The sequence below is a fragment of the Rhineura floridana genome, chromosome 1 (genome assembly GCF_030035675.1).
Source record: "Rhineura floridana isolate rRhiFlo1 chromosome 1, rRhiFlo1.hap2, whole genome shotgun sequence".
Lineage (NCBI taxonomy): Eukaryota > Metazoa > Chordata > Lepidosauria > Squamata > Rhineuridae > Rhineura > Rhineura floridana.
Window position 1 is genome coordinate 198,303,446 of NC_084480.1, and position 288,358 is coordinate 198,591,803.

At 41.3% G+C, this 288,358-nt stretch overlaps 1 long non-coding RNA gene across 1 annotated transcript; it reads left to right on the forward strand.

The window, feature by feature from the left end:
- The first annotated feature begins 38,040 nt into the window (after nt 1-38,040).
- LOC133363413 (uncharacterized) lies at nt 38,041-43,556 on the forward strand. Its single transcript, XR_009757677.1, has 3 exons — nt 38,041-38,228; nt 39,701-39,864; nt 42,928-43,556. It is a non-coding gene; the product is annotated as an uncharacterized LOC133363413 (long non-coding RNA).
- The last annotated feature ends 244,802 nt before the right edge of the window (nt 43,557-288,358 follow it).

Here is a 288,358-nt window from a genome sequence, read left to right on the forward strand (position 1 = left end):
GGGAGACAGAACCGAACCCTGCGGGACTCCACATTGCAGAGCCCACGGTGTCGAGCAATGTTCCCCAAGCACAACCCTCTGGAGACGACCCGCTAAGTAGGAGCGGAACCACTGCCAGACAGTACCCCCGACTCCCAACTCTGCAAGCCTCTCCAGAAGGATACCATGGTCGATGGTATCAAAAGCCGCTGAGAGATCAAGGAGGATCAACAGAGTTACACTCCCTCCATCCCTCTCCTGACAAAGGTCATCATACAGGGCGACCAAGGCTGTCTCAGTGCCGAAACCGGGCCTAAACCCCGATTGAAACGGATCTAGATAATCAAAGTTTTAGACTTTGAGCTCTAGTATCTTGTGTATCCTCATGAAAACTTAGAGGGTTGTTAAGCAAGCATTTATAAATTTTGTAAGATTTTGTTTTTAAATGAAAATGAGCTTATGGGAAGCAGCAGAATGGCATGGGGGGTATTTTCAATTTAACACGGCACAATGTGAAAAATCCATGCTGGCTATAGTATATAGCCACTCTTGTGGCTGTAAATCTATTCATTTATTTTGTAAAGTTAATTCTCAACTTTATTCTGAATGCTGAGAAAATAGGGTTAGATCCACACTTAGCCATGCTTAGAGTAGACCCAGGCCGATTTAACACTTGGGGCTTATTGTGTCAATTTTGCAGATTAAAATGCTAGTGCTTCTGTTCTGATTTCTAAAATTCCTTTCACAGTACAGTGCATGTTGCCTTAAGGAACTGTGGCTTTTTCGGCCTATATAGCGGCATTTTGCACAAATGTCTTTCGCAATGCTGCAATGAACAATGTCTGGCTTTGTCCCTCACCTGTTAGACACATGCACGCTGCAGTTCCCCACTGTGCAGAAGATCTAAGATCTTGTCCTGTTGCCATGCAACCCCTCTCCATTTAACATATGATGTTATTTTTGAGGGGTGCCTGGACACAGGAAAAGGAGGAAGGGGAAGGTGCTACCTGCACCTACACCGGAATACCAGTACAATTTTCTTCAGGCAAAATATATATATATATGTATGCCTAAGGGGTGGGAATGCATTGCATGCCTGGATGCCTATTATGTGAATGACTGCAGCTGGTGCCAAACTCCTGCAATTTTCTAGATTCCCAAATTTGCAAACGGATTATTTCTGGAATCATTTATCATGGAAATGAGTGCTAAACTTCCACAATATTCCACTAGATTTGTGGGACTAGCTTTTACATTATGTGAAAGATCAAATTAAATGTGCAAATTACCAGGTAAGAAATCATCGGAATAATGGAATATAGTGCAGTGTGAAAGGGCCCAATATATCCTTCACCCTAAGACTACAATGTACTCATTGCACAACAAGATGATTGAACATGCGGGAAGTCAGTGTCTTGGTGACATCAGTAGCAAGCAAACCAATCCCCTCTTTCTTCCCACACTATTTGCATTATTAGAAGCCCTAAACTCAATGTGATGGGTGAGAACTATGCATTCTATGCTTTTAATTCATAGATTTGGAAGCTCCACTTTTGTGCCATGCCATGGCTATAATTAATTCATAGACTATCCCATTGTGCTTCATTTCTAAATTGTGGATTCTGAATTGTCAAATTCTGCCTATCTGATGAAAAGCTCCATATTTGCTTCAACTGAGCTGTTTAACTGAGACTGCTTTAATTTTCACACATTCATTTAAATAAGTTGTTTTCCCCTAAAGAGAAGCTTTGGGTGTTTTGTGGACTGTGGAGTGTGTTTTGACCCAATCATTATTTTTCTACACCAAGATAAAGCAACCTGTTTCATTTAAACCATGGAAATGCCTTAGCACTTCATCTAAACACAACCTGTCAAGGTTGGTATCAGGACATAGACATTAATTGCTGGTGTCTCTGTTATTTGTAAATAATTGTATAATCTGTTGCAGTATTGCAGTGATAGTTATTCTGAGTGACATGAACTTTTTTTTCTTTTTGAGCCATTTTTTCCAGTTCCAAATTTACAGTCAACTAGCTTGTATTTAACAGGCCCTTTGCATTGAGGTGTGTTAATCTGAGCAACTCAGCTCTTTCAAGTTCATAAATGTGCTGCTTAAGATAGTCAATGAAAACTGTAGCATCATTCCACATACCCAGAGCAAATAGGAAAGGACCAAAAATCACATCTGTCCTCCAGAGTGATGGATCTGCCCATATCTATTGCTGTCAATGACAGCCCTGCCAAGCTCAGCATTAACCTTCCTTTATATTTCATTACTGCCTATCACTCTGGGGAAGTTCTAATTGGACGGCTGTGTGAAACATGGCCAGCTTCCACCCTGCCAGAACGGCAACGAAAATTAACTAAAACCCAGAGAATGCAGCCTTGAACTTCATCTCTTGGTGAATTAGGAGAATACTCAGTAGAAATGATACGTGATATGTGTACATCAGTCAAAAAGATCTGAGCTTGCATCCGTGTGTTTTTGCATTTTTCTGCTCCCCGTGAGCATTTATTCCAAGGAGAAATCCACCCTTTTGAAGAGGCCAGCGAAAAAAGAAAAAAGAAAAGAAAGGCCTAACCTGAGGAACTCAAACTGTTATAGCACTTTAACAGTCATGGCTCACCCCTCCCAAGAGTCCTGCAAACTGTAGTTTGTTAAAAGTGCTGAGAGTTGTTACGAGATCTCTATTCCCTTTACAGAGCTATACTTCTCAGACCTCCCTGGAAAGAGGGACTGATTATTAAATCACTCTGAGAATTGTAGCTCTGTGAGGGGATTCTTGGGGGGCAGTGAAGCTGTGACTGTTAAAGAAGTATTCAAAATAGAAGCAATTTTCTATGAGCAGGAAGCAAATCGGGATTGTTCCTGCTAACCGGAGTACAGTATGAGGTACTTTTCTTTAGTACTCAAAACTTTTCCCTAGAAAAAGCATAGAGTCCTATGGCATCTTAACAGATCTTTAAGGTGCCACAAACACTGGATTTTTGGGGGGGGGTGTTCTGTGACAGGCTAACATGGCTGCCCGAAGGACATTTTTTTTCTTTATTTGGCACTGTTTTTAGTAAATCCTGGTACATTTTCCTCTCTCTTTATTCAGAAAAGCAGTAGAAAATCAGATTACAGCACTCTGAAGTAACCATTATGATGTGCTGCCCAGCTATGGATGCTGTAAAATACAGATTAGATAAATATCTATTTGGGGAATGTTTGCAGACTGCCTTATTGACCTAGTTGTTGATGTGTGTGCGTTGTTGCGTGAAACAGCATACATTACGTTGGAGTTAAGTTGAGCAAGAAACTTCTTCAGAGCATTAGAGCATGTTAAGAGTCTTTATTAAGACATTACGGCCAAAGGCTTAAGAGTAAATACATGTAGAGTTTCTTCAGTCACCCCCCTTCTGGTGCCTCTCTCTCCAAAGATAAACACAAAAAAGAACCTCTCAGTTCAGAGGCAATACACAGAAGACCAGCCTCACAGTTCAGAGGCAATATTCAGAAGACACAACTTACAGACTCTGTGAGAACTTTCCCAGTTGCTATCTCACGTTACCATGACAACCGCTGGCCTTGAATGTCTGCTCACTCTCAGGCCAAGAGATAACAGTTACTTCTCCAAACTTGCAGGCTTTATGGAAAACAACTAGAGACAGTAATGCCCATGGGTCACAGCCCAACATACCCCCCTTTTTTTTCATTAAGACTGCAAATACTTTCCATTGCATCTATAACTTTTCCATTTCAGCAATACAAAGTTAATACATTTCAATACATTGCATCATACAGATCCATATTACATCTCAGTACATTGCAGTACATTTCACAACATCTCTGTACATTTAGCTAGAACTTTATTCAATCAAACTTTGGCTCATTCCAAGCCTTGTCACCAGTTTGCCAAATTTCTCCTCACACAAAGGCTTGGTCATTATGTCAGCCACCATGTTTTTAGTGTCACAAAATGTTAGGTTAACAAACCCCTGCTGCACACAATCCCTTACGTGAAAGTATCTGACACTAATATGTTTTGTTATTTTGGTATGAGCTTCTGATGTGGCTATCTTGATGCAGGTCTGATTGTCTTCATATACAGTAATCGGAAATTGCATATCAATGCCTATCTCCTGCATGAGCATTGCATCCATAAAACATTCAAGACCTCCTGTCTTTGCTCATGACAAAACCAGACTCTTTGTCTTCGTGCCTTTCAGATTTATGTCAAGATCTGGTTTCAATGTTTGCGCTTGTGTTTCTGGACACCAAACTCTGAAATATGCATTCTCTTGTGCTCTAGGTGCACGTTTGCCACGTCTCTTACCCTGTGGCTTGTAAACTTGGCTGCAATGCACTCTTTCAGGCATCAGCCTGACTGCATTACATGAATACTGTGGCTGTGTGCTTTTTACAGCTGTCTTCTTACAGCTCTGACCGTCATTCTCTTTCTGCCCCATTAAACTCAAGGCATCAGCACACTTCACACCCATGGACATTCTAAACAGCCCTTGTGTCATAAAACCCTGACAGACAACTTTGCCTCTTCTCTGCAGAAAACATTTCCCTCTATCAAATGTTACACAATACCCAGAAGCCACCAGTTTTTGAACTGATAAAATATTATGAGCCAATTCTGGAACAAACAAACATTCTGACATTATCCCAAGTTTATTAAATCTCACCAGTCCTCGGGCTTCCACCCTCTTACGCGATCCATCAGCTAGTAAAACAAAGTCCTGCTCATCTGTAGACGTGTAAAACAAACTCCTGTCTTTAATTAATATATGGCTTGCCCCACTGTCAAGAATCCAGTTAACAGGTCCTAAATCTTGAGACTTCTGTTTACAAACAAAGTTCATACTTCCCTGCTTCAAGCCTCCGTCCCTGGAGTTTTGCTTGACTGCACAGTCTTTTTGGAGATGCCCACGAGCCCCATAGGCAAAACAAGACTTCAGCCGCTGCTGCTCCCGCTTGTTTTCCTGTCTGTTTTCGGCTGCCTCCTCCGGTTCGGCACTTTTCTCCTCCTTGCTTCTGACAGCTTCCATCAGCTCGGCTCTCTGCGCCTTCTGCCTCCGCTGCCATTCCTGGGACAAATCCTGCAATGCGTCCCACATCTGTTTAGCTGACGGCTCATCTCTCACACACATCAGTTGAGAATCCGATAGAGCCAAGATTATAAATGCCTGTGCCCTCTGATTTTTGCGCTTCCAGGCCGCGGTCAATACCGCCGGGGGTGGTCCATCTATTGTGTCCCATAAATCCTCTGTTATCAGCAAAGCCCGCATCCTCGGCTTCCAGCTGCCATAATTCTGTTCCGTCAATCTTTCCATTGGCAAGCCTCCCCCAGACAGGTTTACAGCCATGTTGCTCACCTCCGTCTGGTACAATCAATCAAGCTGCCCTCTGGAACTCCGTCTGCCGTTCAGACCAGCAACTTACTCCCATGTAATGCGCTGTGGATCTGGGCCCATAACCCCTGTTGACGTGTGTGCATTGTTGCGTGAAACAGCATACATTACGTTGGAGTTAAGTTGAGCAAGAAACTTCTTCAGAGCATTAGAGCATGTTAAGAGTCTTTATTAAGACATTACAGCCAAAGGCTTAAGAGTAAATACGTGTAGAGTTTCTTCAGTCACCCCCCTTCTGGTGCCTCTCTCTCCAAAGATAAACACAAAAAAGAACCTCTCAGTTCAGAGGCAATACACAGAAGACCAGCCTCACAGTTCAGAGGCAATATTCAGAAGACACAACTTACAGACTCTGTGAGAACTTTCCCAGTTGCTATCTCACGTTACCATGACAACCGCTGGCCTTGAATGTCTGCTCACTCTCAGGCCAAGAGATAACAGTTACTTCTCCAAACTTGCAGGCTTTATGGAAAACAACTAGAGACAGTAATGCCCATGGGTCATATATCTATTTGGGGAATGTTTGCAGACTGCCTTATTGACCTAGTAAGCTGTAACAGCTCCAATATGTCAAGGAAATACATATTTAAATTATACTTTGAATGCAAATGGTTGACCTAACACAATATTGCCCGTCTTTTATAATGGGGACACTGCATCATCAAAATCCATGTTTGGTGATTACTGGCCAAAGATGAGTATAGAAAGGCTGGCCTTGGAACCACTGTACACAAGTACACAAATTTCTCACATGGTAGAGCAATATGGCTTGGCGAATTGTTGTAGTCTGTAGTTAAGCGATTAGATGACTGGCAGATATTGAATATCTGTTTAAATATGGAAAACTTCATGACTGAGGTGTATGTGTTTTTTTTGAAATATTTAGAGATGGCAGTTCATCAGCTTTTCATCTGTTTGAAGAAGCCAACTTTTAAAATGAATTTTCATTTTATTGCAATATTGAACATACCATTCAAAACATGTATAGTTCCTTTTGATAAGAACATAATACAAGAAATTTTAGAATCATGTTCAGATCTCTGATGACTGAGATTGGTATGGATGAATGAATTTAAGCAAGCATATACAATTTTCAACCCATCAAGCAAAGCACAGCCATGTATTTTGATAATGTATGTCCCTCCAAAAAAACCTTATTTGTGTAGGTCCAGGCAGGCAGCAAAATCAGGAGGTTCTTCAAGTCTTCACTAGTCCACTTCCATCTCTTCACCAGCTGGGTTTAGATGCTGCCCATATTTCCACTCCCTGATTTTTTCTGGCTATATGGTTTTCCTGCCTAGTTCCTTAGATAATAAAAAAGAGAGCATTTTGTTATCTGAAATAAATTATGTTTAATCAGCGACAGCAAAATCAGATTGATTTTTGTGTTTTCATAGATTTATTCTATGGCCCTGTACTGCCACTTTTTAAAATGGTTATTGTTGACTGCGCTGTATTTTATTATGTATTGTATTATTATGTATTGTTGAATTTAATGTTGTACATTGCCTAGAGTGGTTTCGGCCAGATAGGCGACTCAAAAATTAAATTTATTATTATTATTATTATTATTATTCCTCAAATAGCATGATTTGCACTATCAGTTGCATAACTCACTGTAGGTTTTATCTTGACATGTTTATTTCTCATTCTCCCAGAGGAGTGTAAGGCTGCAGTGGTCAGTTTTTTTAAGAGGCAGAGGGAATCAGATTTAGCCTTGGATATATATTGATGCAGGGACATCTGTAGTTAAAGAAATCCTGAGAGGTACTGAGTCTTCAGTTTGAATTTCATTGCAAGTTGATGATCTTAAAGTGCCAAAATGAAAGATATCAAAGGGTTTCTTTCAACTGAGTAATGTATCACACAGTACTCTGACTAATGATGTTCTGCAAATTGTCAGGGATTTAATCCAGGTGAGTGAGACACTGGTCTAGTTCTCTCTGCTGTGGTAAGCATGTGTATGAGATATACAGGTAGGGGTTCACATGGCTGAATGATTTCTCTGTACAAAACAAAAACACTCCACACCATCTCCATATAGGAAACTAAGGATCATGGGAAAGTATTGTAGCCTAACCTTTTCCATGACATGCTGCTTTTTTTTTTCTATGTAGAATGATTTTGATTTTTGATGGAGGACCATTTAGACTTATACCACCAACGTAATGCAATCTGAAGTGATACAGCCCAGCCCAGAAGCCGTCTTACCACATCAGTGACAACTATGCCTCATTTATCATTTTAATTGTAATTTTCTTCTTGATGTATTCATAGGAGCATAGGAAGTTGCCTTACACTAAGCCAGACCATTAGTCCATATAGCTCAGTATTGCCCATGCTGACTGTCAACTTCTCTCCATGGTTTTAAATAGGGGACACTCCCAGCTGTACCTGGAGATACTAGGTGAGGGACTGAACTGGAGAACTTCTGCATACAAAACAGGTGCTCTACAACCAGCTATGGTCCTTCCCCCTCCTTTTGTTCTTCCTGTGATTCTGCAATTTTGAAACCATATCCAAATGTGTTTGTGAGCAAAAATCATGCAGATTCATTCTTGGTTGAACTGTAGGGCAGACATCCCAAGTAAATAATCCTAAGAATTTCTCGTTGTACTTGGACAATGCAGACCAGATTTTGTAGGGATACAAAATCCCTCACATTGTAAAGGGTGGTTTTTTAGTGGCAGAAGAGAGAATCCAGTCTTGCAGTTGAGGGACAAAATAAGACACTGACACATCAGCTTGGGTTAAACAAGGGCCACTTTATTAAATTACAGCAGACAAACCCAATTTTAAAGTGACCTGCAGAGGGAAAATCTAGGTGCGGGACTATCTATAAGCAAGTAGCTTGCCATACAGCTCTTGGGCGACCAGCCCCTGCCAGGGCAAGGGCAAGCCCATCTGCTTACCCCTTACCCCGGCCACACCTTGTAGGTGAGTAGGGGGGCCTTCCCACATCATCCCCACCCGGGGTTGAATAACCCTTGGGTAGATGAGATAAGTTGGCCCCCGAGGCAGCCCATATCCTGTCCTCGAGCCGCAAAGCCTTGCCAGACAGGCCTCCAGAACCGCCAATCACCTCCAAAGGTGCCTAAGGGGGCCACCTAGCTGTCCTTAACTATTTCCCTTCCCGCACCTTCCCGCACCAGTGCTATAACAAAACTGCTCAATAGGGCATTAGCCTTCAATATATCAATTTTGCCAAATTAGCCAAATCCACCTATTAATAACAACGCCCCCTAACCCGATTCCCTCCCCCTCCCATAGTGTGGAGCAGGCAAAAAACCTGCCCGCCAACGAGGGTGGGCAGGATAAAAATTCCTACTAGGCCCCGAAGCTACCCATAGGCACACCATAAAAAAGGGTGGGCGCGGTGGGCATCGCAATTCCAAAGAGGAAGGTAGGAAGGGCAGCTGGGCTTAAATAAGCCCTCCAGCCTCGCCCCTCCCTTCAGCCAAGTCACGCTTGCGTCATAGGTGTGACGTGCGACTTTGCCCCATTTAAAGATGGAGACGGCAGCTTCGCCCCCATCTGCAATTATGCCCCACCTGTCAGCTGTGCGGCGAGCAGGGCATCATTTATCTGTGAAGGCCCCAATCGGTATGGAGACCTCCTCGTGCATTACTGACGATTTGGCAGCGTATACCAGGAGTAAGAGGTCTCTGAGCATGCTCCTGGAGGAACAAATCAGTGAGTGTTAATAAATGTTGTTTTAAATTGTGAGTGTATATTTTTGTTTCAATGCAAGCCACCTTAAATATTTGATAGAAAGTCAAGGCATACATTCTGATAATAAAAGAAATAAAATGGGACATTTCCATGTATCAGTGCTGAATGTCTCAGAAGAAGGATGGAATACCAACTTCTTTGAAAAGGAATCTCTGTGGTTGTGTCTGAAGGGATTTTGAATGAGGAATGTGGTGGATCAATGGTGTAACATGATGATGCTTCCCCAGATTACCACTTCACTTGAACTGGAGTATGTGTTTTTAATTCTCCCCCCAAAGGGAGTGCAATTGCAGGGGGATTTTCAGGATCAGGAGTAGTAGGAAGCATTTTCCTTCCTCCCTGAAAATTGTCAGGGTTCCAGGCAGCAAGAATGTAAACAAAGTTGCTGGCAAATAGCAGCATCCTTTAGAATCCAGAAGCTGGGCCTCCCCCAAAGGCACAGAGAGCTGGGCTGGAGGGAAGTGAATCAGAGACTCTGCATCAGCAGTGGACATCTGGCCCAAGCACTGGTAAGAACTGGGATGCAAGTGTAAATGTGGCAGTTCATAGGTCAGCAAGTCACAGGCTGTAGAATCCACTGGTATGAACCAAAATGGTGATACTAACCTCCTCACTGAAAATGTTTCCCAGTTGTCCATTGTTTTAAACCTGCAATGAGCCAATTGTCTAACTGAGGCAAGCTTTTTTAAAAAACAACAACCCACAAACACATAAACAGCTTAATACACATGCATCTCACTGCTGTTAAATACCATCTAGTATCATAAGCAAAGAAAATAATGTTTCCTTTGTGCTTTTAAATTGGGATTAATAATGTTTAAACAAAAGCTCCTTTAAGTTGCTTTACCCAATTTGCAGAGCTTCAATTGTTTAATCATTGTTCATCCTCCCTCACCCTATCCTACACCAAAATAACCAGCTTACACAACAGTGCAAATTAATTGTGGGTTTTGTTCAAGACCTCCAACTGTCTATCTGTGATTTTGTAGATGAAACTGTGGAGGCTAATGATTCCTGTACATATGAGGAACTGAACTTGAAACTAACACTTATCGTTCTTAGAATGTTTACAGCTAAACACTGTGATTTATCTTTATCACATCAGCTTTCTAAATATTCAGTTCTTTGACTGAATTATTGCTAATCACCACTATATTAAAAAAAAAAACTACACAGAAGGCCCAAGAACATATGACTTACAGATTGATTGAAAAATACTTTTTGTTATTCACAGCAGTTTTGGATGACATGTTAAGTAGTCATGTGTCAGTATCATGTTTAAAAGTCATGTTTCAGTGTCATGCTTAGAATTTTATTCCAGATTTTCCAAGCAGTTTAAGCACATCAGAATCTGGAAAGGTTCTACAAACTAGTTTTTGTTTAGTAATCAAGTTCTTTTTCTACACAAGCTAGACCTGGGTATGGGGCCATGAAAGTGTCAAATAGACAGGCCTCCATACTTGTAATAAATTGTAATAAAACCACACTCTGCCTAACCTCTTCTCTGATTTTTCCCGGATCTATGAAGAATCTTACATTCAGTGCAGACATTTTGGGGAGGAAATAGCCCTTCATATTTGTAATAGATTGTAATATATCCATATTCTGCTAAACCTCTTCTCTGAATTTTCCAATATCCATGAAGAATCTTATATTCAGTGCAGACATTTGGGGAGAAAAAAGATCAATGTTTTCAATATATTAGCCTTTTAAAATTTGCACTTCAGGTAAATTTAACAAAGAATTTGCTGCATAATAAGAGGTGCTTAAAGGTGAAGAGCTAGAACAATTATTGTCAGTTAATGAATTCATACCAATTAGAACTAATTGTCCCCAGCTGTCTCCATTAATTATTTTTTTAAAAAAATGACATTAATCGGGTCAACTAGGCCAGATATAAATAGTCATATTCAACATATGCGCAGGCCCATCACAACATGTACCAAATTTCAGCTTTTTAGCTCGTATGGAAGCATTTTAACTGCTTTGGGATATATTGCATGTCCTGCATTTGAGAGAAAGACATACCAGACTCCTCTTTTTATATTTTCTTAGTAATGAGGACCTTGGGATGGTGTGTGTAACTAAAGTTTAGTTTCTTTTTCTCTCTCTTTTTTAAAAAAAATAATATTATTATTTCACTATTCTAAATACATACCCATATAAAGATTCCAACAAGAAGTAAGATAGATTAAGAGAAACAGCTTTGTAGATACTGTGAATGATAAAGCATTAATCACAAAACATTAAAACTTTAAAATGTATTGGCCATCATTAAGACAATGACTGATGTAAGCAACATCAACTTACAGAAGGATTCCTTTAGTAATACAGTAAGGTTCAGATGCTTCATCAGGTTATATAGGATGGACCAAGACAACATCCATCCATCCATCCATCCATCCATCCATCATTTGATTTATATCCCACCTTTCCTCCCAGCAGGAGCCTAGGGCACCAAACAAAAGCACTGAAAACACTTTAAAACACCATAAAAACAGACTTTAAAATACACTAAAGCAAAACATTTTTAAAACATTTTTAAAAAGCTTTCAAGTTAAATACACACTTTTTAAAAAAAAAAAGGTTTAAAAACATATTAAAAAGCAATTTCAGCACATAGACAGACTGGGATAAGGTCTCAACTGAAAAAGCTTGTTGAAAGAGGAAAGTCTTTAATAGGTGCCGAAAAGATAACAGGGATGGCACCTGTTTAATATTTAAAGGTAGGGAGTTCCACAGGGTAGGTGCCACAACACTAAAGGTCCATTTCTTATGTTGTGTGGAACGGACCTCCTGATAAGATGGTATCTGCAGGAGGCCCTCACCTGCAGAGCACAGTGATTGACTGGGTATATAAGGAATAAGATAGTCATTCAGGTATCCTGGTCCCAAGCTGCATAGGGTTTTGTACACAAAGACTAGAACCTTGAACTTGGCCAGGTAGCAAATGGGCAGCCAGTGCAATTATTTTAGCAGTGGGGTGACATGTTGGCAATGCCCTGCCCCAGTGAACAGTCTCACCACCGCATTTTGCACCAGCTGCAGCTTCCGGACCAACCTCAATGGCAGCCCCACATAGAGTGCATTACAGTAATCCAGCCTGGAGGTTATGTTGGAATAGGAAAATGTTGCATGTTCCCTTTAAGGGATATTTGGGGAATATCTCATGTACCTGTTTTACCATGATGTAACTTCCTAATGGGTGGGGTTACTTACCTGACTTCCTCCTCCTTTGTCCTGGAGGATTTCTTGCATATTCTCCATTGCTGATCTATCCACCATTGAGAGAGGCCGCATGGCACAGATGCTGTATCTGAGAGCATCAATACTAAACCACTAAAATGAACCGAGACTCCTATTTCCTTTCTTCTAAGCTAGAGCCTATGTTCCTAACATATGAGGTCGCAGGTAAACATTCTTTTCTTTTACCTAAAAGATTGTGTCTGTTGTTGTTTATATAGAGAAAGGTGGGCCTGGTTTACATTCTCATTCTGCTGCTTGTATTTTTATATCTCTGCTAAGAAATAGGACCAACCAAATTAGTTCCTATTTCTCTCTGGTATTTTTATAATACCGAATAGGTTACCAGTACATGGACAACAGTGGTCAGGCTATCCTGGTCCAGAAATGGCTGCAGCTGTGTTACCAGCCAAAGGTGGTAAAAGGCACTCTTAGCCACTGGGGTCACCTGGGCCTCTAGTGAGGAAACATGTTTCATGGAAATATGGAACATCTTTGCTTGTCCCAGGCACTCCATCTTCTCCATCAGGATTTGGGCCCAAAAGGATAAGTGTGGATGTAAGGAGGGTAAGTTGTAAGCAAACACAATTTGTGATATTATATAACATCATTGCTGATCACGAGGCTCATCTGGTAAGGTATCAGCCTTAGCTTCCAGTTTCATGATTTTGTGGAGCTTGAGCCAACATGAGATTGCCTTAACTGTGATCTTAAACCAGTGTTTTGTTTTTCAAAAAGTCATTGAATTTTATCTGACATTAAACATTGAAACACTGTGCCAAATTCTGTCTTTTGTGGGAAAGCATAATCAAATATGTGATGCCCCTGTGAGTCAGATGGTGAAATGTATCTTTATTATATGTACTACGGGCTTTGCTCCTGTGCACTTTCTGCACTCCCAAGTACTCCCAAATGATTCCTCTCATCCCAGGCACTCCCAAAACATCCCCCCGCCTCTGGCCATTTCAAACCATCCCAGCACAAGGCACTTTCAAGTCATCCCCCCATGCCTGGCACTTTCAAAGCATAACCCCTGACCCTGGCATGTTCAGACAATTCCCCCACCCCAACCTTGGCACTTTCAAACCGTCCCATCATCCCTGGCACTTTCAAACCATTCCCCCCACCAGGCAGCTCACTGCTTGCCAACCCTCTTACAACATCCTCCAGTGCCTCCAAGCGTTGCTGTGCCTCACCCACCATGGGCCTGCTCGTGCTCCTCACCTGCCTGCCTCACCTGTTCTTATGCCACTCCAGTTACCCACCACTGCCCCTGCAACAAATGCCACTGCCACTCTGTCTAGGCCGCTTTTGAGCCTCCTGCTCACCTGGCCACCCAGGCTGGTGCCACCACTGATATGCTGCTTAGGTCATTTTCCAGCCTCCCTCCCACCTACATGGCCTACAGCCAGGGCCGGTTCTAAAGGGCAGCCAGGTGGGGCACTGGCCTGAGGGCCCCAGAGCTACAGGGGCCCCTGAGGGGCCCTCCTCTCCCCTTCCGCGATCTGCCTGAGCTGCCCACCATCCCCCCGCTTCACCTACCTTTCTCTCTGTTGTTTTTTGCAGTGCACACAGGGTTGCCATCAATAAAGATGGCGGCTGAGGTTTCTGTAAGGAGCTGAAGCCTCTGCCGCTATCTTGGCTGATGGCAGCAATGTGTGCGCTGCATGCCATCCACCAAGATGGTGGCAGAGGCTTCAGCCCCTTACGGAAACCTCTGCCGCCATCTTTACCGATGGCAACCCTGTGCACGTAGTGCACGCAGCCGCAAAAAGCAGCAGAGAAAGGTAGGTGAAGCGGGGGGATGGCGGGTGGCTCAGAAGCTCCTGTCCGGTGATCCACGGCACAGCTCCTGCTGCAGATCGCAGAAGGGGAGCGGAGGGGCCCGGGGCAGGCTAATGCCCAAGGGCCCCGGCATGCCTGGAGCCAGCCCTGCCTACAGCAAAGGGAGGGTTCATGGTAGCAACACCAAGGCCTCCCATGAAGTGGGCCCATGGGTTGCCCAGCCCCCTGGTGCCCACTTGCTCTCCTGCTGTCTGCTTGGTCTCAGCCCCTTCCTTCCTCCTCCCTCCATCTCCGCCTTGAGCCCAGCGTGGCTCTGTCATGCTGTGCAGTTTGCAGGGCCGCCTATCTGTGATGCTGCAAACTGCACAGCATGACACTTGCATTGTTGTTAAATGTTTACATAAATATCCTGGACCTCATGAATCCTACATTTGTCTCCTTAGATTTCAGTGGGGCTTACACTCCAGGTTCCCTGGGAAGGGGGATTGACTGTTAAACCACTCAGGGAATTGTAGCTCTGTTGTAATAGAAATCTCCTAACAACTCTTAGCACTCTTAACAAATTACACTTCCCAGGATTCTTGGGGGGGGGGAAGCCATGACTGTTAAAATTTATCATAGTGCTTTAAATGTATAGTGCAGAGATGGCCAAAGAGTTAGCAACAGCAGGTGCACAAGTGGTTCATACATCCCTTTTGTGTTGCTTTTGGCATAAGATGCATGAAAGGAGCTTGCACATATTTGCCACTTTGCCCATAACTGGAGCATGCACTTTCCTTTATGGAGAAATGTATGGCCAGATGAAATTCATCTTGGTCCACCCCTTTCACAAGTTACAGCAGAAGTGCCAAGTTAAGAGGCACATATCCATGGAGAGGCTTTTGCAAACACCCATATAAGATGTTGCAAAAGTGAAGAAGTTAGTCATTAAATGCCAGCACACATCATAATTCTCTTAAGTGCCTCTAAGGTTTTTTTTTTTAAAAAAAATCCAGGAATGTCAGTATATATTTATACTGTTGTTTTTAAAACCTTCAGCTAAATGTCTCATCTTACAAGGAAAGTTGTTAAGACGCCTGGTCTGTTATTTAAATGTTTATTTAGCTGCTTTCAAAATCCTCCTCCTGACAGAACACTTCATGTTTTAATTCTTAAAATGCTGCTTGTATGTTGTTGTTGCTTAAAAAGTGCAGCTTCCTCCCCCCCAAATTAACTCCAGTAGTATAAAATGGTTGCTTTCATTGCATTTGATAGAGTGGCATCACACAGCTGGTGAATGGAACATAGTAAAATGGTTTCTTCCTGTCAGGATTGGCCACCATTTGACCCAGGAACCACTAGCTTGCTATCATTTTGTGTCACAACTGCAAAGTAGAACACAAAAGAAACAGCATGATGCTCTTTAGCTGAGGGATAATGAGGAAACTATAAAGTATCAGCACATGGTTTCTGTCAAATGTAGGCAGAAAAAAAAAGACACATAAAAGGGAAACATTTTTTTTAGCAGTCCAAGGTGTAACTTGTAACTGTGATTGATCCACTATACACCTGGGACTAGAGCGTGAGACTCGAATTTCACATACCTTTTAAAAACAAAATTATCATTTTATTTCTGTAGTTTTTCAGGACAGGGTTGAGGAATTTTTTTCAGCCTGAGGGCTACATTCCCTTCTGGGAAATCTTCCAGGGGCTACAGGTCAGTGGAAGGATGGGCCAGAGGCAAAAGAATATGGAACAATGAATGTAAATTTCACTTCCATACAATAGGCAGGTTTCTACTATGGCTGTGAACACACACTTACCCCAATTTGATTTGTGGCTCCGATTTGTAAATACAGATCAGGCCCAACCCTGTCTGAACAGATTCATACCCAATCCAACCTGATTCGGATCGGAATCCTGATCGCAATCCAGGTATTGCTAATCTCTAGAAATCCCATTGATTTACACTGCAAAACTGAAATGGCCATGACTTCATTGTTTTTTTACCTAGAGACATGAAATTGAAATTTGGAGACATGTAGTTGGTGTATAGGGAAGTAAACCTATACAGTCGCAGGTGGATAGCTCCTGTGGTTTTCATGCTATCTACTTTTAATGTTCAACATGCTTTGGAATTAAAATGAACATCATGACTTTGTTTTTTGTTTTCACACAGGGACATGAAATTTGGTGACATGGTAGCCCCTATAGAAGGAGTTAATCCTGCCAAAGTTCAAGTGGGAAGCTCCAGAGGTTCTCATTCTAGCCACTTTAAATTTCACTTTTTCAGAATAATAATAATAAATACTGAGTGCTCAGTCATGCCATTTCTTATGATCCTGTGTTCCTACGGTTACCTTCTTAAAAATTTTGAAAAAAATAGTTCTTTAAAATTAGGATCCTAGATGCAAGTAGGTAGCATTAGGCAGGCACAGGCTGGCAGTACCATGGACATAATATGTACACAGGGACATGAAATTTGAGGACAGGTAGCTCCTATAGATGAGATTAACCTTGCCAAATTTCCAGTGGGTAGGTCCAGGGGATTTCATGCTAACCTTTTTTGTGAAAAAGTTTTCTTTTCCCAATAAAGATTAAAAGAAAATATTGAGTGCTCAATCATGCCATATTTGTGTATTTCCCCTGCTCCTTCCTTCAAGATTTTGAAAAAAAATGAGGATTTTTAAAAATTAGGTTTGAAATACTAGACATGTGTAAATAGCATCAGTCAGGTACAGGCTGGTAGTACCATGGAGATAATATGAACACAGGGACATAAAATTTGGGTGGTAGCCTCAATAGAGGAGATTAACCCTGCCAAATTTCAGGTGAGTAGCTCTGAGATGTTTTGTGCTAGCCGCCTCTAAAATATGCTTTTTCCAAGGGGCAGATTGCCAAGAGCAGTTATGAGTGAGGGAAAAATAAAAATACAATTTGATATTAATAATATTCACTGTGATTAGCAATCAAAGATAATAATAATAATAATAATAATGATAATGATAATAATAAAATGTGTAACCACACAAGCTGACTGCTTTATATTGTTTGTGGGTAGCAACAGAAAAATGATGATGATGATGAATTCAGAAAGCTGTTCCACAAGGTTTAATAACAATTCTTAATAATCAGAATCAAATCAAATAAAAATACCGCTCCGCTTGCCCGCACAGCCTGGACGGGTGGAGTATAGTTGCGGATGGGGGCGATGCTGATGCCACCATCTTTAAGATGGGCAACGTCACGCATCGCATGTATTATGCGTGTGTGACATTCAACATGGATGGGAGGAGGGCCAGGGGCTTACTTAAGTCCGCACTGCCCTCCCTTGCCTCCTCTTGGTGTGTGATGCCCACCCTGCCCTCCCTCATTTATGGTGTGTTCTGGGTTGCTTTGGGGCCGAGTAGGAATTTTTATCCTGCCCAGCCTGGTTGGCAGGCAGGTTTTTTGCCTGCTCCACACTGTGAGGGTGGGAGGGAATCGGGTTAGGGGGCATCGTGATTAATAGGTTGTTTTGTCTAATTTGACATGTTTGAAATGTTAATGCCCTGAGTGAGGCAGTTTTCTTATGGCATGGGGGCAGTAAGGTGCAGGAAGGGAAGTAGGTAAGGACAGCTAGGTGGCCCCCTTAGGCACCTTTGGAAGTGATTGGCGGTTCCAGAGGCCTGTCTGTCAGGGCTTTATGGTCTGAGGACAGAATATGGGCTGCTTCTGGGACCAACTTACCTCATCCATCCAGAGTTGCACGGCCCCAGGGGGTGACATTGGAAGGCCCCCCTACTCACCTACAGGGTGTGGCTGGGGTAAGGGGTAAGCAGAGGGGCTTGCCCTTGCCCCAGCTGTATGGCGAGCTGCTTGCTTATAGACAGTTCCCGCACCTAGGTTTTCCCTCTACAGGTCACTTTAAAAGGGGTTTTGTTATAGTTTAATAAAGTGGCCCTTTGTTTAACCCAAGCTGCTGTGTCTGTGTATTTAGCCCCTCAGCTGCAAATAATAACACACAACACACATTTTAGTGTGTGTGTGTGAATAACGATGAGACTGGGATTGATTTGGAAAGAACAGAAAACATACACAAACTGAACAAATGCCACCCAACCCCCACCAATTTCTAAGAGAGAGAACTTACAAAAGATTTCTGCATTTTAAGACTTCCTCCCTTCCAAGCACTGTGATTGGAGAGTGTTGGGTGGAGTGATAGCATTCCAGTCTTCTTCCCTCTCTCCTGTCCTGGTGTTCTCCTTTGTGGTGTTGCAATTATTCAATTTCAGAGACACCCTGTCTGGGTTCATTAGAGACTGTTTTGAGCTACAGATCTGTACACATCTTTACAAATTGATTTGGCATTAGCCAATCCTCTCTGTAGAGATTTGTAGCTGCTTCAACCCAATTTGGACAGGATACAGATAGGCCCAGATTGGCCCTATTTGCTTTGTTATTTGTGATTTGTACAAATACAGTGGACAGTCCTAGTTTCTATATAACACTCACACCCCTTTTTCTTCTCCATCCAGTCAAGAAAGATACATTATTAGAGTCCAAGGACACATTCTAGCCAGGCAAAAAGGTGGCAAAAAGAAGGCTGTGTATCTGGTCACAGCAGCTCCTATGCATTGCAGGAGAAGAGAGAACATTCAGTGGTGTGTTGAAGTTGAAGTGAGCTGAAGAAGGATTCTGTTGACCTGCAACTCAGGGCTTTGGGATCCAAAGAGTAGGAAATGGAACTCTTTTGTAGCTTGTTGTGGGCAGTCATCCAGAGCTTTGCAATCTGCAGTGGAAACAAGCCTTCTTCAGTACAAACTTGAAATGTAGCTGGGAAGGGCAGAAGTGGGCAAATAAAACTGCACAGATTCTGAGCTGAGTTAAGCTCACCCAAAATGGAGGGGAGGCTGGAGTTTGTTAAGCAGGTCCTGCCTAGACCCATGCATCAGCCCACACTGTAGTTTAAGGGTTGCAGATCTCTTGTATTAAATTTAATAAGGTTTGTTTGTTTGTTGCACACCATTTACATACTGCTTAATTATCAAAACCTGTAAGTGGTTTACATAAAATTAAAATTACCATCCTGTGGCCCTAATTCAACTTTTTATTATGGGCATGGATACAATTATAGTATTATGTGGTGGTGGCTTTCCAGTGGAGCCAATCTCAGAACTTATTTTCTCATAAACATAAGAAATAAGTACATAGAAAAAGTGGTGCTGGAACTCAGGTTTGGTGGTGGAAATATCACTCTCTGATCTGGACCCCACCTTTCTCTCTGTGTAGTTTCCCAATGGTGAAAGAAACACACTTTTCATCGGCTGGGTGTGGCGCTTCATCTGATTTTCTTTCATGTGTTTCAAAGGTGAGTATCAAAGGTGTTCCTGAAAACAGAGGGTGGGGCTGAGCCCTGGCACAAATTAAGTGCTGATTAGTTCACACATTCAGCTGTAAGTCATAAAGTGGTCAGTAACTGAGTGGTGCAGATTTTATACATTGCCTGCTAGGCAAAAATGGTCACTCAACATTTTCAAGTGTCATGCCATAAAACATTACAAAACAAGGTGAGAAAGAGCAAAACAACAATAAGAATGATAGAAATGGAAGAGCTAAAAACAAATTTGAGGAGAATTAATTTTAAAAAGTCATCTGAAACAATAATGTGTATGTAAAAGTAGGCAATTATGGGGAAGCTGAACCTCTGTGGGGAGAGTAGTCAATAATATGGGTGCCACAATGGGAAAAGGTCCTTTCCCTTGAACCCACCAAACAAACTTCTGTTGGAATGAGGGGCAAAGAAGATGAATGATGGTTATCAGCAGGTTCTTATGTGAAGGGGTGATTCTTGAGATATCCTATACCTAGATGATTTTGGGTTTTAAAGGCCAAAAACAACACCTTCAATTAAGCCTGGAAACAGCACTGGCATAACATGATCCATTCTGATAGCTTCTGATTTAAATCTAGCAGCAGCAAGTTTGAGCCAACTGAATGTTCTGTACTGTCTTTAAGGATAGCCCCATGTAGATAGCATTGCAGACTGCAGTCTGAAGGTTAACTAGTTTATAAATTACTATTTTGTGCTTCTGTGAACCAGTCCATACACGTCCAGACAGACAGCAACATACCCAAGACATTTGATATTTCATAGATACCAAGACCATTGACTGTGAGTCTTTATTTAAGCTAGGTACCTGAGCTAGGTTTGGAATCCAGATCTCTAAAATGTGGCAAGCTCGTGCTAACCATAGATCCCATACAGGCAACCAAAGTGCCATAGAATGCTCTTCAACCACCACCCACCCATGAGTGACCAATGGAGCAATACCTCTTTCCTACAGATACTTTTGTTTTTGTAACAAATGGAAAATGAGCATCCATTTGGTTCTATTTGTTCATTCATTGCAACATAAATGCACATCACTGGTAGGAACAGCAGTGAAATATTTTTTTGTCATCCACCTTGACTACAGTTACACAAGTCTACATCCAGCTGGGCAGTCCAATATTTGTTATATTCAGTAGCAAGCCTAAAACTCACTTTATATTTTAGCTTGCAGAACAAATACACTTTTATCAAGTCTTTACAGATAGGGTAACCTCACAACTGTGACAAACAGATCAAAACAGTTCTTCCCTGTTAGACAAAAAGGAGCTTCAGAAGGAATTCAGCATGACATAGCCAATCTTAATTTCCCAAATGAGTGATGCACTCACTGAATTTCATCTTTGATGCCAGTCTTCAAAACTCTGCAAACTATATATATTGCCGTAAGCAAAGTTTACACTTTGGTGTCAGGGGAAACAGAGGGAAGGGACTGAAGTGGGAAGGAGTAGGCATGCTACATGTCAAGTGCAGAGTTGAAATGGTTTCTATCTATACCACAACAGCAATGAGAATTTTCTGCAGGCTCAATTCATTGGTGATGTTGGTTGGCCTCATTCTACAACTTATAACAGAAATTCTCATGTGTGAACCATTAGATAATGGTACAGATATACTGTAGACAATTTAAAAATGATAAATATTTCACTAAACAATGTAATCTTTTGTGAACAAAAAGTTGCAAATCTAACAAATACGAATCTGCACCTTTTCTGAAGTTATGTACATTAGATCCCAAGTCCTAAAGAAAGTTATAACTCCTATTATAAAAAGAGGAAAAAAAGACTTGGATCTGCTGCACAATGGCCCTGTTTAGAGATGGATGAGGTTGCTTCAGATTGTCACAATTAGAAATAACTTGTTTGTTTGTTTTTAGTCAGTCTCAGGTTCAGAAAACAACCTCTTTCCCCACCAGCCTGCCTTGATACACAAAGCATGCTCCCTGCTGACATTCTCATTCCCTGAAAACAGCGTCCTCACTTTCCTCAGGTCTTATTTGACTGGGCAGTCGAGGGAGTGGTGCTGCACATATGGAAAGAAGGAAGGAGAGAGGTCTTGGTGAGTTGGCATGCTAATACAATATGCATCAACATGCTGTGAGACTAATGGGAGAACAAGGTCTCCATGAGTTACTACAGTTGTACCAGCACATCTCCTTCCTTGTTCCTACGCCTGCCACTGCATCTTGGCAAGGTAACACCTGGGGAATGGGAAGAGGCTGTTTTGGGGAGTGGTGGGCTGATGATGCTTTATGGATAATTGAGGGTCGGCGGGGAGGGGCGGTGGGGAGTTTCATCTGAGTCCAATAATTTTGGAGCATTAAAAGCTCATGACTCATTTCAGGCAGGCTTGGAAGAACCCTCCAAGTTTATTTCTGAACCTGGTTCAGGAGAATTTTTAACCTCTGCTGCCCTAACTCTCTCTGTAGGCCATGTTTTGATGAAAAATAGGGCTCTTACCAGCATTGGAGAGAATGAATCTCCTGTGTATCACATTGTCCATGTCCCACGCTGAGATGGGGATTCCACATGCTACCAAGCCTACACGTGTCCCTGATCACATATTACACATTGGCATGTGTGTGAACTTGTCATCATGGAGGCATGATGTTTCAAGATCTCGGACTGGACACCAGTGCTCCTGTAGGGACTAAGTACAAGTCACAGGATACCTCTTAGTGTTTGCAGACTATGCTTCACCACATGTAGTGCAAAAAAGGGGAACATACAGATTTGTGCCCCCTTGAGTCCTTTACTGATCTGAAGAAAACAACTAACACAGAGAGAAGGCAAGGGAATGGGGTAAATCATTTAAGGAAGGGAGCTCACTGGGGTTGAAACAACCTGTACTGGACTGGAGCATCCCATGGAGATCAGGGACTGGAACAACTTGGATAATATGGTGCCAACAAAAATGTTTAAGGCTTGGCTTCCTAAGGGGAGGGCTTACCTGAGCCCATAGATTAACTGTAGCTACAGGAGGAAGAAAGGATTCCAAAACAAAGGTTCATAAGCTAAACAACCAGAGATACAATGATGATTCACTATTAGGCAAAAAAACTTGCAGTTTAAGAATGTACCTATAGCCAACAGATATTTCCATCAAACTTTAAAAAGCAGGGAAATTGGGCAGCTATAGTGAATGCACCAGGGGAGCAGGAGACCTGACCTCCTCTCAGAGATATTGTACTGCTCTATAAATTTGTCAAAATGCAAACACCATTTGGGTTGGTCTTTCACAGTCCAATCCACTTCCTGGGTAGCTGAAATGTACTGCCTTCAAGTGGATTCCGACTTCTGGTGACCCTATGAATAGGGTTTTCATGGTAAGCAGTATTCAGGGTGGTTTACCCTTGCCTTCCTCTGAGGCTGAGAGGCAGTGACAGGCCCAATGTCACCCAATGAGCTTCATGGCTGTGTGGGGATTCGAACCCTGGTCCACCAGGTCATACAATAGGTGAAACTGACCATGGGGGAGGAGGAGGGCAGAGGGGAGGAAAAGGAGGAGGAGGGAAAGAAGGGTATTGGAAGGGGATGGGAAGGGAAAGGGAGGGGTGAAGGAAGGGGAGGGAAGGGGCATGAGGCAGGAGATAGGAGGGAGGAGGAGGGGAGGGCAGGTTTGCTCATTTGCCTGTTTTTTTAGTTCAGTGGGATTTACTCCTGTGCAATCGTGCTTAGGATAGGTGAAACTGACCTTGGGTAGGGGCAGGGAGGGGAGGAGGAGGGCAGGAAAGGGTAGGAGATTGGATGGAAGGAGGAGGGTAGGAGATTGGATGGGTGGGCACTGGACAGAGGGGAAGCCCCTTTCCTTTCCAAAAGGAAAATATTGAGAACAGTATCATTCTTTTTCAGAGTTTCCCCCACCATTTTATTCTACAGCAGGCACATGTAGCCTCCCACCCAAAGTTAAACCAAAGCTGTCCCAGGCTACATCCACACCAGATCTTTATTTCACTCTAGACTGTCTCCCAAAGAATCCTGGGAAGTGTAGTTAGTGAAGGGTGCTGAGAGTTGCTAGATGTCCTGTTCCCCTCACAGAGCTTCAGTCAAGGTGCTTTCACACTGCACTTTATTGCGTTATTTTGACAGTTTCTTACCTGTTAATTTCCGCATTATATTTGACCTTTCACACGACATACCAGGTAGCTCTGGAATTCTGGTGGAATGTAGTGGAAATTTAGCCCTTATTTCCATGACAAATGATACCAGAAATAATCTGTTAACAAGGCTGGGAACACGGAACATTGCGGGAGTTTTTTGCTAGTTACAGTCGCTCACGTGACAGGCATCCCAGCATGCAGTGTGGAATAGAGGGGGTAAATGAGCAGGAGCCACCTTAAAAACAGAAGGGTAAAATGAGCAGGAACTGACCTGAGCAGCAGCCGCTAGCTCTAGAGGAGCTGTGTTAACAGGCACTGCCACCACCAAATGACTGGGGCCAAAGAAGGGTGAAACAAGGTGTGTTATCAGGCGCTTCCCCACCCCACCATCAACTGAAGCCACAGCTGGGACCTCCAATATGGATAAGAGCAAGGGTAAGGGAAGCCGCCTCCGCAAGCTCCCAACAGCCACTAAAGATGGTGCCGCTGCCCCCAGCTCCCCGGGGCCGCGGCCATGAATCCCAAAATAAACAGTGATGGTAAAGGGAGCTGCCTCCACGAGCTCCCGGCAGCCACGATAGCAGGTGCTTTTGCTGCAAGCCCTGAAAGCCAAGATGGGGGGAAATATACCAAACCCCCTAAAACAAAGGGCTGGGAGAAAAACTCTGAAGCATGTGGTGCTACTGGAGGAATTAGTGCACATATGTATAAAGCAGGGTGGTGGAGTTAGAGCCGGAGTCGTGGAGTCTTTCCCATATGTTAACTCTGTGAAGTGTTGTGTATGTTTTGGTAGCTATAGTAGTAGTGTAACATCTTCTCCTGGAGACAGCACCACTCTCATGTATAATCCGATCCTATGTTTTCATGAGAAAAAGACTACTAGCTTAACATCCATCCTTACCTTTTACCACAGTCGCTGTTTTCTTTTTAACCACAAACTTTGAAACAAGAATGAGAACATGTTGTTGTTATTATGTGGTGTTCAACTAAATAAAAGTGCTAGTGCAATTTCTGCCCCTCTTCTCCCTACTGCATGTGCACCCCACACCATCCCCAAATCTGCTCTGGAGGGTTGGGGGCACTTGAGGTGGGAGGGGGAGAAATCCTTATGCTGACAAAATATTTTATTTAGCACTTCAATGAATATAATAATAATAATAATAATAAATCTCACATAATATCTGAAGGTTCCACTGCATGGGACTTCATGACTTTACCCAGAACTCCTAGTGCCTACTTATTTTTATTGTCCAGCACATCCAGGATGTGGGGAAGTGAGTAGGTCAGTTCTGGAAGGGTAATTTTTGTGCCTATTCAAGATGGTAAATAAAAAGAAATGACTAAATGTGCCTGTATCTTTGTCCTTCTGTTTTTGAACTATTGGGACATCTGAAAATAATCCTTTGTGAGTTACAACAGCTTCATACTGTCTCAGTGATTCTCTATGGCTGAGCTGTGCAGTGCTTTGTTTCAGAAAGATTCCACGAAATCCTACATGCCATGTGCGCACAAAGTTTAAAGAAAAGGGATAGTGAGATAGGGCTTAATTTGTACCGGGACTTCCCTAGGCTGAGACCCAGACTCTGTTTCTCAACTCAGCCCTCAAAAATATGCAATAAGAATAGACAAACGTGACCTCAAACAGGTTCAGAGCACATTCTCCTCATCATTGAGTAGTTACAGAGAGCTCAGGGATTAGGGGAAAGGGTTTGCAGCTCAGAATCTGTTGTTTCCAGACAGAGCTGAACCCAAACACCTCTTGTTCTAGGAAATAAGCTCTGAGTGGAGACAAATAATGAACAAGGTTTTTAATGAGACACTTCACATTTTGATTTCAAACCTGAAAGTTGAACATGCATATGTTGTTTTGGTTTTTGCTCGTCTACAACGCCATCTATAATGAACGACTCATGCACTGAGCTGTGTGTACACTGCACTAAGGAATTTAAAGTTTATTGCAAAGGTAATTCAAATGGACTGCCAAGATAAACTGAATTTTGAAGACTTACTTGTGCCGACAGGCCTTTTCAGTTGGATGAATTTTATGTGATTGGTCAACAGTTCCTTATGACATTTCTGGTTTCTATGTTTTTCTTGTGTTTTCTGTGATTTTATATAAGCTGTACACTGCTTAGATGTTTCCTATGCGAGTCAGCAGTATGTAATTTTTTAAAAAATAAATACAATTCTGTAGATTGTGCAAATCATGCACATTAAGATAAATTATGTCAGTTTTCTTGAGCAACATTCCCCACCAGGGATTCTGCAGGCCTGCTAACCCCACCCCACCCACCACATTATGATCAGTCATCATTATGTTTTTTGATATTTTAGCAGGCATTGCCACACTTTCAACCATAAGGTCTAGAAACTTGCTGTTTTAAGGGGGGGAAGTGAAAACTGAAGTTCTCAGGAAGACGTCACATTTTGTACTTCTGTGTTCCTGTAGTACTGCAGCATACACATCAGCATACACTACTAATATCAATTCTATGCCAGGGAGAGTTCCCACTATTTAATTATGGTTGCAATAGGATGGACCTCAGATTTTGAATTGTGAGTATCTTTGTGATACTGGAGTTTGGAACACTGCTGTAATGCACACAGATCTCTGTATATCTCACCAAGTCTCTTGGCTGTGCTTCATATTCCTTCACGCACCTCTGCAATGAAGCCCACCAGTCCCACATAGTGCCTATCTGGAATGTTAGAAAGAAGAAGGCATTCAATCATCTGGCAGGCCAGTGAGCTACAATACATGTCACGTTCAATTTTGTCTACCAATGTTGCTGTATCAGGGGGAACAAAACTGCTCATGAAAAAACCACAACCCTAACCTCTCTTGCTGGGGACAATTTTATGCACATTCACAGCCATTGTTTCTGCTGCTCAACCCAGACTCTGTGCCCGGCATCGGAGGCCCTTCTTTGTGCGCCCCCTCCAAAGGAGGTGCGGAGAGTGGCAACATGAGAACAGGCCTTCTCAATAGTGGCCCCATTTGTGAAACACACTCCCCATGAAGGTACACCTGGCACCATCATTATCCATTTTTAGACACAAGGCAAAAACATTTCTCTTCTCCCAGGCATTTGGTTCTTACCTTTAGAAGGCTTTTGGAGGGCCTCTGTTGTATAATTTTCCTAAGAAGGGTTGCTGTACCACCTTATGTAATGTTTTTGTTTTTCAGTTTTTTTATATATTTTACTTTTTATTGTATTTTTTATTAACTATAAGTCACATTGACTGTGAATATGTATGTGGAAACGTGTCTAACAAAATAAATAAATAAGGTGATGGGTGTTTGTCCTCAGTTGACAAACTATCACCTTCCCCTTGCAAAGACATCACATCAGGAAAGGTCCTGAGCCCAGCAGATTTGCATATTCAGGTTATTGCGTGATCTGGGAGGCATTGTGGGAACTCCTTTCCATGGACATGTATGTTTCTAAGCTAGATGGAGAGAATGTAATACATCTGCAGAGGGGTTATGATTGCTGGGTCTCTCGGGGTGACCTGATGCTACTGGAAGAGAAGCCGTTGCTGGTGTGTGTGTGTGTATGTGTGCACGTGCATGTGTGCATGTGTGTCTGAGTTTCTGAATTGGAATTCTAGAAGTATCATGCCCTATCATTTGGGTTAGTGTCAAAGTAGCATTGGCATGTCACGTGACAATTCAACTCTTGATTACCGAACACCTGACAATGACTCACAGCTAAGTGTGTGAACTGAGTCCACTGAAAAGCATTGCGTCCAAAACAATTTGAAAGTGGTGTCAACCCATGATGATTCCTTCATACATACAAGTCAGCACTTAATACTGCAGTGATGAGCTGGGACGCCTGCTGACATCTTTAATTCATCCTAGTCTAAAGTTTCTTTCATGTGACTGTGGGAAATATGCTGCTGCACACTACAATCTAAATAAACAAATGGAAAGTTGTATGTGTATGTGTTTCCCAGAAGATAGAGTAAGTTTAGAACATATACTCAGATTCAGAACTTTTGAAACACTGGCTCATGGAGAAGAGAGGACATTTGACAATACTAAACAGACTAGGTTATTTAAAAGTTCAAGAAGCAGCTAGCCCTAGACAGTTCATTCACTGGTTTTCCAGTCTTCCATGGTAATATAAGGGCCTTTAAAATAAAATAAACAATAAACAACTTCAGCCCAAGTTCTAGGACACAGTGTTTCTACTCCTGTTATTGAAGGAACAGGTGTCAGTAAAACTGATCATATAGCTATGTCACACATTTCTTAAATATACTTTCCTTTTTTAAACCATATGTTCAGTGCTAAAATACCTCCTACCTTATGGTTTCTTCTTGGCTGCATTCATCTTGCTTCTCTGTTAAAACAAGAAAGGGAGGGAACCGACAGATATAACCCCCATAACAATATAGTTACTATAACCTTCCTACTCCACACTGCTTCCCAAAAACAAGAATTTTGGCAAATTCTTCATATTTGGGGTTGTCAGCTGACTAGAGAAAAATGGCCTGGGCTGATCCTATGCCTTGCTCAGTGGGTTGATCTGAAATATATAACAAATGAAATAAATCTGAAATAAAATTTACTAAATGTCTACAGCTCAAGCTGCTCTTGAAGGTACAGGAATGAAGAATAAAAAGGTTGACAGCTCTGTATTATACAGTCATGAGAGTTGCTGTTCATTTATTTATTTATTTATTTATTTATTTATTTATTTATTTGTTAAACTTATATACCACCCGACTAGCAATAGCTCTCTGGGCGGTGAACATAGAAAATACAATAAATCACAATATGATACAATAAAACATAAAGACAGTCTAAAATCAATTACAGCAAAATTTTGAAATTTTAAAATTAAATTAACATTAAATTAAAATGCTTCAGAGAAAAGGAAGGTTTTAACTTGATGCCGAAATGAAAGCAGTGTCGGCGCCAAGCGTACTTCCTCAGGGAGACTGTTCCATAGTTCAGGGGCCACCATTGAGAAGGCCCTAGATCTTGTCACCACCCTCTGGGCCTCTCTATGAGTTGGAACCCGGAGGAGTTGTTGTATACTATAGCCAACATGGATTTTCACATTGAACCATGTTAAATTGAAAATACCACCATGCCATTCTGCTGCTTCCCATAAGCTCATTTTAAAACAAAATCTTACAAAACTTATAATCCTGAACTCAGAAAAACGCTTGCTTAACAACCCTCTAGGTTTTCATGGCAATACACAAAACACTCAGAGAGAATCTAGAGTTCAAAGTCTAAAACAAGAGAAAAAATCCAGACCTCTGTTGGACTTTTTTTCTGTCAGTAGTCTCATAATTTCTTGACATTAGTTAAAAATCAGCCATATTAACAGAGCACCTGTCATCCTATTGCTGACCTTTCCCCACACTCTGACTTTCATCTTCTGCTGTTTAAAAGTTAAAAATGTATGGCTATTTTTTAATTAATTTAAGAAATTTAACATTAGAGTCTGTACTAGTGCAGTCATGCTCAGTAAGAACCAATTGTCAGTGTTCTAAAAGGTATTGGCTAATCAGGGGGCCACACCCACAACAGATGTTGTTTCCACTTTAAATAGTCATGGCTTCCCCCAAAGAATCCTGGGAAGTGTAGTTTGTGAGGGCTGCTGAGAGTTGTCAAGAGACTCCTACTCCCCTGACAGAGCTCCAGTGGGCAGAGTGGTTTAACAGTCAGCCCCTCTTCTGGTGATTGTAGCTCTGTGAGGGGAATGGGGGGGATCTCCTAACACTTCTCAGCACCCTTCACAAAATCCACTTCCTAGGATTCTTTAGGGGAAGCCGACTGTCTAAATTAAAACAAAGGTCTGGTGTTGATGTGGCCAGGGACAGATATGGTTTAAAGTAGAGTGGAAGGCTACTCATGTCTGCTGTAGAATAAAAAGGTGGGGAAAACCCTGAAAAAGTTTTCCTTTTTGAAAGGAAAGGGACATTCCCTCTGCCCAGTGCCCACCCACCCAATCTCCTCCCCTCCCTCCCCTCCTGCTTCCTCCCTTCCCCTCCCCTTCCTCCCCTTCCCTCCCACTTCCCCTCCTCCCCATTTACCCAGGTTAGTTTCACCTATCCTAAGCATGATTGCACAGGAGCAAATTCCATCAAATTAAATAAGCATGCAAATTTTCAAGCCTATGCTCCTCTCCTCCTTCCTATTCCCTCCCTCCTGCCCATCCCCTCCCTCTTCCCCCTCTCACCCCTCCCTTCTGATCCCCTCCCCTCCTTCCCCATTCCCCTCCCCCTCTCTTCTCCCTCTCCCCTCCTTCCCTCCTCCTTCTCTCTCCCCCTTCTCCTCCTCCCCCATGGACAGTTTCACCTATCCTAAGCATGATTGCATGGGAGTAAATCCCACTGCACTCAATAAGCATGCAAATGATCAGACCTGCCTTTCTCCTCCCTCCCCCTTTCCTCTCTCCTCCCCCTTCTCCCCCTCCCCTGTGGTCAGATTCACCTCACCTAAGCATGATTGCAAACGAATGAATCCCACTGAATGCAGTAAGCATACAAATGAACAAATCTTCTCCCTCCCCCAACCACCTGCTCCCATCCCCCTCCTCCCATCTGTACTTCCTCCTCCCCTCCCTCCTGCTTCCCCCTTCTCCCCCTCCTCTGTGGTCAGGTTCACCTATCCTAAGCATGATTGCAGGGGAGTAAATCCCAATGAACTCAATAAGCATGCAAATGATCAATCCATTCTCAGCAAACTTGCACAGGATCCCATTTCTTACCTCCCAGATTAAAAAGCAGAGAAATCCACTAATAGGCAAAAAACCTTGCAGTTTAAGAACGTACCTATAGCCAACAGATATTTCTATCAAACTTTTAAAAGCAGGGAAATTGAGCAGCTATAGTGAATGCACCAGGGGAGCAGGAGATCTGACCTCCTCTCTGAGATATTGTACTGTCCTAGAAATTTGTAAAAATACAAACACAATTTTGGTTGGTCTTTCACAGTTCAATCCACTTCCTGTGTAGCTTGGAAGAACTGCACATTCTTTGGAAAGTCACCCCCTTCTGTATACCCTTCCCACTATCCTCCCCTTCCCTCTTGAAATTAATGAGCATTATTGCTCCCCACAGATCCACTAAATGAAATCCCTCTATGTATAACTATAGCTGCATTCTGTAAAAGTTCCACCTACTTTTCCTGCCACAAAACAAGACCTCATTCACCTGCTGGTGTCGGCCTTAGTTTAGTTCAAGTGCATTTTTCATACTAATAATTCCTGAAACTGCTTTTTTCCTCATTAAGAGTGATGAGGTGACAATGACACCTGTGGTTCCTCCTTTTAAACAGATGAATATCAAGGGGGTTTTATATAAATATGTGGCTGATGCCAGCTTTTTGTGTTATTTTTAAAGGGCTACTTTTTTGTGACTGCATGGCGATGGTAAAAGGACACCTACATGGCAAACTCTCAGGAGGTCACAATATGTGAGTAGAAAGTCTCTGAGAGAATTACAAAGTATAATTCATTTCTCTGGCACAAAGCAGCCAACAGCTCAGCAGAGATTTTCCTAACTAGCAGCACTGAGTATTTTTAAAAGAGACTCAATAATACAGGCCATTGAATTAAAGCCTATTATTCCATAGAAATTTGAAAGGGAAAGGAGGGAAAAAAGGAACAGGCAACAAACAAAAATAAAAAGTGAGTTACAGCAAGTAATTAAGGAACACCAAAACTTACTTTGGTCTTCCGCTCAAAGGATGGCTGATTGATTTTGCTGTTTAGACAGAGAATCTAATTGCATATTGCGTTAATTATGTGATTAGCAATCACGTTGTGGGTGTTTAAACAATACCCCTCACTGGATCGTCACCTTACAGTGGTGAGTGGGCTTGCATGTTCCAATGAACCCTGTGAGCAATGCCGTCGGGAGTCATGTACTCCCAGCAGGGTCACCCATGGCGGTAAGGTCAAGGGAGAGGAACCAGCCAAAGAACGATCCAAGAATATCCTCAATGGCAGAACAGGCGGAGGATAACAATGTGCACGTTACAACAGCTGTGAAGGCGGATGAAGGCTGCAGCAGATAAAAGACTTCCAATCGTCGGGGTATCCCATGCCATTGGATCAAAGTCCTCACTATGGGAGGCTGTGTGGATCCAGAATTGGCCTCCACAATCACTTACGGACCCACTGTTAAAGATCTTATCTTGGAAGACAATCTTACTCGGCCACGAGTAATTGCCAATGAATGATGTTTAAACATTAAATATCAGTTGTGTGTGTGTGTGTGTGGGATCATTGGCACTGCAGTGCAGAGGAGAGGCTTAACCTTTTCCTCCTCAGCCACAATCATGGTAAAGATTACCCGTTTTCATGGTAGTGGGAGGGTTTTTTCCCCTAATGCTAACTACTAGATGGGGCAGGAGTATTGATCTCACAGCTGGGGAGGGAAGGCTTAAACTTCTCCTCTCCATGTACTGTGCTGCAGATTACAATATATACAGTTTTTCCCCAGTATATTTTGGGGAACAAAACACACAGTGTGACTTCTAATCACCTTATTGATTTAATATGTATTTATGCATTTTTGTTTATTGGTTTATAAGATTTTTTACCTGTCCTTCACCACAAGGTCCCGGGGTGGATTGTAACAATATATTGGTACAGTAATACAAAAGAAGTAAACCCATTCAAAACAAAACAGAACATTATAGAGGTCTAGCAAAAGAGGTGGGTACCACAAAATGAAACACTTTAACTGACAAAGGCCAAGGTAAAGAGGTGCACCTTCAGCCTACAATGAAAGCTGTACAATGAATATGCTAGATGCACCTTTGTGGGAAGGAAGTTCCACAGTTTAGGGGCTGCTACAGAGAAACCCTTCTCCCAGGGTGCCACTCCACACATTTCTGAGGATGGCAGAACTACCAAGGCCCTGAGTTTCCTCAACTTTTGACCCGAGATCATGACTCAACATTTGGCCATGACAAGGTCATCCTGTTTCAGTCCTCCAAAGGACCAAACAATTGTTTTGCTTAATTTTTCTCTGATGATGATGATAAGGATAAATACATTCCTGAACAGATTATGATGATGAGAACTTCTTCGTAATCCCAACATAGAAAGCACATGGTTGTTTCTTAGTTTACAAATTATTATTCAAAAAGGCAGGGCTTTTTTTTGAGATGGTATGATATTGGCACCTCTTGTATGACTTCCCATGGCAACCATTTTGTGCTGGCACCCATAGCACTTCTATCAAGGTATCTGGACCAGCACCTTTTTTAAAAAAAAGTACTGTCAAAAGGTTATATATATATATAAAAGATCATATCTCAATCAACCTGACAACTTGATTTATAAAAACTCTTCAAACATAAATTAACTTTCTTAGGCAAAAAGTAATGAGGGATTTTGAGGGGCAGGGGGTGCAGGGCAGTGGCTTGTACATCCCAAGTCATATTTCAATTTCCTTCTTGTTCTTTGATTCCATTTCTCATTAAAAATGAAGTACTGAAGACTAAACAAAGAAAAACATAACAGCTATTTTAAAAAACCTCTAGAGCATTATTATTTATAAACTAGTAGCACAAAAATGCAGGTTTTTGTGGAGGAAGTGGGACTGACTAATCTCTTCTACAAAGTCATCCTTAAAATTTATCTATTTCTTCTGCTGACTAATTTCCTTGTATTCTCTATCAAAAGGACTACACTGGAGGGGAATCTGAGGGCAAGGGGATGCTTTTTGTTCATTTTGAATAATTTGTTTATAACTAAAAATGAAATCACTGGGATGGAGGTCTCACTGGCTCGGCTCAAAAATGTTATATTTCAATAATGCCTTGCCTGCCATATTTCTAGGTTCAGCTCAACCATCAAGCTTCCGATTAGCAATTTGCCTATGAAATTTGCTTCATAGTAATACTCAGTAGATGTGGATGACAGAGCATGGAAGCAAGTTCAAAGATGGCAAGTATGTACTGACAAGCAATGTGAGTGTTGCAATCCTCTGACCCATTGAAAGAGATCAAGCTCTTCATGGTTGCTTCAGAAACACGGCTTGAAGCTGTGTTGCTACAAAGAAGAGGAACTGAAGAGCTGTCTTATGCCAAACCAGCTGCTGAGGAAGATTGTCACAAACAGGATACCACAGTATTTAACAGAGCTGGCTTTTGCAATGCATCTGATAAAGCACAGTTGACTGGGTGATCCAAAGTAATGTCCTTCAGCTTTGGGCCCCCAGATGTTGGACTACAACCCCATCATCCTTAGCCAGCTTAGCCAGTGGTCAGGGATTGTGGGAGTTGCAGTCCAGCATCCGGAGATCCAAAGTGAAATAATATAAAGCACCAGTTCACACTGTCATTATGAGGGGGAAGAACAATTGCTAAGTGACCTTCACCCTCAATGTTCACTTGGTAAAATGATCTGGTTACATCTTTCCTGAAATTGCTACTCCACATGCTCTATGTAATACTAGATTTCTAGTAACATCTGAAAGACCACTTTTCACCCCACCCTGGCCTTTATCTCTTCCAGCAACTTCCAGTGCAATGCAATAGATATGTTACTGTAATGTGGAAGCAAAGACAGGATCTATCATTCCTCATACTGCTCTGTCTTGCCAACTGGCAAGGGTTCTTGCGAGTTCAGAGGTAATAAACACACAGGCAGATGGAAGTTTTATTTTATTAAGTAGCAGGCAAAAGGATACAGATAGCAAAATCTACTGAGTTTACTTTCTCTGTTCAGTTGTAGTGAACCCGAAGGGACTGACAACAGAGAGATCCCACCTGATAGCCAGTATGAAGCACCTCACCAGTCCAAGGTCTGCACTGAAGTTCCCCTGGGCAAAAATCTTGGGGTCTTGTATAGCTGTGGCTCCTATTGTGATGATCATGTTCTTATTCTTATCATTGTTTATTAATTCCAAAGATAAGGCTAGTGCAAATTGCCAAGATACATAGATACAATATCCTCCCAAATTCCAAAGGTTGTATCATTCTGAACAGATGGCTATTTTTAAGTAAACAACAAATTGTATTTCCCCTTATATACCCAATGAATTACCATGCTCTGCAGGTGTGGGCCTCCTGAAGATACCATCTTAACACAACATAGGAAGCGGACCTTTAGTGTAGTGGCGCCTACCCTTTGGAATTCCCTCTCCTTAAATATTAGACAGGCATCATCTTTTTGGCACCTACTGAAGACCTTCCTCTTTCAACAAGCCTTTTAAGTAAAGACCTTATCCCAATCTGTGTCTGTGTTGGAATTGCTATTTAAGCTTTTTTAAAAAGATGTTTTAAAAGACATTTTGCTTTAATATGTTTTTAAAGATGTGTTGTTTGAATATATTTTAAAGTCTGTTTTTATGATATTTTAGAATGTTTTCAGTGTTTTTGTTTGCTGCCTTGGACTGCTACTGAGAGGAAGGGTGGGATATAAATTAATGAACAACTACAACAACAACAAATTAAGCTTGCAATCTCTTACAATTGTCACAGGTCAATCTATCTCCTCAATACAATTAGTCTTCTGGTCAGTTTCTGCTACATGCTCCAAGCAGGAACAGCTTCCCTGAGGAAGTCTGAATGTGTGGATATTGCAATTACTCACCATTTGTTGAACGAACAGCAATGCAATTTTCCCTAGACTTTTAAAGAATACCCTAATGCAGGATTGGGGAATAGGACTTGGACAGTGGACCGGATCCTTAGCACCCCCACCCATGGTGGGCCACTTTGACAGGTGGGTGGGGCCATCCACCTGTCAATCAGCTGCACTCAAGCTGTTCTGCAAAGGAAAATGTATTCTTTCTGGTATAGCTTGAGTTCAAGCTGAGCTACAAAAGAAGATACCAGCTGACCCAAGCATAATTTGGAGTTACTGCTGATCAGCTGATTGGAACTGCCTTCAAACCCCATTTTGGCAGGGATTGGCTACCCTCTAGAGTTCCCAAAGCATAGTATAGCCAGTCCCAGCAAGGCTTAAAGCCACAGCCAATCATCTGATTGGCACTCACTTCAAATCTTTCTTTCAGCATGAATCAGCTTCATTCAAGAGCTCTGATTGGGCACATTGAAGTTATTCCAGTGGAGCATGAATTTAGTGTCACATTTAAAAGCACCAAATACAAGCCCCACTTACCATGGAACATTCAGGGGCATGCTTTAACCTCCTAATTGTTCCTTTTCAGCTGTGTCTACCTGCCCCACACCTCATCTCATATATGACATCAGGTGTGGGGCAGGTGGAAGTGGCTTAGGGGAAACACCTTGAAGATCAAATTAGGACCACTGCCAGTCCTAATTAGGCCTGTCTTCTAGAGCTTCCCCACTACTGCCCTAATGTTTATAGAACACTGGGCATACCGATCAGTGTTGTCAGTTTTACAAGTGAACATGAACTCTTTGTGCTATTTGTTTTAGCTGTTGAATGGACAGTAGAGCAGATTGCCCACAGCGGATATCCCTGCTGTCTCCCATAGTGAGCATGATGGCCATTTTAATTGTCCATTTATCCTTTAAAACATTGCAATCATTCTTCAGCTAAGGGCTGATTGTCTTATCTGAACAGCAAGCTGCTTTGAAGGAGTCTATCGGGACTCCGCATCCCTTTATAGTGTATTATAGTGTAGACCTGGCTGTCACATGGTTCTTATGCCAGTGCAGGTTGTTCCAAAGATGGAGGAATCCATCTTTGTCACAGAAAGTCTCCATGTGACAAGTGATCTTCCATGTTATAGCAAGGTGTGCCTGAATCCCCATAGGGAAGTGGGGATTAGGTAAAATGTACAAAGACTGAAGTGCAGTATTGGCAGGGCAAAGCTAGACGTGCTGTTGAAGTTCACCTAAAGCAAAACTCCATGTCCAATATGACTGGTGAAATGTCATAGGGGAAAGAGGAATTATTAAGGATGAGAGGTTGTTTAGGATGAGTTCACACATGCATACTCATGCAAATTCAGGGGATGGTGAATGTGTGAAAGAGCCATCAGAGAGCCATCATATAACCTTAGACAATATATTTTTAATGGAAGCAGTTTAAATACACAGCTCAGAGTAATATGTTACAAAATGATGAGACACAGAGTCAGGTATATAGACACATTTATTATCCTTAAGGTCTAATTTGCCCATAGCCACGTGGATTTACCATGTCCATTTTGTTTAGGGAACATATCATTGGCATGTATGATTACATGGTGAGAGCTGGTAATTATTCCAAATTTTGAATTTTACCAAATTTGTTCCAGTTCTCCTTTAATTCAAAACATGGATAGATGTGTGGATGGATAGATATATTATGTAGATATATTATGTAGATATATTATGTATTTTGCATTTGTCTATTTGCTGTTATAAATTATTTCTTGGTAACAAACTGAAACTGGGTTAATGCTTTGGCGTGTTAATTTTCTAAAGCAAAGATTTCTCCCGTTCCCTTCAAAAGGCTGCTCACTCTTATTATCTGTCATTATAAAGCAATAATGCTATTTCATATTGGTTAATCATCAGATGGCATTTTCTAATACTGCTGTTTCCAGGAGAAATAAGGAAAACAGTGATCAAAAGTTAGCAGTAGATAATTCATTGGGCTTAATAATGTGATTTGTAGTATTCCCACAGAACAAAATGTTACTGCGTATTTCAAGAAACTTCTTTATAATAGCAAGAAAACATTAAAAGCCTCATGTCTTACATTGCACCATAGGTAGAAAAATATTAAGCAGTGTGACTACATCTCACTGTGCTTTATTAGCTAAGTAAAGTACATCTTTAAGATACATCGCCACTATGTTATTTTAGTATACTGCTTCTTTAGATAGCTTCAAATGCCTTTTCTTCTTTACTAATCAGATAATTTATGGAGACAATTGGCCTAAAAGATCTCAAGGTCCTGTATTTTAATATGTCATAGTTTTGTTTACCATATCAAAGCTGTGGTCTTTACTGGTAGCCATTATGCACTAAAATCCACAAATATCTGGTTGTTGAAGATATTGGCTGAAAGGTATTAAACCAATTCCTTTATCACAGAAATTTCTGCTTTTCCAGACCCTGGCATGTCATGTTCAAGACACATGTGCAAAAGCAGATATGACATTTGAATTCATTGTTGCACATTGCAATGCATGTTATTTTCTGCAACATTCTGTTTCCCATCCAAAAGCACAAAGAGTAGTACAGATCTGAATCATTTCAGACATCATGTGTCCAACAGGCTTAATTGTGCATGGATCCTTAAATTAAACACCCTTTCCCCATGTGGACTGAATGAAGACCTGGATTTTCTTCCCCTGTTGTAAACACACATAATTGAAACAAGATCCCTAAGACAAGAGTGACTGCAATTATTTAGTGATTTCGAACTCCAACTGAGATCATTTGAGATGAACTATATTTTACCCTGCAACTTCCAACAAACATGCATACAAGATTTTTCCCCTGTTGTAAATACATGTAATTGTAACAAGATCCCTAAGAAACGAGAGGCTGCAATCACTCAACAATTACAAACTAGCTGAGAGCATTTGAGACGGACTATATTTTACTCTGCAGCTTTCAACAAACACGCTCACTAGATTCGGCCTGACGAATGTGCTGCTGATAATCAACAATCTTTTGAATAGAATCTGAATCATCATTACTTTGAATGAAGAATTTGAAATAAGCATGTGAGTAAAGAAATGTATGTACTCCCATCCCACCCTCCCCTTTTTCAAAAAATAGAAACTGTAAGTTACAAGTTTGTACAGAATGTTTAGTGATTCCAATGTATATCTGTCTCTTTCAGCCCCTGATGAAGGCTATATAAGATTAGCCGAAACGCGTTGGGCTTTTTTTACAATTTTAATTTACATAAATGGAATAAAACTGTGACTTTTTACTTACGCTTTTTCATCATTCTGGGCTACCCCCCTCCATTCCACTGTTTCATTGAATGACATCCACTCTCTACCTACCTCTTACAAAAATTATGCAAATACAATTAAAACATATAAGTAAGACATACCAAAATTATAATTAAAATGTAATCAAACCATCTATAGAATTAAGACCATTTAAAACATAGTGATTAAATAAATAAATAAATAAAAATAAGTAAAACAGTGCCCTATTAGTAGCCCTTGTTGGAATACAAAAGTTTTCACCTGCTGATGGAAGGATAGTCAATTTCCCTAGGAACGGAGTTTAAGAGCCATAGCAAAGATGCATGTGACTGACACTGCATAAATGGTTGTGGTATTCACTTATGGTGGGCAAAAATTTCATCCACATTTTCATGGGGTCATTCATCCCCTCATGCAAAAAAATGAGGGAAGGTTTTCTGTTGCATTCAGGTATGTCATAGTATTGTTTCCATGGAGAAGAAGATACATGGCGGGGAAACTTGGTAGAGTTTCACTGGCTGCAACCAGTGGCTGGTGAGGCACATTGAGGGGAGTAAACCTTGGCAACCATGTCTTACAGTAAGGTAATCCACTGCTCTTGAAATTTACAAAAATCTGCCCCACTTCAATTTCTGAGGTGCAATTTCTTCCACCCCCACTGTGAATAGGGATGTAAGACGGCACTGTTTTCCATTCCTCCAGGTATTCATTGCATGCAGCACTGTTTCCATTCTGCTGCAGTTCATCTTCCATCACAAACTATGCTATTTTCCTTGCTATCTGCTGCACTGAATTTACTTAACATGTAATTTATGCAATTAATTATGTAAGTTACAAAAGTTACATTGTCATTACGTTATTCCACCCCATTCATTTCAATGCAAAGGAAGCACAATGCAAATGGGAAAACAAATGCAATCAATTATTTATTGTTTGTGGACTGAAAGCAACAGCAGTGAATACCTATCATATTCACTGCATTGATTTCTGTTCCAGGAATGGGATGAATAAGTGAACATTGACAATTAGCAATCCCGTTTCTCTTTTGGTCTGAATTCTCCAACATCCCGAACTGTGAATGTCTTAAAAACAGCGCAGCCAAAAATATTGGTTCAGTTTTAGTATTCACAAACCTTTTCTAGCTACATGGGAGTGTGGCTAGAACAGCATGAGAAAGAGGCCCCCCATTTCTCCCAAAAGAAAACAGATATTTCCGTTTTAGCATTTGTAAAATAATGTATTTATTGTATGGAAAGGACACAGATTATAAAATGCTTTGAGAGTCAAGTAGTCCATTGAGCATGGGAGGCTGCATATATGAGAATCAAAGGGCATTGTTGATGTTCACAAGTAACGGCGGACTCTGGAATCCTGGATGGTACCAGCCCAGAAAGAGAAGCATCATCAGCCATTGGAAAAGGTGGGCAATTAGAATGTCTGTGTGGCATTTAGGAAATTAGTACTGCTATTTTTTGTGGCCTAATTAAAAATATCCAGGATCCTTTTCAAGGTCGAATGAATGAGATATCTCATAGGACTGGAATGGGAGCTTAAGAAACAAGAGGTGATGAACTAGCATTTAAATACATGAACTGAAGAATAAGTTAGAATTAGAAGCGGATTCAAAGCCAAGTATGCATCATTTTTAAGAGAGCAACCATTAAAAAAGAGAAAAGAAATTGCAAGCCCTGTGTCATAACACTTGGAGGAAAAGGCCACATTATAGTAATTCATAATCCAGGGGATTTTTGGTACCCAAGAGCATTAGTTTAACACTCTTTTGGTTGGCGAAAGGTCAGTATTTGTTTTATAACATCCACTCCAGTTATTTTTTCCCCTCCTCTTGACTGATGAAATCTCACAAGGGAAGTGCCAGCAACCGCCGAGTTCAGATGAAAATAATTTTCTTTCCTCTGCTTGTGTTCAAATGCGCAGCAGTAATTTTTCCTTCTTGTGACATACTCAGCTTTTCTGAACAGCTGATATTAAAAATTGTATAGAATCATATACAGGTAAGGCATCTGGGGCATATCCCATAGGATAGCATTAGTGATCATAGTATCAAAGTATCTGCAAAGCCCTCAGCAGGCTGACCAGGGCTGGCAACATGAATTGGCATGGCTGGGCATCTGCTGAGGCCCAGGTTCCAAAAGGGCCCCCACTATTGACTATCAGATCACTCTGGCCTTGTGGCTTCTCCTCCTTGCTATCACCCATCCCCACTAAGAAAAATGAGCAGTGTCAACAGTGAGGAGATGGAGCAGCACCCTCCACTTGCCTTGCCCTCTCACTGTGGGTGGTGGTGTAGACTGTGCCCAGAGGGAGGTGAATGGGCAGGAGTGGTAGCCAAGAGGAAAAGGAGGACCACTGAGGGCACTCAAGCCAAGCCCAGCATATCTGTGGGGAAGTCTTCAGCCATATAAGCCATGAGGACCTCAGGTGAAGCTGTGAGTCACATCCTTTTAAAAATTAGACCTTATGGTGCCACAGATACAATACTCCCCCTCTTTGGTACCTCTGAAATGTTCTCCTAGCTGAGGATGGAATGCTTATTTGTATGTAGGTCGGACATGGTTGGGGAAATATCCAAACCAACCAACCATGTGGGTGTACCCTATTGTGAGGATCTTTCACATACCTGATTGGTTGCTTGTTCAGTGGGGGGAAACACCACACAATCAGCTACATCCACATGGTTGGGTTGCTGAGCCTGTAATCTTGTAAATGATTGTCTGGCAGTAAGTCCCACTTGGTTGTATCTAACTAGCGATGAGGAAATTTATCAGTTTTGGTTTCACTCAGTTTCTTGTTTTTTCACTCTTAAAATCAGTTCTCCACATTTCAAAATCAGTTTGCAGTTAAAAAAAAGTCCTCATGGATATTAATCAATGATTTAGTGTGAATTTCTCTTAATATACACATCTGTGTATGCAGCTTTGCCTCATATACACATATTTTCAAAGCCATTTTCCCTAATGCATTTTTGTATGTTCATGAATTTATGCATTTTTATGCACACTGTACTCTAGTTATAGGGAAGGTGATTGAGAGGGTTGTGGAGCAGCAATTGCAAGTACTCTTGGATGAAACAGATTATCTTGACCTATTCCAATTTGGGTTCAGGCCTGGTTATGGGATTGAATCAGCCTTGGTCTCCCTGATGCATGACATTTATCAGGAGAAGGACAGGGGAAGTGTGACCCTATTATTCTTACTTGATCTCTCAGTGGCTTTTGATGCCATTGACCATGCTATCCTTTTGAACTGACTTGAGGAGATGGGTATCAGAAGCACTGTTTTACAGTGATTCTGATCCTATCTCCAGGGTCATTTTCAGAGAATACCATTGGGTGATTGTCTTTCGGCCCCCTGGCAGTTGTGCTGTGGGGTGCTACAGAGGACCATCTTGGCCCCAATTCTGTTTAATATCTATATGAAGCTCTTGGGAGTGGTCATCAGGAGATTTGGGGAGAGGTGTTAGCAGTAAGCTGATGATACCCAGCTCTATTTCTCTGTAACATCTGGATTGGGAGAAGCCATGCAAGCCCTGGACCACTGCCTGCACTCAGTGGTGGGCTAGATGAGGGCCAATAAACTGTCTCTGAATCCTAGAAAGATGGAGGTGCTGTGAGCTGGTGGTTCCCGAGTTCAGATAATTGGTTAGTTGCCTACTTTGGATGGGGTCATACTCTCTCTGAAAGGTCAGGTTCATAGTCTAGGGGTGCTCCTGTATCCATCTTTGTCACTAGACAAAGTGGCTAGGAGTACCTCTTCCCAGCTTTGGCTGGTAAGACAGTGGCAGCCATTTCTGGACCAGGATAGCCTGACCACTGTTGTCCATGAGCTGTTAACCTTCTGGCTGGATTAATGTAATGAGCTCTATATGGGGCTGCCTTTGAAGCTGGTCCAGAAGCTGCAGTTGGTGCAAAATGTGGTGTCATGGCTGCTCACATCCCGCTGTTGAAACAATTGCACTGGCTTTCCATTAGCTACTGGGCCAAGTTCAAGGTTCTGGTTTTGATGCATAAAGCCCTATGCAGCTTGGGACTAGGATATCTGAAAGATTGCCTTACCCATTATACACCCAGTCGATCACTGCGCTCTGCAGGTGAGGGCCTCTTGCAGCTACCTTCTTATCAGGTGGTCTGTTCTACACAACATAGGAAATGGACTTTTAATGGTATAGCACTGACACTTTGGAATTCCCTCTCCTCAAATATTAGATAGGCACCATTCTGTCATCTTTTGGTGCCTTCTGAAGACCTTCTTCTTTCAACAAGCCTTTTAAGTAGAGACCTTATCCCAGTCTGCATCTGTGTTGGAATGTCTTTCTAAGATGTTTTTAAAGCTGGTGTTGTTGTTTTTCAAAAAGATGTTTTTAAGAATTTTTCGTTTTAATGTGTTTTTAAAGATGTTTTGTTTTAATATGCTTTAAAGTCCTATGTTGTAATATGCTTTAAAGTTATATGTCTATTTATTTCAGTGGATCTATTCTGAGTATGACTTAGTCAGATACAACCCACTATATACAACTGGACAGAGTAAACATGCATAGGATTATGATGTGAGGCACAGTCTTTTGCTGTTTGGGTTCTGATCATGGATAAGCAGCTCTCACATTACTTGGAACATTTTAAAGGGAACTATCATCATCATCATCATCATCATTGCAGAAACCTTCCCTAGGGATGCCTACCAAACCATCTCATTGCTTAGCTTTAGGTCTCACATATCGGAGGAATCCTTCGTTGTCTATGAAAGCACTTTGAAATATTGAAATATAACAGTTGTTATATTGCTGTTGCTGTTATGGATTTTTATCATTTTTGAAAAAAGTGAAATTCTTCTGTACATCACATTGACTACCTGTTTAGGATGGGAAAGTTATAACAATAAATAAAGATTTGTAAAAATGTATCTATTTGCAATGCTTTGGTGGCATACTTGGCCAGAGTAAAGCCATAGCTTATGTTACACTGGTGGGCACATTCCCTCTAAATATTTAATTTTTACAGCAATGAAAGTTAAGTTGGGGAATGGAAGAGAAGAGGAATGGTGGGATATTTGTGGATATCAAAGACAATGATGGAAACCTGTGAAAATGTGGACAGAACCAATAAACCTACATGCTTTGTGTCAAAATGAGCATATGTTTACAGTGGTTGATTTGAGAGCCAATGTCGTGTAATGAATAGAAGGCTGTATTGGTTTCAAATTCCCACTGAGTTGGAAGGCTCACCATCTCTCAGCCTAACGTAACTCACAAGGTTGTTGTGAAGATGAAAGTGTCTGGCTCTTTGCGATCTGAGTCATCTGAATCATTTGCTAACCATGACATCACAGGTACTCATGTGGATTTTAAACATATTCTGACTCGTGTGGGAACAACTGAACCAATAAGAGAACATTTAATGGTAGGGCCTTGGTTAGCTGGTTTGTGACAGCCATTTCAGACAACCAAATAATCAGTTGCATAATTATTTCCTCACAATTATCACGACACATAGACATTATGTATATATTATAAAACTTGATCTTGAAACCATTCTCACTGACACTCTTAAAAATTCTCCTGAGAAGTATATTCTTCCCTGGATGACCTGACCATTTCTTAGTTATTCCTAGCTTTAAGGAAGAATGCTCTCATGTGCACTCTAAACCTGCAGTTCTAACTAGTGCTGTTGACTTCATTGGGACTGCTTTCTGCTTTCATCTTTTTTATTCTGTTTAAGCTACATAGAGCCAATTGCTTCCAACTTCCCTCATTATTTTCTTTATGGATGTGAATTACTTCTCTTTTCCATAAACCGTTCTGAAAGAGAATGCTTAGCATGGTCATACAAAGGCGACATGGGCTTCAGTAAGGTGTCTTTCATCATTTTAGACCATACTTCATTAATGTGATTATCTTGAGAGCTTAAAAGTATCAGATGCTTTATTAAGTATATTTTTAGCTATCCATATCTGGTTCAAAATAATTTAAACTCCTATTATTTAAGTCTTGCAGTGCTCCCATATGAGCTTGTTTTGATGAACTCTCAGCTACTATACTAAGGCTGCATTCAAACATGGTATCTATTGTGTTGGTTTTACTGATTATAATGTAGTGCTTCTGTCCTGATTTTTAACATTCCGCTCACTCTACAGTGCCTGTTGCATTATGGAAATGTGGCTGTTTGACCAATATACCACCATGTCACACTAAATTTCACTCACACTAGTGGCCATAGTATGACACAACAATGAACACCATTGGACATGTTCCTACTCTCTCACCCTTTCCACACATGCACACTTCTGTTTTCCCAAGAATACCACCGCCAGTTTCATCACTTTACTCCTGTGACTTCCTTGGTTAATGGGGTTGCATTAGAAGCTATTAACGCAGAAATTAGCACTAAATTTCCTCTATATTCACTACATTTCCACAAGTGGCTTTTGTGAAAGATCAAATTCTTGTTCTTGTTCAATAATAATAATAATAATTAGATTTATTAGTCGCTTGATACGCAAAGGTCCCCAGCAACTTACACAATGTTAAACAAAACAAATAAAACACACTATAAAAACATAACAATAAACAACAACAAAACAATAGCAATATCACCCAACACAGGAAGGTTTGGCAGCATATTAAAAACAAAACATCATCTCAATCTATCAAATGCCTAGGAGAAAATGTCTTTACCTGGCACAGAAAAGATGTCAATGACAGCACCAGGCAGACTTCAATGGAGAGTATATTCCACAGGTGGGGAGCCACAACTGAAAAGGCCCTCTCCCTTGTCACCACCCTCCGAGCTTCCCTCAAAGGGGGGGGGACCTGGAGAAGGGCCTCAGACGAAGATCTAAGGGTCCCAGTAGTTTCATATCAGGAGAGGTGTTCGAAAAGATATTGGGGTCCTGAGCTGTAAAGAGCTTTTGTATGTCAAAACCAGCACTTTGAATTGGGCTTGGAAGCATATAGGCAGCCAGTGCATTGGAACAGGATAGGTGTTATATGCTCTGTTTGCCTTGACCCTGTCAACAACTGGGCAACTGCATTCTGCATTAATTAAAGCTTCCAAACCATTTTCAAAGGCAGTCCCTCATAAAGCGCATTGCAGTAATCCAACCTTGAAGTTACCAGAGCATGATTACTGTAACCAGGAGGTTATCCCTGTCCAGATAGGACCGCAGTTGGGCCACCAGCCGAAGCTGATGGAAGGCACTCCATGCCACTGAGACCGCCTGTACCTCAAGCAATCCCATACTGGAGAGCCCATGGGGCTAAGCAATGCTCACCGCTTTCTGGAGCCATCCATCCAAGTAAGAATGGAACCACCACAATGCAGTGCCTCCATTACCCAACTTGGACAGTCACCCCAGAGGCAGAGCTTGGAAAAGTTACTTTTTTAAACTACAACTCCCATCAGCCCCAGCCAGCGTGGCTACTGGATTGGGCTGATGGGAGTTGTAGTTCAAAAAAGTAACTTTCCAAGCTCTGCCCAGAGGATACCATGATCAATGGTATTGAAAGCTGCTGAAAGATCAAGGAGGATCAACAGAGTCACACTCCCTCTGTCTCTCTCCCAACACAGGTCATCGTACAGGGAGACCAAGGCAGTTCCCATACCAAACCCAGGCCTGAATCCCAATTGAAATGGTTCTAGAAAATCTGTCTCCTCCAAGAGTACCTGGATCTGGTTGGCAACTATCCTCTCAAGAACCTTGCCCAGAAAGGAGATATTTGCTACTGGTCTAAAATCAAGATCTTCTTGGTCCAGGGAAGACTTCTTTAGGAGTTGTCTAACCATTCTATCCTTCAGGCAGCTTGGAGAGAAACATTAATTATCTCCCTGGCCCACTCAGCTGTCCCCTCCCTGGCATACTTTATCAGCCATAAAGGGTGAGGGTCCAAGACAGAGCTTGGAAAAGTTACTTTTTAAAACTACAACTCCCATCAGCCCCAGCCAGCATGGCCACTGGATTGGGCTGATGGGAGTTGTCATTCAAAAAAGTAACTTTTCCAAGCTCTGGTCCAAGATACAGGTGGTTGCATGGACCTAACCAAGTATCTTGTCTTCATCCTCAGGCCACACCAGGTGAAATTCACTCAATGGCATTGGACATCCAGACACCTCACTTGGATCATCAGCATCAATGATGGAGTCTAAATCCCGGTGGACAGAAGCAATTTTATCCTCAAAATGGTCAGCAAACATGTCACTACAGGTTTAGATGGCTCTACCACCTCCCCAGGACCAGTATGTAATAAGCCCTTAGCCACTCTGAACAGCTCAGCTGGACGGCAAGCTGAGGACGCAATGGAGGCGGAGAAGTACATTTTCTTTGCCACCTTCACTGCCACTGAAGGCTCGAACATGAGCAAGTACTTGTGTTCAGTTACATCCATCAGGAGTTTTTCTCCACCTGCACGCGAGTAGTCTCCCTTCTTGCTTCATACACTATGGAGCTTTCTGAGCTCTGCCATGAGAGAGGACACTCAGGTGCAATTGTGTCAATTGCCTGAGTCATCTCTGTCTTCCACAGATCAACCAGGGCTTTGACAGAAGAGCCGGCCATGCCAACTGGAAAAGTCCCCACAGCAGAATTTATCAGGTAAGAACATGGAATAAACTGCTGTCTGAATGCAACCCAAGATGTATGTAAGAACCTAAGAAGAGCCCTACTGGGCCAGACCAAAGGCCAATCTAGTCCAGCATCCTGTTTTCACAGTGGCCAACCAGATGCCAGTGGGAAGCTGACAAAGCAGGACATGAGTGCAACAGCATTTTCTCCACTTGTGCTCCCCAGCAATTGGTATAAAGTTGCTATTGGTGTATGAGTTTCAAGCTCCATGGTGTGTTTTTTGACAAGAAACCATTTGTGGAGATGAGAAATTCGTTTTCATTATATTTGCTAGCCATCTACTGGGAGCTTTATAAAACAGATAAATCAGTCTTTCATGAAAGAGCACACAAATACTGAATCCCTTTTAATTAGACAATCAAATTCTAATTAGCTATTAAATTTTTAACACAACTTTGTTAAAGCAGACTCCATGAATTCTTAGCATGTGTCTATGTTGGCCATTCTAACTGCACAGTGGTTGCAATGATATAAGAGAATTTAATCCCTCTTTTCAAACATGATGGTGTCCTGAAATCTATGGGCAAATGTACACATACAATTTGTATCAATTTTGCAACAGAACAGTAACGTTTAAAACATTATGCGAAATACATTTGAATTGCAGTTGTAATTATGCCTGTTTCCACAGAGATGTAAATGGTTTTGGTCTGACTCATGAAAAGGAAGCTTCCTATATTTCTATGTTTGCTCAGTACTCAGATTATTGGGGGGGGGTCATGAAATCCACAAACCCCAGCTCCGACTCCTCTGAACTTTAACCAAATCATGCCTCCTGTAGCCATCTGAAAACAGTACCTATGGATGGGGGCAGTAAAGATGGGAGAGCCTGTGTGTATGTGCTTGTGTATGCTATTCCACTATTATTAAAGTGCTGTTTTGCTACAACTGCAGCAAAACAAGTCAAACATGAAACAGGATATGTAACTGGTTTGAATTGTTCAAGGACTAGATCCATTTAACTGATTATTTTTTTGGACTGTGCTCCTATTTTTTCCTCCCAAACTCCTTATTTAAATGGATACGGTGGGGAGGACACAATCTTGTCAGCCCATCATAAGATCATAAAAAAGTGAAGTGCACGCTACATGTCACGCATGTGGACTACTAATAGGTTTTTGTATCTCTTTCTGGAGTTGGAGATTAAATTTTCTTGTTAGCTCCTAGCCCTCACAATGCGCTGCTCTAGCTGTACATTTCAGAGAGCTGGAGTCTGACTTGTTAGGGGTCTTGGAAGAAAACAAGATCAATAACTTGTCACAGCAAGAGATACTTTACTGTCTGCAGGGTGCTGTAATATAGAGCATAGTGGAGAGGGGAGGGGGAATCCCAATTCTCAGCTTTCTGCAATTGAGCAGGCTGCTATTAAGGAAGTTAAACAACTTTTCCCCCAGTAATTTAATCCCCAGATCATTAAGCACAAATGTCACTTTGTAGATGCGCTTCCACGTTTGAGGCTCCTTTGGAAGAAGAAGTGGGGGGAAGAGCAGTATATGAAACATGCTTTTGGCTTTGATTAGTTTAACGTTGCTGATCTGTATGATGCGCCTCTTTATACTGAGGCAAGTCATTCAAAAATTTGCAATCTCTGGAGTGTGTTGTGATGGAAACCTACTGAAAGCAGCAGAACCTACTGAAAGCAGCGGAAGGCTATAAAACATCTTCATCTTCACATCATTCCCCACATTTCTTCCCCTTTAACATTTCACAGAGCAATAACCTGCCGCATCCCTGCTGACTGAACAGAATTGTCTTTATTACTAATAGCTGTAGCAACATATTGACCCTGCATTCCTATAATTTAATTAGCACAACTAGCAATTAATTGTTTACTTTTGCAATTGGCAATTTACATCCATCCCATTTGACCTCCAATGTTTAACAGTGCATTCTCTTTAGGTACACTGAAACAAACAAAGAAAACTGAATGATTTGACAGTGGGCTGTCTTTGGATGAAACCATTGAGTAGCTCTTATATGCACTGTGCACAGGATGGATATAAGCTGCTAGTTGTTTCTGTAGTCTTTTGTTTGTTTGACTTCTGTAATCTGCACAAAAGACTTTGTGGGTTAAGATGTACGGTAAAATTACAGGGCATGGTCCATCCTGGCACAGGCAGAGGTTGGTATTATAAGGAACCTCTTCCCTCTCTTTTTCTCCCTGCCCCAGATACATGAGCACATGTGCATCATAATGTGTTGCATAGTCCAGGATGCCTATGTATACTTCCTTAAACTCATGCAGCCTTTGCTATCTCATCTAGCAGTCTAGTGTGCAAGTTGCTGAAGCTCCAGGACTTCTCTTGTGCTACCTGGCCAGTGCATTGCAGTGCATGCTTGTGATTACCAAAGGCCAGCCAGAGAGTGGGAGCAAACTGTTCTCCATCCATGCTGAGATGTGACAGATGTCCACTGTCTATACTTTCTGGAAACTGAAGACACTTTCGTTTTGACAAGCTTTTCCAGATGAATGAAAAGGTCTCTGCCTTAGGTGTTTATTTTGTATCATTTAAAAACTCATTTTCAGTCATTTTTTGGTACTGTTTTAAAAATGACTTTAGAAGTTTTTATGATATGATCGTATATCACCTTGAGATATATATACCATAAATCCATAAGTTATAACAATAATACATATAAGGATAAGGAAGGAATTCATTTTGGGGCTTTTCGCAGCAGACCAGCGCAATCCAATGTCCCCAAATTTCCTTGTGGATAGCTGGATTACACACTTCTCTGGATTTGGTTGCAGAAAAAGTTCACATAAAAATATGACGTGTACATAATGCATTGAAAAGTATAGATTTAACAGTGCATGTAAAATGCATAGAATTTAAATGTGAGCTCTGCATTCTTTCAACAAGTCCACACAAAATGGGAGGGAATGGACCTATGTTTGAGCCCCAGTAACTGAAGAGGGATGGGATTTGTCTTCTGTCCACAGTCATTCAGTGCTACTCATCTGGCTACCATTCTTGAAATTATTATCTTAGAGTTGGGAATGATGGAAAAACATGATAACCACAATTACCAGGGAATTGGAGCTAGATCCTCAAGCCTTTAGGGATCTTTTTGTTTGGAGAAATGACAACTAAGTGGGGACATGATAAAAATATATAATTATGCACAACTGGAAAATTGGATTTTTTTTCTTCTCTTCTCCTCTTGGGAGTTACTCAAGACAATGGATGGGCAGTAGATTCAGAACAGAGATAAGGAAGTACTTCTTCCCCCTTATTTATTATATTTACATCCCACCTTTCCTCCAAGGAGCTCAAGGTGGTGTACATGGTGCTCATCCACCCCATTTTATCCTCCCAACAACCCTTTTGAGGTAAGTTAGACTGAAGGGCAGTGACAGGCCCAAGTTCATAATTGACATAGAATTTACTGTGCAAGATGTAGCAGAGCTTGGAAAAGTTACTTTTTTGAACTACAACTCCCATCAGCCCCAGCCAGCATGGCCACTAGATGGGAGTTGTAGTTAGAAAAGTAACTTTTCCAAGCTCTGAGATGTAGTGATGGCCAGTGGCTTAGATGGCTTTGATCAGATAGATGCATGGAGAAAGGGACTATTAGTGGTTTACTAGCCATGATAGTTAAACTGAACTTCCATGTTCACCTGCAGACAGTACACCTTTGAATGCAAGTGGGTTGGAACAGACAGCCATAGAAGGTTGTTACTTTCAAGCTCTGCCTCTGGGCTTCCTGGGCTATCTAGCTGGTCAATGTGGGAAACAGGATGTTGGCTCAGTTTGCTCTGATTCTGCATGGCTTTTCTTCATGTTCTTATGTTAATGGCCAGTTTCTGTGAGCTAGCATCGCCTTGTCGCATGCATTTCCAATGGCACATCCAGATGAGGGTATTTTAGTGCAGGTGTGGGGGACCTTTTTCAGCCCAAGTGCCACATTCACTTCTGGGCAATCTTCTGGGACCCACATGTCAGTGTTGGGTGGGGCTAGAGGAAAACATGGTGGAGGCAAGAAATGTATATTTTACCTTTGTAGTGTAGTCTAGTTTCTACTCACACTCACATACCTCTCTCTATACTCTATCCAAATCCAAAGAAGCTAGAGGCATTATCAGAGCTCAAGAACACATATCATCAGTATTATTATTAAATTTATATCTCACACTTCTTCCCAAAAGACCGCAGGATGGCAACAAGTGATAAAACAATAAAAAAATCTTTTTAAAAAATCCAATACAGATGAAGATTTGGTTAAAGGTCTCTACTTAAAAGGGTTGTGAAAAGAGGAAGGTCTGTAGCAAGTGTCAAAAAGACAACACTCTAATGTCTAACTAATGTTTAAGGAGAAGGAATTCCAAAGGGTAGGTACTGCAACACTATGTCTATATTGTGCAGAATGGATCTCCTGATGAGATGATATCTGCCAGAGACCCTCATCTGCAGAGTGCAGGGATTGACTTGGTATATAAGGGGTGAGATGATCTTTCTGATATACTGGTCCAAGCTGCATAGGGCCTTACACCCCAAAACCAGCACCTTGAACATGGCCTGGTAGCTGACTGGAAGGCAGTACAATCCTAGCTGGACAAAACCACTGTGGGTGCAAAGCAGGGCCAGTGAGGGGTGTAGCCTGGGTAGAAGGATTTGGCCCGGGAGAATACTGAAGGCGAAATAGGGAGGTCTGGAGGGCCCTATTCATCTCCTGGGCCTGAGGTTCTCCTGTTTGAGTACCTCAACTCCAAAGGTGCATGTTGGCAGGGTGATTCAGACTGTTGTTTGATCCCTCTCCCCTTCCTTGGTCCTTACAGCTGACAGGAACCAGCATAGGCTGCGCAATATGCAGGGGAAATGTAGTATTTCCTGAAACACTCTCCATGTTCCCAGATGGGTACTACGGTGACAAACAGCAAGCTGCTGGATACTCATTACCAGCATCCTGAACTTGCACATTCTCTCTTTGCAGTTTCCCTGTCAGATGCCTTTGCAGGTGCAAGAGTGTACAAGCTGCACTCCCCTCCTCCCTGCAGCCAATACCTATAAATCAAGGTTGAAAGGAAAAGGAAGAAAGAAAAGCTGAAAAAGAAAACCAAATTTCAGCATCCTCTTTGCCAGTCACATGAGCCCACTGTCAAGTCTAAGCATTCTGCATATATGGGCATATTGTGTGTATGTGTGTATGTTGCATGACAACCTCTTGCTTCATTTCCCAGGAAATGCAACTGGCTGTCCAGACAAACAAAGAAATCCAAAGTGTCTCCTGTAAAACATTCCAAAGATACCATCCAGGCACATAGAGGTAGGGATTTATAAGAGGATGCTTTTTAAAAAAGAAGAAGATCAAAACTAGATTCTCATAATGAAAATGCTTTCTGTCTGCAAAATTTGATGTCCCCATATTCCAAGTAATCTGAGATGCAAACAAAACACAGAGGGTTCTTTCTTCCACTAGGTAATCGAATTCTTACTTGTTTGTTTCCATTGTACTACTAAAAATAGCCATAAACAGATAAAAGGAACAAAAGAGCCAAGAAAGAGAACATCTCCAAGAAAGAAAATGTCTGAAGTGTTTTATAATCTAATGCCAATGTGAGGCAAGTGACCTGCATCCTTCTCTATATACATTATCATCCCTAATAATGCTTTTGCCATTCCTTCAGGGAATACTGCTCTCATCTGATGAAATAATGTCTGTAAATAAATAAATAGGAATGGTGGGTGGGGATTACTGAAAATAGCACCTGCAACAAAATGTTGCAGTATGGAGTCCTGTCATTCCAGATCCCCTCCTTCCAAGTTTTCTCTTATTGCTTTATTTTTTTGACCCCCAAGAGGCAGTCAACTTTGGAGGCTGGTCCATTAGGGCAAATGGAGAACTGCTCCACCAGCTACAGTCTGCTGTCAGCCAGTCCCCACCTCCCTACCTTCTTACTTACAACTGTCAGGGGGTGGCTCTGGCTGTCATTCAAAATGGCTTCACCTACTATTGGTCTACCTGCCATCCACCCATTAGTATAGCGGCAAATTCAGAAGATCAGGGTCCCTTCATGATAGTTACAGTCACACCCCTCCCCCCCTTTTTTTGCTGCTGAGTTGAGAATGAGAGTCTTGATAATGCCTTCTCCCACAACAACAGACGTCCCTAAGAGACAATAAGCATGGAAAAAGAGTCTTAGCTACTGAAAAGTGTCTTCTCAGTGGCCGACTCGCCTCCTTTCACTCTGATTGGCTCCAATCAGCAGGAAAGGACAGGGAGGCATGTTAGAAGACTTCTCAGCAGCTAACACACACCCTTTTCTTGTGGATTGGCTCATAGGATGCTGCAGACATAGCGACCCTGCTGGGACCCTGCTCCCAAAAACATAGGGGACTAAGGTTCCCTGAGACCTTGGACTACTACACCTCTGCATCCACCCTACCCAATGGGCATCAGCAATCACCAGCAGTCAGCATTCTGTGATCACTGAGCTGGGCTGTTTAAAAACCCCTCTCTAAATGCTTTGTTTTGTTTTCCAATCTTGGGGTTCCCTCAGATCTACTGATACCTCCCTCCAGTGTGTGGATTATGCTATTTTGTAAGCAATTGCACTCTTACCTAAATGTCAGAAATAGAAGGAACAATAATAGCCTGCATATCACATAATAGAGAAAAATCAATGCATAATGTATACAACACAAGAGGGCCTCTGCAGTGCCAGCTTCAGATCTGGGGAAGGAGGTTCTTGGACAGAATGCTCTCGGGGTACTTTTTCAAGTGGTGAAAAGAAGAAAAAAAGTCAGCCATCTCTGAGAGTTTAAGAGCTCCCTTCCTCTAAAATGTTTTGCAATGTTTTACCAATGGGTTGAATTCAGACTTAGGCTGCAAGCCTAACCCCACTTACCTGTGAGTCAAGCACCACTAAGTTCCAAACTTACTTATGAGTAGAGATGGTAACGGATGCTCTGTTAGTCATGCTTTGAGTAGAACCACTGAAATCAATAGCATTTAAATTACTCACAACTAAAGATGGGGGAGAATATCCACTAAATTGGACCTGGCACCGCATTCCAGCTGAATTTGATAGTTTGCCATCCTTTCAGATCAACATCTATTTCTTGCTGCAGGCCGTGGCTGTAATCGGCACTCATATTTGGGTGTGGCTGCAAATAGATAATTAATTAATTCTTTCGAACTTCCCCCCCCATTTCATGTTGAGTTATTTTCGTAATCACAGCTGCTGCATTCATAACTGCAGTTTGATTACTATTTTCCTGACACCACAAAACTATATGGAACACCATGATAATTCACGTAAGCTACCTAAAAAATTACACGTTTTTCCCACCACCAAAAAACCATGTGGAACACTGTGACCATTCACATAAGCTACCTAAAAATTAAGCAATGTTTTTCTCGCTGCCAAAAAACAAGGGGAATGCTGTGATCATTCATGTAAACTACCTAAAAATTATGCAACTTTTTCCCGCCGCCAAAAAACCACGTCAAATACTATCATCATTTACATAAGTACAGGCATACCCTGCTTTAACATACGCAATGGGACTGGAGCATGTATGTAAAGTGAAAATGTACTTAAAGTGAAGCAATTGTCTATGCATGTACTGCACTGCAATCGCCACTAGATGGCAGCGGCGTCTTGCCATTAAGTGTCCGTTATTGCGAAGCGCGTACGTTAAAGTGGGGTATGGTGGAGTATGGAGCATGTACTTTATAGCGAGGCAACTTTAAGTGAAGTGACTTTAAGCGGGGTATGCCTGTATTTACATTGATAACTACACAATTTTGGCCACCCCAAACACATAAAAATAAAAATAACTGTGGATTGAATCACCCAGGCATGTGGACAGCAGATTGAATTGGCAAGTGCAAGAGTAAGTGGAAACAAAAAAAAGGCAGATCGGGATCAAATGACAGACTACTGGAATGCAAGCGGATCAGAATCATGCAGCGAACCGCATCCCTAGTCACAAGACCTGTGGATTTTAAGGGTTCTACTCTAAGCCGGGATCCATCCCATATAGTATATTTTGATGTAGGTCTTGCCTAGGCATGTTGACAGATGTATAGTATGATTGTTATGATTATGATGATTGGTGGTAGTAGTAGTAGTAGTAGTATATTTATATCCTGCCCTTCCTCTCATAGTAGCCCAGGCCAACAAAACACAAAAAAGTTAAAACAATATCATTAAATATATATATTTAAAAATATATTTGATACAGTTAAAAGCATCTAAAAACATTTGAAAACAACCACATACCATCACAGCTAATAATTTCACAATTGCCAGAAACAGTCTCTTTCAGCCATCAAATGCCTTAGGTAAACAGGAATGTGTTTAAATACCTCCTGATGTTAACAAGGTGCACCTGGCACCAACACTGTTATCTTTTCGGCACCAGGTCAAGACTTTCCTCTTCTCCCAGGCATTTTAGCATGTGTTTTTAAATTTGTATATTTGTTTTTAATGTTTTTAATTGTTGTAAACTGCCCAGAGAGCTTTGGCTATGGGGCGGTATACAAATGCAACAAACAAACAACGAGGGAAACATTCACACCTCACCTGGGAGGGCATTACACAAATGGGGAGCTGCCACTGAGTAGACTCTGCCATGGGTCAATAACAACAGGGTAGTGGGCAACAGTGGAACTACCCAGCAGGGTTACTCCTGCTGATTGTAGGGCCCAAGATGGTTGATACTGGGGGAGGCACTCTTTTAGAGACTTTTGGGTCCTAAGCCATTTGCGGCTTTGTATGCTAGTATTAACACCTTGAATTCAGTTTGGTAGCTCACATGACAAAGAAGATATATTTCAAACAGAAGCAGGAGCTGAAGCAATGGCATTTTTATCCTATTTTTAGTGTCCTCAATACGGTGAAACGCTATTAAAGGAAAATATGCTAGAGAATATAATCACTTCCTCATAGCAAACATGCAGCAGATTTTATTTTATTTAATTACATTTCATCTTATTTAAAATTACATCATGCCAACAAGAGGCAGGTAGGCAATTAGCAATTTACAGCATTCAGCCTCAGGTGACTGACTCAGAGTTACAAAGGAATTAGAGCTAGAGAGCAGAAGGTCTCTGATAAAAAAAATATGCTCAAGCACACACAAAGTATGGGAGAGAAACAGAATAGAGAAACAGAATGAGGGGGAGGGGAAGAAACAAAGAGAGAAATTTTAGGGGAATTGAAACTGATCCCTAAATCCCAGAGTTGAAGAGTAAATCTGTGAATGATTTAAATGATTTGATCCTGTTTCCTGTGCATCAGATCAAGCTAGTGACAGCAATAGTTTTTGTGTCAGGTTGTCAGGTCATAAGCCAGCAGAATAAAACACAAGGCTGTATGCAACTGGTGCTCTTGCACTGTAATATATCCAGAGACTTCCTCTCCATTGCAGCCCCCCCTCCAGTGCTCCCCCAAAATCTGTTCTGGATGATCCACAACCCCTCAGAGCAGATTTTATTTTTGGGGGGAGCTGCTCAGGAGTACAGGAGGGAGGGGAATCAATTAAAGTTGCCTCCCCTCATCCTCTGTTATTAGAGGCTTTTGTTGGAGCAACAATGCTAAGAGGACTAATTGGATTCTGCCCATACAGAGAACATTCTTTGCTCCTAGCTAGGAATGTGCTACAATTCCACCCAATTCAGATTTGGTAATGAATTTTCTATTAATTCATTTATTCTCAATCACTGAGGATCGGATTTTAATGTAGCGAATTTCCACTGCTATTTTTGAAAGCACTTTTTTTTAAAAAAAGTCTCCCCTAAAGCATCAATTGCAACAATGATAATTTCTCAATATTTCCATTTCCTTCAAAATGCCAATATTTCTGGCCCTTGGGATATTATGGATTCATCTGTAGCCCGCTGTGATGAGTTCGCGAGGCACTTCCAGGATAAGATCGCATGCATTCGCCGGGACTTAGACTCCAATGTTATGGCAGTGAGATCTAATGAAGCATCCAGAACACGGTCTTGTCCTTATTTATTGGATGAGTTTCAGTCTGTACAGCTCGAGGATGTTGACAAGATCCTTGGACTGGTGCGGACGACCACATCTGTTCTGGACCCTTGCCCCTCTTGGCTGGTGAAAGCTGGCAGGACCGGAACCGCCGGCTGGGCCAAGGAGATAATAAATGCCTCTTTGAGAGAGGGAGTGGTCCCTGACTGCCTAAAAGAGGCGATAGTGAGACCGCTCCTGAAGAAACCCTCCTTGGACCCAGATAACCTGAACAACTATAGTCCTGTGGCGAATGTTCCGTTCTTGGGCAAGGTACTGGAACGGGTGGTTGCCGGCCAGCTCCAGGGGCTCTTGGATGACACTGATTATCTTGATCCATTTCAATCCGGTTTTAGGCCCGGTTTTGGCACCGAAACAGCCTTGGTCGCCCTGTATGATGACCTTTGTCGGGAGAGGGACAGGGGGAGTGTGACTCTGTTGATTCTCCTTGATCTCTCAGCTGCTTTTGATACCATCGACCATGGTATCCTTCTGGGAAGACTCATGGAGTTGGGAGTTGGGGGTACTGCTTGGCAGTGGCTCCGCTCCTACTTGGTGGGTCGTCACCAGAAGGTAGTGCTTGGAGAACATTGCTCGATACCCTGGACTCTCCATTGTGGAGTCCCGCAGGGATCAGTACTGTCCCCCATGCTTTTTAACATCTACATGAAGCCGCTGGGTGCGGTCATCAGGAATTTTGGGGTGCGTTGTCATCAGTACGCTGATGACACGCAGCTCTATTTCTCCTTTTCATCCTCTTCAGGTGAGGCTGTTAACGTGCTAAACCGTTGCCTGGCTGCGATAATGGACTGGATGGGAGCTAACAGACTGAAGCTCAATCCAGACAAGACCGAGACGCTGTTGGTGAGTGCCTTCTCTGCTCAGATGGTGGATGTTCATCCTGTTCTTGATGGGGTTACACTCCCCTTGAAGGAACAGGTTTGTAGCTTGGGAGTTCTTTTCGATCCTTCCTTGTCTCTTGAGGCCCAGGTGGCCTCGGTGGCATGGAACGCTTTTTACCATCTTCGATTGGTAGCCCAGCTACGTCCCTATCTGGACAGTGACGACTTCGCCTCAGTTGTTCATGCTCTGGTAACTTCTAGATTGGACTACTGCAACGTGCTCTACATTGGGCTGCCCTTGAAGACTGTTCGGAAACTACAGCTAGTCCAGAATACAGCGGCCAGATTGTTGACGCGGACCAGAAGGTCCGCTCATATAACACCTGTTCTGGCCCGTCTGCACTGGCTTCCTATTTGTTTCTGGGCTAGATTCAAAGTGCTGGTTTTGACCTATAAAGCCCTACATGGCATGGGACCGCAATACCTGGTGGAACGCCTCTCCCAATATGAACCTACCCGTACACTGCGCTCAACATCTAAGGCCCTCCTCCGAGTACCATCCCATCGAGAAGCTCGGAGGGTGGTGACTAGAGCTAGGGCCTTTTCAGTGGTGGCCCCTGAACTGTGGAACAGTCTCCTCGATGAGGTGCGCCTGGCGCCGACGCTACTATCTTTTCGGTGCCAAGTGAAAACCTTTTTATACTCCCAGGCATTTTAAAGTGTATTTTAACAGCATTTCTGTATTTTGGACGTTGTTTGGTTCTTTTGTTGTTTGTTTGTTTTGTTTCTTGATTTATTGTATTTATTGTATTTATATATTGTGCTGGTTTTTATCTTTTTGTACACCGCCCAGAGAGCCTCCGGGCTTAGGGCGGTATATAAATTAAATTAAATAAATAAATAAATTTAAAAAGGAAATATAGATATTTCCTTCAAAATATTGATAGTTCCTTTATTTTATTTTATTCTTTAGCAAACAAACCCATGGATTGGTACAAGCAGTGGCTAGTGGATGCAGAATGGACTCAAATCAATACCAGCCTGTAGGTTGATGGAATGCTTTCGAACCAGTATGCCTAGCACACAGCAAATTTTCATTTGTACAAAGAGTGATGTACAAATGAGTACCATTTGAAAACAATGCTGGGCAGCACAGTTTACTGATTGTGAAAGATGTGGGGAACCTAGACCGTACACGCACACACGGTCACATACATGCATGTGCATGCAGCTGCACCCAAGAGATTATCAGGCCAAAGGCTGACATTGTGGGTTGAATGTTAACTGGAGCACATACACAGGGGGAGCTCAGCAATTGCACACTAGCTATTTGCAGCGCCTCTACCTCAGGAGCCTTGAGTACTCCTGGCAGGACATTCTTGCCTGCAGAAATAATTTGATATGCAGATAGCACTACCTGGATTGGGGATCTGTACTATCTGTAACTAAGGAAGCAGCTTGTCCGCCATAGAATTTCTCAGAGTACCATACATGGTAGCTGTGATAAAATAACTGAGGATCTACTTGTGTATCAGATTATCTCAGTAGAGTTAAGGATATTCACATTATGAACTGCTCATGTCAAGCTCACGGAAGCGAGCGGGGAGTTTGGGGTTTTAGTAATACATAGTTTTTTCCCCTTTTCAGCCTGAGAGCAATGGGGCTCCTGACGTTCTAAATCACATTGAAGCTCAACAGAATACGAGAGCGAGGAAATAAAACAAAGTAGAGGTTTTCAATTCCACACTCCTGATATTGATTTAGAGAGATTTTGTTTGTGTATAAGTATAATTCTATCGATTTTCATAAAACTGGAGAATTGGAAATACAGCATGCATGCTGTTTAAAGTACATTGTGCTGTGTTAAGAACTGGACATTTTAAAGAGCCTAGCGAAGAACATGGTGTGAGCAATATTTCCGAGGGAATAAAGGAGAATGTGCTTCCATTTATGCACATACGAGCAAGGGACATTAGTGGGTTGCATTTGGAACTAGAGCTCCTCTTTCTACAAATCTATTTATTTATTTATTAAATTTATACCCCACCTTATGGCCAAAAGGCCCTCAAGGCGGCTTACAAAAAACACAAACATAATACATCAATAAAATAATACAGTTCTCAAGATTAAATAACAATTCTCAGAATTAAATAACAATTAACATTTGCAGTAACTAACTACAAAATAAGATGATTCCCACATCATAACATAACAGTTAGCAAAAAGATAAAAACAAAACAAAAAAAGCAGTAAAAACAAAGAATCTACATAAAATAATGCTTTATTACTCAGTGATCCACAGCTAAGGCTCAAGCAACATTCATCACAGGTATTGGCATCCCTGTATCATACTCTCTATTCCCTGAACCATACTGTTTCATCCCTATTTCCCACACAAAGCTATACCTCTCAGACTGGTTTAACAATCAGTCCCTTTTCCCACAGAATTCTGGGAATTGTGTCTCTGGGGAGGAAATACGGATCTCCTACAAACTCTCAGCATTCTTAACAAACTACTGTTCCCAGGATTCTTTGGGGAACTCCATGACTGTTAAAGTGGTATGGTGCGGATATTGCCATGGAGCGGATATCAAAATACTACATCTGGTCTAGTCCTGGAGCCCACAAAACAGTTGCATTATTGAAATTAAGCAGGTATGGGTCAGATCAACACCTGGATGGAAGATTACTGGAAGCCTCAGGTAAGCCCCACTCTGAGTTCCTTTTTTTTTTTTTTTAAAGAGAGTTATTGCCTTCTTCATCTACCCAATGTTTAGGAAGCAATTAAAGCGCTAGTTTTCAAAATGGAAATGGACTGCCTTCAAGTCGATCTCGACTTATGGCAACCCTATGAATAGGGTTTTCATGGTAAGCGGTATTCAGAGGGGGTTTACCATTGCCTTCCTCTGAGGCTGAGAGGCAGTGACTGGCCCAACCTCACCCAGTGAGCTTCATGGCTGTGTGGGGATTCGAACCCTGGTCTCCCAGGTCACAGTCCAACATCTTAACCACTACACCACACTGGCTCTCACTAGTTCTCAAGGCTTCTTAAAATTACAGGGCACATAAATACAACAATTAAAAACAATTAGCTCAAGCTCCCTGATGCTGGATTTGGGGGGGGGGAATTCCACACCCACCACCACCCTTTTTGCATAGGTCAAAGGACAAATAGAAACCAGTTTTCTTTTGGAGGTCATTCTCAGTGGAGTAGGCTTTATGTCTTAACCCTCATGCATACTTGTGGGATACTTTTTGGACCCAGGTACACTTTTGATTGTGTATTTCACACATAGGTAGACCTATGGGGATGTTGTCACAAAATGTAATTTGTACAGCATCCCCAAACTTCAGCCAGTTACCACTTACCATTTTCCTTCTTGCAACAGGAAAACCACTGGTGGCCAAAAATACCCCAGAGGCCCTGGGGGCAAACTTCTGCCTTTTATTGATATGAATAGACATAAAGTGTGGTCCTTCTACATCATTGTCACAAACTCACTCGTACAACCTCTAAAAATTTCAACCAGTTACAGCTTGCTGTTTTCCTTCTGGAAACAAACAAACAAAAAACTCCACTGGGATCCAAAAATACCCCAGAAATTGTGTTGCTTACTCAATACGCATGGAGGAGGATCAAACATACACTGCACAGAAAACTTCTACCTACTCTGAATAAGTGTTTTTTGGCTCAAGGTGTTTTGGCAGTGTCAAGCACACTTGTGGTGACCGAGAAAAAATGGTATCTAGAAGACAAAGTAACCCCATCCTTTCATTGCAAATCACATTGGGGCCAAATATATCCCACAGTGTGATTATTGGGGGGGTGGGAGGGCAGGTCTGCAACAGGTTGGGGGTGGGTGGCTGCTAAAAGATGGAATCCCAGTTCTTTTTGTGTGTATTATCGGATGTGTTTTTCGGAATGACAAGAAATCTCAGCTGTCAGAACAGAAGGAGAAAGGATAGGGGGGGAGAGAAAAGGATAAATAATCACTTTGAACATATGAAAAACATTATGCCTACTGAGTAGGATTGCCAGGTCAGAAGCATCCCAAATCCTGAGATTTCAGGGGCAGGCCTTAGTGATGTCATGGGGGAGTGCCCTAGTGATATCATAAGAGCGGGCCCTAGTGATGTCATTAAGCATGATACTTTAAGCATCAACCACAGTTGCATTAAGACAGAAATCTTAGCTAAATTAGGATGTTTCCAGGTCCAGCTGAAGTGATGAGATCATTCCTTCTCATGTTCTTAGATAGCCTGGGTAAGGAACATTTAATCTAACCTACTTGCTTCTGGCAAGAAGGATTTAAGGGTCCTCAGGTCAGGCCACTCACCAGAAGGCCATTGTAGGAAGAAAGCCTAGTGTTGTGGAGATGTTAGATGGGAGCACTCAGGAGTAAGGGTGGGTGCCCCTGAAGACTGCAATTCTAAACACACTAAGTGACTAAGCCCCATAGAACTCAACAGGACTTACCTCTGAGTAGATATGGTTAGGATTGTGCTATTGGTATGGCTTGACAAGGGATCCTCTGTGACAATATTCATCTCGAAGGGTTGGCAAGCCCCTGCCTGGAATGCCCTGCCTGGAATGCCCTGCCTGGCTTTTAAAACTGTTCCAAACTTCATTACAGACTTGACCCGCCACTGCAGACAGAGGTTTGAGAAATGAGTAAGAGTTAGGAAGATACTTTACTCTTTTCTACCTACTCGGTGGGCGGCTATAGACTCACTTTGACAGCCAACCCAATTCCAGTGAATAATAACTGACAGAAAGAAAACACACATGGTTTGGTTTACCTTCAGAGGCAGTAGCTTGGGAACAACAGTAATAACACTTTCCAGTATGTGAATTCTCTTTTACCACTATTGGGCAAGAAACAAACCATCATGCAAATAACAAGGTTTATCATCAGTGGGGGTTGATCTGAGCACATGGAACCACTGTTGTTGCTTCTATGGATGTAAGGGAGTAAGGTCAGAGGTAAATGAAATGCAAACAGAAAAACAAAAGACAGTGATGATTTCCTCAATGCAATACTATACCAACCACAACAAAATCCCCATGAGTAAGACAGAAAACTCAGCATCCCACAACCACTCAGGGTTCCTTACCAAAACTAAAAAAATCCTGGCAGCCAGTTAGCCAAGGTCACAGAAATCCCCATGCAGCACAACCTGACCCAGGGCTGCAGTTAGTGCAGAATACTGTGGCACGATTGCTGACATGAGTGAGACCCTATCAGCACATAATACCTCTGCTCTGAATTCTGCACTGGTTGCCGATTTGCTAAAAGGCTAAGTTCAAGGTGTGCTTTCCATTTTAGAGTTCCACATAGTAAGAAATTAATTCTTAAATGTGGCAGCACCTACACTTTGGAACTCCCTGACTATTTACATTAGGCGGACACCTTCATTGTACTCTTTTTGACACCTGCTAAAAACATTTTTGTTTAAGCAAGCCTACCCAGGAATGTAGACACTATTATATTTTTATATGTTTTTAACTCATTGTTGGATTTATTTTGAATGTTTTTAAATACCTGTCTTTAACTGTTTTTGCCAATAATTTTATTGTTTTAATTCCTTTTATAAACTGCTTTGAGTTTTTTTTAAAAAATAAGGTAGTATATAAATGTTGTAAATAAAATACATAAATAAATTTCAAGTCGCTGTGGCCCTTGGGTCTCTTTCCTCTTTTAGGTACAAAGAAATGTGCCTTATATTGAGTCAGGCCATTTGATACCATCTAGCTCAGTACTGATGAAATGGATGAGCATTGGCTGTCCAGGATTCCAGGCAATACTGTCTTCCAGAGATTGAAATGTGGACCTTTGCATGCAAAGCTTGTACCCTACCACTGAGCTACAGCCCTGTTTAAAAAAGTATATTTTAAAATTGTTCTTTTCAATTCACTTATGAATGCACAGCATACTAGGGCAGATCCACACCATGCATTTAAAGCACATTCAACATACATTTGAAGCACATGAATCACACCACAGAGTCATGGGAGCTGTAGTTTGTTAAGGGTGGTGGGAACTATAACTGTGTGGAGGAAACTCTGTTTAAATATATTATGTGGATTTCCAGTACCTCATAAACTTTGCCTGCAAATAAATCATTGTAAATAAATTTTAGAATGGAAATAAGGTACGAAGGTTACTTGGTGACCATGGGTTATGCAGCATCTCTCAGCCTAATCTTCCCCCCATGGTAAAAACAACAGAGGGGGACCATGACCACCCCAACGAAGAAGGGCACACTTACAATGTAGAGGAAATAATAATTGGTAAATAATAATTTACAACCATAGTGTGAAATCAGACACATATCAAGACATATTATGAAGAGATATAGATAGATAGATATAGATATAAACATGAAAGTCAAAGATGTTTATTATTTACACAACCTGTAAAGATGTTTATAGTGCAATCCTATGCATGTTTACTGAGAAGCAAGTTCAAATGTGTTCAATGGGGCTTACTCAGACAGGGAAGCATGTGCAGGACTGCAATTCAGTGATAAGAAACTTCACTCAGCCAATCCAAAATTCAGAATCATGCCACTTTAAGCTGTTTTGCAACTGTTTTATACTTGTTTGGTGGTTATTGGATTTTAAATGGCTTTGTTTCTTCTTGTGAGCTGCCTTGGGATCCAACCCTACCCCACAGGGTTGTTGAAAATATTCCATATATACACACACTGAAGATGTAAAAATATATGCACCCCATATAATAGTTTATTGTCAAAACCAGTTGGACATTGCAGGACATTTTTTAAAAATATCAGTTTCCTGCTAAATAAAAGCAGTGATAGGCATCCTGTCCTGCCTAACTGCTTTTTAAAAAGGATTGGAGAGGGAAAGAAAAATTTACAACACAATCCTTGTTTATGTTCACTCAAATGTCCCATTGATTTTCAGTACAAGCCTAACCATGTCTACTCAAATGTAAGCTCTCCTGAATTCAATGGGGTTAACTCCCAGGCATGTGGAATTAGCATTGCAGCTTTACTCCTGGAAAAACTTTATATTGGGAAGTTTTCAAAACAGATTATGAACAGACAAACTGCCTTCTTCTACAGTCCAGCCAAATTTAAACTTGTTTGACTCCTTAAATAGAAAAATATAACACTGCAGCATGTACACTTTTTAAAACTTCTGTTCAAAAATTATTTGAAAGATAAAATGTATAATATGCCATTTTTGTAAGTAATTAAAATCACCTTCATATTTACTGAATTCCTGATGTGAGACAAGCAGGAAAAGGAAACTGTTTGCAGAATTTGAAATGGGGTTTAAGTATTGTCTGGGGGATCAACAAATCTTGTCAATCACAACCCTGACTTCACTTATTGGCTGAAAGGGCAGGGATTAGAACAGCTGGTACTAACAGAAATTGGGGGGGGGCTGACATTTTGCAGTTTTGAACTAGACCACCTAGAAACTTATTTTTTTTTTTTAAAATGAAAACTAAGAATCCAGATATTAAGGTCACTCACCTGGAGACCCAGAGAGGACCCTCAAAAACTGCAGATCTGGCAGCCCTACTACTTAGATCTTCTACTTTCCTTGAAACCTTAGGAATCTGCATGTAAACCCATCCTCCTGCAGAGAGGCAAAGTTTGCACTGAAAAGTGAAAAGTTTTGGCCTTTTGATACCTTCTGTATAACTCAGTCTCCATATAAGGCCAGCACCCATTTCTTGGGCCTGAATACAACTAAGGACATGCCTTTGGTGCTTGCAAGATTTTTTTTTTTTAGATTTTATACGGCAATCCTCCAGAGTTTGCACTTAAAGAATATTCTGTAGCATTTGCCCCCACACCCGCCAAAGAAGACTCATGAGACGTGGCATTGGTTTAAATGTTATATTTAATAAATATAACATTGTCTGAATGAGAATTCTAACACATCTGATCGTAATTAATAACTGCTTATAACCCACGGGCAGGTGAGAAATTGTACTATTCTGGTGGGGATGGAATCCCCCCTGTCTCCTGGGCATGTATCACAGCTGATAGCTGTGGGTTCTCACGCAAGCATATGGGCTAAGACTCCCTCCTTGCCCAGTGAACCTTGGGAACGGTTTGCCATGCACATTCTGGCCCCGCTATACATGTGTTCACCCCAATGCGCATGACAATCTACACGGGCACCCGCCAGTTATCTGCAGAGCAGAGTCCTGTAAGATTCCTGAGAGGCATCCTTACCCAATTATGCCTCAGAATACCTACCTTGCCCTCCACGAAATTTCTCACCTGCCCAAACTCAATGCCAAAACTGGCCGTCATCCCAACAGTATAAAGTAGGCAAAACATGAAGGGCTCCTAAAAGCGGGGCCCAACCAAAAAATTCCTACTTGGCCCCATTGGTGACCAGCAAAGCCCATACTGCCGGAGGGAGGGAGGGAGGGGTGCATGAACAAACACGAGGACAGGAGTTAGGGAGGCAGAATGGTATTAAATACTACCACTCCCCTCCCTCCCACTGAGGGCAATGACGTGGCCTCAGCCTATTCCCTCAACCAATTGGGAGTAGACCTCCCGAGCCTTCTTACCCCCAAGGGGTGAGGGCAAACCCACCCCCACTCTAAGGTGAGAATGCCATTGTTAGGATAGCAAACAATCATGGTTTAGACAGAATATTTAACCAAAAGGAACAAGGTAGAAGCATTTTTACAGATTTATGAAGTTTGCAGAGATATTGTATAAAGCAGGCCATCAAGCTGAATGCAGTCCATGCAGTCATGTATGGTGGCCCCCAACAGGGGAACAATAACCTTCCTCATTTTGCTGATGGTTCACAATGATGGGAATCTGTCTGTGTTCAGCTTTGGGGAGGGGGAGCTCACAAGTTATGCTGGCCTATTTTAGAGCATGGGAGCATGGGAGTGAGTAGCATTTAGAGCATGGGAGTGAGTAGGATGGTGGCACATCAAGAGCAAGCTATCTACATTCAGCTGTACATGTAAAGATAGAAATAGCTGAATGTGCACTTTTTTTTGTTTCATGATATTCAAGAAAGTTGATTTGTGGAAAGCTCCTAGTCTGCATCTGTACTGGAACTATTTATAACCGATTTTATATACGGAATCATTTTTAAATATTTGTATTGTTTTATATATGGAACTGTTTTTATACTTTTTATTGTTTTTAGGTTAACAGTTTTATTTGTTTTATAATTGTATATTTTATTATTGGAATGACCCTGGGACATTGTGGTAAAGGGTGGGTAAGAAATCAAAGGAAGGAAGCTATTATTCACACAACACATAATTATTTATTTATTTATTTATTTATTTATTTCGATTTCTATACTGCCTACAGCCAAAAGGCTCTCAGGGCGGTACACAACATAGAGTAAAATACAATAAAATTACAAAGGTCAGTAAAAAGCATACATATTAAACAGTAAAACAGCCTGGTATAGATTGAAAGCTAAAAAATAAATTAAGTTAAAATGCCTGGGAGAATAAAAAGGTTTTAACCTGGCACCGAAAAGATAAAAGTGTAGGCACCAGGCGTACCTCATCGGGGAGACTGTTCCATAATTCGGCAATTCATGGGCAAAAAAATTGGTAAGGGGAACATCACCTCCTGATCCCAATATCTAATAGAACCCCACTCCTAACTTGAACATACCTGGATCCTGTATTCATCATCTGAGCTGCTTCTCCACATGCCTCCTCTGAGAAAGTTTTCGAGGATGGTGATGACGGAATGGGCCTTTTCAGTAATACTCCCCCCATCTAAGGAATGCTCTCCTCAGTGAGACTTGCCTGGTGCTGACAGTGGCATCCTTTCAGTACCAGATTAAGGGATAATTCTTTTGTCAGCTATTTGAGGGAATGGATCATGCTTGCTGTTTCTGTGTTTCTCTGTGTGTATATATTCAGGAGGGATATTTGTTTGTTTGTTTATATCCCAATCTTCCTCCCAGTAGGAACTCCCCAGGGCGGCAATATTGTTATTTAATTGTTGAACTTCATGGTGGTTGTAATTGTGTATCTCAGTCACTTAGAGACATTTTGTTTTGGTGGCAAATAAAATTAAATTAACAACACTTAGATAACTTTAAAGAAAGGATTAAAGAACAAGGGTTCAGTACATGGACTTGAAAAAACCAAGCAACTGATGGGTTACTGCTAAGTTAACCCTTTTCCAAAGATCTGCATCATGAGCCACATTTCATAAAAAACTTCAGCAATTCACAAAAGAATTGTACTGAGAAGATGTTGATGTTCATTTCACTTGTTAAGATATGGGATGGTTGCCACAGTTTTGTGGATTTTATTAATGATTCATCAGCAAAATATGGTGAAGCTGCTTTCATTTCTTGAACTTTCCCTATTGTGAACTGATGCTTTTTGTTTTGATTACAACATGCATTTTGATCCTTCTTTATGTATATGTTTTCTTGAATGAGGGCTTATCCACATGGGAGCATAACTTCGTGCTAAAGACACTGTTTTTACCTCCATTTTCTGTTTGCACCGTCCACAGTAAGAAATCAATGCCAGCTGCAAACTGTGTTTTGTAGTCACATTTGAGGGGAAGCATCAAACCTGCAGTTTCCTAAAGACCACGCCCTCTAATTTAACATTTCCACTCCCTCTGTTTACCTGGCAACCAATCATGCACAGTTTGTTCTACCAGTAAGTTTCATTTTAAAAAAAGACAACCTGGAAGTATGATTATTTTTATTTTCACTGGTACAATACAGATCTTTGTTTGAGTAGTGTTATGCTTTTGTGCACAAGTTAGGAGAAAAAAGAAAATAAAGGCACCATTTGCAGCAACATAAAAGAAGCTTACAAAATGGGAGAGAGAAGAGTAAGTTTCTCTTCATCCCACAGGAAATGAAAGAAGAGATGAGGGGGGAATGATGGAGAGGGGAACGATTGACACACCCACCTAAAAGCATTGAAGCAAAGCATCTGCAAGTCCTAGAGATACAGAGTGAAGATGTTTTTTCCTTCCCTTTTTGGATTATCAAAGGATTGGGTTAGTACTGATTTACAGGGGGGAAACAGTGTGATAGCTTCTGTTTGCCAGTAAAGTCAAATGAAGCATGCAAATTAAAAGGGGATGCAAGTAGCATCAGACACACAGTAAATTGCCATGTGGATGAGCCCTGATTTGTTATCCCATCTAGTTCACCTTTTTTGCCTATTTAGTTCATGGGGGCTAACCTCCTTCCTGGCATTGTATGAGAAGTAATCATGTCATCTTCCCATCCCAGAGGATTCTCAAATGCAAATGTGGCATGTATTCATTTATTAATTCAAAGTAGACCCCCCCATTTGTGTCCTTTTGTTTCAGGACTATTTGCAAATCACCTCCTTTAGTGGAACACTTTGAACACTCATTCTAATTACATGCATGTCTCAGCATTCTTTGATTGCTTTTCTTTCAGTGTCCCTGATGGAACAGGTATCTCTTCAGTACAGGCATATCAGGAACAATAAATAGCCGTTAAAAACAGAAGATGATAATTAGCAATGAATTAGGTTGATTTCCAGGACAGTGTAACACTCATTGTATTGTGGATACTCCATGCTGAAGCAACATCTAAGCAGTAAAGCATTTTTAAATAAATATAGCACATATTAAAACAAATTGCCACTTAAAATAATAATGAATTTGAATACATTCCAGTAATTAGCTGCACATGTTCTTAATTTGCATGTATCCTTTGTTTCTGGAAAAAATATCAACAATTATACAAGGGAGCAAATAAAATCACAATGTTTGTGTATGAATGGGAAAATATTCTTGCAGAACAATCAGATTTGGCATGGAACCATTTCCAGTGAATATTTTCATTTAATTGTCAGTGATAAATAATGAGAGGCCTAAATATGTGTAACTGCATCTGCACATTTTAATTCCCATTTTCTGTATCTCACTTTCTTTGTTTTCCCTTTCCATTGCCTTCTTCCAGTATCTCTCCTCTGTCTAAATTTAAATTGTAATCCTGTTCAGGCAATTATTCTTTTTTTCCTTCTTACATCATTTTTAAATTGCTCTGTAGACAGTGCCCACCTTCTAGGAACTGTGGCTCAAGTCTTTCTATAAAAACAACATACCACTGATGTGGGAGACCTTCCCTGAATTCCTGACATGAAGACACGTTGTACAGTTGCTTGGAGGTGCAGTAAAAACCTGTTAATGGGCACCTTGATTGATTTAAAATTTATATGTTCCAAGGTTGATTCCAAGAATCGAGAGCAGATGTCAGGCCTAATCCCTAGAGAGTCTTTAGAGGGCCTTCTCCCTGATGGAAATGACATGCCTGGCATCAGTTTTCCAACAGGGATTCTCAACTAATCCCAGTCTGAGGCAGGAAGAGACAATTTACCAAGATCTGATGATTTATTTATTTATTCCATTTATATCCCACTTTTTCTCCAAGGAATTCAAGGGGGTGTACACAGTTCTCCTCTATCCATGTTATCCTCACAAGAACCCTGTAGGTTAGGCTGAGAGACAGTAGCTGATGCAAGGTTACTGGACCGTGGGACAGGAAAAGGAAGAGGGTATTTTGAGAGCACCTCCCAAACTTTCATAAGTGCTTGTATTGGGCAGTATCCAATTGAGGGCCCCTCCAGACTGTGGATACTTTTTTGGAGGGCAGGTGTTTTTTGCAACATGTTACAGATGCAGTAACAGTACATTAGTGGTGGATTTATACTGGACCATCTGCACACCATTCCATGTTATTAGTTGCTTTGCAATGCTTCCCCAGTGTTACAGCATTACTTCTGTGTGGTGGTGGGAGGCTTTTGACTTTAGCAATTTGATGTTTGCTACCCTGGGCTGCTTTGGGAGGAAGGGCAGGATTCCAATTTAATTAATAAACATTAATTTATTATATTTAAACATAGTGCAAGAAAGCAAAAAAACCCCCAAACCTCAGGACATTTATGTTATAAAAAATTACAGGATTTCAGCAGGAAGTCATGGGCCATGCCCTGATTGGAAACCTTTTCAGGTGTATGCAGAATTGAAAGCAGGATTGTGTATAATCCCTCCATACTGTTATGAGCACAAATCATCATGAATGCACAATAAAAAAGGATATCTGGAAGGGCCCTGAGTCACACTCAGAGTACACCTGTTTATTTTAATGGCATTCCTAACCATGTCTTCTCAGAATTAAGTCCTATTGAATTCAGTAGGCCTTACTCTCAAGTAACTGGGGTTTGGATTGCAGCCTTAATTAGATACTACCCACTGAAAAGTTACATAAGGCTTGAATATTTGCAAGCATTAAATTGGAACACTCAGAAAGCTTCATCCTCTTGGAGGGTGAGCAGTGAGATGCTTGTGCATTCTTATAGGATGGTGATGATATTTGCTGTTGTTATTGTATATGTCATTATTTATCTCATTACTGGAAACATATTAGGGCTAGCCCCCCTCCATTCCCAGATAAATGTGTTCTTTTTTCTTCCAGAGTGTTGAGTGGTCAAAACCTCCAGCAATTGATCATTACAAGAGCAGTTGTCTACTCCTTGACACACTTTACGGACTGCAGAAATGGGGGAACACAACATTTTCTTCTTGTACTGGTTTGTTTGGCTGGCGTGATTTGAAAATCAGTGGAAGCAGGCTTTGGGGCACCAGCAGCAACCACAAACCATCACCGCTCCCCTAAACTGGAAAAGCTTTCTTCTGTATTGACTGGAGAGTTCTATGGCTCACCACCAGCAGTATCCAACTAAATGTGTTTAAAAAGCTGTGGATCCAGATTCCAGTTATCAGATAAGTCACGATAATTAGAGCTTGGAGAATAGGTAGTAAATGTGCATATAATAGAACAGTGATTCCCAACCTTTATGAGTATGGGACCTCCTTTGTAAGCTCAAAAAAGTTCATGATCCCCCCATGCTAATTGTAATTTTAGTCTCTGTTAATTGAAAAAAAATGGTGTGTGTCAAAATCTCATCTCCAAATATCCCTGTCCGTTAAAAGCTCCCTGCAGACAGGGAGGTATTGCAAAAGTCCAATCAAATTGGTATACCCCTTTCCCCCGCAGTTTAAAGATGTACAGTCCTGTCTCCCACCACTAGTGGATTATAATGGTGGACTGAGATCCAGGTTCAAATCCTCACCCAGCCATGAAGCCCACTGGGTGACCTTGAACCAGACACAGCCTCTCAGCCTGACCTACCTCACAGGATTGGTATAAGGATAAAATGAAAAGTTGTGAGCAACTTGGAGGAAAAATGCAGTAATAATTATACAAATAAATACATTTCAGCTGCAGTATGTGGATGCCAGCCTCAGCCAACCTGCTCAGCTTTTAATAATAATAATAATAATAATAATAATAATAATAATAATAATAATAATAATAATAGAAGCAGCAATGTAGTCATGGTGGGGATGCTAGATTGTGAAGACAAAAGGGTGGATAGATTGAGGAAGGAGTTAATGCTTTTAGGCCTTGGGATGACCATCAGAACTGATGACTTGGTTAGCATGCACTTGGGAATGAGGGCGGAGCAGAAGACATATCAGCGCACACACAAACACACCTGCCTCTCCTGCAAACATCTGCAAGTGTGCATGCATTCACGTACATGATGGGGGGGGGGAGCCCTCAACTGCAACAGTGTCTTGGAGAGATTGGGGAGGTGGAATGTAGGTGGAAGAAAGGGGGGATGCTGGCACACACATTTAGCCTCGGAGATGTGGGGTGAGCAAGTCCTGCACTTCCTCACTGTTCCTTGGCTCCATCTGGGCCGAAAGTGAGATCTAGGTGGCCTCACAAATAAGAATATTTTTTAAAAGGAGGTGGCAGCAAAGCAGGAGCCAAGAAAGGCAGGCTGGCTGGCTGCCAGGAAGGGGGAAAGCAGCTTTTCCTTGCAGCCTTGCTTCTTTTGCTTCACAAAAAGCTCTCTCCTCTCATTCTGAGCAAGGGTGTCATCAGCAGCAAGGAGAAGGGAGTATGAGGAGATGGGAATCAGCTTTAGTAATCCCCTCTTCTTCCTGGAAGCTCCACCCTCAACCTCCTTTGGTGTCAGCCACATGTTTTATAGGCAGACGCCTGCCCTCGGCACACCTGAAAGACACTTGGCCACTTCAGCAAAAGTCCAATCCTCCTATTTGGAGCAAAGGCGAAGTGTAGTCTGCAGCGGCAGTGGGGAGCAGAGAGCATCCAGGAAATGAACACTTAAAAAAAAATTCATTTCTTTCCTGTTTGCACCCCTCCTGGATTACTTTGCACGCCCCCCTGGGGGTCATGGCCCCCAGGTTGGGAATCACTGTAATAGAATATGTTGGTGAAAATAATGTACAAAAATGCATTATATCAGGAGAAATTGCTTGCAAAAATGTGTACCTTTGTCAAAACTGCATACCAAAAGTATGTTTAGTGGGAGAAATTCACACTAAAATGCTGAAGAATTTTCATGAGGATTTGGGTTTTTTTGTTTTTAAAAATTGCATATTGCTGCAGAAATGTGGAGAACTGAATTTAAGATTGAAAAAATGAGACACTGAGGGAACTGAATCAACAGATCTTTCTATCCCTAGGTGACACTAACCTTTTAGAGTTTCAGAGTATAAACAGTCATATAAATAGAGGTGACCTAGTTGACATTGTGTACCTAGCCTTTCAAAAACATTTTTATAAAATACCCCACTGAATACTGCTCAATAAGCTTAGAAGATATGGAATAAGAAAAGAGGTCATCTTATGGATCAGTAACTGTTATGAAACAGGAAGTCACGAGTAGGAACAAATGGACAATTCTCCCAGTGTGTGTGTGTTGGACTGCCATGGTAAGCGGTCTTCAGAGGGGGTTTACCATTGCCTTCCTCTGAGACTGAGAGGCAGTGACTGGCCCAAGGTCACCCAGTGAGCTTCATGGCTGTGTGGGGATTCGAACTCTGGTCTCCCAGGTGATAGTCCAACACCTTAACCACTATGCCACACTGTTTATGTCAAAACAGTTTGCTTTTCTTTTAAAGATGATTCCTTTGGGTATAATTTTTCTTAGTTTTCAGCTTTTTTGGTTCCTGCTACGGTCTATTGACTATGCAATCAAGGATGATGATGATTCAGCTTTTTTGGTCACACTCAAACTTCAAAAAAGAAACAAAATTTCTGGGGGCTGATGGGTTATTTTCTTCTATCATTGATTTTTTAAAAAAGAAACCTCATAAAAGAAATAATCTGTAGAATGAAGGGTTGTCCTGATTCCTGGATTCTTAACAATCCAAAACAAAAACAAAACAAAACAATAAAATAAAAAGAAACCACAAAAGAAAATAGTGACTAAAGTCTCAGGGCAGCTTTGCTTTACAGTGTGTCAGGTAGTGACACCTAGTGGTGGGATTGAGAGTGATCTGTGCTGGGGCCAGTGTGAGAGAGGTAGTTGGCCAGGTGGCAGTCTGACAGTAACCACCTTGGATGGCTTTAAAAAGAGAGATAAGTCTATCAGGGATGAGTAGCCAATGTCATAGGTGGTATGCCTCTGAATGCCAGTTACTGGGAATCACAAGTGGGAGGAATGCTGTTGTGATCAGATCATGTTTGAGGTTTCACATAGGCATCTGGTTGGCCACTGTGAGAACAGGATCCTGGATTAGATGGGTCTTTGGCCTGAGTCAGCAGGGCTCTTCTCATGCTCTTAACTGTGAATTCAGTTTTAATAGTGTTTTAATACTGCTGAATGAAGCAGAATAGCCCCTTCTCTTTCCAGTCCTCCTCTCTTTGCACATTGTTTCCTTAATCCACCAATATGAATTAACAAGGCTTTCATTTTGGCATGCCATTTTTACTCTGCCCATAAACAAACAGACTTGCCAACTAGCCTGTATTTTTTGGTATTATTGATAAAACTGTGTTCTGTTGGGTAACATGTACTTGGACCTGAAACTCAAGAAGCTCATAAATCGATCAACCTACATATTTGACCCTTCAGGTTTAGTGTTGACTCTGACTCTGGCCAACTCGATTATGCATGTGCAGGAGGGAAAAAAGCTGAACCTCATCCAAAGGGCAGTGAGAAGCAAATACAATAGCACAGCAATGCAGAGAGGAATGGCACTAGTTTCCATCTTAATAAGACCAGCTTGAGGTTTTCAAGGATATGGAGCATGCAGGTTCTTGATCAAAAGCTGCTGCCTAGTGCCTATACAGAATGGATCATAAGCCTGGGTGCATCATGAATTTGCATCATGATGCTCCATGATGCCTGGATGCACCACGAATGTAAAAGCATTGAGACTATTTGTTTTAGCTGAACCTAACCTCCAGAATGAAAAGTGGTTTGTCTAGTTTTGTTTGGGAATGTGAAGTGCAGGGGTGTAGTAGTCTGGGGACGTGGAGGGTGGTAGACCCATTACATTTTGGAGAGCAGGTCCCTATGTATGAGCCAATCAGCATTAAATGGAGCATGTTAGCCATTGAAAAGAATCCTTGTCCTTTCATACTGATAGGAGCCAATCAGAGTGAAAGGAGGTAAGCCAGCCACTGAGAAGACTCTTTTCAGTAGCTCACACAGCCTCCCTTTTCACGCCTATTGGCTCTTAAGGACATCTGTTGTAGTGGAGTGTGGACTTGCGAGAGGACAGGCAGAGCAAGGGAGATGAGGCAAAGTGGAAAAAGGGGATCATGTGGCTGTGAGAGGGTGTGGTGTGACAATCATGCAGGGACCCTATACTTCTGAACTTACCACTACACTGCTGGTGAAGAGTCATCCCAGAGTGATTCTGATAACAATATGTCTGTTGGGTCAACTAGGGCAATCTTGAATCTGTAGCCATGCAGCCAAATCCCGAAGCTAATGTCCCTGTGTATGCAGGCTGCTATTCAGACCTTTTCACAATCAGTGTGAAATTCTGAAGATGATTTTAAAACATGTTTGGTTGAGCATGCTTAGAAACTCTCCCTGCGATTGGGAAACATTATTGGGATTGAGAAATGAGAAGCAGCTCACAGGCCTGGGGTCTAGGCTTGCATGCCTCCTATCTGCCTGTTTTACACATTGTGAGTGCCTGTGAATCCCTGAACACACCTATAGTGTTTAATAAAATGGTTAGGCTATTGTTCTTTGAGATCAGTTTACAGTATTGGACTTATTACTTGGGGAAAACTGTCTGTAGGTAATGATTTCATCTTGTTGTTTATTTTATGGATTGTCCTGAGAGACAGCAAAAAAAAAAGGGGGGGGGAGAACATTATTTTAGTGGCAATGTTCTTTTGTTTTTATATGGGGGTGTGGCAATTCCAGTATCCATCACTAGATGTAACGTTGAACAATAGTTGTAAGTTTTCCTTTAAGTTAAAAAAAGGGGGAGGGTGCATCCAGTCTTAGCCACTGTAAAGTAGACCCACAGAAATCAATGGGACTTAGTCATTATTTGTCCCATTGATTTTAATGGATCTTCTTCTCTAAGCATCAATAAGTCTCAATAAAACCCAAAGAGGGTTTTATTTCCTGAAGGTTTATAGCGCTCACATAGTTTACAAGGTAAACAGATTGCACAAGTGAAGAATGAGTTATAATAAATCCTCTTGTGCTGTATATAAGATATAAATTAAAAGACTGAATGGAAAGCTTAATATTAAGACAAACATTCTCTCTGAGATCTATTTGGGGAAGGGCCGTAGCTCAGCTGTAAACATCTGTGTTGCATGCAGAAGGTCCCAGGTTCCATCCCCTGCATTGCCAGGTAGGTCTGGGAATGTTCCCTATCTGAAACTCTTGAAAGCTTTTCCCAGTCAGTGTAAACAAAACTGAGCTAGATGGACCAGTGGTCTTGCTTAGTATAGGCAGTTTCCTACATTCTTATATTCCTACAGGAATCATAGAATCATAGATTTGGAAGGGGCCTATAAGGCCATCAAGTCCAACCCCCTGCTCAATGCAGGAATCCAAATTAAAGCATACCCAACTGGTGCCTATCCAGCTGCCTCCTGAATGCCTCCAGTGTTGGAAAGCCCACACCTCCCTAGGTAATTGATTCCACTGCCGTACTGGTCTAACAGTTAGGAAGATTTTCCTGATGTTCAGTTGAAATCTGGCTTCCTGCAACTTGAGCCCATTATTCTGTGTCCCACACTTTTGGATGATGGAGAAGAGATCCTGGCCCTCCTGTGTGTGTGTAGGGGCAAATAAATCTGCAAGACATCTAGATGTAATGAGGAAGCTTGGTGTGGAATGCCCCATTCCCCCTGTCCCATAATTCTTGTCTCATACCCCTGATCTATAGGGTTGTTTATTGTTTTTGCAGACTTCTTGCGTAGTACAGGAGTCTAAGAAAGCCCTGTTCAGGAAATTGCAGGCTTTCTAACTCTGTATATGCCAAAAAGCTGGGAAGAAGCTTTTTCTCTCTGCCTATGCTGAAAACAGAGGCTGGGGAAAGGCTGTTTAATTAGTCAAAACAAACAGTAGATGAGCTTGTTAGGGAGAATGCTTTCACATACACTGACAGGGGCAGAGAATGCTTCACAGCTGTATTCCCAGCCAGACTGTAATGACTTCAAGGTCACTATGGGATAAACAAAAGTCAGACGTGTGAGATCTAAGTATACTGACCCCTGTGCCCCCTCCCAGAGGGTCTTTTTGGTATAAATAAAGGGTTCTAGATATGAGAAGATAGGCCTCAACACCAGCCTGAAGGGAAGTGTGGCACGGTGTAAATCCAAACAGGGCCATAAAGGGGATCTCTCCTGCTGTTGCTATCTGGGCCTTCCAAAAGAAAATAGGAGAACGTAATATAAGAGCTGTGCTCATCATTAGCTGCTTTAAGGGTGTGCCTGGCAAAAACAACAACTGCTTTTGCTTCAATAAAGCACTACATTTTCTTTCTTCACAAGTGTGTTTCATGGTCTTTGAGATCCCGAACTTTCTTGCCTCTGGGAAAAAACACCTTTGGTAAAACAGTGTGGCAAGCTTTCAAGTACTTGAAGAGTGCTATCGTATCCCCCTCAGTCTTCTATTCTCAAGGCAAAATATGCCCAGTTCTGCTCATAGGGCTTTGTTTCCAATCCCCTGAACATCCTTGTTGCCCTCCTCTGAACCTGTTCCAGTTTGTCTGCATCCTTAAAGTGTGGTATCCAGAACTGGATGGAGTACTCAAGATAAGGTGTAACCATTGCCGAATAGAGTGGAACTTCATGCGATTTGGAAACTATACTTCTGTTAATGCAGCTTAAAATAGCATTTACCTTTTTTGCAGCCACATTGCACCGTTGGCTCATATACAGCTTGTTATCAATAACAATTCCAAGATCCTTCTTGTATGTCGTATTGCTGAGCCAAGCATCCCCCATCTTATAACTGTGCATTTGGTTCCTTTTTCCTACGAGTAGAACTTTGCACATTTCCATGTTAAATTTCATTCTGTTGTCTTCAGCCCAATGCTCCAGCCTATCAAGATCCTTTTGAATTTTGTTTCTGCCTTCTAGGCAGAGCTTGGAAAAGTTACTTTTTTGAACTACAATTCCCATCAGCCCAATCCAGTGGCCATACTTGCTGGGGCTGATGGGAGTTGTAGTTCAAAAAAGTAACTTTTCCAAGCTCTGCTTCTAGGGTATTAGCTATCCCTCCCAATTTTATATCATCTGCAAATTTGTTAAACATTCCCTGCACCTCCTCATCCAAGTCATTCATAAAATTGTTGAAGAATACCGGGCCCATGACCAAGCCCTGCGGTACCCCACTCATTACCTCTCCCCAGTTTGAGAAGGAACCATTGATAAGCACTCTTTGAGTATGATTCTGTAGCCAACTGTGGATCCACCTGAGAGTTGTTCCATCCAGCACACATTCAGCTAGCTTGTTAATCAGAATATAATGTGGCACTTTGTCAAAAGCTTTGCTGAAGTCGAGATATATTATGGCCACAATATTCCCACAGTTTACCAGGAAGATTACCCAATCAAAAAATGAGATAAGATTAGTCTGGCAGGATTTGTTCTTGATAAATCCATGTTGGCTTCTAGTAATCACTGCATTGTTTTCAAGGTGCTTACAGACTAACCACTTTATAATCTGCTCAAGAATTTTCCCCGGGATTGATGTCAGGCTGACTGGTCTATAGTTTGCCCTTTTTGAAGATAGGGACAACATTAGCCCTCCTCCAGTCATCTGGCACTTCATTCATCCTCCACCATTTTGCAAAGGCAGTAGTTCTGAGAGTTCTTCAGCTATTTCCTTCAGTACTATAGGACGCAGTTCATTGGACCCTACGGATTTGAACTCGTTCAAAGTGATTAGGTATTCCTTTACCATCTGTCTATCAATTTTAAGCTGCAATCTTGCCCCTTCAACTTCACATTTCCCGTGAGAGTCATAGATCCTCTTTTGGGAGAAGACCAAGCCAAAGTAGGAATTGAGCACTTCTGCCTTTTCTTTGTCATCTGTTATAATTTTATAACCAATTATGCCGCCCGACAAGATCAGCCACACAGGGCCTTCTCTCAATCCCGCCGACAAAAACAGCTAGATTGGCGGGTACTAGAGAGAGGGCATTCTCAGTGGCGGCCCCCACCCTCTGGAACTCCCTCCCACAAGATCTCCGGCACGCCTCTTCCCTAAATATATTTCGGAAAGCCTTAAAGACCTGGCTCTTTCAACAGGCCTTTGGGATCTCCGGGGAGGGTTAATTGCTATGAATGAAATGCCTCCTGCCCTGTTTTAATATTGTTGTTGCAGCTGTATTGCTTTTATACTGTTTTTATATTGGATTACTGTATTGTATCATATTGTGTTTTAACGATTTTGTACGTCGCCTAGAGTGGCCATTGGCCAGATAGGCGACACAGAAATTAAATTTATTATTTATTATTATTATTTTGCCGTCTGCATTGAGTAGCTATACCACCATTTCTTTTCTCTGCCTTTTACTATGGATGTAACTGAAAAAAGCTTTTTGTTACTTTTTCTCGCTAAGTTCAGCTCATTCTCAGGCTTAGCCTTCTTGATGCCATCCCTGCAATTCTGTGTTGCCTGTCTGGAGTCTTCCTTTGTGGCCTGGCCCTCCTTCCATTTTCTGTATGTGTCCTTTTTTTATTTTCAGGTCACATCTAAGTTTTTTGTGAACCTACACTGGCTTCTTCTGCTATCTCCCCCCTTTTTTCCTTGATGCAATTGTTTGCCATTGTGCCTGTAGAATTTCTTTTTTTAGAAACTCCCACCATCTTGGACTTCTTTTCTCATTAGGGTTGCTTGCCATGGAACCTTACGTACCATTGTTTTAAGTTCATTAAAATTGGCTTTCCTGAAGTCCTGGATATTTGTATGGCTACTCTCAGCTTTTGCTTTCTTTAAAGTCAAGAACTCAAGTATAGCATGGTCACTTTCCCCCAGAGTTCCAGTAACTGCCATTTCATCCACCAAGTCATGTCTATTGGTTAGAATCAAGTTAAGGACAGGTGATCCTCTAGTTCCTTCCTCCACTTTCTGTAGGAGAAAGCTATCTCCAACACAAGTCAGGAATTTCTTGGAGGGGCTCTATTTGGCAGAATTTGTCTCCCAATAGATACCAGGGACAGAGAAGGGAGGACAGTCTGCTCTTAATGGAAGCAGGGGCATCTTCTTTTTTGCTCTAAGAGCTCTCCAACCCCCGGGATGTGACAAAATCATTGAAAGTCCTGAAGCTTTGCAATACCAAATCAGTAGTGTGAGATGTGCATCCTTCCTTCCTTCCTTCCTTCCTTCCTTCCTTTGCATTATCTGCAGTTTCTGGGAATCATTTTCTTCAAAGGATACTATATAGTGTGCATCTGAAGGCCGTGAAGGCATGAATGACAATTGACAGCTCTGTCTGACTATAAAAACTAAGGCAATGTTTTGCAGCTGTGATTCAGTAGCACAATTTAAAAGGGAGAATTCACAACAGGATATTTAGTCTAAATCTTTTGATTAATCATAGTAAAAGCTATAAAGCTTGTGTGACTATATTACTGCAGGCATCTCACCCCATTTACCTTTAGAACTTTGGAAATGCACATTTTGGCAGTGACTGACAGTTTATATGAATGAAGTGACTTTGGTTCTTAATCTTAAATATGCTGTACATACACAGTTCCAGGGCTGGTGCCAGATGTGACTGGGCCCTTGGGCATCAACCTGTCCTGGGCCCCATGCTCCCATCCCCCCTACAGACCGGGCAGGACCACTCCACCTACCTCTTCTCTCTTTCTGTGCTGGCGTGCAGGTCACTCCCATCAACCAAGATGGTAGTGGAGGCTTCTCTAAGGGGCTGATACCCCGCCGCCATCTTTGTTTATGGCGCACATGCACGCTACACTGTGTGCATGCACATGCCTGCCATTAGTCAAAATGGTGGTAGTGGTATTAGCCCCTTAGAGAAGCCTTTGCTGCCATCTTGGTTGATGGCAGCTGCACACACAGCATGCAGGGCATTCACAGAAAGGAAGGAGAGGTAGGTGGAGCGGGCAGGCACCATGGGGCTGCATGGTTTGGTGGGGGTTGGGAGTTCCACCTCTGCAATCAGCAGCAGGGTCAGGAGTTGACCCTGCTGAGGATCGCAGAAGGAGAGCACTGCCCCCAAACCCTAAGGAGGGGCCCTTCAGGGCCCACCCTGGCCTCCCTATGGCACTGGCCCTGCACAGTTCCTCACATGAGCACATCTTCCCATGTCATTACATTGCTTCTTGGGTCAGGGCCACAGAGTCTTTTTTTCCCTTTTCTTCTTTGGTAGTATGATGCATAATGAGTTAGATGCAGCCTTCCTGTCATGCTTAGAATTGGTCCACTGAAATAATGAAATTAATATGGATCCAACCCATTAATGTTAAGGGATGGAATTTGTTCCAAGTTTGGTCCACACAATGCTCTCCAAGATTTTGAAACGTGGACTTGTAGAAAGCCTTTTGGTTTGGGACCAAGATATCTGAACAACCACCTTGTCCCCTATGGACCTGGCCAACTACTGAGATCATCAACAAAAGTCCAGCATCTCCAGAAATATACCTAGCTGGGACCAGGGAGAGGATGTTTTCTGGCCACAACCAAGCTCTGAACTCCTTCCTGAGAGAGGTTTGTCTTTTGTTCTCTCTAACAGCCTTCTAGAAGATGATCTAGGACTTCCTTTTTGAGAAAGCTTGGAAGATAATAAATGGTTGCTCTCATTTTGGTTTCAATTGCTCAGGCAAAATTATGGTTACTACATATTTTTTCTCTGTTGTTTTAGTGCTTATGACTGCTTTTTTGTTGTTTTTAAATTATTTTTATTGTTACATTATTGTTTTATGATCACAGCTTTTGGCCCATTGAGAAAAGGCATTGAAATAAATAACAGAAGAAGCATGAAAAGTGTTATGTTATTGTACAAAAAATTAAAGTAAATAGCAGATAACATTAATTAAGAGAAGATATCCAGGAAGGTTTTCCATCTCGCCTGAACTTACAACTATTTCAAGAGGCGGTACAACAGTCCAAGACGGTGACGGCCTGCAGCTCAGGCCAGGAGTAATACAGCTTGGTGCTGAGGGTCTCCGTCTGCATGCCCTGGCCCATGATGCCGATGCCAACGCGGACAGAGTGGAAATGGGGTGGCAGCAGCCAACAGGCTGACCAACTGGGGAACTGGAGACCACCACCATCTGGAGAGTATCTTGTTGGCTACTCCTGGACTAGAGATTACCTCTGGCCAGGCTGTCTCTGCCCAGGAAACCTCCTTCAAGAGGGCAGAAGCTTTTTGTTTGTTTAAATGACTAAAATACCAAAGAGAATCCTAATTTAAACACACTGAAAATCTGGCGATTTTCTGCTGCTGGCGACTATGCATGGTTCTTTCTGTAGTAACTGGGGCATGGGATCTGGGAAAGAGGGGAGTGGGCTTTGAAAACCATCCATCTCTGCTGGGTTCCTCACCTCCTGCTGTCCTGTTTTTGTTCACAGAGCCTGGAAGATGGTGATTCTGGAGGCCAGAGCAACCCAGCCTTGCGTTCCTTGTGTGTTGTCAGTCGTTCCCGTCCCTGTGCACTGTGTGTAGCCCACAGCTGTACACAAACTGCACTGAGTGTAACCCACAGCTTGTTTGAGGATCATAACCCCTCTACTTTCTCTGGTCCTAAACAAGGCAACACATGCATTTTATTCATATAATGCATATATATCGTCATATTATAATTTGTACATCACTTTTCCCTTCCATGTGATGATATTCAAAGTGATTAACATTTGTTGGTGTTTTTTTAAAATGCAACAACGACAATTAAACAAAAAAATCAGTGATCCAATTGGAAAAGAGAAACCAAACTGAGAAAGAAAAACCAAAACAGAAGATAAAAATATCCAACAAGCTAACCAAAAGATGTTGCTGAATTACAGTTCCCATTAGACCTAGAAAACATGGCCAAAGACCAGGAATGATGAGACAACAACATCAGAGGGCCAAAGGTTTCCTATACCTGCAGTAGACTGACAGACTGAGTATAAAATCTAAAACCAAACCAAAACAATAAAAAAAATCTAAGCAGAAATCAACTTTAAAACAAAACCTAGCTGGGAAAAATGGCTTTCTGTCAGTGGCAGAAAGAGGGATGGAACCAGACTCCCATGTGCAAATAGTTCTGCAGTCTAGGTGCCACAACAGAAAAGTCCCTCTTGCACATTGCATTCAGGAATAATTCAGGAGAACAGAAGAATGATCTGTCTTCCTGTAGCAGCTATGAATCTGAAGAGGGGCAATAGGAATCGGAGAATAGAAAGCTCCCACCCAGGTTTCTCTTTGCCCCATGCTCTTGGTCAGGTTGAGCACTACCCCAACACCATTACAGCAATAGTTTATGTAGCCAGGATGGGGAACCTCAGCCTCGGGGGCTAAATGTGACCCTACCGGCCCCTCCGTCTGGCCCTCCGAACTCTCCTTATGCCACACCACCCACTGGACCTCCTTCGCACCCAAACATTTTTGCCTGGCCAGAACTCAGATAATGTCCCTTGCTTGTCTGGATGGAGAGAGAGGGGTGGCTTTGTGTAGAAACTAGCTTACTGTACCAAGGTAACATTTGCATGTCTCGCTCCATTTGCTTTTCCCTTGGCCCCACCCATCACTGCCAAGTGACCCTCAGACGTGAGAAAGATCCTCCTCCCCCGTTATACAGGAACATAGGAAGCAGTCTTGTACTTAATCAGACCAGTGGTCCATTTAGCTAAGTACTTTCTGTACTGATTGGCAGCAGCTCTTCAGGATTTCAGACAGCAGTCTTTCCCAGGCCTGCCTGGAGATGTCAGGGATTGAACCTGGGACCTTATATCTTTATTACATTTTCCCCCAAGGAGCTCAAGATGGTATGCAAATTAGATGCCCTGCCACTGAGCTCCCTTTTCTTGAGCAGCCAGGGAAATAGACCATTTGCCTTCTCTCTGTTTTGCTTCCTTGTGCTCACTGGCTTGGCTGCTTTTTGGGGGGGAGTAGTGATTGAGAAGAGGGGAAGAGGAAGGGAAAGGAATCCTTTCAGAGAGAACACAGAACCCAAAGAGGTCAGGTACTACTGCGATGGTAAATATGGATATGGCTATATCTTTTATTTGAACACAAGGAAAAGAGACAGTTAGAAAAAGCTTTTCAACTTGTAGATACTGGGAATATTTTTTTCTTAAGAATCTATACAAAGCAAAAGGTGTTGTTTTTAATTTAAAAAAAAAAACTATTTTTTTCCAGTCCGGAACTCAAGGACTATATAACCTGCACCTATTTTTGCAAGTCCTATGTGAAACAAGTGTGCAGTACATTCTTTAATTTGTATAAGTTACTATATTAGAGTCTCGCCATAATACTTTAATGTATAACAGTAAGGACCAATTCCATCTTCAGTTTGAAGATCTGAAAAATTCAAGACTTAAATATAGCTAATGTCCAAGCTACAAGTCCGTTCATGTACACTTGTAGTCTTCGTTGGCCAGTTGGCTGCATACACACCATACATTTAAAGTACCCCCCCAATAATCCTGGGGACAGTAGTTTACCTCTCACAGTGTCAATTCCCACCACCTTTAACAAACTATAGTTCCCAGAACACCTTGGGGTGGGGGAATGTGCCTTAAATGTATGCCATACATGCAGCCTATATGGCAGAGCACATGCTCTGCACTCAGAAGCAGGGCCGGCACCAGATTCCAGAGGGCCCTTGAAGGCAGTACTACCACCACCGCTGGGGGCTTAAATAGGCCTGGCCACATCAGTGCATTAGCACATTGTGTATGCATGTCTGCCATCACCCAAGATGGCAGTGGGTCTATATTGATGACACACCACCATCTTGGGTGATGACAAGCATGTGCACACAACCTACCGATGCAGCAACATGGGAAGTGGCATGGCCAGCCTGTGCTGGCAATGGGGTGTGTGCCCGGGAGGGGTGTTGCTGCTCTCAACCACAGGAGCCCTCAGCCAGTGCCCAACCTGGCTGCCCACTGGTGCTTGGCCTGCTCAGAAGGTCCCAAATTAAACCCCTGGAATCTTTAATTAAAATATCACAGGTAGAAGAGGTGGGGTCTATCACTGCCTGAGACTCTGGAGAGTTGCTTCCAATTAGAATAGATAAATTCTTGTCTAGATGGACTGTAATTTTATATGTTCATCCTACATATGGCGAGCAAAGCTTTCTCATGTATCAGTTGCCTTAACAGGCCTGGGTTTATACACAAAAAAGGGGGAGGGATGTTTAAAGCTTGCTTCCAACCCCACTAGGTATAGAGTGAAGCAGGCCTCTATACATGTCCATCCATACTCCAAAATATATTCATACATATTGCTAATTTTGCATACAGTAATTGTTTCTCCTGTCATCCCAGAAAGTGCAAATTATACCATTGGTTTAACTATTTTATAAAGCATGTAGATCCCTTCAAAAGCTGTTCTGTAATGCAGGTAAAAACTGCTTGTAATGTTCCTTTCAATTGTACTGGAAGGGAGGAAAGAAATGCTTATATAAGGCCAAACATATGATTCATTAGTAATGTGTGATCTAGCTTCATTCAAGTAAATAAGAGTTTTGCCACTGATGTCATTGTGGATAAAATTACACAGCCATAAGGCCCAGCAGTATTCATGCCAATTGGAGCCGATACGTTTATAGCTGTGCTGTCAAAAATTTACTAGACAACCTTGCTGTTGTGCGTTTTTGAGTGATACTTCCCAGGACTTTGGTTATCTTTCCCGGGTAGATTAATAGCACAGTGGTGAGAGAGAATTTATTTTCTTGGATTTAGAAGTTCCTTTCGCTTCCTTTGACAGCAGATATAGATGAGTCTCATCCAGCTTCCTAACTGAAAGCAAGCTTGTTTCCATGTCATTAATGACATTACTGTTCCAAGATGAAAGCCAAATTGATCTTCTGGTATTAACAGAGAAAGAGGGAGAGGGCATAACTAAGCCACTTAGTGAGAAAGATATTTACAACCCACACACATTAAGAACATTTTTATTCAGTGCTTTTGGAGCACAGTGAATATGTAAATAAGGATTCTCCAAAGTTTTCATCTTCACATTAACAGGTCTCTCTAAATTTTTCACTGAGATGTTACCTTCAAATAACTTTGGTGTCTAAGCTCCATGCAAAAATGTCACACAAATCAGAATGTTTAAAGTATGAGTGATCAAAAGTTGATACATTATCAAGTCCTGCTATCACCTTAAAGTTGGTAACTCCAACAAATGACCTCACTGCCGCCTTGTCCCTCCCATCTAACTCCTGGTAGGCTGCAGCAACACCAACAACTGGAGGTCTGAGGAGTGCTGCCATCCCACTACACCGTCCGCTTTTGTAGTCTAGTAATTCTGTTTCCAACAGTAGCCACCCAGATGCCTATGGGAAGCTGGCAAGCAGGGCAGGCAGGGAGGAGCCCTCTCCCGTTGTTTGTCCTCAGCATTTGGTATTCAATAGTATATGTGGGACCTGTAACAAAATGTTGCAGTTTGGAGTTTTCCTGATTAGAGTTTCAGCCTGCAAAGCCATTTTTTCCATTATATTCCTCCTTCCCCTGGCTTTCTGTTCCCCAACATTTAGTCAGCATTCCAGGTTCAAGTGCATACTCAATCCTCATCGAGCTATTTTTGTTGTCTTTTTTGTCCATTGCCTTAGGATTCCTCCAGACTAGGGATGGGTGAATATGTACATTTTGGTTTCTCTCAGTTTTTCCAAAAATCCTAATGAAAATTCATCAGCATTTTAGTACAAAATTATCTCATGATAGACATTTTTGTATGCAATTTTGCCTTATATACATTTTTGTATGCAGTTTTGCCTAATATAATGCATTTTTGTTTATTATTTTCACTAATACACCCATCAAATGCACACATTTAATGAGTATATGCATTTTTGTACACATTTCTTGGCTGGAGAACTACATCATAAAATTTGGAGAAGTGCAAGTTTTGAGAGATGGCTGTGTTTCAGTTCACACAATGTTTTGGTAACTTTGAATTGGGTAAGTTCACCTTTAAATGTTAACTGAATCAAATGTATTCCACATCGCTATTCCAGACTTTCACTGTTTTGTGGGAGGGATTTAAGCACATACTGGAAATTTAGGTTTGCACATTTGCAGTTTATGTTGCTTGAGTGCAACAAATCCTTTCCACAAATTACTTTGTGGAAGCAAATCAGGATGAATGCTGAATAAACAGGTCATCTGCAAATGTAAAGCCCTTTCATAATTGTGAAAATCCCTCTGATCAGTAATTTGGTTGTGAAGAAAGAGCAAGGAGTTCTAAATCCAATCCCCATTCTCACTTCCAAAAAGTTGATGAGGAGTCATGCATCAAGCCACCTACCGTACACTACACTCAACATCCAAGGCTCACCTCTGGGTGCCCACTCCAAGGGAAGCTGGGAGGATGGCAACAAGGGAGAGGGCCTTCTCAGTGGTGGCCCCCAAATTATGGAATGATCTTCCTGACGAGGTGCACCTAGCGCCAACACTGTTATCTTTTCTGTGCCAGGTCAAGATTTTCCTCTTCTCCCAGGCATTTTAGCATGTGTTTTAAACAGAGCTTGGAAAAGTTACTTTTTTGAACTATAACTCCCATCAGCCCAATCCAGTGGCCATGCTGGCTGGGGCTGATGGGAGCTGTAGTTCAAAAAAGTAACTTTTCCAAGTTCTGGTTTTAAATTGTTTTAAATTGTGTTTTTAAATTGGGGTTTTTTTTGCGTTTTAAAATTTGTATATTTGTTTTTAATGTTTTTAATTGCTGTAAACAGCCCAGAGAGCTTCAGCTATGGGGCAGTATATTTATTTATTTATTTATTATACTTGCATACTGCCCCATAGCCGAAGCTCTCTGGGCGGTTTACAGTAACTAAAAACAAATACAATTTAAAATACATCTTTTAAAAAACAATTTAAAACACAATTTACAAATTTAAAACAATATAAAACACATGCTAAAATGCCTGGGAGAAGAGGAAAGTCTTGACCTGGCGCCGAAAAGATAACAGTGTTGGCGCCAGGCGCACCTCGTCAGCAAAATCATTGCATAATTTAATAAATAAAGAAATATATAAATGTGATAAATAAATAAATATCTACCCCTCCATCCAACAATCCATCCATTTATCTTTTTCTCAGGGCTTAATGTACACAATAAAGGTTCCTTGACTAAGAAAAGAAAAGAACCATGGATGCAGAACCCATCTGTGCATAGTTTCCCCTCCAGCTTCCTTACCTAAGTAGCAAAGTATACCCAAACCTAAAGAAGTAATAAGTCCCAAACGTGCTCCCATTAGAGTTTTTAATAGGGAACATACATATGGGCAAAGGGATCCTTAAATCTCCTCTCATCAGTGTGAAAAGAAAGGGAGGCCTTTGGCAGAACCATCCTGTATGTGAAGTAAAAGCCCTATATGGGCATTTTAAATCACACTATGAAAGTCATGTGAAGCAGGAGAGCAGGGCTATGTCTGTTGGCCCCACCCTTGTCATCCCATTCCCTGCAAGTCCTGCCCTCTGCTGTGCAGGCATTGCAGGAGGAGGATTCTGATCTATGTACATGACCCCCTGTGACTTGGGGCAATTATGATTGTGTATACAATAACAAAACCACAAGTTTACTACAAGAACCATCAAATCTGAAGTAGATATAGAGGGCCTTGCCCTTGAAAAAACTGGAATGAATTTCAAAAGAAGCCAAGAGTGGTTTAATAAAATTGGCTAACAGTGCCTATTCATGTCTACTCTGAAGTAAGTGCTATTGAATGGGACATTCTCCCAATTAAGTAGGATTAGGATTGCAGTCAAAATCTCTCTGGATGGTTTGAACATCTCAAGATCCTGCCAAAGTTTACCTAAAGCAGAATTTCAGCAGAATTTGGTGGGTTCTGTTTGGAAGTTGAAATAAATATCTGTAGGAATACTTGAAGGAAGATTTATTTCAACTTTTGAACTATGGTGTATGAACACTTTGAAAATGTAATTTAAGGTTTTCCTTTTTCAAAGGACAAAGTTCTAGGTTGCATTTGGGATGTGTGACAGTAGCAGGAATTTTCCTAGGTGAAAGTGGATCTAAATGTATCGTAGAGAAAGATTGTGGTGTTTTTCTCCTCTCATACATAGATGCACCCTGAGACAGGAGAGTGCATCTTATAAACAGATGAATTGATGTTTCCTAGAAATATATTTTATAAATAATTCACATGGTTCTATGCTTGTCATAATAAATGAGACATTGATTTGATACAACATTCATTTTTCCCCTTCAGCTATTCATTGATAATTTTTGATCTTTAATTAGTTTTCCAGTAATCACTGACAGCCAGGAAGAAGGCGTGTTACCAGCTAGCCCCCTTCTATGAACACTGTCTGCTCTAATACATTCAGGTCTATCAAGTTCTTTATACCTATCCACCATATCATTACTTAGTGTCCTTGTGCTTATAGGCTAGTACAGTTCTCTCCAAGTTCTTAGCTTAAACCCTATGAGATATGGTTTGTAGTCTGGGAACAGAGATATTTTTCCAATGGGTTCATTTCCACCTGGTCTTTTAAAAATATATATTTAAATACATAGTTTGGAATTAGAATCCATAATTAATTGTATTGAATGGTAAGCCCAAAGTGTCGAATAAGAATTATGGTTCATTGGTTCTTTGAGTATGTGGTTCATGTGTAAACTGTGGTCAACACCTCTTAGATATGCCCTCAATATTTGTTAAGAAATTACTTCAGTGCTTTCATTCATTATAAAACTATGAATATTCAAATGAGATGGGGCACTTCACAGGACTATTTATAAAACTGTGGCAAAATCTATGGATGTTTATTGTTTCAATGACCTCTCCAGGTTGAAGTGGTCTTTTGGACATTCTGAACTCTGTTGCAAATACCTCTCAAATTATCTAGAAAAGTCATCAGAAAGTTGAGCCAAGATTGATTTGTGATCTGGACCCATTTCACATTTATAGCACCTCTGTCTTCTACATACATACATACATGCACTTCACCAGAGTATATATGAGCCACTGTGAAGCTTCACTCATGAAGACACCATTTGTGAAGACTAGCACCTCCATCACAACACATTTTCTCTGGGGACTTATGAACTTAGAAACAAAGCAGTCATTTGTGTAACTTCCATGTGGCAGTGCTTAGAGTCTTGCCATGAGCCTGACGCCCATAGAGGGCATTCCTTGATATAAGTTAGATCAATTTCAGGACCAAAAGTGGGCACATCCATTTCCACTGAAACGTCAATTCCTATCCATTTCACCATGTCTCCCCACTTTTTATCTTTTTCATTGATGACATGAATCAGCCCTAATTAAATGAACCATCTTGCTCTCCATATCTTCATTCAGCTTTCGGCAAAAACATTTCTTCATTTTCACCCACAGAAGCTGGTCCAATAAAAGATCTTGATTTGCCTGTTCTGAATTTCAGTAGGGTAGCTATAGCAAAATTGCTACATTCAGATTTCACCTCTGAAATGCAAACATGTCAGCGTGCATCAGATATGACATTAATGCAGCATTATGCCTATACCGGATCACACTCTGACTGACACTGCTTGGTTTAAGAGGCCAACATGGCTGTTAAATCAAACACAGCTTTCAAAAATGGACTGACTGGTTTCTTTTCTCAACAAAGGCTCTGTTAAAAAAAAAAAAGCCTGATGGGTATTTGTCACTGGTGGCATGAGTGTCTGAGCAGGGGTGTCACTACACAGGTGCGGGGGGTGCGGACTGCACCCAGGTGACACCGAGAGGGGGTGACACCCAGAGCCACCCCTAGCTCTCCTTTTGCTGGCAGTGCCCACCACCAAGGCCGGTTTTAAAAGACAGCCAGGTTGGGCACTGGCCCGAGGGCCCAGGAGCTACAGGAGCCCCTGAGGGGCCCTCCACTCCCCTTCTGCGATCCGTGCACCCTCCGCATCCCCGCACGGCCCCCCTACCTGTCTACAGTAGTCTTTACCATTGTTCTTAATTAAGATGGCGGCCGCAGTTTCCCTAAGGTACTGAAGCTGCTGCCGCCGTCTTAGTTGATGGCAGAGATGTGCGTGTGTAGCATGCACGTGTGCCATCAACAAAGATGGCAGAGGAGGCTTCATTCCCCTTAGGGAAACTGCAGCCGCCATCTTAAGGGCAATGGTAAATACTGCTGTAGAGAGGTAGGGGCAGGGGGGCATGCGTGCATAAACGTGTGTGCTCACACCCACCCACCCACCAGGGGGCCAGGGCAAGCTGATGCCCAAAGGCCTCTGCATGCCTGGAGCTGGCCTTGGGTGACACCATGAGTTATCGCACTGGGTGACACCAACCCTAGTGACGCCACTGTGTCTGAGTCATTTCAAGGTAGTTTTATGTTTCACATCAGAAATATATATATATTTCTATCATCCATATGGATATATGGATGAAGCAGCTGTAGTATCTCAAGCTATAAGTATGCTGCCTGGATATACTTTTATGAAAGTGCGGATAATAAATACATAAATAAATATAGAATAATACACCTCAACTTTTTGTTTAGGTGAAATTTGGTAGCAACGGGAGGGGGGATGTAGACTCCCTTTACAAAATCTGACTGGTTTTATTAAAACTGTTTTTGTGTTCACCGACATTTCTTCTTGTCTCAAAAATCTGCTGTAGTCAAAATTTGGTAGTGGCTAGAGTCCATTTTAGAAATTGTGTTTCAGCATCTGTTTTGTTGTCCCAGTTTTATATGCCACCATTCTGAAAGTATTAATGCTATTATGTGTTGCTGGTTGCACAACTAACCAAGTCTATTGCCTAGGGATGGATGTATCATTCTGGTCTGTGTTAGTTCCATGTGTGTTCAGCCATAAGTCTGTTCTACCCTCATTCCACACTAATGTACATTTTTTTAAAAGGAGTATGCATAAAATGCATATTTAAATGCATATTTTATACAAAACACACACTTATAAATGCATTTTATCTCAGTGTACACATTCTTAACCTTAACTGCAGATTTACTGCATTTTAGTATACTTTTATGAGCAAAGATTTGTAGGGTAATTCCATAGTGACCAACATAACCTCTGTAAGCTTCTTTGCATATTTTGTGTTTTAGCTGATTAACATTAAACTATTTGTTTGTTAAGTGGATTGATCTTTCCTACAAAAATAATCAAGTATGCCACAGGCAGTTTAAATGCTTTCCTTTTATTGTGTTTTAAAAAAATGTGTCCAACATAACATTTTTTCAACCTCAAGAATTTATCTGTAACTTGGATAATTGTATTATGGTGATTTTTATTGAAAATGGTGGGAAAACGTTTTCTAGCAAATGGCATGTGACCTATTAACATGTGACAATAACAGGCATCAACAAATAACTGCCTCCAAAGCAAGGCCCTGTGCACATGACATTTTATTATGCATTCACAAATTGCAGGTCAGCATCAAGTCCGTGTGGTAGTTGAAATGCTCACAGAGATTACACTTGGCTGTGGCAACACCCTGATGATTTGCTTCTTTTCAACCAACATTTATCAGCATTTGCAGGGAAGACAAATGTCATGGCTGTCCCTCTTTTTAGAAGAGTATTTCATATAAATGATTATAACACAAATTCTTGCAACAAATTTTGTTTTCACAACAAATTTTCTATTCAATTTCCCTTTCTCAAACTCAACAATAACAAAGTTGCCAAATGACACCAGTACTTCTGTGGAAGTTGCTGCTTCTGTGCTTTCTTTCAGGATAATTCAGAAAAGTGTGGAATCTGGAGGATAATTGTTTTCCTATCTACACATTAGTCTAGAAGTACAGATCAGGGGTTGTAGTATCCAACTAAATCATTGTGCATGCAGAATGACTTCCATGAGTATATCCTCTCTACATCAACCTCAAACCTCCCCTGTAGTAAAGTAAAGATTTCCATCTTTGATTTTTAATGGAGAAGAAGAAAAGAAAAAGAAAAATCCTATTTTGTACCTCACCTTTCTTTCATAGAGCTGAGGCTGGGTCTTCATGGATATATAACAGGCAAAAAACCTTGTGGTTTAAGAATGTGCCTACAGCCAATAGATATTTCTATCAAACTTTAAAAAGCAGGGAAATTGGGCAGCTATAGTGAATGCACCAGGGGAGCAGGAGACCTGAACTCCTCTCTGAGATATTGGACTGCCCTACAAATTGGTCAAAATGCAAACACCATTTGGGTTGGTCTTTCACAGTCCAATCCATTTCCTGTGTAGCTTGGAAGAATTTGGTAACATGTGCCTCTGACCATACGGTGAGTGGTGGCAACACCTGCAATCAGCCCAAATAACAGAAAGAAGACATGTGCTGTGCTGATCTTGTTTTAGCAGGAAGGAAGCAACATTATTAAGACAGTTGATATAGTTCCAATGGTCACTTTGAATATGTCTGATTTTCTTTGCAATTTTGGTGAAGTTTCCTGTTGTAAATTATTGTCTTTTGCGTCTGTTTCTGTGAATATTTGAAGTACAGCAACACTTTGCAAAATTTACACTAACACCCCCCCCCAAAAAAAAAATATTGTGCAATAATAGCATTGACTGTAACAAGTGTTTGGAAGTGAATGGTTTTCTGATATTTGTAGCCCATCATGCTAATCCTCCCATCAAGCCTACATTTTAGTGCTCAGGAATAAACAAAACCCTAAGCCTTCTCTTTTCCAGGGAATAACACTCAATCATTTCTGAGTTTTTATTGGGCAGGCTTTGCGACAACTTAAGAAAAGTGTACTCTGTGATTGATGTTCTTAGCCTGACCTCCAGCACAAAGACCTTGAAAACTCATGAGAAGGTGTGCCCTTGTCAGTAAATCTACCCTAGTCATGGAAATTAATTGGCAACACATGTCAAGAGTCAAAGCAGAGGGCCTAGGTTACAATTCTGAAGCTTCATACTCTAGAATAAGAAGGGCAGTTGACTTTATTCAGGTTACAGCTGGGCTAAGTAGCTTGAGGGTTGCAGATAATTGTAACCTGGAGACCAAACTACCTTCTTACCAGTTGAGGTGACATTTTCAGGAATGAAGGGAGAGAAATGGAAACACGAGGGGAAAGTAGACTAATGCTATGTTATTTCTGATACCTGGTAAAAGTAAATACATTCCTTATTCTGAATCTGTTTCCAAGGAAATAGTGTTCCCAGTTGATTTCAGGGGGTTTGATCCAGAAATCTGTTAGCAGAGTTCCATTCATGGAATTTTCCCACTAACAGAAAGGGGTGGGGAGTTGACTTTCATCTATTCTCCATTCTCCCTGCAGGCCCTTGCCTCCTCCCAAGAAACCCAGTGCCAGAGGATTGATGGATCTCTTTCTCTCACACACAACTTTGGAAAACAGGGTTATTGTTTTTCTATGAATTAAACAGTGGCCAAAATGTTGAGTAGGCTTTGATAAACAATTTAATAGTCACTAGGGCTACCAACTAAAAGATTCTACAAAGGCCTGATCATATCTATAAAGTACCAGGGCTGATCACTACTGCTGAATTGGATTAAAATTCCTTTGGGGCCAATGCCATAAGGTTAACCCAATCAGTTTGATTATTATTTGATTCCTAATACTTTTACTTGAAGCATGTTTAGGATTACAGCCTTAGTTAAATTCGCATCTCCACATAATACTATAGTATCCTTAGCCAACTTGCTTCTGTTTCATTTCATCAAACAATTATTGATTTCTATAGAGCTCCACTGCAATCCAGCTCCTCCCTAGATAAATGTAAATGTTCAACAATGCTCAATTGTCTCTTCCATTTTCTTCAGCCGCTTCGTCTCACCACAGTAACTTTCCCCCAGTTACTCACAGTTAAGTGATTCTCTATTAGAATAGTCAGCACCAATCAATTAAAGCAAATTAAGACTGACAGATACACCAAAGAAATGACGAGTAAGCAATCTGCAATTGCACAAGATTTTGAAAAGGAAGGGAACTGCTGTTTCTACTCCAATGGAGGGAGTAAGGAAATGCTTCTGGACAAAATGTCACAGAAAGCTCAGTAATAAAATCTAGAGCAAGCTATTCTCTACAGTTATGGGACACTGAAAATGTGTGGGAATGTGTCACTGGGACACATGCCTATAACTTTTTGTGGCACAGCACCTAAATCACTAGTCTCAAAGAGTTGAAAGATATGATCAGGAACAATACTGTAGCTGCTTAGAAGCTTAATATATTGCTACTTTAGCCTACAGAGAAGTGATTGTTATACTAGCCAGTGGGGATTTTTCACATTCCGCAATGTTAAATTGAAAATACCCCCCATGCCATTCTGATGCTTCCCATAAGCTCATTTCAAAACAAAACCTTATATAACTTATAGTCCTGAACTCAGAAACACTTGCTTAACAACCCTGTCAATTTTCATGGCGATACACAAAACAGTCAGAGAGAATAGACAGTTCAAAGTGTAAAAAGAGAGAGAAAAACCTCAGAGCCCTTTTGGACTTTTTTCTCTGTTCTCATAATCTGTTGAAATTCATTAAAAATCAGCCATGTTCACAGAGTACCTGTAATCCTAATACTGACGTTGCCCCATACTCTGACCTTCATCTGCTGCAGTTTAAAAGTTTAAAAAATGCCTGGCTGATTTTTAATTAATTTAATAAATTTTGGGTGGGACCCAATGATAGCGCAGAGCATGCTCAGTAAGAACCAACTGTCAGAGTTCTGAAAGCCTCACAGCTGCTGGGCTTGCCTAATCAGAGGGCCACACCCACACCAGACTTTGATTTCATGTGAGACAGTCATGGCTTCCCTCAAAGAATCCTGGGAAGTGTAGTTTGTGAAGGGTGCTAAGAGACTCCTATTCCCCTGAGAGAATGGTTTAACAGTCAGCCACTCTGACTGAAGGTCTGTGAGGGGAACAGGGCGTCTCCTGGCAACTCTCAGCACCCTTCACTAACTACACTTCCCAGGATTCTTTGAGAGAAGCCATGACTGTCCAAAGTGAAATAAAGGCCTGGTGTGGATGTAGCCAGGAAAAGCTTTGATTTAAATTTGGGTGGGAGGCTACATGTGTCTGCTGTAGAATAAAAAGGTGGGGAAAAGCCTGAAAAAGAATGATTCTGTTTACAATGTTTTCCTTTTGGAAAGGAAAGGGGCTTCCCTTCTGCCCAGTGCCCACCCACCCAATCTCCTCCCAATCTCCTCCCCTCCAACTCCCTGCCCCTTCCCTGGGTCAGTGTTGGACTACGTCAGTCACTGCCTCTTAGCCTCAGAGGAAGGCAATGATGAAATCACCTCTGAATACCGTTTACCATGAAAACCCTATTCAAAGGGTCGCAATAGGTGGGGATTGACTTGAAGGCAGTCCATTTTCATTTCCAAACATGATTGCATAGAAATAAATCCCACTGAACTCAAAAAATATGCAAATGATCAAACCCACCCTCCCTTCTCTTTCCTCCTATCCCCTCCTTTTGCCCCTTCCCTCCCCCTTCCTTTGCCCCTCACTCCCCATCCCCTTCCAATCCCCTCTTTCCCCTTCCCCTTCCCCCTCCTCCCCTTCCGCCTCCCCATGGTCAGTTTTACCTATCTTAAACATGATTGCACGGAAGTAAATACCATTGAACTCTATAAGCATGCAAATGATCAGACCTGCCCTCCCCTCCACCTTCCTTTGCCCCCCTCCAATACGCTCCTTCCCACTCCCCCTCCTCCTCCCCCATGGTCAGTGTTTCCTATCCTAACCAAGATTGCATAGGAGTAAATCCCATGCAAATAAGCATGCAAATGATCAGACCTGCTTTTCCTCTCCTCTCCTCTCCCTTCCTCCTCCACTGCCCACTCCAGCCCTCCCTCCCTCCCCCCCTCCCCCCCCCCGGTCAGTTTTACCTATCCTAAGCATGATTGCACGGGAGTAAATCGCACTGAATTTAGTAAACAAGCAAATGATCAAACCTGTCCTTCTCCTCCCCTCCCCATCCTGCCTGCTCGCCTCACAGTCCTCCCCTCTGCATTTCCTCCCCTCCCTCCTCCTGCTCCTCCCCTCCCCATCCTTTGTGGTCAGTTTCACCTATCCTAAGCATGATTACAGGGGAGTAAATCCCATTGAACTCAATAAGCATGCAAATGATCCATCCATTCTCAGCAAACTTGCACAGGATCCCATTTCTTACCACCCAGATTAAAAAGCAGGGAAATTCACTAATAGGCAAAAAACCTTGCGGTTTAAGAACATACCTATAGCCCACAGCTATTCTATCAAACTTTAAAAAGCAGGGAAATTGGGCAGCTATAGTGAATGCACCAGGGGAGCAGGAGACCTCTCTGAGATATTGTACTGCCCTACAAATTGGTCAAAATGCAAACACCATTTGGGTTGGTCTTTCACAGTCCAATCCACTTCCTGTGTAGCTTGGAAGAATTTGGTAACATGTGCCTCTGAGCATATGGTGAGTGGTGGCAACACCTGCTATCAGCCCAAATAATAGAAAGAAGACATGTGCTGTGCTGATCTTGTTTTAGCAGGGAAAAAGCAACATTATTAAGACAGTTGATATAGTTCAGATGGTCACTTTGAATATGTCTGATTTCCTTTGCAATTTTAGTGACATTTCCTATAGGAAATCATTTTCTTTTGTTTCTATTTCTGTGAATATGTGAAGTACAGCAACTCTTTGCAAAATTTATACTAAAAAAACCTCCAAACATAATTGTGGAATAATGGCACTGACTTCTGCAGAATGGTCTCCAGTGGACCTCAGGAGTGTCTCAATTTGCACAAGATAAAACAGTGGGAGGTGAAATATATTCTAACAAAATGCTAGGTGTGCTCTATGTTTTTAATTGACTGTGCCCACCTTGTCTTAAATGAAGTGGTTTAAACATAGCAGGCTGAAAATATGCATCCTCTTTTTTCCAACAGCTAGAGTCATTGCTGAAGTAGCAACATATTGGAATCAGTCTGATTTTTCATCAAACTGCAGGTCCAAATTCCACTGTTAATGCACCCAAAATAGAAATAGAACATAACCTCCAATTTGAAACACAAAAGGCTGTCTTCACCATCACATGACACTGACTAATAAAAATGCTTTGAAATTAATAAAAATAAATTTGACACAGATTTCTGGGATGAATAATGAGGGAAATAAAATTTTCTAGTGTAGATTCTCTGTAGAAACATTAATAACACAGGAAAGAAGCAAAGTAAGAAGAACACCAGCAAACATACAAAAATATAATTCTCTATCTTTGGAGATGGCAAGTGTTGCCACCACTCACCATATGCTCAGAGGCACATGTTACCAAATTATTCCAAGCTACACAGCAAGTGGATTGGACTGTGAAAGACCAACCCAAATGGTGTTTGCATTTTGACCAATTTGTAGGGCAGTCCAATATCTCAGACAGGAGGTCAGGTCTCCTGCTCTCCTGGTGCATTCACTATAGCTGCCCAATTCCCCTGCTTTTTAAAGTTTGATAGAATGTTCTTAAACCGCAAGGTTTTTTGCCTATTAGTGAATATATAATATGAACTTGCAGATCCTCTCCTGCAGGAATGCACTAGGGAATTCCAGCCAGGCAGCTGTATTCCTGCTCTAATCTTTCCTCAGTGGGAAGTTGCACTGCAGCTATAGCATGTATTTATTCCTGCTGGTAACCAGTATTGATATGAGAGGATTTTAGTTATTGGAAGGCTTTCTATATGAATGCATATTTAGTGTTGCACTGTATACTGTACACAAAGACCTTGTAAGCATTAGCAGCTAATGTGGTGGGATGGAGTTGCCTTCATGACACCGGCATTGCTGCTGCTTACTTGGATAGAACTGGGATGGGGCAAAGTTAGGACTGCATGGATGCACCATTGGAACCAATCTGATGCCCATGGCATGTCCATGCAGCCCCAACCTCACAGCCACCTTGCTCTGCCCTACGGCTGTCTTGGTAAGCTGCAGCAATGTTGATGACGGGACAGCACACCCACTGTTCTGCTCCACCACAATGGCCACTACTGTATCTAAGGACCAACTTGTCTGATCCTTCCTTCTCTCATCACCTTTGCTACAGTGGGATGGGTTTTTCCACACAAAGATCTATATGTAAAAGTCATCCCAATGGAGCAGCAGCAGCAGACATGAGAATGGTATGAGCCTAAGGAACTATTCAGGTTACTTCGTGGATGGTCTCATGTATGGTTAGTGGTAGCTTGGAATAATGCCTATATGAAGACTTTCTAGGGAGCAGCTGGAATGCTTTCTAGTAGATATGATGCACATCAGAGGTAAGTTGGGGTGAGCTCAGGTGGACTGTGGGTGGGATGCTGAGGGGCAGACCCTACATAATTCACCACAGGAATCAATGTTGTAAGTTCTATAGCACCCAGCAATATGAAATTTATGAACCTGAGAATCAGGGTGATAAACCCAGTGGCCAGAAGAGATAACCACCTCCTCTCCTAGTTAAGGTCACCACATTTTAACTGTTTGTTGTGTGGCTTCTGGACATTTCTTCCATCCAAAGACTCCTGGGGGTAAAATACAGATGGAAAGGAGGAATATCAAAACATGTTAATTCATATACAAGAGCTATGTCTGTGGTAACAATCATAATGCTACAAAGGTAAAACAGAGGTGAGGAACATGTGGCCCTCCAGATGTCACTGGACTACAACTCCCATCATTAATGATCACTGGCCATGCTGGGAGTTGGAGTCCCACAACATCTGGAGGGCCACAGGCTCCTCAGCCCTGCATTAGGATGTCCCCAGTGGTATCGCTTTATTAGCATGGGAGCTATTACAGGGTGGCTCACTTTGGCACCATGGAAGAAGAAACCCTGGTTACATGGGAAAAGCCTGTGACACAGACCCTTCCCACATCAGAGTCACTCCCAGAAACAGGGACAATGGTGGTGTGGGAAAGAGCTACATTATTTACTATTGTCATATGGCATGAGGCTTCTGACATTGTCGAGTGGCTCAAGAATGAGCTATACTGTGAAAGTTGGCAGCAAGGGTGCATCATCCAATCTGGACTGTGACTTGCAGTATGTGGCCTCGCCCAGTTCCTTCCCTTCTTGTGTTGATGTCTATGGATTCAGCTTTAACCAAATGGGTCCATAATTACAACAAGAGCCAATATTTATACCAGTTGGGAATGCATTCCCATTCTTTGGGTGTGTTGATTGGCTAGAAAAGTGAATGACATCATTCTACATATGCCCTATGCATCTTTAAAAAAAAAAAAAAAAAATCTTGGACACAGGCCTGTGGCTTCTGCTAGGAGCAGGACTCAAACAAGTCCAAGTTTAATAAAGCATTCAGCATACTGAGCAGCGGAGGCTGGTGGCTCTGATGTCAGTGGGGCAGTGAATCCAGCTCCTTGAAAGATCAGACTAAAACTCAGAGTGGATTCACTGCCCCACTCACATTGGAGCCATCAGTCTCCATTGATGCTGGGATAACACATTCTAAAGCTGACACAGTTTGCAACTCTAATGTAGCTCAGTACATATCTATATTTCAGTGCAAGTCTTAGTTCCATCTCTATTGATTTTCGTTACCATTATGTACTCTGTACACAGTCATAGAATCCTGTATGTTATTTTCCAATGTGTTTCAATAGCAATGCACAGAATATTTCTCTTCCAGCCACATTTCCACTCATCTTTTCTCAACTAGCATCATCATTGTCCTTGGCTATTGTCATTTCTGGCTGAATTTCTGAGTTTCTGTATGGTTGGGTCAACAGCTACTTTAATAACTACTTCAATCTCAATACAACAGAATCAATTGAAAACCTGTTGCTTCAGTTTGCAGTCTTCAGAACCTTTTCATGAACTGCATTTGAATGTAAAACTTTCCTCTTCTACAATGATGTTGTAGAATCTCCGAGACTGATTGTTGCATTGTGTTTATTGGTCAAAATCACAACTTGACAAACAGTGTGAGTTCAAAACTAGAGTTGGCAAAAAGTGAAGTTTGAGCTGCATTTAAATGTTTGTGCTCTTCTACATAGCCCTTAAAGGTGCAGGAGCCATTTCCTCTTTGTCATCTGGTTACCCTCCAATTCTACACTTGCTAAAATTCCCTCTTCTACCCAGCCTTTAAAGGTGCAGGAGCCCTGTCCTCTTTGGCATCTGGTCACCCTACAATTCTAGGGCTGAAACATCTGAACAGACATGCCCAGGACTGATTTATGCAACCTGCTTCAGGAGTGGCCAGGTATCTGCAGCTTTTCTCATCAGGGAATGTGTTTCCCCCTCATTGTCATTAAAGGTAAATGTAAAGGTGTCCCTGCACTTATAGTGCGAGTCGTTTCCAACTCTTAGGGTGACATCTTGCGACGTTTACTAGGCAGACCGTATATATAGGGTGGGATTGCCAGTTCCTTCCCCGGCCTTTCTTTACCCTCCAGCATATGCCGGGTACTCATTTTACCGACCATGGATGGATGGAAAGCTGAGTGGACCTCGACCCTTTTTACCGGAGATCTGACTTCCTCCTTCCGTTGGAATCGAACTCCAGCCCTGAGCAGAGCAGTGTGCCTCCAGATGTTGTTGGACCACAATTCCCATCTTTCCTGACCATTGGCAATGCTGGCTGAGGCTGATGGGAGTTGTGGTCCAACAACATCTGGAGGCACACTGGTTGGGAAAGGCTGCTCTAGAGGTTTGCAATCCCCGAAGTGAATTTTTTATTTGCACGTTTCTGTTATTCTGTATTCACTGCAATCTATGCCCTTTCAAGGCCAGGATATTTGTGATTCACATTCTCAGAATGAAATGCATTGAAGAACTATAAACGTTATATTCCAGCACATTCCTATATCAGCTCTGATGAAACTGAACCAATTGCTTTGGGGACTGCAAGTTCAATTGCGTTTTGTTGCTGCTGCTGCAGAATCAAACCATTCCAGGATCTGGTCCAAATAGTTAATTGTTAAAATGGTATTTGGTTACTATCCTGGTCTCTGAGGTTTCAATAACAGCTTGACCATCATTTGTAAAATGCACACACTTGCGTTGCTGCAGCCTGTTTAGAATGGCTGCCAGAGGTCTTAGCCAGAACTGGAACATAAACTTGTCTTTCCCAACCTGCTGACATATTTCATAGGCTAAATGGCCTGGAATTGAATTGGAAAAGAGAAATTGAGATGTGGAGGAATCTACAGTATGTAAGAAGATGTCAGAAATGGAGATGAAAGTAAGAGGAGTGGGAAATTACACCAGGAGTAGCTCACTGGGTGGGGCAGAGCTGCTACACTAGCTCCCTATCAGGTGGTTCACTGTTGCTTTCTGGGAGAGACAGGGGCGAGGCAACTGTACTGGGAGGAGTGCCAGACTGGCTCTGCTTACCTCCCTGCCACCTTGCCCCTTTTCAGTAAGGAACAACAGCCTACCTGCCGGGAAACTAGCATAGTGGCTCTGCCCTACCCGGTGAGACACTTCTGTTGACTCCTATCTGGAACTGTAACAAAGTAGGGGTATGCAAGATTTCTTTTCCATTTTGTCATGCCCGCTGTTAACTTCAATTATCATACATTTCTACATTCATGTTCATTATCTCTTTCTTTCCAAAAAGTTGTGTATGTGTGTGGGGGGGGCACCATGTGTAGATCCCCCCCAATAGCCAAGATGCAGCATCACTGAGGAGAGCCGGGAATGGTAACCATTCAAAAAAGTGAGGAAGAGATATGAAAAGAAGAGATGGAACCATGCCCATTGCCTTGGCTCCATAAGCAACCTAGACAGCTGCTTGAAGTAGCAATAACATCTATGAAATACACACCAGATCAGTAGTGGAGAGGGAGGTGGAGTGACTTGACCTTACCTTAACAGCTTGGGACCAGTTTATTTGTGGGATCACCTTATCCCATATCTGCCACTGGACTGCTTTGATCTGTGGAATGGATACTGTTACAGAAGCCACATAATGCTTGTCTGCACTTGCAAGAAATCTTGCTTTAGCTTAGCAGCACTTAAACTTTGGAACTCTTTGCTTATTGACATCAAGAAGACGTCTTTGCTGTACTTTTTCTGGCACCCGCTTAGAATATTTTTGTTTAAGCAAGCCTGTCCATACATGTAGAAGTTATATGTGTTTTAAACTGTTTTTAGCTTATTGTTGATCTTAATTCATTTTTAGAAGTTTTAAAATACCTAATTTACTTTCAATGTTTGTTTTACTTTTTTGTAAACCACTTTGAGGTTTTATTACAATCAAACGGTATATACTTTTTTTGAATGAATGTATTGTTTATTTTGCATCATCAGTATACATGCTGCTTTACATAGTTGCCTACACAAAAACAGACAGTTTCTTGCTTCCAGGGTGCTTACAAAACATCAAGGAAAACTTAAGCACACATTTCTGTTTCTGTGACACAGCTACTCAGGGAGCAAAATTTAACCTGAGCTGAAAGGGAGGCACTTTCCATAAATATTTTGGCAGTGTTGAAATGTCTCACCACCACTCTGACCCCCACAAATGAATCAGTTATTGGTTTTGATTTCATTACCTTTGATTAAATAGTTGTATGTTATTTTCCCAACAAAGTTGAGCTCAAAGCACCCAACAACATAAGATTAAAAAATACCAAATATTTGCTTCAATATAATTGTATTAAGGAAACATACCCAGACACACTACCATATCAGCAAAGCAAAAACAAGCAATTCAATGCAAAATACAGTCTAATACAAGCTCAGACTCATTCTGAAATAATTATTAGAAATGGCTGTCGAAAACCAGCCTAGTGTCAGTTGACATGGCTTTGACTGTTTTGAAAATGTTTGCTCAGGGAACACTGCTCTCACTCCAAATTGTATTTGCCCCAGTACATCTGTATTTTCATATCCACAATGTAATTTTTTTAAAGCACCTGCAATAATAGCATGGCATGATGAGGTGTCACTGCTCACTGTCTGAAAGAGTATGTCTTTCAGTAGCACCATGCTGACTGAAATTCATCCACTGATTAATTCATTAAAGCTATAAAACTGAATCATTCATTTAAAGGTACTGGTTAAATCAATTATTGCTTGCAGCCTGAGTGGTTCTTGTTCCAAGGCTGTAGTCCATGAGCCAACTGGCCTGAACAATGAGGTTTAGGATTAGACTGTTGAGTATTCTACAGAGGCTGTGATGGATATAGCTCTTGAAGCATGTCTACAGCCTGATCCTAATCTTAAGTCCCATTGCTTCAGTCTGATTTACTTCCTAATAGGCATGCATCAAACTGCAGTCTTGAAATCATTCTCACCCTGATTCTGTTTGATTTGCGTTCTGATGCACTCACAGAACTTCTGCACTCAGTTCCGTGGGACACATGGCACATATGGAGGGACTTTCTGCATTGCATTGAATGAGGAAGGCCTTGCAGGCATGAGAGCTCCATGCATGGATCAAAACTCTTGCACCCAAAAGGTAGCATTGGATCAGTGAGAGTGAAAGGTAGCATTGCATCAGGGTGAGTGTGTTTTTTATGACCGAATAAATGTCTCTCTTCAGTGGGATGGTCCCCAGGCATGCTTCCCTAACAGCCCCCAAAATTCCTGTGCATTGGCAATTTGTGAGTATTTTTAAACATCTAGCAGATTTCCAGCTGCTTCAGTTATTGGCAACCCATGCCTCTGTATCAATTATGCTTGTCAAGAAAGCCTGGTTTGTAAGGTTGTCAGCTAAAATGGTTCTGTGGCAAGGAATTGTGGGGGAAAACATATTGCCTGCATTAGGCCTCTGGGAGGCCATGAGACTATCAGTTCTCACAGCTGAACTCAGTTAATTAGGCAGGAGCAAGAACACATGCTTATCAGTCTGAGACTGGTGCCTCAAGGCCACAGACCTGGGAAGGCTGGAGAAGCACATAACTGTTAGGCATGAAAGCTCCAGAAGATTTCATCATCAGAAAGCCCCCTGATTAGCTAATTAATTCCTGGCTGTTGCTGGGCTTTTCCCCATAAAAATAGAACTTGATGTTGTGTATTTGTTCCCTAATGTTTTTTTTTTTTTGGTGCTACCTGATGTTGGGGTTCTATCTGCTATCAAGGCTATACATCTCTAGGAAGATGTAGAACCATGAAATTACTCTGCTGGTTTACCTATACTGTGTGAGTATAGATTAGGCTAGACAGCTTTGTTATCTTTTCCTGTGACTTGAACACTTTGCCTTTTGTATTTTACTTAACCCTGGAGATGTTTAGTTTAAGGAATTATTTTGCTGCTCTATTTTTGCTCTTATATTTTATTTTAATAAAGCTACCTCTTATTTACCAGTGTGTGTTCATTTTAAGGGGAAATTGGCTCTGAATCCAGCACCTTGTCCAATTAGCCACAGACTACTGTATAGTTGGGTATTTTGCCTTAGAGGCTCCAGGACAAGGAGTGCATCTTTGGCTCTTGTCTTTTGGAATCCTTGGTAGGTCTATTTCTGGCACTTTGGGTTTCCCCTTGGCCCAGAGTGGGTGACCAGGTTTAAGAGGTAGTGGCAGTCCACCTATCTTGCAGGGTTGGTGTTGGTTTAACTCAGCCCTGGTAAGGGAGGCATAGGTTGTGCCTGGCTGGGATCAATTGCCTTCAGCTTGGGAATTGACTGCAGTGGGAACTTGCAAGTTCTTGACAATGTTCATGAGGTGTAACCTACTAGGTACAATCCAGATAATGAGTCAGTGAAATCAATAGGACTGGAACACTTATATGCAATGAAGTCCTACTGATCTTGTTGGGCTCCTAAAGGGAGAAAGAGGGATATAAATCTAATAAATAAATAGTAATAAACAACATGCTTAACTTTTACTGGATTGTGCCTACTGTTGCTTGCTACACCATACATTTGTGTAGTGCCTGAATAACTCATTGTGCCTATACTGTTTAAGCATTCTCCTGGGTAGCTTTCTGATAAGTGGAGTGCCACTTCAAAGATGATGTGTAGCCATTCTTCTCCAGCTTCTTTAATTATATATGGAGATTTTTTTATTAAAAAAAATGAAAAAACTCCACATCAGTCTGATGGCTTTAGTCTGATGAAAACATCACCAAAATATGTTTATCATATGGGAGAAAAGGGAAGTCTCTATTCAAACAGGCTGCTGAAGAGCAAATAAAATTTGCATAACTTATATGGATGATTTTTCCTTCTCCAATTTTCTGTAAGGCCACATTCCCTTCCTTTCTGCTTTTTGATATTGCTTTTCTAAATCCATTGTCCTTGTTTTCTCCCCTGGGTTGTAACTCATTTTGTATTGTCTCTTGCTCTTCACTTTTTACTCTCTCCTTCCTTTATCCAGTTGTAATTGAAGAGTCTGAAAGTTCTTCATAACTTTATCAGCAGTGGTCCCTGTACAAGTTATTGGAAACTCCCTAAATGATGAAAGTGCTGAACCTAGATATTCGGCATCATTATTAGTCTTCAAACAAATTTTTTAGCTTTTATTAAACATGTCTGTCTGTACCTCAAAAGTACCCTGCATGGTGGTGATAACAAAGGTGTACTGCAAGCTTATATCGGTTTTGCATCAACATGAATCTCCTGGTGTTCTCCAATGAATCTTGGAAATTATCATTTGGTGAGGCTATTGTGAATTCCATATTTATATGCTTCTTTAGAAAAATTTATAAACTGCTGAATTAAAAAAACCCTCAAAACGGTATACATAAGAATTATCAATAATACACAGATAAAATCAGCAAAATTCAATATGCAGCAACAAAGGCTTTCAGCCTTCAGATTCCCAAGAGCAGATACTCAGAGGTGTCGAACAAACATTACATGCAAATATCTTTCCTCACAGAAGTGCAGTTCCCAGTACAGTATTAGAGACCTTCCCTTACAGAACTACAATTCCCAGGGTTTCCAGGGAAGAAGGAAGCTTTAACTCTGTCATGATGTTACAACCAAAATGCTTGGAGTCCCTGACCAACCCTGACACAGAGTTTTGCTGCCTGTTGCAAATGCAGAATGAAACTGCATAGGCTACAAACACAGCAATCGTATGGGAAACACTGGTTCATACAAATGACAGCTCCATGCAAGTGCAACCTGGCAACAAGCCTGAAATGCTCTTGAGATGATTACTTTAATGTGTGAATGGGACCTGGTGGAGGAAAAAAGATCCTTGGTTGACATTGTTTGTATTTACTCTTCATTAGTGAGAAAGAGTGGCAATAAGTTCAGCTCTGCCTTTATAGAGTTCCCTTTTGAAAGTTGTTTTTGGCCCCATCAGTACTGTACATGTAAAGCAGTATCATTCCACTTTGAACAGTCATGGCTTCCCTCAAAGAATCCTGGGAAGTGTAGTTTGCTAAGCGTGCTGAGAATTATTAGGAGACCCCTATTGCCCTCATAGAGTTTCCAGAGTTCCCTGGGAAGAGGGACTGATTTTTAAACCACTCTGAGGAACTGTAAATATTAATGTTTAAAGCCCTAAATGACTTAAGCCCCAACTTCCCTACAGGCCCTCTCAGGTGTTAAGAGTGGCAGAGGGGTCCCTCTTGGTAGTTCCAACATCCTCAGAAGCTCAGGGTGGTGGTGGTGGCCCAGGAAAGAACATTCTCTGTGTCAGCCCCTAAGCTGTAGAATTCCCTCCCCACAGAGGTGTGTATAGCACTTTCATTATACAGTATTGAAGACTCATCTCTTTATCCTAGTCTTTGTTACTTCCGGTGTAGATTTTTGAGGCCCATCCTATTCTTGTGATTGTAATTTGTTTAAAACTGTTTTTAAAATTGCTGTGACCCTCCCTGGGACTTTGGGGTGAAAGGCAGGTAATAAATCAAATAATAATATCACTGTTTTGCACTCAGGTCTTTTCATTTTTTCCCTCCTTGGCCTGCTAGAGCAGGTGGAGATGAGGGGCAGAGAAAACCTAGAGGAAATCAGACTGTGGTCCTAAGGAGGTAAGCATACGACCTGAGTCAGGGATAACCAATATGGTGCCCTTCAACTGTTGTTGGGCTACAGCTCTCATCAGCCCCAGCCAGCATGGCCAATGGTCAAGGGTGATTTTGATGGAGTACAGCAACATTTGAAGGGCACCAAAATGGCTACCCATGACAGTGGCTGCTCATGTAAGTTCCGTTTACATCATAATCATATACATGTCTACTCAGATGCAAACCCCACAGAGTTCAGTGGGACTTCCTCCTTGGTAAATTAGTATAAATTGCAGCCTTAATTTTTTAAAGCAGGACAAGTAGCAAGAAAAAATATCAACTCCATTGTTTCTCCTTCCACTTCTTGGGTTACAACAGTGTATTTCTGGTCATAAGAATATTGCCATTTTCCCCCATTTTCCTGTCAGGTATTCCTCCCCACATCACAGCTGGGCATAGGAGAGTTTTCAAAGAACAATCAAGTCAGCTAGGGGCAAACTTTCATCACGGCGGGTGGACAATTTATTATCAGAATGTGAATATTTCTCTTTGTTAGGAAGAACAATGGCAGAAAACGCCTAGAGTGCTTAGATTTCAAATGTAATCTCCAAATTGTTCTTGCAGCTTACTTGAGTGCTTTTTAAAAATATTAATTTGACACCTCTTATGTTTAAATAACCCCCTCATTCTGCTGAGTAGAAGAGGTGAAAAAAGAATTGGAAATTCTACCACAAATTTCAGTTGTAAACTTTCAAAGCCCAGCTTCTTTTTATTAATAGGCAGGGAAATGCGTATCATGAAGGTCACATTTACAAGCAGGTTATTCTGTCCACAGGGTGAAATGAGGGAGAAAGTGAAAAGAAGACCAATGCACATAAAATGGACTTTAAACAGGCCCCTGCTTTAACTGATCAGTGATGTCAACCAAATCAAATTACCATAAAACCATAGCATGAAAATGCCTCATAAAACACCAGGATAACAACAGCCCATCCATTAAGCCTGTCTTAAAGCTAGCACAAACTGATATGTGAATATGAAGATGGGAAATTGTCATGGAACAATTACCAGTGTTTGATTAGTTGTGGAGGACATGGTAATCAATACTGTCAATACTTAACCGGTAGGTATTCAGGAGACTGTTGAATCTCATGACGCTTTGCTCTGGTTCTGTCACATCAGACAACCACATTATAAAGCAGGGGTGGGGAACCTTTTTCAGCCTGAGGGCTACATTCCCTTCTTGGCAACCTTCTGTGGAGCCCCATGTGAGTGGTGGGGGTGGGCAGAGGCAAAAGTGGGCAGAACAATGAATATAAATGTAGGCTGCTTTCTACACATGCCCACACTTCCCTCTCTATCCCCCATCCAAGCACACAAAAGGTCTTTTCAGAGTTCAAGGTCACATTCAAGTCAGGCAAAAATACTTGAGGAGGGTGCAAAGCAAGACTGGTAAGAGGAGATGACCTGGGGACAGTCCAAAGATAATAAATAATAAAAAAGATGCCTAGAGGCCCACAGTCAGCCTGCACTTCCTCACCTGTTCATAGCGGAGAGGGAGAAGAAATGGGATTATCAAGGCAATCATGAACATCATGGTTTCGTGTTGAATTCACACTGACTTTATGGGTTTTCTCATATAATAGCCATGAAGTAATTCTGGAAATCTGCCAAGAAAAGATCCACAATATATAGCAGTATCAATGAACTGACTTTTTTTTTTTTACTGATGCTACACAATGGGAAAGCAGAAAAGAGGAGATTAAGTCTGTATTGTTCTTGAAGAGCAAGTACTTAAATAGCAAAGATCACTGATCCTGATGTAGCTTTCATTGTCTGAGTGGAGATGCATAGCTCACCTGCCTCAAAAGATGCCTCGATCAGCCTGGTGTGGTGCAGTCATTGACTGCTGGACACAGGAATGCAGGACTTATACCCTGTTGCATGAGTGTATTTGATTCCAACAAGGGTATCCACATATGGAAGCCTCCTCCATTGGCTGGATTGGGGCAATGAAGTCCCAAATGTAGTTCTTCAAATCCACGCATCTTGATTTATCACATGAATCTAGTATTTATCTCGCAGGGGGGGATGATCCAGTAGCATGGGGAGTACATTGGCATCATGTTTTGGCTGCCCCAGCGGGCAAGAAAATCAGATTATTGTAAATTCATTTGATATGTGTTTCTATCAGAATTCTTTTTGAGGAAATAAACAGTCTTTATGCTATTTGCCATTTTATAGTCCCACATTTTATCTTCCATTCAGGCCTTGTATATAATCAAGCCTATAATCTGTCTCATACCTTACTATTTCTGTCATCTTTATTGGATTGTCTGGTATGAATCTTCTAAGAGTAGGTTCATCTTTCAGTCCTTTATATAGCATGTTTACTCCTTTACTAATAAATCGACCTTTAATTACACTGTTGACAGAGGCTGCCTTATGATTTGCTCATCTCACTGGCAGATGTTCTTCATTATGCTTGCTAAAGCATTCCATAACAGAATGTCAATTTCCGATCAGAATATTTTCCTGTTCTTCTGGATTTCCACTGTACAAATCACCCAGGCAATGTTAAAATATTGACAGCCTCAAAACATTGTTTTTATCTGTTACTTGTCTAGTTTTTATTTTTCCTGGAATATGAACGTAGTCTGGATTCTTTTTTAATTGCCCATACTCTGCAAAAAAATGTATGTGGATGTCACAGCTGTCACCCATTAATAGGCCAGGAATCACTAATTCAACACAAAATTCAAAAAGAACATAGATCCTCACCAAGGCCTTGCAATCTTTGTACTCCAGATAAAGTAATATCGGAGCCAGCTAGGGATGGACGAATCTGCCATTGTTGGTTTCTCTGTTTCTCATTTGTCCAATCTTAGGTTCAGTTTGCCACATTTCCACATCAATTTTGTATTTTTTAATCAAGTCCTCATGGATATTCAGCAGCGTTTTTGTGCATATGTATCCTAATATGCAATTTTATCTAATATATCAACTATTGCAAACAATTCTCCCTAATGTAATGCATTTTTATAGGCTGTTATCACTAATGTGTGCATTGGTATGCATATTTTCCCCTGAGATACAGATGTTGTAAACAGTTGGTTGGAAAACTGTATTGAAAAATTTGGAGAAGTGTAGGTTCCGAAGGATATGAGCATTTCAGTTCAGGTACAAAACCAATGTTCTCCCCCATCCCTAGAGCCAGCCCTACCGTTAGGCAGTGTGAGACAACTATTGATTGTGGGTGTCATGAAAAGACAGCATTTTGTTAGTGATTTAATGTATTATTTTTGCATTTTTTTCCTGCTAGGGCTGGGAGGAGAGAGGTACTTGTGTGATTTTCTAAGTTGTAAAAAAACACGTGGGTACTAGGCATCTTGACTCAGGGAAGGGCATATTTGTTGCTCTGCTTCAAGCAGCAAAATGTCTTACACCAGCTCTGAGTAATTTCTCCAGAGTAAGGCTGGAAACTTGTGCACATACTGGTGAATAAGCCCCATGGAACACAATGGAACTTGCTTCCAAATAAACATGCAAAGGAGATGGTGTAGAGTTGTTGCTATGGAGCAAGGGAACAACCACAACCACTTCAACACAAGCAAGGCATGTCTGATTTTCTGGGGGTGGGGTGGTGCACGGAATGCAGATTGTAAGAACATAAGAACCCTGCTTGATCAGACCAAAGATTCATCAAACCTAGTAACACTTTTTTTCCAACAAGGGCTGAAGAATGCCTCCAGGAGCACACAAACAGGGCATGATGATGATGATGGTTTGCCCCTCTTGCTTGTCTCCAGCATCTGGCATCCACAAGTATACAGCTTCTAAGCATGGAAGTTGCATTTAGGGTGCACAGTTAATGGCGTTGAAAGAATTTGTCCAGATCCTTTAAAAAGCTATCTAAGCTGGCTGGACAAAAGCCATCCACTTCTGGTGGTGATGACTTCCATAAGTTTAATTGTGAACAGTGTGAAGAAAGACTTTGCTTCAATCAGCCCTGAATCAAATGCCAATCAGTCTTAATAGGTGACTGCAGCATTCCAGTGTTATGAAAGGCAGCAGGGGGGGAGCATTATAAACTGTCATCCTTGCTCCTAGAGCTATGCTGCTCTGTGATAAGCTATCTTACCTCGCACTACTTTAGTCACTTATAACATCTTGCCAAACGGAGAGAAGTCTTACCACTTTTCAGATGCAGATATGCAGTAAAATTGTTTACCTGTTTACATGTTTCTAAGGAGTGGGAGGACCTCCAAGGTGCGTATGGAAGAAAGTCTCTGTTGTATTTAGCTTTGCACTTCAATGCAATTGCAGAGGTGGACATGTAAAAAGCAGCAATGCTTGTATACCCCTGCCCCATCATGTCAGTTCTCGAGAAGGACACTCTTATGTCCACTAAGACCTTTAGTGTGGTGGCGCCTGCCCTTTGAACATCAGATAGGCACCTATAGTATAAAATAGTATACAGTATAAACCTCAACAATAAAATTACATTATTTATGTCCCCCGCTTCCTCCCAAAGGGAGCACACGGTGGCAATGGCAGCTTTGGCATTTAGGTGCCTGCTTATTTTTTTTCTGTTCATCCAGGCTTTCTCTAAGCCTTAGAGAAAGGCTTAACACATCAGCAAAACTGGATCACCCCTTAGAGGCTACATTTGTGATACATTTTGTATTTGCTTCATGGATGTAATTTTATTGTTGAGTTTATGCTATTAATGTTGACGGGATAGACTTTTTGCAAATAAGTAATAAAAATAATATAAAATGCAGATGAGGGAGGTGATAGGATATGAGGCTGGGATGCCGCAGCCCTCAGCTGTTTCACTCTAAGCTTAAGAGAAATAGCCTGTTCAAGGTCAGCGTATTGTATTTCAATATGGTGATTACCTCCCATATATCAGCAAGAAAAGACAAGTCTCTTTTACAGGTATAAAAATGGCCTGATTTGTGAAAATATTTGTTATGTAGCGTGTTTGCCCTCTTAAACTGACAGAACTAATTTGGCTTGCCTTGCAGAAGTTAGGCATAAAAATATTGTTATGGCAGGTTTAATTACTTTATTTCCCAACTGGGGAAAAATATAAGCTTGGTTCTGAAGAAATGTTTATTAAATATACACACTGCCCCTATGAACTTGTATTCTTAAACAGATTTTATTTTTAACAATACAGCGGAAAAGCAAGCAAACACTTCCTTGCTTAATGAGAACCACAGTTAAGTTTTGATGTTTCCTGGGCAAAAACTGAAAAGAAGGGGTGAGGGAGCCCATTGCCTTTGGGCATCTCTTGAGGTAATACATTTTTTAGTTGAATTGGATCAAATCATAATGGGCATGGTTCAGCCCAAAGTAAGCATTAACGTTCCATTACCCAGTTAAGCAGCAGCACAGTTTTGGAAGGGCAAGCATCCCCTTTCTACGTTTCATTAGACTGCATGCAATTATTCCTTGGGATCACTTACAATTCTGAACAAGTTTTATCCACTGGCTATCTTTATTAACAATCAAGTGGGCAGAAATAGGTCTGCATGTCAGACTGAACTGAATAATAAAACAGATTAAATTTGTGTGTTCCCTCTTAAGGCAAATTAGAAAATAAAGGTTATTTATGAATAAACAAGTTGGTCCTCTTACTGTTTGCAATCAAAGGCCAGAGCAGAAAAAAATGAACGAGTTTACAAGTACTTAATAAATTACAATCATTTTTTAAAATGCCATTACGCTAGATAAAACCATCACTCATTTATGAAAGGAGACACTAATGTAGATTATTACAATAAGGCTAGAAATTCTTTGGAAAAGTGGGGCTGAACTCTGTTCACAACAATGAAATACTTATTACTAAGTGAGGTAGTTTTAGAGTCTGGACTTAATGGTATTATGAGGGTGGGACTTCCTTAGATGGTAGTGAAAATTACTTGAAATGTGGTCAGCATTTGAGGGGGGGTGACCATTATCCTGAATGTGGCTCTGGATTTCCCTCAACAGGGAAGCTCACTAAGTTACCTTGGGCCAGTCCCTTGACATTTTCCCCATGAGGTAGACCATGCTGTGAGAGGGGAGTGAGGCCACAGTTGACTAGTCCTGCCCTAATATCAAACATATCAAGTATCTCCTTCCCCTGAAAGCAGTGTGTTCTGTGTGAACATCTGCAAATGCAAATAGCTGTAGGTGCAAAGGCTATCTCTCTGTCGACCTTGGTATTTCATGTGTGGATGCCAGAGGAAGAGGCTACTTGGTGTGCAATGTTGTGAATGGTCAGTGTGATTCTGCTCCCCCCCACACACACATAATAGTCTAATATGTGAGGGAAACAGTCTACTTTCAGTCATGTTAGTTTTCAGGGAGAAATTCCAGTGCTCCAAATTGAATAGTGTGTTTGACATATGGGCAAAGAAATCCTAAGTACAGGAAGCCAATGTAACTTATGCCGGTTTAAGTTAAGACGATGTAAATTGCCACTATTCCAAACTCTGTTCAGCAGTGGGGCTACTGCCAGCTGAACTAGCTGCCAAGGCTGGCAGAGGGAAAACAAGCCTTTCAAATAGAGTTTAATTTATACCACCCTTTTTGCCAGTGTAAGTTCTGCTGGATTTCCAGGTCATGTGACTGAGCTCAAAGAGGTTTGGAAATGTGTAAAACACTCCTTGCCCTATCCCACACGCCCCTCCTTGGAGGTCTTATCCTGGTGGAAGTTCCACCGGCTTAGTTCCCCCAGTTGAGCCAGCATAGCCCCAGCTAAGCTGGGATGAGGGAGCTATTCTAGCTCAGCCAAGATCCACGTATTCCAAACGCCACTCATCTTGGGTTTGGATTGTGCTATAAGACTATGTGCATTTTCCTGGGAGTAAGACCCATTGGACTCAGTAGGGATTGCTTGTGAGTAATTCAGAAGAAGGCTAGGACTGGGGAGGGCAGCTATGAGAGAACTAGAAAAGCTCCTCAAATGCGAAGATGTATCACTGAACACTCAGACCATGGTATTCCCTATCTCTATGTATGGATGTGAAAGTTGGACAGTGAAAAAAGCGGATAAGAGAAAAATCAACTCATTTGAAATGTGGTGTTGGAGAAGAGCTTTGTAGATACCATGGACTGCGAAAAAGACAAATAATTGGGGGTTAGAACAAATTAAACCAGAACTATCACTAGAAGCTAAAATGATGAAACTGAGATTATCATACTTTGGACACATAATGAGAAGACATGATTCACTAGAAAAGACAATAATGCTGGGAAAAGCAGAAGGGAGTAGAAAAAGAGGAAGGCCAAACAAGAGATGGATTGATTCCATAAAGGAAGCCACAGACCTGAACTTACAATATCTGAACAGGGTGATTCACGACAGATGCTAGTGGAGGTCGCTGATTCATAGGGTTGCCATAAATCATGATTGACTTGAAGGCACATAACAACAACAACAAGACATGCATAGGATTGCACTATTGGTTAATTTTATGAGTTGTGTGAATAGCTCAAAAGTCCTGTCCCTGAAATAATCAAAGACAGCTGAACCGAAATATTTGATTGGGGGGGATCAATAAAGTGCACTCAAACTGACTTAAATGTTGTATTGCAACAAATTAAAAGTTTTACTTGGAATTTAATTTTAGTGTAATACTTGAGAAAAGTTAATTACAACTTTGGAAGTGCCTTGTTACTAGCTAATTTGTACACTGTTACTAGCTAATTTTCTGAAGAACTTTTTTAGAAATATACAATTTTACACATACTTTAGTGGAAATGTTTCAAGAAAATGCTCTTTTCCACATCACTGCCTTATTTACAGTTTGTTGTGAGGACAAAACCAGTTAATCTCTATATATACTTATCTGGGCTTCTTGGATATCAAGGGGTATATACTAATGGGATAGATAGATGCACAGGTAGAAGGATAAACATGCACTTTTATCTCTCTAACCCAGCCTTTCCCAACCAGTGTGCCTCCAGATGTTGTTGGACCACAACTTCCATCAGCCTCAGCCAGCATTGGGATGGGAATTGTGGTCCAACAACATCTGGAGGCATACTGGTTGGGAAAGGCTGCTCTAACCCATTTGAAATCAATGACTAGTGACAGTGATTAATTTTTGTTAGGTTATGCCTCTTATCAGAGACGATAATAGCAGCCATTTTTGTTCCTTTATTTGTCTAAATTACTGGTGTCTCTTTCTTTTTCAGGGCTATCCAGATTAGAGATGGCTGAATCTATCAACTTCAGTTTCTCTGAGTCTCTTCTTTTTCCAATCTTAATTTCAGTTCTCTATTTTTTCATAAATTTGTGATTTGTCACAAAACTTCATCAGCATTTTAACATGCATTTATCTTATTATACACATTTTTTTCTATGCAATTTTGCCTAATTTTTGCAGCAGTGGTGAACCTGGTAAAATGGTTATCCCTGGTGATTTATATAATCCAGTGGATTCATGAATGCTCTGGGGGACCTTTCCAGTAACCAGTGCTGACAATTCTGTCAAGGCCTTAGTCTCGCTAAGGCATGACAGTCTGTCAAAAAAACTGCCTAAGTGTCCTATTTAGCACTGTGGAGCTTAAGTCTTAGGCAGTGTCCTGATTTACTAGGAAGCGGCGGGCAATGAAACAGAGCTGGAGATGGCAAGTAGCTCAAGTTTTGTGAGGGCAATTGAACACAAATAAGGGCACATCACTGTGCCTACAGTGTGGCAGTGAGGGTGGGGGAGGCAGCCTACTTTGCTGTCACTGTTGTATTTTTATTTTTTATGTAAACTGCTAAGAGATTTTTATTATATAATGTGGTATAAAATGTTATAAATAAATATCGTTTTTGCAAGCACTTTTTCCTAATATAATGCATTTTTATCCTTATTTTCACAAATATATGCATTTTATGAATGCTTTTCCTTTATTTACATATTTTTGTACACATTACTTCAATGGAGAAAAAATGAGGGGAAGTGCAAGTTCTGAAGGGGAGCTAGACTTCAGTTCGTGTATTGTTGTGGAAAGTGTGAATTAGATAAAGTCAAAATACAAACTGAACCAAATTTCTTACCCATCCCTAATCCACATGTGCTTACATCCACTTTTGGTGAAACGTATCTTTTCCCTCCAAGGCACAGGTAATCATTCAACATTGATCATTAAACAATTAAGCAACAAGAAGAATAACTAACACAGTTGCTATATGTGAGGAACATTTAGTGCAGTCATAGCCTTGGAGGTCAAACCTTGTGACACTCATTGCACCTACATTACTTTTGTTTAATTATATGTAACCAAGCCTTGTGAGGACCTATTTGTTCAAGTTAACAGGAGTAGACATTTTATAGACAAGTAAATTTCATGGAGGGCTGGATATATTTTCAGATGGAAAATTTCAGCCATCCATGAAATTAAAGGGAAAAGGGCTGCTTACAAAGAAAAGTTTTACAATTATGGATCCCATCCACTTTTCTTTTTGCATCTCTGTATAAGCTTTCTATCAGTGTTGTGGTCACTGCATTTTCTCCTATTGTTCTAGCCTAAGCTACTTGGAATGTGAAAAAGATTATCTGTATTATTACTTCAAGATTCAAGAAGCCAAAGGAAAATTATTTGAAAACCTTGCATGTTTAGGTTTTCTATTTGTATATAAGAATCCATAATGATAATATCTGCATCTATATTCATTTTACCAGGGCCTTAATGCAGTGGCTTGTACCTTAGTCTCCTAATCTGAACGTTGTGAGTATGAGCCTTGTACCAGACCAAACTGTCAAGGGATGCTATATAAGTAGGAACCCTACTTTTGTATTTCGGGCCACATGTGATTATTCAGCAGTAGCACCTATGTTCGTGGCCAATTCACTAGTTCTACAAACTGAATGACAGTTGTAAACAATGAAATGGGCTTGAGTGAATGAGTATTTCTGATGCCTGTCACTTGTACATGCGTTCATCCATACCTTTCCAAACTGCATCGAAGTGTGAAAACCAATTGATAACTAAGATCTAATCAGCACACCAGTGCAAGAAGTGCATAACACAGTGGATTTTGCAAAGACTGAATTCCTAAAACATCACTACAACTAGGTGCAAACAACAGTATCTTTTGCTTTAAAAGGGGGAACAGTGACTGTGTTGTCCAGATGGTTTTGCTATAGTTGTAATTAGATATCAAAACGAATCACACCAAATTCTTTCTCTTTTTCATATACTATCTTCTCTCTGAAATCCTTTTGCCCTATCACCGAAATCTGAATTGACGCCCCCAGGCTCATCCTTCCCACAAAGTGTTACAACCACTTTGATTCTTTATGTTTACACAGGAATGTATTGATAAACTGACAGATGACACAAAGTTCAGAAAAGAAAGAAGTAGGAAATGGAAAGAGGGCTATTGTGGGTAAGACACAAATATGTTAAATCTTCTTTTTAATGTTTTTAAAGCTTTTTAAAAATGTTTTTAAAGATGTTTTGTTTTAATATGTTTTGACTGATGAAGGGGTAAAGATGAATGAATCCCATTCCTCTTGGCATTTGACTTAAAATGAATGAAAATTGAACAGAGTAAGCCCCATTCAGTGCATTTTAGTTCATTTTGAAATGAATGTGCAGCCCTACTAGTAATACAATTACAAAAAAAAAATGTCTGCCACTGTTGTTGATTTTCTCTTCCCCCCTTCATCACCAGTTGCTTGAAACGGCAAGTGGGGAGAGCGCTCTTGTGCTCAGGTCCTGGTTCTGGGCTTTCTATGGGGATCTGCTTGGCCACTGTGAGAACAGGCTACTGGACTAGATGACTCTTCTTATGTTCTTATCCTGGAGGATGTTAATGAGACCCCCCCCCCAATCCAAAGATAATTTACATGTCTATGCATATCATAAATGTGTAAATTAATAGTAACTCTGATGTATACTATTAACGTCTAGTATATCTCCATAAAATTATGCTGATTGCTTTAGGAGTGTGTTGTGCGTGTATGTGGGGAGGGATGGGGTTCAGACAACACTCATGAGGTTAAATTATTGAAGGACACCAGAAAAGAATGAAGCATTTAAGCACTGTTGGATAGAAATCTAAGATGTGAAGAAACAAGAAGGAAGAGAATAAAATTAATAAAAACAGCAACGTGTGTTTGAAAATCTTTCTGAACATAAGCATTGTGAGGTTCCCAGTTGGGGAAGTCATTGGCAAACCCCTAAAGACACAAGCATAGCTCGTGGAATCATCAAAGGTTTTCTTTCATGTCTATTTACTTTTTGTTTGGAAGCTCAACAGACACTTTTCTAGGTTTCATAGCATATGATTAATTCTTGCAATGATAATATTTTAGATGTCTACTGATTCATTAACACACACACACCCCAGCTCCCGGAACAAACAGCATCAATGTGGGGAAATTAATTCAACCTTCTCACTGTCCTTTTTCAATGGATTTGGCTGACCCAGTCACTTCAGCTATAGAGAAAAGCAGATCTTCACCTTGTATTTTCCCCCATGCACAGTAAATGTTTCAGAACTTCATTAAATGCAAATAGCTTCCTTTACATCCCATGGTGAACTAAATCTTCATATGCATAAAATGATAGAGATTCCTGGTTTGTCAATAATTACTATCACTACACACAGGTTACATAATAAGAATTCACCTCATGTACTCACCTGATGTAGTATTTATTGACTGAGATGACCAAAGAATCAGCTTTTAAAAATAACTGTATATCAAATGACCCTAGGACAGTCTTCTGAGTCAATTTTAGGGAGCTATACAGAATGCAGTTAAAACAGTTTCCCCTTAATTTCATTTTGGCCTTTACAGCTGTCTGTCAGCAATAGATCACTGCAGTATGTCTGAAAAACAAATCAACCATAGTTGATTTTATATATATATATATATATATATATATATATATATATATATATATATATATATATATATATATATATATATTGAATAATATGTATTGAGTTCATCTGCCTAGACAGAGGGAAATTGCCACAAATTCCCAGTGCTCTTTTAATAGGTATGTGGTAAACTAGCTTTCCCCCTAGTATCAGGGATTGTGTACAGACAGATGTGCTGTAAAAATTAAATAAAACAGATCAATACATAGGAACTCTTACAGGTTGGAAAGGTTACCGACTGTCATAATGGTTCTTTTCAATCTTTTGACAAAACTAACACTCTGATGAACTGTTTCCCTGGGAGATATTGGAAAGGGAATTAGTGGAAGAGTGTACACACACACACACGAGAGATCGAGAGAGAGCGAGAGCGAGAGAGCGTGTGCGCGCATAGGGAGCCTTGTCAGAATTAGTGATAATTAAATTGATTGTCAGGATACAGATTGCCAAAATTGTTCTCAGCCTTTCAGTAGAAAAGTACAGGTGAGTAAGTTAGTGAATGAGTGCAAATTTATCTTATTATTTTTAACTCAGATATACTTAAGAAGAATATTGTACAATAGTGTTTAATTCAGTATGTGTCAATGTAGACTATGATTGCACAAGATGGACTCTTAGGGTTGTAACCAACACAGTTGGCCAGTTCACACAAGAACTTCCGCTTATGCAATGGAGCATCCACTCCCTCTGAATGCCTCCCAAATCTGTTCTGAGCCTTCTCCAGTCAGAGTAATTTCAACAATTCCTGACCAGAGAATGAAGCAGAAGTCACCAACATGCACCCACAGAGGTCTTCCCGGGCGCCTGCTGAAATTAGACTTGAAGTTCTGTTGTAGCCAATGGAATATATTGCCATGTGTGGTTGGCTATTATGGATATCTGACACTAGGAGAAAGGGCAGGATATAAATTTAATAAATAAATAAATAAAGGTGTGGTGCCCCTGACAGTTTCTATCATTTGGAAATGTGCCTACAGGCTCCAAATGGCTGGCAACCCCAGAATAAGGCATCATGGCTCTTTGCCAGTGCCTACCTGCTGCAGCTTTTTCAAGTCATGGCAGCTGAGCTGTGTGATCTCTTGGCTCCAGGTATGCCTGGGATTTCCCTGGGCAAAGTGCACTGTCAGAGTATCAGCTGAGGTGCAATTTAGCACTAAAATGGTGGTCGAGTTGTGGATTCTATAAACAGCTTTCTCTTCAACATTGTGTTTTTTTCTTTTACTAGGTTCTGCAGCCAGTGGAAGTTGTGAGGGGAAGCCCCTTTACTTTCTAAAAGGAAAACATTGTGAACAGTATCATTGCTTTTCAGCGTTTCCCCCACCTTTTTATAGTCTCCCACTAGGGTTGCCAGGTTCAGGGACTGAGACTGATCCTGTATCTTTAGGAGAAGAGAATGTCAGCCAAGCGCAGGTTTTAAAGATACAGAAGTTGTGCAGGGGGAAGGGAGAATTCCACCTTGTGGTTTTTCCCATTACAATGTTGCAAGAACACCTGCACTTGGCTGAGTTTCTCTTCTCCTAAAGATACAGGATCAGTCTCAGGCCCTGAACCTGGCAACCCTACCTCCCACCCAAATTTAAAACAAAGCTGTCCCTGGCCACATCCACACCAGGCCTCTATTACACCTTGGACAATCATTATTTATTTATTTATTTACTGTATTTATATACCACCCCATAGCCAAAGCTCTCTGGGCGGTTTACAATAACTAAAAACATTAAAAACAAATATATAAATTTAAAAACACATCTTTTAAAAACAATTTAAAACACAATTTTAAACCAGGTCCATTTTTTTTCCTGATTCCCTGGCAACATAACCTGGGCCACATTTACTTGCCCTTCATGGGTGCTTAAGATGAATACCTTGCTGCACGGAAATGCTTCTCTTTCAGGTCTAGGCTTCACATCTCATGATTAGTTTATAACAAACCTGGCACTACCTGACACACACACTGAACACAACCTACCATCCATGTACTGTATACCTTGTCAGGTGCTTGACAACCTCCTTTATTGTTTCCAGGAAGGTAGGAAAAAATGGAAGGTTGTTTGAACTCTTGGTGGGCCTCCACACATAGCATGTGGGCTGCCTTCAGCTCTGTGGGTCAAACGTTGTGTAGGTCTGTTTTATAAATTAACTGCACTTCAGCTAAATTGGTAGTAGTAACTGGTGTTCACATTTTCAAGGAGATGTCTACCTCAAGGCCTTAGATGAATTTGTCACAAGTAGCATACTCCTTTGGGGAGAACCCAGCCCTTGTGAAGAGTCCTAATAAAGAGTCCTAACAAAAGAATGAACACATTGTTGAAAAGAGAGCATAGCATTACACTGACAGTAAGCATTCAGTTGAAGTAGCAGGAATGATCATAATAAAATACCATCCAGCTTAAGGCATCCTAAATAGGACAAAGATCTAAGGACATTTGTTATGGAAGAGAAACTCAAATGTTTTACTAATTAGCATCTGTTTAAACAAATCAAACCATCACAGGAAAGGAGACACTTGGGAATTCACTCCCTATGAATGAAAAAGTCATTGATTTCATCTCACGCACATGATTTTGCCTCCTCCTAAATGTCTTTACATGTCATGTGAGCCCCAAATAATGTGGATAAAAGTAAATCTCTCTTTGATTCCTGGTATTGGAACTTCTTATAGATGTCAAAAAGAAAAAAAAGTAACCCATTTTTGGATAGCTGTTTGAAACAATGAGCACTTTTGCAGTTTGGCGCAATTGTATTAATTGGAAGAGGAAAACATTCCCATTGTTGTTGCTCTTAATTGGGGAAATGCTAATATCTGTCTCTTAGGTGAGATTGATTACTAATCTATGAGGGGAAAGAAGCCATAGCTCAGCGGTAGAGCACATTCTTTGCATGGACAAGGCCCATCTTGGATTCTCCCAGGGTTAAGGAAAAATGTGCTAAAGAAGACTAGCATTAACTGGCACTTGATTGACTGATGTGGAATTAGATTGACTGATGTGGAGAGTATAATGCATGTGCTTAGACACATTCACTAATAGGTAAAAAAACCCTTGTGGTTTAAAAACATACCTATAGCCAACAGATATTTCTATTAAACTTTAAAAAGGGAAATTGGCCTGCTATACTGAATGTACCAGGGGAACAGGAGACCTGCCCTCCTCTCTGCGATATTGTATTGCCTTACAAATTTGTAAAAATGCAAACACAATGTGGGTTGGTCTTTCACTGTCAAATGCACTGCCTGTGTAGCTTGGAAGAATTTGGTAACGTGCCTCTGAGCATATGGTGAGTGGTCTGTTAGTGAATTTCTCTGCTTTTTAATCTGGGAGGTAAGAAATTGAATCCTGTGCAAGATTGCTGGGGATAGATCGATCATTTACAAGTTTATGGAGTTTAATGGGATTTACTCCCATGCAATCGTGCTTTAGAAAGGAGAAGGGAGGAGAGGAGAAAGGGCAGAGGGGAGGAGGGGAGCAGGGGTAGTGGGAGGGCGGTTTGATCATTTGCATGCCTTTTGAGTTCAGTGGAATTTACTCCCAGGCAATCACATTTAGGATAAGTGAAACTAACCATGGGGTAGAAGGAGAAGGGGAAGAGAGGGAGGGCTGGAGTGGGCAGGAGAGGAGGAAGAAGGAATTGGGAGAGGAGAGGAGAGGAAGAAGGGGGAGGAGAGGGGAGATGGAAGAAGAGAGGGAGTGGGAGAAAGCAGTTCTGATCATTTGAATGCTTATTGAGTTCAATGCAATTTACTCTCATGCAAGTATGCTTAGGATAAATGAAACTGACCATGGGGGGAGGAGAAGGGGGAGGGAAGGAGGGGGAGGAGGAGACGATGAGGAGGGGAAGGAGGAGGGGAGGAGGAATGGAAGGGCAGGAGGGAGGGAGGGCATAGGAGGGAAGGGGAGGTCTGATCATTTGCATGCCTACTGAGTTCAATGGGATTTACTCCTGTGCAATCATTCTTAGGATAGGTGAAACTGACCTGGGGGAGGGGTTAGGGGAAGGGATATCATGAACCATGCTAGCAGTGAGTGAACCAGTGAGCAGGAGGGTGCAAGGAGGACTTGGACTGGGACATTCCAGTCAGGAAAGGACTCGGCAAGGGGAGGGACGACAAAGCGGTCTTCACTCTACACATTGATGGATCATCTCCAGCATTCCCAGACACCACCCTGGAGAGACCACCAGACCTGCCTGTCACTCCTCTGCCTGACGAAGCTCCTCTTCCAGTGCCTGTGCCACCGCTGGACAGCCCTCCTCCCCGCAGAGACAGGTCCAGGAGGTGAATATGGAGGGAGAGTCAACAATCCCAGTTTAGGAGGAGTGCACACTCAACAGTGACTCAGGGTACACACAAGCAGGGAGGCCACCCAGCCCTATTTAAGCTCGGTGCAGGGGAAGGGTTAGTTGCTGAGTCAACCTCTTATTGCCACCAAATTGTGCCTAGTTAGCTAGAGAGGGATGCTGAATTCTGAGTAAGTGGTAGGTAGATTCATGAAGTGCACTGAAGTGAAACTTTCTCTTATTCCAATAAAAGAAGGAAAAAAAATAGCTGTGTCCGTGTCTGAGTTCTTTGAATTCGGGCAGGACAGCACCCTTCACAAACTATATTCCCACTGACAGAAAAAGGTTCAACAGGGGTCTAGATTTTTTTTCTCTTGTTTTACACTTTGAACCCTTGATTCTCTCTGAGTGTTTTATGTATCACTATGAAAACCTACAGGGTTGTTAAGTTAGCATTTCTGAGTTCAGGACTTTGAGTTTTGTAAGATTTTGTTTTGAAATGAGCTTACAGAAGGCAGCAGAATGGCATGGGTGGTATTTTCAATTTAACATGGCAGAATGTGAAAAATCAATGCTTGCTATAATATACAGCCACTCTTGTGGCTGTATAATGCAGGGTGCAGCAATTACTGTAACTGTATAAAGAAACAAGGATGATGTATGTCTTATCATATAAACCTCATCATATTGGACCTCAAGTGATCTACATCTTCCATGAAAGGAAAAAGTGGAGCCTATTACAAGTGGAGATGGGGGAGAACTTTGATTCAGTTTGCATTTAAAACAGAATGTACCCAATTTGCACTTTCCAAAACTATATAAGAAACAAAACACTGCCATCCTTCAAAATTTGCACTTTTCCAAAATTTGTGATTATGTAGATCTCCAAACAAGCAATATTACAAAAATGCATATATTAGGGGAAAGCATGCATAAAATGAATATGTTGGTGAAAATAACAATATATTAGGAAATATATTGTATACATTAGTCAAAACTGCATACAAAATGTGTTTATTAGGAGAAATTTATACTAAAATATGTTGGTGAAAATAACATTTAAATGCAATATATTAGGAAATATCTTGTAAAAATGTATACATTAGTCAAAACTGCATACAAAATGTGTTTATTAGGAGAAATTTATACTAAAATGCTGAAGAAGTGAATGATGGTTTATTTATTTTTTAAAAAATTGCAAATGCAACAGAAATATAAGGAACTGAATTTAAAGGCTGAAAAAATTAGGATCTGAGAGAACCAAAATTTACAGATTTTTCCATCTGTAATTCAAAGTGGCCCTAGCTTCTGAAGTGGTGGATGGCTGTGAGAAACAGGGTGGTTGCCCTTCCACATGGAATCTGCTACCAAAAGAGGCCCACCAGACTCTGCTGCATTTTAAGAAACAGAAGGCTTGGCTGTTTAGACAGATGGGCTGCTGAGGATTAGTTTAGGGTGCCTATGCTGTAAATGCCTTGTCTTACATCACTTCAGATTTATTTGCAATCCCTTCTCGGCATGAGGTAGGATGAATGTAATAAATCATCAAGCAGTCAAACCCAAAATTCAGGAGTAGTTTTGCTCAGGATGAGATGCTTCCATTTGCAGGAGAAACGGAATCAAACTGTTGGTATAACTGTGGTGGTGTGCAGTGTATAAAGTGAGGACAGTGATAGCCATGTGCAAGGGCAGTAGATCTGATGCAGTGTCAACTTTTCAAAATTTCCACTTTACGCTTCAGAGTTTATGATGATGCTCATCTCTGCATTTGTAAACCAGTGTCCAGGAGATAAACATACATTTAGCAAGCTTCTACTATATATGGCTCAACTTGTGGTTCATCTAGGTGTGCTAATTGGGCTTCAGAAAAAAAGGGGTAGGCGGGAAAAGAATGAAAAATCTGTTATTTTCTCCTAACTAACGGAAACATCTATAAACTTGTTGCCAAGCCTGAGTGTATGAATATTTTTTAACTGTCTATGAATTATCCGTGGCACAAATATAAAAGTTCAATAAGAACAGATATTTTATTTTTAGTTAGAAGTTTTACTTATAATGAGCATAGTCCCTAAATAAATAATAATTTCCTTAAGATACCTTTTGCTGATATTAAGCACCCCATCATGTTCAGTCATAATAGCTCAAGGGAGCCTTTTTTTTCTCTTAAAACAGACCACAAATTACCATTTATTGTTCTTTAAATAGAAGTTGTAGTATCACAGACACAAGAGTCTTAGCTGGAGCAAATTTGTGCTCCAGATGGGGCATGGGCTGTACTCTAGCTATAGGCCTGATTTCAACTGGCCAGTGACAGTCTCTCTTAATAGCACTCCTAGAGAAACAATATTCTGCAATGTTAGCTCTTGAATATTCAGCTGATTGACACTTGAATAAGGTGTCTATCCTTAGGCCTTTTCACACAGGGAAGCACAGCAGCACTGTGCCTGCTGCCTTGCCCTGGCAGCACGTCTCCTACTGGCTCTGCCTCCAAATCTGCAGATTCTATGCAGGTACAGCTGCATGCATGGAGGCTTTCCCCACAACTGAGAACTCTGATTACACAGGGTTACTGTCCATGTGGAATGCTTATACACACATTGCTGTGAATGTTCATGAGTGTCCCTTTGCACGCTCCACGGAATTCCTGGATATTGGGACATGCAATGTGTGGAGTGGGGTCAACAAGTCTACTCTTCTTGCATCCTTCACATGGTTGCATATATAGGGGAATAAGTGAACAGCTCTCTTGTCATTCCTCCATCTTCTGTTCTTTCCTTTTCCCTTGTTGTTTGCTACTTTTGCCTCTTCATTCCCTCTCACTTTTCTTTTCTTTTTTTTTCAATTAATTTTTATTCAAATTTTCAAAACCAAAACAATACAAATAGAAAAAACACAAATCAATAACTAATACAATAAAAAAAGAAAAAATATAAAAATATTGACTTCCAATTTGTCATAGTTCAGCTATAAATCTATAATATATAACAAGCCTGTCTCTTAATAGATTATAAAATCACCTTCCTCCAGCGGTTATCTTAATTGGTTTCAAATCTCATTAACATCATATCATTTTATTCTTCCACAAAAAGTCAAAGAGAAGTTTCCAATCCTTGAGATATATGTCCATCAATATTTTTTCTAGATAAACATGTCAATTAATCCAACTCATCAAGTCTACTAAGTCCAGTAATTTCAAATTGCTCTTCTTCCATTATCTGTATTGATTCCATCTTCCATCTTCCATCTTTACGCACCCAATAATCTTGCTGTCATAGTCATATAATAAGAGTCTGATAGGAATTTCCTTTACCACAGTTATTTTCTTGCCATCAATTCCGAACGTATCACTGAAGTATTGTTGCAAAACCGCATCTCTGTTCCTCTTTTTTACATGATACACTAGCACATCTCTTGAAGATTTTTCCATTGACACAAAACAGGGATTAATTCTGTTAACTTTCTTCATTTCAAGTTCCATCAAATCCTTCCAGTCCAGGAATTTTTTTGAACCGATAATATCTTTATCTCCAATCTCTTCAATTCCTTCAGGGACAGCGCTGAGTTCCAAACCGTAATATTTGTCTCCAGGATCCATCACAGCCAGGAAATCCAAATCTTTTTCCATGTCCATATTTAATCCAATCTCCATAGTTTGAACCTTGCCTTTAATTTCTCTTTCATCCTTTTTTGGTTTTCCAGATCTATGTTTATTCTCCTTTCTCATAGAATCCTGAATTTCTTTCAGCTCCTGTCTCATTTCGTCAAATTCAATTCTCCACGCTTGACTATTATTTCTCAGTTCTTGTTTTATTGACTTAATCCCATTCATTATTTTCTGAAACATGTCTAAAGATAAAGTCCCTTCTTGTACATCCATGATCTTCTTAATTGTCATTCTTAAAGCCAAAGGAACAAAACTCTTTCAATTTTCAATGTCCCAAGCAAAGAGCAGTTTATTTCTTTATCCAGTTACAAAGGAGTTAATCTTTCAAACCAACTGGCGTCACACTCTAGACAGCCCTTATCTCTTATATGCCCAGAAGTGCAAAAACAGCATTAGTTCACAGCGTCCAATTAACTAGTAGCAGAAAGAATGAGCAGATTCGTCAAAAAAAAAAGTAGATCAGAAAAAATAGTCCCAGACATATATTACACAAAAGTCTTATAAATGAAAGATTTTTCTTTTCTCTTCCAATCAGAAACCCCTCATCCGTTGTAATCTTTATAATGCTATTTTCCATGTCAGCTTTTTGCAATAAAAAAAAGATAGGCTATTTTTATTTTCTTCCCCCTTAGTTCCGTGAGTAAAAGAGAAGGAAAGTTTTGACTCACCCAGGTTTTCTTAATTGCTGATTCTCTGACATATCTCTTTAGCTGTATAGATAAGAAAGTAATAAGCGTAGACAGGAGGATGCTTGCCTGTTAGTCCGTTCTTCTTTAGAGAAAAAAAAAAGGTCACTTATTCAGCTGAGCTAGCTAGAAATCCTCGCTCCATCCGAGCTGCTGGAAGACCTTCTTTCACAGACAATTCTGACGAATTCCAGTCTCCAACAATCACAACAAAGCTATGTGGGAAATCTCACGTTTCTTCCTTATCCAGAAGAAATTATCCCCAGTCAAAAAAAACCCTTCTGACTGGATTTAAACTGAAAAAGTTTCATCCAAGACGGGAGCCCGTCTCAGAGGCTGCACAGGCAGAGGGATCCTCCTGGGAAGTCCCCTCTCACTTTTCTTTTGTCTTTCCCACTGTCTTCATTTAGATTGCAAGATCCTTGGGACAGGGACCTGTCTTGCTTATGTGACAGTGGAAAGCAGCATGTAACCTGATGGCATAGTATAAACTGACATAATAATAAGGGACAATCCTGCCAGAGTGAAGTATATAAATGTCCCTTTTTTTTCATTGTGAGCTTAATTATCTGACTTTGAAATGGAACTTAAATGTAAAGTGTTTTCGCTGGACTCTGCCCAATAATATCTTACTGAAAAAATGTCTAGTTTAGCTGATCCCAGGAACATGGTCATTCAACTATTGTACTGTGCACTGTCATATACTTTATAGGTGTGCTGCTTTGTCATCTCCTCTGCATAACCCTACTGGCTTTGATCAGGTATTCACTTTGAAGTTACATCAACTTTAGCCTGCATCCAGCATGTCATACAATCTGTGTGGTCTTCCTTTATGAATTGAAAATAATTCTTTATCTGTCATCACAAGGGCTCAAGGAGTTGCCTCATTCCATCTTCAAGCTCATCTCATAAGGATCCACTCCATTTGAGAAAACATCACAGTTTAGAAGTTCCTTTACCTATTTATTCCTGAAAGTATGTTTTGAAAATAAAACTTCAGCAATATTCTCCATGCTGTACAATGCAAGACTAATTTTCCATTTTACTCTTAAAGAACTGCAAGATCTATATCTAGATCAGTGCTTTTAGAACTGACAAAAGTGTTAAAAAGACGTGAATACTAAATGCAGGTTAAGCTGAAAACTGGGCATCTGGTAAAGCAATCACATAATCTCTTTGCTACATGCTAAACCTTGCTTGGATCCACTGAATACATCTCCTTGACACATCAGTTTTGTTGTATGAACTGACAATGAAATCCTAAGAGATTTAGAATGTGAAGAACTTTGACTATAGTAAATGCTATATTAGGCTGCATTAACAGAAGTATAGTTTCCAAATCATGTGAAGTATTAGTTCCCCTCTATTCAGCACTGATTAGGCCTCATCTGGAATACTGCGTCCAGTTCTGGTCTCCGCACTTCAAGAAGGATGCAGACAAACTGGAACAGGTTCAGAAGAGGGCAACAAGGATGATCAGGGGACTAGAAACCAAGCCCTATGAGGAGAGACTGAAAGAACTGGGCATGTTTAGCCTGGATAAGAGAAGACTGAGGGGAGATATGATAGCACTCTTCAAGTACATGAAAGGATGTCACATAGAGGATGTCTGGGATCTCTTCTCAATCATCCCAGAGTGCAGCACATGAAATAATGGGCTCAAGTTGCAGGAAGCCAGATTTCAACTGGAGATCAGGAAAACTTCCTAACTGTTAGAGCCATACAACAATGGAACCAATTACCTAGAGAAGTAGTGGGTTCTCCGACACTGGAGGCATTCGAGAGGCAGCTGGACAGCCATCTGTCGGGAATGCTTTGATTTGGATTCCTGCATTGCGCAGGGGGTTGGACTTGATGGCCTTATAGGCCCCTTCCAACTCTACTATTCTATTATTCTATTATGTCTTTCTCCCCTAAATTGCTTGGAACAGTTTGCTTGTTTTATTTTAATTTATTTTAAGAAACCTCACCTCTTTAATCCACGTAAAGAGGTTTTTGTCAATTTAGTTTAAATTGGAACAACTGCAAGATGGCAAATGTAACATTAGTTTATCAAATCTTTTACCTTGTTTTTAAATTTTATTATGTATATTAATTAGCCATTTATTAACTTGGTGATCTTGGTGTTGTACAACAATTTATGTAGAAAATTAAAATACAATTCAAATTATACAAGGAAAGAGCAAATCAGATAAAACACAACAGCACAAAAATATGTCTATATAAAAGGGTTGCAGTAATCCAATTGGAATAAAATCATAATGCTCAAATGCAGTTAGATCTGAGACTGAAATAATAATAATAATAATGATAATAATAATAGGTACAACTTTTAAAATACAACCTTCTGTTAAAATTGTTAAGGCATAGGTGAACAAAAGGTCTTTGCTTGATACGGAAAAGATGTCACTGTAGGCAACAGGCAAGTCTCACTAGGGAGAATATTCCACAGCTGGGGGCCAACACTGAGAAGGTCCCCTCTCTTCTTGCCACCCTCCATACTTCAGATGAAGGGGTTACTTGAAGAAAGACCTTAGCGAGCAATCCTAACTATGGGAAGCTGGCATAAAGTACGTCGGTTCCAAACTCTGTTCAGGAGCAAGGCTGAGCCAGCCCAAGCCTGGCAGAGGGAAACAAGTTTTTAAATCAGAATTTGACTTAACCACCCTTTTTGCTGGTGTAGGTTCTGCCAGATTGCCAGGTCACATGACAGAACTGAACAGTTAGGATCTAGCTTAAGTTTCCCCCCGCACTGTCACTGGGACTTATGCCAACCTGAGATGAGCCAGGATGAGGGACTTATGCTGGCATATCCCTGGCTGAGCTATGTTTGGGGCCTTACACCAGCATAGCCCTTGCTGAGCCAGAGATCCACCAAATTCTGATTTGTTTATCCTGGCAGATCTTGGGTTTGGATTGCTCCCTAAGTTGTTGATCTTAAGACACGGGTTGCCAACCCATCAACTGCAGATGACATGGCACCTGCAAAGGCTTTCAGTGGCACTCCCAGTAGGTACCCCAGAATCACCCCAGAGTGCAGGACACGGAATAATGGGCTCAAGTTGCAGGAAGCCAGATTTCAACTGGACATCAGGAAAAACTTCCTAACAACAATGGAATCAATTTCCTAGAGAGGTAGTGGGCTCTCCAACACTGGAAGCATTCAAGAGGCAGCTGGACAGCCATCTGTCGGGAATGCTTTGATTTGGATTCCTGCATTGTGCAGGGGGTTGGACTTGATGGCCTTATAGGCCCCTTCCAACTCTACTATTCTATGATTCAATGATATGGTGAACATTCTTAGATACAAGGGCAGGGAGGAGAGCTTGCTATGCTTTTACCATTTTCAGTAGCAACTGCAATCCAGGGGAAATATGTGACCCAGATTTAATTGTGTACATGACCATAGCTAATGAGATCGAACCCACTATTTTCACTGTCATTTAAAGCTAGCACAGATAACTTTTTAATGAGACACTTTTATTAATTTCTTGATATCATGATCCCCCCATCACCTTATAAGATCATTCTTTTATTTTAAAGGGTGCATTCTATGAATTTATTCTATTTCAGTGAATCAGTTGTCATCCTTTTCTGAAGGTCTCTAGTCAACAATTATGGTTTTTTCTTTTAAAAAAAACCATTCTGCATTCGTTTACCCAAGAATTAATATGTTCTCCGCTTTAAGGCTTGAAGCAGCCTACATTTCCATCATAATACATCCTCCACACTACCCATCCTGCCTGATAGTTGAATGCTAGATTCATATTTGCAGAAGGACTGAGAGAGGAGATGTAGCCATTTTGACACCAAAAACCACATATTCTTTCAGTATCTTTTTTTCTCCCTTCCTTCATTTTTTGAAGGAACTGAAGAGAAGTGGAAAGTCTCCAGTATAGAACTGATCAATCCTCAGCCAGTCAGCTTTAAGTTTCTTTCAGTGAAATGGAGTCTGAGGGTCTTTTCATTTCTTCTATTGATCAGACTGCTGTAATGGGACATTAGAACTGCACTCTGCTGTTTCATGGGTTTTGTCTGATTTGTTTCCTATGGTAACTTTAGACTGGTTGGTAAATTACTACATGTTGGTACCCAATATTGCTGTCTAATCTGCTGCTGCAGAGGCCATAAAGTTAATAGTCTTATTGTATGTTTGGAATAGGTGGTTATCTTGAATTTCTGTTAATAATGCAGGCAACAGAAAATGTCACTATAGAAATGTAAGAAGTAGGCTAGGACTGCTAGTTCCTGTTCCTGTGTCTCTTTCAAAATATTATATGCCAAATCCTTTTGAAGTCCTGGAAAGATGCCATTTTTACTGGATAAAAGAAAAAGCTAGTGGGGACATATTTTTTCTTCCTTGTTGGAATTAAAAAAGGATATTTTCAAAGAGCAACATTGGGGGAGAGATGACAGTCACCACTGAGGGTGCATCATAAGAACCTAAGAAAAGTCCTTCTGGATTACTCCAAAGGACTATCTAGTCTAGTTCTGTCTTCTTACAGTGGCCAACCCAATGCCTATGGGAAGCTCACATGCAGCACCTGAGTGTAACAATGCTCTCCCTAGTTGTGATTCCCAGCAACTGCTATTCAGAGTCATATATTGCTTCCGACACTGGAGGTAGAACGTAACAATTACATCTATGAGCCACTGATAGTCTTATCCTCCATAAATCTGTCTAATTCTCTTTTAAAGCCATGCAAGTTGGTCGCCATCACTACATCTTGTAGGACTGAATTCCATAGCTGGAATTAACTATGAGTTGTGTGAAAAAGTTATTTCTTTTCCCTGCCCAGTTCTGATCCTTGGGCGACTCCACTTTCTACATACCTGCTTTCAGAAAAAAATGCCATCTCATTCCTACCCTCTTGTTTTATTTGCTGATCCAGAAGAGAACCTCTCTTCTTATTCCATACCTGTTAAGGTTACTCAGGAATCTTTGGAGAGGTATGTTTCTTCCCAGAACAGTCTAGATGGCATGTGACATCTGCAACCTTTACACCAGGCAGGTAAATGAGTGGGCTCACACCTTCCTGATCACATTTACTTTGGGGTCAGTTTAGTTAGGAAAAAGTATAAAACATGAGGAGTGAGAAGGGGAGGGCAGTTCCTCTTCTGGTGGGCTCCAACCACTGCTTTTCTTACCAACGACGCTAGCATCTTTGGGACAATTTCAGAGCTATGGATTTGGGTGAGAACTTTCAAATCTGGTGCTGGTTACAAAGGGCGGAGCTTTTGCTCATTGGGCTAGATATAGAAAGTCTCTCTCTCTCAGCCTTAGTCTTGCAGCAACTCTCCAGGAAAGGTATATGCAACTATCTGGGTCTTTTTCTTTCCTTTTTTTTTCTTTCTGTGTGGGTGAGCTTAATGTGAAGGTGTTCATAGGGTTAGTCTCTTTGCTTTAGTCTATCCAGTGTTGCTGAATGAATGAATAATAGTTAGAAAGCTGCTCATTGTTAACTGCAATTGTAAACTGCAATATTTTCCCTTGTTTCTTCTCTTAATAAAACCACTCTTTATTTTACTTTCAGTGTTATTGGGTTAAGGGTAAATTTATACATGCTCTGGGGGGTGACGTGTGGGTAACTCCAGCAAAAGATCCTGCTGCTCTGTTTTGGGGAACTTGGATTTCTAGTGAGCTATGCTCATGAGGAAGTTCAAGGTCCCTTCGTAACAATCCTCGCAAATTGCCTCCTACTGATCTCAGAGGATGTCCTCCCCAAATCTCAAAATGTTTTCCACCCTTCCAGGAGGACACTGGACATGATCTTCACAGCACAACAACTTCACGAAAAATGCCAGGAGCAGAATCAACCTTTATATATGGCATATATTGATCTGACTAAAGCCTTTGATACTGTGAATCAAACCGCTCTCTGGACCATCCTTCTGAAAACTGGATGCCCTGATAAATTTGTGAATATTTTGCGACTCCTTCATAACAACATGACAGCGACAATTTTGGATAACAATGGCTTTCAAAGCGATCCATTCAGAGTCGGATCAGGCATAAACAGGGATGTGTCCTTGCTCCTACCTTATTTGCAATCTTCATTGCTATGATTCTATACCTTATTGAGGGGAAATTTCCTACTGGTGTGGAAACTATATATTGAACAGATGGAAAGCTTTTTAATCTCAGTAGGCTGAAAGAAAAAGTAAGGTAATGTCATCCTCTGTCGTAGAACTTCAATATGCCAATGATGATGCAGTCTCTGCACATTCAGAGAAAGGTCTTCAAACTATCCTAAATGTCTTTGCAGAAGCATATGGAAAGCTTGGGCTCTCACTCAATATTAAAAAAACCAAAGTGCTTCATCAACAGGTGCAAACTAGTCCCTCTATAGCACCATCAATCCAGCTTAATGGTGTGATGCTGGAGAATGTTGATCACTTCCCCTATCTCAGCAACCATCTCTCTGTAAAAGCTGATATTGATGCTGAAATTCAACATTGTCTGAGCTCTGCGAGTGCCGCATTCTCCCGAATGAAGCGTAGAGTGTTCGAGGATCGGGATATTTGCAGGGAGACCAAAATGCTTATTTACAAAACCATTGTACTACTAACCTTACTGTATGCCTGTGAAACATGGACCATTTATAAACGCCACTCCCAACTTCTTGAAAGATTCCACCAATCCTGCCTCCAGAAAATTCTGCAAATTACTTGGGAAGACAGACGGACTAATGTTATTGTTTTGGAGAAGCAAAGTGTTGAAACAATGATCCTTCAACATCAACTTTGCTGGACTGGCCATGTTGTTCAAATGCCTGATCACCATCTTCCAAATGTAAATGTACTGCCCGCAAGTCGATTCCGACTTATGGCGACCCTATGAATAGGGTTTTCATGAGGCTGAGAGGCAGCTACATTACTTCCAACTTAAGGATGGAAAATGGAATATAAGTGGACAGCAAAAGAGGTTTAAAGATTTTCTTAAAGTGAATCTAAAATAATGTAACATGAGCATCGAGAACTGGGAAGTCTTGGCCCATGAATGTCCCAATTGGAGGTCGGCTATGATCAAAGGTGCTATGGACTTTGAAGAAGCACAAATACAGGGCAAATGGAACAAACAAGTTAAGTGGAAGGCACGTCAAACAAATCCTCATCGTGACCATCTTCCATCTGGAAACCTCTGTCCTCACTGTGGGAGGCTGTGTGGATCCAGAATTGGCCTCCACAGTCACTTATGGACCCACTGTTAAAGACCTTATCTTGGAAGACAATCTTATTCACCCACGAGTGATTGCCAATGAATGAGCCTTCACACCCCTGCTGGCTTTCTCCCTGCATATCCCTTTTTGTAGTTTATTGAGTTAGTTTACTTGGAAACTTGGGAGATGCTAGGATCCTCATTTGAAAAAAAAAAATCAGTCGCATGCTATCTGATTATGAACATGTGAAATCTGCTCAAATACCATGCATAGCATAGTCTGTATTTGGCTTGGTAGGTTGCAAGTTGTGAAGGCTGGTGTTTACACCCAGGTTGATATTATCATCTTGTCCCTCCACTCCAATTTTTCTCCTACCTTTTGTGGTCTGTGCTGCTAACAAAGGCAAGGCATGGATGGCAGACAATTTCCCACCATGCCTTTTATTTATACATCTGGATTACAGGCTAATTAGAAAATAATTATGGGAACTGAGAAAAGAAAATCCATTTTATGCAGTCATTAATACCATTTCTGTGTTCTTCATAATAAAATAATCTCAGAATATGTAGGAAGGCCAATTATATAATTTGATAAATGTGGTTTTCCTTTATGATTCAAAGATCTTCATAGCCACCTGCCAGGCTCCTTTTCCACAAGAATACTGGAGATGAATATATTATATTCAACAGCTGTGTTGGGGGTGTTGGCTCTGTGAATTATTTCCCCTATAGTTATACTGTGAATAATGCAGCTATACAAAATAGATATATTTTGTTTCTTTTTCAACTAGAAAAAATGCTGTTTTCATTTCATTTTAAATTGCTTAAAGTCTTTAAGCATTTCTGCTTATAATGGGGATAGTCAAACTTGCAGTTTGAGGGTTTCTGTACCTTTAATACTTGTGCATGTTAGAGACTACCAGCAGGTGCAGCTTTTCCAACTGTGAGATGCCAAGCCACACCTGCCCCATCTCCACGTTGTACATGAAATTGGTCCACAAATTTTGGCTGAATTTGGTGGCTGAGAGGGATCTTACATGTCAGGGTCAAACTAGATGCACAATCTAGCAGTTGCATTCATGATTTTATTTTGGTTTATTAAAAATGAAGTGAAATGAAATGAAATAAAGGAAAGAGAAGGCATAGGATCACTGATCCAGATTGGGAACCCAGGAGCCTTTAAAGTAAAATCAACCAATGGGTCCTTTCTTTCCCAAGCAATTAAGAGATGTGAGCCCCTGATCTGGATTGGGAACACACTAGAGTAAAGTGGTCAAAGTCCTCCTCGCACTGGGGTCCCAATCTAAACAACTCCTCTCAGGGCTGCTATTTAAAATTCCATTAACAGAATTGCTAATGGCATACATTGTGTTATGCCTCATTTGGCCCAGACATCATGATGAATTTTGGAGGTACCCAGAGTGCTTCTGAGGTCCAACATGGCTGTATAGACAAGACTTCTCCATAGCTCAGAGCAGGGGTGGAGGTAGGCAGCACTGTGGAGAGCATCATGTTGTTGTTGGCTCATCTGAGGCCCAGCTGCTGTACCTGGCTCCTTGGACAGTAGAAAGACCTCTGGTTTCAGGGAAAAAGTAGAATATGTTATTCCAGATCAATATCATGTTTCAGTTCATTAGAAGCAGGCCCAATATTGTTACTGCATTATTTTACACGTAAATTGCATTTATAATCTTTCTGAATTGAAACCCAGTTGTGGTGAAGAGTGGGGTATAATTCTTTAAAATAAGTAAAAGGCAGAATAGAAATCAAACAAAGTGTAGGAGGGAGTCCCTTCCTTCCTTTTCACTTTTTTGGGGGGGAGGGGGCTTGTCTCTGCCATCACTTGAGTACCTCTGAGGCCAGCGCAACTGTAGAGGCAACCCCTTGTTCTTAATAGTTCCAAACTAGAGAAATGTGGAGGGAGCTCATGCAATGAGGTGAAGAAGGCTGGGCAGCAGGTTTGGGGTGACTTTCAGGGACAGCATTTTTGAGCTTTCTTGGCATGCAGTCCCTGCACCATCCTGCTTGCCCATTGGATTGCTTGCTGTAGACACCTGTCTGCTCCACCTTTCCTTCTCTTCCTTTTCCGTCCCACAATTTGGTTTGAAATTGTGTGATATTGCCATAAGAGCCAGTATGGCAATGGGACATCTACTTGCCTTCCCCATTTTGGTTGGCCAGAAGTGGGTGGCAACAACAAAGCACCACATTTTGAGCTGGCTGATCACCAACCAATGGGTATTGGCAATGCCAGCAGCAGGCATGCACTGTCTTCAGGCATACCTGATTTGGATTAGGTGTGCTGAGCCAAGCTGTTGGGTTGCATCGCAACCCAATTTTCCAGCAGCACATTGGCCAGGTTAGTGGGGCTCGTGAACCATGTGTGTGAACAAGAGTAGAGGCATCTCTGTTCAGAAGTAAGTCTCTCCTTAAGAAATCCTGGAAAGAGGAAGAGCCATTTGGTATTCTGCTTCAGGTGGTAAAATGTCTGGAGTCAAACCAATATGGAAAAAACATGTGGGCAATATAAGCAACTTGATTTGATCCACTTCACTGTAAGCCAGGGTTTGCCAACCTCTTGGAGCCTGTGGGCACATTTGCAAATTGGGTAAACGGTTGTGGGCGCCATGCAAACATACTGCAACCAGCACATATCACAAGCTATTCTATTGCTCCAACAGAATGCTGCTTTCAAACCTAACTTCAGCAGGGAAAGTGCACCAGGGAAGGCCTCTGTGGGCACATGTGCACCACAAGCACTACATTGGCAACTCCTGCTGGAATCCCTTATGAAGTTGGCGATAATTCTTTTATTATCTCTTACATTACTTCTTATGAGACAGAGAGGTCCCTATTTCAGGAAGCAGATTTTGGGAACCAAAAGGTATATATTCAATATATTTACCTTTTTTTCCTGGTAATTAGTGGGTGATCATTCCCTCTTTCATTTTGGCTGCTGTTTTATTGTTGTCTCATGATAATTGCTCTAATATAATTATTTGTAGTCATTTTATTGATTGTTTAAACTATTATACTTCTTGTTAACCATCTTAAAAATTAACTACTGTCTCTTCTGCACTGTACATTTAAAACAGTATCATAGTAAAGTGCAGTTTGTGAAGGGTGCTGAGAGTTGTCAAGAGGCCCCTATTTCCCTCAAACAGCTACAGTTCTCAGATTGGTTTAACAATCAATCCTCCTTCCCTGGGAATTCTAGGAACTGTAGTTCTGTGAGGGTAATAGGGGCCTCCTAACAACCACAGTTCCTAGGATTCTTTGGGGAAAGCCCCGATTGTTTAAAGTGGGATGATACCACTTTAAATGTAAGGGGCAGGTGGGGCCTAAATGGTGGAGCAGGCCTGGCTGAGTGAAGCAGATGTTGCAGATGCCAGATGCAGGTGGAGTCCAGTGGGAAACAGCAGTGAGACATAGGACGGTGCTGTGTATGGCCCTGAAGCCTGCCTGCTTCTGTCAGATGTGGTTGAGAAAGCTGTCATGTCAACAGCATTGAAGTAAGATTCAACAGCAAAGGCAGTTGGCTTCTGTACATGGAAGGGGGCAGGGGCAGAGCTTGGAAAAGTTACTTTTTTGAACTACAACTACCATCAGCCCCATCCAGTGGCCATGCTGGCTGGGGCTGATGGGAGTTGTAGTTCAAAAAAGTAACTTTTCCAAGCTCTGGGGTGCCATCTTGTCTTTTATCTCAAGAAGCACAATGTCTTAGGGTGCCTCTGACATTGGGCATGTAGTCAATCTATACCCAATCTGAAATAATTTAGTGAGAGTCTTATATGGGGAAAAGGTAAAATACCATGTTTATTGAATACAACTTAGGAACTCAAAGTCACAGAGCACTCTTTCCCTCTCTCACACTCACATTCACACCTGCTCTGTTTTACCAGGAATAGGTAATCTAACTGCTAGGTGGCTAGCCTAGCAAGCAAAGTGATGGATAGGTGGAGCTGAGCTGTAGTTGAAGCTTCACACTGCTCCTGAGGTGCAGAGGTCTTGCCTGAAAATGTTTCTGTCTTGCTGGGACTTACGCCTTTTCTGTCTCAAGTTGTTAAGAAATCAATTATACAACTATAGAGGCACAGCATATTATATAAAAAAAAACCTTAGCTCCATACATTACACAATAAATTCTGTTTGACTTATAATAAAGTATAATACTGAGGGGGCATATAAGTATTTATTTTATTTATTTATTTCATTTATACCCCACCTTTCTTTTCATGATAGAAACCCAAGGCGACTTACATATGGTTCTCAGGCGGTCTCCCATCCAGGCACTGACCAGACCTGACCCTGCTTAGCATCAGCACGGAGCTGGCCTTATGTGCCTTCAGACCATAGCCTGGGACCAAATAAAATAACTTAAGCAATAAATAATTATTTCTGCTGTAAATATAAATGTGACAGGAAAAAATATTGTGTGTGACAGGGAGAGATGGGGGGGAGGGATATTCTACATCGGGAAGCTTTGGGCCAGTTTTGCTACAATGCAGTTTAAGTTGGATTTATTGGGCAGCAAAACTAATATTTTTGTGTCAGTTACCCTCAGACAAGATTTACAAGAACTCTGGTGTGTGAAAAGTTCAGTGTATGTTTCAATCATGCTTTGATGCAAATTTTGGCAAGCCTCATCTCAGGTATGAAGAAATTGCACTTCATCTCTGGTTACAACAGTGTTCACCTGTTCACAAGATTAGAATCTAGATGGACCACCTGCAAGAAAGGATGATGACAAAAATTCACCACACAGTGAGCAAGATAATTGGCTAAGTCCTAACACTTATGAAAATGGAAACCTTTTGATAGAGCACCATGTACTAGATAAAGTTCAAAGGTCCTTTCTTTCATTTTCTTTATTTGCACAGCTCTTGACCTTGTTTACTATGAGATCACACAACAGCAACATATGCCCTCATGACCGCAAATGCTGATTAGTGTTTTTTGTGGGTTTTGTGGTTTTCTAGGAGAGCTATGACCAAGCTTTGCACTTGCAGCCATTCCAGAATGCATAATTGCACTTACTTTTTATTACCTGCATTGGCTGTGTAATGGAGAGACCTGAAACCAGAATAGCTTGGTTTTCCCAAAGCGATTTGCATGGTTGAAAGGTGCTTCTTGATTAACACTTTGGCTCACTTAGTTCACACATAAAGTGCAAAGGTCCAATGCTGAGAAATGGGCTTTGGAATGGTCTAAAACTGAGAATAACTAATGACTTTTTTAAGGATCCTGTTTCATATTTCAGTAGGTTGCAAACGGGCATGCATGAGGCTGAGTAAAGTCCAAAAGCCTACTTTTGAATTCATTCAAGGAATCATCATCATTATCATCGATAATAATAATAACAATAACAATAATAATAATCTTCCCTTTACTTTAAGGTCTCAGGGTGAGTTACAACAATTTAAAATACAACATTAAAAACAATTAAAAACCTATTGCTAAAATGTAGTGAAGAACCTTTTTAACAGATCCTTTAAATTATGTAACTGACAACAAGGGCCTTTTTCAGGGTCATTGTTTTTTACTTTGGGTCAGGGAGGATTTTAGTGTGATGGGAAAGATTTAGCAAGAAACAAAGACACAAACGACAATCCTCAGTATGGAAAACCCCTGTGTTTAATGGAAGGGGCTCTCCAAAAATTGTGTTTAGGCCTTGGATTCAGTATATTTAAGGGGAAACAAGCAGTGCCTTTTAAGAACATGTGATTATTATAAATGCCTCATAATAACCAAAGCAGTAAGAGTTGGCCCAAGATATTTTGTTGCCTCATGTGAAGGACAAGATAGGAACCCAACATGTGTTCCACATAGAGAAGCCAACTGGACTAGCAGTGGGATCTTGCTTCACTGTATGGGACAATGTGCTTCACCACACCTGAGGGCAGCAAACTAGCTTAGGGGGTGTAGGGCAGGTCACATGGCTCTTTAACAGAGGGGAATGACTATAACATCTGGGAGGAGTGTTGAGAGGGTTGCCGCTGTTGCCTCCCCCCACAGTCCTAGCATCCACCACCTGAGGCAGCTGCCTCACTCTGCCTAATGGTAGAACCAATGCTGAGGAAATCAGGCACATTTGGGTGAAAACAAAGGGAACTACTTTAGGGTGAAAACAAAGTAAATTATTTCACTTAACCCTTGGTTCTTCCTTACCAGAGGGTCATCGTTGTGTAGGGTGAAACAGAAGTGAGGAAGGAGTGAGAGGCTCCTCCATCTTGTTCAGTCCGTGGGATTCCAAGTCGCTTTGCTGCCTGGCCACACTGCAGTCCAGGTTCTGCCCCAGGATCCAATTGGCTGTTCCAAATGGTTTGTGAGGCAGGCACAAGTATGAATGTATTCCTTCTAGCCTGCTCCTGAGCTATAAATAGGGGGTCAGGCCTGGCCTTTATGGCCATTTCCAACCCACGTCTGTCAGGGCAGAGTTTTTGCTTCCGCACCTTGCCCTCAAGTCTGTCTGTCTGTCTGTCTATCTATGTATAGCGAGCCTCTATCTCCAAGGGCCATTAAAGGAAGGGTGGACAATTGAAAATGATAATTTATTATAGGACTTTGCTGCTTTGTAAAAGATAAAACATGATAGAAAATAATGCACAAAAGACTATTTCTTTTGAAAAGGAATAAAAATAGTAATCATTATGAGAAACTAATTAAAATCTAGAATGACAATTATATCAGCATATCAGAAATAAGATGATTGAGAGAGAGAGACAGAGAGAGTATCACTTTCTCAAAGAGGAAGAAAAGCACAGAGGAGGCCTAGCAGGGCAATGAGTTCCAAAGTGCAGGCAGCACTACAGAGAAAAAGATATACTTGTTGCTCATACTCAGGGGTGCCAACAGGATTTCCTGGGCTAGGTAAACTCTATGAGATTGGGTCCCTTACAATCCCATCTACAGCTACCACCCATCTCCCCACAATCTATTGGCAAGAGCTGTTGTTTATGTGCACAAATTACCAAGATGAACAGTTATTTTGAATGCACAGTCTTGATTTAAGATGCATTTATTTAACATATTTTTAATCCTGGTGGTTCCAGGCCCAGGAGAAATGGACCCTTTTTACCCTTCTGTCAGTGGCGTTGCTTGAACCAGAGCTTGGAAGATTACTTTTAAAATGTAATAAATTACAGTTACAGTTACATGGCCCCCACAAAGTAGTAATTACTGTTACAATTACAATTGCTCTGAAAGTAACTGATTACTTTACTTTTTCTCAAAAGTAATCACTACAGTTACATTTCAGTTACTTAAAAAAAAAACCCCTGCAAGGTGCTGGCCTTGGCTGCTGCACATCTAAGTAGCCTAAAACAACATTAAAAATAATATGCTCAGAGGCACATGTTACCAAATTCTTCCAAGCTACATAGCAAGTGGATTGGACTGTGAAAGACCAACCCAAATTGTGTTTGCATTTTGACCAATTTGTAGGGCAGTACAATATCTCAGAGAGGAGGTCAGGTCTCCTGCTTCCCTGGTGCATTCACTATAGCTGCCCAATTTCCCTGCTTTTTAAAATTTGGTAGAAATATCTGTGGGCTATAGGTACATTCTTAAACTGCAAGGGTTTTTGCCTATTAGTGAATACTTTTTATTTTTCAAATAATTTTTGAACAGATGTTTTTAAAAGTGTACATGCTTCAGTGTTATACTTTTCTAATTAAGGAGTCAAATAAAGTTTAAATTTTACAGGACTGTGGAAGAGGGCAGCTTATTTGTCTTATCCATAACCTGTTTTGAAAATATGATTTTTTTTTCTGGGAGTAAAACTTCAAAGCTAATTCCACATACCTGGGAGCTAATCCCATTGAATTCATTAGGACTTACTTTTGAGTAGACATGGTTAGGATTGTGCTGAAAATCAATGGGACTTTGAGTGAACATAAAAAAGGATTGTGTTGTAAATCTTTCTCTCCCCCTCTGATCCTTTAAAAACAAAGCAGTAAGGCAGGGCTTACTTAGGTGTCACTGCTTTTATATGGCAGGAAACTAATAGTTTTTTTTTTAAAAAAAGTTCTACAATGGCCAACTGGTTTTGACAATAAACTATTGTATGGGGTGTGTGTATTTTTACATCAGTGTGTGTGTATATGGAATATTTCCAATAACCCTGTGAGGCAGAGCTGGAAACCAAGGCAGCTCACAACAAGAAATAAAACTATTTAAAATCCAATAACTGTAAAACAAATATAAAGCAGTTGCAAAACAGCTTAAAGTGGCATGATTCTGAATTTTGGATTGGGTGAGTGAAGTTCGTTATCCATGAATTGCAGTCCTGCACATGTTTCCCTGTCTAAGTAAGCCCCACTGAATACACTGGGACTTCTGAGTAAACATGCATAGGATTGTGCTATAAATGTATGTACAGGTTGTGTAAATAAAAAACATCTTTGACATCATGCTTATATAAATATTTCTTCATAATATGTCTTGATATGTGTCTGATTTCACACTATGATTGTAAATGATTTTTTTTTACAAATGATGATTTCCTCTACATTTTAAGTATGCCTTTCTTCCTTGGGGTGGTCATGGTCCCCATCTGTTCTTTTCACCTTGAGGGGCAGGTTAGGCTGAGAGATGCTGCTTAGCTCATGGCCACCAAGTAAACTTTATAGCTCATTTCCATTTTAAAATTTAATTAAAATGATTTATACATAGACAAAGTTTATGGAGATCTACATAATACATTTAGAGCATATCCAACTCACATTTAAAACAATGACTTCCCCTAAAGAATCCTGGGAAGTGAAGTTTCTGCCTCACAGTTATAGTTCCCACCATCCTTAACAAACTACAGCTCCCATGATTCTGTGGTGTGATTCATGTGCTTCAAATGCATGTTGAATGTGCTTTAAATGCACGGTGTGGATCTGCCCTAGTATGCTGTGCATTCATAAGTGAATTGAAAAGAACAATTTTAAAAGATACTATTTGAAACAGGGCTGTAGCTCAGTGGTAGGGCACATGCTTTACATGCAAAGGTCCAAATTTCAATCTCTGGAAGAGACTGTTGCCTGGAATCCTGGAGAGCCAATGCTAGTCCATGTCATCAGTACTGAGCTAGATGGTAATGGCCTGACTCAGTACAAAAGAGGAAAGAGACCCACAGGCCACAGTGACTCCAAAATTTATTTATTTTATTTACAACATTTGTATACTCCTTTATTGTAAAAAACCTCAAAATGGTTTACAGCAGGAATTAAAACAATAAAATTATTGGTAAAAACAGTTAGACAGGTATTTAAAAACACTGAAAATAATAAAATGAACAATGAGTTAAAAATAGATAAAAAACCAATAGTTTCTACACAAAAGTATTTTTAGAAGGCGCCAAAAAGAGTACAATGAAGGCACCTGCTAATGTCAATAAGCAGGGAATTCCAAAGCATCAGTGCTGTGACACTAAAGGATAGGTTTCTTACAAGGTACATTAAATGCAAATAGAAAAAGAAAAAGGACAGTGATGATTTCTCAAGTGCAATGCCATACCAACAGCAACAAGATTCCTACGAGTAAGGCAGAAAACTAAGCATCCCACAACCAATCAGGATTCCTAATCAATAACCAAAACTAAAATATTTCTGGCAGCCAGTCAGCCAAGGTCACAGAAATCCCCATGCAGCACAACCTGACCCAGGGGCTGCAGTTAGTGCAGAATGCTGTGGCACAATTGCTGACATGAGTGAGACCCTATCAGCACGTAATACCTCTGCTCTGAAATCTGCACTGGTTGCAACAACAGTGGTTCCATGCACCCCATTCAACCTTCTTAAACCCATTGATGATGCACCCTTTTGTTTGTTTCTTGCCCAATAGTGGTAAAAAAGAATTCATTGCGTGGCTGCAATTTTTGTTCCCAAGCTGCTGCCTATGAAGGTAGACTAATTCATGTGTGCTTTCTCTCTGTCAATTATATTCACTGGAATTGGGTTGGCTGACGATGTGAGTTTACAGCAGCCCGCAGGGGAGACAGAAAAGCGTAGAGAATCTTCTTACTCATTCCTCAGACCACTTTCTGAAGTGAAGGGTCAAATCTGTAAAGAAATTTGGATGTTACAAGGTAGGGGCAGAGCATTCCAGGCAGGGGATTGCCAACCCTACTTGGATCAGAGCTTGGAAAAGTTACTTTTTTGAACTACAGCTCCCATCAGTCCAATCCAGTGGCCATGCTGGCTGGGGCTGATGGGAGTTGTAGTTAAAAAAAGGAACTTTTCCAAGGTCTGACTTGGATATGGGTATCTTTGCAGAGGATCCCTAGTCAAGCTTTACCAACAACACAATCCAAACCATATCTATTGAGAAGTAAGTCCTATTGAGTTCTGTGGGGCTTAGTCCTTTAGTAAGTGTGTTTAGAATTGCAGCCTTTGGGGGCATTCATCTTTACTCCTGAGTGCTCCCATCTAACATCTCCACAACACTAGGCTCCTTTCTTACTACAATAGCCTTCTGGTGACTGGTCTGGCCTGAGGGCACTTAAACCCTTTTTGCAAGAAGCAAGTTGGCTAGATTAAATGTTCCCTACCTAGTCTCCATCTTTTTGCTAAGATTTCTATGTTAATTTCCAATCAGATAAATGTTTTTGTATGGATTGTATGCACCAAACAACTGTGGTTGATGCTTAATGTATCATGCTTAATGACATCACTTGGACCCGTCCCATGACATCACTTGGACCCACCCCATGATGTCACTTGGACCTGCCCTGTGACATCATTCAGGCCTGCCCCCAAAATCTCAGGGTTTGGGATGCTTCTGACCTGGCAACCCTATATAGTATGTATAAGTATTCTTGGAAGAAGAAATGATTGCCTTTTTTCCAAGTAGATCTAATATTTTAAGGCACTCTCTCACTCTTTCCCTTATCTTGAGAGGGACTAAATTTCCCCTGGTTGCTTCAGTGCAATGACTGTTTCAGCAGTCCTAAAGCTTGTATGTTATATTATTCTCTTAACCTGCTCTCCTAAGTCTGGGATTGTTTTACATCTCATTTTGTTCCCTGCTGTGCTTGTAGAAGTTTACCTAAGTCAGGTTTTTTTTTCATACCAGCACTATTCTCTACTCTTCATACCTCTCTCAGACCTGTCATTCTCAAGATGGATGTTAAATAAGCTCTCAATTTTTACCTTGAAAGAACAGCATGGTTTTGTAAATCCCTCACATCTGTTTGGGTGTCACAGTGTAAGGTATAGAGAGAAGCTGTCTCTGAACAGTGTTTATTGAAATGGATAGGATGGTATATCAAGGCCTGATATGAGGCAGCAAAACCCTCAGAAGGCAGCAACCCCACCCCGACCCAGACAAACTTTAAACAAATCTTGTTAGCACTGTGCTGAAAATTCCTTCTATATTTTCCCCCACCATTCTTAAGGAGAAAAAATTGCATTCACAAATTATCAAAGGGATGGGAAATGTTGGTGAAATGCAGGGGTTTTGTCAAGTAACTTTGAGACTTTTTATTGTATAAACTGACTGGAAAATGAAAATAGTAATAGTAATAATAATAGTAATAATAATAATAATAATAATACTTACCAAGGGGTTTTTTTACATGTCTGTTCTTTCATTCTACAAAGTACCTAAACAGTGCTCTGCATTATCTAGTATTACCAAGTGTCCATGCTTCAATGAAAGCCCAGGGAAGAAATCATGAGGTAACTCCTCTCATGGGCCTTTTTCAGGTCAAGAAGTGCATGCAGCCAGGGAGGCTGCAGGGTGCTGGAGAAATGTTTACTGGTAAAAAATAACACACTGACACAAACACAGTTTCATCTATCCTAAGCATGATTGCAGGGGAATAAATCCCACTGAACTCAATAAGCATGCAAAAGATCAATCCATTCTCAGCAAACTTGCACAGGATCCCACTACTTACCTCCCGGATTAAAAAGCAGGGAAATTCACTAATAGGCAAAAGACCTTGCGGTTTAAGAATGCACCTATAGCCCATGGATATTTCTATCCAACTTTAAAAACAGGGAAATTGGGCAGCTATAGCGAATGCACCAGGGGAGCAGAAGAGCTGACCTCCTCTCTGAGATATTGTACTGCCCTATAAATTTGTCAAAATGCAAACACAATTTGGGTTGGTCTTTCACAGTCTGATCCACTTGCTGTGTAGCTTGGAAGAATTTGGTAACGTGTGCCTCTGAGCATATGGTGTGTGTTAACAACACCTACAGTCAGCCCAAATAATAGAAAGAAGACATGTGCTGTGCTGATCTTGTTTTAGCAGGGAGGAACCAACATTATTAAGACAGTTGATATAGTTCAGATGGTCACTTTAAATATGTCTGATTTGCTTTGCAATTTTAGTGACGTTTCCTATAGGAAATCATTTTCTTTTGTTTCTATTTCTGTGAATATGGGCAGAGGGGGAGCCCCTTTCCTTTCCAAAAGGAAAACATTGTTAACAGTATCATTGCTTTTCAGGGTTTCCCCCACCTTTTTATTCTACAGCAGACACATGTAGCCTCCCACCCAAATTTAAACCAGAGCTGTCCCTTTATTTCACTTTGGACAGTCATGGGTTCTCTCAAAGAATCCTGGGAAGTGCAGTTAGTGAAGGATGCTGAGAGTTGCTAGGAGACGCCCTGTTCCCCTCACAGACCTTCAGTCAGAGTGGCTGACTGTTAAACCATTCTGGCCACTGGACCTCTATCAGAATAGCAGTCTCCTCTCAGCACCCTTCACAAATTACACTTCCCAGGATTCTCTGAGGGAAGCCATGACTGTCTTACATGAAATCAAAGTGTGGTGTGGGTATGGACCCCTGATTAGGCAAGCCCAGCAGCTGTGAGTCTGGCTTTTGAAGGTCAGAGTATAACACAAGGTCAGTATTAGGATTACAGGTACTCTGTGAGTATGACTGATTTTTAATGAATTTCAACAGAACTCAGAGAAAAAAGTTCAAAAGGGCTCTGGGTTTTTCTCTTTTTTTACAGTTTGAACTCTCTGTTTTGTGTATCGCCATGAAAATTGAGAGAGTTGTTAAGGAAGCATTTCTGAGTTCAGGACTATATGTTTTGTAAGGTTTTGTTTTGAAATATGCTTATGGGAAGCATCAGAATGGCATGGGGGATATTTTCAATTTAACATTGCAGAATGTGAAAAATCCAAGCAAGCTATAGTATACAGCCATTCTCGTGGCTGTATAATATAGAAACTGCTGTATTTGGAATACAAGGAACCATTAAAGGTCTGATAGTTTGATGTGTTGTGTGGCATAAACCACAGACAATTCCAGATCTAGGGTTTCCACTTTTCCTTATGTTTATTTCTTTTAATGCAAAGAGACTGGTTGTATTTTTGGCACTCAGTTCATATGAAGCAGAAATTTTATTATACAATTTCGTTGTGCAAATTACTGTTTAATCAATAATAAACTCTGCAGCAGAAATGGGTATTTCTGTTCCCTGGCATTAATGAAAGTAAAACCATCTTACTCTCCCACAACCCTTTAATCTCCACCTGGATGCAGGATACAGAATGAAAAAATGCTGGGTTTTTTCCAACCTTCCTCATGACCATACTAAAACCATCTTTCCCCTGAACAGTCATTGACTGACATGAAACACAGAGAAATTTTGCTGTAATCTACATCCTTTCCCCTCATTTCTCCAAGCTTCTCTTGCTTTTAATAGCTTGTTAATGTTATGTCTACTCCTCACCCTGTTTAATTTCTTGGGCGGAGGGTGGATGAAACACTGCCTCTTCTTCTGCTTTGTCAGGTTCAAGTAGTGTTTGTCCAATCGGAATGATTCAATTGCTCATGCGAACTAAAAGGCTCCTACTCCTATTTTAAATTGTGTTTTTAAATTGTTTTTTGTGTTTTAAATTTTGTATGTTTTTATTGTTTTTAATTGCTGTAAACTGCCCAGAAAGCTTCAGCTATGGGGCAGTATATAAATAAATAAATAAATACTCAGCACGCTATGACTTTAGTTCCAGTATTGGAGCCTTGAGATCAGGCACTGTATGAACACAGGACCAGTGACAGACTGAGAATACTCTAATCAGACTACACAGAACTGTGAGAAGACACATTTTATAACATGAAACAACAGAAAACTAACAGAGGTAAGCTAGTTCGTGCTTGGATGTCCCGTCCAGAGTCGGAACCAGGAAACTGAGACACGGGTGCAATTAAATTTTGTTTTATTAAAGTAACAGAAACATCAAAAGAAGTGTGCTTCATAGAAAACCCTACAATAACTCACTAGAAATCCCTAACTATTCTCTAGTCATGCTCTGCGACACAAAAAGAAACTGAGACACGGGTGCAATTAAATCTCATTTTATTAAAGTAACAGAAACATCAAAAGAAGTCCGCTTCATAGAAAACCCTACAATAACTCACTAGAAATCCCTGACTATTCTCTAGTCATGCTCTGCAACGTAAAAGGAAAGTTGACTCAACGCCCCCCCCAAACGCAGCACACTTAAATAGGGAAGGTCTTGGAGCGCAATCTCTCACTCCTTCGCACCCCCGCCCTCTGCCCGGTACGCTTTTCCTGCCGTCGGAAGCACGGTGAGGTGGGGCGAGCCTCCATGGTCTCATCTGACGAAACAGGGTCCTTATCAACAGACAACGAAGTAGAGGGCTGGGAAGCATCAGGCGTCTCTAAGTTACTGCGAGTTGAAGGGGAAGTTACTGCCAATTCACGGCTTGGTGAAGGAGGAGTTACTGCTCTCTCGGAATCCTCCCCTAATGACTCCGTGGGGGTGCTTGAAGGCTGAGCATTGTCCCCAAGGGGGGCTGGGTCATCCATGGGAATTGGCAGGGTGACTAAATCGCACTCTGCCTCAAGGTCTGGAGTAGACACAACAACAGCTGGATCTTCTATGCCTTCAGGCAGTTGAGGTGCCTGCAACTCATGCCTTCCACCTCCCTGCCCTTCGAGGGAGAGCTGGGGCTCAACATTGGAGGACCCAATGAAGAAAATCCTATGGTCCTTGCACTGGTGCAACTGCACTGGTATAGCCATTAAATTCAAGTACAAAGGCTACATGATTGTCCTTAACAGGACAATATGGATGCACACTTTGACTTCTGCTGGTGTTGGTCCTTTTGGGCAGTAAAATTTGATGGGGTGAAATGATGAGGAAGGGCTTGACCCCTGCACACAACCAGAAACAAATGGAAGCAGCTTGGGCAATAGAACAGGACACTACTATATGGTTCATAGTCTAGATTGTAGTAGTGATGTCACAGATGAAAGGTGGGAACAGAGAGGCTCCCCCAAAAACTTATCTTTAAATGGACCTTTGTACATATCATGCAAGCCAAATGTTTTAAATTATTCTGTGTGTGTGTGTGTGTGTGTGCGCGCGCGCTTGTGCATCAGACTGCACTGTAGTACACTAGGCCTTTTTTTTTCTACTGGGTTGAGATAGGGCAGAAATATACCCCTGTGAGCCCCACCTCTTGGCCTTAATATAAAACCCCACTCTTCACTCTGTCTCTCAAAAAAGACTTAAGTTTAAAACAACTTTATTCCAAATTGCTTCAGTTCTCACCCAGACGTTCACATCTGTGACCACACCAATTCTCTGCCTTATTAGTAGTGTTTTTGGAAAGAACTGTGACATAAATTAAGGTAGTATAGGCCAATACACAGCCAAACCTTGGCTATCCTACTTCCATCAACTTACCACTTTAATCAAATGTTCGGTAACCATTCCAACATTATTAGTCCATCTCCATACTCCAGACAGAAACAATGGCACAGTACATACACTTATGTTATACATTTTCCAAATATTTGCAGTTAAATGCAAATATTTTAACATCAACTGAATGGCAGAAATTATAGATGAAGTAAATGTCTGTTGACTGCTCTGAGGGCCATTCTATTTTTTTACCTACATCGTAGATTAGGTAATACTTTAACATATTTATCTGTATTCATTTATTTTTCTAGGTAGCTATCAATATGTCATCAAAGGTACAGCGTAAGTGAGAAGCTCAGAAAGCCAAATATGCTGAGAATAAAAGAAAGACTACTGTAGGTGACATGTCCACACCACAACATCCTGCACATCATACTTATTACCATAAACATCACGCACAAATTTTGGCTAATTGCTCAAAAAGAAGATCTATGCGGAGAAACCAATTGGCAACAAAGAACACCAACATATTACACAATTTAATTTCTCTAAGTTATAAAGAAACACAGAATCTGATAACTGATGGGAACCAAAGGTGTGCTAAACAGGTTTATATTAGAAAATTAAAGTATGCTGACCAAAGCTTTGAAAATTACATCATGCACAAGATACTACATTTTGCCTTCAAATCTGTTAAGACCAAGATTGCAAAATATCGGTTAAAGATTCAGATTCGCCATTTTGTGAGGCGTGTAATGAATCTTAGAAAAATGCTTAAAATTAAGGTCAAGGTGGGATTCAAAACTGCACAAAGTGTGTGCGAAAATAAACTTTGAAGAAATGGGTGTACCCAGAGTAATAAATATAGAAACATTATGCCAGATCTTTAAGGGGGAATGGGTTCACAGTCAACACAGAGAGACTTTTTTTGCTGAGACTGCTGCTGAACCCACTTCTCCTTCAGAAGTCATAATGTTATCAAAAGCTGTAGGTTTGAGATCAAACCATACACATTTGATTATCATGGAAGATAATGTAGAGGAAGAAGAATGTAAAAAAAAAATCTTGGCCTTGTGGTGAATTCTGCATTAGGCCTGCAGAGTCTTTAAAAATTATTGCTATCTTTTTGGATAAATTCTTCAAAGCCAAAATGCATAAAAAGAAAAACATGTTTAAAAATATAGACACATGTAGCATAGTAAAATATCTCCCTAAACAAGGGCACTCTCTATCCTGTTATGCCAACAGTGGATGCCAAAGCATCCTTCAACATTTTAGAATGATCTCTGTCCACAACAACTGGACAGCATCTGCCTTGAGACAGATATATCATTTACACTCCTTAGTTTTGCTTGATTGTGAATTTGCTCAAGTTCTAGAGACTGGGGATGTCCACAAAATCAAGACATTCATTAAGACTGTACTGTGTCCCAAAGCTAAAATATCTGAAGGTGTAGTAGATGAGCAGACACCTCAAGATTCCACAACACAAAGCATAGCTAATGAAGCCACACTAATGTCTCAATTTGGAAAGGAAATTGTCAACTTTGAGAAAAATAAGCATGAGTGTTTTGATCAGGTGTGCCTCAGCTGCAAAAAGCTATGTTACAAACATCAAGTAAAGACAGTCGACATAGATGCATTGGTATCTCACAGTGACTTGTGGAGGCAAATAATTGCATATTATTTTTTAGAGAACAACTTTGTTCTTCCCGATAGGCCAGTGGTCTGTTTGTACTGCTTTCACAGGATCAGTGGCAACATTTTGCCAGGAAAGTGTGTACTGAATGGAGTGGCTTTAGAATCTGTACCAAAGGAATTAGCAGACTTAAACGTTTATGAAAGAATCCTTGTACAACTAGTAAAACCTTCCAAACAATAGTAAGGTTGACTACAAAGAGTGGGCATTTGCCTGCAAAGGGTTTGGTATGGGCCATTAAAGGGAAAGTTGTATATCTACCTCTCCCTCTTCAAGAAAATTTAGGAGTAGTGAACAGACACACAGACCTGTCAGAAAACTTATTCATACTTGTTAATAGGGTTGCCACAAAAAATAAAGTGATATGGCAGCAGGAGCTAGTACACATGAGGAAAGTTCAGCTAGCATTAGAATACTTGAAGGAAAATAATCCTTTTTACTGCAAAGTCGATGTGAATGCAGACATTCACACAGATGACTCAGATGGGAAATCCATGCTGAAAAAAGTGGACCTCACTATAGAGAATGTGTATGATGAATATACCATTCATCCTCTCCATGGAAATAACCCAATTACAAACAATTTGGACATATACCAAATGCAGACTGTAGAGAGCTCTCCAGTCAGTGTCTGGGAAAAAACCTTGGAAGCAAAATGTTTTCCAGACTTGTTTCCTACTGGCTATGGGGGCATGCATGATGAGTGTCAACAGAAGGTGTCAAAAGCTGAACACTGTAAGGCTTGGGTAGACTCTGAGGATCCACGGTTCCGTAGGAACCACCAATATTTGTTTCACACTTTTTGGGAAAGTGAATTGAGTGCTCTTTTTTCCAGCATAGCTCATACCTTGAATGTTGTGGATGAGTTTCATGGCCTCAGTGCTGAGAAGATGCTAGATTTGATCAAAAACAAAGATGCACTAGTTGAGGTAAATTTACAGAACATGTTTGCTACAATGCGTGGAACAAAGGAATTTTGGTACAGAAGGCAGGGAGAACTGCAGTGCTTGCTTAGAAATTTTGGAGCCCCAACATGGTTTGTGACACTCAGCTGTGCAGATTACCGCTGGGATGAACTTTCAGACTTACTGAAGTTTATGAATAGGGATTTGGAGAACATTGAAAACATGACTGCAGGTGAACTATATTCATTAGATCCTGTCAATGTTTCTAGGCATTTCCACAGGAGATTCAGACACATTCTTTGTTTTATTCTGCAGAAGACTAATCCCCCATTAGGAGTGGTTTCCCACTATTTCTAGAGAGTGGAGTATCAAAGTCGTGGTGCTCCACACATTCACATGATTTTGTGGATTGAAGGAGCACCAGTTTTGGGGGAGAACACAAACACAGAGGTTGGTGCTTTTATCAACAAATATGTTACTTGTACACATCAAGATAAAGTGGAAAGCCCAATACTGAGACAATTGGTGGAAGAATTTCAAACCCACAGGTGTAATAAATCATGTCATAGGATCATAAAAGGGAAGAAGTGTTATGTAAGGTGCTGATATAGATTTCCTCGCAAAGTGTGTCTGGACATTGAAATTAATGATGTGTTTTCTGCTATCCAACACCATTTAAAGTCCAAATCAGGAAAACGTGTGTATAACCTTCCATGAAAAGAGTCTGAAGTACACATCAATGATTACAATCCTGTTCTCTTGCTGATGTGGCAAGCCAACATAGATGTGCAGTTTATATCGGATAACTGCATGGCATTAGCCAGATATGTGACTGCCTATATCACCAAGCATGAAAAATCTGCTCTGGAGAATGTCTGGAGAGACATTAGCCATGATCAAACACTGTCTACACGGCTCTGGAGTTTTGGTTTGAAAACTCTGGCACACCGTGAGTGTGGTGTATATGAGACAAGTGACAGATTGCGAGTAGGGCTTTATGGCAAGTCTGATGGTGTCCGCTACTTGCCTGTGCAGTTTAAAAGACACAGAAAGAGGGTTTTAAAGGGAAAAAGAGAACTGAGGAACTAGTGGCCCATGGTCCAAGTAGTAAAGACATCTTAAAACCTAATCTCACAGATGTTTACTACCCCGGACGTTCCAAATAGCTGGAGTATTTGTGCCTATTTCAGGTGGCACAGCACTATGATTTTTGCCACGGGGTAGAGGAAGATCTAGAAAAAGGGTTTTATGCCTCCAAAAACATACCTGGGTGTTTAGTAAAGCAAAAAAAACCATGGGTCATCAATCACCCACACCTGACCCTTAAAACGCCAGAGAAAAGGGAACATTACTATTTTGCATTGCTTTTTTTGTTCAAGCCATGGAGAGATGAATCTCAGTTACTAGGAAATTTCAAATCCTATGAAGACAGTTACCATCACCATTCCCCATTGATAGAAACCATTCATTTCCAAAGATATAAAGGACTTCTTGAGAAGGAGGAAGAAAAGGTAGCCTACATTGAATAGGAGGTAGCTAAGGACTCACAATCTAGTGATGAGGTTACTGAAAATGATCCACTTCTTGGGCGTGCCTTAGAAAACTATGTTGTAGAATCTAATGTTGATGACCTGTGTGATGTTATGGCTGCTCAGTCTGAAGCCCAACAAAACTTGGACCACATTGTCAATCAGTTGAATTTTGATCAGAAACACATTTATGACAGGGTCACCACATTGATTCAACATAGTTCCCAGCATGCAGTGAACAAGTGTGACTGTCAGAAAGAAGAACAGGTCAGGATGTTTATTAGTGGTTCAGCTGGGACAGGGAACAGTTTTTTGATCAATGTCATCCACACTTTTGTGCAGGAACTTACAGGCTCCTCCCAGTCATGTTGTGTTGCTGCTCCTACTGGATTAGCAGCATTTAATGTGGCTGGAGTAACCCTTCATCATTTAGTCATGCTTCCTGTAGAATATGGAAGTCAAATGACATATAGAAACCTCAGTGGGCACACTGCTGACTTGCTGACAAAGATCATTAAACCATTGTTCCTGTTGATAATTGATGAGATTCCCATGGTCTCCAATCTGATGCTAGCACATGTTCACTTGCGTTTGCAAGAGATTTTGAAAACACAAGATGACCAGCTGTTTGGTGGAAAGCACATCATTGTTTTGGGAAATTAACTGCAGCTCACCCCTGTTAAGGGGAGACCTGTATTTGAATCTCTCTCACACAGTGATGCACGGCCCAGCATTGGATCACTAGGCCATGTAAATCTGTGGAGATTTTTTTCCTATGAGGAGTTAACGGTGAATGTCTGTCAGGAACAAGATGAGCAGTATGCCACAATGGTAAATAACCTTTGAGTAGGAAGGCTTAGCATGGCTCAAAAGGAATTGCTTAAAGGGAGAGTAGTAAGTGGTGAGAAAGCTCTTGAGGAATCTGCAACTCAGTTGTTTGCAGAGCTAATGCACGCTGAAGCCAGCCCTGTGTGCCTCATGCCAACCATTAAACAGTGTTGCCTGTTTAATGGTCTCATGTTGCAGAGGGAGAACATAGAGGTTGTTGAAATTAGAGCCACTGATTCCGTATATAGTCAATCTCTCTGTACTGTCATGCAAGATGAAATTAATAAGAAACTGCACACCCTAGAAGCAGACATGTCTAGAACAGCTGGTTTAGAAAGTGTTCTGACACTAGGGAGAAATTGCCGTGTCATGCTCCGATGCAATCTAAATGTGGAATGTGGCCTTGTGAACGGTGTGATAGGATTTGTTGTGGACTTAAAATATGACAAATCCCATAGGGAGGTAGATCATATTTCCATTCATTCTGACAAACTTAACACCCAGCATAGCATATACAGGAGCAAAGCAAAGTTCCCACTGGTCAGAGATGTTCATGTCATCCAGAAACAGTTTCCCATCACGTTGTCTTATGCAATCTTAATCCACAAATCACAAGGTCTTTCATTTGACCAGGTGATTGTGGATGTTGGCAACACTTTTTCAAAAATGGCATGACTTACGTTGCTTTGTCTAGAGTAAGAACACTGAGAGGATTACACATCCTGGTCATTGATTTCCCCAAGGCTACTTGTGATCCTTCCTGTCTTGATGAATACAACAGGTTGAGGAGTGTGTTTCAACCTCGTCTTCCTCCATTGATTGAAGTTGGAAGAAAATAAAAAATGCAGCAAACTCCCAGTTTGGTGGATGATTGTTCAGGCTGCAAAAAACCAAAAACAGGCAAAGAATCACACATATTACCCAGTATTTCACCCACTGGTTTTGACAATTTTACAGGTGTAAATTGTTATGCTAATGTGATCTCCCAAATTTTTTTGAGTTTACCATCATTGACAGAGCACATTACACAACGATGTGTAGGAGTTGTTGACAGAGAGTTTTGTACACTTTCACAAGCAAAAAACAAAAGCAACACACAGCCATTAAGTTCCACTGGTCTTCGTGAAGCAGTAGATGAGCATATGGCTGAGGTGCTTTCTCCCCAGAATGTTCAACAGGATGTCAGTGAGTTTCTTCGGCAGCTTCTAAACTGCTTAGAAACTGAAGGAGCAACGCTGAGTGACACATTTCGTGTCTCTTATGTAACCAACAGAACTTGTAGGAGATGTTATTCAGGAACACAGAACTCAACATCTAATGAATGGTTTCTCATTTTAAATTGTCCACCATCCCGAGTTTAAATTTAAAGATTTGTTGACTCCCGTAATTGAAAATGAATTTTGTGAACAGTGTGGAAATTTCTGTTCTCATTCTATATGGCTCATAAAAGCTCCTGAGTATCTTTTCATTTTGCTAAGCTCTTTCACGTTCCCAGCAATGGAGAAAAGAGCTTTCAAAATCAAAAATTTTAGATCAGATAGGATACTGATAAATCACTGTTCTTATTCCACCCGTGCACTTGTTTTCCACATTGGAAAATATAGAAGTAGCGGCCACTATGTAGTGTGGATAAGAAATGATGGTGGTTGGTTTGTCTGCAATGATGCCACCATATCCCACAGAAAGAGGTTGCCCAAAAATCTTGAAAATGCCTACATTTTAGTACTGCATAAAGTACTATAAACAAATATCTATCAGCCTTAAATGTAGATTGACACTGGTTTTATGCCTTCTATGAAATTTTACCTTTGTAGTCCCTTTAGTACCAATCCCTATATATATGTATGTGTGTGTATATATATGTGTGTGTGTGTATTTTATGTATTTTAATTGTATTTTATGTATTTTAATTAATTTTAATGTTTTTGTGATTTTATTGTTTATCATTTTATTATCTAGATGTTTGATTTTATTTTTGTAAGCTGCCCTGAGTGCCCTATTATAGGGTAGAAGGGCGGAATAGAAATATTTTAAATAAATAAATAGATTAGCTCAGAGTAAGTCTCTTTATGTCTTAACAAGTAACTCTACAACACAGGGTTTTCCCCCCACTTCACCAGAAAGGAAGTGATGGAAAAGGTAAGAATAAGTAGCTGCACAGTAAATATAAAATAGGAAATATTAAGTCTTATATGCACTTGGGAATGTTGTCCCTACACTCTGGCAGGGGAGTTTGCCCTCACTGGAGAGTTTGGGCACTTGAAGGGAGGGGATTCTGTGGAACTCATGGTGCTGATGGGAAGCTTGTCTTATAAGATGGCTCCACCCCTCTGCTTTGCTTTTGCTTTTGCTTTGCCTTGCCTTGCCTGCCCTCCATCCCTCCCTATATGCAGTGTGGGCCTACCTAGTTGCTTGACAAGGAGGCAAGTAGAATTTTTTTTCGGGGGGGGAAGATTCCTTTGTTTGGATCTTGCCTTTTTTGCCTAGTTCACATTGTTGGGATTTATTCAGTTAGCCTAGGGACTTGGGAGTGGTATGGTTGTTGTCCTGTGAGGGCATGGAGTTTGGGCAGTTAAGGAAGGTGGGGAGAAAACTAATAGATATACTGAGGCATTATTGCCATCTCCAAAGATAGAGAATTAATAGCCAAGCCCAGCAGCTGTGAGTCTGGCTTTTAGAACACTGACAGCTGGTTCTCACTCACAAACAGTAATGTAGTCATCCAGGGTCTCAGGGGGTCTTAGACCCCTTACTTTTTTGGGAGCAGAGTCCGAGCAGAGTCCCTATGTGTCCAGCATCTTATGAACCAATCAGCATGAAAGGGGAGTGTGTTAGCTACTGAGAAGAGTCTTCTAACATGCTTTCTTGTTCTTTCCTGCTGATTGGAACCAATCAGAGTGAAAGGAGGTGACTCAGTCACTGAGAAGGCTCTACCTGAGTTAGACACAGCATGAGAAACACAAAACCAAGAGACTGAACAAAACTGGACTACACTTCAGGGTTGTCATACACAACTCCCTCTCAGCCCCCCCCCATATCTGTACAGCCACACTAGGCTACTTTGCAGGGCTGATGTAACCTATGCATTCTCAAGCACTATATCCACCCCTCTCCACCGCTGAACTATGAATATACTAATATTTTGTGTGAGAGTGTGTGTGTGTGTGTGTGTATGTGTGTGTGTGTGTGTGTGTGTGAGAGAGAGAGAGAGAGAGAGAGAGAGATTTAACAACCAAGAGCTATTAGGATTAGGATTAAAGTGATACAAACAAAGAGTCTCATACAATCTCAAAATAACTCATTTATAAACCCATTTGAGGATAGGGGCTGGCAGGGCGATTGAGCCAGCAGAAAGAGCAGGCTGCGGGAGACAGCGGGTGGGAACACACACACACACACATCACCATCACTCACCTCCATTCTGCTGCTGCCTACTCCATCATTCTTGCCCTCTGGCTTTCTCCCTCCACTCATTCATTTCTCTTCCTTACACAGAGCACGAGGGAAGAGCAATGCTGAGCAGAAGGCCAGTGTGAGTCACATGTCTGTTGCCCACCAATCACAGGAGCAGAAGACTTCCCTGCTTCCTCCAAGTAACTGGAAGGAGAAGGGCGAGGGGGAGTGAAACGAAAGAACTCCTGGTTTCTACTGCGCCTGCGTGACGTTATCACCCACGGTAATGCATTTTTTATCTATTAATTTAAAACAAACCATGCCGTTTTTTTTTACTTTAAACCTACTGAAGATGAAGCTCTGTGTTTGGGGCAAGTTCAGGGATTTGATTAGAGATACCTTACAGCCATCTCTGAGTTTTAATGAACGACAACAGATTATGAGAACTTATCAAGAAAAAAGTCCAAACGGCTTCTTGTTTCTCTCTCTCCCATTTTTCACTTTAACCTGTGAATTCTCCGTGGGGGGTGTGTGTATCACCAAGAGAACTTTCAGAGTTGTAGAGCAAGCGATTCTGAATACAACAGTGTAAGACTTGTAAGTTTTTGTTTTGAATTGGGACTATATAAAGCACCAGAAAGGAGTGTGTGTGGGTATTTTCATTTAACATGGTAGAACATGAAAAATCCCTACTGGCTATAGTATACAGCCACTCTTGTGGCTGTATAATGTATGTGTGTGTGTGTGTGTGTGCGCGCACACGCGTGTGCGTGCATGTGTGTATACATATATATTGTAAACAATGAGGTCAGAAGGAAAAGAAATGCAGAAAAGTAGAGAAAGTGATAACTGTGTGATCGACTTTGGTAATTCGCAAAACAGTTGTTAACACAGATGTCTTTTTTTATATAATAATTTTTATTATTCAAATTTTTATAAAACAAATACAACAAAAACAATACAACAAAAATAATAAAAAAAGAACTTGACTTCCGATTTGTTACAGATCAGCTATAAGTATATAATATATATCAAACCTGTCCCCTAAAACATACGAAATTCACTTTTTCCATAGTCTATCTTGATTAATCGTCAAATCCCATTATCATCATTTCATTTTTTTCTTTCAACAAAAAGTCCAAAAGAGGCTTCCATTCCTTAAGAAATGTATCTGTCATTTTTTCTCTAAGAAGGCATGTCAATTTGTCCAAGACACAGATGTCTTGACACTGATAAACTAATTAAACTATATACCTTTGTGCTAAAAATTATTGGTTTGTCTCGATGGACTCTGCAAATGATAGTATTGAACCTTTCCGTGTACTATATAATTCAGCAGTTCCATACTACCGTCTCTCTTTGAATTTATTTTGAAAGTAGCTCAGTTAGTTATACCAATTTGTCCTTTTGAATTTATCCTTATATCCTGGAATTATTAACATAGCTAACAATGTGTGTGGTGTGAAACACGAAAGTGAAAATGTACATAAACCCTTACACATCAATCTCTCGGAATTTTCAAGTTGGCATGCCATTTGTGACAATTTGTAAAAAAAGAAGAAGCACCCACTGGTTTTCGTACCAGAAAATGGAAATATCAATGTATGATTTGGCAGGCTGGTCAGGTTTGCAACCCAGTAGATTTAGGGGCAATAAAACATGCACTGATGTTTGCACTACTGTAGAGTTTTTTTAAGAAACAGTATGTGATAGTACCATGACGTCCACTAGCTGTGTTATTTTCCATAGTGGTGGATCAATTAGACATTTCATTATTCAACATTACATAGCTATTAGAAGTCTTTAGCTGCTATCCAAATTCTCTGAGGGGAATCTATGGTTCTGAGTAGATATTTACTGGTATATCCAATCAACAATGAATACATTCTGGGAAATGATACTCATCATTAGACTAATATTGATGTGAAAAGCCTTAAACTAATGGCTTTAAAAGACATTCTGGTTTATATATGACCGGTTCATGGGGTTCTCTTTTGCTGATATCTAATACTTGATTACTGTAGGTAGATAAGCCAATGAGAGGTTATGAATATTACGTACTTTCATAGCAGGAAAATATTTGATACACCATAGTTTCATGGATATTTGTATTCCAAGATACTTTATATCAGCTCTTCATGTAGTTTTCTTTTGAAAATTTCTAGTACATGAATATTGCAGTTGGATAAACGATTGACAGTTTTAAACATTATTAGTCAATGGAATAAAGACCCCTGTTTCATTGTTAGACAGTGTCTCTTATGAGTCACAGAGCTATGTTAATTCACTAACAGGCAAAAAACATTGTGGTTTAAGAACATACCTATAGCCCACATATATTTATATCCAACTTTAAAAAGCAGGAAAATTGGGCAGCTATAGTGAATGCACCAGGGGAGCTGAACTCCTCTCTGAGATATTGTACTGCCCTACAAATTGGTCAAAATACAAACACCATTTGGGTTGATCTTTCACAGTCCAATCCACTTGCTGTGTTGCTTGGAAGAATTTGGTAACATGTGCCTCTGTACACATGGTAACTGTGGCAACACCTACCATCTCCAAAGATGGAGAATTATATTTTTGTATGTTTGTTGGTGTTCTTCTTACTTTGCTTCTTACCTGTGTTACTAATGTTTCTACAGAGAATCTAAACCAGAAAATTTTATTTTTCTCATTATTCATCCTAGAAATCTATGTCAAATTTAAACTGCAGTTTAATGTAAAATCAGACTGATTACAATATGTTGCTACTTCAGCAATGACTCTAGCTGTTGGAAAAAAGAGGATGCATGTTTTCAGCCTGCTATGTTTCAACCACTTCATTTAAGGTAAGGTGGGCATGGTCAATTAAAAACATAGAGCACACCTAGAATTTTGCTAGAATATATTTCACCTCCCACTGTTTTATCTTGTACAAACTGAGACACTCCTCATGTCCATTGGAAACTAATCTGCAGAACAGTCAGTGCCATTATTCCACAATTGTTTTTGGGGCTTTTTTTTGCTGATGCAAAGTGTTGCTGTACTTCACATATTCACAGAAACAGGAGCAAAAGAGAATGCTTTACTACAGGAAACTTCACTAAAATTGCAAAGTAAATCAGACATATTTAAAGTGACCATGTGAACTATATCAAGATAGTTCAGCATTGCACATGTCTTTTTTCTATTCTTTGGGCTGATTGCAGGTGTTGCCACCACTCACCATATGCTCAGAGGCACGTTACCAAATTATTTCAAGCTACACAGGAAGTGGATTGGACTGTGAAAGACCAACCCAAATGGTGTTTGCATTTTGAAAAATTTGTAGGGCAGTATAATATCTTAGAGAGGAGGTCAGCTCTTCTGCTCCCCTGGTGCATTCACTATAGCTTCCCAATTTCCCTGCTTTTTAAAGTTCGATAGAAATATCTGTGGGCTACAGGTACCTTCTTAAACCACAAGGTTTTTTGCCTATTAGTGAATTTCTCTGCTTTTTAATCCGGGAGGTAAGAAATTGGATCCTGTGCAAGTTTGCTGAGAATGGATTGATCTTTTGCATGCTTATTGAGTTCAGTGGGATTTATTCCCCTGTAATCATGCTTAGGATAGGCGAAACTGACCACAGGGGATGGGGAGCGGAGGAGGAGGAGGAGGAGGGAGGGGAGGGAGGGCAGAAGGGAGATGGGGGATGGCAGCAGGAAGTAGGGGAGGGAAGAAGGACAGATGTGATCATTTGCATGTTTATTGCATTCAGTGGGATTTACTGCTGTGCAATCATGGTTACGATAGGTAAAACTGACCAGTGGTGAAGGAGGGAGGGCTACAGTAGGCAGGAGAGGAGGAAGAGGGGAGGGGAGGAGGAAGGAAGAAGAGAAGGGAAGGAGGGAAAAGCAGGTTTGATCATCATTTGCATACTTATTGAGTTCAATGGAATTTACTCTTATACAATCATGGTTTATTTATTTATTTATTTATATCCCACCCTCCCAGCGTTATTTGATTTATATCCCACCCTTCCTCCCAGCAGGTTAGGATAGGTAAAAGTGACCATGGGGGAGAAGGAGGGGGAAGGGGAATAAGTGGATTGGAGGAGGGCAAAGGAAGGGGGAGGGGAGGGGAGGTTTCATAATTTGCATGCTTATAGAGTTCAATGATATTTACTCCCATGCAATCATGCTTAAGTTAGGTAAAGCTGACCATAGGAAGGATGAAGGGGAGGGGGAAGGGGAAGAAAGGGATGGGGATGGGGAGGGGCAAAGGAAGGGGGATAGGAGGGGCAAGAGGGAGGGGTAGGAGGGAGGAGAAGGGAGGGTGGGTTCAATCCTTTGCATACTTTTTGAGTTCAATGGGATTTATTTCTGTGCAATCATGTTTGAAAATGGAAATGGATCTTGACTTATGGCGACCCTATGAATAGGGTTTTTATGGTAAACGGTATTCAGAGGGGGTTTACCATTGCCTTCCTGTGAGACTGAGAGACAGTGACTGGCCCAAGGACACCCAGTGAGCTTCATGGCTTTGTGGGGATTCGTACCCTGGTGTCAGGCCCAGGATGAGACTCAGGAACCAGACCAGAGGTTGTAAGTAATTCGTGTTTTATTAGGGTAATGTCCAAGCAAAGACTGCGTCTTCTCATGAAGCAATACAGGGATACAGGTCCTGCGGCATTGGGAGAAAGTTGACAGAGCAAGGGGCTGCTTCCCGCCTGTTCTTTAAGAAGGGGCCAAACGGGCACGCAACCTTTCGCTCCTCCTTAACTGCTCCTCGGGTACTGCCCGCCTTCCCCCCTTCTCTCCTGTCTTTTCAGCTGTCTACGTGTGCGCGGTGAGGGGGGAAGCATCGGCCCCTCCTCTTCTGAAGTTTCCGATTCCAGTATGGGGGATAGGGGAGGAGCTGATGGTAAACTGCCTCGCCGCTTTTCTGCTGTGGGCAGCCCTCCCTCTTGCTCTGAGCTTCGGAGAAGGGGAGGCGTGAGAATGTCTAGAGAGGATTCTGAAACTTAAAAGCTCTCAGGCTTCCCGTTGCTAGGTGACCCTATGACTGGCATTTCCTCTGTTTTGTCTTCACTCCAAAGGGGGGAAGTTTCTCCCCCTCCCCTCTGCCATCCGTCTGAATCCTCTTCTCCCAACTCCCTGGGACCCCAGCTCTGCCTCTCGACACCATCCCCCTCCCAAGCTGTGCCCCCCTCCCCCTGTCTGGCTTGGGGCAGTGGGGAAAACGTTGATGGAAAAGTTTTACCAAATCTGGACCATGCACATCAGCTGCATCTTCCCATGATCTGTCAGCCACTCCATGGCCTTTCCAGTGAATCAAGTACTGCAGCTTGTGGCATCTGATCCTGGAATCTAAGATTTCCCCAACTTCAAACTCAAGCTGCTCATTTACCAGGAGTGGAGCCCCGGGAGGCTCCTCCAGCTGCAACTCACTGGGAGGAGCGGCTTTCGTTAAGAGGGATCGATGAAACACAGGATGTATTTTAAACGTGTCAGGTAGCTTCAGTCGGTACGCCACGGGATTAATTTGAGTTTCTATTTTGAAAGGACCCACCCTCTTGTCTTGTAATTTTCTACATTTGCCCGGCATCTGGAGGAAGCGGGTGGACAGCCATACCTGGTCTCCCGGTTGAAGGGGGGGGGCTCCTTCCTGTGCAGGTCAGCAACTCGCTTGTACTCCGTTTTGGCTTCGTTTAACTGCTGTTTCAGTGTCTGTTGCGCCGCTTGCAATTCTTTAAGGAAGTCCTCAGCTGCCGGTACCAGCATTCCTTCTGAGCTGCTTGGAAAGACTTTAGGATGGAATCCATAATTAGCGAAGAACGGGGTTTGTTGAGTGCTGGAGTGCAGAGAATTGTTGTAGGCGAACTCTGCAAAATGCAAATATGCTACCCAGTCCGTCTGTTGATAGGACACATAGCTTCGTAAATATCTTTCCAAAACGGCGTTCAAGCGTTCCGTCTGCCCATCTGTCTGGGGGTGATGGGCGGAGGAGAGTTTTAGTTCCGTCTGCAACTGTTTCCACATTGCTCTCCAAAATTTGGCTGTGAACTGAGTTCCTGGGTCTGAGACTACGCTGTTTGGCAATCCATGCAGTCGGTAGACTTCTTTGATGAATAACTTGGCCGTTTCTTTAGCCTCTAAGGCCCCTGCATAAGGAAGAAAGTGCGCCATTTTGGTAAGTAGATCTACCACTACTAAGATGACTGTCATTCCTTGGGACTTGGGTAGATCAGTTATAAAATCCATGGAGAGGTCCTTCCAGGGTTCGTGTGGGACAGGTAACGGTTGTAACAGTCCTGCTGGTTTTCCTGTTTGTGTTTTTGTCCACAGACAGACAGAGCAGGACTTTACATAGCTCTCAATATCCCGACGCATTTTAGGCCACCAGAAGTCCTTGGCAACGTTCTGAATGGTCTTGTAAATCCCAAAGTGTCCCGCTGTGACGGAATCATGGCACTGGCGTAGGATTCTGGGTCTTAATTCCCCTTCTGGCACATATCTGGCTGTTTTGAACCATAACAGTCCATTTCTCCAGTGAAAGGTTACTTCTGAGTCTTGATCTTGTCCCGTCTCCTGCTGATATTTTAGCATGTCTGCATCTTCTTGTTGTGCCTTTTTGAGTTCCTCTTCCCATGAAGGCTGGCATGATCCCAACGTTAATTTCTCTGGCGGGATCACGTACTGAGGCTGGTCCTCGGATTCACTTTCTTTGTATTGTGGCTGTCTGGATAAGGCATCTGCTCTCTGGTTTTTGGCTTGGGCATGGTAAGTAATCTTGAAGTTAAACCTAGTGAAGAACTGGGACCATCTTATCTGTCTCTGGTTCAGCTTTCTGGCTGTTTGGAGGCTTTCAAGATTCTTGTGGTCGGAGCGCACTTCAATCTGATGAGAGGCCCCCTCTAGGTATTGTCTCCAGTTTTCAAAAGAATCCTTGATGGCCAGCAGTTCCTTCTCCCATACCGTGTAGTTCTTCTCTGCAGGCTTTAACTTCCAAGAGAAGTACGCGCAGGGGTGCAGCTCCTTCCCTTCTTGGTCTAATTGCAGAAGGACCCCCCCGATGGCAAAATCTAAAGCATCTGCTTCCACGACGAAAGGGCGGTTCGGATCAGCAAAGCGCAGAATGGGCTCGGTAGCAAACCTTCTCTTCAGCTCCTCAAAGGCCTCGGTGGCGTTCTCTGTCCATTGAAACTTCTTCCTCCCCCTTAAACAGTCAGTCAGAGGAGCTGTTAATTTGGAAAATCCTGGAATGAACTTTCTGTAATAATTGGCAAACCCTAAAAACCGTTGCACATCCTTTTTGGTGACAGGTTGCCCCTAGTCCAATATACAGCTTACTTTCCCTGGGTCCATCTCCACGCCTTCCACTGAGATTCGATACCCAAAGAAGTCTAGAGACTTGAGGTCAAATCCACATTTCTCTAACTTAGCATACAGGTGATTTTCTCTCAGTCTCTTCAACACCGTTTTCACAGGCTGGTCGTGGTCTTCCTGGTTCTTTGAGAACACCAGGATATCATCTAAGTAACAGATTACATACGTGTCCAACAAGTCTCTAAACACATCGTTCATGAACTTTTGAAAAACTCCTGGTCTTCCACAAAGCCCGAACGGCATGACCAGGTACTCAAACTGACCATAAGCGGTCAAGAATCCTGTTTTCCATTCATCTCCCTCCTTCATTCTGATCAGATTGTATGCTCCCCTCAAATCCAGCTTCGTGAAGACTTTTGCGGAGCGCAGTCGGTCTAGCAGCTCTGAAATCAGGGGCAGCGGGTAGCTGTTAGGGATGGTGATCTGGTTCAATGCGCGATAGTCGTTACAAGGTCTGAGTTCCCCCCCTTCTTTTTCACAAATAATAGTGGCGCTCCAGCAGGGGACTGTGAGGGGCGTATGAATCCTCGCCTCAGGTTTTTATCCAGGAATTCCTTCAGGGCCTCCCTCTCAATCTCTGTGAGAGAGTAGATTCTCCCCAATGGGATGCTGGCTCCTGGCACGAGATCAATCGCACAGTCGTAAGGGCGGTGGGGGGGTAATGTCTCTGCCTCTTTTTCATCAAACACATCTTTGAATTCTTCATACTTCGGTGGCAGGATCACTTGCTCGATCTCTTGCACTGCCCCCGCTAAGGTGTTCTTAATTCCTTCAGGTTGACAGTTCTCCTGGCAATACTGTGAGGTGAACCACACCACCGCCTCCTTCCAACTTATTTTGGGTTCATGCTTTGCTAGCCAGGGCATTCCCAGAATCACCTCAAAGTTCGAGAGATCTGACACATATACCGAAATGAACTCTTCATGCCCAGGGATTTGAAGTTTCACTTCCTCCGTGGCTTGTGTCACTCCTCCTGACTTCAGGGGTCTCCCATCGATGGTCTCCACAGCTAGGGGAGCGTCCAGTTTCCACCAGGAAATTCCATGATGCTTGACTAGCTTTGCATCAATAAAATTTGTGGAGGCTCCACTGTCAATTAAGGCAGTAGAGTTAAACACCACTCCTCTGGAAGTTGTAATCCGAATAGGCAAGACCAACACCCCTTTTGAGGGAGGTTGGATCGTTGGGGGACCTTTATACAACGCTGCCCCCAGTCCACCGGCCTGCACGTGGACTGGGTGTTCTAGTTTCCTGATGGCTTGGCTTTCCCCCCTTTTAGTCCACAGTCTCTGGCCACATGGCCCAGCTTTGAACAATAAAAGCATAAACATTCCCGGCATCGTCTTTCCTTTTCTTCTTCTGACAGTCTTGGCCTAGCCCCTCCCTGTCCCTCAGTTGTATTACCTGCCATCCCTGCAGTGGGAAGGGTCTTGCTGCGGGATGCCGAGGCTGAGTATCTCGGGACCTCCTGCTTCCTTTCCAGGCACCTTCCTTCCATCCGGTGATCTATCTGTAGGCATAGCCGGATGAGCCCTGGTAGGTCAGCGGGGGGGGAGGTCCTGGCCAGCTCATCCAGGATTTCAGCATTTAATCCACTCCGGTACATAAACATCAGGGTGGCATCATTGTAACCAGTTTCCTGGGACAGAATTTTAAAAGCGTTAGTGTGCTCGGAAACTGTCCCTTTAGCTTGCTTCAGAGCACCTAGCTGCCGCGCTACTGTTTCAGCTCTTTGCGGGTCTTGGAACATCTCGGTCATCTCCTGTATAAATCCTCTGTACCTTCTTAAGACAGTATCCTTTCTCATGAGATACGGAGTCACCCATTTTGCAGCTTCTCCCTCCAGGAGACTAATCACGAAGGCCACTTTAGCCCCATCATCTGGAAATTCCGTGTGCCTGACATCCAGATATAACTCACATTGAGCCACGAAGGTTGCCAACTGATCACTTTGTCCCGCGTATTTTGGGGGCAGTCCAATGGGAACCTTTACTGCGGCAGCTGGAGGGGCTGTTCACATCTGGTCTATCGTGGCCTTCAAGGTTTGATTATCCGTCTTCAGTGCCTTGACTGCTGCTAGCAGGGCTTGAACATCCGTCTGCAAATCAGCTACCTTAGTCCTCAAGAGTTTCACTTCTTCCGTCTCAGAAGTGGGGTTCGTCCCCCCGCGCTGCTCCCTTTGACATCTTGTCCCAGTCAAGTGAAGAGAGCATTGAGGGTGATTTAGGTGGCTCTGTCAAGCTGTCAGGCCCAGGATGAGACTCAGGAACCAGACCAGAGGTTGTAAGTAATTCGTGTTTTATTAGGGTAATGTCCAAGCAAAGACTGCATCTTCTCATGAAGCAATACAGGGATACAGGTCCTGCGGCATTGGGAGAAAGTTGACAGAGCAAGGGGCTGCTTCCCACCTGTTCTTTAAGAAGGGGCCAAACAGGCGCGCAACCTTTCGCTCCTCCTTAACTGCTCCTCAGGTACTGCCCACCTTCCCCCCCTTCTCTCCTGTCTTTTCAGCTGTCTACGTGTGCGTGGTGAGGGGGGAAGCATCGGCCCCTCCTCTTCTGAAGTTTCCGATTCCAGTATGGGGGATAGGGGAGGAGCTGATGGTAAACTGCCTCGCCGCTTTTCTGCTGTGGGCAGCCCTCCCTCTTCTCCCTCTTGCTCTGAGCTTCGAAGAAGGGGAGGCGTGAGAATATCCAGGGAGGATTCTGGAACTTCAAAGCTCTCAGGCTTCCCGTTGCTAGGCGACCCTATCACTGGCATTTCCTCTGTTTCGTTTCACTCCAAAGGGGGGAAGTTCCTCCCCCTCCCCTCTGCCATCCGTCTGAATCCTCTTCTCCCAACTCCCCGGGACCCCAGCTCTGCCTCTCGACACCTGGTCTCTCAGGTTGTAGTCCAACACTGACCTGGGGGAGGGGCTGGAAGGGGTGGAGATTGGGTGGATGGGCACTGGGCAGAGCGGAATCCCCTTTCCTTTCCAAAAGGAAAACATTGTGAACAGTATCATTGCTTTTCAGTGTTTCCCCCACCTTTTTATTCTACAGCAGGCACATGTAGCCTCCCACCCAAATTTAAGCCAAAGCTGTCCCTGGCCACATCCATACCAGGCCTTTATTTCTCTTTAGACAGTCATGGCTTCTCTCAAAGAATCCTGGGAAGTGTAGTTAGTGAAGGGTGCTAAAAGTTGCTAGGAGACGCCCTGTTCCCCTCACAGACCTTCAGTTAGAGTGTCTGACTGTTAAACCAGTCTGGCCACTGGAGCTCTGTCAGTGGAATAGGAGTGTCCCTCAGCATCTTTCAGAAACTACACTTCCGAGGATCCTTTGGGGGAAGCCATGACTGTCTCAAGTGAAACCAAAGTCTAATGTGGGTGTGGCCCCCTGATTAGGCAAGCCAAGCAGCTGTGAGTCTGGCTTTTAGAACACCTGACAGTTGGATCTTACTGAGCATGCTTGACATTATCATTGAGTTCAAGCCAAAATATCTTAAATTAATTAAAAATCAGCCAGGCATTTTTTTAAACTTTTAAACTGCAGAAGATGAAGGTCAGAGTATGAGGCAAGGTCAGTAATAGGATTACAGGTACTCTGTGAACATGGCTGATTTTTAATGAATTTCAATAGATTATGAGAACTGTGGGAGAAAAAAGTCCAAAAGGGTTCTGGTTTTTTTCCTCTTTCTCTCTAGACTTTGAACTCTCGATTCTCTCTGACTGTTTTGTGTATCGCCATGAAAATTGATAGGGTTGTTAAGCAAGCCTTTCTGACTTCAGGACTATAAGTTTTGTAAGGTTTTGTTTTGAAATTAGCTCATGGGAAGGATCAGAATGGCATGGGGGTATTTTCAATTTAAGATTCCGGAATGTAAAAAACCCACACTGGTTATAGTATACAGCCACTCTTGTGGCTGTATAATACCCCAGGATCATAAGTTTGTTTGTTTTGACCATTATGGATCAGAGTTAGCTCTGGCCACATGCTTGTCACTCTCAAAATTATTCTAGAGTGACTTTTTGACACCCCAGGAGGTCAGACAGATTATATTTTGACATTTACCCCTACTAGCAACCAATGTCCACAATCCTTTGTTTATATCCATTTATGTATTTCTTTATTATATATACCCCTCTTTTCTTTATTTCTTTATTTAATATATATCCCTCTTTTCCACTTACAAATACTAGCACTGAATGCAGCTAACAGCATTTAAGCAATAATAGCACCTCTGTAAACAATTAAGAGCCCAAACAAGCTTAGCTTGTATAACAATTACAAAGGATCATTACCTGAAGCAATGAACTATTGCATTCATGTCAGGCTTGCAGGCTTCGCATATGCATCTAATTAGCCACTGTGAGAATGAAATGCTGGATTATATGGGCCTTTGGTCTGATCCAGTAGGGCTCTCCATGGGTTTGTATAAATAAAACATCTAAGTTGGCTAAGGTAAACCAAGGTTTTATTTTTTTTAAAAAATCAACCTGAACAAAATTGACTGCTAAAAGAAAGATGGCCAAATAATTATTCTATGTGATATATATATATATATATATATATATATATATATATATATATATATATATATATATATATATATATATATATATATATATATATATATATATATATATATATATATATATATATATATATATATATTTGTTGTTGTTGTTGTTGTTATGTGCCTTCAAGTCGATTACGACTTATGGCGACCCTATGAATCAGTGACCTGCAAGAGCATCTGTCATGAACCACCCTGTTCAGATCTTGTAAGTTCAGATCTGTGGCTTCCTTTATGGAATCAATCCATCTCTTGTTTGGCCTTCCTCTTTTTCTACCCCCTTCTGTATATATGGGATGGATGGATGGATGGATGGATGGATGGATGGATGGATGGATGGATGGATGGATGGATGGATGGATGGACGGACAGACGGACGGACGGATGGACGGAGGGGTGGGTGGGTGGATGGATATGGGAGAAATATATATATTTTTTACAACATGGTAAGTGGCTTTCCACCTACCACCAGTTGTCCTCTTTATTATATGACCTATAACATATTGCATCAGTCAGGCAAGATTGCTTGACTGAAAAGAGATCTGAACAAGTTCATGGAGGCTACTGTTAGGACATGATTTATTCAGGAATGCAACATCAAGTAAATCAAAGGAAACAGTAAAACAGTATTTTACCCAATAATCTGGATGGTAGTCAATGCTAGTCCTACTCAGAGTAGACCCATTGAAGTTAATAGACATATCTAACAGGTTCATTAATTTCAATAGGTCTATTTGAATATAACCCTCTGTCTCCATTATCAATATTATCAATAGTTAATGCCACAGAGCAGGGTCCAGTAGTTACAAAGAAGTCCCGCTCTGCTTACCTGCATGAAGCCTGCTTGAGTGGAATGTAATTGCGGCTAGAGGGTGATGCTGCAGCCACCACTTCCAGAAAGGGCAGCATCGCACGTCGCACCTAATTGGCACTCGTGATGTTCTGCGTGGAGGGGCAGAGTGCCAGGAGGCTTATTTAAGCCTAAACTGCACCCTCCTTCTTCCTCTTCAGCTAGCGATGCCCACCCTGCCCTCCCTCTTTTATGGTGTGATATAGGTCGCTTCGGGACTGAGCAGGAATTTTTATCCTGCCCACCCTGGTCTGTGGGCAGGTTTTTTGCCTGCTCCACACTATGCGGTTGGGAGGGAATCGGGTTAGGGAGTGTTGTGATTAATAGGTGGTTTTGGCTAATTCGGCTATTTGGTAAACTAAAGTTGATGCCATGAGTGGGACAGGTTTGGGGTTCCTGATGCGGGAAGGTGTGGGAAGGGAAGTAGGTAAGGACAGCTAGGTGGCCCCCTTAGGCACCTTTGGAGGTGATTGGTGGTTCCGGACACCTGTCTCTCAGGGTTTTACGGCCCGAGGGCAGGATATGGGCTGCTTTGGGGGCCAACTTACCTCATCTACCCAGAGTTGTATGGCCCCGGGGGGGTGGTGACATTGAAAGGCCCCCCTACTCACCTACAAGGTGTGGCTGGGGCAAGGGGTAAGCAAAAGGGGCTTGCCTTTTGCCCCTGCAGGGGCTGGTCACCCGAGAGCTGTAGGGCAAGCTGCTTGCCTATAGTTAGTTCCTGCACCTAGGTTTCCCCTCTGCAGGTCACTTTGATGGGTTTGTTATAGTTTAATAAAGTGGCCCTTGTTCAACCCATAACTGCTGTTGTCTGTGTGTTTTTTCACCCATCGGCCGCAATCTCTACTGCCTCGAGCCTCTTAGGCCACATCCACACCATGCATTTAAAGCACTCTTTCCCCACTTCAAATAGTTATGACTTCCCCCAAAGAACCTTGTGATGCAGAGCTCCAGTTCTCCGAGTGGTTTAGCAGTCAGTGCCTCTTCCAGGGAATTCTGGTTATTGTAGCTTCCTCAGGGTGTGGCCTGTGGGAAATGGGTGTGACCTGAAGAGAGGGCATGGCCTGGGGAAGGGTGTGCCCTGGATTAAATTCTTGCTCCCCTATAAGTGGCCTTTGCCATCCCTTCACTCTCCAAAAGAAATTTTACTGGGGTTCCCCCTATCGAATGGTGATTATTGTCACAATACACATTTAGTAACAAAAGGTCTAGAAGACTGCAACCTTTCCTCTATGCAGGTCAAGATGGGTATAAAAGGGACACAGAATTCAGGTATGGATACTGGCTTGGCTATATGGATGTGACAAACTTCAAATACAGAGCATCATACCTACTCCTACATTCCATGTTAAGATTCATTCAAGATGCAGACTTATGGCTTTATCATCAGCCAACTTTTTTTCTCCCCATCCCCTTGCTTTGTTTACCCTGTAGCCATTTTGATTGGCCTAATTAAGGTATTGGCTTAATGTGGATTTTGAAATAAATAGTTTATTATGTATTGTCAGTACACCTAATGAGCTATTTGCAGACACCCCTACAAAGGTTGTTGTAAATATGATAGACCCAACCCAGATTTTCCATGACAGCAGATCTTCAGCTTGAATTGTTTCTGAACAACTAATCCATAAACTGTGGTTTGAATCCACAGCAAAGTTGAACTATATTACCCCATATGGAACCTATCCTTTGATCTGACAAAACCCCCCACTTTATTAATGGAAATGTTTCTTATTACTATATTTACTTATTACTATAGTCTTTTGCAAAGAACTAGGCACAGTGAAAGTTTAATTTATTGCTTTAAAAGTATGCTCAAGAGAGTTATAAATCTCAGTTTCATTTTGCTTAAGAGAAGAATATATTTATCACTTCAGTGTTAGGTGATGAGTCTGATTAATTTTAAAATTACAGAAAAGCAGTCCAGTTGCTTTGCTGTGTGTGGTATATTCATGCTCTCTCAGTGTAAATTGAAAGAACATTCCATTTGTTTCTTTTGCTCCCCAGTCCCCAAAGTATTTTGCTGCCAGTTGAATCTTTCAGGAATATTTACATGGTGACATCTAGTGGCACTAAATTAATCACATCTGAATGTTCCTCACAGATAACTAGAAGCTTTCTTATGTACATCATAACCTCAAATCCCAATCACGTTCTGGATGTAGTGTTCTGAAAACTGACAGTCTGGTTTGATGTAGAAACCTAATGTGGACTGGACACCCAGCAATTTTCCTGATTTCACCAAAGGTGTTACACCAATCAGCTTGTTTTATGTCTCAGGGCCAGCACCGAAAGGCCTAATAGTTTCTTGAGGTCTCAAGACCAGCAAAGTGCCCAAAACTCCAAATAGTGCTGTCTTTCAACCTTTTTACGGAGCACTCATGAAGCACTATAAGACAGTTATCATTTTACTTGCCTCATCTTTCCGAAGTAAGGATGCTTTGCTAACGGGTCCACCAACTCCCCGCTCCGCACGGTACTTACCGGCTGCGGGGCGAGATTTGCAGCCTGGGGTGAAGCCCTAGCCGCCATTTAGAGGAAGGGCAGGCGTGCCAGGACTGGCATGACGTCATCAAGGCACGCTGCGGGCAACGAGCGGCCAAGCCTATTTAAGCTCGCGCCGGCCCCTCACCCTCCTCTTCTTCTTCGGCGAGCGATGAGAGGACAACGAGGGACATAGCAGAGAGAGCTGCAGGACAGTTGGCATTGGTTGGGCCTATTAGGCCTAATTGGTTACCCCCAAAGGGGGTTTTGGGAGCCCCAACAGCTGTGGGTGGTAGCCTGCGGTGTGGCTGTGACTGGGGCAGGCCTCGTAAAGGGGCCTGACCAGCGGGCCTTGTAGTGGGGCCTAGCAGCAGCACGTCCAATACCTCCCCACCTAGCAGTTGTGGAGGGGTTGATTGAGGCCTTTCATTAAGCAGTGCGACGTTAGTGCTGCTGCTGGTTAAAAGAAAGACACAGGAAGTTTAAAAATAAATGAGACTCAGAGCTTGGAAAAGTTACTTTTTTGAACTACAACTCCCATCAGCCCCAGCCAGTGCTGGCTGGGGCTGATGGGAGTTATAGTTCAAAAAAGTAACTTTTCCAAGCTCTGAGAGACTATACTGGATATAAAAACAAAATTAAATATAGTCATGCTAATACACTGGTTAAAGACAGACTCATGCACATAAAGGGAAATTAAAAATAAATCAGAATAAAAGGGACGAACAAATGAAATTGTATCTAATCCTTCTAGTTTAAGTTCCCTCTGAGCACTCTCCCCCCAACAGGTTCAGCTTAGCCCCCCCTGATGATATACACAGGTTGGTTTTTTATTATATTATTACAGGGTGGATGCATGATGTGATGGCAGAGCCCTTTCGTGAGGCTTATGACTTCTTACTATGCCGAGACATAGGTGGAGGATTGCCCACCCTCGCAGGTTATCCAGCTTAGCCCCCCCCATGAAATACACAGGTTGGTTCTTTATTATATTATTACAGGGTGGATGCATGATGTGATGGCAGAGCCCTTCCGTGAGGCTTATGACTTCTTGCTAGGCCCAGACATAGGTACAACTTCTTGCTAGGCCCAGGCATGTAGGAGGTTTGGAGTACTTAATTATATGATTATAATTGGTGGGGCCTAGTGAGCCTTTTTAGCCTTTGGGCCTTTCATAGTTATATCACTAATAGGCAAAAAACCTTGCGGTTTAAGAATATACCTATAGCCCACAGCTATTTCTATCAAACTTTAAAAAGCAGGGAAATTGGGCAGCTATAGTGAATGCACCAGGGGAGCAGGAGACCTGACCTCCTCTCTGAGATATTGGACTGCCCTAAAAATTGGTCAAAATGCAAACACCATTTGGGTTGGTCTTTCACAGTCCAATCCACTTCCGGTGTAGCTTGGAAGAATTTGGTAACATGTGCCTCTGAGCATATGGTGAGTGGTGGCAACACCTGCCATCTCCAAAGATAGAGAATTATATTTTTGTATGTTTGTTGCTGTTCTTCTTACTTTGCTTCTTTTCTGTGTTACTACTATTTGTACAGAGAATCTAAACTAGAACATTTTATTTTCCTCATTATTCATCCCAGAAATCTGTGTCAATTTTTTTTTTATTAATTTCAAAGCCTTTTTAGTGGCCAGTGTCATATGATGGTGAAGACAGCCTTTTGTGTTTCAAATTGGAGGTTAATTTCTATTTCTATTTTGGGTGCTTTAATAGTTGAATCTGAAACTGTAGTTTGATGTAAAATCAGACTAATTCTAATATGTTGCTACTTCAGCAGTGACTCTAGCTGTTGGGGAAAAGAGGATGCATGTTTTCAGCCTGCTATGTTTCAACCACTTCATTTAAGGCAAGGTAGGCACGGTTAATTAAAAACATAGAGCACACCTAGCATTTTGTTAGAATATATTTCACCTTCCACTGTTTTATCTTGTGCAAATTGACACACTCCTGAGGTCCACTGGAGACTATTCTGCAGAAGGCAGTGCCATTATTATGTTTGGAGTTTTTTTAGTGTAAATTTTGCAAAGTGTGGCTGTACTTCAAATATTTGCAGAAATAGAAACAAAAGAAAATGATTTCCTATAGGAAACTTCACTAAAATTGCAAAGGAAATCAGACATATTCAAAGTGACCATCTGAACTATATCAACTGTCTGAATAATGTTGCTTCCTCCCTGCTAAAACAAGATCAGCACAGCACATGTCTTGTTTCTGTTATTTGGGCTGATTGCAGGTGTTGCCACCACTCACCACATGCTCAGAGGCACATGTTACCAAATTCTTCCAAGCTACACAGGAAGTGGATTGGACTGTGAAAGACCAACCCAAATGGTGTTTGCATTTTGACCAATTTGTAGGGCAGTCCAATATCTCAGAGAGGAGTTCAGGTCTCCTGCTCCCCTGGTGCATTCACTATAGCTGCCCAATTTCCCTGCTTTTTAAAGTTTGATAGAAATAGCTGTGGGCTATAGGTACATTCTTAAACTGCAAGGTTTTTTGCCTATTAGTGAATTTCCCTGCTTTTTAATCCGGGAGGTAAGAGATGGGATCCTGTGCAAATTAGCACCAGCAGTAACAGAAATAGTTCAGCAGTGTATTTTAAATGTTATATTACCATCAAGAATGCCTTTACCTTTACAAGAGGGTCATGGCTTAGTGGCAGAGAACATGCTTTGCATGCAAAAGTCCCCACATTCAATACCGAGCATCTCCAGTTAGGGCTGGGAGAGATCCTTATTTGAAATCTTGTCAGTCAATACTGAGCTAGGGACGTCTATTGTTATAGGAGAAGGCATTAAAAAGGATCTTATTCTCAACCCAGCAGCAAAAAAAGGAGGGGCATGGCTGTGACTATCATGAAGAGACTCTGCACTTTTTAATTTGCTACTGCACTACTGGTCACAAACAGAAAAACCACTTGGCCACCTCATTAGTGTAATATGGTATTACACTAACTGCAAATATTTGATGCCCCTGCAAATGTTTGATGAAGACCTTCTGTTCTCTGCAAAAGATGAAAATGAAAATGCCTCTTCCCTATACACCAAAGGCTTTCACAAAAGTGGAAAGCAGTGGCCAACACAGGACTAATTTCAGATAGTGAGTGAGTGAGTGAGTGAAAGAGATTTAAGATTAAACAACCAAGTGCTAAATTCAAGATTAAAGTGTTAAAAACAAAGAGTCACATCAAATCTCAAAATAACTACAGCAATGTTATGAGCACAGGTCAAACAGCCACACACACTTCAAACAAAAAGCATTTGAGCATTTGTCATTTATAAACCCATTTAAGGATTTATACCACCAGCATCAACCCAAACACATGAAGCCTCTACTTTTCTCCCATGAGTGGGAAAGCAATGATCCCTCCACCCATTGCCGCCCTGGGCTCCTTCTAGGAGGAATGGTGGGATATAAATTTAATAAATTAAAGAAATTTGGAGTATGGAGTGCATACCGCAGATCAGAAAAGGTACCACCAGGGCCAAGAAGATGCCAGCATGGTTAACGAGCAAAGTCAAGGAAGCTCTTAGAGGCAAAAAGTCTTCCTTCACAAATAGGAAGTCTTGTCCGAATGAAGAAAATAAAAAGGAACACAAACTCTGGCAAAAGAAATGCAAGAAGACAATAAGGGATGCTAAAAAAGAATTTGAGGAGCACATTGCTAAGAACATAAAAACCAACAACAAAAAATTCTATAAATACATTCAAAGCAGGAGACCATCTAGGGAGACAATTGGACCCTTGGATGATAAGGGAGTCAAAGGTGTACTAAAGAACGATAAGGAGATTGCAGAGAAGCTAAATGAATTCTTTGCATCTGTCTTCACAGCGGAAGATATAGGGTAGATCCATGAACCTGAACTAACATTTGCAGGAAGGGATTCTGAGGAACTGAGACAAATAGTGGTAACGAGAGAGGAAGTTCTAGGCTTAATAGACAATATAAAAACTGACAAATCACCGGGCCCGGATGGCATCCACCCGAGAGTTCTCAAAGAACTCAAATGTGAAATTGCTGATCTGCTAACTAAAATATGTAACTTGTCCCTCGGGTCCTCCTCCGTGCCTGAGGACTGGAAAGTGGCAAATGTAACACCAATCTTCAAAAAGGGATCCAGGGGGATCCTGGAAATTACAGGCCAGTTAGCTTAACTTCTGTCCCTGGAAAACTGGTAGAAAGTATTATTAAAGCTAGATTAACTAAGCACATAGAAGAACAAGCCTTGCTGAAGCAGAGCCAGCATGGCTTCTGCAAGGGAAAGTCCTGCCACAGTAACCTATTAGAATTCTTTGAGAGTGTCAACAAGCATATAGATAGAGGTGATCCAGTGGACATAGTGTACTTAGACTTTCAAAAAGCTTTTGACAAGTTACCTCACCAAAGACCTCTGAGGAAGCTTAGCAGTCATGGAATATGAGGAGAGGTCCTCTTGTGGATAAGAAATTGGTTAAGAAGCAGAAAGCAGAGAGTAGGAATAAACGGACAGTTCTCCCAATGGAGGGCTGTAGAAAGTGGAGTCCCTCAAGGATCGGTATTGGGACCTGTACTTTTCAACTTGTTCATTAATGACCTAGAATTAGGAGTGAGCAGTGAAGTGGCCAAGTTTGCTGACGATACTAAATTGTTCAGGGTTGTTAAAACAAAAAGGGATTGTGAAGAGCTCCAAAAAGACCTCTCCAAATTTAGTGAATGGGCCGGAAAAATGGCAAATACAATTCAATATAAACAAGTGTAAAATTATGCATATTGGAGCAAAAAATCTGAATTTCACATACACGCTCATAGAGTCTGAACTGGCAGTGACCGACCAGGAGAGAGACCTCGGGGTTGTAGTGGACAGCACGATGAAAATGTCGACCCAGTGTGCAGCAGCTGTGAAAAAGGCAAATTCCATGCTAGGGATTATTAGGAAAGGTATTGAAAATAAAACAGCCGATATCATAATGCCGTTGTATAAATCTATGGTGCGGCCGCATTTGGAATACTGTGTACAGTTCTGGTTGCCTCATCTCAAAAAGGATATTCTAGAGTTGAAAAAGGTTCAGAAGAGGGCAGCCAGAATGATCAAGGGGATGGAGTGACTCCCTTATGAGGAAAAGTTGCAGCATTTGGGGCTTTTTAGTTTAGAGAAAAGGCGGGTCAGAGGAGACATGACAGAAGTGTATAAAATTATGCATGGCATTGAGAAAGTGGATAGAGAAAAGTTTTTCTCCCTCTCTCATAATACTAGAACTCCTGTACATTCAAAGAAGCTGAATGTTGGAAGATTCAGGACAGACAAAAGGAAGTACTTCTTTACTCAGCGCATAGTTAAACTATGGAATTTGCTCCCACAAGATGCGGTAATGGCCACCAGCTTGGATGGCTTTGAAAGAAGGTTAGACAAATTCATGGAGGACAGGGCTATCAATGGCTACTAGCCATGATGGCTGTGCTGTGCCACCCTAATCAGAGGCAGCATGCTTCTGAAAACCAGTTGCCGGAAGCCTCAGGAGGGGAGAGTGTTCTTGCACTTGGGTCCTGCTTGCAGGCTTCCCCTGGGCACCTGGTTGGCCACTGTGAGAACAGGATGCTGGACTAGATGGGCCACTGGCCTGATCCAGCAGGCTCTTCTTATGTTCTTATGTTCTTAAATCTGCTGCTACAGTCAATTTAAAAGTTCTTTTCCAAAAAGAAAAAGAAAAAACACAAAACCAAGAGACTGAACAACACTGGACTACACTTCAGGGTTGTCATACACAACTCCCTTTCAGCCCCCTCCAATATCTGTACAGCCATACTAGGCTACTTTGCAGGGTTGCTGTAACATGGCTGCTGTAACCTATTTATTTATTTATTTATTAAATTTATTTCGCCCATCTGGCTGTCTCTCCAGCTACTCTGGACAATGTACAAAATAAAAACATACAAATACATTAAAACATTAAAAATCTCAACAATAATAATAAAACCTAACCCAACCTATGCATTCTCCAGCACTATATCCACCCCTCCCCACTGCTCCACTATGCATATACTAATGGTGTGTGTGTGTGTGTGTGTGTGTGAGTGAGTGAGTGTGTTTGTGTGTGTGTGTGTGTGTGAGAGAGAGAGAGAGAGAGAGAGAGAGATTTAAGATCCAAGAGCTAAATTCAGGATTAAAGTGTTACAAAGATTCTCATATAATCTCAAAATAACGACAACAATGTTATGAGCACAGGTCAAACAGCCACACACACTGCAAACAAAAAGTATTCGAGCTTTTGTCATTTATAAACCCATTTAAGGATAGGGGTGGGGGTGGCAGGGCGATTGAGCCAGCAGAAACAGCAGGCTGTGGGAGACAGCGGGGGTGGGAACACACACACACATCACCATCACTCAGCTCCATTCTGCTGCTGCCTTCCCCGTCATCCTTGCCCTGTGCCTTTCTCCCTCCACCATCCATTTTTATCTTTCTCTCGCTCCTAACTGTCTGGCTGTCCATTTCCTCCCTCGTGCCTCCTTACACAGAGCACGGGGGAAGAGCAACTCTGACCAGATGGCCAGTGTGAGTCACATGTAAGGCTGCTTATTCCAATTCCACAAATCCGGGCAGGTTGATTTGCATATTATGCAAATTATAAATTAGTTGCATAATTTGCATAGTATGCAAATAATGTCCTGATTAGGCAAATTAATCATATTAAAAGTTGCATTGTCCAGTTTTGTTTTGTGCCTAGCAATTACCACCAAAAACTGGGGGAGGATTTGAAGATTTAAAAAAATCCTTCATTTTCAAACTTAAATGCCTATTATGGAACATTTATTTATTAAGAGGATTTATATCCTGCCTTTCCACTGTTAAAAACGGAGTTCAGGGCAGCTTACAAACATAAAAACAATAAAAATGCACAATCAGTGTAAAAACAATAAAAACATAACAAACATAAAACAAGTCAATGCAGCACTATAAAAATCATACAACTTTTAACGCAAATAGAAATAAAGATTTCAATATTATCAGCTCTGTCAATCATCTTATCTAAAGGGAGCATGTCTGAGCATGTAAGAAGTGTCTTTAGTACACCGATTCTCACATATCCGATCAGAGAGAGGGGAAATGGAGCCTTCTATGATAAAGGCTAGAACATGATGGAGACCTGGGTGATGGCACCTTTTTTAAAAAAGAAAATAAAAATGCAGTGAATTCTAGAGACCTGGCAAGCTGTGGTAGCATTAGACAGGGTAGCTGTTCCATTCCTTAAGGGGGGGAAGGTTACACCCCCCACTGCATTGAATATATGCATAGAGAGAGGGAGCACCTCTGTGCGTATGTATATATATAAATATATATATATACACGTGTGTGTATACATGCACACACACACACATCCATCCCTGGGGAGATGGAAGTAGGGTGATCTTTGGTGGAGAGATGCCTTTCAGTCATTTTGAAGAAGGGTATGCATCAAAAAATACTTTTTAGCCTTTTCTGAATTGCTGGACAGAGGCTCTGTCACGCAACAGGGTGAGTGAGGCTGCATTCCAATACAACTTTACTTAGGAGTAACCACCATTTAACAAGCTTGGTACAGGACTGAAAAATGCAAATGCTAGTATCACTGCCTTTTCTACAGAGAGGTTTGCTTTTATATCTTGTATCTGTTCACGGGAGGGAGTGTTTAGTGGAATCAAACCCTTTTATTCCACCCTCCATGATGACAGGCAGACCCTCCCATTGCAGTCACCACTTAAGACACATATCCTGAGAAACAGGCAACTGAGATGAAAGCTGCTTCTCCTTGCTGACGCAACCAGAAAGTGTATGGGTAAGGGGTGGAGCAGCTGCATGTGTTGATCAAGTGGGCATGTGCAGTTTTCTAACCTGCTATATTCTGCAGATGCAGCACGCAAGCAGACTAAAATTCTTCATTTTTCCAGGACAACTGTGGTGTCTCTCATTGGCTAAGAACAATGGAAGGCGGGAATTAGGGTTGCCAGGTCAGAAGCATCCCAAATCCTGAAATTTCAGGGGTGGGGCAGAGGAGGTACCCCTGAGTGATGTCAGAGGGTGCGCCTGAGTGATGTCACAGGGATGGGCCCTAGTGTTGCCATTAAGCATGATACATTAAGCATCAATCACAGTTGTGTAGAGCATACAATGAAAAAAAAACATTTTTCTGATTGTAAATTAAGACAGAAATCTTAGCTAAAATATGAAGCCCGGGTAGGGAACATTTAATCTAGCCCATTTGCTTTCAGCAAGAAGGGTTTAAGTGCCCCCAGGCCAGTCACCAGAAGGCCATTGTAGGAAGAAAGGAGCCTAGTGTTGTGGAGATGTTAGATGGGAACACTCAGGAGTAAAGATGGATGTCCCCAAAGGCAGCAATTCTAAACACACTTACTAATGGACTAAGTGTTGGCGTGTGCGTGTATAGATCATACAAGGATGGAATCCAAGAGTCGCATAGAACAGGAATAAGCCAGGCCAGGCAAGTTTCTTGTAAGAGTCTTTACTAGGCAAAGACATTAGACACAGTTCTCTTCACAGACAGCTTTTCCCCCCACACTGAGTTTTTCCAAGCATCCCACCTTATCAGGCTTCCCAGCCAGCTACTGACCTTGGCAAACCTGGCGCTCTGTTCTCACAGCTTAACCCTTCTGCTTCAGGTTTCACTCTCTTTGCTAAAAACCCTGTCTGTGAGTCTCACAGCCTGCTTCACTGACCAACAGCCCCCACCTGAGACTCACAGATTACAAAACTTCATTGTTCATTATTACATTTCTACAATATTAACTTTTCATTACAATACATATCAGTACATGGTTTGTTTTCTTACAGTTTCTATTTACATTTTCAATTCAGTTCTTGTTTCTTTATTTCTTTATTCACACAGGTTTCACAGAGTCATTTTTGTTCACTTTTTATTTGATAACACTTCATATTTCATTCCTCAACACAAAACTTCCACATGAGATCCATTGTTTCTTTATCTATTGGTCCTTCTTTTTCCCATTCTACTGGATATTTATCTGTTTCATTATTCTGTTGTGTAACATTAAATGTGAATCTCTGAGGTGGTTGACCTTTCGTTTTTCTTTCTGATCTCCTAACATTATCTATTTCCATTTCTTCCTCACTCTCTATTTTACTTGGACCTGCACCTGTTCCTGCACTGGTACTTGGCACTTCTGTATCTTGCATTGCCATGTCTTCACTTCTCAGCCTTTTTACAGTACGTTTGCCACTGTGTATTAGATCAGTCAATGCAGTTCTTAATGGAATTTGCTGCCCAAAAGGAACATCTGCTGCTTCCTGCTTGCTTGCACTATCAAGTATAACTGTTTGACTGTCTCTCCAAGGTTTATCTATCACCTTTATGCTTCTGCTTAACACTACTTGTTGTTTCTCAGGCAACCAAACTCTATAATATGAATTCTGAAATCCCAAAATGCGTCCTGCCTGAGCTCTTGAGCCTAATTTACCATGCCTTTTCTGTTTTGCAATATGTACCCAGCATTTTGCCCCAAAACGTTCTATGTGTTTCACCCTGGGCTTTCTTCCAGTCAGTTTCTCATAGGGAGACATGCCTATTGTTCTGTGCATGAGACGGTTCTGAATATAAACAGTGTACAGAATACATTCACCCCAATAAGTGTTATTCATATCAGCATCTGCTAGCATGGCTCTCATTGAATCCTGCAATGACCGGTTCCTCCTCTCTGCAGTTCCGTTGGAGGATGGGCTGAAGGGAGCAGTGAGACTCTGTATTATTCCCTTCTTTTCCAAATATGTTTTAAATGAATTACTGGTAAATTCCCCACCTTGATCTGATTTGATATTTTTGATAACAACCCCATATTGTGTCTCTGTCCTCTGTATAAATGCCTTCAATTTCTCTTTTGCTTCACTTTTCTTTTTCAATAAGAACACATGTGTAAATCTGGAGAAATCATCCACAATCACTAAATAAAACCTTGCTCCACCTTTTGAGCACTGGAAAGGTCCAGCCAAATCCACATGTATGAGCTGATTGGGTTCAGTGGTCGTGCTTTCACAGCTCTTATTTACCGGAGTCACAGTCATTTTTGTTTTATAGCATACTTCACACTCATCCACATGCTCACAATGTGTTAATTTCAAATCTTGACTATGCTTTGGGGTGTTTTGTACCTTTTCGAAATGTGCGTGTGCTAATTTTCTGTGCCATTCATGTAAACAATTATCATGTTTATCTTTATTAACTCCTATCCAGGCACACGTGGGTTTATCAAGATTGCACTCAACCATAAACATTTGGTTCTGTAATTTCCCTTGCATGCATATTTCACCATCCTTTCTCACAAAACATCTATCCCCTTCAAATGTAACTTTACAACCTATTTGAGCCAATTTTCTTACTGATAGAATGTTATATTTTAAACCAGAAATCAATAACACATCTGTTAATATAGTTCCCAAATTACTCAACCTGAGCGTGCCTTTTGCAATCGTGTCCTGAGTCGATCCGTCAGCCAGATAAATCTTCTCCTGCGCCGGCTTTGAAGTGTAAAATAAACTAGAGTCTGTGATTAGGCAATTAGACGCTCCACTGTCGAGAAGCCACTTAGAGTTAATGAGTTTATTGTCCTCCTTAGTAACAAAGTTCACGCTTGTTCTCTGACTTTCAAAGTCCCTGTTATTTGTCTTCTTTAAACAATGTCTCTGTATATGTCCACGGGACCCACAAAAGTAACATATTTTATTCTCTTGCCTGCTTCTTTGAGTTTGTTGTTGTACAGTCACAGTCTCTTTTAACTCTGCTTTCTTATTTTCTTGTCTTCTATTCCACTCTTGTTGAAGTTTCTGTTCTACAAAGTCCGAATTCAGATTTCCGTCGGGTAAGCTTTCCAGGCTAGAGACCATGACCTCCCATTTTTGATCAAATGAAGATAACAGTATATAGACCATCTGAATGTCACTATGATGCACTCCTCTATCTTGCAGCTCAGCATTTAATCTACGAAATTCAGCCAGATGCTCTGTCATAGTCACTTCATCTGTAAAACGCATCTGATAAAGTTTCCGTGCTAAACACAGCCTGCTCCCAGCAGTTTGCTGCACATGAGCGGCTCTTAGCTTCTCCCACATCTGATTAGCTGTCGGCTCATTACTCACCAGCAACAGTTGAGAATCAGACAGCCCCAGAGTAATAAAAGCCTTCGCTTTCTCGTCTTTCTTCAACCACGCTGCTGAAGGAGCTGCCGGAGGGGGGTTTTCTATGACATCATTCAAATCTTCTTTAATCAGAACTGCTCTCATTCTCCATTTCCAGCTGGAGTAGTTTACAGCATTCAGCCTCTCCATCGGCATCCCGGATAATAGGTTTACAGCCATGTTGTCCACTCTTACTTGCCTCTTTCTTGCACTTTGTTTCTCTCTGCAACAGCATCACGTCAACTGCTCTCGAACCCGCTACCTTGTATGATAAGCTGGGCCCATAACCCCTGTTGGCGTGTGCGTGTATAGATCATACAAGGATGGAATCCAAGAGTCGCATAGAACAGGAATAAGCCAGGCCAGGCAAGTTTCTTGTAAGAGTCTTTACTAGGCAAAGACATTAGACACAGTTCTCTTCACAGACAGCTTTTCCCCCCACACTGAGTTTTTCCAAGCATCCCACCTTATCAGGCTTCCCAGCCAGCTACTGACCTTGGCAAACCTGGTGCTCTGTTCTCACAGCTTGACCCTTCTGCTTCAGGTTTCACTCTCTTTGCTAAAAACCCTGTCTGTGAGTCTCACAGCCTGCTTCACTGACCAACACTAAGCACCACAGAACTCAACAAGACTTACTTCTGAGTAGATATAGTATGGATTGTGATGTTGGTAAACCTTGACTATGGATCCTCTGCAAAGACATCCATATCCAAACAGGGTTGGCAACCCCCTGCCTGCAGTGCCCTGCCCGTATCTTTTAACATGGCTGCTCCAAAATTCTTAACAGATTTGACCCTTCAGAAAGAGGTCTGAGAAATGAGTAAGAGTAAGAAGGTTCTCTACCCTTTCTGTCTACCCCGTGGACTGCTATAAACTCACTTTGACAGCCAGCCCAGTTCCAGTGAGCAATAATGGACAGAGAGAAAACACACATGGTTTGGTCTACTTTCATAAGCAGCAGCTTGGGAACAACAGTTGCAGCCACACTTCCAAATATATGAATTCCCTTTTACCACTATTGGGCAAACTGTCATGCAACCAACAAGGTGCATCACCAGTGGGTTTAAGGGGGTTGTCCTGAGCACATGGAACCACTGCTATTGCTTCTATGGCTGTAACAGAGTGAGGTTAAAGATAAGTGAAATGCAAATAGAAAAAACAACAACACAAAAGCCAGTAACACTTTCCTAAATGCAATACCATACCAACCACAACAAGATTCCTATGAATAAGGCAGAAAACTCTGCATCCCACAACCAGGCAGGATTCATAACCAAAAACCAAAACTAAAAAAATCCTAGCAGCCAGTCAGCCAAGGTCACAGAAATCCCCATGCAGCACAACCTGACCTGGGGACTTCAGTTAACGCAGAATGCTGCAGCACGACTGCTGACATGAGTGAGATCCTATCAGCACATTACACCTCTGCTCTGAAATCGGCATTGGTTGCTGATTTGCTACCAGGCCAAGTTCAAGCTGTGCTTTCCATGTTATGGGTGCCCCATAGTACTTGTTCTGCCCTTGTAAGAAATCAGTCCTGTACAGTGGCAGCATCTATGCTTTGGAACTCCTTGCCTATTGACATTAGGCAGACGCCTCTTTTCAGCACCTGCTAAAATCAGTTTTCTTGAGGCAAGCCTATCCAGGCACATAGAAGCTATTGTGTTTTTAAATCTGTTTTTAACTCATTGTTGGTTTTATTATTTTGAACTTTTTAAAATATCTGTCAACGCTTTTGCCAATAATTTTATTGTTTTAAGTCTTTCTGTAAACACCTTTGAGATTTTTTACACTGAAGCGGCAGATAAATGTTGTAAATGTTGGAGTCACTGTGGCCCTTGAGTCTCTCCCCACTTTTAGGAACCAAAGAATCTGCCTTATACTGACTCAGGTCATTTTGTACCATCTAACTCAGTACTCATGACATGGACTAGCATTGGCTGTCCAGAAGTCCAGGCAATAGTCTTTTCCAGGAATTGAATTTTGGACCTTGTATGCAAAGCATATGCCCTAACGATGAGCTACAACCCTCCCCCTGTTTAAAAAAGTATCTTTTAAAAATTTTCTTTGTAATTCACTCTTGAATGCACATCATACCTACAAAATTTATTTATAGCACATTCAACACTCATCTGAAGCACATGAATCCCACCACAGAATCATGGGAATTTTCATTTGTTAAGGGTGGTGAGAACTATAACTGTGAGGGGGAAACTACACTTCCCAGGATTCTTTAGGCGAAGTCATGGGCTTTAAATGTGAGTTGGATGTGCTTTAAATCAGAGCTTGGAAAAGTTACTTTTTTGAACTACAACTCTCATCAGCCCAATCCAGTGGCCATGCTGGCTGGGGCTGATGGGAGTTGTAGTTCAAAAAAGTAACTTTTCCAGGCTCTGCTTTAAATGTGTTGATCTACTTAATCAACTTTGCCTGCATGTAAATCGTTTTAATTAATTTTTCAAAATGGAAATGAGCTATAAAGTATACTGGGTGACCATGTGCTACTCACCATCTCTCAGCCTATCCTCCCCTCAAGATGAAAACAACAGAGTACCATGACCACCGCAAGGAAGAAGGGCACACTTAAAACGTAGAGAAAAAATAATCTACAACCACAGTGTGAAATCAAATACTTATTGGGACGCAGTATGAAGAAATATTTATATAAACATGACTATCAAATATGTTTATTAATTACACAATCTGTAAATATATTTATAGTGCAATCCAATGTTTGTTTACTCAGAAGCAAGTCCCAATGTATTCAATGGGGCTTACTAAACTGGGAAGTGTGCAGAGAACTACAGCCTCAAGTGATAAGGAACTTGTTCTTTCAACAAGCCTTTTAAGCTGAGACCTTATCCCAGTCTGAGTCTGTGTTGGAATTGCTTTTTTAAGCCTTTTCTTTTTTAAAAAAAATATTTTTAAAGCTTTTTAAAAATGTTTTCAAAGATGTTTCAATAGATTTTAAAGTCTGTTTTTTATGATGTTTTAAAGTGCTTTTAGTACTTTTGTTTCCCGTCCTGGGCTCCTACTGGGAGGAAGGGCAGGATATAAATCAAATAATAAATAAACTTCATTCACCCAACCCAAAATTCAGAATCATGCCTCTTTAGGCTGTTTTCCAACTGTTTATTCTTGCTTTATGGTTACTGGATTTTAAAGGGATTTATTTCTTGTTGTGAGTTGCCTTGGTTTCCAATCACCAACCCCATCACAGAGTTGTTGGAAAGACTACACACACACACTGCAGATGTATAAATACATACAGCCCATATAATACTTTATTGTCAAACCACTTGGTCATTGCAAAAAATCAGTATTAATTTTAAACAAATCAGTATTAGTTTCCTACATAATAAAAAACTGTAATACCTAAGTAAGCCCTGCCTAATTGCTTTAAAACAGGACTGGAGAAGAACAGAAAGAAAGTCCTTCCCCATTTTTTAACTCTTTCCCACTCACCTCCCATCTGCTGCTGCTTTCTCCCTCCATTTTCGGCCATTTTCTCTCTCTCTCTTGCTTAATCACACAGAGCAAGCTCAGCAGAAGGCCAGTGTGAGTCACATGTCTGTTGCCCACCAATCACAGGAGCAGACTTCCTCTCTCTCTCTCTCTCTCTCTCTTGCTTCCTCACACAGAGCAAGCTCAGCAGAAGGCCAGTGTGAGTCACATGTCTGTTGCCCACCAATCACAGGAGCAGACTTCCCCTGCTTCCTCCAAGTAACTGGAAGGGGAGGGGGAGGAAGAGTAAGACGAAAGAAGGCTTTCTTTTGCGCATGCGGTATGTTATAACCCACTCTAAGGTATTTTTTAATCACTTAATTAAAAATAAACCATGCTTTTTTTAAATTGAAACCTACTTCAGATTAAGTACAGTGTTTGGGGCAAGCTCGGGCAATTGATTAGGGATACCTAGAGTCATCTCTGAGTTGTAATCAAGGACAACAGATTATGTCAATTTCAAGGGGAAAAAGTCCAAACGGCTTCTAGGTTTTTTCCTCCCGTTTTTCACTTTAACCTGTGGATTCTCCGTGGGGGGTTGTGTACCACCAAGAAAACTTCCAGAGTTGTAGAGCAAGCGATTCTGAATCCAACAGTATAAGCTTTGTAAGTTTTTGTTTTGAATTGGGACTATACAAAGCACCAGAAAGGGGTGTGGGGGGGTATTTTCATTTAACATGGTAGAACACGAAAAATCCCTACTGACTATAGTATACAGCCACTCTCGTGGCTGTATAATGATAATAAGGGCGGAGATAACAGTTTGCTAGAAAATGTCTAAATCGCTGTATCTTAAGTGAGCGATCCTTTTGCATTCCAAGTGTTAATTTCAGGCTATTTGTTCACTCTGAGACAGAAGAAGCATTAACCTGAATTTAGTTAGGAATGAAAAGTTTAGCAGATGGTAATCATATTGATTGGGGAATAGGAATAAAGAGGAAAGCCCGATTTGCCTAATAGAGATCCCTCATATTACAGGATCTTAGACTGTTTATTGAGGTCCAGGCAGACTCTTCCCCCCTTTACTGAGGATTGTGGCACCAACAACAAAACATTATTACCTGAAATTACATTTTAGTTAGGGCTTCTGATATCATTACCTGGAATTACATATAGCGTGCAACGGTTGCATTGACTCATCTATTTTGATATGTGTTGGAAAACCTGCTATAGTGCAGCCACATATTAGTGACAGCAACACATCCTCAGCACCTGCCGCTCTTGGATTTATGATATCATTTACTAGAAAGGGATATAGGATGTTAATTTTGCATTTTGGACATCTATTGTGATAGGTGTTTGGAAGCCTACAAGGGAGAGGCTGCTACAGTGGGCCAAATATGGGTGGCAGCGCCATATCTCCAGTATCTGTGCTTTGGGGAACTGGGTTAGCTGCACTAAAATGGTGGCTGGGAAAGTGTGCTTACTCATAAATTATTTCCTTTCTTTATGTGAAACAGAGAAGTATGAGGCCAGTGGCCCTCACAGCAGTGAGGAGAAGCACCCAGCAGTAGCTGCTCAAGGAAAGCATTCCTCCCCTGTTAAGCTCGAGGTACTGGGACCTTGCTTGCAGACTGCCCAGTTCCTGGGGAGGTTTGTTTTGTTATGGGGTTTTCTTTCAGTTTTTGGATCCCATATTGTAGTCTCGGGGCTTGCCTTAAGGGCCTGCACTCTTAAATTTGGCTTGGGCATAGACACAATGGCGATCAGTAATGGCTTCCTACCAGTTAGTTAATGCACTGCCTATGGGAAAGTATGACATCTAATCTGTTTTTTCATCTACTGTGGGGATACAAGGGGATTTATAGCTGCTGGGTTTTTTGCCTTTTCAGTCAATTCTATGAGGTAGAGCATTACATATGGACTACTCTATTCTTGCACGGAGCGCTTCAGCTCCTTCCTTGCAGGGGCTGTCGGGACGAGAGGGTAAATATTTGGGTGCATGTTAACACCTGATGTCACAGATTATGGAATGGCTATGTAACTGGTTCATCTTAATGGCTGTGTCAATGGCATCCTGCCCGGTGTTAACCTTCCTGGGCATACCACCTAATTCACCACCAATCATACTCATGTGGTCAGTCAGTAAGGGCTTCATGGCAGTTAGGCCAAGAAAGTGTTTCTTGTCTGCCCTCCAGGTATTAGAGGTCTTTTCCGGTGGTTTATGAGGTCATAGCAGGGCTTTCACAGCCTTACTACAGGTTCAGGGTTATGGCGGTATAATAATTTAATGCTTGTTGTGATCAAATATTGATCAAGAAATTAGAGCCAAACTGCAGGCAACATTTTCTATTCTGGCCCAAATCATTTGGTCTAGTTTTCCCATACTCCTGGGGAAGAACTAACTAACTTGCTGTAGAATTACGTGACATAGCTCAGGGCTAGAGCATCTGAACTGCAAGCTGAAGGTCCATAGCATCTCTAGGTAGGGCTGGGAGGTAGAACTGGAAGTCCATGGATGCATCGGGGGTTTTGTGCTGGCTGCAGGCTTGGACTTATAGGCAGTGAGGCTTGGGAACTCTCCCATCCATTTTAGTGGGATAACATGGTCATGGGACAGGTCTGTGACTTCCTTCTATTTCAGAATGGTAGGGTTATGCCCCTTGTCTGTTCCTTTGTTCTCTAGTGCCCAGATTTTAATGTTTTCTTTTGGGGCATGGTAAGGTAGAGTATTGACACTGTTTTATTGAGGTGCTGTCATGGACTCAGGTGGAGCGGTTCAGCTGTGCTGTGCAACCGCACATTGGGAGATTGGGGAGCGGAGTCAAACATTGCCATAAGCCGATCAGTCGCCCCAGCATGCTCAACAGCTATCAGAATGCAGGAGGGGGTTTCCCCAGGACTTCTGGGCCAGCAAGGGCTATGCGCCAGAGTGGCCTATTCGGTGAGTCACCTGCTGGGATTGCCTAGTGAATGGCTGGAGACTGGGCCTCTCAGTCCAAGCACTTCGAGGTAAACGCTGATGATTTTCCCACTTATTCCAGGGACTTCAGAGTCCGCCGTATGTTAGCTGGGTGGGCTAGAGAACACCCTGCCACCCTCGATCCCCGTTGCCCTTTCTCATGGGACATTTTATTGAGTATGGTGGGCCAGTGAAAAACAGTATGCTCTTCAAGCTATGAAGCCAGACTATTCCAGGCGGCAGCCCTTATGCTGGTTTTTGGAGCTTTTAGGATAGGTGAGGTGGTGGCCGGACCCAAGGGAGATTTGTCTCGACGGGCCCTCCAGCAATCAGATGTCTCCATGGAAGGGAGTTGTACCTGTATAACATTGATGGACCGGCAATGTTGCTGGACAGGAATGGAGCAGCTGCGCACCCTATCCTGGGCTTACAGTTAGGCCTCAGTCAATGGGCTGCAGTGTGGTGGCTTGGCTGGCGAGGAATACTTTGGGACGGGCTCCTACCCATTTTGTTCCAGCTTGGTTCAGTGCGGACATCTCTGCATGTGGTGGTCATTCCAGTTGGGAATGACCTCAGTATTTGAGTCGAGGCCCTCAGGTGGCGGGCATGTGCAGACATGCAGTTCGGGACGCAACGATGGTCTCTGTTACCTAAGGGCATGGCCCTCAGTTGCAGGCATGTGCGGACATGCACTTGGCGAGGCACAAGAAGGGCATGGCCCTCAGTTGCAGGCATGCGCAGACATGCAGTTGGCGAGGCAACGGAAGGGAATGGCCCTCAGTTTGGCAGGCATGTGCGGACATGCAGTTGGCGAGGCAACGGAAGGCCATGGCCCTCAGTTTGGCAGGCATGTGTGGACATGCAGTTGGCGAGGCAAAGGAAGGCCATGGCCCTCAGTTTGGCAGGCATGTGCGGACATGCAGTTTGCAAGGCAACGATGGCCTCGGTTACTTAAGGGCATGGCCCTCAGTTGCAACGAAAGGCCATGGCCCTCAGTTTGGCAGGCATGTGCGGACTTGCAGTTGGCGAGGCAACAGAAGGCCATGGCCCTCAGTTTGGCAGGCATGTGCGGACATGCAGTTGGCAAGGCAACGGAAGGCCATGGCCTCAGTTTGGCAGGCATGTGCAGACATGCAGTTCAGGAGGCAAAAATGGTCTCGATTACTTAAGGGCATGGCCCTCAGTTGCAATGAAAGGGCATGGCCGTCAGTTTGGCAGGCATGTGTGGCATGCAGTTAATAAGGCGACGTCAGCCTTGGGTACGTCTGCTTTGGTCAGACATACTCCCACGTGTTGGCACACAGCTGGGGCTTAGCCAGTGGGCCACAGTACAGTGGTTGGGCCGCCGAGGGATGCGCTGGGACGGGCTCCTTCCTATGCTTTCCCAGTCGGCAGTGGTTCGTCATGTGCCACAGTTTTTGGTTATTCACCTGGGCGGTAATGACCTGGGTATGCTGAAAGACAGGGCTCTTATCGAGCAGGCGTGTGCTGACTTCCGGACCATCGAAGGACGCTGGCCGGGAGTGCACTTGGTGTGGTCTGATATTTTACCCCGTAGGCATTGGAATTGCGAGGGTGACCCTAGGGGCATAAATAGGACCCACAATAAAGTCAATAGGCAACTCAGGCTGGCTCTTTTGGGCTCTGGTGGGTCGGTTATTCACCATCCAGAGATAAGACGCAGCAGGATAGAGCTATATAGGTCAGATGGAGTCCATATGACAGATATGGGTAATGACATCCTTCTAGGGAACCTGCAGAGGGGTCTCCACGAGTTGTTGTTTGGAGGTGGGGCAAGTGGGGACTAAACAGAGGTTTGTCCCCTCTTTGGTGGCAAGGAAGTGCGGAAAAGTGTAAAGGTGAAGGGCAGCTAGGTGACACCTTTAGGCATCTTTGGAGGTGATTGGCGGTTCCGGAGGCCTGCAGCTCCGGGTTATATGGCCCGAGGGCAGGATACGGGTTGCCTTTGGGGCCAACATGTCTCATCCACTCAGAGTTTCAGGGCACCGGGGGCAGGCGGTGACGCAGGTTGGCCTTCCTACACACCCTATGGGTGTGGTCAGGGCAAGGGGTTGGCAGATTGGCAGCCCCTTGCCTTGCAGGGGTTGAATCACCCCAATAGCTGCAAGCAGGCTTTGCCTGACTCACCAGGAGAATCCCGCACTTATGTTCCCCTCTGTAGGTTCGTTATGCAATGTGAATTTGGTTAATAAAGTGGCCCGTTATTTAACCCAGATATATATTGTGTCTGTGTCTTATTTCACCCCCGGGCCGCAAATCTTCAAGCCAATTCTTTTCTTCCATATCAAGGTGAGGGTGGTGTGTGCTCTTCTTTCAAGTAGTGATGCTGCTGAAGATTGTAGTCATCAGATTTAGAACACAAATTTGAATGATTTATATGCTCCCCTTCAATCTGAGGACACACGACACCCCTGAACATTCTTCTCCAGTGCGGATTGTAATCTGAGCTGTAGAGCAACCCCTTTTTCTTCTCCCAGATTTACCAGGCGGTGGGTTGGAAGCAGCTGCAGCAGCAAGTTCTCTTATTGGGAGTTTCTGCCTCTCTTGCTCACTCCAGCGATACCAACAGTATCATAGGCACAGGGAGGTCTGAGAAATATAGCTCTCCATATGATCTTAGTCTATAGGTACCCTGAATAACTTCAATTCTGAGGGTTCCTTACATTCAGACACTCGTGCTGTGTCATTCAAGGCACTGGGGGGACAGAAAGAGGGAAGTCGAGACATCCAGCAAGAAAGATCTGATTCAACCCTCTAAGAGAAAGGAGTTCTTGGGTAGTGTTATATTGATCAGGATGAGACCGAGGAAAAAAATAGAGCTTCTTTATTTAATAATTCTTAAACAGTAAAACATCTGAGCTTGTTCTGTGGTAGGCCTCACCCAGCACCACAACACTGACTAACTCCAGTAACTAAATCAGTCTAGCTCCCCCTAGGGTGTGTAATACCCTCTAGAGAAAGTTAACTCTTTCTTTGCTGTTCATCTAACTTAAAGAGACATTTCTAGGCCCTAGCAAGTAGATGAAATTGGACACCCTAGATATCAGACACTCTGTTATCACTGGGAACACAAAGGGGGTATCCAAATTCAGAACCGGGCTTGAATCAAAGAATCTATTTCCAGTGTGTTTTTTTCAAGAATTACTCTGTTTACTGAGCCCAATTCCAAACACAGCCATTGGCAATTTGCCTAGAGCCAAGATCTAATCTGGGGATATCAGAAATCTAAGACAAGTTTGTATGGTTAAGAAAGTTGTTTTTCATAAATACTTTTCTAAGGACATACTTTTCAGTATCTTCAAATAGGTAACTTGACTGAGGTTTTGATATTATCCAAAGTTATTTATTTTTAATTGATGAATTGATTATACATGGGGTGATTAATCAATAATACTGCAAACTTTAATCAGGAGACAGTTTTACTTTAAACTGATGGCTTAATCCAAAAGAGGAAGAAGAAGTCTAATTCTATTGATTTATGGACTGATTCCTAAAATGCTGTGCTAAAAGCAAACATAATTGAAGTGAATGCTTTGTGGATCACAGGCTTAATTTCCTTAAGGGGATGTAATGTACCAAATTAAATGAAATTTGGGAGCCTGTGCTACCCAGCCTATTGGATCCATTTTCCAATTTACTAGACAAACCTTTGGATCAGGTCCTTAGCCAACGTTTTGTTGTCTGACATTAGATGCACAAAAAGATGGAGTAGAGAAATCAATTAGATTAAGTACAGAGCCTTCCATATTATCAAAGATTGTTTCAAGAATATAAATGGTCTCAATTACCAAATAGGCTTTCTGAACAGCAATAAATTAGACAGAGCAGAGGGAGAAGCAGAAAACACACACACACAGAGTACTTTTATGAGCATTTGAGTTTCCAGTGAGGAAAACCAGAATAGACTCGTCATCCAAACTTTGCAGTTGCAAAAATCAACATAGTCTGTTCCTTCCATCCATCCTTCAGTCTAACTGCATGCCAATGTTTGTAAACAGCACTTCTGTTTACTGTGATTTCCTATGTAAAGTGTGAAATATGTCCACAATCTGGTTAAAGTCAGCCGTGGCATGCTGTCCAATCCTGTGCATGTTTGCTTACTCCAGAATTAAATTCAACTTATTTCAATGGGAACTACTTACTAGTAAGTGTGTTTAGCATTACAGCCTAATTAGAGAATACATTACACTGCTGAAAATGACAGTCATGTGATCAACCAGTAAAAACAAGACACAAACACAGACAATAGCATAACATTAAAATGGTATATAGCTCCAAGAAATTAGCAAAAGCCTAAGATGGCAGGGTCTTAAAAGACAGAGAAGTCTTCAGCTTTTGGTAATAATAAATGGGGAGAGGAGTTATAGGATAGACAACTACCTTGTGCAGCCACTCTAATAGGGAAAATTAGGATCCTGAACTAAGAGGGAACCTGCCCTCAGAGCCTTGGGATCCATTGATTCCTGTTGTAATCCTGATCTATGCCAATGGAAACTTTCCTTCCAATGTAAAGGGCAGGCATGCCCCACCTCACCTCTAGATCAGGACAAAGCTTCCTACATCTGACAGGGTCACAATCCCCCTGCAACCCAAAAGTGGGCTCCTACTGGGAGGAAGGGTGAGATTAGGGTTGCCAGGTCAGAAGCATCGCAAACGCTGAGATTTTGGGGGTGGGCCCAAGTGATGTCACGGGGCGGGTCCAAGTGATGTCATGGGGCAGGTCCAAGTGACATCACGGGGAGGGTCCAAGTTATGTCATTAAGCATGATACATTAAGCATCAACCACAGTTGGCACATACAATTCATACAAAAACATTTATCTGATTGGAAATCAAGATAAAAATCTTAGCTAAAAGTTGGAGCCTGGATAGGGAATATTTAATCTAGCCAATTCACTTCTGACAAAAAGGGTTTAAGTGCCCTCAGGCCAGGCCAGGCCAATCACCAGAAGGCCATTGTAGGAAGAAAGGAGCCTAGTGTTATGGAGATGTTGGATGGGAGCACTCAGGAGTAAAGATGGATGCCCCCGAACAGCTGCAATTCTAAACACACTTACAAAAGGACTAAGCCCCATAGAACTCAATAGGACTTACTTCTTAGTCGATATGGTTTAGATTGTGTTGTTGGTAAAGCTTTACTAGGGATCCTCTGCAAAGATAGCCATATCCAAGTAGGGTTGGCAACCCTCTGCCTGGAATGCCCTGCCCCTACCTTTTAACATCCAAATTTCTTTACAGATTTGACCCTTCACTTCAGAAAGAGATCTGAGTAATGAGTAAGAAGATTCTTTACCCTTTTCTGTCTCACCTGTGGGCTGCTATAAACTCACTTTATCAGCCAACCCAATTCAAGTGAATATAATTGACAGAGAGAAAGCACACTTGAGTTGGTCTACCTTCATAGGCAGCAGCTTGGGAACAACAACAATTGCAGCCAGGCTGCCCACTATGGGAATTCTCTTTTACCACTATTGGAGAAGAAACAAACAACAGGGTGCATCATCAGTGGGTTTAAGAAGGTTGAGCAGAGCACATGGAACAACTGTTGTTGCTTCTATGGAGGAAAGGGAGTGAGGATAAAGGTAAATGAAATGCAAATAGAAAAAGAAGAAAAAAAATACAGTGATGATTTCTTAAATGGAGTACCATACCAACCACAAGAAGATTCCTACGAGTAAGGCAGAAAACTAAGCATCTCACAACCAGTAAGGATTTCTAACTAAAAACCAAAAATATGAAAAATCAAGAAATATTTGTATAAGCATGACTATCAAATATATTTATTATTTACACAGCCTGTAAAGATATTTATAATGCAATCCTACATTTATTTATTCTGAACCAAGTCCCAATGTATTCAGTAGGGCTTACTCGAACAAGGACACAACTGCAACCTCAAGTGATAAATAACTTCATTCACGCAACCCAAAATGCAGAATCATGCTACTTTAAGCTGTTTTGCAACTGTTTATACTTGTTTTTATGGTTATTGGATTTTAAAGGGATTTATTTCTTATTGTGAGCTGCCTTGGTTTCCAGACTGCAACCCTACTTCACAGAGTTGTTGGAAAGATTACACTGGAGATGTAAAAACACATACATTCCATATAATAGTTTATTGCCAAAACCAGTTGATCATTGCAGAACATTAAAAAAATAAAATCAGTATTAGTTTCCTACATAATAAAAACAGGGATACCTAAGTAAGCCCTGCCTAATTGCTTTAAAAATAGGATTGGAGGAGGAGAGAAAGATATATGACACAAACACAATTCTTTCCTATGTTCACTCAAAAGTCTCATCAATTTACAGCACAATCCTAACCATGTCTACTCAAAAGGAAGTCCTATTGAATTCAATGGGGTTTACTCTGGGTATATTTACTCTGGAAAAGCAAGTACTGGGTTAAAGCTTCAATTTGGGAAGTTTGCAAAACGCTGGCCTCTTCAAAATTTAAACCTGTCTGACTCCTACACACGAGAGAAAAAGACTGAAAGCGTACTTATTCAATCTGTGAGATGTTCGGAAAAGCAGGAAAAAGCATGTTTTCTGGGCTTTGGGCCAGTCACTGCCTCTCAGCCTTAGAGGGAGGCAATGGTAAACCCCCTCTGAATAACATTTACCATGAAAACACTGTTCATAGGGTCGCCATAAGTCAGAATCAATTTGAAGGCAGACAATTCAATTTTTCTCTATAGTTTTTTGACTCTATAATTCCTTGTCAATCATGTTGGAATAGGCAAATGTTGCATGGTCACTTTAAGGGATATTTGGGGAATATCCCATGTACCTGTTTTACCATGATGTAACTTCCTAATGGGTGGGGGTTACTTACCTGACTCCCTCCTCCTTTGTCCTGGGGGATTTTTGAATATTCTCCATTGCTGATCTTCCTACCTTTGAGAGAGGCCGCATGACATGATGCTCTTTCTAAGAGCATCATTATAAACACCAAGATGGACTGAGACTTCTATATATGTCTTTCTTCTGAGCTAGAGCCTATCTTCTTCTGAACACGTGAAGAGGTTGTGAGTAAATATTCTTTTTCTTTTACCTAAAGGATTGTGCCTGTTGTTATTTAAATCCAGGGAAGGTGGGCTGGTTTATATTCTCATTCTGCTGCTTGTATTTTTACAACTCTGCTAAGAAATAGGACCAACTAAATTAGTTCCTAATTCTGTGTGTATTTTTATAATACCGAACAAATCACAACCCTGATTTCTTATTGGCTAGAAACCTGAAAGGGTAGAGATTAGAGCAGAACTTAGAGCAACTAAGAAGTTATAGGGGGGCAGCTGACGTTTTGGTGTATATCTCTGGAACCTAACCACCTAGAAACATATTTTTTAACAAAATGGAAGCTGAAAGTCTGGAGATTAAGGTGACTTGGAAGGGACCCCCAAAAACCTGAGTCTCTGGCTGAAAAACAGATCTGGTAACCCTAAAAAGGCAAACGTGTCCCCACACTTGTAGTGTGAGTCGTTTCCGACTCTTAGGGTAACGTCTTGCGATGTTTACTAGGCAGACTGTATATATGGGGTGGGATTGCCAGTTCCTTCCCCGGCCTTTCTTTACCCCCCAGCTTATGCCAGGTACTCATTTTACCGACCACGGATGGATGGAAGGCTGAGTGGACCTCGACCCCTTTTACTGGAGATTTGACTTCCTCCTTCCGTTGGAATTGAACTCCGGCCGTGAGCAGAGCTTTCAGCTGCATTACCACTGCTTACCACTCTGTGCCATGGAGGATCTTATGGTAACCCTAGGTGGGATATAAATCAAATAATTCCATAATTAAGTTCCTCTATTATAGCCTCTTTTCTTTCATCCCTTGCATTCCATTCAGCTGTATGGCATAGGGGAATTGGGCTGTAGTCACTAAACCCTTGAGGGGGGAAAGGGTGTGTGTGTGTGTGCATGCAGGTTGTGAGTGGGACAAGCTTAGGACAGCAAAATAACTTGCTCTGGCAAGGGCATGTGGGTGCCACCACCTACAACTCCCTGGTCTGTGGAATAATGCCACCCCCTCTCTATTATGCAATGAAGCAAGAGCCAAAGATGACAAGGAAACCATTTTGTCCGCATGACCTCATAATGGCATGAGTCGGGCTGGGTTTTTAGCAGGCTGTGTGAGAATGGAGAAATGACCCAGATAGATCACATTTTGTAAAAGTATCTGAAATGCACTGATTGGCTCAACATATGAATAAAATATTTATAACAATGCCATCAATGCTTAATACCCTTGCAGAGGGTTCCAATTAAAAAACGATTATAAAGCCACAATTTTAATCTTTGATGAATGAATTAGTTGTTTAATCACACCAATAAATCAATGGATGTTTTTCATCTAGCATTTTACATCTTTAATACTAGTTGTTCCTTATATTGGTCTGGGACCCTGCCATGCTTGCAATTTTGTACAACATTTTGGGGGGAGTATGCTCTATTAATTACTATTTTTCTTGTCTTTTCTTTTTTGTTGCTGTTTTTTCCTTCTCCTGAATTTGCATACTTCTTATTAATAACACTTAACATTCACAGATGTGGGTTTTAAATGGTCAGAAGCCTTACTATCTGAATCATCCTTACAAAAGCCCTGTGAGTATGGACAGTACTATTAAGAAAAATTGCAGACAAGGGATAACAGTGCCTTCTCAAAATCACCTGGTGAGTTTATGGTTGAAAGGAAATTTAAAGAAGGGACATCTTAGCTCAGAGCTCATCCTCTTGGAATCAAACTAGAGATCACACCATTCATGCAATTGGCAATTGGGTGAATGGTTGCTTTTGAAAAAAAGAAAAAGAGGTTTGCAGGAGACATCTGTTTGCATAAGGAAAGCTCCCATTGGGTTACACTACTAGAAGCTTTCCTTCCAATACAACCAATCTGGATCAGGAGGACCATCATAGGGCAGTGGGTTAAAGCTCCCTATGCAATCCAAATACCCACCCCAACCCATTCATGTCATTGTTCATGGCATGAATAGCACTGGCATCACATCTAATTTGTCTATAATTCACTACAAGAATAGTTTTCAAGTAGTATGAGAAGAGGTGTGGCTGTGGAAATGTTTTGACATAATTTAGCGCTAAAACAATGCATGGAAGAGTGGTCAAAATTTCACTCAGTGTCAACATTAGACAAACTGCTGTTCAAATCTTTAATAGTTGCCATCTTGCTCCCAGGACTAAGCATATTATGGGGAAGGGGAAAGAACTCATTGGAAAATATGTAGCCAGCTGAGGAGGTGTCCAAACAGTATTACTTTTTGTAGTCGACTTTGATTAAAGAAACTGAGAATATTATTGACCAAGTTGTCCCTGAAAATCCTTTATTGATTAGGGTTGCCAGGTTCAATCCCTGAGACTGATCCTGTATCTTTAGAAGAGAAAGTCAGCCAAGTGCAGGTGTTCTTGCAACCCTATAATGGGAAAAACCACAAGGTGGAATTCTCCCTCCCCCCTGCACAACTTTTAAAGATACAGAAGACCTCTTGGAGGCCGGGCCTGGCAACCAAGAGGTCTTCTGTATCTTTAAAAGTTGTGCAGGGGGAAGGGAGAATTCCACCTTGTGGGTTTTCCCATTACAATGTTGCAAGAACACCTGCACTTGGCTGACTTTCTCTTCTAAAGATACAGGATCAGTCTCAGGGTTTGAACCTGACAACCCTATTATTGATACATCTGAATAAGACTGATAATTATTCAATACTTTTACAGGATGAATATTGTTTTTTATATTACTCATGGCTGTGAATATTTTGAAAAGTCTGAAAAGTAAATATCCTCCCCCCCCGTTTGTCTATTAAAGACAAGTACTATTTTTTTTTAAGTGTGTCCCATATTTGTAATGGAAGGATAGCATATCAAATAAAGGAAAAAGTAATGATGTTTAGGCATTTTATTTGCAATGGGTTTCTACAGATTTTGAGGGTGCTAATAACTGCAAAGAATACATGACAAAAGGTGAAATGTTTTTAACTATTGATAAAACATATTTGAACTAATATTAGTGATACCAAGACTGTTTTATGATTTCCCACTTCCATTGTGAAAATAGCAAACTGTCCTGCCCAGAATGGGCAAGAAATTTGAGACTCTTATCAGCAAAATTAAAATAAACCTAATAAATAAAAAGAAAGCTTTTTAAAAAAGAAAGCAGTGGATCTATGAACAAGCTAGAGCAGTTGAATGAATGGTGCTTGTGTGCAACAATGATTCAGATCTACATTATGCAGCTTAGAGAGAAATCTGTTCTTTTGAAAGGAGAACATGATGTGCAATTAAGCAAAATGAAGATAATAATATTCACACTGTGCACACCTATTATTTAAATCTGCATTGTAAAGCTATAATCACTGTCAGGGATAAATATCCCAAATATGTGATGCCATTATGTGGGAAGTGCCTATACAGTTTGTGTGGGTGTGGGTGTACGTGTGCGCACGCAGGTTCGCTCACACACAAGAACATAAGTGCCTGCAGGATCAGGCCAGTGGTCCATCTAGTCCAGCATCCCATTCTCACAGTGGCCAACCAGATGACTACGAGAAGTCCACAAGCAGGATCTGAGCACAATAACACTCTACCCACCACTTGTGTTCCCCAGTATACTGCCTCCCACCGTGGATGGAGAGCATAGCTACCACTGCAAGTAGCCATGGGTAATCATATCCTTTATTAATGTGTCTAATCCTCATTTTAAACCATCCAGGTTGGTGGCCATCACTACTTTTTGTGGAAATGAATTCCTTAATTTAACTATGTGCTATACAGTTGTCTGTCCTAAATCTTCCAACATTCACCTTCATTGGATGTTCCTGAGTTTTAGTGTTATGTGTGAGAGAGAGAAAAACATTTCTCTGTCCACATTCTCCATCTCCAGGGGAGTTGTTCCATCTCTGGGACTGATACAGTCCATGCCACATTTCCACTCTATAGTGTACCACTTCTCATGTTCAAGTCACTTGTTGCTAGTCCATCTTCCCTATAGGCTGCCCTCCTATGCGTGGAGAACTACATGAAGCATTATAGAGGATTATCTGTATAAATCTCTGTGTTTCATTTAACTTATAGAATTGTTAATGAAAACTGAGGGTTGCTACCTAGCACTTCAAAAGCATGTAAAACTCTTGAGGATTTTGATGATAATCAAGCCCAAAGAACTATGCACAGAAATATGGCCTAATAACCTGAACTGTCTTGGTTTCAATGATTTTTAAAGATCTATTAGAGCTCAGTGATTGAGGCAGGGACTTAGGGGGGGAGGTCATGATATTTGGATGGAAATGATGTGTGGAGCTGTGACATTCAGGAGTCGAAAATGGCTGTCTTCTGTCATTCATGGCATGGTGATCACAGCCTGTCAGATTCTACCTGCCTTGATTAAGGCTATAAGTAGAAACAGCTGTGTGAAAAAAGAAGATGATGTACATAGCAGAACCACCTACAGTGCAATATTCACGGTGAGGAAAGGGACATGTTCATCCGTCTGTGCTACGAGTTGCATTGCATTTATTTGGTGCATCAGTTTTCACTGTAATTGAACATTCATTATAGTGATGCATAAGTGAGTTTCCCCAATGCATCACCATATCTTCCAATTTCATTTTTGAGGTATCAAAACATGGCAAATATTTTGAACAGAGTAGACCTGACTGATGTTACTCTTCTTCCGTGACACGGTGTCCAGTTACAGTATCAACCCACTACTACAACCTGTGATGTCATATCAGCATTTTAACCAGTATTCTCTGTCACTTATTTGATTATAGTCATGGGGCCATCTGTTTGTTCTTGCTTTTACTTTTGTTGTTCTTGTTTTTAATTAAAAACCATGGATTCTTTCTTAAATATTTTTGTTCTGTTTGCTCCAGATGTTGCTGATGTATTTTAATGGTCCAATTATTCTGATGTCTTGAAGTCTCACAATGAAATTTCTTTAGGAAAGGATGACTATCGACAAAATGTTGCAGTGCGGAATGCTCCTGTTCAGTTTTCCTTCCAGCCATGCCTTCTTTCAGAATATCCAGTTCCATTCTCCCTCTCTCCTTATTTTCCATTTCCCTCCAACAGTCAGCTAGCATTCTGTACTCACTGAGCAAGCTCAGTTTTATTGACCTATTTGCACGCCCACACAAATCCAAGGGGGTGCTTTTTTTTGGTTCCCCTATTTTGTTTTGTTTTTAACTTTGCAAGCCCTTGCATTCCCTATCTTGTGTGGGTGGTGTTTTGGACACATGTAGGTGGTGTTTTTGGATCACCTGGATCCATTCATTCTCTTAAATTCACCGTTAGTAATATATAAGCTAATTTTGAGCTGGCTACTACATACAGCAAACCACAACCTGCTGTTCACTCATTCACTTTTGTCATGAAATTGTACATAATGTTCCAGTGTAAAGCTGGGCTGAATTGCCCTTCCCCACTTTTGCAGGACTCATTTGTTCTCCCTGGAACTTGGGGATTATTCAGCAGCTTTTTTTGATGGGTTTCTTACCGTTAAAGACAAGATCACTGAAGGTCTTTCTTATTTATATATATATATAAACCCTTGCCTTAATTTCAGGCAGTGACTTGACTACTCTCATCATGCTACACCATGAAGTTGTTCCCAGAGGCACTCGGGGGGGGGGAGGTAACAATGTCAAGATTCAATGGAAAATTTGACACTAGCAAAAAAAATATGCAATCTCAATTTCCTGGTATAATGGCTTATAATACTGTGGGAGTCAATTGAGGTAGATAAATATTAGTTTGCCACCACTTTATTATTATTAGTGTGGGGGGGGGCTTTTATAAAAAATGTAATAAATAATTTGACATTATTACTTGGATTTTGTTATTTTGATCTTTTAAAATATCTGTTTGATTTCTAAAATTCTTATATTTTTAGCCACTCTCTAAGTTCCAACTGGAACCAAAGGCAAGGTAAAAATATAAGAATAAATAAAAAAAGAGATTTGCATGTTTTCCTGCATCATTACTCCAGTTAGAGATTGTAAGTATGTGTTTCACATCGATAGAGCTTAACTAATGTTTAGCAAGATTAATGTTTCTGTCACAGCAGATGTGCTGCATGATAAAGTATACAGTGCAAGGTGAGAGTCTTTTTTTAAAAGATAATGTAGCTGTGGTAGCTTTTGAAATTCAGCCCCTGACTTCTTTGTCATGGAGTATTTTCTCTGAGCTTATACCAACTGACTGGAAAAGTGCACTCTGACAAAAAGAACCAGAATATGTCTGCTGTCTCAAAATGATATCTCAGAAAATGTTTTATGTACATTATTGTTGGGGGTGGGGGCAGAGAAAGAAATGTGTCACAGGATGATTGCCCAGTGGGTTGCAGGAATGTACAGCCTATGAATCTATAGGAAAACAACACCAACACAAGCCATGTGGATTCAGAATGGATTTTGCTCACTCACAGAATCTATCAAATGGCATGAATACTGTACACTCTACTGCAATTACTCATTTACTATATCTACTATTTCTGAAAGAAAGTTGTGGAATGAAAATAAAGTATCATGTTTTCTTGACATTCAATGGCACTGCAAGAGAATAATTCTCCCTCTGATACATTTAGATTAATAATTGTTATGCATAAACCATCCTAGTCCAGGTGCAGTACCCAGATGCAGAGGGATTCTGTGCAGAAGGGGTAGCCAACACAATGCCCTCCTTGTACTACAACTTCCATCACCCCTTACTGTTGACCATACTGATTGGGGCTGAATGAGAACTGTAGTTCAACAACATCTGGAGAGCACCACATTGGCTATCCCTGCAGCACAACCATGCTTTTCACTTCTTCCCACATTTTGCATGTGCAGGCAGAGTGCACTGGTCTAGTGTTTGCATTAGGAAAGGTTGTGTACTTTCTGGATAACTCTAGTCATCCCTTCGGGCACAGTGTAAATTATCTGAGCAAGTTAGAGTTTGAATGATGAGTAATCAAACAATGAGACTTCATGAACCGAACCCTTACAAGACAACAGGGAGAATTGGAGTGCCCTGCAAATCATATGTGAAGTCATTGCTGCAATACAGGGAGTGGTTGCAAGGCATGCTTGAGAAATTTATTCCTTAAGGTTACTGATAGGAACTGACCTGACTTGCACCTCTCAGACTAATGTATGCATTGGGTTTTTGCTATGCAGTTCTCAGCTTAAAAAATATACCAAAATGTGTCTGCAAATGCACCTTTTTAAAATAAAATGCTTTAAGAAAATGTTTAGAAATGTGCATTTTGTTAGAAATACATTCAATATATGTGTTTAAATGCATATTTAAATATAAGATTCAGTGCAGGCTTTTCTTTTAAAAAAATCAGATTAATGCAGAAATGGGACAAAACAGACTTGGGAATGAAAACGTGAAACTGACACGGAGCAGAAATAGACTGATCCATCAATTCCTAGTGGTTGCACAGTAAAACAGCATAACTTAAGAGTTGCACTAGCAAAACGGTGTTTCTGAATGATAGTCAGGGGATGTGTAGAAGGAAGTCCTGTGTATAGCAGAGACCTCGGGGAGGGATGATGGTAGCAAGGCATCTTCATGTGCTCAGAGGCATATTTTCTCCACAGAGTCTATGTCACTGAAGCCCTACTGTAAGGGGAGGAGCTGTAGACATGCTTTCTTCCCATAGCAATATTGTTCCAAGTTTCACTTTTTGCAAAGAATGAATGGCAGTTATAGCAGAAAATAAAAGTGTACATTCAATACATTCAATTTGTTGCACCAAAATACTTGTTTGGTGTGAGGACAGGTTTTGCTCTGTCTTAACTGTGCCCCTGGTTCCATCCCAGTAATGTTGTCCCACAGGACTAAAGGGGAACCACTGGAAAACCAGCCATCCTTTATCTGCAATAGCCCTGTCCTGGGTTCTGTTTCATCATCACTCTGGAATGGGGGGGTGCTAATCTGTGGCCCTCCAGATGTTGTTGGGCTCCACCTCTCATCATCCCCAGTCATCATGGCCCATAGTCAGGAATTATAGGATCTGTAGTCCAACAACATCTGGGAGGGAGCACAGGTTTACCACCCATAAACTAGAGCAGGGATGGGGAACCTCAAGACTGGGCCCAAATTGGCCTCTATGACTCTCTGTTTGGCCTTTGGAACTGACCCCAGACAACACCCCTCAGTGGCTTTGCTTCACACCATAAGTGCTCTTGGCTTGCCGGAATGTGTCACAGAACTCTGATAATGCCTCTTCTTTGTCTGGAGGGGGGACAGAGAGGTTGTGTGAATGTGTGTAGAAACTAGCCTTCTGTACAGAGGCAAAATTTACTTTCTTTGCTTTACCCACTTTTGCTTCTAGTCCCGCCCTATCATTGGCATGTGGCCCTCAAAAGGTTGCCCAGAAGAAAATGCAGCCCTTGGGCTGAAAAAGTTTCCCTAGTGCTGAACTAGAGTACGACAGGATGTTGGCCAGCTGGCTTTTATACATATAGATAATAAGATGGTGATTTGGTAACAAGTTGCAAACCATTGCAAGTGGTGCTGTGGAATTCTATAACTTTAAATTAAGGAATCATATATACAGAGTTTGGAAAAGTTACTTTTTTGAACTACAACTCCCATCAGCCCAATCCAGTGACCATGTCAAGAAAAGTCATTTTCTTGAGCATTTGGCTACATTGCCCTTTTCTGTCGAGATGCTTTATGAATTATGTGTGCCTGGGAAGCCTAAGGGTGACAATGGAGAAGCACTGTTAGTAATGTATTGTCATTTCACACTCTGAAAATGCCTACTATTCCTTGCTGGGTTTCTCAAGTTTAAATTATGTCTCCGGCTGCTAAGATTCCAGACAGATAAATACAGAAACTAGGGACAGAATATATATAGTAATTATCAATAATAAGAATGATGAAAAAATGTTGTAGGTGTGTCTGCCTTTAAGTCAGATGGGTTCTTCAACACAACCTTGTCACCATTCAGTTGACTTCTTTGAGTGACACCTTGAAGTAGACACCCTATTTTCCAAATATACAGTGCTTGGCTGAACGAAATGAGAGTGGATAGAACAGGTGTTCAGAGAGATTTTACATGAATCCTGTTGCTAGGGAAACCACTTCTTTTGGCTGCTGAATACGGGCCATGTCTGTCAAATGGGCAAAAGCAAACAAGGGAAGAGATTAAACATATATACACATTAGAGACACACATTCCCCTGACACACAATAGCTTTTGAAATGGGGAAAAAATCCTAAAATGGAAAGTGTTACGGATTTTTTTTAAAAAAAATCTTAGATAGGCATTTAGAAAATGACCAATCTAAACATAATAATTGGTTCCCTTTGCGAAATTTGCAGAAAAAAGAGTATTATCTTGTTTTAAATACTATATGATTGCTTTAGATCAAACAATGCATGAGACCACTGTAAATTACTTGGCTGTCTAGTCTTCATCACGGGGATAAAAATCTGAATGTATGCAAAGTGACAGTAACCTAGGAACCTAAAGAACTATTCATACTGAAATTGAACAATAAACATGATTAAATATATATTTTAGAGTGATACCATTTTGCTCAGAACTCTACAGGCAGAGCAGAAGCTAATTAGAATTTCATCTCCAAGAATCAGGTTGAGCATTTTGAGAACTCAAGTAAGCAATCACAGTTCAGTGGTCTGCATGTACCATTTCTACTGAAGAATTTCAGGAAGCTGACCAGGGGACATCCTCTGTCTGAGAATTTGGACAGCTGTTGCAACTAAAAGTAGAGACTCCCAGGCTATATGGAGTTATGGTTTGATTAATGTTGTGATCCTATGCATGCTTATCTGCAAGTAAACTCCACTGTACTTATTATATTAAATATATTGGATCAGACTGCAACACAGCTCCTTGTCTCTCGCGGTCATATATGTGAATGTAGGGAAGGACAAATCTGTCAGTATTGGTTTCCCTCAGTTTCTCATTTCTACCAAATTTAAATTCAGTTCTCCACATTTCTACTTCAGTTTGCAGTTGTTGTGACTGTTAAAAAAAGTACACACTAAAATTCACCAGCCTTTTACTGTGCAGTTTTTCCTAACATACACATTGTTTTGTAACCAATTTCCCTTAATATAAAGCATTTTAATGTTATTTTCACTAATACATGCATTTTAATGCACACTTTACCATAACATATACATTTTTGTGTGCATTATTTAGTTGGAGTACTACATCACAAATTTCAGAGAAGTGCAGATTTTGAAGAATTGGTGTATTGAGGTTTGCGTATTCTTTTAGGAAGTGTGAAACTGATAGGTCCACACTGAAATGCAAATGGAACCAAATTTCTCCCTCATCCCTATGTCAATGAACACAAACTCTCAAATTAGAGTTGCTACCACACAGATCTTGAAACAAAGTTTTGCAACAAATCTGGAACTTGGATGAACCATCTGGAGAATTTGAAGGGAAGCAAAAATAACTAGCAAGAGTTGCCAAGAGATTCTACAGATCTCTGGTTAGAATAGCCCTCTACATTTTGCCTAAAACTAAAGAAAACTTGGTAGTTCCTCATTAACAAACCTGAGGAATTTTATGACAAGTCAAAGTTTTTTCAGTAAGGCTAGGGGAGTTTGTTGGGGCAGTTTTGCACACTGTGGATCATAATGCAATTTTAAAGTAGCTCTCTTTGATATTTTGATACATGGACTAATAACCCAAATTAAATGACATGAGACTCTGGGCTTTCTCTGCTCCTGTCAATCTGCTATTTTCTTCTTGATGTAGACTGTAATTCTTTTCTATTCTTCTTCCAACAGTTATATATTGGATACAAACCTGCTTCTGTTTATGGACATAATACAGGTTTCAAGGTTAGTATATGTTAATAAATCTTGGGGGGCTTTTACAGAAAGACGTTTCAACGTTGTCACTCACAAATAAGAAAAATAAAAAGGTGCAGTTCCTATGAGAGCTATATGAAATTAGCTATCTTCTTTGTCTGCCACCTATATTCTATAATATTATTTTATTCTATATGTGTTACATCTAATATTCCATTCTCAAATGAGCTCAGGGTAGACAGAATTCCTAGATCATCTATAATCATGTCACTGACCAGGCCCAGACCAGCTTACTTTAAGAAATGGAATTGCATCTGATGCTTCCAGATACTATTATTGGCACTATTTTTTGAGTTATATTTCATCCAAAATGTTCAGACATTAATTTGTTGACTGGATTGAAATCCAGGATAAAAACAATAAAAATGATCAGCATAGTTCTTTCTCAGGGTTAGCATGAGTATCCACAGGGCTTTTTTTGAGGGTGTGTGTGTAAAAATTAAGTGCCACTACCCCATCATGATAGAAGTGTTGCGGCTGCCAGCACAAAATGGCTGCCATGAGCAGCAAAATAGAGGTGCCAGTACTCCATACTGGTGAGTACCATCACACACACCAAAAAACCCTGAGTATCCATGTCATCATCATATTGGAAGCAGTGCTGTGTATGATATCATCAACAGTACCATGTGGGCTACAACAGTCCATAGCATCATATGGCAGTGTGGGCAAATGAAGCCCTGCTGTCATGGCACTGGATCTCAACCTGTCTCTTTCAAAGACAGTCTGAAGACATGGATGAAAGGGATTTGCCAAACATTTGCCAACAATGCTAGAATTGTGGGAATAAATATAGGGGGCCCTTAATGAAAATCCCAAGCCTGCCCCCAATTCTCCCAATTTTGGTGATAGCCATCTGCAAATATAAGCTAAGGAAGCTGTCACAGAAGACAACCGAGATCCCCCCTCCCCCCTGGTCATCCAAGCAACCCAGTTCTCCAAGTGAATATCAGTCATCTGTTTCCACCCTTCTCTGAATTTCATTAGCATTCTCAGTATAATTAAAGTGTGGACAGAGTGTTCAATAAGAAGAAAATGTCACTAGCTCTTCATCCCCTGGATTACACTTAAATTAGAGTACCAGATATAGCTATTATAATGCAAAACTCAAAGGTTATCTGTTAGCTGATAATAATTTCCAGACACTATATGACTGATACTAACTATGAATTTCTGCTCTAAAGGATAATAATTAGAAGACAATTTATATTACAAGATGGCATTTAGTGGATGCAATGCTCATAAAGAACAGGTTACTATTTCTGTCTTTCATGCAAACGGTAAAATGGGTCATATAGCAACACTTTCTTCTGAAACTACATTTCATGGTTTATCTGAATTATCAGTACATTGAAACTGTAGTAAACTTGGCCCCTTCAGCCAAGGGCTTAATTTATACCAGTGCCCCAAATAAATTTCACCTGAAGTGAAATGTGAGGTAACTTTGGAGGATCTTGCTTTAGACACAACATTGGTAAACATTGGAAGGAAGTTAAAACCATTTTCATCAAACTAATAGTCTCAAAGGGGGTTAGTGTATACCCAGAGTTTCAGTTAAAATGTCTCCAAAAATGCAACGAAAATTGAAATAAATTTGGAAGCTCCTGTTTGGGAAGAAGTCTTTACATGATTATGTATTTGGTTATTTTTACACTGTCTATAATATTGTCTTGCTTAGAAGAACACACATTTCAGTCTTTCAGGGCAATCTCTGTGGAAGCGCTGCCCCCTCACCATTCTCCCCTTTGCTATGGTGGGGACTCTGTGCAGACCTTCAAGCGACAACTGGTAAGTGGGAGAAGGCTCAATATGCAGAGAGATGGCTCCTGAAATATGCAAGGCCCAGGCATTAAAAGACAAAACTAACGTCTTAGATGGGGCCTGGAAGCCAAGTGGTAGAAAGTACAATCATAAGTTGCAATATAAATGGAACATCACTGTTTCTCTCCTGATGGGAAATGGACAGTCACATTCAGCACCAGCTGAACTACTTTTCAAGATAAAGTGGACTCTATTCTAGGGATGGGGAACTTTTGGCCTTCTTGATGTTGCTGAACTACAACTCCCATCAGTCCCAGTAAGCATAGCCAATGGCCAGGGATTATGGGATTTGCAGTTTCAGCAACAACAACATTAACTGTGGGCCATCAAGAACACAATCTGCAAACCCATCTACTCAGGATATAGAGCTGGCCAACTTTGAGAAAACATGTTCCATTACTTGATATAACCAAACAACTTGAAGATCATGAAAATACCTGATATATTGTATTATATTTCAATATCTGAAACATTTTTGAAGATGTTTTAATGTGTTTTAAAGTTTGTTTTTATGATGCTTTAAAGTTTTTAGTGCTTTTGTTTGCCGCCCTGGGCTCCTGCTGGGAGGAAGGGCGGGATATAAACATACATACATACATATACATACATTCCCCATCCCTGCTCTAGTCCATGAACACTTGAGACACATTTTTGTCAGTTATTAAGGTTCCACCAGGCTCTCTGTTGCTTTTGCTGCCAACCATAGCATGGCTATCCCTCTTAAAGTTCCTAGTTTAGTTGGGCTACAGTGAAATCTGAAGTGAACTTGGACTTTTTTTCTTTTGCTGCTTATATTTATAACTATTTGTTTTTTTTACCTTTTCTGAGTTGGAATGAGACATATGCTCAAATGATAAATTTCAGATACAAGGCACCATAGAAGCACAATAGGTTACATATAGTATATAATGTCTGTCTAATTCTACACAATCACACACACACCAAAGTGGCTGGGCACCATCAACTCACTTTAAAGGTTACAGTATAAATATTTGGATAGACAGAATAAATATATCTATATTTGTGGAGGAGTATGAAATAACTTTTGGCAAAGATCATACCCCTACGTAAGTTGAATTTGCATTTAAATTTCCCCTCTCTCTCTTTTTTAGTTTAAATGACTATGAAGGCCATGCCTACTTAGTTTCACTTGTTTATTCAGACAATCAGTGAAAACATTCCTTAATCTGCTAACCTTTGGGCAGCATTAACAATGCCTCTGTAGTCCAAGAACTGCAAACATCAAAGATTAATGGGACTGCATTTACCCCTAAAGTATTTTCATTGACTTCAGTGGAATTACACTGTAGACACACTTACCGTTTATTAATCCATTTGCTAATCCACTTTCCATGGAGGCACAGTGGTGTGTGGAATTTGATTAGTAAATTCCTAGGAGTGAGAATAGTAAATATACACCCATCTTCACTTAAATACAACTCCAGTCTCTCTCTCTCTCTCCCACCCCATACCCTAAATACACTTTGCCAGTCTAATGGTCAATGGATACTGTTTGCTGTAAACATGGACCAAATTACTGTTGGTGATAATGGGACTTTTGTAACACAAGTCCTAAGCTTTGGAAGGGCTTGGCTCAGAGGCAGAGCATCTGCTTTGCATGCAGATGGTCCCAGATTCAAACTTTGGCATATCCCGGCAGAACTGGGAGAGAACAGTGCCTGAAATCCTGGAGAGCTGCTGCCTGTCAATGTAAGCAGTACTGAATTAGATAGCACAATGGTCTCAGGCAGCTTCCTATGTTCCTACACTGCAATTATGTCTTTTTTTCATATCCAAAGAGAAGAATAGCATCAAGTCTGGGAATATTGATTCCCATCCAAATGGGAATGGGCTATGGGATTTTTCTACCCTAAGATAAGTTGCTCTGTGTTCAGTGTTAAGCTAACAGCAAACAGAGCATCACTGTAGCACAGAGATAATCTTGTGCAGAGGGACATAAGTCAGTGGTAGAGTTCAGAAAGATTGTCTGAAGCCCTGGAGATCCACTGCTGATCAGAATGGACAATTATGAGCTAGATGGACTGATGGTTTGATGATATAAGGTGAATTAGGGGGGGAGTGTACAGCTGGGCAAAATGTCTGTAATTCTGAGGACATTTTAAAAAACTCAGTAATATTAGCAAACTGTCTTACAGACAATGCTATTTATATCTGTTACTCAGTGGTAGAAGGTCTCAGATTTAATCCCAAACATCTCCAGGTAGAGCTGGGAATGTTCCTTATTTGAAAACCTGGACACTTACTGCCAGTCAGTCATACACTGAACTGAACAAATCTAGGACACATCTTCACTATACATTTAAAGCATTATATCACTTTAAACAGTCATTGCTTCCTTCATCAAAGAGCCCTGGGAACTGGAGTTTGTTAAGGGTGCTGAGAGTGGTTAGGAGACCCCTGTTCTCCTCACAGAGCTACACTTCCCAGAATTCTCTGGGAAGAAGGATTGACTGTTAACCCATACTAAGAATTTGTGTCCATTTGAAAACAGATGGAGACGGTCCCACAAGGGGGAGGGCATAGCCACATTTGCCCAATGGCATTGTGCGTGGGTGTAGACAAATATTTAAAGAGGAGGGTTTTCAAAAACATACTGAGTAACCATACCCTCCTGACTGGACAGCAGGATCTACATTTCATCTAGATTAAGAGCAATATGGTGAAGACCAGCATGAACAATTCTAGATTGATAAAAACTACATTTTTGTGCTACAAATGGTTAAGTGTGTATGTAGCCATAGAAGGTTGAGTGGAGGAGATGGCATATGGCATGGATGTGCAGAACTGTTCCAATAAATGTTCCTAGTCTTATTGAAATTATTTGGGCTATTCTTGAAATTCCTCAGAAGCTTCATATAGACAGGAACCCCAAAATTTACTTTGAATTTCAATTAGGCAAAATGTCAGTGACTACTGTAGTGTCTAGGCTTCTAACTAGAACATTACTGAACACTTGTAGCTGCTGTCATAAGCAGCAGCAGCAGCAATTATACAGCTTTCTCTTCCCAGTGTCAAAATGTTATGAATTTCTCCATCTGCATTCCACTCCATTGACTGTTATTTCTGGGGAGCACAACGTAATAGAAGTTACATGAGAGAGAGGAGTCACCAGAATGCTGCTTTCAGTAACAGCCACACATCTGTTTAACTGTCTAGTTCTGACTGAGAAGCTAATTCCATCCCATGTTGGTCTTCTTTAAACGCAATCACAAGTCTCTTTCATCCTGCTGCATGCTATTGCATTTCATCCCACTGAGCGCCATTCTGTCCCGTCCCACTTTAGTCCTTTTGTGTGCACTTTTTATGGAAAATATACATTTGCATTCACAAGGAAAATACACATTTGCAAAATCTGGCAAAGGGCATAATCCAACTGGGAGTTGTGTTCTGATCTACAAGCAACTTCAGTGTCAGATGGGTCAGTCTACTGTGAAAAATGGATCCTCCAGTTGTCTTTCCATCTTCTCCTTAACTGAGAGTGTTGAGTTTGTATACTTTGAACAGGGTAGTCATAGAAAAGACCCTGTTTCACTGTGAAAGGTAAAGAGTGGGATCACCAAGAGTGAATTAGGTAACCATTCATGGAGGCTTGTATTTTCTCACATTTTCATGCAATTTTATATTTAGAGAAGATTTTCATCTTTTACTGAAGATGCAAAGTAAGAATAGTCAGCTACTGTCAATCATATAATTCCCAGAAAATTACAAATGTTCTGAGAGTATATACACCATCTGCCTGCTTGGTCTACCTGGATTCCTGCTTACTATACTACCAGAGTTACCACCACCACCACCATTTTCAATTTGTGACAGCTGTTAATAAAAGTGCCTGCTATAAATTAAATTTATAAATTGTGGAATACATTCCTGTCTTTTTCATCATTTACAATAAATTTGATAGGAGGTTTGTTCTCTTTGAGAGCACAGCTGCTGAGGCTGAAGCAAAAAAATAGTAATTCTAACAGCCTTTGCTTTTTTAACAAATAGAGAGCAGTGGAATTTAAACTGCAGGAAGAATAACAATGAAGCAGAAGATAAAAACCAGAAAAGTGGTGGGGGGGAGTACTAATGACAGAATGATGAAGGAGAGCAGATGAGGAAGAGAGAGAACAAAATAGCAGAAGTTGTGGGAATATAAGTGCCCATTGTCAGCTGTTTAAGATAGAACTTGGCAAGAGGCATGAAGTGTTTTTGGTTGATAGTGAGAGAACCACCCTTTTCAAGGCAAGGATATAGGACCACCGGGTATGTAAGAACCTGGTGAGACTGCAATTGAACTGCCTTAAAGCACAGGATCTGTTGAAAGAGCTATATATTTTCATGTATATGTTATATATTTGTATTCAGTGTTTTGACTTGTTAGGGCTGCAGTTTTCAACCTTGCTATTTTCATCACGATAGGACACGGACAGCACATGTTTAGGAAAGTGTGCCATTACACATATTTATTTATTTATTAGATTTATTAGTCGCCCATCTGGCTGGTTGTCCAGCCACTCTGGGCGACGTACAAAATAAAAACATACAAATACATTAAAATACGTGCAGACTGCCATTGTCTCCTCACCAAAAAACATCAATTATTCTCTGCTGTGGACAGGGGAGAAGCTTCCATATAAGAGGGTCCAAGTATGATTTCCAGGCAAGATTGATTTCATACATCTTATTGAGAAATTAAGCAATACAAGATGACATAAATTTTGGAATTTAGGTATTGATTACACCTACATATCAATTGCCCAAAAAATAAACACACAAAAGCTTTTAAAATGTGTGGAAAAATTGCTTCCAATTGCATGCAGTTTTCCTTCTCCCAAAAAATCAATTCAGATTTTCATTATCTAAAACTCTGTTTTGTCTAATTGAAAGAACAAAGTATTCCAACTGACAAACAAAAACATGATTGGTTCATTTGAGCCAGTGCATATCAGAACACATTAGAACATATTTGCAGTACATAGATCAGTCCTGAAAATGTGAAGCAATAATCTCTACTCACGCAGAGTACATCACACAAGTGAGTAATCATAATAATATTAAGGAGAATACCTTCCAGGCTTGGGGAAGGCAGCATTTTCTTTCATTCTGCATTCAAGATACTCTGAACTTAAGCTAGGCAAGGGGCTGGCAAGACATACACAAGCCATCCACCATTTCTCATGCTAATCCCTCAATTTATTTATTTATTTATTTATTTAATTTAATTTAATTTATATACCGCCCTAAGCCCGAAGGCTCTCTGGGCGGTGTACAAAAAGATAAAAAACAAGCAATGTATAAATACAATAAATACAATAAATCAAGAAAACAAAACAAACAAACAATAAAAGAACCAAACAACATCCAAAATACAAATAATGATGAAAATGCTATTAAAACACACTTTAAAATGCCTGGGAGTATAAAAGGTTTTCACCTGGTGCCGAAAAGATAGTAGCGTCGGCGCCAGGTGCACCTCATCGGGGATGCTGTTCCACAGTTCGGGGGCCACAACGGAAAAGGCCCTGGTTCTAGTCACCACCCTCCGAGCTTCTCGATGGGATGGCACTCGGAGGAGGGCCTTAGATGTTGAGCGCAGTGTCCGGGTAGGTTCATATTGGGAGAGGCGGTCCACCAGGTATTGCAGTCCCATGCCGTGTAGGGCTTTATAGGTCAAAACCAGCACTTTGAATCTAGCCCGGAAACAAACAGGAAGCCAGTGCAGACGGGCCAGAACAGGTGTTATATGAGCGGACCTTCAGCAATCTGGCCGCTGCATTCTGGACTAGTTGTAGTTTCCAAACAGTCTTCAAGGGCAGCCCAACGTAGAGCGCATTGCAGTAGTCCAGTCTAGAAGTTACCAGAGCATGAACAACTGAGGCGAGGTCGTCACTGTCCAGATAGGGACGTAGCTGGGCTACCAGGCGAAGATGGTAGAAAGCATTCCGTGCCACCGAGGCCACCTGGGCCTCAAGTGACAAGGAAGGATTCACAAAAATTCACAAAAATACATGCAAAACGAATAAGTAAAAACCAGACAGATATTTATTATAGAAAGAGAGTCACACTGGGTCCACTGTTATATGTTTGCTGACTTGCTTTGCCTCCTTTTTAGCAGGGCCAGGAAACAAATATTGAGCAAAACCAAAAAGAGCAAAGCTGCTGAAACACCTGCTACTGGAATATCCTAAGAACTTTGTGGCTTTCAAAGGAAACAGTTCTGAGCATGCTCAGGACAGGTATGCTATTCTGATAAGCTACCAGAAGTTAATGGCTCTGCCTTATCAGGAGACCATCTACTGTGTTACTTTCTGGTTGGATTGCTCTCATGACAATATGAGGGAGTGGAAACAACTGGGGCTAATTAGCTGGCAATCCTAGTCATATACAAATTTCACAAAGTTGTTTTCTGCTCAGAGGGACCTCTTTGCCATAGAAATGTTGTTGGATTGGGATTGACTTAGTGTTGCAGAGAGCTGATTGGTCAAAGAACAGGAGATTGACAGAAATGTCTCCAGAAGCCTCTCTGAGTCCAAGTGGAAGTATAAAATGTGTGTGAGATAGGAAAGAGTGTGGGCTTGAGATTTGGGGGAATTTTACTTTTAAAAAATGTGTGACATCTTTGGCAAGCCTTTGCCCCAGTAAGCCTAGTGCAAGAGCCTCCACTGTTTGTATTCTTTATCTTCCAAAAGAAGTATAAAAAGCAATAATTCCATACAGCTTATTTTTAAAATGGGTTGTGTGGACATCATTAGGCAAGTAATTCATTGCTATGTCTACCTTTCCAGGAAAATTGTTAAAAGGTTATTATGTAGCAGTAGCAGTTCATACATTTGGCAACTCAGCGAGTGAGGAACATCCATGTGTGAACTAGTACTTACTCATGAAATGGGCATGCCACATAGTCTATAATGAGTATGAAGAACTGCTTGGATTTTCTTTGGTACCCACCTGACGTTGAGAGAGAATGGATGGACTTAGATTAATGGTGGTGCCAAAATTTGGATTGGGGGACCTATAATGATGAATTTATGAGTACACATCAAAGAAAGTTTGAGCCTGGCTCATAATTAGTTTGCTAGTTCCATCACCACTGGATCCTCCCAACTAAAGCTCTTCATTGAGTGTGTTACTGGAGGCCTATGAGGTCTCCCGTCCCTTCCATATGCCTCAAATACTATAAAAGTATTCCTGGATGCTGGGGACCCTGAAAAATGCAGTTCTCTAGGGCACCTCCTGTGTTGAAGGCAAGTGCCCTGATAATTACAAATCCCAGGATTTCTTGGGGGTTGGGAGAGGCATTTAGACCCTGTTGCACTCCTGGCAGTCATCAAGTTTGCAGTGGGTTCTGAAAGATGGAATTGGTCACAAATAAAACAAGGTATTTTGATTACTATTTTTTTTTAAAAAGCTTGCTTTGTTAAGTTCAATTCCAAGAAACATATTCCATCCTAAATCACATGATCCTGTTGGTTGACAGACTGGTTTATTTTCTTCTTTTCCATTTAGCATGTTAATTGGTTGTGTGAATGCTTTGACTCACTACAGTCATGTAAAGATTATGGCTCACCAACTCCAGAAAAATCTTCGAAGATGGGTTCCATACTCAGTTGTTAGTATGGAAATACTTAAAATTGTTGACTTTTCCAACCCTTGTGGGGGAGGTGTACACAAACTGAAGGAAGTTCTACTTTGTATATGTCAAAGGAAACAAGGCATGTGTCGAATGTGTAATGTGTATACTTCTGTGGCTAATAACAGTGAACACCTCAATAGATCTGGAACTTGCCTAAGGATGGAGGAGAAATTTGATTCAGTTTGCATTTAAAGCTTAATCTATAAATTTGCACTTTCTGAAACAAAATGAAAACCGAAACACAGCCGTACTTTGAAATTCGCACTTATCTGAAAATGAATATATTAGTGAAAATAACATACAAAGATGCATTAAATTGCTTACAAAAATGTGTACATTAGTCAAACTTGCATAAAAAAGCATGATTCTTAGGAGAAATTTGAACTAAATTGCTGAATAATTTTCAGGAGGAATATTTTTTTAAAAAAATCCCACATTGTTGCATAAATATGGAGACCTGAATTTAGGAATGGAAAGGTGAGAAACTGAGAGAACTGAAAATGACAGATCCTTCCATCCCTAATAATTGCCTTTGACTGAAATAAGTATTTTTGGTCCGAATTTAATTAATTATTTTACCTGTATGTTTTTGCTTTCCCTTTTCAAATGGTAGTTGACTGACTTGATTTTAAAATCGGGTGAGTTAGAAAAAAGAGAATAACAAGGATTCAATGAGTTAAATGCATTGGTTTAAATGTTCTCTTTAAATAGTTTGTCAATAAAACTGCTAATCTAGTAAACACAACTGATTTATCCTTCAAAATGTCTTGTCTATTTCATTTACATGTAATGAAACTAAAAAGCAGTAAAATTTCATATCCTGCACCATGCCTTGTCCATATGGTGTGGATTGCTTCTAATATGGTTTTCTCACCTCTGAAGTATTCCCTTAGTAACAGTCTGCTACAAAGAGCAAAGACCTTGCTACTCAGCTGCCGCTGATCAGAATGTGCTACTCTTAAATACATTAAGGCCAAAGCCTGGATAACACACATATATTAAACCCATCATTTGATTATGGTACACTTTAATGACCAGCAGCAGAATGTATGTATTGGTTCCACTGGAAAACCCTTTGTTTGTGGTACTGTGAGGTGAAATGGATGTTCTGTTTCAGTCTGTGATAAGCCATTTTTATCAGCACCAGGCCAGAATCTTCAGCCCAGCTTTTCCCAGCAATTCATGGGGATTGGGGAAGAATTTAAAAAAAAAAAAAAAAACCCTGAAGACTGTGTGTAGGTGGAAAATATTGTCCTGAAATTTGTAGGGTACCTAAGAACATAAGACGAGCTTGCTGGATCAGGCCAATTTCCCACCAAGTCCAGCATTTTCTGTGATGTAGTTTAGGTTGTTTTTACTGTTTTGTTTTAAAATTGTTATAACCTGCCCTGCGACCACTGATTGAAGGGCAGGTGATAGTAACAACAACAACAACAACACATTCACACCAGAGCCAGGCAAAACACAATTTGACCAGACCATCACCCACCTAGTAAGCATCATGCTTGGATGGCCAATTGAAAAAAATAGGTCTTCAGGGCCTTCCAAAAACCTTGCAACGTAGAAATTTGATCCAGGTCCAATGGAAAGGAATTCCCTAGCAGTGGTGCATCCATAAAGAAGGACCTCTCCAGCATGGCTAAGAATTGGGGGAGAAATTCAATTTATTTTGCATTTAAAGTCACATTTATCAAATCTGCACTTTTTGAAATAATATGAAAACAAAAACACATACATCCTTCAAAATTAGCACTTATCTGCATTTTGTGATGCAGTTCTCCAACCAAGCAATGTTCACAAAGTGCATGCATCAGGGGAAGGTATGCACAAAACTAATATTTTTGGTGAAAATAACATACAAACATGCATTATATTAGAATAAATTGCTTGCAAAATGTGTATGTTAAGCAAAACTGCATACAAAAATATATTTATTAGGAGAAATTCACATTAAAATGCTGAAGAATTTTCATGAGGATTTAAAAAAAACACCATGCGAATTGCTGCAGAAATGTGGAGACCCAAATTTAAGATTGGAAAAATGAGAAACTGAGAGAACCGAAACTGACAGATCTTTCCATTCCTAATCAAGGCCATCCACCTTACACACCTATGGAGTGTAGAGCCTCTGAAGCAGATCTTAATGTGTAGACAAGATGGTATGAATACAAGCAGTCCAATAAACAGGCTGGGCTCCAGAAGAGTGTAAACTGAGCCTGGAAATGCACCAGACATTGATATAGTAAAGGTGCTACAGATGCTGACCATCCCACCCCCAACAGAACTCTAGCAACCATATTCTAGACCAATTGAAGTTTCCAAACTGCCTTGAAAGGCAGCCCCACATAGAGTACATTACAGTAGTTTAGCCTGAATGTGACCAGTGCATGGATCACTGTGGCAAGGTCAGCCTCTTCAGATAGGGGGACAGTAGGCATACCAGCCCAAGGTGGTAAAAAGCATTCTTGGTCACTGATGCCACCTGGACTTTCCAAGTCAGTGCTGAATCCAAGAGTATTCTCAAGGTACATACATGTTTTTTCAGAGAGAGTGCCACCCTGTCCAACACCAGCTGTGAGGTATCCTACCCACAGCACCTCAGTCTTGCTCAGATTTGTTTGTTTGCCTGCATCTATCTCAGGATCGCTTCCAAGCACAACATTAAGATATCAACAGTCTCCCTTCCATCTGAGGATGGAAAAGAAAAGTAGATGTGTCATCCTACTTGTGACACAGCAGCCCAGCACTTTCATGTATATGTTAAACATAATGGGGGGGATTGACTCCCATGGAACCCTTCAAGCCAATAGCTATAAGCGCCCCCAAATTCCCCCAGCACCACCTCCTGGGCACAACTATTGAAGAAGGACTGAAGGTTCTATCATACACTGCCTCCTAAACTCAATCCTGATAATCAACACAGAAAAATACCATAATGGATAGTACTGAACGCTCAGAGATATCTAGGAATAGTTACAGGGTAGCATTCTCCCCTCCCATCCACCCACCAGTGTAAGGCATTCATCAAGGCAACCAAGGCTGTTTCCATCCCATAACTGGGCCTGAACCCCAACTGGAATGGATCCAAATAACCAGTATCACCCAAAGCTGCCAGGAGTTGAGAGTCAACCACCTGCTCTATTACCTCATCCAAGAAAGGCTAACTGGAGACTGGATGGTACTTGTCTATGGCCACAGAAATTAAGTTTGTTTGTTTTTTAGTAGTGGTGTTACTATTACCTCCTCTCTCAAGAAGGCATTACCTACTGTCAAGGTCCAGTCACCCAACCCTGATATCACTAAAGCCATGAAGGACAAGCCATAAAGGACAAGAGTCAAGCAAGCAGGTGGTGGGCTTCACTACTCCAAGTGGTTTGTCTATGTCCTTGGGCATAACAAGCTGGAAAGTATCAATCCTAATAGTGCTATCTTTGTCCTGTACATCTTTGATTCTATCACAACAGCAGCATCAAGGTGAGTGTGGATGTGAGCAATTATATCTGCAAAGTGTTTGGCAAATTAGTCACAGCAATTCCTTGAGGGTTCCAGATGTTGCTGCTTCATGCCTGTACCCAATAGGCCTTTTAGCACTTTAGGTGGATGGTACATCATAGAGTCAATAGTGGGAGAGAAGTAATGTACACATTTGTTCATTTGTCACAGTTCATTTGTCACAAGGAGCTTGGTGACATATCTGACTGTCCATCCCAATTTTTTCTTAAGAAGAATCCAGTATAATAGATTCAGCAGAAAGGCAGTGAATGGCCCACAGTCATCAAGTGGGATTTGAACCAGTGTGTATACTTCCACTGTATACAGTAACCCCTTAACACACTGTTTTGGGACACACAAATTTTAATTGGCTAAGACACATTTTCAAAGGGGAGCATATGCCATAGATTTCTTTCCTGCTGTGTTGTACACTTTTGGGTACAAGTGACAGAATATAGTTATCTCATATTCCAGTCTCAGATTTTCCTCATTTTGTTAATGCATATTTCATGCCCAAAAAGGGGGTAGGGAAGCCATTTGTGCACACCATTTCCTGTTCTGCATTCAATGGTAGTAATTGAAGATGCAAATTAGGGAAGCAGGGGTTTTTTTCCACTTGGAGTTATGAACATCTGTTTGCACTCAGGAATTTGTAATGTGAATTGCATCCTTTGCACCCACAAAAAGAGTGCCTGAGGAGGTTTGGGTAAACACATCATGGTATCATGCAAGAGAAAGAAATATGGATGCAATCAATAAAAAAATTGCCTCATTAGACCACTAACTTTTAGGCAAAATTGACCCCCCCACTTGTAGCATTATTTCACACTCAAGTTGACTTGAGCCAGAAGAGGAGCTTGAGGCTTTTAGCAATGAATGGTTTATTTAATGAAGTTTTTAAGATGTCATAAAAGTATAGATTACTCTTTACTAAGAGATTCTGGAGTAGCGGATTCTCATCATAATACAGACAGACTACAATCCCAGGCTAAGGCTGTGAGCACACTGTCACCAACAGCAAAGTGTTTCCATTAGCCACACCTGAAGGGGCAACAGGTTGATCTGCTGTTCAGTTGCAAAATCTGTTTGAAGCTGATTTAAAATAAACACCACTCGAACTGATCCCACTAGGTTCTACAGTAAAAATGGGCTGGGTTTGACTACCATCATGTTCCCCCATTTTCAGAAAAGAGAGGTGGAGACACATTGGAACTGGCAGAAGAGTAAGAGTGTCTCTACTCTGAATGACATAAGGCAATTTAAGAGCAGTGACCTCCTTTCTAGTGTTTGCAAAATCCCCCCAGTCTGGAATAGATTCAGTCTTCCAAAGCTATCTTGGAGGAGTCTCTGAGAAAAGTTCAGCTCCCCCCCCCCAAGAGTTCTCTTCAGACTCAGCATACAAACCAAGCTGAGCACCTCCTGGCTAGAACTCCTCTCCTGTCCTTCACCTTTCCCAACACTTATCCGTATGAGAGGGGACCAGAAGCAAGGAGGAGGCAGAAAACAGAGGCAGACCCTCCATCTCTATAAGACCACAATGCTCCGTTGCTGTGGTTTGTGAGGTCGTTTTTGGAGACATTTGGTGTTCATGGATGCTTGGGCCCAGAAGAGACTAGCCAGGTGGGGTGGAGCCACTATGCCAGTTTCCTGACAGGTGGGTTGCTGTTGTTTACCAGGAGGGAGAGGGAGAAGCAATGGGGAGGTGTGGTGCCAACTCACTAGCTTCACTCTGCTGGTGCATTTGCATCACACTGACCTCCACACTGCTTCCCTCTGGGTAAGCAACAGCGAGCCTCCTCTTGGGAAGCTAACATAGTGACTTCATCCTACCTGGTAAGCAACTTCTGCTTGGGCCTTAAAAAGTTAGCATGATACTTCTATCACCAGTATTCCCTGCCTCTGACCTCTCCACTTTGCAAATATGAGTTTCAGGAAAGTAAGGACTAATGGTGGGGAGTGCTGAGACTGGCCAGAATTTCATTGCAAGCCATGGGAATAATATTAAACATGTTTCATAGCTGGGGTCTTTAAAATGTTTTTAAATTCCATCACACAATTATGTGAAACACTATCACTTTGTCTAAGGAATCAGGAAATCAGAATGCAGGTTCCTGCAGGTGACATGCCACATAGTTTTCAGGACAATAAACTGGTGCTGTAGCATTTCTGATTTAATGGGGACACAGCAGACTCAGCCTTAAGAGTGTATACATTACATTTTTTTCAAGCAGCCTTTTGTTGGGCTTTGCTTAGCGGAATTTGCTGGATCACCATTGGAGCTCAAAAACACAATTGTTCAAGGAATGGCAGGAATTTCTCCTCTGCTTACATGAATGGGCACAAGGGATTTTTCTTTGTCTTAATCAAACAAGGTAGAGTTAGAGAGGGAGCATGCTTGGGAGATGTTTAGAAGATTGTAAGAACGGAATATGATCATGCTGGACCCCACAATTGTCTTTTCATTGGGCTTCCTTTGCTAAGTTGTGGTACAATGATGTTGAAGAGAAGGAAATGGTAAAGTAAGTGTCTCAGTAATAAAATAATCTCTCATAATCTTTTTCCACCAGTTTCATCAATTCAGAGAATCAGCCTTGAAGCAAATCATCTTTCTGAGGTTATCAAATATTCAAAACCATCCCTCCTACAGTTTTCAGCTTGCCTGACACCCGGGGTGCAAAATATGATGAAGAACATACCATCATTTTGCCAAAAGGGGATTTTCTACTGCTGTCCGTTACCTTGAATCCAGAAGGCTGGAGCTTGGAAGAGAGCTGTTATTTCAGCAATGAAGCAGCTCAGACTGGGAACTTGTATAGGAGTTGGAAGATTCACCCCTTCTTGGCTGTCAGCCATATCCTCATCCATGCAGGTGCTTCCTAGCCTCATGTGCAGCTAGCCAGGGGAAAGTGTGTGTGTGTGTGTGTGTGTGTGTGAGAGAGAGAGAGAGAGAGAGAGAGAGAGAATCCAGGAACCTAGGCAGCTGGTGTGGGGGACTTCTAGTCCTGGTGCAGATGTGTCCAGATCCAATGGCTCTTTAGGGTCACTGGAAATGTGGAGATCTGCTCCATGTTGAAAGCCTGGACAGGGCTGAACTTTGACAGCTGGGAAGTTCTCCTGGGAAAGCCCCATTGAAACGAGCTGTTTAAGACCACTACAGTATATGTCTCATTCATCTCAATGAAAATTCCACAGGGGAATTTTCCATTGGATTGTGCCCTAGAAAATAACATGGCAATGTCCTTTTTTGAGCAATATATCTATTGGGATAGCCTTTGTTATCCAAAACACTCTTGTACAGCCCCCATTCATTTTCATGTGGCTTACACATTTTCAGGAGACATGGTTAAATAGCACATTAAATGCAGATTGTGTACATGTTGACATGTCCATAAAACAATGCCAAATAGTAAGATATTCTCAAACTCAATTTTACAGCTAGGGAATGATAGCTGGGACTATAACAACTATAGATCAGTCCTGACAGCTTGCAATCCACCAAGGTAAACATAGGTTATCATCTCTATATTGTGATTTACCAGAAGTGTGACAACTCCACTAATTTTTTCAGTCAAAGACAACAAAAATATGTTTATCTAACCCAGGTGTGGGGAACTTGTGACCCTCCAGATGTTGCTGAACAACTCCCATGATGGGAGTTGTCATTTAGCAACATCTGGAGGACCAAGATCTAACCCTTGGTGGTCCACCTTAAGTGACTGGTGGACTGTGTTTGGTTTGGTGGACCTTGAAAGGGGAACCAAGGTGTGCTACAAATAGAGGGAACCAAATATAGAGGGAACCAAAGAGGGCGAACATCAAGTAAGGAGAACAGAAACAAAGAACAGCAGCTATTTTATATATCATTGTAAGAGTTTCAAAATGCAAATGAAGCTCTTTTGTTGCCCCACTCCAATATTCCTGTTTGCAACATCAACATAAAGTTTATTATTGATTTAAAACCAGATAAACCTCTACTTTTGCAAGTATCATCTCTTTTTAAATCACCATGGTGCAGGGCCTCTCAAACTAACAGCTTAGACCAGTGTTTCTCAACTGGTGTGCCTCCAGATGATGTTGGACCACAACTCCCATCAGCCTCAGCCAGCATTGCCAATGGTCAGGAAAGATGGGAATTGTGGTCCAACAACATCTGGAGGCACACCGGTTGAGAAAGGCTGGCTTAGACCATGGGAGCTTTCTATGTGATGCAACTCCATCCATCTTGACCTCTTCCAAATGTCTGGTCCCTCACTGACCATATTTTATCCTTCTTAAAGCCTTGGATCATGTGAAAGAAAGAACCAAAATCCTATTTAACAAACTCTCTGGTATGTATTTACTCTATATTTTGATAAAAGTTACTAATTGTCTATTCACTTAGTAGTCAAGATTGTACAGACTCTTGGGAGGAACCCCCCCCGCAATTATTCAAATATATATTAGAAGGTTTTTGCTTTGCTTTTAAAAAGAAATTAACATAAACACAGCCCCATGCATTTTGCTAATAAATTAAATAGGTATTAAGAGATTTGAAAAGGATAGGGGATATAGATCAGGGACTCAAAAGTCCCTCATCAGAGCCTTTCCTGTTGTCTTTGAATATTCACGATATTATTGCTTAAGGAATAGAAAATATCTTGGAACTCTTGATAATTTTGTGATATCTTTTCTTTCTTTTCTCATTTCAGCATTTCAGCTTAATGGCACTTAAATGGATGATAGACGTGGAGCACAAAAGCACTCAAGTAGCCTTGCTTTGAATCCTCTTTTTGCTAAACTGCAGAGGGATGGGGGTGGGGCTGAATGAAATTTACACTGTAGTCATAATGCATAATCCTATGCATGTTTACTGAGAACTAAGTCCTGTTGAGTTGAATGGGGCTCACTTCACCATGTGAGGCTGTAGTCCTACAATCACTTATTATGGAGTAAGCCCCACTGAAGTCAGTGATGCAATATGGAATATTTATTTTGACTCCAGCCTTCAGTGCAAGTGACAGCTTCTGTCTCCTTGAGCCAACCTAGACTTTACACAGGAGACATGTGAACAGTGTCCTGACAATGCTGTCCTCTTTTTAAAAAATTGAAAAACACCCTTGGAGGCCATGATAGCAGGAGAATGAACGGTCTAATCCTTTTCCTTCCTGCAGTTTCTCATTTTAAAAAGTATACGCACACACACAAATGCTTTCTCACTCATGAAGACAAATATACTTTCTCTTCTGGGTGGGAAAACACCTTGGGTGTATCGATGGCAGATAGGAAAAAGAATAAGCAAATCTTTTCCCCTGACATTTCTGCATGCAGCCTCCCGTGGTTGGCTTTCCTGAAAAAGATGTCAGGAGACCATTTATGCTTCTCCATGGTAACATCTAGTGCATTTCATTTTTAAAAAATGTATTCCAGTGCTTGTGCAAGAGTGCATCATTTTGATTGTTTTGCTGCTGCTAAAATAATGTCTGTGGTCAGCACTGAACTTTATAGTGAACATGAAGAAAATGTTGGAAACGATTTCAGTTATCCACCTCTACGGTGTAGTTTTGGCATAACCCAATGATGATATGAACATAGAAAGCTGCATTATACTGCGTTAGACCATTAGACTGTGGATCTCATTCCACTCTGCTCGGACTGGCAGCAGCTCTCCTAGATTCTCCTTGATCCGCATCCCCTTCATCCCCTATCATCCTTGTTTTTTTCTTTCCTCCCTTCTCAGTCTTTGTTCTATCTTTCTCTATGGTAGAAATTTAAATTGCAAGCTCCTCCAGGCAGAGATCTTATCTTTGCTGTAAGTCCATGTACATGGATAGCGTAATAAGAACAATAAATTTATTTATGGCCAATTTCATTGGATTTATATAACAGCATATATTTTCCCTTTTCTGCACATCACCAGTTTTACCTCTACAGGACATTCAAGGAAACAAGGTATTTATATCTCAGTAGTAGTTTAATATTAACTTTACATTTAAATAATTTCTTAGCTCAAGTCCTAAAAGACACTTTGCATTTGATTTCTTATTTAGCATACAGTCTTCTAAATATAGGCAATTACAAAGCAAAGGAGGTGACATTTTCAGACCGTATGTCTTTCGTTTCTCACTATTTATCATGCACGCATACCTTGGTTTTAACTAAATATACCTCATATCAAATCATCTTTTAGGTTCCATTTCTGTCGAGTTTTCATTATTTGTTCCAGGACCTATCACAGTGCTTTCAGTGTTGGATGTTCACTGCCAGGAGAACCTTCACAGCATGGTCAAAATCTTCATTTGAACTTTTTTCCAGGGCCACTTTTTTATGACAATTCCTCCCCTCCGCATGTTGGAACACTTGTGTTTTTCCTCCAGCTTGGATTCACTGCATGTAAGAAAGGATTACTATTGAGCCTGCAGAATATTTCACAACATGGAAAAGAGAATTAACAATGGTGATGTTTAAGCATGTGTAAATGGCTTCAGACAAAACAGCCTCATAGGGTTGTGAATGCTGGTTTTTCTAATACATGTTGGAAGGGTTGTCAGAGGGCAAGCACTCTTTACCACATGTGATGGTCTTGTCTGGTAGTACATTCCTTCTGGATCTTTTTTTTAAAAAAACATGAAATCGCTTCAATAGTATGCCAAATAATTTCACTGAGTTCCTGTTTAGCTTCCCAGAAGACTTAAGCCAGATATCCTAGTCAGGTCTTATCAGCAGCACAATCCTAACCATATCTACTCAGAAGTAAGTCCTGCTGAGTTCTATGAGGCTTCGTCCCATAGTAAGTGTGTTTAGAATTGCAGCCTTCAGAGGCATCCATCTTTTCTCCTGAATGCTCCCATCTAACATCTCTACAACATTAAGCCTCCTTCTTCCTACAATGGCCTTCTGGTGACTGGCCTGGCCTGAGAACACTTAAACCCTTCTTGCCAGAAGCAAATAGGCTAGGTTAAATGTTTCCTACCCAGGCCCTGTAAGCAGGTGAGAAAGAATGATCCCATCACTTCAGCTGGACCTGGGAACACTCACATTTAGCTAGGATTTCTATCTTAACTTCCAATCAGAGAATTTTTTTAGTGGTATGCTCCAAGCCACTGTGGTTAATGCTTAATGTATTGTGCTTAATGACATCACTAAGGCCAGCCCCGTGACATCAGTAGGGCCCACCCCTGTGACATCACTAGGGCCCTCTCCTGAAATTCCAGGGTTTGGGATGCTTGTGACCTGGCAACCCTGGTTGCAGGCCCCACTAATAGACTGTGACTATGACCGTAATATTTTATATAAGGTTATCTTGATTTTTGTTGTGCTTCAAGCCTTTTGGAGTTAATTTTGACATTTGTGTTTACTAAAAATAATTTAGAAATAAAAAATTGAGGAGGAGGTCATAGTTTGCTGGATATGAAATGTCCCCAATGTGTATCAGAGTAGATTCACTAGTTCTATGTCAGTACAGAGCTTATAACGGGACTTAATAAACAGCTCAAAAGATTCTCTCACACTTCACTGAGGGACTCTGTCAAGGCTCTCTGCCTTCAACAAATGAAATAATTCTTCCCCAGAGGAAAAGAGAGAAAAAACACTAGTGGGTTAGCTGCACTGTTTCATTTTACCTGTAGAGAAGATACGACAAACTATACAATCAGAGAAAAGGGTGCAGGTGTACCTCATTGCATGTGAAGCAGAGCTTAATACTAATGGGAAATATGTCGCCTTTCGAATAATACATCCAAAAGTAGTACATTTAGAAAGTACTCATTATATGGTACATTGTACCTGAAATTAATAACATTACACCCAGTATTATTCACTGAGCCAGTTTGGATACTTGAACACTGATAATTATTTTTAGGAGAGAATAGCTATATTTAGCAGTATGGCTAGGCCTTGGGTGTGAAACAGAATGAACTCAGTCAGCCTGATCCATTGCTTCTGATTTGTTCAGTTGCTGCCTCCACTTGTAAATCAAGGCAGATTAAACCTGGCCCAAAATTTTTGGGAAAAGAATTTTCTGATAATTTTTCTGATGATTTTCTTTTCCCCTCTGCCCCTGAACTGTTGGAAATGTTTAACCCCCCCCCCTCCAGGGAATATTTTGTGAACACTGCTCCCCCCAATTAGCATGGGCAATTTTAGGCATAACTATGGATTCAGTTTTATCATTAATATCATTTTAATATTATTATTAAAATAACAGAAGCAATGTATTTAGCCCATTCTACTTACAGTCCTTCTCTCTTTAGCCAGTTACTTCCCTTCAGCCACCAATCTGAATAGGATTGTCATTCTATTCAATATTAACTAGGCCAAATTTTCTCAAAAGAACATTTTCTGGGTCTTTTTCTTTTACACAAGTCCAAAACCTATTGCAGAATTTCATATCCCGGAAAACATTTGTGTGTGTGTGTGCATGTGTTTGCGTGCGCGTCCTTGCCTGCATGCACGCACACACATGCACACACACAGACAGTTTGCCACTCACAAATAGCGTGAAAACTACATTCAGCCACAACTGCTTAGTTCAGCCCTCAAGTGCAGGATTTTGCCCCCGCAAATTGTCAGGGCGGGGCTCCCAATTAAGAGTAGGACTCTGGCATGTGGATTAGTGGGGCTTTAACCCTTTGCCCTCCATTGATTCTAATTTGGATCCTCCACACACACACCTGCAAATTTCATTGCTTTTTTAAAAGGTCCCATTTGTTTCAATGGTGCCCTGTCTTTGCTGGCAAATAGTGGAGAATATACTGAGCCCCTCTCTGGCCTCCTTATAGATGCTGAGGCACCACTTGCCAAGTGGTGATGAGTGTTTGCATTACAGGAGGATAGGGTTGGGGAGAAATTTGGTTTGGTTCACATTTAAAGGCAAACCTATCTAACTCACATTTCCCAAAATACAGAAACCAAAACAGCCATCGTTTGAAATTCACAGTTCTCTGAATTCTGCAGTGCAGTTCTTCAGCCAAGCAATGCATTCTAAATGCGTTCTACTGGGATAAAGTATGCTTAAAAAATGCATGTATTAGAAAAAATTACATATAAAATGCTTTATATTGTGGAAATTGCTTTCAAAAATTGCATACAAAGATATGTATATGAGGAGAAATCCTCACTAAAATGCTGATGGAATTTTCATGAGGGCTTTAAGAACAACAGTAACACACAAGCTGATGTGGAAATGTGTAGAACTGAACTTAAGCTTGGAAAAATGTGAAACTGAAATTGACAGATTTACCCATTCCCAACAGAAGGGAATGCTATCAAAGGTAAGAAGTTTCTCCTACCCAGCCATATTCAGGCATGAGCCATTTGTCTTAAATAAAAATACAAGGAGGTTGGGTCGGAGTGGGGGGAGAGCAGGCACAAGTATGCTAACTCCGTCCCTGTCCCCATCACCCTATGTGCCTCATGGTTGACTGTGTGCAGCATGGACGTTCTCTGTGTGATTTAGGACCCTAATTTCCCAGGGTTCTACATCATGCAAAAGCCTCCCCACTGCAAACAGTTGCCTTTGAACTTGCAGAGGGCACCATGGATGGGGATGAAGAGGCAGAACTAGCATGCTCATTTGTACTCACCCCAACTGACTAGTGTGATCAAATGTGTGAAAGGGGGGAAGGGTGTAGGGGACCCCAACTTCCTTTCCTTTTATTGAACCACTTCCTCTTAGCCAGTGTTTTCATAAGACTATGGGGGCATCATAATTTAGTTTAAATTGGAGGAAGTCAGGAGGTGAGGCTTATAGATTTTATTAACACCCCCTCCATCTTTTCTTCCATAATTCAAGCACAGAGTGATATGTCGAAGGATGGATTGGGCTTTGTGCAGATGATTGTTGTCTGCTCCACTCAATGAAAAAAAATATCATTATCATCATCATTGTGATGACAATTCTTTGTAATTACTTCACCAGTCCGTTCACCCACTTCAGTGTCTTGTGTGATTCTTGCACAATTTGTCATTTTATTTTATTTAGTCTCCAGACAAGTTGTGAAATATTGGGAGGCAAACCATGCGGAAAAAGAAAAGAAATCTTTTAGTCCAAAGTCAACTGAAATCTAAAAAGTTATGTGTTTCAGGGCTCCCCACATCCAGCCTCATTCCCTCCTCCTTTTCCCATGCCTTCCAGCAGTGAAAAAAACTCCAGCCTGTTTACACTGTGACTGCTTCATTTACAATTCAATTAGAATGAATGGCACTGGAGGCAAATTACTGTGAACAGCATTTCTAGATTCATTTACGAAGATGCCTACTAGACATTGAAGGTTCAGTTAGCAGGAGTTAGACTCCTACCGAACCCTGGGATGTCTAGTGGGGTTATATCCTTTTTAATCAGTAAAAGTGTATGCATGATGTGCTTTGAGCCCGTTTATTTGTAGCTCCTGAAATGCTTGACAGAAATGCATCAGGGCATATTTCAAAAAGAGGATGGGAAGATGGGAAAAGAGGATCTTTTAAAGGGTAGATTTCTCTACTATAGACATGGCATAGTGTCAAAGTAATACCACAGGTCAATGGTTTTCTGATCTTCTTTCAGGAAACCTTTTCCATGTTGACTTTATTGCTGAGGAATACTTCTGCATTGTAGGAAGATATTGGGCATGTTCTAGGTGCATCATCAGTTCCTATAGAATGTTTGTGACAAACCTCTTTGGCCTCATCATTGCCTTGACTCAGGCTGAAGCCAAGCAGGTCTGAGTATGGTCGGTGTCTGGATGGGTGACCACCTGGGAACAACATGTACACCACCTTGGGTTCCATGACAGAGAAAGATGGGATAGAAATGTAATTTTTTAAAAAGTGAATCTTAGAACATACACAATAGGACCGATCTGAGCCCTAATTTCACAGCATCACTTGTGATCTTTCAGGAACGTTTTGGAAGAAAATGGCAGCCCTCAGTTGGTGGTCACTGAGAAGAGTTCCGCCTTGGTTGCCACCAATGCTAGTAGTGGCAAAAGAAAAAAAGTTTTTAAAAGGGAAAAGAAACCACTCATTGGTGAGCCCTACTTGAAATGCCACCCAATTTCAATGCATTCCATCCAAATCCTGCCCCATTTAATCCCCCTCTTTTGCCTCGAGCTCTTGAAACAAGCTGAACGTTTGGTCTTATCCCAAACTGGCTGAACTGTTGTTAGTCATTTATTATGTATGTGTTGTACTTTGCTGTATTATTATGATGTAACCCACCCTGGGACCTTCGGTGAAGGGCAGATAATAGAATGCATTTAATAAATGAAGACAATTCTTCTGTAGCTCAGCATTGCAAAGAAAGGTTGGTTGTGGTCGGATTAGGCAAGCTGCCTTTCAGAGAAGCTTGTCTGCAACTCCTGAACATCTCAGTGAATAACTCCTGAGAGGCTTTGGAGGAATCCAAAGCACAGTTTGAAACCTTTGGCTTTGGTAGGCCTATACACCTTTAGCCTTACTGAGCTGAATGCAGGCAACAGCCATGTAAAGGTGCCTTGCCAGCTGCTTGACAACACCCCTGGCCTTGCCATCGCCTCACCAGCCCCATCCCTGTTCATTGAATGCAGCGCTGCCGCCAGAAAGGAGCTGCTGCCACTTTATGCAGTACCCCCCCAATGCACTCCTGCTTCTTACTGAAGGGATGTAAGAAGGCATCTATTTCCATTCCAACCTGTGTTCATGGCACACAGGGCTGTTTCTGTCCTGCTGCAGTTTAGCTTCCAACAAAAACTGCGTTATTCGTCTCACTGTTTGCTGCAGCAGAATTTTACATCATTTATTATGCCATTAATTACATTATTATTACATTATTCCACACCATTCATTTCAATACAAAGGTCATTTGTTTCAGTGCAAAGAAAACACAATGCAAATAGAGGGGGACTAATCAATTGTGTATCATTTGTGGCCTAAAAGTGACAGCAATCATATTTGCTGGGCTGAGTTCCATTCTGGACAGGGGACAAATAAGTGAACACTGGCAATTTCCACTTCCATTTCTATTAGAATTCTCCAACATCCCTAACCTAGACAAATCTGCATATTGTGTCTGTCTCTTTAATAGCTCTATTAAATAAAGCAGTGCTATTAATGAAGCAATGATGCAGTCATGGCATCCCCTGCTCCAGTTCTTCCTTGGCTCAACTTCCACCTCTTCCTTCCTCTCTGTTATGGGACAAACCTAAAGTTCTGTTTGCTCCAGTAGGTGAGAAGCACAGGTTAGGGGATCAGACTGATGAGTGAAATCTCTTAGGGTCATCTTAGTGCCCAAGGATTTCTTCTGAGTTTTCCTTGTTTGTTTGTTTAACATTTATTTTTATTTTTACTGAAGATTTTATTAATTATAAAACACTACAATAAAAACAATGCAGTCAATAATTGATCAAACATTCAGCCTTTCTCCCCCATCCAGTGTCCTTTAATCATATTACTGTAGCTATCAATGCAGAATATCTTTCCACTAGGTCCATGAGCGCATGGTTTCTGTTGTGTTCTTTGCCTGCAGAACAGTGATAACTGTTTTTTTAAAGAAAAAATGTGTAGAATTCTTTGGTAGCTCTATAGCACTACTGCTGGATCAGACCAAAGGCCCAAGGTCCAGCAACCTGTTGTGTGCCATGTGCAATTAGGCATGTCACCAAGGCACAATGAATGAACATAAGGAGACCATGCATGGTTAAACAGGGTCACAAATTTATTGACTACAGTCTTTCAGGGCTTGGTATGGCATAGGTCAAGGATTTGTTATCTGGCAGCCTGCCTGCTAGCTGATATCTCTTCCAGGCCACCTGCTGTGTCAATCACGTGAAAGTTGCCAACATCGTGAGTCCCATCACAGTGTGGGCTGCTACTGTGGGACGAGCCGCCATCCTGGGTATGTGCCAGCTGGCCCTGTTCCCCTGAGCTAGGGCTGAGGCCTTTAAGTACCACCCCAAGAACCTTTATGTGAGTTCCATGTATACTATGGGTCCTGCTCAGTGTCCTTCCTTACCAAAGTCTACCTCATGGTCAAAAGCCAGTTGTGACCGTGAGTAAAAAATGTCCAGCTCTGTCACTGGTGCCTGTTCATTCTATTACTGTAGCTATCAGCCCAGGAAGCCACAGACCTGAACTTACAAGTTCTGCACAGGGTGGTTCATGACAGATGCTCTTGGAGGTCACTGATTCATAGGGTTGCCATAAGTCGTAATCAATTTGAAGGCACATAACAACAACAATCAGCCCAGGATATCTATCATGTGACTAACATGTGCGTGTACACAGCAAGATACCTGAACCAAGGAAGGGGATGCCCAAAACAACAATACTGCCAGCATAGCTCAGGATATAATTTATAGCCCAGGCATGGACTAGAAAGAGCAAGCCTTGCCTCATATTTTGCCTCATATTAAATATTGGACAGGGGCCATCTCTGTTATCTTTTCGGCACCTATTGAAGACCTTCCTCTTTCAACAAGCCTTTTAAGTTGAGACCTTATCCCAGTCTGAGTCTGTGTTGGAATTGCTTTTTAATATGTTTTTTAAACCTTTTTTTTCTTAAAAAAAAACTATCTTTTTAAACTTTTTTCTTTTTTAAGATGTCTTCAAAGCTTTTTAAAAAATGTTTTTAAAGATGTTTTGTTTTAATGTATTTTAAAGTCTGTTTTTATGATGTTTTAAAGTGTTTTTAGTGCTTTTGTTTGTTGCCCTGGGCTCCTTCTGGGAGGAAGGGTGGGATATAAATCAAATAAATAAATAAATAAGATATTTGTGCCCCAATCCGTGCTCTGGGGAGTGGACCTAGGCTGCTGATTGGTTCACAGAGCCAAGCTCAGTCTGGGATGCACTGTAGAAGCTCCAATCAGTTAAGAGGCTGCATTGCATCCTGTGAGCCACTACAAAGGATATAGAAAATAGTCCCATTGCATAATGGTAACAATATGGGGATTCTCACAGTGGCTAACCAGATGCCTATGGGAAGTTCCACAATATGGATTTGAGTATACTCCCCAGCAACTAGGAAAACCTTCCTTTTTCTGCCTGGCATTTGGGATTTGTTAATGGGCTGACATTTAAAGAAAGAAAGACATTTTAGTAGTTATAGTTTTGTTGGATTTTATCTTTGGTTTGATTATATTTTACTCAGAGCTTGGAAGTAACTCGTTATTTTTAATGAGATACTTGTAATTAGTTACAATTTTAAATAACGAGTGGGTAATTCCATTACATTTGGCAAGTAAAGGAACGACTAGTAATTTCCCTACTTTTCAGCTGCAACTTTAACGTTTCCACATTAGGTTGGACGATACTTGGGGGCGGGAACAAGGGGAAGTCAGCTCCTGGCTGTGATTGGTTAACACAAGACATGTGCCTTACACTGATTGGACCTCTGCGCAGACTCTCTCTTCCCTCGTGATCTGTGTTAGGAGGCACAAGGGAAGAGGTGAATAGGCAGGGCCTGCTAGTGTCTGAGAGGAAAAAATGGACGCCGGAGGAAAAAGCCAGGACAATGGAGGAGAAGGCAGCAGCAGAATGGCGAAGAGCTGTGGAAGTGAGTGACGATGATTTGTGTGTGTGTGTGTGTGTGCCCCGGTGTGTGTGTTTTCGGCTGGAGTCTCTGGTTTTTTTGGGGGGGGCTCCGGCTCTCTGGCTACCACCCCTTACTCTCCAGACTCTCAGCTTCAATTTAAAAAAAAAGTAAGTTTCTAGGTGGTCTAATTCCCGAGATATACACCAAAACGTCAACCCCCCCGCACAACTTTTTTTTAAACAGATCCATGCTCTAGCTACAACTCCCATCAGTCCAATCCAGTGGCCATGCTGGCTGGGGCTGATGGGAGTTGTAGTTTAAAAAAGTAACTTTTCAAAGCTCTGGCTGTAGCCCCACCCTTTCATGATTGTAGCCAATGACGCCAGAGTTGTGACTTGTTGATCCAGGCATGCCTAGGCTGAACGTCAGAATATGGTGGCTTTGAGTTTTTTGCAGTTTGCGTAAGTAATATGGCTTAATGTTTTTTTTCCTCTTCTGTCCAAGAGTCAGACCCTGGGCTATGAAATATGAAAGTATTTAATCCAATATCTGCTTTTCTGGGAGTAAAGCCATTTCTGGGAGTAAAGCATGTACCTGGAATAAACCCCATTGAACTCCATTAGGACTTGCTTTTGAGTAGACATGGTTAGGATTGTGCTGTAAATTAATGGGACTTGTGAGTAAACATAGTGCAGACTTGTGTTTGTGTTGTAAATCTCTCTCCCTCCAACCCTATTTTTAAAGAAATTAGGCAGGGTTTATCACAGTTTTTATTATGTAGGAAACTAATACTCATTTTTTAAAAAAATGAATGAAGTTTATTTATTTATTTATTTTTATTGCTTGATTTATATCCCACCCTTCCTCCCAGTAGGAGCCCAGGGCAGCAAACAAAAGCACTAAAAACACTTTAAAAATCATAAAAACAGACTTTAAAATATATTAAAACAAAACATCTTTAAAAACATTTTTAAAAGCTTTAAACACATTTTTTTTAAGAAAAAGTTTAAAAACATATTAAAAAGCAATTTCAACACAGACGCAGACTGGGATAAGGTCTCAACTTAAAGGACTTGTTAAAAGAACAAGTTCCTTATCACTTGAGGCTGCAGTTTTCCTTGGTTGAGTAAGCCCCATTGAATACATTGGGACTTGCTTCTGAGTAAACAAACATAGGATTGCACTATAAATATCTTTACAGGTTATATAAATAAACATATTTGATAGTCATGCTTATATAAATATTTTCATAGAATCATAGAATAGTAGAGTTGGAAGGGGCCTATAAGGCCATCAAGTCCAACCCCCTGTTCAATGTAGGAATCCAAATCAAAGCATTCCCGACAGATGGCTGTCCAGCTGCCTCTTGAATGTCTCTAGTGTCAGAGATCCCACTACCTCTCTAGTAATTAGTTCCATTGTTGTATGGCTCTAACAGTTAGGAAGCTTTTCCTGATGTCCAGTCGAAATCTGGCTTCTTGCAACTTCAGCCCATTATTCTGTGTCCTGCACTCTGGGATCATCGAGAAGAGATCCCGGCCCTCCTCTGTGTGGCAACCTTTCATGTACTTGAAGAGTGCTATCATATCTCCCCTCAGTCTTCTCTTCTCCATGCTAAATATGCCCAGTTCCTTCAGTCTCTCCTCATAGGGCGTTGTTTCCAGTCCCCTGATCATCCTTGTTGCCCTCTTTTGAACCTGTTCCAGTTTGTCTGCATCCTTCTTGAAGTGCAGAGACCAGAACTGGACACAGCACTCAAGATGAGGCCTAACCAGTGCTGAATAGAGGGGAACTAATACTTCACATGATTTGGAAACTATACTTCTGTTAATGCAGCCTGATATAGCATTTGCCTTTTTTGCAGCCACATCACACTGTTGGCTCATATTCAGCTTGTGATCAACAACAATTCCAAGATCCTTCTCGCATGTCGTACTGCTGAGCCAAGTATCTCCCATCTTATAACTGTGCATTTGGTTTCTTCTTCCTAAGTGTAGAACTTTTACTTCCACCCAGTTTTGTCATGCTGTGTCCCTATAAGTATCCAATTGCATACTATGGTTGTACAATACTTCCTTTACATTTTAAGTATGCCTTGGGGTAGTCATGGTTCTCCATTGTTTTCATCCTGAGGGGCAGATAGGCTGAGAAATGGTGAGTAGCCCATGGTCACCCACTACACTTTATAGCTTATTTTCATTTTGAAAAATTAATTAAAACAATTTACATGCAGGCAAAATTTATTAAGCGGATTCACACAATATGTGTAAAGCACATCCAACTCGCATTTAAAGTGCATGACTTCCCCTAAAGAATTCTGGGAAGTGTAATTTCCCCCTCACAGTTATAGTTCTCACCACTCTTAACAAACTGCAGTTCCCATGATTCTGTGGTGGGATTCATGTGCTTCAAATGGGTGTTGAATGTGCTTTAAAGGAATGGTGTGGATCTGCCCTAGGTATGATGTTCATTCAAGAGTGAATTGAAAAGAACAATTTTAAAAGATACTTCTTACTCTTACTCATTTCTCAGACCTCTTTCTGAAGTAAAGGGTCAAATCTGTAAAAACATTTGGAGCAGCCACATTAAAAGATAAGGGCAGGGTATTCCAGGCAGAGGGTTGCCAACCCTGCTTGGATATGGATGTCTTTGCAGAAGAACCCTAGTCAAGGTTTACCAACAGCACAGTCCAAACTATATCTACTTAGAAGTCAGTCCTGTTGAGTTCTATGGGGCTTAATCCCTTAGTAAGTGTGTTTAGAATTGCAGCCTTCAGGAGCCTCCATCTTTACTCCCCAAAGCTCCCATCTAACATCTCCACAACACTAGGCTCCTTTGTCTCTGCTGTGGCCTTCTGGTGACTGCCCTAGCCTGAAGGCACTTAACCCTTCTTGCTGAAAGCAAGTAGGCTAGATTAAATGTTCCCTACCCAGGCTCATATATATAAAAGATAAAAGATAAATGGCATTTTGTCAAAAGTATTTTTGTCTACATTTTATACCTCATCCTTGGTTTTCCAAGCTTGGCATGGAATGCTTCTCATACAGAATTAATTTGAAATGCTGCATATTTATTATCATAATCATCATATTCAAAATAAAAAATATATGTACCGCCTTCAAGTTGATTCCAACTTATGGTGACCCTATGAATAGGGTTTTCATGAGGCTGAGAGGCAGTGACTGGCCCAAGGTCACTCAGTGAGCTTCATGGCTATGTGGGGATTTGAACCCTAGTCTCATTTTGTTCTCACAACAACCCTGTGAGATAGTAGGTTAGACTGGCCCAGGCAGGGTTATTTAGTGAGCAAAAATGATGCAAATAGGATCTCTTTTAATTGTGCTATCGACCTGCTTACTTCCACTCTGACTGGGGGATCTTGCAGCATGGGGAAGAGATGGGGGCACATCACAGCTGAAGTTCACCCATATAGGAGCATTATCTCTTGTTTATTACAGAGATGCCTGCTGCAGGTTTTGCTGCTGAGAGCAGCAGTCAGTTAGTGCGGCTACTTGAGTCACAGCTTGTTGATCCTGAGGAGGCAAAACTAGAAAGTGAGGTTCAGAAAGGAGGCCCTGTGCACGAGGAGAAGGAGGGCATGAAGCAGTGACAGTTGCCCACAGCCACATCTGCAGAACAGCAAGTACCATGGTTTGGCTTTGAGAAAGCTTGTACATTTGTGAGCCAGCGTGGGAAAAATGTTGTTGTACGATGCAATTACTGCCTTCCAAGGATCAAAAATCTGAGATCAGCTGTTTCCTCCTCATCCAATGTGAAGAAACATTTTGAGGTAAGCCTTTGTCATGCTGGTCCTCAAAGAGTGTCCATTGTCTATTGATGTTTAAATTGTGAAGTTCCTCTTCCATTTTTTCTTGGATTCATGCTTTGTTCTTCTTCAGAAGCCTCAGAGGGCACACCCTGAGAAGCTGAGAGCAATTGAAGAAGCAATAAAGGCAAGGAGACATGGCCTTCCTGAACCTCCTCCCAAAATGCTGAAGCAGCAGCAGACAACCCTTGAGAGGTGGGGATCTGGCAGGGAGCCTGTCACCCAGAGCAATCTCGACAGGAGAATCATTGATTTCATTGTAGAGGAGACATTACCACTTCAGACTGTGGACAAACCATCATTCATTAATCTGGTTCGCATTGGACTCCCCAAAGATCTCACCATCATATATGCCAAGACTCTGAGAGACAGAATTGAGAAGAGAGCATGCCACATGAGAGAAACTCTTGCAAATGGAATGGGTGCTGTGGCATATATAGCAACCACTGCAGATTGTTGGACCAATGGCAAGAAGAGTTACTTTGGGGTAACAGCCCACTGGATCAACCCAACTACCCTGAAACGTGAGGTCGGGGCCTTGGCTTGTAAGCGTCTGAAGGGGCGCCATACATACAATGTCCTTTCAAAACCACTGCATGATGTACATGTACAGTACAGGATCCACAACAAAGTTATGTGCACTACTACAGACAATGGCTCCAACTTTGTGAAAGCCTTCAGAGTTTTCATGGCCAAAGAACCAGTGGAAGCTGCAGGCACCAGTGACGATGATGGTGATAACCAGGAGGAGGAGGCGGCTGAGGTGGAGTTTGTGCCTATCTGTGAGATCCTGGACACAGGACCTGAGGCAGAGGAAGAAGCTGCAGACTCAGGAGAGGATTTTGTTTTACCACCACACCAGAGATGTGCTAGCCACACCCTCAACCTTGTGGCAACACAAGACATAGAGGCCATGCTTTCTGACTCCTCCAAAAGTAGTCTTCTTGGTCCTTTCAAGAAACAGTTTCGTTCCTTGATGGGAAAGTGCAGCAAGTTGTGGTCCAAGCAGAACCACTCAGACCAGATTGCTGAGTATATCCATGCGCAATGTGGTGTGTATCTGAAGGTACCGAATAAGACCAGGTGGAATTCCACCTTTGATGCGTTGAAGCAACTACATGAGCTCCTGTCAACTGTGCCACTAAAAATGCATGCCATAATGGACCGCTGCTCCTTGTCCAGGATCACAGCTGCTGAGATTGAAGTGGTACAGGAATACACAGAGATTATGGAGCCACTAGCCCAGTCCCTAGATATCCTGCAACGGGAGAACGGCATGTTCATGGGGTATTTGCTACCAACGCTCTGCAATCTGGACCGCAAGTTAGAAGGACTGGAAAACAAACCTGAGAGGTACACATACTGTTTTCAGCTGCTGAGAGGTGTGCGCGAAGCCCTAAGAAAGCGGTTTGCAGCTATCTGGGAGGACAAGAGGCTTCTTCTGGCAGCCTGCCTACACCCTTGCTTCAAACTAGATTGGCTGGAATCGTGTCAGGCCACCACCCATACCAACAAGTAAGAACATTAGGGAAGCCCTTTGGGTGGATTACTCCAAGGGAAATGTTGTCTCAAGGGAGGCATCAGAGGGCTTAAGGTGGTAGGCAGGGGCTGGTCCTTTTCTTCCTGGGGCTCCTCATCACAACCTTGGGTTGCTGCAGGTAATCCTTAAGGGTCTGCTGTGCTGCCCCATGAGTGTGGTGACTTGGTCACCTTCCTACCTTCCATGTCATCATCCACAGGCTCAGGCTGGACCCTGAACCAGGGGACATGACAAGCATCAGGAAATGAAGAGCAGATGATGGTTTCCTAACATATATGTGTTAACATATCCTCTCTCTTTCTTAGATACACAATGGAAGCCTTGTTGAAAGCTGAAATAAAGATGGGTGTACTTAATGAGGACAGTGATCAGTCTTCAGATAAAGACCAGGAAGGAGATGACTTAGAAGATGACTTCTTTAATTTTCTGCCCCAGGGCAAGAAGTCAGCAGTGGGCACTGCTGAGGAGGAACTGGTGAGGTACCTGAGGTCTCCCAGCAGGGAAGTGTCATCACTCCATGGCTTTCCACGTGCGCTGCGGTGTTTTTTGCAGCACAACACAGGCATGCCTTCAAGCGCTGCAGTAGAACGCCTGTTCAGTACTGGTGGCAACGTAATGACTGTAAAAAGACATTCCTTGTCTGACATGCTCTTTGGGCATCTTGTTCTTTTGAGACATAACAGAAACATATTATAAAAGCATTTCAAGTGTAAAATTTGATTTCAAGAGTTGGGGTATCTTCATTGCTTGGGGGGATGTGAGATTCTTTTATGGCATTATGTTAATCTTATGGATAATTTTTTTTATTCTACTAACCCCTGTGTGTGTGTGTTTATTTTTAATATTGTTTTAGGCTTCTTAGATGTGCAGCAGCCAAGGCCAGCACCTTGTAGGAGTTTTTTTAAAAAAGTAACTGAAATGTAATTGTAGTGATTACTTTTGAGAAAAAGCAAAGTAATCAGTTACTTTCAGAGCAATTGTAATTGTAACGGTAATCACTACTTTTTTGGGCCATGTAATTGTAACTGTAATTTATTACTTTTTAAAAGTAATCTTCCAAGCTCTGATTTTACTATTGTTGTTTTCATTTGTTCCCCTCTGCTAATAAGCCCTTTGAACACCAGTCGGAAAATCACCCTTTGTTTACAAGTGACATTCACAAATGGGCCTTTTGGGTGTTCATAGATATACATCATGTGATATGAAGTTTCATAACAGTGTGCAATCATACTTGCATAAAATTAAACAGCATTTAAAACTGTGGTGCTATTTTCTTTTAAAGAAGGGGGGACTTCATCCAGGAATTGGCAGAGAGGTTTTTTGTATGTTTTTGTTGGTTTTTGAGAGCAATAAAATTGCAAAGTTTGGTGCAGTTCTGTAAAAAGCAGGGCTTTTTTAAAACTAATCTCTCAACAGTAATGTAGGATTACTTTTGTTTTGAGAAGGAATTTATTTTCCAATGAGAATTCAAATGTAAAGGCTCCCTGTGATGAGACCCAAAGCTCCATCCCTCTGTTACATTAAGAATATGTCTGATAAAATTTTGCCTTCCATGAAGGAAGAGGAACAAAGCATTACACTTTTCCTGAATAAATGGGATAATTTTTCCCCTTTGTTAACCCAGTCTGACTGTAACCAATGGAGATCCTCCTCCAGTTTACACCTCTCTTTCTCTGATTGCCATGAAAGTGCAAAGGCACCCTAACTCTGAAGGATTCTACTTCCATGCCAGCAGCGCACACTTACATTGCCTCTTTTGGTTGGATGATTTCCCCAGTATGATCCATCTGTCATGGGCCTCCTGACTCTTAACATAAAAATGGGGTGGTTTGAATATTGCTTAACACAGCTGGAATAAAGAGACAAGATGCAGATATTGTATTAATTAAAGAGCAGGACTTTATCCAACTTTGTAGCAATCAAGAACCTGCATAGCTGTGTGGGCGTAGATTGAAGCACTGTAGTCTTGCTATTTCTTCTTAACTGCATCTCATGGACAAACCCTGCCCTGAGCTCCAGCAGTAGATGCCCTTGCTTGTACTCAGCTAGCCAACCTGACTGCCATCCCCCCAAGTCCCAGGACTTTCTCTGCCTCAGGGTCCCACAGCCCTTCAGGACAAGTCTAGCAATTCCCTTCCACCTTAAAGGTGCCCCAGAGCACTCACCAATCCTCCCCTCTTTCATGCATTCCCTGCACAGCCCTGCTGAAATGGCCAGCCTCTTTTGCCAAATAATCCTATGCCTACTCACTCCCAAAGTGACCAGTTATACTTCCACTTATCACTAAGATTAGGGATGGGATCCATTGGTCAGTGCCAGTTCGAAAGCATTCCATCAACTGTTTGTCCACCAGAGTGACACTGCTTTGGGTTGTAGTTTGTATCTGAGACAGAAAAATAGCCACATGATTTTGCACTCACACAGGATTGGGCTGCTAGGGCAAGAACTCTTCTTAACCATTTAATTTAGTGTGAATGAACTATTAATTTCAATCTGTTGGTCTTAAAAGACATTATTTTTTTGCCAATAACCCCAGGGTCTGGTAACCCGGGTTCTACTGTTTCCCCAAATCTGCAATTCTACATTGTGAATTGCCAAAACATTCCTGAACTCTTTTTTTAAAAAAATTGACCTCAAATAGTTTGAGTAGGTGAGTGGAAACTGATGAGAATGTCACCCCAGGTGGTGATATTGCCCCAGGCAGTGTATGTTTCAATGCCTACATAAGTACTTTGACAATGAGATGAGAGAAAATGGTAAAATTACCATGAGATAAAGCCTACTTTAAGAGTGAGCAAGTCAATATATCCAGCAAAGCTCATTCTGTCAGGATCCACTTCTCCCAAAAATTGTGTGTAACCACAACTTGAATGCCGTCCTTTTTGTTGGCTCAATCATTTTGCTTGGTGGGGGTGCCAAGTTCATTATTCCCTGCATATACACAATCCTCCTGACAGCTGTTGTATTTCTGCTTTAAAATTCTGTGCAAGCCATTCTCCCCATCTAAATTATAATGTATGTTAAAACAAGACAAATTATTTGCACCTTGATGTCTACTTATATTTACTCTTAATCATTTCTACCTATGCTTCATAGAACTGTTGTTGAAAACAACTAAACAGATCAGAAACACCTCCATTAGTCAAGGTCTCCCTGGTAGGTTTGAGTGTGGAGCCAACAGCAATATTGCTGAAAATATTTCTGGGGGGAGGGGCTGTTTCACACAATCAAAGACATGCAAAGTACTTTTAAGAGTTGTTGATTTCAGGTTTGTATTATGCTCAATTGAGAAATCACATTTATGTAGTCAGAAAAGTAAAAGACTATGTACTTCTGCAACAGAACTTTTCTCTTCATCTTGGCTCGCTGCCTGTCATCCTCATGCACAAGTCCCTTAGGACTACTGGCTTTTCTCCATTTTCATGTAGAGTCCACTATTCCAAGAGATCAGTATTGGCCCCAGATGGTGCAGGGGATGCCATTTGCTCTCCACTTCAGGCAGAAAAAATGGCATGAGTCAGCACCAGATCAGAAACAGAACCAAGCAGGGCTGTGACAAAAATGTATCCTGCATTTTTTAAAATCATTCTTCATCAATTAATGAGAAAAAATCACATTCAAAACTCATCAAAGAGGAAGATTTTGGTAAAATAATCATTTTTTTCATGCTTACTTTACTTTTGAGGTGTCTGAGGGGTGTTTGAGAGTCTCCATTATTTCATTATACAGATCATCTCACCAGTGGTTTGCAATTTGTAGCCTTCCCAGGTGCCCAGAGGAAGACATCATGGGATAACTCCTTCTATGTTGTTTTTTCAGAGCAGGAAGCAGGGGCAGCCAAGGAGGCTGCAGGATGTTTGAAAAAAAATTAATGTAAAGGAAAACACACACACACACAATTCTTGGCCACCTCACAATGATAACGCATCTATCAAAACTTCTAAAGAAATTCTACAGTGCCCTGAGAATGTGGCAGAAATATGGAAGCCTTTTTTGAGAAATTGGAGGACAGTTTTTGGTGCAGCTCTAGAACCAAATAGTGAAGTACAATGTCTCTTACAAGTACATTAAGTGCTCTTTTTTTTAGAGGCACCAGCTTGTGGCCATTCTTTCTGTAGGACAACAGAATAGTGTTATTCAAATATTAATGGATATTGGCCATGACTCTGATGATGTTTTGTTCACTATGACACACATGTATCATCCCCTCCCACTCCATTTCTAAGACTTTGGTTATTTCCAAGGGTTGTCGCCAACTAATATCTCCTCAGAGTAGACCCATTACAATTAATTACCCTAAGTTAGTTATGCCTCTTAATTGTAATGGGTCTGTTCTATAAAGCACAACTGTTGAAGAAACCAAGGTTATATCCAGGAGTTGCAATCCTTAGCACAGCACACTTTTATGATAGAGGATATCCTATTTGAGGTAATGAGAACAGCTATGAACAGAGCTAATGTTTGTAAACATTACACTCAGTTATTTCCTCAAAAAAGGACAGTGAAGAACCAGATAGCCTATATTCTTCCATTCAACTCAGTTACTAAGAAACTTCAAATATATATATTTGTTCCAATTGGCATGTGGTTCAGGATTTGCCAGGTTTAACAACCTATGGTAGCATGTAAAAGAACAACAAATCTCGAAGACTGACTGGTCCACACAGAATATGCAAAGAGTGAAAATAAAAACATTTAATCAATGCTATTTCATACACCAAAGTCAATAGGCCATCATCCATATGGCCACTGGATATATTGCAAGTTCAGTAGAAAGAAAGAAAAAAACACGTATTTCTTGACTTGCAATTCTGCAGGAGTGATGTATTTGATTTCTTATCCCTGTAATAAGATTTATGTTGGAAATACATCAAGACTTTAGGGGAACATCTATGCAATCTAAGACATCAAAGGACTGGTGCCCCATTGGTGAGGCTTTTTATTGAAATAAAAAAAAGGTTTTGGGCCATTGAAAAGATTGGTGACAATGACAAACTACTTACTAAAGGGGAGCTGTTTTTGGTAATCTCTTTGAAAGGTTTGGAGCCCCTAGGATTAAATGAGGATTTAGATTTTTCTGGATATAAATAAAAACAAGAAGAATTATGAAGCATTTTATGAGAATTTACTTTCTGTTTGTGATAGCATTATATGTTAGCAATTGACTGCAAGTTTTACCAGGAGTAGTGGACTTTTCTAGTGCATTAGTTACACACAGCTGAGATATCTGAATCTAAAACACTTGAGATAAACACCAGCAGCTTAAATCGGGCATTTTGTATGAGAGACTGATTCCCTGATAACTGTGTTTTGTGTAGGGCTTTGGCAAATGATTTTTATATGTTTTATTGTTCCGATTGATAATTTGGCAGAGTGAAGAAAACACATGGCTCCACAGGGTGCTGTTTGTTGCTTGGGAGGTAAGGGTTGTTAATGGCTATGCAGTTGAGAAATATGGCAATTCTCAGATTATCTAGCTAAAGGTCTGGGTATAGGAATATTTCATGCTATGTCATTGTGGATACAACTACTTGCAATAAAACAAGCTTTTCTATATAAAGTTAAATATTTACAATGGAGGTGGTCTTTGGATTATTGTAAACCAGAGCTTGGAAAAGTTACTTTTTTGAACTACAATTCCCATCAGCCCAAACCAGTGGCCATGCTCGCTGGGGCTGATGGGAGTTGTAGTTCAAAAAAGTAACTTTTCCAAGCTCTGGAGTATGTTCATAGCAACAACCACAATGTTGTCTTTATATTAATTCTGTTCAGTTGAATGTTTTTGTTTTTAGCTCCTAAAGAAGATGTATTCTCCAAAACATGTAGATAAATCAACCTCATAGCAAAAGAGCTTGTCTCCTTATGTTTTGACTACTACTTGCTGTTTTTTTCTTTGCTGTTGTTAATGTTGGATACAACCCTAAGGCTTTGGTTACTTGGGACATAGGAAGCTATCTTGTTCTAAATCCAATGATTGGTCAGGGCTGAGCTGCATGCAGTCATCTGAGAAGAGCTAGGAGCCTGTCGGGAGGCAGAGCTGGGGTCCCGGGGAGTTGGGAGAAGAGGATTCATAGGGATGGCAGAGGGGAGGGGGAGGAACTTCCCCCCTTTGGAGTGAAGATGAAACAGAGGAAATGCCAGCGATAGGGTCGCCTAGCAACGGGGAGCCTGAGAGCTTTGAAGTTTCAGAATCCTCCCTGGATATTCTCACGCCTCCCCTTCTTCGAAGCTCAGAGCAAGAGGGAGAAGAGGGAGGGCTGCCCACAGCAGAAAAGCGGCGAGGCAGTTTACCATCAGCCCCTCCCCTATCCCCCATACTGGAATCGGAAACTTCAGACGAGGAGGGGCTGATGCTTCCCCCCTCACCGCGCACACGTAGACAGCTGAAAAGACAGGAGAGAAGGGGGAGAAGGCGGGCAGTACCTGAGGAGCAGTTAAGGAGGAGCGAAAGGTTGCGCGCCCGTTTGGCCCCTTCTTAAAGAACAGGTGGGAAGCAGCCCCTTGCTCTGTCAACTTTCTCCCAATGCCGCAGGACCTGTATCCCTGTATTGCTTCATGAGAAGACGCAGTCTTTGCTTGGACATTACCCTAATAAAACACAAATTACTTACAACCTCTGGTCTGGTTCCTGAGTCTCATCCTGGGCCTGACAGAGCCAGAAGATTAAAGCCAACAGACAAAGACAGTAGTAAGAACCAAAGAATAAATCAAATCCAAAGGACAAATCAGGAGGCAGGATTGAGGAACAACCCATAAATCAAGTGTAAAGAGCAAGTAAGATGGAAGAACAAATCAGGAGGCAGAATCAAAGAGTCAGACCTGTCAAAAGCCTGATCCAGCAGGAGCACAGAATAGGACAGAAAGCCCTCTTTTACTTGTCCATGAGAGTCCAGGGCACAGGCTTGATAGACAGAGTGAGATCAGGATAAGAGGGTGCTTCACTGGCTTACCACATGGGGCAGTTGCACACAGATCCTGTTCAAGACCCAGCAGCTCCTGACTCCATTGGTCCACCTAGGTCCATGTTGTCTGCCCTGACTGACAGCAGCTCTCTAAGGTTTCAGGCAGGATTCCATTCCCGCCTCTCCCTCCCCCCGCTCCCGACCAGGAGATGCTTACGACTGAAACTAAGAACTTCTGCCTGAAACATATGTGCCCTACCACCGAGCAAAGACCATGATTGTTCACGTAAAAGTTTGCTCTGGAATTTGGGAGAGACATTTGTCCAGAGGCCCTGAGACATGTTAAGTGAGCTGTTCTTTACAATCATGATGACTCAGTCCCTACCATAGTACAGGACAAGAGTAGTTTGAAAGATAAGTCAGTTGTCTGTTCTGGGTTGGACTCCCTTTAAAGGAGCAGGTACATAGGTCGGGGATATTCCCGGACACGTCTTTGTCATTAGAGGCCCAAGTGATCTCTGTGGTTAGGAGTGCCTTTTACCAGCTTCATCTGGTATACCAGCTACTTTTGTATCTGGACAGATCTGGATAGCCTGATCACTGTAGTCCATGCATTGGTAACTTCAAGACTGGATTACTGCAGTTGGCTCTGTGGCAGGCTGCCCTTGGGCCTGGTCCAGAAGCAGCTAGGCTGCTGACAAGGGCAGACAGCATATGACATTCAGAGGCAGTATGGCTAGATGCTTGAAATTGCAAGTAGGGAGAGTGCTGTTGCACTCAGATACTGTTTTCAGGCGTCCCCAAGGCATCTGGTTGGCTACTGTGAGAACAGGACGCTGGACTAGGTAGGCCTTGGCCTGATCCAGGAGGCTCTTCTTATGTTACCTCTGCTAAAACATCTGCACTGTCTGGCCATATGCTACAAGCCCAGGTTCAAGACTCTGTGTTGATATACAAAGCCCTGAAGTACTTGGTCCAGGATCCTTTAGGATCAGTTATGCCCTTATATCCCAACATAAACACTGAGATGATCCAGAAGAGCACTATTAGTTGTCCCCTGTGTAACAGAGACCTGACCACCTTCAGCTAGAAGCAGAGTATTTAGTGTGATCTGACACATGCTGTGGAATATTCTTCCATCAGATATTCAGCAGATATTGTTGCTTTTGACTTTCAGGTGTTGTCCCCCATGTTAGTTAGTCAGTTAGTGTTAGTTAGTTGTCCCTCATGTTACAGAGACCTTACTGGCCTCAACTAGAAGTTGGGCATTTAGTGTGGAATACTCTTTCCAACAGAGATTTGGCAGATATCCTCATTTCCAGCTCTTCCGGTATACTTTCCCAGCAGAGGTTCAGCAGACATCCTGCTGACTTTCAGGTGTCTTTCGAAGACCTTTTTTATGCCAACAGGCCTAAATTAGTTAGTCACTTGAATGGTTATCTAGTACTGTTTTTAATAGTGTTTTATGTTTTATTGCATGCCTTTTGTTTTATACCACCCTGATATTTTCTGAGATGGTGGTATATAAATACTCTTATAAATAAATAAGATTTATTTTACAATCCTATGCATGTTTGTTTAGATATTATTTTGTTTATTTATTTAGTAGATTTATATCCAACCCTTCCTCCCAGTAGGAGCTCAGGAAAGTAGTATCTGCAGTATATGTTCCAACAAACATAGTGGGTCTTCCTTTGGAGTAGGTCTGCATAGGATTGCACTGTTACCATATTTGATTTTTATTGGGAAGGAGCTTTGGCATGGGAATAGATTACACGTAAACTCAATTTAAATTGCATTACACCACATATATATATATAAAATGGATAGCCATACTACAAATGAGCATCAAATTAAGTTGATTTTGGCATGAGCTAGTGTAGTTTTGTTTGCCACAAGTCAAACAGATACAGAATAATTCCATATGATTTGCCTTGTTGTTTTCCATAGTTTTTCTTATGTTTACCATGTCTGGTTTTATATAAGTAATCAATGTGAATGTCTAAGCTTTCTCTGAGAGCCCAGCCATCTCAAAGTATCCTTAACTCCCATGGCAAAGCTGGGTTTTTCAGAAGTGCTTTCCTTTTCCTTTTCACTTATACAGTTATATCATTTATTTATTACCACGGCTGAAATGCACTGGGCTTGTGCAGTATGGATTGTAAAATACAAATTATCATGTGATTTTTAAAAAATTGAAAAAGAACACAGAACAATAAAACACATGTAAGGTACAAAACAACAACCAAGGACCTTTGCTATACCTTATTTTGAAAGTCCAACCTGGGTGTTGAAGGATGATCTGCATTTAAATTCACATTTAATTATTATGTGCATCTTTCTAACCTGCTTTTGAATGCAGGGCTTATTTTTTTTTAATATGGCATTTATCAAATGGCAGAGCTGTAATTTCTGGGGTCATGTTTGTCTGAGAATTCCTTATGAGTCTGGAACTAGAGTTATTAGCCTCCTAAATTATAGAAAACCCTTCAGTCAAACAGATGGATCCTATCTGCCTTGAGAACTTGTTCGCTTATTAGCTGGCCTGATTTGCAAGTGTTCCACAAAGCTGAAAATCTGTTTTCCCCTCCCTTCCCTGTTTGTTTTATGTGAATTTGCTTTAGATTAATATTCCACCATTTAAATTAACAACTATATTTAGTTAATTTACATGGCAGCAAAATCTGATAGGCCATGACATCCAGATATTTTGTCCCACAACTGCCATCATCCCTGACCATTGGCCATGCTGACTGGGGCTGATGGGAGCTGTAATCCAAACCATCTAGAGAGCACCACCTTGCCTACCCTGGAGATCGGCTTATGCTGCACTGAGAGAGGGGGTGAACTCTCATAGAATACTTTCATTACTCCTCATTCTTTAGGAACAATTATGTTTTGTTTTGTTTTGTATTCCCAACTTTCTTGGGCAGTTGAAAGTTCTGGGATGAGAAAATGTCTGGGAACCCTATGGACCCCACATTAAGTTACATGATGGAAGGAAGAAATGTTGGGCTGGTGACCAGTAGGCATTACTGTCTCTAGTAGTTTTCCATGAAGCCTGCAAGTTTGAAGACGTAACTGTGGTTAAGGGGGAGTTATGTCTATGCTCTGTCTGGGAACGGACTGCCAGGGTCGTTGCTATGGTAGCCATCTGATAGCGACTGGGAAAGTTCTAACAGAGTCTATGTGTTGTTCTCTTCTGAATTATGCCTCTGAGCTGAGAGGCTGTCTTTTGTGTTTAGCTATGGAGAGAGATGTACCAGAAGGGGGGGTGACTGAAGAATCTCTACATGTATTTACTCTTAAGCCTCTGGCCTTAATGTCTTTCAATAACATGCTCTGAAGAAGTTTCTTGCTCAACTTAACTCCAATGTAATGTATGCTGTTTCACACAACAACGCACACAAGCCAACAAGAAAGGAGATGATTTATTAAATAAATAAATAAATACCCATGTTGACTTTGATATGCTACTTAATTTAGTGTAGTTTAGATTGCAGTCCTATACACATTTACCTGGGAATAACTCACATTCAGTTTAGTAGGTCTTTCTTCTGAGTAGGCATGCATAAGATTCCTGAATTAGGCTGCTGAACTCAATGAGAATAAGTCCCATTGAACTCAACAGGACTTGTTTATGAGTTTACATTATGGGGTGGTACTGTTACTCTCAAATAAGCACGCATAGGATTGCAGCCTTAGATGTAATACAGATCAAAATCAGAAATTCATTTTCTCATGTTGATTTGTAGTACATTTTAAAAATGCAATAAGCCATTTTTGATATAGTAGAAAGGCAACTGAATATTTTTGCTAATAAAAATAGCTTTAAATAATTAAGTAATATTCTTAAGTAGATTGTAACTAAAATCACACCTAGAACCCTTTATAATCAAATGTAATTTAAAAACAAAATTCAGAAACTAATGAAGAGCTCAGGAAAAAAACACCTGTCCTTTAAAATGATTTGCCATTAACAAGTCTTCATTTCCCATATATTATTAAAAGATTTGGCCCACAAACATACCAAAACAGAACACACATCATTGTAATTCTATGTCAAGGTCCCAATGACATTAAGGAACTATTCATTTTATTTTTGGTCTTTTTACCATATCATCAGAGATCTTGTCAATGGAGTTATGGCTTTAGTATGTGCTGTTCAGTACACTTTAGAAAATATTCTGCAGACCCACCCATGATCACTTTCTCACCATTATTTACTTTGGAATACACACAACCTTGATTTTTCTGCAAATAAATAATCAGATAAAACAAAGTGCATGTCTTCTTTGACATTACCTCCTTCCAGCACCTCAATCTATAATACTAAAACATGAGACAACAGAAACAGACTATTGCATGAAGTACATTAAAACAGAAATAAGCTAAATTCTACACTTCAAGTCATAACAGGCAAGAGGAAGAAAAATGTGGCACCAGAATCTCTCTCTCTCCCTCCCTCCCCCTCTCTTTCTCTCTCCACATATATACCGTGGAGGGGATGTGTCTCCTGCTTGCTCCAGTTGCCAACCCCTACCAACCACCAACCCCAACTCCTCCCGCCACTCCCAGGCACTCCCACTTCCCTCGCCAACCCACTTGCCTTCCCTATTCCTCCGGTGCTGCTGCCACCAACCCAGACAAAACATGCCACTGTGCAGCACCATGCAGCGCAGCTAGGCAGCACCATGCAGGTAGGCTGGAGACCAGCCTCCTGTCCACCTGCCCATGCTGCCATGGCCATGTAGCATACTAGCCAGCCAGTCACCTACACCCCTCAGCCAAGCTGCTGCTGCCACCTTTCCTGTTTGCCAAGGCAAGTGGTGGTGGGCAGGATGAACAGTGTGCAGGTTGGAGGGAGGAGCATTCACACTGTATTTCACAGTGCCACATGCCTGTGGGTCTGCAAACTGCAGTGTGACACATTTTTATTTAGAGATATATATGGGGTGCTGCCACCCACAACACTTTTTTCAAGGTGTGAGTACTGGCACCTCAGTTTGTACAAAAACAAGCATATATGAAGGGACATCTAATGAACTGAAGGAGATGGAGGGTGACCTTCACCGTATATGTTATATTACTGAAGGAAAAATAATGGTGTATTTCAATTTTGCACTCCCATCCTAAATGTATTTTTTTTAGTCATATTGAGTTTGAAAGAGGTAACTTTAAATTAAGAATGCTTAAGATTACAGCTTTATTTCAATATCCTGTTTATGACTGAGTTAAAATTTCTATTTAAAAAGTGTTCTGCAATGGCTAGCTATCAATGAATTCAGAAAACATAAATAATATGCAGTAGAATAAGTTCTTGCTAGATGACTGGACTCCTGTCAAGCATTTGGCTATTCAAACAGTTGGCAGTGGATCTCGTTGAGTAACAGAACATCACTTGTTGCATGTCCTGAAGAATAGCTTGTTACCATCCATATCGGTCTCCTTGAATCAAGATAAAACTTTCATTAAGCTGCTCCCAACTTTTGTGAGGTATGTGGCAAGTGAAGACATACCATTTATGGTTGTGACACAAAGAAAAGGCTAACCTGATTAAATGAAGAGCTAATCTGGAATTTCTAAAGAGTTATATTACTACAAATGATAACTGTTTTGTTGTATTATTACCCCTTAGAAACCCCTAATTGTATTCTAGTATAGTCCAACTGCACCATAGTTCATCTGAGACTCTGGACTCCTGCACATAGTCTCTGTGCAGACAAACTTACAGGAATTTATTTCAAAACCACTCTCCCAATTTATTTATTTATTTATTTATATTTTACAATTGCCCTACTGGTCCGAACTGCCTAGCTCTTTTATGATGGAAGTTTGGAATACTACCACCTGAGATGGGAGTTCTTTTGCCTCTGGTTCACACTACTTTCATCTCATGAAGGAAACCAGTATTCACTGGTCTCAAATTCTCATAAATAGGTGAGTTATGATACTTCATCTTCTTGGAACCAACCCAATCAGGTGTCCAACGAGTTCTAGTATTAAGAGGAGGAAAATATATTTGTCTGTTCTCCCAAACAATTCGTAATGTAAAGCTCTGTTCTATCCTCTCCCTGAGATTTTTTCTAAACTAAAAAAGCTCCAAACTCTGTATCCCTTCTTCCAAATATGACTTGATCATTATATTTGTTTTCCTGCACACTTCACAGCTCCATATTTTATGATTTAGAGGAGATGCCCAATGTGGCTGCCTCATATATACAGTAAAGATGTGCTCGAATTTCGCAAAATTTGAATTTGACACCAGATTTCCTATTTATTCACACTTTTTTGTCCTCATGAATCACATTTTTTCTAGCAGTTTTCTGTGGCTGAAATGATTTTTTTTTAAAAAATCACCTCAAAGATATCAATATTAATATCACTATTTCCCTCAAAATATCAATAGCGATACCGATATTTCCATCAAAATATAAATATTGATACTGATATTTCATCAACATATTGATATTGATACTGATATTTCATTTAAAATATTGACATTTTTTAAAAATCTATGAAAAATTGATATTTTTAAAATATTGATGTTAATATTGATATATTTGCAAAAAAAGAAGAACTGGTACTTATACCAAATAGCGAACATTGATCCCTGAAGAAGCAGTACTGGAAGGAAGTTGGACGGAGTGAAAATCAAACCAGAACCAAAATGTGCATCCCATCCCTAATATACAGTAACTGGAAATGAACTAAACTGTGTTTTCTGTTCCTCCGATGTAAATCAAAGTAAAAATAATATCTGGAGACTGAAATTTATTCTGCAGTCTCATTGGTCAAATATGACTAAGCACATGCTAGAAGATGTTTTATTAGTATATGAAAATTGTATGCTTTCTCAGGTTAAATATTTATAATTGCAGGAAACACTGTATTGCAGTCATAAAATTTTGCCACTAATCTGTATAAAACATTACTTATGGATTCAGAGTAACTGAACTGGTTATCAAACTCTACAGCATAATGCTATGCATGTTGGCTCAGCATTGTCCTCTGGCAAATTGGATTGCTCTGCCCATCAGATACAACCCATAGGTTCTGTACAGATGAAATATCTGAGGGATCTCAATATCTCTATCAAAAATTTCTCAGGAATGTTTTTTAGCACAACTCTAATGTGAATTGTTCTTATTGGTGCTCTCTACATTAGAACTGTTGTTGTCCAACAACATGCACAATCATCTACTTTCCTGTCTGTGAAAACATCCCTTGATTAAAAATCAAAAACAAACAAAACATTGTTTTTCCCTACCTACAGTGGAAAATGCTTTTTAAAATGGATAGACAGATATGTTTTAATCTCAATTGATATGTTTTAATCTCAATCTGTATATTCTGGAGATATTATTAGCATGTATTTTTAAATTGTTTTTTTAAAAAAATTAAATTGTGTTTTTAAATTGTTTTTTGCGTTTTAAAAATTGTATATTTGTTTTTAATGTTTTTAATTGCTATAAACTGCCCAGAGAGCTTCGGCTATGGGGCGGTATATAAATGTAATAAATAAATAAATATTGGACTGAATAGCCGGATTCAAGTCCCACTCAGATAGTTAGTCATGGAACATCAAAGCATGTGGTCAATCAACATTAATTGCTTATTGATTTTATAATAAAAATGATCATGGATCTAAACCATGACACTGAGATTTCAATATGAAGAGGGTACTGCTCTAAAGCCACAGTGATCTTTTACTTCTTTTTTAAAACTTTTGCCTTCGGTTTTAATACACTATTTTTGTCAAAGGCACAACCATGCTGTTCACTCTTGGCCTTTCCAGAACATCTGCTGAAATAAGAGTAAGATAAATTTTCTTAGGAAGAGAATGGGAAATTAGTTCTAAATGGATCATTTTGGCAATAAAATGAACGTGATATTGGCACAAGGCAGCCTGATAATAAGAGCAGAGTAATCATTTCCAGACTTCTTAAAATTAAGCTAATAAATAAAATGTTAGCAACAATATGCTCTTTATGAAAGTGGGGAGGTTTTCATTTGGTATATACTGGGCACAAAGTAAAGCAACTTTTAAGTCACATTGAGTTCAATAGGAATGATGAATGCAAGTGCTTAACACTCCCACTGAAAATCAATTGGACTTAAATGTGCTTACCATTGGCTAGATTGTGTCTGTCTATTTGTTTGTTTATTTATTAACAGTGAACATGCTCAGGATATATCTGAACCAATTCATCCTAGACATTTCCTTGCCCTCCTCTGCCAAAGAGAAACTTTGAAAGGAATTCTTCTTAACTGTTAGCTAAATGCACCTTTCCTCAGAATTTCAGGCTCCTGGTATTAGCTTGATACTACCTTTAAAAAAAACCCCACTACATAGTTTTCAATCCAGACCACTCCCAAAGGCAGGAGCAACCCCTGAATAGTCCTGTTCAGTGAAGGGAAGAGATAATTTTTGCTAACCTTAGGACCACAATACCTGATGGAACACCTCTCCTGACATGAACCCACCCATACACTACACTCAACATCTAAGGCCCTCCTCCGGGTGCCTACTCCGAGGGAAGCTGGGAGTCTGGCAACAAGGGAGAGGGCCTTCTCAGTGGTGGCCTCCAAATTATGGAATGATCTCCCTAACGAGGTGCACTTGGCGCCAACACTTTTTGGCACCAGGTCAAGACTTTCCTCCTCTCCCAGGCATTTTAGCATGTGTTTTTAAACTGTTTTTTTTAAATTAAATTGTGTTTTTAAATTATTTTTTGTGTTTTAAAATTTGTGTATTTGTTTTTAATGTTTTTAATTGCTGTAAACCACCCAGAGAGCTTCAGCTATGGGGTGGTATATTAATGTAATAAATAAATAAATAATCTCCCCCACCCTGCATTCCCCAGCAATAGTTCCCACAATATTCTGGGGACCCTTTAGAACAGTGTGGAAAGTAGCATTGGGAAATTGCCTCTCCTCCTGCCAGCATAATCCCCTCCACAGGATTTAAAGACCTCCATGAATGGAAGGACCCTTGCAATCCACAGAAGGGATGCCCATCGTAAAGTCCCTCTCATACATGACTACTGGATAACTGTACACTTTCTAAGCCACTAGCAATTTTGTGTGTGTGAGTGAGAGAGAGTGAGAGAGAGAGAGAGGGAGTGAAAGAATATATTGCATAGAAAGTTGAAAGGAATTATACATGAGTGTATAATGAATAAGAATGAAAATCAAGTTTATGTCAGAGACCATAGTGCTAAACTAGGGATGACTGAGGAATTTGATCTTTGTGAATTCCAATATGAACTGACCTGGAAAACACACACATACACACATGCAAGTTGCAGCAATAGGATAACATCTACCAAAATTCCAAAGAAATTTTAAAGTGCTCTGAGAATGAGGTAGAAATATGGATGCTAACTTTTGACAACTTGGAGGAAATGTTTGACACAGCAGTAGTGTTAATAAAGTTGTGGCCCGAATTAATCCAACAACAGGTGTCTTGCCACTTTATTCCATGTGGGGACACAATGAGCTACCCCCTCTCTGAAGCTGCTAAAATCCATTTCTAAATTATCAGGACTCCATCTGCCTTGCACTACTCTTTTAATTTCATGGCACTCATAATTCTTGAATATAGTGAAATTCAATGAGCTTCAATGAAGAGAGGCTGGAAATAGATCTGATAGTGATAACAGGGTTGCTGCTGCCACAACTGTGGTCCAGTATTATCGAGTTCTCCTCCTTCTTCCCATAAATGTGTATGTAAGGAAGCACTTGCTGGGATACCATCACACCATATGCTTTTCATCCTTTCCATAGTGACAGCCAATTATATGTTGAATGATGACATGCCACATGTTTCCTTAACCACACATTACAGGGAGAGAAGAAAGAACTTGCTAGTGGGCTGCCATTTTGGGAGCAGACCCATGATCCCTATCATATTTAATTCCAGTTTGAGGAAATGGCCTTGTTACATCTGTATCTCCCAGAATAGGAAACCCAATGTTTAACACTACCACTAAGTAGCAAAGATCAGCTAAGTAAGTAAAACAAATTAATAGGCTGCTAGAAAAAATACAGATTCTGCATTAGTTAGCCTGATGCCCCCTAGAATTCCCTTTGGAAAAGAGTTGTACAACAGAAAAATGTGTGTGTGCTCCAAGGTCAAGACACTATGAAAACCTACTGTATTATAATTATGAAAAGCATATGAAATGATCCTCTTGTGAATGTTCAAGTACTATATAATAAACACTAATTTACAAATCCATATTTGTTAACACATTAATCTCCTCAGAGACTGTAGATTCAGATGCCCATTATTTTGGCAATCTTTATTAAATTTAGGCTATTGATCTGAGCAGAGTGCTAGCCAGCAGAGTTTTCGTGCAACAAATGGGTTTTACAAGAAAAGCCATTGGCAGAGAGTGAAAAGAGGTAATTGATTCTATTGTTCATATGTGTCTTTTTGATTTTTTTTTTCAGTGCAACTAGCTGAGCCCCACTTGGGTATTAATAGTTTCTCTCTTCAGCAGCATGAGGGCAAGGAGTGGGGATGTCCCTCTCAATACCATATGTGCTGCCCCTCACATCTGTGCATACATCATGAACATCTGTATGGAAGGGGCCTTGAGCATGCAAAGGCATCCCTGGAATCATGAACCCTTAGTGATTGGGATTCCAGATCCCAAGGAAGCCTTTATGAAGTGGTGGCTGATGCCCATTGGGACTGGTGGTGTGGAAGGCAGGGACCCCAAATGGTAGATGGAGCCAGAACCAATGACAGGCAGAGCCAACTAATCCTAGGTTTGCCCCCATCCTCCTCTCTGCTGTGGAGGAAGCTGGTAGCCAGTGCCATCCCTTGAACAGGCAGATGGGGGCTGGCTGAGGGCAGAATGAGGATGGTGTGGCACTACCCCTTTTGCCCTAATTGGCCAGCATCCACTGCCTTCAAACATACAGTGATGTGTGCAAAGGACCCCTCCCTACAGACATTGGTGCTATGCTCGTGGACATCAGGAAAGGAGTGGGTAGAGCTCCTTGGTGTGGCCCCGCTCCTTGCTCCTGTGTTGCTGACTATGGAAGCGATTAGCTGTAAAATAAATTCCTCCTGTTTTAGTGCCGGCAGAGCCAGAAACCTCTTCCCACTCTTTCCCCTACCAACTGTTTCCTAGCCAGGGGACTGATGGCCTCCTCTGTCATTAGATTCAAAGCCAATATGGTCCTTCTATCTTGCATAAGGATGGGGAAAACTCAGGCCTGGGAGCTGAAGTGGCCCTCCAGGCAACTCTGTTGAGCCCTTGGGGACTCTCTTCAGGTCACACCCCCTCTTCCCAGGCCACACCCCTCATTGACCTGGCTTTGCATCCCCCTTGAATGTTCTTAGCTGGCTGGAATGTGTCCTTGAATTCTGATAACACCTTTTGCTTGCCTGGATGGAAGGTAGAGGGGTGCGTGAATGTGTGGAGAAACTGGCCAATTGTTCAAAGGCAAAATTTATATTCATGGCTCCACCCACTACCTTCCCATCAGGCCAGCTCCAGAAATGCTGGGGGCCTTGGGCATCAGCCTGCCCCAGGCCCCTCCGCTCCCCTTCAGTGATCCGTGGCACGAGCTGCGCTGCGGATCGCAAGACAAGAGCTTCTGAGCCACCTGCCACTGCCACCGCCCACCACCATTCCTCGCAGCCTCTGCAGTGCATGCATTGCTGCCATCAACCCTTATGGAAACCTCGGCCGCCATCTTGATTGATGGCAACCCTGTGTGCACAGTGCGCGCAGCTGCAAAGAACAGCAGAGAAAGGTAGGTGAAGTGGGGGGATGTTGGTGGGTGGCGGGAGGCGGCGGCAGCAGCAGTGGGTGGCTTGGAAGCTCTTCTCTTGCTATCCACAGCGTGGCTCATGCCATGGATCACAGAAGGGGAGTGGAGGGCCCATCAGGGCCCCCCAGGGGCTCCTGTAGCTGTGGGGCCCTCAGGCCAGTGCCCAACCTGGCCGTCCTTTGTCACTGGCCCTTCTTCCCATGACATATAGCCTCTGTAAGGTGTCCCTTAGGCTGAAAGAGGTTCTCCAGACCTAATTTAGCATTTACATTGGTTCGCTCTATCCCAATCCAAGTCTCCTGCCCCTTTCAAATCTCTGCTGTGGCTGCAGGTGCTTCAGTAAAGTCATGCAAATGCTCCAGAGTTAGTCCCCAAAAGCTTACTCCCCTGATTAGAGTTTTATTTTAATGGGTCTTGTTCAGTCCCTCCAAACCATGGTTTCAGTATGCTGTAGCCCTGCCTTCCAGATGCAGCCCCTGGAGACAAAGACTGCTCACCTTTTCAGGGTACATTATGGATGCTCCCTGTTGGTATTTTTATTTCTAGCATAGGGAGGAAGAAGAAGAGGTTGCCATTGATGGGTGTGACATAGAGGGTTTAAGAAGAAAATGAGTATTAGCAGGAAGAACAGTGTGAGGAGAACTGGAAGAGAAAGGATGGAAGATAAAGCCACATAAGATTGCAAGATTCGTACTGAAGAACTTGTATTCAGTGATATGCAAAGACTGTCAAAGAATAAAACACTAAAAGAGACCAATTAATGGAACTGGAAAGAACAGCCTTTGGTGCAGCTCAGGCATTGCAGAGGACCTGATGATCATCCAGCTTGCTCTCTCGAACATTTCTGTCACACACCTGTAAAGTCTTGAGGGTTTTTAAAGAAAGCATTCAACAGGAATGTGCAAAGGTCTCATTGACTACTAGAGCCCCGCTCCTTTCCTGCCACCCCTCAAAAAAGCCTCATTTTGAGTAAAGGGGGAGATGGCACCAGATGGTAGAGAGCTCCAGTGAGCACGGGACAGGCAGGGTGACAACAGTAAATGACATTCTTAGTTGTTGGGGGTTTTTTTTTTTTGGTATTCTGCTTTCTGGCCCAATGGGCCCTCCAAACTGTGAACAAAATATTAATACAAAAGAAATAAACAATCAAAGCACAATAAATAAATCAAGACAACATAAAATAGCAAAATCAAAAAATACCAATCAATCACACTGGATATGTCCTAGGAAACCAAATAACCCTGCAGTAAAACTATCCATCAAGTCCAGTGAAGGCTGGTCCAACTTCAGTCTGCCGTGAGCCAGCCTCACCTGCTTTAGCATTTAGGTGGTCACTGGCAGTCAGCTCCTTCCTCCTTAGTCTCAGTCCCTTGTCGAACTCAGCAGAGAGGAGGTTAGGGATAAAAGCAGAATTAAAGGGCTGTGCCTGTCATTGTCTTTGGCTCCACCTACCACTGGCCTCCCACCCTATCAGTTGCCATGGGCACCAGCCACTGCTGATCAAGCCACCCCATCTCTTACCTAGTACATATACACTCCCCTCCCATCTCTCATCAAAGGGGACAGGTGCCACCAACAGACTCTCATCCTGGGGCAGAAACCACTTCTGTCCCCTACTGAAGCCAAGCAAACAGCAGACAAAACACTCAATCACCCCACATTTTGACATTTTCTGTCAGGGACTGAGCTACAAGTCCCATGATTATCAGCAGGAGATGACACTATGCATGAAATTTGCAGGCAATGAATTGGGGTGACTGCGATTCAAGCAGGGCAGGCTTGCACATACGAGCACCTCCTTTGCAAATCATCACCTCATCCCTGATTATAATTGTGGCTGCAAGTTGCCATCCAAACAAAGAGAAATGTTATTTATTATATGCTCAGAAGGAAGGCAACATACTGCTTTGTATTATTTCTGTGTTTTTATAAAAAAACCAAATTGTAAAAGGTTTTTTTCTTAATTTGACACTCTTAATTTAACATAATGTGCCAGCTTTGACAACATTAGCACATCCTACACATTCCTTATCCATTTACCCAGTGATGTTTCTTTTTCAGTATATTTAGTTTTGATGAGCCTAGCTGTAGCAATCATGTTTAAGATGACATCTGCCTTCCTTGGGAATTAACCCTTTCCCTACACCTAGTAAAAATGTTGAACAAAAAGATTGCCACCACACCAAAGAAGACTTGTGACACAGTTGTGGAATAATGTTATATTTATTTAAAATATAACAACTATAAGCTATATCCAATTTTTGCCAATTACCAAACTGAAACTTACTTCGGGCAGGTGAGGATACCTAACTGTGAGGGATTCTTCCCTCCAGTTTTCTGGGCATGTCAGTCTCTACAGACCATGACTCCCGAGCAAAGGAAGTGGGTGAAATTATCCCTCCTTGCTAGTAGAGTCAATAACGTGTTTCCAGCCTCCGCACCCAGGCCCTGCTGTACAGGTGTTCACCCTGATGCACAAGTTGGTCCCACAAGGACACCCCCAAGATCCCCACCAGCCACACCTGACTGGTGGTTCCCTAGTGAGTGCCCTTTAATAAAATGCCTCAGTCACCTATTTTGTACCCCAACCTTCCTCACCTGCCTGAATTCCATGCCAGCCAAAGCAAGACAGCCCAAACCCCCCTTTGAGACCCAATCAAATCAATCCCAGCAGTATGAAGTAGGCAAAATGAAAGGGATTCTGAAATCAGAATCCCTCCCAAAAACTTCCTACTCAGCCCCAATTGGTGACTAGCAAAGCCCATATTGACCAGGGAGGTGGGGCGGGTGCTGCAAGGCAAAGAGAGGCAAAATTCAAGGGAGGAGCTGGCTTATAAACCTGCTCATCCCTTCCATCCATTGGATTAGGATCCCCATGTGACCCACTTTCAAACCTTTCAAGAATGTTCCCGAGCCTTCTGGAAAGGTGTGGGTGGCGTCAAACTCACCCCTGCATTGGCGGGAATGCCATAGTTCAGACATGTCTGATATTATCTTCCTGACAATTTTGAATAATTTTGGGGGGTACTCTGTATTTCCAAAATATGTATAATCTCAGCCCTTTACATTCCCATCGGCTGGTGTTTGCCTTCATCCCCCCCCCCTTAAGAAATGCCATCACAAGAGTTCCTGGTCATGGGGATGTTGGGCCAGATTTATAAGCTTTTCTGCCCCTGCCCCCCCTCTTTCCCTGACTAATGCAACATTGCTCCCCCTCCTTTTGCAGTATGGGATTAGCTGGAGCTGAGTAGGATTTTTTTGGATGGACTCTGATTGACCATTGACAGCCTGATTTAACACTCATCCACTTGGCCATAGCTTTCTCACAGATTCAGAACAAAAATATTGGCTCTTAGATATTTGGCAACTGAAAAATAGAGTGGATGTCAATAATAATAATAATAATAAAATTTTATTTAGCAGACGCCCATCTGTCCGACTGAACGGACACTCTGGGCGACGTACAATATAAAATACAATATAAAATACAATCTGCTCATATACATAATCATCACATTATTAATATCATAACATCTCATCTGAAGACCATCTTACATTAATACAGTGTAAAACCTAACCCACCCCAGAGATCCCATAGGCCTGCCTGAAGAGCCAGGTCTTCAAGGCTCGGTGAAAAGTCAACAGGGGGCATGCCGAAGGTCAAAGGGAAGTAAGTTCCAGAGGGTGGGGGCCACGATCGAAAAAGCCCTCTCCCTGGTCCGCACCAACCTAGCTGTCTTAGTCGGTGGGACCGAGAGAAGGTCCTGTGAGGCTGATCTTGTTTGGCGGCATATTTGGTGATACTGGAGGCGCTCCTTCAGATAAACTGGGCCGGAACCGTATAGAGTTTTAAAGGTTAAAACCAACACCTTGAATTGGGCCCGGTATACAACTGGCAACCAGTGTAATTCAATCAACACTGGGGTGATATGATCGCGGCGGAGGGTCTGCTTTATTAAGCGTGCCGCCGCGTTTTGTACCAGCTGGAGTTTCCGGACCGTCTTCAAGGGTAACCCCACGTAGAGCGCATTACAGTAGTCTAATCGAGAGGAGATCAGGGCATGTATCACTCGTGGGAGCAGATGTATGGGAAGATAGGGTCGCAGCCTCTGTACTAGATGAAGTTGGTACCAAGCTGCCCGGCTCACTGCAGAAACCTGAGCCTCCATAGACAGCTGGGAGTCCAAGATGACCCCGAGACTGCGGACCTGGTCCTTCAGGGGCAAACTCACCCCATTAAGTATCAGGTCAAAATCACCCAACCTTCCCTTGTCCCCCACTAGTAATACCTCAGTCTTATCGGGGTTCAGCTTCAGCCTGTTTTCTCCCATCCATCCACTTACGGACTCCAGGCATTAAAGCTTTATGGAAATTTCAAACTATATTTTTGAGCTATGTTTTAAAGCACTGCAAAGCATGTTCTGGGTGATCTCACCAACAAGGCCTCACACTGAGGAAAGCCAGGAGTGCCAGTGGCCAACTGGCTGGTCCAATGAGAGAAACACAGAATGAAGGAGAGGAGTGAAAAGGGGCAGAAAGAATAAGGGGATGGCAGTGTTGAGACAGAGGTAGAGGAGACGGGAGGAGACTGGGCACTTCTCAGGTGCTACTTGTGTCTTGTGCCACCCCTGGGAAAGATGTGTGGACAGTGGAGACAAGTGGCTCTGATGACAATGGGGCAGTGAATCCTCTCTGGGCTTTAGTCTGAACTTTGAAGGAGCTATCCAAAATGTTGAAACCCATTCCCACAATAGGTTAAATCCTTAGACAGCTTCTTGAAAGTTGGGACTAAAACCCGGAGTGGATTCACTGAATGTTCACCGCCCAGAGAGCTATTGCTAGTTGGGCGGTATATAAGTTTTAAAAATAAATAAATAAAATAAATAAATAAATGTGTGTCTGGCTATTAAGTGCCCTTAAATAATATTCCCTTTTCCTCACAGTTGTGCTTCTTCTTCAGTCCTTTACCTTCCTCCTGATGTGACATTATACAACAAGCACTTTGCCACTAGGACTGAGCCAAAATGTCTCAGAAGAGAATGTTCTGGATAGTTTCCCTTTCCTAGGGCCCTCTGAAAAAGAGTGATTTTGCAGAATATTCTCTGCTGTTTGTGTGCATGTGTGAGATGGTCATCACTTCCCCCTCTCCCACAATGCCCTGGAATGTTGCTGTGTCTGTGCCACTGTGGGGTGTATAATTTAGTAGCCAGGCTACAAATTCAGGAGCTCTGCTATTGCCGTGGTTGTTGCTTGCAGCTAAGGATGCTGGAGGGATTTAGGGGAAGGAGTCCACATTCCGGAGCAAACTCCCTTGATCCACAGCCACTGCATTGATTTGTGGATCAAAACATGGCACATCCCAGAATCTGCACCCCTGCCAAAGAAGTGATCTGTAGGCTGCCTTTTGTAATAATCATAACTATCTTCATTTTAAACAGTTTTTTCCTGCATTGGTAGAAATGGGGCCCAATATGCCTGTGAAGGCCAGTATGTGCCATCCTTCACAGGAACACTGAATGGGATAAAAGATGGCTTCTCCTATTTTGTAATTATTGAAATGGGATGGAATGGACATGATAACAGGTTCATGCAAATGTGGCATGAACCACCCATCCCTACTTATAGCAGAAGCAAAAAAAACACCAGGAAGGGGGTTAAGAAGCTGTGCTGCAGGTGCTGTTAAGGATGAGCTCTGTCCCTCAAATAAAACTGTTGGAGAATTTTGTTCCCTGTCTACCTGGTTATTTAATGAAATGCTTCTCCCAATTTTGCTGCCTGCAAATAGGCAGATAATTTCAAGAGGCCATTTGCTGCTCAGCTTGGTTCTTCATTGTAGTCGTTGGTAATGAATGTCCTCAATTCTAAGTATTGCAGATAATTTCTAAACTGTGAAGGACATTTACTATAATCTGAAATTGTCTCTTTATATATATATATATATTAAAGCAAGGTTGATATCCATCATGCGATGATCGCTTCTCAAATGCCCCCTCATTTGAGCCCACACTCATTTCACTCAATTTCTACAGCTTTTATCCCTTGTTGGCATTACATTGATCTGGAATATTAAATTGCTCAGTATTGGATTGCTCGTTATTTTGAGGACTGATTTTCTCTAAGAGTCTGGGAATTAGGATCTACAGCTTGCGTTTAGGTTTCCAAAAAATATATGTCAAAACTGCAAAAGATGAATTGTGATATTGGCCATTCACAGAAATGCTTGATAATTGGCCTTTACAAATTTACAAATTGACATCTTTCTAAATTCTCTAATAACATCAATTATTTAGGATGATAGAACAGTACTGACTGAGTTAAAGTTATCAAACACATAAATAAGATCACCTAGTCATTCACTAAACTCTAATACACCTTTCTCATTTCACTCCTCCACAAATCTTGTTTCAGGATATGATTGAATTTTAATTAAGCTTAGCCCATTAAAAATAATGTAGCCAATTTAACCCAGCTAAACAGAAAGTGCTCTTTTCCTGTCATAGTAATAATTTTAGAATTGCCTAATAATTTTATAATTAGGCAAGTAAATCTCTAGGGGTATGTCACAATTTGGCAGGGAACACAAATTTCCTTCCTTTCAGAAGACACAAATTTCCTTCCTTTCAAACATTAATTGTATCTTTTTCACCTGTGTTAGTGGATGTTTATGTCATGTTCTTTTCTGTTTGGGATTGGTATAAGTTTTGAAGCTTCTTCTCCCTCCACATTGTGTGATTCCAACCCATCATGAACAAGGATAGGTGAGAATTTTGATACAGTTCGCATTTTAAACAGAATTTATCAAATTCACACTTTCCGAAACAGCATGAGAACCGAAACACAGCCATCCTCTGAAATTCACATTTATTAGAATGTTGGGATGCAGTTTGCCAACTAAACAATATTTACAAAATGCATTATATGAGGGGAAAGTATGCATAAAAATGAATATATGAGTGAAAACAACATGCAAAAATGCATTAGATAACAATGAACTTTGGCTTGCAAAAATGTACACCTATGTTAAAACTGCTTATAAAAATGTGTTTATTAGGAGAAATTCACACTAAAATGTTGGAGAATTTCCATGAATATTTGTTTTTTAAAAAATGCAAATTGCTGCAGAAATTGGGAGAATTGAATTTAAGATTGAAAAAATGAGAAACTGAGGGAACCAAAATTGACAGATCTTTCCATCCCTACGAATCACATGCTGAGAGTAATGACATCATATCAGAAAACAGGAAGTAATTATTATTACTGTTACTAAAAACTTCCACTCCCCCATATACAGTATATATATCAAGGTGATGTGCAAAATAAAAACAACTACAAACAATTTAAAATAGCACAAAACAAAAGAGAAGATAAAGTAATACAAAATGGACACCCGTCACAGAGAGCTATTTATTCTGCTGGGAAAGCTCATCAGGGAAAACAATGTTTCCATGTTTTCCAGAAATGTAAGTATGGGGAACCTGTGACCTTCCAGATGTTGTTGGACTCCAGCTCCCAGCCAGCACAGCCAATTGTCTGTGCTGGGATGATGGGAACTGAAGTTCAACACATGGGGGGAGGCACAGGGTCACTGAAATAATAGACATGGGATGCATCCAGATAGCACTTTATTCAGTTTTCCTGATGTTTCCTTATCTGTAATTTTTTGTGTTTTATGTGATCTTTTACACAACATAAAAGCGACTTCTGGATATTTAGTGGAATCATGTAGATGTTTAGTGCTTATTTCTGCATTGATTGATTCTAAAAGTCTGTTTGCTGCCCTGTTAATCCAGAAAATTGCATGAGTTTGAGGTTTTATTTTTCCACGTTTTCTTGGGATCATACCATCGCCATTCATGCAATGAAATTTAAGGTGATATTCTGGCAAACAGAAAAGAGCATGCACAAAAATGGTGGTGACCCATCTGATGGCATCTGGTGTTGTGTTACCCCACAGCTACTGATGTGAATAAAATTTAGCGTGACATGTTGATATAGATGAAAATTACACAGATACTTCAATGTGAAGGAACATTAGAAATTGAACATTAGAACGTTAGACAGAAGCACTAGAATTATAATCAGGAAAAAATAACATAACATCCGCCCCATTTGAATGCAGCCCTGGATGGTCCAGGGAGTACTGCTCAACAAGGCCATCCCCCCCCTCTTCGATCCTGAAGGCATAACACAATTTTTACATTACTGATAAGTTCACACCTGCCCTGGCTCCCAACCAAAGAAGCAGACTCAGGACTCAAGGACTGGATATTTTTGCATGAAGCTTTATTCAAGAAATCAGTACAGGAAAGCAGCACCAAACTCTAGGCATAAATCAGGATACAGGGACAAAGAGGATACACATTAGGCATGGCGGAGGTGGCAAAGACTAATTGTTGCAACAAAGAATCACAAACATTGCTAGGATTATATATCAGAGAGAGGCAGAGACTGCACTCTACAGGTTAATTCTCGGTCTTTCTAGTCTTTATTGCTAAGCGTAAGCTCTTTCAAGGAGCTGATAGTAGCTTCTTGAGCTGGAGCTGCCATCTGGACTTTCTCCGTGGCCTTGGGGAGAAAGGCATCAGTAACTCTGGCTGGACACTTTTGCTTTGTTCCTCAGCTACATCTGGGCTGGATGCCAAGGTATCTTTATCTTTGGATGGCTTCTGGACTGTTCTCAACTATTCTTCTAGCAGGCTCAGAGGGCTCTGAAAACCCTTTGCCATCCTGATTTCCTTCAGCAAAACTGACAATTTACTCTCTAAGTTCTTTACCTCAGTCTTCTTCCTCCCATTCCTGCCACAAGTTCTCCTTGGGGCCCATGACAACATCAGTGCAAGCAGAGACATGATGGCAACCATTTTAGGAGGCAGCTATTATCATTACTTAATTTCCTACCTGCCCTTCACCATAAAGTCTCAGGATACTAAATATAGATATAGATATAATTTTGCAAGCCATCATGCCATGCGGCATGGTAGTGGGGTGTAGCGGCAGGATGGCAGGCAAGGAAGCAGAGATGGTGGGTGAGCAAGCAAGCATGGGGGTGAGTGAGCAGGAGCAGGTAAGTGAGCGTGCGGGTAGCAGCAATAATATAAGAGGCTGGTCAGTGGTTGAGGTGGGGCAGCAACAGCAGCCTAGGCAGGTGGGATGCTAGTAAGCAGTTTAAACAGGGTGGCGGCAAGTGCCTGGGGGACTGTTTTGGGAGTTTCCTGGGGGAGGGGGCAGTTTTGGGACTTGCCTCTGTGTGTGTGTGTGTGTGTGTGTGTGTGTATGTGTGTAAGTCCCAGGGGGGTTGGGAGTCTGGGGGGTTGAGAGTCACTCAGTGTGTGTATGTGTGTGTGTGCCTGGTAGTCCCTGTGTATGTGTGTGGGGGAGAGATGGCACATAAAGCATGCAGGGGCAAAGCACACACATATACTATGCATGGTAAATGTGTGTGTGTAATCACACATATTTTTGATCCAAGCAATCACATTTATTTTTGTTCCACCTTTCAAATAATCATTCTGGGTCAATGGGTCAAACATTTTGCACAGGTTTGATTTCATTCTTTCCTTTTACTAGGTACAATGAAAAGTTGACCTGAGCAAGGATTTGAGGATTTGGTCTCACATTAATAAGAAAAAAAGTGGTTCGTCCATATGAGTTTCTTCGTGATAGTCTTTCTTTACCAGTAAATAAATCTTCACCTGCAGATTTAGAGATAAGTGCAACATTAATCTGAAATTCTGTTGGGGAGAAAAGATGAAGCAAATTCTTATTACCTTTATCACAATTGCTTATTTACTGTAAATTTTGCTGAGTTTGAAAGTTCCCCTGGGGAGCTGATTGCCTTGTGATGTGAGTAGAAGGTATAATATTTCTTCACTGATAACAAGCAATAATAATGAGCAGGTACGGCTGCTGGCTTTTTAGGACAAAGCAACAAAATGTGTGAGATCACTATATTTGGTAGAAAAAGAATGATATTTCTGAAATAGTTAAACCCAAACTACACTTTATCGGGAAACATGGAAATGCTGACAAGCTGCAGGTCACCCCAGATTTATCCAGTAACATGTAGTGAAAAAAAATGTGTGTGATGGTCCTTTCTCTCTTTCTCTCTCTTTGACTGTTTACCATGTATGAAAAACAAAACCATTTTTTCCTCACTCTCTCCTTCCCATCCTTCATTACCCTCATGGAAACTATTTTTGTTCATACCTCTGCATAAAATAAAACTATATCTGTATTAAATACATAACGGATTTCCGGGGGGTGTGTGCTGGCCCATAATACTCATTTTGAGACCACTTGAATATGCCTTTGAAAAAGTGGTATATAAATAGCTCAGTCAATAAGATTAGCACCTTCGATAGTCCTGGTTGGCAAGACAAGTCAATTATTCACACTTGCCTGCTGTTAATTGCAACAGTATTGATATGAGGGTTTAACTGTGGGCCACAATGCTTTAAATTAAAGAATCATTATTTGTTTCTGCATTGTTTAGTAGTTTAAGCTATACCTATGCTCTGTACTAACTACTCAGGATGGAAATTCAAATAGAAGATTAGTGCCTGTTTAAAGAGGGACGGTATTCACTTTTATTCATATAAATTGTGCATTTCAAAACAAAGATTGTAGCTGTTTTGATAAAAATATATATGCTAACTTAATATTTTGATCTCCGAGATAAAATCTGTTTCAGATTGCTCTGCTTCTTTACACAATGTTGATAATAAGGAGAGGGAGTTTTCTCCATCAGAGCACTTTATTTTTGCACAAACAAAATACTTAAATGTGATGCTTTTGTTCTTGAATTCCTGGCAATATTGCTGCTGTATTATTATTCATTAGGCTTTATTATTATTATTGTGTGGTTCAGATCTACATTAGCTAAAACATTAGCTGTCACTTGCATAGAATACAACAATTCAAAAAATGCCTTGATCCAGCTATTCAGATAAAGTATAGGTGGCAGCTCCTCAAGATCTTGAAAAACATTTTTCCAGTGATTTGTTGAAGAAGTGATACTTATGCAAAGCTTCTTCTTTTGCTCAACTCTGTTAAAAGTTTATTTGGAGGAATAAAATATGAGAACTTGGAGTCCTTTCACACAATCATATTTTCATGTGCCACAATGTGTATACCAGGGGTTAGGAACTATATCTGGTTGACAGGCCAGATCCTTATCTTCCTCCATCCCCTGTGGGCCAAGTTTGACAGGTGGGTGAGACCACTTGTCAATCACCTGATGTCACAATGATGTCAGATGGCCCATTTTTGCCCACATGGATAGAATCAAGCCATGCAGGCAAAGACAGTGCACTTTGCAAGTCCTGACAATCAGCTAAATGTTGAAGCTTGTAAAATGCAGGGTACAGCGTGATGAAAGCCCTGATAATCAGCTGATTGCAGGGGCTTGCAAAGCATGGCACACTACGCTATGTGAACCTCAATGATCAGCTGGTTGTCAGGGCTTGCAAAGCACCTTGCACAGAGCAGGTGTAGTCACATCTTTACTGCCCCAAACCTGACATCAGGTATAGGGCAGGTGGCTATGGCTTGGCCAAAATGGCCTTGCAGGTCAAATGGGGAAGCCTGGTGAGCTGAATTAGTCCCTCATGCTAGAGGTTAGGAATGTGCTTGAATTTAGCAAAATTCAAATTTGACACCAGATTTCCTATTTGCTTTTCTTTCATCCTCTCGGATCAGTTTTTTTTTCTAGCAGTTTTCCGCAGCTGAAGCAGATTTTTTTAAAAAAAATCACCTCAAAGTATCAATTTTAATATTAATATTTCCCTAAAATATCAATTTCATTATTGATACTTTGAGGAAAATATAACTTAAAAATGATGAAAAAACAGTATTTTAAATATATATTGATATTTTTGCAGGAAAAAAACAGAATCAATATTTATCGCAAATAGCGAATGTTGAACCCTTACAAAGCAGTAACAGAAGGAAGTTCAACAGAGTGAAAAATTGAACCGGCACCGTAATGGCGATCCCATCCCTGCCGCAGCTTACCCATTGCTGGTATAAGAACATAAGAACATAAGAACATAAGAAGAGCCTGCTGGATCAGGCCAGTGGCCCATCTAGTCCAGCATCCTGTTCTCACAGTGGCCAACCAGGTGCCTGGGGGAAGCCCGCAAGCAGGACCCGAGTGCAAGAACACTCTCCCCTCCTGAGGCTTCCGGCAACTGGTTTTCAGAAGCATGCTGCCTCTGACTAGGGTGGCAGAGCACAGCCATCAAGGCTAGTAGCCATTGATAGCCCTGTCCTCCATGAATTTGTCTAATCTTCTTTTAAAGCCGTCCAAGCTGGTGGCCATTACTGCATCTTGTGGGAGCAAATTCCATAGTTTAACTATGCGCTGAGTAAAGAAGTACTTCCTTTTGTCTGTCCTGAATCTTCCAACATTCAGCTTCTTTGAATGTCCACGAGTTCTAGTATTATGAGAGAGGGAGAAGAACTTTTCTCTATCCACTTTCTCAATGCCATGCATAATTTTATACACTTCTATCATGTCTCCTCTGACCCGCCTTTTCTCTAAACTAAAAAGCCCCAAATGCTGCAACCTTTCCTCGTAAGGGAGTCGCTCCATCCCCTTGATCATTCTGGTTGCCCTCTTCTGAACCTTTTCCAACTCTAGAATATCCTTTTTGAGATGAGGCGACCAGAACTGTACACAGTATTCCAAATGCGGCCGCACCATAGATTTATACAACGGCATTATGATATCGACTGTTTTATTTTCAATACCTTTCCTAATTATCGCTAGCATGGAATTTGCCTTTTTCACAGCTGCCGCACACTGGGTCGACATTTTCATCGTGCTGTCCACTACAACCCCGAGGTCTCTCTCCTGGTCGGTCACCGCCAGTTCAGACCCCATGAGCGTATATGTGAAATTCAGATTTTTTGCTCCAATATGCATAATTTTACACTTGTTTATATTGAATTGCATTTGCCATTTTTCTGCCCATTCACTCAGTTTGGAGAGGTCTTTTCGGAGCTCTTCGCAATCCCTTTTTGTTTTAACAACCCTGAACGATTTAGTGTCATCAGCAAACTTGGCCACTTCACTGCTCACTCCTAATTCTAGGTCATTAATGAACAAGTTGAAAAGTACAGGTCCCAATACCGATCCTTGAGGGACTCCACTTTCTACAGCCCTCCATTGGGAGAACTGTCCGTTTATTCCTACTCTCTGCTTTCTGCTTCTTAACCAATTTCTTATCCACAAGAGGACCTCTCCTCTTATTCCATGACTGCTAAGCTTCCTCAGAAGCCTTTGGTGAGGTACCTTGTCAAACGCTTTTTGAAAGTCTAAGTACACTATGTCCACAGGATCACCTCTATCTATATGCTTGTTGACACTCTCAAAGAATTCTAATAGGTTACTGAGACAGGACTTTCCCTTGCAGAAGCCATGCTGGCTCTGCTTCAGCAAGGCTTGTTCTTCTATGTGCTTAGTTAATCTAGCTTTAATCATACTTTCTACCAGTTTTCCAGGGACAGAAGTTAAGCTAACTGGCCTGTAATTTCCGGGATCCCCTCTGGATCCCTTTTTGAAGATTGGCGTTACATTTGCCACTTTCCAGTCCTCAGGCACGGAGGAGGACCCGAGGGACAAGTTACATATTTTAGTTAGCAGATCAGCAATTTCACCTTTGAGTTCTTTGAGAACTCTCGGGTGGATGCCATCCGGGCCCGGTGATTTGTCAGTTTTTATATTGTCCATTAAGCTTAGAACTTCCTCTCTCGTTACCACTATTTGTCTCAGTTCCTCAGAATCCCTTCCTGCAAATGTTAGTTCAGGTTCAGGGATCTGCCCTATATCTTCCACTGTGAAGACAGATGCAAAGAATTCATTTAGCTTCTCTGCAATCTCCTTATCGTTCTTTAGTACACCTTTGACTCCCTTATCATCCAAGGGTCCAATTGTCTCCCTAGATGGTCTCCTGCTTTGAATGTATTTATAGAATTTTTTTGTTGTTGGTTTTTATGTTCTTAGCAATGTGCTCCTCAAATTCTTTTTTAGCATCCCTTATTGTCTTCTTGCATTTCTTTTGCCAGAGTTTGTGTTCTTTTTTATTTTCTTCATTTGGACAAGACTTCCATTTTTTGAAGGAAGACTTTTTGCCTCTAAGAGCTTCCTTGACTTTGCTCGTTAACCATGCTGGCATCTTCTTGGCCCTGGCGGTACCTTTTCTGGTCTGCGGTATGCACTCCAGTTGAGCTTCTAATATAGTGTTTTAAACATTCCTTAGGGAACCACTGTCAATCCTCATTTCCTGAAGAGTGTACCAATATGATATGTTTCTTTACAAACTCACATTTGTGTCATTTATGTCACATTTTTTAGCAAAGAAGGACCAAAATTTAATATTCAGTAGAGATGTTAATTTGGTAATCTAGGTCTCCATCTAAATAGTGTCAAGAAGATGGCACAATTTGGAGGGGAAATGAAAGAACATAAGAAGTGCCCTGTTGGATCAGAGCAAAGGCCTGTCTAGTCCAGCATCCTATTTCTCATAGTGGCCAACCAGATGTTAATGAGAAGTTCACAAACAAGACATGAAAGGCATAGCTATTTACTCCTCTTGTTCCCTATTAACTGGTATTTAGAGCCATGGCACCTCTTATCCTGGAGACAGTATGCAGCCATCATGACCAAAAGCCTCCAGAAGAAGATCAGAGAAGATCAGCTACATTTGCACACACCACTTGGATGTGGTTAAAATAGTCACAGCCCTGAGGGAAAGGGTTGTGTGGCCACAAAAACTGTCATGCAAATTCACCAGAAGAAAGTTAAAATCTCTTCTACATTTGCTGTACACTGAAATGGGTTGCTGATCATAAGTACTGGGGTGGGGGCTTGCTGCCTCGCTTTCCTATGGATCATACCATTTTGACTTTTTCTCAGGGGCACTTGCATCTCTTTCCATCTAGCTGAGTCCACATACTGAGTGGCTATTATCATAAAAAAAATGGCCTGCAGATTCAATGCATGCAAAAAAAGGACTTTTACTTTCAGTCCTGTGTTGGCAACATTGCTGTAATTATCATGAGGTATACACAATTAAATCCCAACAAAACCTCCTGTTTTTTGCAATTTATCTTTCCAAAGTGGCCTTTATTGCTGCTGCTAACTCCCCTCCTGCCTATTTTATGTTGAAAAGGTACCCCTCTTTCTGACAGATGGATTGGTAGCCCCTGAAAATAGGTGAACCCGTTTTCATGCTTCATGAAAATGGGTGATGTGTCAAACTATTGAAGGTAATCTCCTTCCATAGCTAGAACAGCTCCACGGTCAAGACATGGTTTGAGTTCAGCAGTATATTGAAAAACGGGTTTCTGGACTTTCATTAGGACAAAAAGTAGCAGCTTGGATAGTTTGCTTGCCCCCCCCATATAAAAAAATTCAAGTGGATGTTTTGTGATCCACTTTGCACTCATTTCCCAAGAAAATGTATGTCTTCTAAAAGAAGGCTGTCATGCTCAGATGTAGATGTGTTTCAAAAAGGAAAGGAGAGACAGAAAGCAGAACTCTCTTTATAGTTACAGTCTTGAATGGGCTTTGATAATAGGACAAAACCCTAACACAAATTCTAGCATGTAGACACACGCAAGAAAAGCTTTGAATGTTTCATTAGGATTTTTCTGTTTTTCCTTTGGGAAAACATTTTGTTCAATGTCAGCTTGTAAATTCTACTATAAAAAATCATCCAGCCTAGTGAACTAGCAAGTGTTTCTTTGAAGTATTTAAATAATGCAGACACTTATTGTCCATCAATATATGTAAAAGCCAGTTACAAGGGCTCTGTTGTACAAAGGTATAACATGCTAGCATCACTCGTGTTTTAAATGTGGTGCCAGCCAAGAAATAAAATGTACCTCTATGGTGTTCTATGTAACTGGCATCTCATTTAAACTGGGTAAGCTTGCTTGCAGTGTTAGTTTGCACACAGCAGAGTTCTATTATCTGGGCAAGTGTCAACTTGTTTAAATCACTGAGGACCTGATTCAAGTGTGAAGCTAGCTGTATGGAATGCTAAACTGGCAAGGCCACATCCACACTATACATTTAAAAGCACTAAGATCTACATTTACAGTCATATCCTGGGAACAAAAGTTTGTTAAAGGTGCTGAGAGACTTGTTAAGAGATCTCTGTTCCCCTTACAGAGCCAGAGTTCCCAGAATTCATTGGAGAGAGAGATTTATTGTTAAACCACACTGGGAAATGTAGTTCTGCAAGGGAAATAGGGATCTCCTAACAACTCTCAGCACCCTTAACAAACTACAGTTCCCAGGATTCTTTGAGTGGAGGGGAGCCGTGATGTTAAAGTGATATCATATTGCTTTAAAAGGTATAGTGCAGATGTGGCCTAAGTTAGGAAGCTGCCAACTTTTAGGTCACACTATTGTCTACTCAGCGGTTTCAAACTTTTTTTTCCATACTTTCCAAAATTGTGGCGAATGTGCTAACATTATTACCTTATGACAAAAAAAAAGAAACTGTGTTTTTGAGGGTAGAAAATACACAGTAATGTTCTGAATTACTATTATCATTATTTATTGACAGAATTAGTGAGAAATCTGACATGTCTTTTCACTAAGTAGTGCAGGGAAATCAGGCATAAAATCAGTTAGACAGCATCTCTACTCCACCTCCAAATGTTCATCCAATATCTGCAACCTATATTTGGTTTCACCATTTTAACCACAGAAAAAGTTGATTCACAGAGCCACGTTGAACCAAAAATTGAACACAGTTTTGTAATAACTGTAGCTAGAACCACAAACTCATTTTGATTTAAAATGAGTCCACATCATAACACCTGAATCATCTTTCAAATACTGAGTGCTTTGAAGTAAAATTGCATCTGTCTTGAAAAGAAAGAAGCCTCACAAGAGCTTGAGATTCTTGAGAATTGTAGATGTCAAAGATCTTGTATGAACTAAAAAACAGTTTTGTACTTTCCAACTTTGGAAAAGCTTATGGGACCGAAGGATGAATCTGTGATTGTTAAGGGTGGGCTGTGGCTCTGTTTTTGAACAAGTACATGTATGAAAGAATTCTATTTAAATTTTTAATTAAAATATATATTTATTAATAAAAAACATGGTAGAAGGAAAGCACCAATTTGCCACAGGTCAATAGCCATTTCACCACATGTGACGAGTGGTGACTATGTTGGTTGCCAAGGGTCTACTCTAATTAGCAGCAACTCTTGAGCAGAGATCTTTCCGTCACCTGACTCCTGATCCAGTTGACTAGAGATGCCAGGGACTGGACCCGAGATCTTCTGCATATACTCTACCATAGAATTATTGCCCCTCTATGAAAGCAAGTGTCCAGTGATATATTCTAAACAGGTCCAAGAAATTAAACCATGATTATTATATGGGAATGAAGGAGTAGAGCTAGGCAGATACGTCAGAAGTAACAAAGTCAGCACACAACAGCTGTGGACTCCAACCTTTATCATCCCTGTCCATTGGTCAAGCTGGCTGGGGTGATGGAAATTGTAGATCACAACATCTGGAGGGCACCACAGTGTCTAACCCTTAGATAGGGGCTAGTGTTGTCATTATTGCACTTAATGCAATGGGAGACAAATAGATTGCAATTCGGAACAAAGTTGAAATGTATTGTATTTATTGAAAATATTTATACGACCCCTTTCTAAACAGAACTCTCTCAAAGTGGCTTATGTGATTAAAATTCAAAATTACAACAGCAGTACAAAATGTAAGCTACAAATTATTTCTACAAAATACCATCAGTACTAAATGAACCAGAAATAAGAAAACACCCAGGCAGCCCAAAATATAAAAACACAATTTTCTCAATTTGTACATTACTTGGAGCAGTACAGCAGTAAAAAAATACGTAATTCCTGTGTTGGCCACCTGAAACAAATAGGTCTTTAAATCCTTTTTCAAACTTTGGACTTTGGTAAATTTCCAGAAGTTAGCTGACACTGAGGTCTTGAGCCATAGAACCATTGTAGGAAAGGTCCTCTCCCTTTTGATCATCAGTTTCACTGATCTAAGTGTCAGGAAAACATCAAGGATCTCCATTGTTGATCTTAATGTGCAGCCTGGTTGATATAGGCTGCTCCTCTCCCTAGGGCCTAGATACTGAAATCACCAGGGACAGACGGTAGGTTTATCTCCCATCTCACTATACCTGTCTCAAAGAACACCCACACAACCTGCTTTCATCCATTAATGTGTGTGTGGGAAGAGACAGAAAATGTCCCAAAAATTGAGACACCCCCCCCCATTTTTACACCTGGAAAGAAAAACTTGTCAGCCCAAATCACAGAAAGGTCGTTGCATGAACAGAAACCTTCATCAATGGAGAGATGACAATTATCGCAAATTCCCCTTTCTCCCAAAACCCTCCCACATTGCTAATTGTTTCTCCTACAACACTTCCTGCCATGTCCTGCCCTGGAGCAGATTTGGGTTGTGAGTGTGTGCAGGGGTTTCAGAAGGAAGGGAGAATCAGGGAAAACTGATTTCCTGATTTCCATTCATGGAAGCTTCTACTGGAACAAAGGATCTCCTGTGAGTGGAAGGGCACAACTGGATGCAACCCAGTGACTTTATCTGCAATGGTAGGGTATTGTATTTTTTAATAAAAAGTTTACAAACTATAAATAAATAAAAAAATGAATCACATTTCCAGCATTAAACATTTTTAAAAAATCTTGACCGGTCACTTTCTCTTTTCCTTTTGTGGATTATCAAGTTAAAAATGTAGTTAATTATGGGGGAAGATCACTCTTTTAAAAATACTTGTATCTACCCTGTGTTTTTTGCCAGAGTGCAAGCTAATCTGTGTGTAAGCACACGCAGAAGACTTTGGTACATCACATATAGCCAGCTGTTGGGTGCTATAATAATTTCTTGCAAGGACATTGAAAATAAGAGCTCAATGAAGGAACACTGGCTATAAAAACTTAAAACACCAATCCACTGCACTTCAAATAATCTATTGTCCTTTAAATCAAGGTTGTTATGTTCATATTGGTGAATTGGTTTGTAAAAAACAATCTTTTATCTAAAAAATATCACTTCTGTTTAAAAAGTATTAATTTAAATGTGGATTAAAAGATGGGAAAAATGAACAGTCTGGTTTTTTTAAAAAAAAATTGTAATGCTTCATGGGTAATATTGGTACATATGCAGAATGTCAAGTTAAATGATAAAAGCAAAAAGCTCTGTTTGGAAGCCACTTTTGAATTTAGATGCATCTTATGAATTTGGTTTACCTGAAAAGATAACTCAAAGCTCTTTATAAAATAGCTTCCATTCTTCACTAAACTGGTATTAAGTATCTCTTTAGCCTGCTGACAATGCACTAGGGATGGGAAGAAATTCATTCAGTTCACATTTTAATGGGAACCTACCAAATTCACACTTCCCAAACCAATATGTGAACCGAAGTATAGCTGTTCTTTGAAAGTGACACTTCTCTGAATTTTGCCATACAGTTTTCAAACCAAAGAATGTGTACAAAAATTCACGTTATTAAAAATGCAATAAAATGTGTGTATCAGTGAAAATAACACACAAACATGTTTTTAGCAGGCACCAAAACAATACAGTGAAGGCACCTGTCTAATATCAATGGTTAGGGAGTTCCACAGTAAAATGTGGCAGTATCTGTACTTGGAACTCCCTGCTTATTGATATTAGGAAGGTACCTTCAATATATTGTTTTCAGTTCCTGCTAAAAACTTTTTTGTTCCTGAAAGACAACCCAGATGTACAATTTTAGCATGTAATTTTGACACATGATTTTAGTAAGTATAAGTGTTTTAAAACGTCTTATTTTACACTCTATTTTTTATGTAACTTGTTTTTAATGTTTGTTTTTACTGGTATTTTTAATTAAAAGTTTAGACTGTCTATTGTAAACTGCTGAGGGGTCTTTTGTTCTAGTAAGTGGTGTATGCATTTTGTTAATTAAACAAATGCATTCTGTTTGGAGAAAATTGCTTACAAAATGCTAATACTAGGCAAAATTGCATTTAAAAAGGTATATTAGGATAAATGTTCCTGAACATGCATACAAATTTTGATGCAGTTTTTTTAAAAAAAAAAATCACAAAAGTATGTGGGAATGGGGCAAACCAAAGTGAAGGTTGGAAAAATGAGAAATGAAGAGAAAACAAAATTGACATATTAGTCCATTCCTAACACACTGAGAAATAGGGAAAGAAGCAATCCTAAGATAGATATGATTACATTGTTGTTATGTGCCTTCAGGTTGATTATGACTTATGGCGACCCTATGAATCAGTGACCTCCAAGAGCATCTGTCATGAACCACCCTGTTCAGTTCTTGTACATTCAGCTCTGTTGCTTCCTTTATGGAATCAATCCATCTCTTGTTTGGCCTTCCTCTTTTTCTACCCCTTTCTGATTTTCCCAGCATTATTATCTTTTCTGGTGTCTTCTCATTATGTGTCCAAAGTATGATAACCTCAGTTTCATCATTTTAGCTTCTAGTGATAGTTTTGGTACAAGGGAATTAATTACATCACAAAGCTGACAGCTAAGTTTGTAAGAACATAAAACATCTTTAAAAACATTTCTTAAAAAAAGCTTTCAAAACATCTTCTAAGATTAAAAACATTTTTAAAAAGGTTTAAGACCATATTAAAAAGCAATTCCAACACAGATGCAGACTGTGCTGCCAGACCACTTCCTCTGCTCCCCCCATAGAGGTCGGCAAGCTGGCCCATCCCTCTCCCTCACCTCTTGCAGGTCACCAATACCTCCTGTACCTCCCACTTCCAAGTGACTGTACCTGCACAGCTTGCCCAGGCTGCTGCCACCACCCACCCACCCACCTCTCTCCCTTGCCAGCCCACCTCATCTGCCACCGCCATGACCCTGCAGCATTTAGAACACTGTTGTCATGTGACAGCAGCCTTAGAAAAATATTATATAATATGCAGCATGGCAAAGTAATCATTCTTGAGCTCACCCACCAAATCGATACTCTCTAATGGGCAGTGAGGGTTTCTGTCTGCAATTGCCTATATGTGTAGGCCCTGCTCACATGATTAGTTTTCCAGGCAAATTTGGAGGTTACTTCCCTAATCATCAATTTTTAAATAATAACCCAGAAGAAATTTTGGTAGGACCGCCAACATTCCTTGGCGAGCGGTTTGCACATTTCTATTGAAATGTGGCTTGTGTAGGAGGAACAGTGCATGTGGTGTTTTTATATATATATATATATATCTTTTAAGGTAGACTGGTTTCATTTTTTCCCTTCAAAACAATGATGAACTTTATCTGACGGTGGAGAGAACAATCCAGTTTTCTATTCAGCTGGATAGAAGGATTTGAAGGCTTAGCCAAGGATTTGTAGGGGAGAGTGTTATTGCACCCAGGTCCCGCTTGTAGGTTCCCATAAGCATCAGCTTGGCCACTGTGGGAATAGGATGCTGGACTAGACGGGTCTTTGATATGATCCAGGAAGGGTCTTTTAATTTTAATGTATTTTAAAGTTTGTTTTTATGATGTTTTAAAGTTTTTAGTGCTTTTGGGCTTCTGCTGGGAGGAAGGGCGAGATATTAATCAAATAATAAATGAATAAATAAATCTGTAATGGGGGGAGAAGGAACCTTATTATTATTATTATTATTATTATTATTATTATTATTATTATTATTATTATTATTATTTACATTTATACCCCACTTTTCTTTGTTCATGAAACCCAATGCAGCTTACATATGGTTCCCAGGCAGTCTCCCATCCAGAGCTTGACCAGGTCTAAGGGGAGGGGGAGTTTGGAAAGCCCTGGAGGCAGTAGGGGTTTGGTGAGGGGGTGGGGCTTGTGTTACTTTGCACCTCTGACATTGGGGGAGAAGAAGGGGGAGGACTGTAAAAGGCTTTGGGGGGAGCTCTAAGGGGAGGGGTGGAGGTTTGGGCAAGGGGGTTAGCTGGTGGGGTGGGCAAGTCAGCAAAGTGAAGCAAGTAGGGGCAGCAGTCCCTAGCTTAACACATGCACCAAGCCCTTGCATGATGTGACTCTGGGAGACAATTATGTAAGCAGTGTTATGTAAAATGCTGACAGGGTATTTTCCTCCTAATTAAATGGTATATTATCTCGTTATATAAATAAATAAATAAATGTAACTCATAGACAGCACTCTCCTTGTTTTAGAAGCTGTGTCTTGCAGGGCTTTAGGCTGGGTTAGGTGGCTCCTCAGGATGGGAAATGGCAGTGAGGGGTTGGAGGTCAGAGCTGTGTGTGCCATACAGCTTGTCCTGAACACCTAAGCTGCCTTGCAGCCCTTGGGTGTGGTGGAGCATGCTCTTCCATTCAGGACTGAAATAAAGTTCAGCTGTCAGTTAATTTGGCTTCTGAGCATGGAATACGGTAGGGGTGCTTTCCAGTGGAGGTTGGTCCATTAGGGCAAATGGGGGACTGCCTTACCAACCTCAGTCTGCCTTCTGCAGCGCGCACCTGTATTCTTTCTTACAAGGCTTCCTCAGTTTTAGAACTGATTTTGCAGACCTCAGCAGGGAGGAGGATGGGGACAAATTTAGTTGGCTTTGCCTGTCATCAGCTCTGGTTCCTCCTACTGTTTGCCTCCCTGCCTTGTGCTCTGCCAGCCCCAAATGGGTACCAGCCACCACTGGTGCCATCTTGTCCTTCGCCACAGGCCAACACTAGTGTGTTCCCACTGCTGTGCTGAACACCCACCTCTCCATTTTACAAAACTCTTCACCCCTCCCCCCGAGAAAGCATAGTGTCCATTTCCATTCCTTACACAGGAAGAAAACAAAGTTCACTGGGTCTAACGGCCATTCAAGGAAGTGCTGCCCAGATGGGAACCTGTGAAGACAATGTCTTGCACCACTGCAAATATATGTAGAGCTTTTCTTAAAAAAATAAAAAATAAGAGCAACGTCAACCCCTCCCCATTTCAAAATGTACTCTTTTTTTTTAACAGATGTAACATCAGAATAGTAACAAGGCTCCTATACAGCTTGGGACCAGAATACCTGAAAGATCGTATCACTCCTTATAGACCCAGCCGATCACTGCACTCTGCAGGCGAGGCCTTCCTGCAGATACCATCTCGTCAGGAGGTCCATTTCACACAACATAGGAAGTAGAACTTCAGTGTAGTGGCACCTACCCTTTGGGGTTCCTTCCCCTTAAACACTAGGCAGGCACCATCTCTGTTGTCTTTTTGGGACCTATTGAAGACCTTCCTCTTTCAACAAGCCTTTTAAGTAGAGACCTTATACTAGTCTGCATATGTATTATAATTGTTTTTAAGACGTTTTGTTTTTAAGATTTTTTTAAAAAATTTTTTTAGTGTTCTATCACTTGTAGTTTGCTACTCTTAGGCTCCCTTTGGGAGGAAGGGCAGGATATAATTCCTAATATAATTCATTTGGGTATGTTATTTTCACTAATAGACACATTTAAATGTACACTTCACTCAGCTGGAGAACTGCACTGCAACATTCAGATAAGTGTGACTTTGAAAGATCGCTGTGTTTCAGAAAGTGAGAATTAGGTATGTTCCCTTTAAATGCAGACTGAATCAAATTGCTCCCACATCCCTAGGCCTGAGACAAACATGTGATGCAAAGAGTTTTTCACAGCCCTGAAACAGACATACATCTGATAAAGAAGGCGGTACTACTACTGACACAACTATTCTGATCTGTCTGTAGCAGGGACCCATGAGGCAAGGCATCAAGGCAACCCAGTTAGTTACAGCACCATTGTCATGTATTAATTTATAAAATTAGGTATAAGTCACCTTCTTGGACACAGACCACTCAACGTGGCTCACAATAGCAGAAGAATGTAATAGACACGCCAGCCTAGAAAACTGAATATGGCACAGAATTAACAATCATTTAAAAACAAATAAAAACAATATAAAATTCCTGCAAAAACCAAAAGTTAACTTAATCTAGGCATGTTTTCTAACAGTGAAGGCCTTATTTAGGAGAAGACAGCATGAAATAAATGGGTATTTAAAAACCATTTGGAAAAACAAAATGCACCTCTCTGGGGGAGAAAGCTCCATGGAAAATTCCAAGGGAGCAGCGTGCTCCAGCCAGTGCTGCAGATGGAGTTCATGAGTCCCTCAAATCACTCTGCTCTTTCCAGGCTCCATCCCTTCCAGAGGTACACACGCACACCCCTGTAGAGTGTAAATGTGTAAAGGACCAAATCCTGATCTGAAAGTTAGCACATCTACTCCTCTCTGCAGCCTCCTGGTGTGGCCCTTGCATCATTGGACAGGTTTGGCAGAGTAGAGAAGAGTACTTGACTCTTCAGGTGGATGAGGGTCAGAGAATGATGTCCACGGAGTGCCTTCTACCAACTTAGGTTGGTGGCCCAACGACATCCCTATCTGGACAGGGATAACCTGGCTTCAGTTGTCCATGCTCTGATAACCTCCAAATTAGATTACTGCAATGCACTCTACGTGGGGCTGCCTTTGAAAATGGTTCAGAAACTGCAGCTTGTGCAAAATGCAGCGGCCAGATTGGTAACAGGGACCAGGCGGTCCGAACATATAAAACCGATTCTGGCCCGCCTGCATTGGCTGCCTGAATGTTTCCGAGCTCGATTCAAGGTGCTGGTTTTGACCTATAAAGCCTTACACGACTTGGGACCACAATACCTGATGGAACACCTCTCCCGATATGAACCCACCCATACACTATGTTCAAGATCAAAGGCCCTCCTCTGGGTGCCTACTCCAAGTGAAGCTGGGAGTCTGGCAACAAGGGAGAGGGCCTTCTCAGTGGTGGCTTCCAAATTATGGAATGATCTCCCTGACGAGGTGCGCCTGATGCCAACACTGTTATCTTTTCGGCGCCAGTTCAAGACTTTCCTCTTCTCCCAGGCATTTTATCATGTGTTTTTAAATTGTTTTAAATTTTTAAATTGTGTTTTAAATTGTTTTTAAAAGATGTGTTTTTAAATTTGTATATTTGTTTTAATGTTTTTAGTTACTGTAAACCGCCCAGAGATCTTCAGCTATGGAGTGGTATATAAGTACGATAAATAAATATATAAATAATAAATAAATGAGGATCCTAGCCCAGGTGTTTCAGTGGTCTGGTCACTAGCCTTAGGTTCAGCATGAGCAGCCTGCCCCACCTCCGTCATGGGTGATACAGCAGCCCCTGATGCAGCTGGCTCACCCTCCTCTGATTTTGGGCTTGAGGACTGGACTATGGCACCATTCTTTCCCTCAAGCCCCTCTTGAGAATGCCAGGCTTGTACTGTGGTGAACCCAGCACACCAGTGTTGGAGCATGGAAATATTCCACAACCTCCCAGAACCATTCCTCTGATCTGGACTCTTTCTGGTCCACCAAGTATTGCAGGCCACCTCCAGCAGATCCAGGAAGTGGGACACCTCAAACGTCTTTAGAACTGGTAGTACTGGAGGGTAGTGTAATCAAAACAAGGCTTAAAACAAAGAGAGATTCTTAATGGCTTGAGATATAAAAGACAGTTGCTGCAGCTACCTACAGGGCTTTTTATATCCATTGCAAAATATATTAAAAGAAAACCTTTATAAAAGGTATTTAGTGGTACTTGACTCATACTCTGATTCATAGACTCACAGCTTTCAACTGAAGTAATGTTAAAGAATTAGGAATATGTTACATGGGAAAAGTAGCTGTGGGATTTCTGCTCAAGTATACACTTGAGTGCACTCAAATTTTATTGTTCTACCAATGTTACTAGTATAATAGCATAGCATTGCTACTGGCTCTATTGGAAATATCCTTGTAACAAAAAATATTATTTCTTGGCAACTACTAAAACTGCAGGGTCCTGTCTTCATTTGTATGTTGCAATCCTTCGTTGGACTATGGGATGAATAAAAATCATAGGACACAAGGAGTGTAGTGGCAAATTCAGAAGTGCAGGGTCCCTTCATGATAGTGACAGCCACAGTCCCTCCCATTTTTTTTTTGGTGCTGCATTGAAAATGAGGTCCTTATTAATGCCTTCTCCCACAATAACATATGTCCCTAGGAGCCAATAAGCATGAAAGGGAAGAGTGTTAGCTACTGAGAAGAGTCTTCTCAGTGGCTGATTCACCTCCTTTCACTCTGATTGGCACCAATCAGCAGGAAAGGACAAGGAAGCATGTTTGAAAACTCTTCTCAGTGGCTAACAAACTCCCCTTTCATGCTGCTTGGCTCACAGGATGCTTGAGACATAAGGACTCTGTAGAGACCCTGCTCCTAAAAAAAAGGAAGGGATCTAAGACCCCCTGAGACTACACTCCATAGGACACCCCTTTTCATATCCCTGTTTTGCCCAGACCAAGTTGTAATGCCTAAGGGCAAGGTTCT